This window comes from Lepidochelys kempii, chromosome 11 (assembly GCF_965140265.1).
Source record: "Lepidochelys kempii isolate rLepKem1 chromosome 11, rLepKem1.hap2, whole genome shotgun sequence".
Lineage (NCBI taxonomy): Eukaryota > Metazoa > Chordata > Testudines > Cheloniidae > Lepidochelys > Lepidochelys kempii.
Genome location: NC_133266.1, coordinates 42,315,527 through 42,553,552, shown reverse-complemented (window position 1 = coordinate 42,553,552; position 238,026 = coordinate 42,315,527). Strand labels below are relative to the sequence as shown.

Below are 238,026 nucleotides of genomic sequence, written 5' to 3'. Positions count from 1 at the left end.
ACATAATATTTAATGTTGCAAAGTCAAGCACTCAAAAGCTAGGAAATGCTATGATAAAGGTTCCCCATGTAACCTTAATTTGATCCTCTTATATGTATGCATTATAATAGAATCATAGAATATCAGGGTTAGAAGGGACCTCAGGAGGTCATCTAGTCCAACCCCCTGCTCAAAGCAGGACCAATCCCCAACTAAATCATCCTAGCCAGGGCTTTGACAAGCCTGACCTTAAAAACCTCTAAGAAAGGAGATTCTACCACCTCCCTAGTGAAAAAGTTTTTCCTAATATCCAACCTAAACCTCCCCTGCAACTTGAGACCATTACTCCTCGTTCTGTCATCTGCTACCACTGAGAACAGTCTAGATCCATCCTCTTTGGAACCCCCTTTCAGGTAGTTGAAAGCAGCTGTCAAATCCCCCCTCATTCTTCTCTTCCGCAGACTAAACAGTGCCAGTTCCCTCAGCCTCTCCTCATAAGTCATGTGCTCCAGACCCCTAATCATTTTTGTTGCCCTCCTCTGGACTCTTTCCAATTTTTCCACATCCTTGTAGTGTTGGGCCCAAAACTGGACACAGTACTCCAGATGAGGACTCAGCAATGCTGAATAGTGGGGAACAATCACATCCCTCGATCTGCTGGCAGTGCCCCTACTTATACATCTCAAAATGCTATCTTGGCCTTCTTGGCAACAAGGGCACACTGTTAACTCATATCCAGCTTCTCGTCCCTGTCACCCCTAGGTCCTTTTCTGCAGAACTGCTGCCTAGCCATTCAGTCCCTAGTATGTAGCGGTGAATGGGATTCTTCCGTCCTAAGTGCAGGACTCTGCACTTGTCCTTGTTAAACTCCATCAGATTTCTTTTGGCCCAATCCTCTAACTTGTCTAGGTTCCTCTGTATCCTATCCCTACCCTCCAGCGTATCTGCCACTCCTCCCAGTTTAGTGTCATCTGCAAACTTGCTGAGGGTGCAATCCACCCCATCCTCCAGATCATTAATGAAGATATTGAACAAAACCGGCCCCAGGACTGACCCTTGGGGCACTCCGCTTGATACCGGCTGCCAACGAGACATGGAGTCATTGATCGCTACCCGTTGAGCCTGACAATCTAGCCATCTTACTATCCACCTTATAGTCCATTCATCCAGCCCATACTTCTTTAACTTGCTGGTAAGACTCCTGTGGGAAACCTTATCAAAAGCTTTGCTAAAGTCAAGAAATAACGCCTCCACTGCTTTCCCTTCATCCACAGAGCCAGTTATCTCGTCATCGAAGGCAATTAGGTTAGTCAGGCATGATCTTGGCCAGCCTTACGTAAGGCCCTGACAGAGCCAGGGGCAAACTTGAACTCACTGGAGTCTTCATCTAGTACTATAAACACAAGAGAGCATACTTCCTGTTCTCTGTAACCCTCTGTACCATAACACACACAGCTAGTCAAAAGTCAGAATTTCCGTTTTGTGGAAAAGTACAAAATTCTGGAGGAGGGGGGAAATCATCCAAGTTCAGAATGAAAAGCAGAATATTTTGAAATGTCCAACAAAAGGGAAAATCCTCGCAAAACTTGTTCCAGAATCTAAATGTTTCATTTTGGAAATTTTGAGCCCCAAGTTCCAATGGTTCCAGCTGCACAGGAGGGAAGCTGGAAGTCCTGAATCAGGAGCTGAACCACAGCTAGAGCCAGAAGTTACAGCTCCAAAGGAACCAAGCATGTGGTTGTCAGAAGTTCATAGAACATGATATGTTTCTGCAAAACATTTCAGATTAGATGACTTGGCATTTTCCAGCAAAACCCTGCTTCCAAAATTCCTGGCCAACTCTAATAAAACATGCACAAGGGGGGTGCATTAAGCTTGTATTTCTTTAAATTATGAGTGACTTTTGAACCTTTAACATTCTGGTGAAAAGTTTCACAGAATTTTTTTTAAAGAAGCTATCAGGTGAACCCATATTGTTCTACAGCATGGGTTATCACCAGGAATCCAAGACTAGATTCTAGAGGGATAGCCTAGACCTCGACCACTTAGGTAAGATTTATGCACTGTAATAAGAGTGCCCATACAATATTCTAGGTGCCCTTAACGTTTTATATAAGAATACACGTGAATTAAAGCAATAACTAATTGTGATAGTAGGCTGTTATCATCTATGTGGACCAGTCACCGAAGGGGGACATTTTACTACAGACACTGTGTCAGTGGCTTGCACAACTAGTTTCAGGATAGCAGAGGAATGTTGGGAGTTAGGAGTTCTGGATTCTATTCCTAGCTCTGAAGGCAAGCCTAATCTAGGCAAGCACCACAGCTAAGCACATAGATTTGGTATAATTTGTTGTGCAAAGCAACTGATGTGACTTGCCATTTTAGAGCTTTGGGTTCTGTTCTCGGCTCTGACAGAAGTGGCTTTGTCCAAGCTGTTACTTTAATAGTAAAATGGATTAAGATCCTTTCCTGCCTCCTAATGTAGGGAAGGGTATGAATCCTTGCTTAACAATAATGGCTTTGAAGTTCACAGAATTAACGTTGTTTAGCTGAAAATGTGAGATTAGAACTTCATCTCCGCTTGACTCACAGCCCCCAGTACACCTTCTTGCAGGCCAAGAGTTTGGATGCCTGCCATTGCCTCCTGTCTTCAGATATCTAGCTCTGAAGCAGATTGTGAGTTCTGAGGGCATGCTTAGTGAGTTGGTATATAGTGAATTCTGTGGCTCTGGGGCATATCAGTTCAGAATGGAATACTTGGAGACTTTTTAGCAGTAAGCCTCCAACAACCTTTGCTGAGTATGTGCAGATCTGGATGGACTTCTATGAAAACAGCAAAAGACACCTCTTTGATATCAGGACTATCCCCTTTGCCAAATTTCAAGTTTATGCTCCAATGCGTGGAGGTGCCAGAGCTCTTCAAAGAAATTCCTGGAAAGAAAAATTTATCATAGGAAAAAATAGTTTTTGTCACTCTTCAGCCTCAGATTTAGCAAAACCTCTTGCTAAAACTTTTTCCAAAAAAATTCAGTCTGAGAATAAAGAAAGAGAGCATGGAAAATTCCAGTCCAAGTGATTAAAGTTAGACAAAATTTATAAGCAACTGAAAGTGGGGACTTATAATGGAAAGTGCTAAGTAACCTTTACAATGGGCATCACTGCCAGTTATGCTTGTAATATCTTATCATACTCCAAATAGTCTTCAGGTGTTGTAGGGCTGAATGTGAATTTTAGGCTATTTAAACACAAATATCTCAATTTAGCGCTTTGTAAGATTTGGATTATAGCTGAGCATCTACATGTTCAGATGCTTATCCAGACCTGTAGAGGCATCTATATGAGTCTCCATCTGTCCCCACAGCTTCCCTTAGGTAAAGCCCTGTTGGGAATCAATCTGTGGTCTTCCTCCTGTGGGTAGTGGGGAGTCTTATATTCAGAGAAAGGTGGCAGGCCTATTTTCTACTGTTCTTCCTAGTATCTTCCAGGGCTTCCTGGGGTGAGGAGCAGGGAGTGCTTCTGCCTTACTCATCAATATATCTGCATTTTGCCTTTTTTGAATTAATGACCTCCTTTCTTGTGCACTTTTGTCTATGGTACACGGGAGAGCTGAATTTACACTAAGCCTGGTGGCATTCAAAAAAGGATAATAAATATTGATGTTTTTTCTTTTATGTTTGTGCAGAAGGTAACAATGTGCAATAATAAAGATTATTCGAGAGATGTGCATTTTAATGTATTTTAGACCGTCATGTAATAAAAAAATCTTTTAATTTGTTGTAAAAGTATACTAATGTAGTTTTTAATGAAGTTGATGGTTTTAAGTACAGTACTGATCATTAGAAAGATGCAACCTCATGCACAGTTTATCTTGCAGGGAAATTGTTTGATAACACTGAATAAAATCTTACTGTGGGAGTGCAAAATTTTGAAAATAAAACAAACCTATTAATATAATCATTGCGGATACCTACATCTGTGTTTTTATTAAGAAAGAGAGAGACAGAAAATATCATATTGCCTCTATATAAATCCATGGTACACCATGGTATGTGCCGATGTGGTCGCCCCATCTGAAAAAAGATATACTGGAATTGGAAAAGGTTCGGAAAAGGGCAACAAAAATGATTAGGTGAATGGAGCGTCTTCCGTATGAGGAAAGATTAATAAGACTGGGACTTTTCAGCTTGGAAAAGAGATGACTAAGGGGGGATATGATTGAGGTCTGTAAAATCATGACTGGTGTGGAAAAAGTAAATAAGGAAGTGGTTTTTTATTCCTCATAACGCAAGAATTGGGGGTCACCAAATGAAATCAATAGGCAGTAGGTTTAAAACAAATAAAATGAAGTATTTTTTCACAGAATGCACAGTCAACCTGTGGAACTCTTTGCCAGATGAGGTGAAGGCCAAGACTATAACATGGTTCAAAAAAGAACTAGATAAGTTCATGGAGGATAGGTCCATCAATGCCCATTAGCCAGGATGAGCAGGGATGGTGTCCCTAGCTTCTGTTTGCTAGATGCTGGGAATGAGCGACGGAATGGATCACTTGATGACTACCTGTTCTGTTCATTCCCTCTGGGGAACCTGGTATTGGCCAGTGTCTGAAGACAGGATACTGGAATAGCTGCCCCTTTGGTCTGACCCGGTATGGCCGTTTTTATGTTCTTATGTCCTTACACCACATTAGGCATATAAGCTTGTAAACAGAATACATTAGCTTTTGTTGAAAATCTGCTGTAATTCTAATTCACGTTTATAGTGAAAGCATAGCTTTTATTTTCAAGCGGTTGTAAACTTAATTATCAAATAGACTAGTACAGTCAATGAGATCTGTTTTAGAATATAGCATATAGTTAATATATAAAATCATCTGTGGCTCTTGAAATATATTGTATACAGATACAGTTTGTAATTACTATTTTTTGTAATTGTGTTGCTTAATAAATCAGCTAATAAAAGCTTTTGTAAACCATTGTTGAAAATATTTAGCCCGTGCACTATGTAAACATTAGTTAATGCTCACATCTGAGTGAAATAATGTCAATCATTTAATGCATCATCAAGATATCATCTTAGAATAAAGAATATGATTAAAAAAAACAAACTATAAACCCACCCAGATGTTTTTTAATTTGGTTTTGAAAGAAATTTCCTGTGTCTGGGTTTACTGTCTCTGTGTATTTATCCACTCTTGTTTCTCTATCACATTGTACACTGTCCACTCCACTCCATCATTGGTATTAGTTCACTTCTCTGCAGGGTGGATTTGATTTAAATCAAATTGATTTAAATCACTAGTCAGGAACACTCAATTTAATCATGGTTTTCTTCATAAAAGTGCATTCTTGTTGGTTGTTATAACCTTAATACATATTCTTCACAACTCAGAGATAGATGTAGATTTCATTTTTAGAAGGTATACACTATACATTTTTAAACAGATATATTTTGAAAACTTTTTCAGATTAGTTTTACAGCTATATCAGAAAATGAATGATTGTTTGGTTATTTCATTTACCAAAGGTAATTGAAGCAGATATTTATGAAGTCATTGGGAAGTGAACTATCTCCAATTCGGCAGGTTAATCATTAATATTTGGAGGATTTTCTTGCCATGCTGTATTCGGAGAAGAAGACATTTAAATTGTTTTATTTAACTAAAACAACAAAGTTAAGTATTCTGGATTTTTTTCTTCAACAGCAAACCTAGAATATTTTAACAAAAAAGCATTTGTCCCTCACTTCTCACATTTATCTCCAGACTTCTTCTCCTTGTTCAGCTCTATTCCTCCCCCAACAGTCGTCTATTCTTTGAACTTTTTGAAACTTTGCACTTTTAGAGTGAAGTAAGGGATTGACTCTGCGTACACAAATTTGCAGAGGGACAATAGAGTTGAGGTCCGTTGTTTCTCACCTCTATTTATTTATTTATTTTATTTACTTACTTTAAAACATTTTTGCTGTTAACAAGCATGTTACCTCTGGAGACACACATCCACAGTTTGAGAACTGCAAAACTAAACATCTCTAATGGTCTCTTCTAGACTGAGCACTGAGTCCCATTGGATAGATAGAAAGATTAACCTAAATAATTTATACAGAAGCCTGTGGAACCCCATAAGATTGGGTCCCTAATCCATGAACTATTGGAACTTATTTACAAAACTTTTCTTAAACATTACATGAATATATTGTCTCATACTATAGAATTAGAATTTATAATCCCTATTCCATGATGAAATACGTTATAGCTCAACGATATCTTAATTAAAACTATATTTAGATAGATTTTTTCCTCAAACATTTTATCAAAATCTGATTTTTTTATGTATTTATTTATTTTTAAAATCATTGATTTTTCGCCACCCTGCTTCTCCTACACTGTTCTGTGCATTTTCTTCCATATGATGCTCTGTAGAAGGAATGCCCTTCCTAAACTTGTTCATAAAGCCGTTACCCTTCTTTGTATTCCTTTTCACTACTCACTTCTACAGTGATGGTTGCAAGCAATTTTCAACTAGTAGAAGGCCAATTAGATTGTTGAAACATCAAAACATTGTTTTATCCTTTTGCACCCTGTGTGTGTTTCTTACCTTAAAATGTGAGCTCATTGTGTATGTTTGGAAAGTAGCTAGCAGTATATGGGTGCTACTGCTATATAAATAGCTATTATTTAATGAAAGTTATCACAGTATCTTCCATTATGAAAAATGTGACAGAATATTTTCTTTCTATACTTTCAGCGATTGAAAGCTGCCTTGACCCAGCAGCATCCTCAGGTCACAAATGGAGATACTGCCAAGGGGCATGCTAGTGGATTGATTAGGACTCAGTCAGAGGAAGCCCGACCACAGTCATTACAACAGCCTGCTACATCAACTACAGAAACACCGGTATGACAACAAAGCCAAAATGTACTTCTAACCTTTTACTGTTATGCAAAAATCTCTGATCCTCTTTCCTTTATTTTATATATTGAAAATAAGATTGAGGTGTGGTATGAACCAATATTGGAAAAAAATGGGGGTTGTCTTACCTACTTGATAAGAAGCTAAGGCCTCCTGATTTCCTTAGCACACTGGCATTGAATTCTGGGGTAAACTGAAAATTGTGCAGCAAGTTAAGATACATCTGGAAAATATCACCAAAACAAGGGTTACCATGGTATTGTATTAGTTTAATATTAAATATCATGAACACCTCTTAAAATATTTTTTCAATCATTTCGGGTTCCTGCTTAAGGTACCATTTGCTTGGAAGAGCCGTTATTGACTGATATAAAAATGAGAGACTCAGCTGCATAATTTAGTTAGTTTACTGTGCTCTCTTGGGTGTTGTGAAAATGGTGATGTTGGGAGAACTATCCTAGATGATGACTAGGAATAGGATGAAAATGGGTGGGAACAATGAGCTAGGTTGGAGAAGGGGAATAGGTGTGCAATTGGGAGTTGGGGAGAGGTCTGGTCCTCTTGATTCTCGGAGAAGGTTTCAGAAGCTACAGTTTTTACCTCAGAGGTGTGATGTTGACTTGCTTTCATCTGGTCAGAGGAGCCTGTCTGGAAAGCTCTTTCTCTAGAAAATCCAGTCTTACTAAGTAGCACAGTTAAAAGAGAACCACACACCCCTTTTGTGGGGGGAGAAAGAGACAAACATGAAGGAAGCAATGCTATAGTGAGTGTATTTCAGATGGTAACTTTCTTTTGTAGGTATTAATGTATACGAGGAAAATGACGTTTAGTAGACGGAGGTTGTCAGCATTTGGTCACTTTGTCTATTCAGGAGTTCCTTCTTTCCCCTAGCCAGTGTCCTTAAAATCAGATGATCTGTATCTCTCTCCTGTCTGTTTTCCCAGCTGTAGAATTTCTGCCAGTGGAAAAGCTGATATGAAATACTTATTCTCAAATATCATTGCTCCTGTGTTGGCAAGCTCTAGCTTTTAGAGTTAGACTTTCAAAGAAAAGATGTATAGCATCTCTCTTCTCTGATACCTGTGGATACTACTTTGGCTCTGTAGTACCCAGCTGGAACTCTCTCACATGGTAGTGGATCTCTTGAACAGTAACATCACATGCTAGTCTTTTTAAGGATGTTCAAAATAAAGACCTGAAGATAGACTCCCTTCAGGATTTATAAAGCAATTGGTAGGGCCTTAAGAATCAAGCTAGAGTATTCCTCTAGGGTTCTCCTTTTAGAGGTGAGGTGATGTTTGGTTTTTAGAGCAGCTGAGAAACAAAAACAAAGACTTTGTCATAGTTGCATGGGATTTCAACTTTATCATGAAAATCTTCTCAGGGATTTGAAAAGAGCTTCTGTGGAGTGCTTTAGGAAGATTTCTAACCATAATGTTGTCTTAATAATGGCCATCTGCTTGTCCAGAAAATTGAGGATGAAGCTCCCTCTATCCTTACCAGTTTTTTCATCAGATCAAGATAGTAACTAAGGGTCAAAATTTAAAAGGATTCTTAACCTTCTCTCTCTTTGTGCCTATAACCAGTGACAGGCTCATTAATAGGAGGTGTAAATGCTGTCAATACAATCAAGCAGTAAGATGTGTTTTAAAATTTTTCGTCACAATTGTTTGGTGCAAAAGGAGACAGTTGAAAATAATTTGTGTGTGTGTTCGGTCAGGAAGTTGTTCTCCCCTTGTTCTGTCAGGCCTGGTGAAACTGACTGAGGGACATACTTTCATACATACTATAGAACAAGCTTTGCACTTCCTATCTGCAGAGAACTTTGAAAATTAGAAAAACAGATCCCCTGCTTGTTCTTTTGTGAAGTACCAAAAAAGGCATTACAGCTTTTAAAGTTTAGGTATCTTGGCCAAGACTTCCAAAAATGGACGTGTACATTCATATCTAGGCACCTAAAGAAGAAGTCTGATTTACAAAAGTGCTGAGCACCCATTAAAGGCAATGGGAGGTGGTGGGTGCTCAGCATTTTTGAAAATCAGGCCATTCAAACACTGAACGTCAGACGTCCCTTTTAAAAAATCTTGTCCCCTTCTGGTTTTGGGGCTAGGTTAAGCAAGTGCATGCTGCCCAGGGTAAAGAGGCTCTTCTTACTGAGTCCATCCAGAAGAGCAATGTCTACTCTTGGATTGAGACTGTGTAATGTTGCCACGTCAGTGTTGTCCTCTACTTTTTATGTTGTTAATCTTGATGTGACAATCTCTGCAGATGCTGCCCTGAGAAGGCAGATCTTTTTTTTTTTTTTTTTAAAAAAAACACTTGGTCACAATTTTTCTTCTAGGTATACATACCCTGTGTATAATCTGGTTAATGAGTACTACTGTGAAAGTTCTCAGTGTCTAATCAGTAAGAAATATTTGCAAATGGTCAATTCCTAACTGTTAATTTAACATCTCAAAGTCCCTTTATACCAGTCTACATTTCATATTATGAGCTGTGGCAGTTAGGATTGGTACTTTGATTTTTATTTTTATTTATTATTACTTTTTGCATAACAAGTATTGAGCATGCAGAGTCAGCCAGGTCCCTTTATGAGGAGAGTTAATTCAAGGTGCAATTTTATCCTCCTTATCAGCTGATAAGACTTGAAAATCCGAGGTTGTATAGCTATAATGCAATAGTCCTTTTATTGGGGACTATATTCTGCCCATGTAGAGGGTGGGCTGTATGATTTAATAGGATATTTTCATTTCTAACTACTTTGATCCTATCCATGTCTGGGCTGGCATAGAGGGACTTGGAAAAGCCAGAAATAACAGGTAAGAAATTACTCTTCTAGGGATCAGTAAATACCAATGCTTTGTCCAGATCCTTGTGATGAGCAGTTATTATATATTGGGCAATAATTACATAATAACAACCAAAGTATAGTTAAGTTTTAGGAAGATAGGTGTTTGGAAAACACCAGAAACAGAAACTATATGAAGTTATTGCCTGATAAATTTCATTTTACAAAGTCATTTTTAGTTAAAGGGTCTTTTAAAAGTTAAACCCTGTAAATATTTTGTCTTCCTGTAACTTTAAAATGGGTAAAAGAATGTTTGAAAAAAAAATCTAAAAAGTTATTTCTTTCAGGCTTGCTTTTATGCTAAGTATCAAAATGGAATGAATTTTTGCAGCAAGATTACAAATCTGGAAACCAGTGGGTTATGATTAAAATACTGACAGAACCTTAAATGTAGTGCACTAGTGAGCAAAATCACAATGAAAACCATTAGACAGTATTCATAGAATTAAGATGTATATCTAATGTTTCCTTTAGTCAAAAAATATATTTTAAATATTAGAGAAATATTGTTGATGTTTTCCTATGTAAATATGTGTACATTTATACATGTAAGTCAAACCCTTACATTTGAGTTACATGTTATGTTACACTGAACTATGATGTTCCTGTTTCCTTCAGGCTTCCCCAGCTCAGCCCACACCCCAAACCCAAAATACAGGAGGTCGTCGAAGAAGAGCAGCAAACGAAGACCCTGATGAGAAAAGAAGGAAGTTTCTAGAGCGAAACCGTGCTGCTGCTTCAAGATGTCGACAAAAAAGAAAAGTGTGGGTGCAGTCATTGGAGAAGAAAGCAGAAGACTTGAGCTCACTAAATGGTCAATTACAGGTATTTTCTTTTTTGGTTACAAGCAAGAACTAAAGAGTTATCTGAATTTTCAGTTAGCAATCCTGAGGTCATGGGGAGCAAACTTGGTATGGGATCTACAAATATGAATAGCTTTCTAAAATGCAGTTGAATTCAGAACAGACATAATTGGTGAATGCACAAATCAGAGGTATAATGAGAATGAGACTATGCAGCTTCAAAGATATGTGAAATCTGGGATCTCACCTACTTGGCCTTTGTTCCATTTTAAGTAACTTTAGGGTTGTGACACAAACCAACAAGAGCAAGTCCATATTGAAGTGAAGTCTCATTGGCAGAATGTTAGCCTTAATTTAGAAATGCCTTGTTTATATCAATTTGTGTCACTGCCTGAGTTACTTAAATTCAGATTTTTGTTTCCTTTGTATTTTTTAACTGTAGTTTTTTTTCTTTAAAGTGAATGTAGTGCTCGTGAAAGGTGCCAGATTGACAGCACTGGAAACTGAAGGCCTCTATTTGTCCACAGAACAGGTACAGCACAGGCAGTGGCAGTGCAAATTTCACCCCACTGCCCTAGCAGTGCGCCTCAACCCTATTTTTGAGGGACCACGTAGTATGAGAGGGTTGTCCAGTATCTGTTCCTAGTCAGCGTTTGGTGCCTTTGCTGAGACTGCCCAGAATGTGTCAATTAATGCCAAGTTGTGATGTTGACCCCCACCCAAATCCAGTGAACTGAAACTACCAATTCATTTCATTTAGACAATAAAGCAGGCAACTGGTGCTACTGGCATTTTGCTACCGATCTGGATCTAAGCTCTGTATCAGTCAACTTGAGCCAGCTAGGCCTCTTTAATAGGCTTTTAAACAAAAAAAAAAATACAACCACCCACTTAGAAGTGTATAAGAATTAACACAATAAACAATGTCTCCTTGTAAGGTACTAAGGTAAATAAAAAAAACATAGCTATCTTTTATTTTTATTGAAGATTATCAGAAATATAATAGGATAGAGAGTAAAGCAAAGAATCACAGTAACATTCATTTTTTGGTTCCTGAATATTAATATACAGAAAACTTTGGGTTGTCAGATCCTCGCTGGTATAAATTAGTGTGGGTTGACTGAAGCCAGTGGAGCTTCAGTGACTTATACCAACAGAGGATCTGGTTCTCAATCTCTTGACATCCACATTTTTAAATGAAACTTAGAAGCAAAATATTGTAAGATGTATTGACATAAATTACTTATGCCATACTGTCCTTCCATTTTTTTCCTGAAAACAGTTGAATGCAAAATGAGAGGAAGAATAACAAGGAGCAAGAAAGAACAAATTTTCAAACATCCATTCTTTATTCTTTGACCTGCAGAGTGGGCAGGCATGTTGAGCACAATGCTGCAACATGCTGAACACCCTTAGTTCCTCGTCTGCAGGGCTCTTCAGCATGTCCGAGGATCCTGTCCCATTATGCAAATGAGACTTAAATCTAGGTAAAGGACACAAAGCTGTCACCCAAATTCAAGAAAAGATGCATTATACCTCAATATTGGTGGAATTACATTCAAATATAATACATAGTGTCTCCGCAAACTCTCTCACTGCTCAGTAAACATTTTTCTAATAGTAGTGGAGTAACAGTTCTGACTTCAGAGTACTATAATACAATGATGCAAGGAACATGTACAGCACCAAAGTTAGATGTAGATGGGTGTGGGCTTATAAATGGTAATATTGATAGATTTTAAAAATACATAAGCTTCTTCACTGCCATCTATTGACTGCACCATGATTTTATTAACATTGACAGGAGTTGTGTAAATAAGTTGTGCATATCCCACCAATTATCAGACATACTAAATGAAACTTTTTGAAGATTACTGAAGAAATTAAAATGTATGCCACAATTACTGGCCAAAATTCGGTTGCTTCAAGCGCTTGCACATGTCCCTTCAACTGTAGGTATGTGCACCTCTATCACAGTCACTGCAGATTTTTCCCTCGGTGGGACCTGCCTGGGAGGCTCAGGCACTTTCTCGTGCTGCACAGTCATAGCGCCAGTGTAAAGGGGCCCAGATGACTCCTCAGTTCCTTCTTACTACCTGGGATGGTCTCTGAAACTGTTCTTTTTGCTATGGCAAGCTTTCTCAGTCGTCTTTATTTTTCTGATAGTTGTATATAATTAATAGTTATAAATAATTAATTGGTCTTCATTAGTATAGTTTGTTTTTCTCTTTCTGTTAGTGTTTTTTCCATGCTCGGTGCCAAGGCATGCCTCGGTCACCGGGCTTCAAGCCCTGTACCTCCTGCATCAAAGCTCTGCCCCTGAGCGACCTGCACTCCAGTTGCTTGAAGTGCTTGGGTGAGGCTCACTTCGGGGATCGCTGTCAGATTTGCAGGGACGTTAAACACCATATGAAGGAGGACTAGGAGGCCAGGTTCAAGTTCCTACTTATGGAGGCAGCGCTGAGACCTTCCTCCGAGCCTAGCCAGTTGGACTCAGCACTGAGCACCTCGGCATCAGTGAGGAGTGCTCCTCCAACCATGTGAGAGTCCCAGCACCGTTCGCCATCCTTGGTGCCAAAGAAGAGGCATAAAAAGCAGCCAGCTGAGAGGGGACGTTCCCCAACACCAAAGAAAGCCAGGCATGGGGAGCAAAGCAGAATGCAACCTAAGTCAAGCCACTCCTCTGCCTCAGCATTGCAGCAGTAAACACCATTGCGTCTGGTTCTGGATGAACCATCGGCACCCAGTGTGGTACCAGCGCTATTGTGATGCTGTCCACACTGGAGGTGTTTGCTGCCACCAGGGACCTGCTATTGCTGTCCGTACTGGTGTCACTGGCAGTACAGGCGTTGGTGGTATTGGTGCCAGTGGGAAGGAGAGAGCAGGTGCCCCCAGTTACCGTCCGGTACTGGTCCCTGCGGTACCGTCCAAGGAGAAACCAACCATGCTGGCCGCAACGCAGCCTTCCCTGCCTCAGCACCGATCTCCATCACTGGTGGGAACTGCTCCTCTGTGGTCACCAGATGGAGACTCCTTGTCTTTGGAGTTGGAGGTTGGGTCAGACACCTCTCATCCAAGGAGTTGACCCCGCCACTCCTCCAGTGATCCCTACCCTGTCCTGAATTGGGGCACAGGTGGGCCATTGAGTGCTTGGCCTAGTGGTCACTGAGGCACCTATGGCAAAGGAATGGCTCTTTTGGAGCCCATGAGGGTTTCTACCAAACCCAGGACTCCACTTGAGGCAGTCCTGTTCGGTGGCCCCCAAGAGAAGGGTTCCACCACCCCATCAGGCAACACCCCATCCAGACTCCAGTCAGCTCCATGGGATCCAGTCGGCACAGAAAGGGAAAAGAAGTACCCTCAGGTGATGATGAGGCTGTGTCAGGAGCAGGGGTGTTGCCTCCCTATCAGGCCTACCAGGAGTTGCTACAGAGGGTGGCCCAAAATATGGGCATGCAGGTGGAAGTAGTAGAAGAGTCCTCCCATAGTCTGGGCAATATTCTGGCCATGATGAGCCCGTCAAAAGGTAGTCCTGCCTCTCAATGAGGCCATCGTAGACCCTGTGAAAACCTTGTGGCAAATCCCCACTTCCCTTCCCTACACCTCAAACAGAGCCAAGAGGAAATTCTTTGTTCCTGCCCAGGATTATGCGTTTCTCTATCTTCATTCCACCCACCCCACTCCCCCAATCACAAGTGTTTTCTGCTGCCAATAAAAGGGAAAGGCAGGGTTTGCAAGGTGTGGTACCTAAAGCAAAGGACTCCAAAAAGCTGGACTTATTCAGTAAAAAGGTCTACTCTACCAGGTGTCTGCAGCTCAAGATCGCTAACCAGCAGATGCTGCTCGGCTGATATGATTTGTTGAACATGTGGGACTCCATGTTGAAGTTCAAAGACTTGGTTTTGCAAGAGGTGAGGCTGGAGTTCTCGCTCGTGGATAAGGAGAAATCTATAGCAAAGGTTTCCGTGCAAGCTGCCCTGGATGCAGCAGATTCAGCAGCCAGGTCCATGGCTTCCACAGTCACCATGCGTAGGAGTTGCGCAAATCCTCCAGGATCTCCCCTTCAAGGAAGCTTCACTCTTTTCAGGGCAGACTGGTGCGAAGCTTCATGGACTGAAGGACTCCAGGGCGACCCTTATGTCCCTGGGATTGTTTATGCCATCAACTTCAAGGAAGCACTACAAATCTCAACAGTCCTCCAGGTACTCTGACCCACCGGCCCGTCAAGACCCACAGAAGAAAAGGAGCAGGAGCTTTACGTATAGATCACCACCCCCTGCTATCTCAGCATCACTGTCTGCCACACCCAGGAGATTCCAAGCCGGCCTTTTGGTGGGATGCTCGAGGACATTATACCAGTCCCTGTGTTTCCGGATCCGGTTTACCCTGTATTTGTGGACCGCCTGTCCTGCTTCTTCTGTTCATGGTTCTGTACCACTACACAATGTTTGGGTGCTGATCACAGTGGAAATACTTGACAGTTCATTTTCACCCTCGTCCCCAGCCTTCCTCTCACAATCTTTGGCCCAGGAGATTTCCTTCGGGTGGTAGCCGTGGAAGAGGTTCAACAAAATCTAAGGGGTAAGGAGTTCTCTTCCTGTTGTTTCTTAATTCCGAAAGCCTTCTAGACCTTCACTAGCTCAACAGCTATCAAGAAATTGACATAGGGGACACCGGGGAAAGAGCTATCAAGAAATTGATAGCTATCAAGCTATCCCACAGTATTCTTGTCAGCAAGTTAAGGAAGTATGGGCTGGATGAATGCACTATAAGGTGGGTAGAAAGCTGGCTAGATTGTCGGGCTCAACGGGTAGTGATCAATGGCTCCATGTCTAGTTGGCAGCCGGTATCAAGTGGAGTGCCCCAAGGGTCGGTCCTGGGGCCGGTTTTGTTCAATATCTTCATAAATGATCTGGAGGATGGTGTGGATTGTACTCTCAGCAAATTTGCGGATGATACTAAACTGGGAGGAGTGGTAGATACGCTGGAGGGGAGGGATAGGATACAGAAGGACCTAGACAAATTGGAGGATTGGGCCAAAAGAAATCTGATGAGGTTCAATAAGGATAAGTGCAGGGTCCTGCACTTAGGATGGAAGAATCCAATGCACCGCTACAGACTAGGGACCGAATGGCTAGGCAGCAGTTCTGCGGAAAAGGACCTAGGGGTGACAGTGGACAAGAAGCTGGATATGAGTCAGCAGTGTGCCCTTGTTGCCAAGAAGGCCAATGGCATTTTGGGATGTATAAGTAGGGGCATAGCGAGCAGATCGAGGGACGTGATCGTTCCCCTCTATTCGACATTGGTGAGGCCTCATCTGGAGTACTGTGTCCAGTTTTGGGCCCCACACTACAAGAAGGATGTGGATAAATTGGAGAGAGTCCAGCGAAGGGCAACAAAAATGAGCAGGGGTCTGGAACACATGACTTATGAGGAGAGGCTGAGGGAGCTGGGATTGTTTAGCCTGCAGAAGAGAAGAATGAGGGGGGATTTGATAGCTGCTTTCAACTACCTGAAAGGGGGTTCCAAAGAGGATGGCTCTAGACTGTTCTCAATGGTAGCAGATGACAGAACGAGGAGTAATGGTCTCAAGTTGCAGTGGGGGAGGTTTAGATTGGATATTAGGAAAAACTTTTTCACTAAGAGGGTGGTGAAACACTGGAATGCGTTACCTAGGGAGGTGGTAGAATCTCCTTCCTTAGAGGTTTTTAAGGTCAGGCTTGACAAAGCCCTGGCTGGGATGATTTAACTGGGAATTGGTCCTGCTTCGAGCAGGGGGTTGGACTAGATGACCTTCAGGGGTCCCTTCCAACCCTGATATTCTATGATTCTATAATTCTATGAAATTAGTTTCGCATCTCTCCCTGGCTTCCATTATTCCCTCCCTGGATCCTGGGGACTGGTACGCTCAATTTGAGATGCCTACTTCCCTGTATCAATTTTCTAAGGCCACAGAAGGTTCCTCAGGTTCCACACGTGAACCACACGCTCTACCAATTCGCATTACTCCTGTTTGGCCTGTCAGCAGCTCTGCGGGTGTTTACAAAATGCATGGCAGTAGTGGCAGCCTTTCTGAGGAGGTGAGGGGTGCAAGTCTACCCGTACCTGGATGACTGGCTAGTCATCGGCCGGTCCAGGACCATGTAGAATCATAGAATATCAGGGTTGGAAGGGACCTCAGGAGGTCATTTAGTCCAACCCCCTGCTCAAAGCAGGACCAAACCCCAACTAAATCATCCCATCCTCCTCATTGCCCTAGGCCTGCTAATAAATGTACAGAAATCTACCCTCACTCTGTGTAGCGATGCAATGACTCACCGGTGTGGCGCCTCTTTCTGGTCGTCTTTGGAATTAGCTGTCCAGCATACAGAGCACCTCCTAATGTCCGCTGTCTTGCCTGCCACTGGCTCCGTGTCCCTCCCGGACCCCGGTGCCCTTTACCTCGGGGTTCTGCCCCAGCAGTACCTCCACGCTCTGGGTCTCCCCTCCCAGAGGAACCCCCAACCCTCTAAACCCACCTTGCCTCAGTGACCACTGCTAGTCATCATCTAGCCCCTGCTCACTGGGGCAAACTGCAGTCTGTAATGACCACTCATCATTGGCAAAGGGTTAGGACCTGTTGCCTTTTCCTGTTCCCAGGCTGTATCTCTGCAGGCACAGTACCTTTGAAGGCCTTCACCAAGGCCTCCAGCCTGGGGGTTTACCAGGCTGGAGCTCCCCCGCTCCCTTTGCTCTTCCACAGCACTGCTCTGCTTCAGGTACCTGCTCCCAGGCAACTAGCCCTCTCCACTCCAGGGCTATAGTGAGACTCCTCACAGCTCCTGGCCCACATCACTCTTATCAGGGCCAGCTGGGCCCTGACTGAGCTGGCCACACCTGTGGTCAGCTATTCGGTCAGCTTCCCCCAGTTGTTCTCACTCATCTTATTTCAGGAGCGGGGTAACTGCCCTGCTACACTCTGGTACAGAGGATAGAGTTTATTGAAGCGGTGCTCAACTCTACCGAGGCCTGAGCCTTCCGTCCAGAAGGGCGGTTTCAGGTGACTAAGTCCTCTGACAGGGCACCTCAAGGGCCAGTCAATTGCAACTGCCCAGAATTGTCTGAGGCGTTTCGCTCACATGGCCTCCGGTACGTATGTAGTGCAGCATACAAGACTGCTCAGACACCTCCAGGCGTGGCTGGCCTCGGTGTCCTCACCAAACCGTCACCATCTAGGCTCCGTTCTTACAGTACCTTCCTTGGTCCTCACCTCCTTCAACTGGTGGCTGGACCCCACTGGTGGTCTGCACCAGCATTCCATTTTCATGGCCCAAACCATTGATATCCCTGGTCTTGGACACATCAGCACTAGGCTGGGGAGCTCACCTGGGACCCCTCAGGACTCTCAGGACCTTTGTTCTCCGGAAGAGTTCTCACTGCACATCCATGTCAGAGAGCTCAGGGCAGTTTACCTGGCCTGTCAAGTGTTCTTGCCTCACATTACGGGCAAGAGCATGTTGGTTCTTACAGACAACACTGCAGCCTTGTTCTGTTTCAACAGGCAGGGAGGGGCTCGCTCTTTCCCCGGTGTCCCCTATGTCGAGAAGCAGTTCAGCTGTGGGAGTTCTGCATAGCCCACTCAATCTACCTCGAGGCTTCTCACCTTCCAAGAGCACAGAATGAGCTAGCAGATCACTTTAGCAGGTCTTTCTCCAGTCACCAGGAGTGGTCTCTTTGCCCGGATATTGCAAAGGACATTTTCCAGCAGTGGGGGACTTCCCAGGTAGACCTATTTGCAACCAGGCGCAACAGGAAGCGTCACCAGTTCTGTTCCCTTTGAGGTCACAGCCCAGGATTGCTCATGGATGCCTTCCTACTCCCAGGGATAGGTCAACTGTACTATGCTTTCCTTCCTATCCTGCTAGTGCACAAGATTCTGCTCAAGATCAAGCGGGACTAGGTACAGGTCATTCTTATAGCCCCAGCTTGGCCCTATCCACACTGATTCACGATGCTGCTAGGCCTTTCCATGGTGGCTCCAATCCTGCTCCCTCTGCATACAGACCTGATCTTTCAGGACCATGGTCAACTACTTCAACTGAAGCTCAGCTACCTCCAGTTTATGGCCTGGAAGCTCCATGGCTAAATCCCAGAGAGCTGGCTTGCTTGGAGCAGGTTTATTAGGTCATATTAGGTCATAGCAGGAAGCCCTCCACCAGGTCTACTTAACTCTCAAAGTGAAAGCAGTTCTCCATATAGGCTTCTCAATGCGGGGGTCTCACCCATGCAGTCTTTGCTGCAGGACTTTCTTGAATATGTATTACACCTGCAACATCAAGGTTTAGTGATTTCCTCAGTTAAGGTGCACCTTGCATATCTGTTTTCTACCATTGGGTGGATAACCAGTTCATTTTTCAACATGAGATGTCTGTTTCCTCAAGGGCCTAAAAGGACTATACCCCAAGTGTGAGAACACATCCCTCCCTGGGACCTAAACCTGGTCTTATCAAAACTTATGGGTCCCCCGTTTGAACCGTTGGCGACATACCCCTTGTTATACCTTTCATGGAAGGTAGCTTTTTAGTGGCCATTGCTTTGACTAAAAGGGTCTCGGAGATCTGCGCCTCTGTACACGATATCCTTTAAGGATAAGGTGCAGCTATGTCTTCACCCTAGCTTCCTCCTGAAGGTGGTTTTCCAGATTCATAGCAATCAGGCAATATTCCTGCCAGTTTTCTACCTGAAACCATATGCGAATAGGGAAGAACAGTGGCTTCGCACACGGGACATAAGACATGCCCTAGCATTCTATATAGAAAGGACCAAACCATTTCGTAAATCCACCCAACTGTTCATAGTGGTAGCTGAGAGGATGAAAAGTCTCCCCATCTCTGCTCAGAGAATTTGGTCATGGATCACATAGTGCATTCGCACATGTTATGAGCAGGCGGGTATTCCGCCACTAGCTATCCTGACTGCCCACTCCATGAGAGTGCAAGCGTCATCAGCGGCATTCCTAGCATAGTTCCCTATCCGGGACATTTAAAAGCAGCAACTTGGTCGTCTGTGCTTACGTTCTTTGCTCATTACACCATCACTCAGCAGTCTAGGGACAATGTCTGATTCAGTCGAGCTATTTTGCAGTCAGTATGTCCATGAGCTCCAATCCCACCTCCTATGTAACTGCTTGGGAGTCACCTACAGAGGAATTGATGTGTGCAAGCACTCGAAGAAGAAAAAACGGTTACTTACCTTTCTTTAACTGTTCTTTGAGATTTGTTGCACATATCCATTCCACAACCTGACGTCCTACCCCTCTGTATTGGAGTTGGCCAGAAAGAAGGAACTGAGGGGGCATAGGGTTGGCTGGGCCCTTTGTACCAGCGTGGCATAGTATATGAGCAGATGGCCCGAGCTGCCCCAACAGTTACCACTGAGGGAAAAATTACCAGTTACTGTGCTTGGGGCATGCACACACCTCCAGTAGAATGGATATGTGCAACACATCTTGAAGAACAACAGTTATGGAAAGGTAAGTGGTTTTTTTTCTTAATCAAAGTTATTTTCAAGTTTTACTAATACACAAACTTAAATCCATAACTCTCTCTATTTTTTAATTTTCCAATAACTTAAAACAAGCTAAATAACATATTGTTTGCAATTTATTAATGACTGAGCTTGAGAACCATGCCAGATATCTGCCTACAGCAAATATTTATGGTGGAATTTAAAACTTTTAATTAAATATTATATACTATATTCATTCTAGCCACTTCTTTAATACCATTTTTTAGTGCTTTATAGTTGCAAAATGTCCTGGTACACTTCTGCTTTTCATTAACTGTAAAAGGAATTCTGTTTTTGCTATACTCAGTATCTATGTTCAAAATTCCATTTTATAGACATATTATAAAATTATAGCAATTCTTTGGATATTTTAGTGAAAGTAATGTAGTTGTCTCATATCTATATTTAAATTAGCTGTCTCACCATAAATACTTGTAGCTGTTAAAAGGGACCGGGCAGCTATTGGAGAAAACAGTTGGTAAACATTTGCTAGACTCCACAAATCTAAAAAGAAGCTCAAAAATTCTCTAATTCTCCACTGCTTGTATTTCCATTAATCTGGCTTGTCGCATGTTATTGGCAATAGAAGTAAATTTTGCGACAAATGGGAAAGCAAGTCAGGTCACCAGTGAGATAAAATTTTGTGTTACTTTGGGTCTTTTGTGCTGATGCTGCAACCACTTAAACACATGGTTGACATTATTTATGTCCCATTGAGGTCAGTGGGATTATACTAATAAGAGTAAACTTACTTAGGTGGCTGTTCTATAGCTTTTATCTGTTAGCATTATTAGGCCCATATCTACACCTAGAGACTTTCTTCATTTAAAAAAAAAAAATACGAGAAGCGTTTGGCTTCCAGATTGTCAAGAGTTAACCCAGTAACAGTGAATTCAGGGGAAAGAAATTTCTTTCCGTCTGCCAATACCAAAACCGTTAACTGTGAAGAACAGAATGACTTGTAAAGAAAATTGAATGTCAAAGAAATAATTAAACTGTACTTTATGTGAAAACATTAATCAATCCTGCATTTCCATAATAGATCTTCACTTGACAGCCTGGCACAGCTGATCAGCATAGTGGGCAGTAATGACCCATGATTACTTATGTTCTATTTAATAATAAATGTAATAAGTTTGGAGCTTTGCCTTAGCATAGTTTTACAGACTGCATGCTAGGGTTTAATAGTTCATATTTTGTTTAATAGCTAAATGCCCTGCTCAGCTGAATTTTACTGTTGACATCATTAAGCTATTTCTAAAAATAGACTGATTTTATAAAGACTGAAAGTGGTATTGAGCTATTGAACAAAAACAATTGTCTTTCACCAGCGTTAATAAGTAGTTGTCCTAAATTCAAGTATCATACAGTGTTGTGTTAAATTTCACAGGGTTTTTAGAATGAAGACACGAAACAATACATATAGAAATAGGAAGATGAGACTGGATATTCTTTCTGATGTAATTTCTACATGATATATATTTTACTGCATGTTCTCTGTTAGCTTCCCATAAACACACTTCTATACAAATAAAGTCTACTTTAACCTTTCTTGGTACTGTCCAGTATCCTATCTCCTTCTTAAGTTAAACGGTTGTGTATAATTCCTATTGCTACCCTTCATTTTCTTGGTTTTGAACTATTCTATTTTATTATATATGTAGTACAAATGTCTATTACTTGCATCACCTCAATAACATTCAATATTTTCAGTTAAACCGGCAAAGTCTCTTCTTTAATACAAGCTCTTCTACATCAGTTGCTCCACACATGCAATCTTTTAAAACTTGTATTCTTTTTGCTTTTGTGGATGGCTTTCTCAGCCAATATGTTTCCTTGTTAAAAGATCTCAAACATTATATATAATTCTAAGTATTGCCTCTGTGCCTTACAGAAATATTGCAGAATACAGTATTCCTGTAACAATAAAACATACCCTGTTGTCTGTTTTACTATAACTAAGGCTATGATTTAGTCACGGGTATTTTTTAGTAAAAGTCACGGACAGCTCAAGGGCAATAACCAAAAAGTCACGGCCAGTGTGCTCCAGCAGACACTGCTCCTCCTGGCGGTGGGGGATGGCCCAGGGCCCTGCAGATGCTGCTGCTCCTGGCGGGGAGGGGGCATGGCCCGTGAGGAGCTTGCCGCACATTCTTACCCGTTTTTATATAGGGTTTCCTTTAGGATAATCCTTTCACTTTCCCTATAATGTAATCCCTTCTGAATGGCTCCCTCTTTATGGTGACTTGAACAGACACATCACAGATGTTGCCTTTTCACACACACACCCCCAAACCCTTGTGCAACAAAAATGCTTAATCCATTCCATGGACTATATACAAATACATGTAGTCTGGACCTGTTAGCTTTTGGCTCAAACCAACAACAGGCCAGAGAAGTTCTCATGCTGAATCTCATGAGGATTGGAAGTAGAAAGAGAGTATTTTTTGTCTGGGGGAATACAGATATGTTGAAACAAGCTATGAGGAATCTAATAGAGACTTAGTTTTTCTCCACAAATTTTCTTTCTGATAGTATATTTTGAAATCTCTGAATTTAGAAAATGTGTATTTCATCACTATTACTTTGCTCAAGATGTATTTCATATTTAGTTGCATCTAACCAAATATTTGTCCATGTACTTAGCTTCTTGATGTTGTCATGGTATCTGAATACATTAGTGATGTGACAGCTCACCTGCCCGGTGCCATGAATCTAAATTTTCATTTTTTATTACACCAGTTTAAGTATTCCTCCTTTGTTTTCCTTCCATTTTCCTGTTTTCTGTAAAGAATACTATATATGAAGATTTAGGAGAAGAAACCTCAAACTGTTATGTACAGAGCAAAAATATGCCAGGGAATATAGAGGTTGGGTCTAGCTTTATTACACTCTATTCTGATTTCATTACCTTCCAAAACTGGTTTCTAATAATATCCAGATGACTACCCTTACTTGAACTTGTGTGTCATTAGTCTTCATGCTGTATACAACGTAAGTACTTACATATACACTGGTACACTTAAGAATGATTAATTTCATACTTTCATCAAAATCATGTAAGACTAACTTCAAATGCGTGGTATCTGTTAGCACTAAACACTGATAAATATATAGTATATGCCATTGTTAGCTGGTGGTGTTTTTGCATCATCTCACTTGTTAATGATGATGCTAATTTGAGTTAGATACCTCCAGAGTTTTTTAAATTTTATATAAAAGAATCTGACATTTCGTCTTTCACTTTCAAGTCTGCTTAAATATAAAAGTTTTGAGTTATTTTCCATATTTTTATTAGAAAAAAATTAAAAAATTTAAAAACTACGTGGGATTAGGCTATAAAATACTTTTTCAACCATTATCTTTTAAAAACATTCTGGAGTTATGCTGATAATTACCCACCTCGTCTTCTATCTGCCATTAGTATATGGAATTGTTCAGAATTAATTTTCATAAAAATTAGACACACGTGGACAGGAAAAAGCAAAAAGACACAATCTAATGTAGGCTGAATAGTCAACACGTTTAAAATTGCTACATCTTGTTGAGAATATTCTCTGGAGTCAAAATGGCCGTCTCCTAAAAGGAGACCAAACTATTTGTTTGTTTTTGTTTTTTTTTAAACTTATCTTTATATATTAATAAACTACTATTTACATAGGATGTACCCCGAGGAGTGAAAGTAAATTTAAAATCTCGAGCTCTCTCTGCTCCTTCTGCAGCAACATTAAATTCACATACCCTATTCTCAGAACTATTCAGGTATCTTTTGTGCCAATTCAGTAGACAATCACCTATTTACTAGAGCTAGTCAAGAAAAATTTCATGAACATTTTTTGTCTGAATTTCTGACCATTGAAATTGGAGCATTCCACAGGACAATGTCAATTTTGATGAAATTCCACTGAAAACTGGGTAGGTTTCTGATGGAACTCTGTGTGCAAAGCAAGTTTCAAAAGTTGCCTGGTTTCCTACCAACTCGCTTGCTCATCAGCCTGAGCTCCTAGGCTCCTCAGCAGCCTGGCTGGCTGGCTGACAGAGAACCTGAGTCCCAGCACCGGGGTTTCCGGGGTCCAGGGCAACCTGCCATGTGGACTGCCCAGGAGGCAGGACTTATAAAGCTGGGTAGAAAACAGTAATTCCATTTCCCTAAATATTTGAAATTTTGGGGGGTTGTCACAAATAGGAACAATCTTCTAACCTCCAAGCTAATATATACCATATTTGACATAATTTTATCTTCAAGGACCTCTTTCAGACCTAATTTTCTTCTGTTCTTTCCTTTATTCCCCTCTTTTACTGAATATAGTAACACACTGATAAACTGAACAATTTTTTGCTATGTCAAGTTTCATAAGCTACTGTGAGAACATACTCCTCTTTAATATGCATATTTCTATGAAGGATTTTTGTTTGATGCAAAAATTAAGCCATCAAAACTTGCATTGAAAATACATTTTGAAAAGATATGGGAGCAGCAAATATTGACAGGTAACTTAATGTTTTGTAAAAAATTTGATGTTGCTTAAGACAGTTTGTAACTATTTTTAATGTCTAAAATGTCACGCTGTTCTTAATTTTGATTCTTGTCTAATATAATACCAGCTGTTATCAGGCTCTTCATCAGTAGAGTTCAAAGTACTTTACAAAGGAGGGCCAGTATCATTATCCCTTTTTTACAGATTGGGAAACATAGGCATGAAGAGGTGAAATGACTTGCCCAAGGTTACCCAGCAGGCTAGTAACAGTGCCAGGAACAGAATCCAGTTGTTCTGAGTCCCAGTCTAGTGCTCTACTAGGTTACACTGCATCTGAGTGTATCATTATTAATTCTTCTTTCCTACAGTGCGTTTGTTCTCATTCCCATTACTTGATTCTTGCATACTGATTGTTTCCTGTTAATGGCTATAAAAAAAAAATCAGAACATTAATAGATCACTATTCTATTATCATTCCTGTTACATTTTGTAGGGAGGCACTCTTTTATAGAGTCTAAATGTGTTTATAAAAAAATTCATTCCACACTCACTGAGCATATTTGGGGTTATAACATATGTTATAATGTGGATGGTTAAAATTAGGTTTACGTGGTTGAAAGAGAACCTACAAAATCATCCAGAAGAGACGTAAAACAGTCTGATCATGTGAATTGGACTGTGTGTAGAACCTGCAGTCTACTAACTACAAAATGTAATACAATCAATGTAATGGCATATACTATTAAAAAAAATCTTTTTACAAGTAATATCTCTAGTTTAATATTACAGTGTTCTAAAGTCAAAAATAGTTCGGTTTTTTTTTTTTTTTGCCATCTGCAGCCATGGAAATGTGTACTGTGTTTTATTTACCCCTAAATGAGCATTCAAAGATCTTGTAAAATTTAAGACTGTTAATACATACCTCTGAAATGCACATAGTCTGAGCCTGGTAAAGTGCATAACTTTCTTCTCCTTTAGAATGAAGTCACCCTGCTGAGAAATGAAGTGGCACAGCTGAAACAGCTTCTTCTGGCTCATAAAGATTGCCCTGTAACCGCCATGCAGAAGAAATCTGGCTATCAGAGTGAGTAATGTTCCATTACCTATAGCCTGAGGCTGCAACAGTGAAATACTGCCAAAGTGAACTGAGCAACCATTAAAAATGAGAAGTGCAGTTATAATATTTAACATTTAATATATAAAATTCTGCAAGCTTATTGCAAGACAGGAATGAATATATGATATTTTGCAATTATTTTTCTAAATGCTTTCAGTTTAAAAAATGTTGTAGATTATCTGAAGTTTAAAGATAGTTTTGGTTGGTTTTTCTATAAGTATATACCCAAAATTAATACTAAAGGACTCTAAGCTGCAATAGCTGCTTCTAGTATATATGATTAAAGTATTGACAGTATATGGTGAACAATCTCTGTAATGCATCATCTTAGGTAAGATGAAAGGTCCTTGTTTCTTCCATTTCATAATGAGATTTCCATTGAGGGGAGGGTAACAGCTGTCCTTATTTACTAGCACATCCAGGATCAGTCAACCCATTAAAATAATCAGATGCAGGTTCCTGGCTCTTACTGTATGCTGTCCCTGAGATTGTTTTGACTTAAAATAACTGTTGTTTGTCATACGAATTTAAGATGTTTTGAATTTTTAAAATAGGATTCTAATAGTGAAGGGCTTACTGAGAATTCTCAAGTTAAACTGAAATCAGTAAAACTGTAAAATAAAGTTTGTTATTCACTTAATTTTTCACATTTGAAGCATTTTAGAAGTTAATTGTGCTTTTCTTACTTCTAACTTCTTTTTTTGGATATGATGCACAGAGCTAGAACCAGCTGCTGTTGTAGAATAAATGGCCAATTTTGTCCATTGTACACAAATTCGTAACAAATAACTGAGCTGGGAATGCATTAGGCAACATTCATAATATATAACCCACAGCTTTCGTTTTTATGATTTAGTGATATTTCAGGATATTTGTAAATGTGAAGATTGTTTCAGCCATATGTAGCCACTTCATTTTAATTTGCCAGTGTCAGTAATTCGGGAGAATAAAGGAACATTTTGTATTGCATGCAAACAGTTCCTCAGGTGCTTGCGATAAAACTTAATGGCCACCATCTTTACTTGTAGTCATTGTAAGCAGTTTCATCAGAATGGGCAATATTTTTTAATTTAAAAGATTCAGGAGATTTAGCAACTCTCTGTTGCCATATATATTTAGAACACTGATTTTGTCAGTTTGAGCTTATAAATCTTAGTCCTTTGATCTCCAGTCATTTTGACAGGATGGAAAATAGCATCTTGGAGTAAATTGGAACCATATAGAAATATGTTCGGGATTTATATTAACAATGATTGCTGCAGGAATGAAGCCATTATGGCTCCCATCTGACAGAACAACATAATTTCATATAGAAGCTACTAGAAGATACCATTATGCATGCACGGTTTTCCTAAACAGGCTAGGTTTCTTGAATTTTGCTAGTTTGAAGATACATGTGTTTCTGTGGATTTGCATGAAAAATTATTAAACGTATGCATTTTTTAAATAGACTGGCAGATAATTCCAAATTAAGGATTTTTTTCATTAAAATTCTAAAAACTAAATGTTTAGTAATACTGTTGACCTTCATACTTGCAAAAATGCTACAGTATTTATAAATCACTGCAGATCTTGAAGTTCTTAGGCTTGTCTTCATTATAAAAGACAAAGTAAAACTAACTCACTGCTAACCAGAACAGAGAATGTAAAGTTGATAAAATATCTATTTTTGAAAAAAGGAACTACATTTTAAAATAAGTATAAAAAGATGTTCAGAAGGGAACGTGCAGGCATAGTTCACTTAGTATTTTTTTAAAGCCTTTGGCACAGTGCCACACAAAATAATGATCTACAGGATTAGTATAATGAGTAATATGGTATGGGGATGATCTAGGTACATGTAAGTAGATAAAGAATGCGCATACACACCAAACTCATCTCTCTCTGTATAAGTGTTATGTCCAAAGCACTTCACAATATCTCTGAGAGAATTAAATAATATCTTAATTTTACAGATATTGGGGCAACACACACATAAAGTGACTTGTGCAAGACTATATGATGAGTCATAGCAAGTACCAATTAAAATGGTTTTAGTTAATGTTTGTGGTTGTGGCATGAATAGAAAATAACTTCAAATCTTTAAAAAAAAATTAACAAAGTTATGTCCTATGTACATCAGCAGCATGACCATGTTAGCTGAACTTTTTAAAAAGTATTAAATAGTTTCTTATCATCTTGTGTGGTATAAAAGAGGCAGAATTAGAATACTCCTGCAGTGCAAGGTATTGTGTGCTGCTGGGACACAGTTAATTTATATCCTGCGGACATGACTTTAACAATTCGGTCCACAATTTAATGGGGTTTCACTTAAAACGCACTTAAACAGGCAGAAGCAAACAATGGCATTGCAGGATTTTTTGACATTTATTTAGGTATCTTTAAAAGATCTTTTGAACAACTTCTGCTTCACATAGAGTGAAAAACACAAGTACTAGGTCCCTCTTTCTTACTAGCATTTTCCAGTTACTTTAAGTACCTTTCACCTGCTTCTGAGGCGAGAAACCAGAAAAGGCAAAAAGAGAAGTGATTACATTTCATGAGGCTGTTTGGAGGAAACCCTGAAGCAATGTAAGAGTTGTCAGTCAAGTATAAATTCATGTCATTCCCAAGCAGATATGCTACTGGTCAGTTGTTTAGGAAATTTCTTGAACAAGCCCTTAAACAAAATTTTTAAATCGTATGTGTAATCTACAAGAGAAACCTAAACCCTACGTTTTCTATCTATAGTCCCATCTCAGACCCAGTTTCAGGAATACGCTGCTGCAAAGCCTATATAGTCTCTTAAACTTCTTCTTGGTGTGGAGGATGGGGAGAAATGAGGGAGGATGAATAATCTTGAAGGGGCAAAGGGTAGTTGGAGAATTGTAGGTGTGAGGACATTACTTCTCTTTGTTAGTAAAGATTCAGGAAGCTTCCAGAACGCTAGATGATCACATTTGAATAAAACTTAATAAAAATAGGGATTGTAATTGAGTCATGATTGAATCAAACATTTTTTGATTCCTGCTCTAGTTAATTGTAAAGAAACAATTGGGGTCCCGCCATTACAATAATTATGTAAATCCATTGCCTACAAATTGTTCAGGATAAGTCAACCCTTTCTGTGATTTAGCCACCACCCTAGAGAATTTTCTAGCTACTGTAGAATTGCCTAGATGTTGACCTACATATTCCCATAGTCCCCTTGCGCCCTCAGTATCTGCTTTTATCTCTGGAGACTTCATCTTCAGTATTGCACTCTGCACTTGACTCTGTCCGTTCTGTGCATTTGCACCAACCTTATGTAAGCTGTCACAACTGTGTGAATAACTGATTTTTTCGGTTTGCTGGCATTTCCAGAAAAAAAAAGCAGCAAATGAAAAATTCGAAGGAAAAAAAAATTGGAAAGAGTGAAGTGTTTTGTTTGACCCAAAACATTTCACTTTTGAGCTTTATCTTTTAAAAATAAAATTGAAGGAAATCTAAAACAAAGTCATTTCAAATAGAAAAATCACAATTTTCATTTAGAAAATATGAAAATGTTGGTTTATATTTTCAGATTTTTTTTTAAAGAATTTTTCAACTAAAACAATATAGCAAAATTCACACATTCACTAAATGTTTTGATTGACCCAAATCTCCAGGTTTGGTCAAAAAACTTCAACCAGCTCTAGTCAGACTACACCTTTGGCAGAAAGTGTTGGCAATTTTTTCCCATTTGGATGTCTGACGAGTGTGTAGCAATACTTTTTAGTGTACCCAGAAGGCATTCGCCCATACTTCAAAGCTTGTTGTAAATTTCTTCAAAATACCCTACTTCCAACACATTCTAGTCTACGTGGTAGCCCACTTCCAAAGTGCGTGGGCAGAGCCCTCCTATCTATGAAGAAGACAGTCAAAATGAAGCAAGCCTTACAAGAATTGTGAAGTCACCAAGACTGCAGTTTTTCCTGAGTTTTAGTTAGAACCCATCAAGACCACTGAATTTGGACAAATTTACTCTGTCAATGCCACTCTGTCATGGTGGCTTCCAGATTTAACTGTTCCTACATTTGGATCTCAAGATGCTGGCCCTGACAGCTGGGCACATAAAAGGTTAATTGTTCAATAGCTGTGTCAGAATGCAATTCTATCTTTTTTTTTATACCCTGGGAAATTTCCCACCTCCATTTCTGGCTTCAGATTTAGGAAAAAAAGTTTCCTTTGGTGTCAAGTAGTTCTCTAAGTGCACTATATTTCCACTGAGTAGAATTTTTTGCTCTTCAAAGGGAAGTTCTTAATTCCAGCCTTTGTCTGCGGGTGATATGAAGGACTCACCAGGCAGGGGACTCTGAAGTGTGAGCAGCAGAAGGAGCTGGTGTATAGGTTGAGGAGTTTCTGGGACTTTCAGTATTTTCAGTCAATGGGTGGAGCAGTAACAGCAGCACCTGACAGGGGAAGAAGAGGTTTGTCAGCTGGGAGTCCCCATTGTACATCCTTTTCTCCAGTGATGCCCCATCCACTACCTCCTTAGTCTCTCCAAGAAAGAAGGGACACTTCACAGCTCTCCTGTCAGTTTCATAAAATGTTGTTGTTTTTTAAATCTCTTCATTTTGTAAAATACAGGAAATTGCATTGAAGTTTCCATTATTTTTCAGGGACAAATCTCTAACCTCTTTGCATCTCTCTTTTTATTTGGTTTTACATCAATAGAGGTTTGTATACTGCTTGAAATGGGGTATGGAATACCAAGGATGTGACCATTACCAAATGGTGCACGCTGAATGAATAAACTCTCTCTCTCTCCCACCCTTCCTCCCTCCCTGCTCCCCACCATGGGTGGCTACAGCCCTGTTTAGGGACTTGAACAGCTTTTGAAGCCATTTGTTCTATCTCCTTTTTCTTTATCTTGCTGCATTCCCTTGCCACATGATCTTTTGAGATGTGTGAAAACAGCCACCAGTCAGTGAGCTTCCCCTCCTATCCTGATACCATTTCTGTCTCCTTTGATGTTTGAAGCATCCATTTAAAAAAAAAGAACAAAGTCCACAAAAACATGCTATCTAAATTAATAGGGATTTTGTAGCAGTCTGTTCCAAAGGGTCAGCACTGCACTCTTGAAATAGGACTCATTCCATAAAAAAACACCGTAATAGAGATTCAAACTAAATGTCTATCCCAAATTTAAAAAAAAAAAAAAGTAAGACCAAAAAAATGCCACCATGGATAAAGAGTGGAGAGTAAAAGTGGTGAGAAGCAAAAAGGCGCAGTTTAAAACCTGGAAGTCAGATCCTACTGAGGAAAATAGGAAGGCGCATAAACATTGGCAAGTCAAATGTAAAAATATAACATGTGAGGCCGAGAAAGAATTTGAAGAGAAACTAGCTAAGGACACAAAAACTAACATTACCCTATTTGTTTAAATACATCAGAAGCAGGAAGTCTGCCAGAGTAAGTGGGACTACTGGACGATTGAGGTGCTAAAGGAGCACTCAAGGAAGACAAGGCCATTGTGGAGAAGCTAAATGAATTCTCTGCATTGGTTTTCACTGCAGAGGAGATCCCCACACTCAAGCCATTCTTTTTAGGTGACAAGTAAGAGGAACTGTGCTTGACTGAGGTGTCAGTATAGCAGGTTTTAGATCACCTTGATAAATTAAACCATGTTAAGTCACCAGGACCAAATGGTATTCACCTAGAATTCTGAAAGAACTCAAATATGAAATTGCAGAACTGCTAGCTCTGGTATGTAACCTATTGCTTAAATCAGCCTCTGTACCAGATGACTGGAAGGTAGCTAATGTAACGCATATTTTTAGAAAAGGCTCCAGAGGCAATCCCGGAAATTACAGGCTTGTAAGCTGAACTTCAGTGCAGATAATTGGTTAAAACTGTAGTAGGGAACGGAATGATCAGACACATAGATGAACATGATGTGTTGGGGGGGAAGAGTCAACACAGCTTTTGTAAAGGGAAATCCTGGCTCACCAATCTCTTAGACAAGGGTAATCCAGTTGACAGAGTACTTTAACTTTCAGAAAGCCTTTGACAAGTTTCCTCACCAAAGGCTCTTAAGCAAACTAAATAGTCATGGGATAAGAGGGTAGGCCTTATCATGGGTCAGTAACTGGTTAAAAGATAGGAAAAAAGGGTTAAAAATGAACAGTCAGCTTTCATGATGGAGAAAGACTAATAGAGGGTCCCCCATGGATCTGTACTGGGACCTGTGCTGTTCAACATATTCATAAATGATCTGGAAAAAGGGGTGAACATGAGGTGGCAAATTTTGCCACCTCAATACAAAATTACTCAATTTAGTTAACTCCAAAGCTGACTGGGAAGAGTTAAAAGGATCTCACTAAACTGGGTGACTGGGTGAGAAAATGGCAGATGAAATTCAATATTAAATTCAAAGTAATGCACTTTCGAAAAAATAATCCCAACTGTACATTCAAACTGATGAGGTCTAAACAAGCTTTAATTACTCAAGAAAGCAATTTAGGAGTCATCATGGATAGTTTCCTGAACACATCTGTGCAGTGGCAGTAAAAACAAACAAAGCACCCCAAAACTAACAATGTTAGAAACCATTAGGAAAGTGATAATAAAACAGAAATATTATAATGCCACTTGAAAAATCCATGGTATTCCCACATCTTGAATTACTGTATGCAGTTCCAGTTGGTCCATCTCAAAAAAGATATATTAGAATTGGAAAAGATGCAGAGGACAACAAAAATTATTAGGGCTATGGTACAGCTTCCATGCAAGAAAAGATTAAGACTAGAGCTGTTCATCTTAGAAAAGAGACGACTAACGGGGGATATGACAGAGGTCTAAAAAATCATGAGTGATATGGCAGAAGTGAATAGGGAGTTGTTATTTAGCTGTGCACATAACGCATGAACTATAAGTCATCTGATGAAATTAATAGGTAACAGGTTTAAAACCAACAGAAGGAAGTACTTCTGCCCACAATGTACAGTCAACCTATGAAACTCATTGCCAGGGGATATTGTGAAGGCCAAAAGTATAACAAGGCTAAAAAAATTAGCTAAGTTCATTGAGGATTGGTCCATCAATGGCTATTATCCAACCCATTCTCTGAGTGTCCCTAAACCTCCAACTCCCAGAAGCTGGGACTGGATGACAGAGATGGGTCACTTGAAATTGCCCTGTTCTGTTCATTCCCTCTGAAGCATTTGGGCACTGGCTGATGTCAGAGACAGGATACTGGGCTAGATAGACCATTGGTGAGCCCCAGTATGGCCACTCTTATACTGTTATACTAGTTAACATTTCTTTGGAATACATTTGCAAGGCTGCCTACTTGCATGTTTGTCTGACTTTGCTTCTATTCAAGCAATACTGTGTAAAACGGTTACTTTCTGTCTCTGAAAGTAATCCCTTCTTAGTGTGGATATAGGACTGCTATAAAGATCTCATTATGTTGTAGAATTGACTTGCTCATCAGTGAATTTTCATTCTTGCAACTGGTATTTCTGCACTGAAAAAACCTCAGCCCACAATAATCTACCTTCAAGGTTTTTTTGTTGTCCGTGCTAGGTTCTTAGTTATTATCGTAAACTTTGGTGTATCCTTCCTTGGACAGTGTTTGTGTCTTTGTTATCCTTTTTAGTTTTGGATTCAGTTTTTCTATGCATACCCTATTCAATAAAAATCTTTATTTTGATTGCGCCATTTTAGAATGGAGCTCTTTTCCTCCTTAACTTCTAGCCAGGTGTCCGTCTCCATTTCAGTTATTAAGTGCAAAAGTAAATGCTTTGGAAGTTGCCGCAGGAGACTCAAGCAACATTCCAGGAAGCTTGGGATGGTACCAAAAAATCTTGCAGTTAAATTTATCATTCAACTTTCCATTTTTATGTGAGCAAAAACCGGTTGTGAACTGAAATTACTTTATCTGAAAGATACCACTTACCGGTAAAAAATCTGAGTTCCTCAATTTATTGTCACTTGATAATAATGCCTGTTCAACAATCTGACTAATCAGAAATAGAGATTACACAATGGAAGAAGAGATTTAATTAAAACACTAATTAATTTACCAATTATCACATATAAACATAAAATAAAAGTTTGATGTCTAAACAATGTTCTCATCTAAATATATGTGTCTGTCAGATAATCTATTAAGTGGATTTCACATCTCATATTGACTTCCTTATCTCCTAAAATGCCCCATATATATATATATGAACTTTCTCTGTTCTAAATGAAAGGATTGTGTTGTAAAATGTAACTGATGCATTTATTGAAAGAGTAATTCCTGTTAAATCGTGCCTCTGTTTTTAAAAAAAAAAACAAAAAAAAACCCTATATTTGCACAGGAAGAAAATTTTTTTGTTTTTTCAATACTTGGATTTTCTGATCAAAAAAATTAGGGACAGGAATGTTTGGGTAATTCATTTGAGTACTTCATTGATTCAGAGCAAGCCAAACAAAAGAAGTTCTTGGATGTCTTCTCATTTTTAAAGACTTTTATATCATACATTAATTAACTCTTATTGGCAGATATTTAAGTGCTAAGCAAAACAAATGGAATTTCACCCTGTTGAAAGAATGAAGATTTTGCATATTGAAAACTTTCTTGTCCAACTGAGCAATAGCAATTTACTGTATTACAGAGAGTGATTTTCATAAACATTATTAATGATCAAACTGAGAATGATTCTCTTGCTGAATTACTAGTCAAATGCAGTATCTTGTGGTTTTTAAAAAATCTGAATCCAATTAATTCACATAACTATAGAACAGCTGGTGGCATTTAGACTATAAATACTGTTTTTCTCATATGTGTGCATCATTAGACTCAGGTGTTGTAGTCATCAGTTCCTGCACTAGATGGAAAATCAACCAAAATTAACTGTGGTTTTAAATAGGTGGGAATAATCATTTGAAAATGTACCTGTGTCCATAAATATTCTAACTTTCTATCCTGGTTTTGTTTATCAAAAAATACGAACCAAGTTACCTGTTCATCTTTATATATATATATATATATATATATATATATATATATATATATATATATATATATATATATATATATATATATATATATATATATATATATATATATATATATATATATATAGCAATTATACTAAAAATAAATTTTTGAAAATGTCTTTGTATATGTGCTATTAATTGTGATTATTTACAGGACTCGTATTGTTAGCTGAACATATTTTATGCATATTTTAGAAAAAACAGCAAGTGAATTTTTTTTCTTTAGCTGCAGATAAAGATGACAGTTCTGAAGACATTTCAGTGCCAAATAGTCCACATGCAGAAGCTATTCAGCATAGTTCTGTCAGCACTTCCAATGGAGTAAATTCCACCTCCAAGGCAGAAGCCGTAGCCACGTCCGTTCTCACCCAGATGGCGGACCAGAGTCCAGAGCCAGTGCTTTCACAGATCGTTATGGCTCCACCTTCCCAGTCACAGCCTTCAGGAAGTTGATTAAAAACTTGCATTGCAACAGTTTCTTAGATATACATTTGTGACTTTAAAGGGAAATCAAGACCAGTCTCCATCTAAAAAAATATGTAGCTTAAAATTACTCATTTTTAAAATTTAAATTTAAATTTGGCTTTAAAGATGGGCAAATGAAGAGGAGACTGAACAGCAGTTTCTAGTCTCCTTGCAGAAGATGGATTTTTTTTTTAAAAAAAAAGATGATTTACTAGTTATTTTCTGTGCTCAATGTGTAAAGTGTGTGTAAAGTACAATGTGGTTTATTTCACTTTTAATTTGGTATTATTTCAGCCAACTTTGGGGTGAATTATTAAAGCTCATCCCCTAGACTGTGATAGTAATATTATGTGACATTTTATACCAAAGTTCTGCATAGTCCCTATTGACTTTGTAATGTTGGCAAGGTCATAAAGCACTAGGCAAGAGAAAAAGACAGTAATAGTACATTTGCTTTTAGTCTTTTTGCCTTTTTATTGTTTTGCACATTATGAGAGAGAACATTGGGAGAAAATGTTTGCTTTGTATCATGTGTAGCATTTTGTTTAGCTAATTAACTGTTTTGTTTGGTTGGTTTTTTTTTTGTTTTGTTTTTTTTTTTTAAATTGTTTAACAGGGCCAGTATGGTGTAGGGACATACAGTACTTTTGTGCACATACCTAAACTAGATGAGGGTCATTACTAACTAGATTTTCTTTAAAAACTGATGCCAATTTTTTCAACACTTTAATTTTAAAGCGGGAGCTTTATTTCTGCTGTCAAAACAATGGTCTACAACTACCCTTTGTTGGTAGGCTAGTAGAAAACAGTAAAAAGATATTGTACAATACAGGGTTATCAAATATGGAATAATTTTCATCGCTAGCTTGATACGTTGTGGATTTTTGAATCACAGACTAAGGAGTTTACTCATACACGAATATGGATGCCAGAAAAGCCTAAAAAACCTTTGTTAAACACTTTTTCCCTTCTTCTTTATCATGGTCTTGTATTTGCAAGCTAACTTGTACTTAATTCTTGTGAAAGCACTGTCATCTTTTAGTAGCAAAATTTTGATACCTTCCTTGTGGAAAAATCAGTATCTACCATATCTTGGAAACAATGTAATTATAATGTGGCATGTATGTGCGCGTATGTGTGTGAGGATGGTTCAGTAGTTTATGCCAGCAATCTTTGCTTGAATGTTTAAAGATGCCTTCAATGTGATGCTGGCTGATAGATTGCAGTTTAAAAATGTTATTTACAGTGTGAATTTGGATAACTAACATTCCATGATGTACGTTTGTTTCTGATGAGATGATTGTAGGTACACTTTTTCTCATTATCCAGTCGTCTGTAAGATACTGAGTTTTTTAAATGTGCCATTACCTATTTGGATTCTGTACTCATGTTCAAAATACAGTACAATATTTTACAACAGATTATGTTGGGGGGAAAAAAGTAGATGTGTGCTTTCAGGTCAGAAAACTTCGTATAATAGCAAAAGAGTAGCAAATTTTGGCAGTAAGACAGGATTCCATTATGTATATAACAAAGATTTAATGCATTTATAATGGGTTGTGTAGTTCATTTTCTCTTCCTTCTCCATGCTACACTGTTTTAAATCTCAGTGCTATCAAATTCCTTATGAGATTCATTTTTAAATCTATGAAATGTAATTGGTAATACAGAGGAAGAACATAATTTGTATAATATACAATCATACTATAATCAAAACTGGACAAAGACATATCTGAATTGTGTGTATGTCATTTCAGTGCTGTAAGTGTGAAAATAGGAATTCTAAATATTTTGTATTTTAAAAACAAGGAAGTAATTTTTGAGTTGATAAATCCATATGTTTAAATACTTTTACCAGTTTCATGGGGGAAAAAGTTAGTTACTAAAAAATTCCGCAGTGGTAAAATATACCATAAGTCTTGTGAGAAGGGAATTTATCTCAAAGGCACAAAATGTGAATTACACAGGAAAGCTATACAGTTACTATGTTTCATTGTAATTTTGGTGAACTAGATAAAACCTCATTGGTTACAATATCATTCTCTTTCCTAAACAATAAGGCATTTTTTATCTTATTTATGCAAGTGATTTTTTTTAATAAAACTGTTGTGCCTGTAAAATAAGTCTACATAGGTGTGAGAAGACATGTAAGCATTTAACGAATGGGGTTGGGAAAAGAACCATAATAAACATGTCTGTGTTCAGCAAATAGAGAAAACAGTTATTAGTTGTACAACCATGAATTCCGTTTTGATACATGTGTCACACTACTTCTGTACTTATCATTTCAAGTCTTTACATTTTAACATTTCACAAACTGTACTGTTTTCTTTTATGTGCAATTTGCATGAGTAAATCATCAGAGAATAATCTTTTAAATTATGTTCCTATTTTAATGAAATTACAACTGTTCTAAAAAGGTAGTGGTGTACTCAGACTTCTTTCTCTAGGGTTTTTTTCTCTAATGGTTGTTAGCATTTATGTGGAACTCACCACTAAAGTGTCAGTGTAACATTAGATAAACATAGAAGAACATCCCTGTCTTCTAGAGAAGGAGTCAAATTCCATTCCTCTACCCTTGGATTCAAACTACTTTGTTTAGAGGAATTATTCTTCCATCATTAGTTCCAGGAGCGGAAGATGGACATCAGAAAGGAGTCTTACAACATGACCCGTAGGTCACTGATGTGGTTCAACCTGATTTCTGTTGGCAGTGAGTTCCATAGCAGAGTTTAATGTTTTTTTTGTCTCTCAGCTAATAATCTGTAAAGTTACAAAAGTAATGTAAATCTACAGCTAACTCATATAATCCCTTAATAAATACAGTAAGTATGTAGAAAATAGAGGTGGGCAAATACTACAAAAATTATGAGCATTCAAATTTAAAAATAAAATGTTCCCCTTTTGTTTGCTTTTTCTGAACATTTGGGTTGATTAAGTTTTATTCTCATAAATGTTTGTGGAAAGCTTATTACAAGTTTACATGCTCACTCTGAAAGTGGTGCATTCTGTATGGGTCACCCCTTAAAGTATAGAGCAGGGATCTGTAAGCTTTGTCCCACGGCCCGCCAGGGTAAGTCCCCTGGTGGGCCGGGCTGGGCCGGTTTGTTTACCTGCTGCATGCGCAGGTTCAGCCAATCGCAGCTCCCACTGGCCGTGGTTCGCCTCTCCAGGCCAATGGGGGCCTTGGGAAGTGGCAGCCAGCACATCCCTTGGCCTGCGGGCTGTGTGCCAAAGGTTGATGATCCCTGGTATAGAGATATGGTTCCCAAAATCTCTCCACAGAGCGCTGATACAGAGGCAGAAAAATAAGCAGACAGGAACCTGACTGCATCCTTTGAAGCTAGATTTGCGCACGCAATTATTTTGTGTAAATGTGATGAGAAAATTCCATTTAAATTCTGCATGTAGTCATTCATTCTTACAGAAGTTTAATATAGGAAAATTGCTTCAAACAAGGGCTACATGATAAAGAGAAATGTAACATTTTACTATTCTTGCTTTTCTCCCAGAGACATTCAGATACCCTTTTGCTTCATCAAACTCCCTTCCTGATTATAGGAATTATAGTCACCACCTCAGGAAAGAGAAACAATACCATGAGTTTTATGTGAAAAATCACTACTCACCACCATTATTCAAATATTGAGTGCAGGGTCAGACCTAAGTAAATAATTGACTGTGTGTGTATGTGGTTCTGGGGCCAAACTGTGTGGGGGAGTTTGGTTTGAACTGAAACTGGATTTATTTGTTTTTTCTTGCAGGAACAAAAAACTCGAAAACATTTCATTCAACCCAAAACAAAATTTGTTCAAACCCAAAACTGTTTCATAATTAGCTAAATTCCTTTACAAAATGGATTTTGAAATGTCAAGTTTCATTTCAAAATGGTTCAAACACAGTTTTAACATTCAGTGTCAAAATGGCTGAAAGTTTAGACATTTTAAAATTTATTTTCCATTTCTTTTTCAGCTGTTGATTTTCAGTAAGTCTTGGTACCCCAAGGAAGCTCTAGAAGACAGGAAGAAAGTTAATGTGCCAATATTTAAAAAGGGTGAACAGGATGACCCAGGTAATTATAGGCCTGTCAGCCTGACATCAATCTCAGGCAAGATGATGGAGCGGCTGATACAAGACTTCACTGATAAAGAATTAAAGAAGGATAATATAATTAATGCCAATAAACATGGGTTTATGTCAAACTAACTTGATACCTTTTTTTAATGAGATTACAAGTTTGGCTGCTAAGGGAATAGTGTTGATGTAATATACTTAGACTTCTATAAGGCATTGACGAGAATAATATAAAATGAACATGGCACACATTAAATAGATTAAAAGTTGGCTAACTGATAGGTTTCGAAATGTAATTGTAAATGGAGAATTATCAAATGATTGTTTCCAGTGAGGTCCCACGGGGATCAGTTTGTGGTTCTACGCTATTTAACATTTTTATCAATAGCCTGGAAGGAAACATAGTCATCATTGATAAAATTTTCAGTTAGGAGTGGTAAATAATGAAGAGGACAGGTCATGGATACACAGAGAGATCTGGATCACTCGCTGTGTGGCTAACGATAAATTATACTTCTAGGAACAAAGAATATAGGCCATACTTACAGGACAGGAGACTATCCTGAGAAGCAGTGATTCTGAAAAAGATCTGGGGGTCGTGATCAATAATGAGCTGAACACCAGCTCCCAGTGTAATGCTGTGGCCAAAAGGGCTAATGCAGTCCTTGGAGCAGAGAGGTAATTTTATCTCAGCAGCAGTTGCACCAGTGCAAAATACAAAAATACTGTGTCCAGTTTTGTGTCCACAATTCAAGAAGGCTGTTGATCAATTGGAAAGGGTTCAGAGAAGAGCCACAAGAATGACTAAGTCATTATGCAAGGTAACCTATTTCCCCCTTTTTTTTCCTACCCCTCCCCCCCTCCCCCTGACGTTCTTGTTAAACCCTGGATTTGTGCTGGAAATGGCCCACCTTGATTATCATACACATTGTAAGGAGAGTGGTCACTTTAGATAAGCTATTACCAGCAGGAGAGTGGGGTGGGAGGAGGTATTTTTTCATGCTTTGTGTGTATAAAAAGATCTTCTGTACGTTCCACAGTATGCATCCGATGAAGTGAGCTGTAGCTCACGAAAGCTTATGCTCAAATAAATTGGTTAGTCTCTAAGGTGTCACAAGTACTCCTTTTCTTCTTGCGAATACAGACTAACACGGCTGTTACTCTGAAGAATGATTAAAGGATTAGAAAACCTGCCTTACAGTGATAGATTCAGAGTTCAATCTTTTCAGCTTAACAGAGAGAAGGTAAAGGAAGTACTTGAGTAGTCTATAACAGAGATGGGTAAACTACAGCCCACGGGCTACATCCAGCCCATAGGACCCTCCTGCCCAGCCCCTGAGCTCCTGGCCCAGGAGGCTAGCCCCCGGCCCCTCCCCTGCTGTTCCCCCTCCCCTGCAGCCTCAGCTCACTGCGCTGCCGGCACAATGCTCTCGGCAGCAGGGCTGCAGATCCGCAGCCTGACCCGGTGCTCTGTGCTGTGCAGTGGTGTGGCTGGCTCCAGCTTGGCGGCATATCTGCCGGTTCTGGTGCTGTAGCGCCGCCAGCCATCTGTGCTCCAGGCAGTGCAGTAAGGGGGCAGGGAGTGGGGGGGTTGGATAGAGGGCAGGGGAGTTTGGGGTGGTGATCAGGGGGTGGGGGTGTGGATAGGCTTTGGGGCGGTCAGAGGGTGGGAAATGGGGGTTGAATGGGGGGCAGGGGTCCCAGCAGGAAGGAGAGGGGGTTGGATGGAGCAGCAGGGAGCAGTCAGGGGCGAGAAGTGGGGGGGGGGGTCAGATATGGAGTGGGGGCTGGGCCATGCCTGGCTGTTTGGGGAGGCGGAGCCTCCCATAACTGGCCGTACAATTTCGGAAACCTGATGTGGCCTTCAGGCCAAAAAGTTTGCCCGCCCCTTGTCTATAAGTACTTACCCAGGGAGCCAATATTTAATAATGGTCTCTTAAATCTAGCAGAGAAAGATATAACACAATCCAATGGCTGGAAGTTGAAGCTAGACCAATTCAGACTGGAAGTAAGGTATACATTTTTAACTGAGAATAATTAACCATCGGAACAGTTTACCAAGGGTCATAATGAATTCATTATCACTAGCAATTTTTGAATCAAGATGGGATATTTTCTAAAAGATATACTGTAGGGATTACATTGGGGAAGTTCTTTGGGCTACGTTACACAGGAGACTAGATGATCACAATGGGCCCCTTCTAGCATTGGAATCTATGAATCTGTTAAGCTATTTGCTGAATTTGATCTGAATTTGTGAATAGTTTCCCCCCAATTTATTGGCAAATTTACTATTTGCCCCCCAAAAATTTCCAATCCGAGGCTATGTCTTCACCGAGATAACTGTCTCTGGTTAGTTGTTATTGCAATGTAGAATCCTAATGGAGATGAGTGATGGATAGCTTGTATCTTGATGTAGTGAGTTGATGTAAATGAGTGGGAGGTATAGAGTTGATTTCAACTACCTGGATCTTGTATCCACTATGATTTTACGTCTTGATGTAAAAAACACACCTCTTTTGCAGTGAAGACATAGCGTACTGTTCACAGCAAAACTGTTTCTAGTCAATCTAGTGTAATAAAAGAAAAAGTCAATAAAAATATCAGTTTTTTTTAAGAAAATGATCTGGCTACAAACTCGTCATAACCATGGAGTAAACGATTCATTCAGATCTAGTGAATACTTGTTGGCCCACTGCAGAATATCTCGGACAAATTGTACTCATAGAATCATAGAATATCAGCGTTGGAAGGGACCTCAGGAGGCCATCTAGTCCAATCCCCTGCTCAAAGCAGGACCAATCTCCAACTAAATCATTCCAGCCAGGGCTAATCAGTACTCTGATTTCTAATCCTCTTGTCATCTTGCTTCTTCATGCCCCTAGCCCCCTTGTTGTTTTCCCTCTTGTTGCTGCTCTTTGAAGTTAATAGCTTAGTAATAGGACTGTCACATCAGAGGTAAATAGGTTTTGGCTCCTTCCTTGATCCCACTTCTCGGTTCATTTGCACATGGCAGTCTTGCTGGTTAAAATATCTTAAAATCTATCACTTTTAAACTAAAAACCAAACCTTTCTACTTAGCTATTTTCATGGTATCACACGTTTACTGCCTGCAGAAAACTGATTAAAATGGCATTTTATGTATCCAGGTTAGATCCAAACTCTAGAATTAATTTGCTATAGACAGACAAAAGTACACTGACAATAGAACTTGCTACAGTGACAAGGCGAAAATACACTTTAATAAATTGGTTCCTCTAGATAACATTACATTTAAATACAGTGAGTCCTCATAGATACCAATAAAATGTGATGTTAAATTAAGCTGAACAAGATTTTAGATAACTCTTTGATATATTTTTCATACACTGGAGGAAATGGACCTATTTTGGGAAACTGGAGTTTGTCTGTGTATAGCTATATCTCTTGTAATATGCTATCTGCTTGTCTCTCACTAGTGAAATGATTAGCCGTAAAGAGATTTGTTTTGTAGTATTGTAAATGTTACTTGTCTGTATTATCTGTGAAAATTCTTACTGTGTGTTGCATTATTGCCTGTGTCAGTAATTGTGAATGCACTAATATATACTGGCAGTTAGCATTTTAACCATTGTTTCATGTAACTGCACAGAACAGGCCTGGACTGCACTACTGATGGTCACAGGAATCTTATCTACACTAGTATGATGGGAAATGTTTAAGAAAAATGTAATACAAAACAAAAAGAGTTCAGTTGTCTTCCTGACTTTTTAGGTCCTGACACCTGCTGCACTTGAGGGCAGGAATGCAGGAGGCATCTCACTTCAGAGACATTGTCCCATTTGTTGATGTTTTGTTATTAAAATGGCGACTGTGCACTTAGATCTGTACAAGACAAAGGAAAAACAGTCTGTCAGGGAAGAGATTTAGACACCATAGATAATAGCCATGCAGAAACAGTGTATTGGCCTTGCTTCCCTGCATCTTTCCCAATCTGATTTTTTTCCTTTAATTTCCACCTGTAGATGTATTTCTTTTATATATATGGATTTTTTTACTTTAACTTTGCTTTATATTTTCCCAGAGCTTTTCCTTTTATTTCTTTTTCCCCCTCTCCACATTTCTATGCAAAATGGTCCTTGTAGGTTGCCCACTACCTTTTCTTGATTTCCATTTTTGTATTTTGTTATGGGTTCCTTTCTGTATTTTTTTCCCCAAATGCTTTTCCTGAGTTTTAAAATCTTACTCTTTCCTTGTTTTCCCCCGGGTGTTTCTTTCTCCATGTGGATTGCCCCTGTAATTGTTTGTTTGTTTTCAGTGGGCTACACTGGAATTTTTTCATGTTTTTTCCTCTTTTTTTGCTTGCCCCTAGCATACGGACTGTAATGACCTGCCATTTTTCACACACACACACCTCCCAGCCCCCATATTCCAGCAATGAGCAGCCAAAGGGAGCTTTTTCTGCAGCCTGTATACCTGGAGTCTGATTTGACATGTCAGCTTTTTGCAGCCTATATACACTGCAAAATACTCCACAGCACAATGGAAACCAAAAAGTTTATGAAGGTATAATTTTTATCTCTCTCTAGAACAAACCTGTCACATAGATTACATACTGTATTTTTAGATTTAATTAAAGTATGTTCTGGAATGACTTTGCAAATACATCACGCTATTACAGAATTTTCAGTGTGGCATGAAAATTAGTATGGACGCAGAAATCAGGAGCTCTTGCAACTGAATTTAGCTTGTGTGCACCACATGGGGCCCTGCCTCCAAGTTATAAAAAAATAAAGCATGACTGTGCCTTTAAAAGAGGCTTTTTAATCTCCCAATTGTACGGCTGGTCTAGGTCTATCACTTAATAGGATTACAGTTCGTATATTAACAACTTGATAGTTTTTAATTTATTTCATTTGCTGTAAAACATCTCCCCATCATCTTTTGCCATTTTTGTAATGGCGTTCCATATTTTTATTTGCTGTACCTGCACGTAATTCTTTTCTGTTAATAACTTTTTTTTGCAGGGGTGAGGTAGGGGAAGGAGTGGTCTATACTTTCTTCAGTTACTCAGTAAAGCTACATAGTTAATTTTTATCTCAGAATGAAGATTTAATCAGAAAAATGCAGTGAAATGAGTATGTAAGAGCAGTCATTGTTATAGCCTGCCCCCAAGCAGAATGAACGCAATGGGTGTGAGAATGTATGATAGGCTTGTTGAACAAATTTGAATGACAGCATTCAAATCTTAAATTTTACGGCATAAACTGGTCTCTCAATAGTCATGGAAGGAATTCCTCCACCTGTTTCCAGAACAGCATTACTGGCTAGGAACATAATGGACATTTCTGTCTGACTCTTTCTGAATCACTAGTATTAGGTCACTACTGGAGACAAAATAGTACCCTAGATAAAAAATTGAATTGTTTCAAAAAGCAGCTTATTGTTGGCTTCCATGATATTTAAAACAAAATGGAAAATTACAGCTAAATAATATATGTAGGAAATCTAAACAGCAGAAAAAGACTTAAGGTAGATGTAGTTATTACTGATACCCTATTATCCAGTCAAATGTATCCGAAGGACAATAATAATTAATTTAAATGTCTTCAGTGTACATAGTATTTATAATCAAAAGTTATAAAATTATTTTGATCATACTTCAGGTAAGTATTATAAAATAGCCATGGATACATATTTTGTATGGATATGCTTAATGAATTTTAAATGCATGTTACGGCAAGTCAACACTACAAAATTAAGTCAACCAAAGTTACACAACATACTGCTCCCTCAGTAATTAAGTTGCTTTTCCATGTCCACACTACACCCCTTATGTCCGCGGTGTGCATCCTCACTACCAGCGCTTGAATCAATGCAGAGATCAGTGCACCGTGGGTGGCTATTCCACAGTGCAACTCAGCACCATCTAGTGCAGGGTGTTTTGGGAAGGGCTTGCAATACCTCACAGGGGCAAATGAGTCATACAGGGGTGACTGGGAGCATGGTTCAAATGTCCCATGATGCAGTTTTCTCCATCCCATCATTTTATCCGCATCTCATAATGCGTTGTCTCTTTTCAAAAGCCCCACAAACCCATGCATCCGCCATCTCTGTGAGAAGCAGAGCTGTGCAGGATCCATGCACTATTGTGATGAGCGTTGCAAGTGCAATGCACCTGATCTGCAGCATTTGCAGAACTGCCAGAGGAGCTGCGAGGAACATGATGATTCCTTGGAGGCTAGCTTGCTGTTGGACATAGAAAGAAACAATTCATGGTTGTTGGCCTTCACGGAGAAGCTGCAAATGGTGGAGCACTAGTTCTGGGCCGGAGAAACAAGCACTGACTGTTGGAATCACACTGTTATACAGGCTTGGGATGGTGAGCAGAACTTTCAGATATTCAGCCACATTCCTGGAAGCGTGTGGAGCTTGCCCCAGCCTTCCGGCACAGCAACACCAAAATGAGAGCTCCACAGCCAGTGGAGAAGTGAGTGGCGATCGTTGTGTGGAAGCTTGCAGTGCCAGATTGCTGTCGTTGATTGGGAATCAATTTAGAGCTGGGAAATCCACTGGGGGGTTGCTGTGATGCAAGTGTGCAGGGCCATTAATCATGTTCTGCTACAAAGGACTGTGACTCTGAGCAATGTGCGGGACATAGCGGATGGTTTTGCAGCAATGGGGTTACCAAACTGCAGTGGGGCGACAGATGGCAAGCATATCCCCATTTTGGCACCAGTCCACCTTGCCACAGAGTATGTCAAAAGAAAGGGCTGCTTTTCTATGGTATTGCAAGCGCTGGTGGATCACTGGGGACATTTTACCAACATAAAGATGCACGTGTCATGTAGCTTTAAGAAGACAGGCCTGTTCAGAAAGCTGCAAGCAGGGACTTTCTTCCAGACCAGAGGATCATCATTAGGGATGTTAAAATGCCAGTAGTGATGCTGAGAGACCCAGCCTACCTCTTACTCCCATAGCTCATGAAGCCATACACCAGCCACCTCGACAGCAGCAAGGAGCACTTCAACTACAGGCTGAGCCAGTGCAGAATGACAGTTGAATGTGTCTTTGGCCATTTGAAAAGCCACAGCTGCAGTCCACTCACGAGATTAGATCTCAGTGAAAAAAATATTCCCATGGTTAGAGCTGTCTGCTATGCGCTTCATAATATCCGTGAAACAAAGGAGAGAAAGTTTCTTCTGGGGTGGAGGGAGGAGGTGGAAAAGCTGTCTGCAGATTTTGAGCAGATAGATACCAAGGTTATAGGAAGAGCTCAATAGGGAGATATATGGCTCAGGGAGGCTTTGAAAGACCATTTTAATAGTGAGCCACAATAATGTGTATTGCTGTACTGTGTTCTGCCTGGCCTTTTTTTGTTTTTCTTGGGTTTTTTGGAACCCTGATGTGAACCTTGTAATGAGTTGTGTGTGTGTGTGGAGGGGGTTGTGTTAACATAAAATTGCATGTGCACCTCTTGCTATTATCTCTGAATAATGTGAGATCCAGCCAGTATATGTTGTGAACTAATAAAGATGAATTAAGTTTCCAGAACTAGAGTTCTATTCCAAACCCATGCAAACAGACCTATTTATAACTGAATGAAATGTTACAAATACAAGGAAAAGAACCTTGAAATGGAACCTTGAACAGTATTTTTCATTTCACCAACACACAGACTGATCTGTGAGAGACGTGGTTACTGTATGTGTGGCTGTGATTATCTGTACTGTTCTCCAGGGTAAAGTGACAGGGGTAGTGCGGCGGCCCTGGGCACCACACGGAGTGGGAGTGGGGGAGCGTAGGGAGGTACAGTTCTCTGTGGGCCGCAGAGGGAGGTGACCATGGGACTGTTGAACCTGAAGGTCAACAAGAGTCTCCAGCATTTGTTTGCCTCTTGAGAAGCACTAGCATGTCCTGCTGCTTGTTTCTCTCCTTGTCCTGTGCTTTGCTCCTCTCTGATCTGTCCATTCCATCCGAGATGGTGATCCTGAAAGCCCTGTGTTTGGTATCCGAAGAGCCAGAGGCTTGCAGGGTCTCTTAGAACATGTCATCCTCCGTTTTCTTCCTTCTACTCCTCATCTGGCTGAGCTACTCTGCTGGTGTGGTTGGAGAGACCCTCAAGGCCACATTTTAAGCTACAAAAGATACAATGAACAGAGGTAGTATTGTGAGTGTATTCACAGGATAAATGGAAACTTGGTATACTGAACTCATTCCCCTTGATCCACACAAGTTGCAAGCACTACATTCTCACTTCTCGTTGGGATTCCTTGAGCGAGCACAGCAGAAGTCCCAGCCAGGGTGAGTACGACAGGGTGGGGTGGGGGACGGGGTTGGCAAGTTGGGACAATAAGCAGGGGATAGCTCACAGGCATAAGTGCCTGTGGAAAGAGCCATTGAACTGAATACTGGCACCGTATCCCACAGGCAGTGGTGATTTTAGGTGATGTCTTACTTCTGAGGGTAACAGGCTGAAAGGGAACAGCTCCTACATTCATACGGCTGCAGACCGGGTCCATATGCTGCTAGCTTGTGTGCTGCAGTAGTGCTTGCTGAAGTAATTGCTCAGTGGTGTGGGAAAGTGTCCTAAGGCGGCCTTCCCCAGAAACCTTCAGAAGAGGATTGCAGACTACCTTCATGAAACTTTCCTTGAGATCTCTACGGAGGATTGATGGGACATACTGGTGCACTAAACTGTTCCACAGGGCCCTCTCTGCCAAACTGTACATGGGAATGAGAAGCAGATAGCAACTCTACCTCACTTGGTTATTTTACTACCTTGTCACTATTAAAAAGATGAAATGATTTAAAAAGAGTAAATGAACAGAGGTGTCCCTGCAATATCAAAGTAACCTGCACACCTACCAGAGGTTCCTTCCACTGCATCAGGTTCGCCCATGCTGGACTGTAGGAACTAGCTCGACTGCTTTGGAGTCAAGAACAGATCCTGGCTCACTTCGCCACTGGTTCGCCCAGTTGCCTGTCCCACATACTCCTCCTCTTCCTCATTCAATACCACCTCCTCATTGTTCACTTTGTGGGCCTGTGGCTCCAGCTCCCCTGAAGTATCCATGTGACTCTTGGCAGTAGTCATGAGGTCTCTGCCAAGGATAGCATGCAGTTCTTTGTAAAAGCAACATGTCTGCGGCTCCATACCAGAGTGCCTGTTAGCTTCTGTTGCCTTCTGGTGCACCTACCGCGGCTCCTTGACTTTCAAGTGGCACTGCTGCATGTCCCTCTTGTAGCCTGTCTCTCCCATGCCATGAGCAATCTACTTATAGATGTCCATGTTTCTACAGCTGGATTGGAGTTGTGCCTGCACAGCCTCTTCTCCCCACAGACCCAAGAGATCCATCACCTACTGTGTACTTCAGGCAGGAGCATGTCTGCATCGTGGAGCTGGCATGGTCAGCGGGGAAGTTGCTAGATGTGCTAGGTGAGCTCTCCACACTGAGCAAACAGGAAATGGAATTTCAAAAATTCACAGAGCTTTAAAAGGGGAGGGGCGCATACCTGGCTGCTGGGCCATGGAGTTCAAAACAGTGACCAGAACAGTGGTAAGGCATTGTGGAACACCTGTTGGAGGCCACTAAAGTCGATGTATGTTGCCCTAACTACATCAACCTAAATGCTACACCTCCTGCAGAGGTAGAGTTATTAAGCCAGTGTGGTGAGCAAGTTACATTGTAGGGAACAACATTTTAGTGTAGACACTTAAGGAGTTAGATGGACATAAACTGCCTTGCATTGACCTAATTCTGTAGTGTAGACTGGGCTTTAGTCATTCTACATTTTCTGCTCTGTAAAATATCAGTATAAAGCTTGTATTTACGAAGTATAAACTTTATATTCTACATGTTTATGATTTCATAAGAAAAGAGACTAATGTTTTAATTTTCTTGTAATAGCTTTTGTCTTCTGCATCCAGACAAATAAAGCCTTTCAGCAGAACTGCATTAAAGGACTAATGATTTTTGCTGAAAAAATAGATAATCCGGGTAAATTAAGAACAGATGCTATATATCCGTCATTGTGTGATAGAAACATTTGTTAATTCTGTTGATCATTTTGTTGAGCATGTCATGAATTTTAAACTGGCAGATTTACAACTTCTATGACTGTCACGTATGTGTGAGTATATAAAATATTTCCTTATAATATTTCTAACAATCCAAACATTTTAGATCTCTGGCCATTAGAGTGGAGGCAGGGATCTTGTTTTTTTATTTCTTCTCTAAAACACCTAGCACTTACTTGGATACAGCATAAACAGAAGCAAGAAGCATCCATGGGTCTGCAAAACTGTTACCATTCCCCAAGGCCAGTCCTCAGAGCTACTAGTTCTATTGCTATGGTGTCACCCTGGCTGCACCCATGTAGTTTTGTCCTAGCCTACATACTGCAGCGTAGATTCCAGTGCACTGAGAGGGGAGATATGTTTCATGCAGTGGATGCTTCCCCATTACTTCCCCCTTCTAGCTGACTGGGCAGCCATTTTATGCAGCTAATTGCTATAAATTGTGACCCCCTTCCTTGCTTATGCCCTGAGCAACAGCAAGATACACTGTTATCTTTACCTGCTGCTGTAATCTGCCTCTGAGTAAAGAGCATAAGAACAACCATACTGGGTCAGACCAGTGGTCCATCTAGCCAAGTATCCTGTCTTCCGACAGTGGCCAATGTTAGGTGCTTCAAAGAGAATGAACAGAATAGGGTAATCATCATGTCAATTGGGAACAGGGTTAAGCTAAACTGCAAAGAAAAAAAAATCTTAAACCATAATGCAAGACAAGGTTTTTCACTAGTTTTACTAACTGTAACACTTCAGGCAGTCTTCCTGCTGCTATACCATACTGCATTGGGGAAAAGTCAACATGAATTTGGAAAGGGAAGTCATGCCTCACCAATCTACTAAAATTCTTGGGAGTGGGGGTTCAAAAAGCATGTGGACAAGGGGCATCCAGTGGATATAGTGTACTTAGATTTTCAGAATGCCTTTGACAAGATCCCTCATCAAAGGCTGTTAAGCAAAGTAGGCTATCGGGGATAAGAGGGAAGGTCTGTACTGGGACCAGTCCTATTCAATATATTCATAAATGATCTGGAAAAAGGGGTAAACAGTGAGGTGGCAAAATTTGCAGATGATACAAAACTATTCAAGATAAGTCCCAGGGAGACTGTGAAGAGCTACAAAAGTATCTCACAAAACGGGGTGACTGGGCAACAAAATGGCAGACGAAATTCAATGTTGATAAATGCAAAGTAATGCACATTGGAAAACATAATCCCAACTATACATATAAAATGATGGGGTCTAAATTAGCTGTTACCATTCAAGAAAGAGATTTTGGAGCCATTGTGGATAGTTCTCTGAAAACATCCACTCAATGTGCAGAGACAATCAAAAAAGCTAACAGGATGTTGGGAATCATTAAGAAAGGGATAGATAAGAAGATCAAAAATATCATATTGCTTCTATATAAATCCCTGGTATGCCCACATCTTGAATACTGCATGCAGATGTGGTCGCCTCATCTCAAAAAAGATACATTGGAATTGGAAAAGGTTCAGAAAAGGGCAACAAAAACTATTAGGGGTATGGAATGGCTTTCATATGAGGAGAGATTAATAAGACTCTGCCTTTTCATCTTGGAAAAGAGACGACTAACGGGAGATATGATAGAGGTCTATAAAATCACGACTGGTGTGGAGAAAGTAAATAAGGAAGTGTTGTTTACTCCTTCTCGTAACACAAGAACTAGGGGTCACCACATGAAATTAATAGGCAGCAGGTTTAAAACAAAGAAAAGGAAATATTTTTTCACAGAACGCAGAGTCAACCTGGGGAAGTCCTTGCCAGAGGATGTTGTGAAGACCTAGACCATAACAGGTTTCAAAAAAGAACTAGATAAATTCATGGAGGATAGGTCCATCAATGGCTACTTGCGGGGATGGTGTCCCTAGCCTCTGTTTGCAAGAAGCTGGGAATGGGCGACAAAGGGTGGATCGCGTGATGATTACCTGTTCTGTTCATTCCCTCTGAAGCACCTGGCATTGGCCACTATCAGAAGACAGGATACTGGGCTAGATGGGCCTTTGGTCTGACCCAGTATGGCCTTTTTATGTTCTTATGCATTGCTTTATGTCCGCATGAGCGTGTCTGTTAAGGGTCACTAGCTAGTTTCTTCATCCTTCTTTTGCAGTATCTGCTCAATGGTATGCTGGTGGTTGGCTAACTGCTCATCCAAAGCCACCCATTTTCATTATTCCAGGTACATCTGGAGCACCCTGTTGGTATTAATGACGTTCAGGATCTCAGTGCTCAGCAGTGCTTCCTCCATGCTATGTGACAGCAGTTTGAAAATGGTGCTGGTCTCCTAAAACCAGACAAATTATGGGATACCAGGAAAGGAATCATGGGAGTTTGTCAGTTTGTCCTCAAGTTCTGGAATTCCAGTAGGTATCTCTCAGTGTGCTGCAAGAAAAATCCCAGAATGCATTGAGTCTATCAGTGGAACATTGCACCATGGGCCATCTGCCCAGAATGCGGTGTGGCTATTTCAGAAAAGCACACGCTGACTTAAATAGCTTAAAGAAAGTGGTGTGGATGCACTGTTTCAGTATACTTGTACCTGTATAATTATAGAAGAAAAACTTGTATTAGCAAAGCTTTCCAATGTAGGCAAGCACAGGCCCTGATGCTCCTTGCAAACATGCTAGTGCACATCCCAGCAATAGTGTGGAAGCCCCGTCTCTCCTGCCATGCAATCCTATTTACAGAGGACTGTGGTAGGAAATGTGTTAATGAGCACTTGTCTGTGGTAAGTGGTTGCTTATTACACACTTTCTTGTTACTGTTTCCTTGGATGGTGTATTGATGCTCTGATTACTTGGTGAATTTTGCTGTGGCTGATTCTTATTTAACAATTTAATTTATCCACATTACTATAAAATTGTGTGCAGACACATCCCTGGTGACTCTTCAGTGACTAAAACTACCTATGTAATTGGGGGGCAGGGAGGGCGGTAGAGCCTTGCGGGAGGAGCTGCCGGCGTGGGGCTGTCCGACGGCCCCACGTTCTGCTCCTTTTGCCACTGTGGTTCACTGCTGAATGTGCCCCCCCCCAAGGCATCTGGGAAGGGGCATGTGACCCTTCTTGACCCTCTCAGGCATCACCTTGCTTTAAGTATATGAGTGGGGCCTTTTCAAGCCAATAGGTGTAACTGAAGGTGCCACCACAAATGACCTATTGCCGTGGGCACCCCCCGCCTCCAGCTCCACTTAGGGTGACCAGACAGCAAGTGTGAAAAATCAGGACGGGATGGGGGGTAATAGGAGCCTATATAAGAAAAAGACCCAAAAATTGGGACTGTTTCTATAAAATCGGACATCTGGTCACCCTAGATCCACTTCTGTTCAAAATCTGTTTCGGCATGTGAATAATTTTCATGTCACCATTTCACAAATCAGTGTGAGTTAAAATTAAAATGGTCCAATATAAGGTATACTAAATTACAAGCAGAACATTTAACTCCTTTGCTGCTGGATAGAAATGCCTCTTCTATGCTGCTCTTTGTCCTGAATGTTAAACTGACATTAAGGTAACATCAGGAAATGCTACATGTAACAATCTCTGGAGCAGTGTATGTTTGCCAAATATTCTGGATATATTCAGGAGCCAGGAAAGGGCTTAGAATTGTCTTTTATTTAAAAATAAGAAGCTTCCCCCCAGCAGTGCATTATTAAGCACTGACAGTGTGCTCAGTACTGTATGTGGCATAAAATGAAGATGGTCTTTCCCGTGAGAGAGCTCACAATCCAAAGAGAAACGGAATGGAATGGAAAAGCTGATACATTTGCTAGTACAACTGAGCTTTCATTAATGGCCTCTAACCTGCAAAAGAAAATCAAGACTAAATTACTAACTGAATCTGCTAAGTATTTTCATTTCCTATTATTTCCTGCTTCCTATTATTACATGTAAATCCAAACCCAGGATTTCTACCATTGATTTCCATGGAACAAAATGCCATCTAGTGGTAAATGAAAAATATTTAGAACATTTCTCTGTACTAAGTTTCATGAAGCTATATATATTTCAGATAGTCTACCACATTTTACAGCAACTCATGTTTTCTTTTCTTTTACTGAGAAACTTCCCTATCAAAGACACTGATTAAAGACATAGGAAACTTATTTAAATGGTTTGTTAATAAGATAATTTACAGACATGAGTTGCAACACAATTGGAAAAATGATCACTTTCTAAAGTCTTGTCTCGACACATAACCCAGCTTGCATCAATTTAATGACATCTGTTTTTAAACCCACTTAGGTCATGTCTACACTACAAGCATTGGTAGATGCAAGTTACGTTGGCATACAACTGCCAAAGTCCATCTATTGCTCACGCACGTGCACACTTGGCTACTTGCATCTGACTGTGTGTACTCACCAGGAGTGCTTGTGTCAATGCAAAGTGCAGTGCGCCACAGGTAGGTATCCCAGTGTGTCACATACTGCTGTCCAGCACAGTGCCTTTTGGGAATTTTTTGCAGTATGTTGTGGAATAGAAAATGGCTCAACCAGGAATCTCTGAGAGCTAAGGGTCAAGGTCCCAACATGCAACTTTCTCCATCCCTTAATGCCATCCATATTCTATAATTTTCATGCCTTTTTTAAAAAATCCCACAAACCCGTTCAGCCCTTTTCAGTGTCCGCCATTTCTGATAGAAGCATGGAGCCCACAGAACTCTCCACTATTTCTATGAACATGGCAAATACCAGGGCTCATGATTTTCCAGTATTTGCAGACCTGCTGGAAGTATTGCAACAATGGGGGATATGAGGAGTTCAAGGACAATTTACAAATGGACATAGAGAAAAACAATTCAAGGTTGTTGGTGGCATTCGCAGAGTAGCTGCAGGCAGTGAAGCACCACTATTGAGGCTGAGAAATGAGCACTAATTGGTGGGATCATATCAAAATGCAGGTATAGACTGAACACCAGGAGCTGCAGAACTTTTGGATGTGAAAGGCCACATTCCGGGATCCGTGTGCCATGCTCACCCCAGCCTTCTGGCACAGGGATGCCAGAATCAGAGCTGCATTGACACTGGAGAAGTGAGTGGTGATAACAGTCCAGAGGCTTGCAACATCAGATTGCTACTGGTCAGTGGGAAATCACTTTGGAGTTAGCAAATCCATATTGGAGGCTGTTGTCAAAAAATGTGTAGGGCCATTAAACATCCCCTGCTATGCAGAACTGTGACTTGGCAATGGGGATGGATTTGAAGCAATGGGGTTCCCAAGCTGGAATAGATGGCATGTGTATCTGTATTTTGGCACCAGCCCACCTTGCAACAGAGTACATCAACAGAAAGGGCTATTCTTCTGTGGTTATACAAGCGTTGGTGGATCACCAGGGATGCTTCACTGATATCAGTTTGGGCTGGTCTGGGAAGGTGCATGATGCTTGTATCTTTAAAAACACAGGACTATTCAGAAACATGCAAGGAGGGACATTCTTTCCTGACCAGCGGATTACCACTGTGATACTGAAATGCCAATAGCGATACTGGGAGACCCTACCCCTTGCTATCCTGGCTCATGAAGCCATACTCTGGCCACTCAACAGCATCAAGGACAGATTCAACTACTGGCTCATCACATGCAGTCTAACACAAGCACATTCAACAGAGATCCTGAAGTGTTTACTCACTCAATTGGACCTCAGTGAGAAAAAATATTCCAATGGTTACAGTGGCCTGTTGTGTCCTGCATAATATCTGTGAGGCGAAGTGGGGAAAGCTGCAGCCAGGGTGCAGGGCAAAGGTGGAGTGTCTGCCTGCTCAGTTTGTACAGCCAAACACAAGGACCATTACAAGAGCTAAGTGTGGGGCTATACAGGTGAGGAAAGCTTTGAAAGAGTGACTTTAATGGTCAGCCACAGTAGTGTTCTGTGCGGGAATGTTCTCAGGGCCTGGAACTTTGGGTGCTGCTAAGAATTGTGGAGTGCTTGCCGTACATTAACAAGTACTGCATGCTTTGAGTACCGCTATGCATTCTGCAATGTGTGTGTGTGTGTGTGAACTAATAGAGATACTTTTGTTCACCAAAAATAGAAATTGATTGAGTGGGGAAAACAGTACAGAAAACCCCCTCCAGGCAATTTTAATACAGATTTTAAACATAAATTAACTGTGGAACATTGGAATTGGAAAGGCAGCAAACATGTCTGTCCATTTCGTGGGCGGGGGTGGGGGGAATGGGGGAGAAAGAATTTTAGGTTGCATGAAGCAATAAAATTTTAGTCCCTGTTACTTGGATACAAGGACAGAACCATAATATTGAATACAGACACTGTTTTCCACAGGCACTGGAGTTTTTAGCTGAAATCTCACTCCTGGGGGTAACAAAGGCACAGAAAGAACAGCTGCCACTGGCATCCCGAAGCCACCCAGGCTTGTATGCTGCTAGCCTGATTACTGTAATAATGCCAGCCGAACTCATCGCGGAGTAGTGTGGGAAAGTGTCCTACCATGGAGGAATTAATAAGGCAGCCATCCCGAGAAACCTTCAGGAGAGGATTTCAAAGTAGCTCCATGAAAGTTTTATCAAGATCTTTCAATAGTATTCAAAGGATATCTCTATGTACATAACCAAACTGCTCTGCGTGGCTTCCCCCCCAACTCACTCAATAGGGGAATGAAAAGCAGATACCAACTCTACCTCTGTTGCAGTGCTACCTGTTGGGGATGGTCTGGGGGATATATTTAAATGTAAACATTGTAAGGACAAATACACGCACACACTTACCCAAAGTCCCTTCCCCTTCAGCAGGCTCATCTGTGCTCAGTTGGCAGGACTGGCTAGACTGGGGTAGAGTCTTGAACAGCTCATGGCTCACAGCATGGAGCCGCCCCGCTGCATCTCCCCCACCTCCTCCCTGTTCGTAGCAGGAGGCTCTGGCTCCTTTGAGGTATCTGTGGTGGCCTGTAGGGTGCTGGGGTATGGCATGCAGCTTGTTGTAAAAGTGGCAGGTCCGTGGCTCAGCACCAGATCTATTGTTGGCCTGGCTTTGTGGTATGCCTGGCACAGTTCCTTTCTTTCACACGGCACTCCTGGGGTCCCTGTTGTACCCTTGTGCCTGCATCCCCATGCAATCTGTCCATAGAGGTCCATATTTCTACAGCTGTTCCATGGCTGTGCTGACACAGCATCTTCTCCCCACAGGTCCAGAGATCCAGTAACTACTCCAAGCACAAATGCATCTAGTGCATAGGGTCAGCATGGTCAGTTGGGCAGTTGCACAAACAGAGAGAGCTGCTAGGTGTCCTTGCCAAGTTGGCTTCCAGTCTTTGCGACCCCTGGGCAGTGGAGTTTAACATTGTGACCAGATCAATTGGTGTCCCAGAGAATAGTGGGACTGCTGCTGGAGGACAGTTAGGATTGACACAGATCATATAGTGTCTACAATCACATTGTGTGAACTTAGGTTAACCATGGCCATTGAGGGAGGTGGTTCTACTGTGCTGCTGTAAAAGGGCATTGGTGGCTCCTTGGTCCCTCCTGCTCTTTGCCTGTGGCACACAACAGTGTAGTCTCCTGAAGACCTAAATACTTAACCTTAGCCAAAGTTATTGGGCTCCATATAGGGGTAAGTGGGTGAAATTAAGCCACCTGGGATATAAAGGAGGTCAGTCTAGATCAGTGGTTCTCAACCTATTTACCACCGTGGACCACATATGCAGCTCTCTGTGTGTTGTGTGGGCTGCATCCACACAATATATATACTACCTGTATGGCCCTGAGGATGTCACTGTGGCCACAGCTGTGTACTGATTGGGCTGCGGGTTGAGAACCACTGGTCTAGATGACCTATTTGTACGTAATCTTTAAGGGAATTCTCATTAAAGCCACCCTTGCAGCTCACTTCTGTGGAAGCTCCACGTACATATACCACTACCACAATACTAGTGCTCTTGGAGCATCTGCTGAAAACAAGAAGTCTTCCCCACCATCATAAGTGTTAGAAGTTGGATGTTTGCCTTCATCCCTGTGATGACGGGGACCAACACCTCACTGGAGGAAGAAATGTTACTGCCACCGAACATTCTCAGCAAGTACTGCAACAGGAACATCAAGAACTCCCGTCACAAGACTACCATGGTTACAGACGCAGGCTTGGTAAAAGCTATGCCTCCTTTTCTTCACCCTTTCTCCGGTAGGAGCTATCACAGTTTATTTTGGCCTGGAAGATCAGAAAATGCAGCAATTCTGCTCTATGAAATGGCCAGTTGAGAGAAACACAAAGTGTAGGAGAGCTGCACTCTTCCCACTGTGGAAATTTTCTCTTGAATCCTGACCTCTTGCATGGGATCACAGTACATTGCTGGTATGCCAAAGCCCAGCCTGGGTTTTCTTGCCACATTTAATTTGCTCAGACTTGACTTTTCCAGGCACATCTGTAAGAAGAGACTTGTGGCCACACTAAATTATAAGGAGACTTAAGGCCTCATCTACACACAAAAGTTGTACCACTATAACTATGGTCTGGTCTATACTATAGAGTTAGGTCGATGTAAGTTGCCTTGGATCAGTCTATCTGTGCATGTTTCTACATTCAAATTTGGCTCTGGCTGATGTAAGTGCCCTGTTACAGCAGCACAGTAGAACCACCTCCCCCAATGGCCATGGTCAACCTGAAGTTGACGCAATGTGATTGTAGACACTATATGATCTGTGTCAATCCTAACTGTCCTCCAGCAGCAGTCCCACTAACAGTTCCTGAAGATGCGAGCGTCATGTACCTTTCCCGGCCATCCCACATTGATGTTGGTGAAATGTCCCTTGTGATCCACCAGTGCTTGCAGCACTATTGAAAAGTATCCCTTGCGGTTATGTACTCGCCGGCTTCGTGCTCCGGTGCCAAGATAGGGATACGGGTTCCGTCTATGGCCCCATCACAGTTAGGGAATCCCATTGCAGCAAAGCCATCCACTATGACCTGCACATTTCCCAGACTCACTACCCTTGATATCAGCAGATCTTTGATTGCGTTGGCTACTTGCATCACAGCAGCCCCCACAGTAGATTTGCCCACTCCAAATTGATTCCCGACTGACTGGTAGCTGTCTGGGGTTGCAAGCTTCCACAGGACTATAGCCACTCGCTTCTCAACTGTGAGGGCTACTCTCATCTTGATATTCTGGCGCTTTAGGGCAGGGGAAAACAAGTCACAAAGTTCCACGAAAGTGCCCTTACACATGCGAAAGTTTCGCAGTCACTAGGAATCGTCCCAGACCCGCAACACTATGCGGTCCCACCAGCCTGTGCTTGTTTCCCGAGCCCGCAATCGGTGTTCCACGGCATGAACCTGCCCCATTACCACCATGATGCCCACGTTCCCAGGGCCCGTGCTTTGAGAGAAATCTGTGTCCATGTCCTCATCACTCTCGTCACCGCGCTGACGTCGCCTACTCGCCCGGTTTCCCTTTGCCAGGTTCTGGTGCTGCATATACTGCTGGATAATGTGCTCCTAATTGCCAAAGTAAGCTGAGCGGGCTCCATGCTTGCCGTGGTATGGCATCTGCACAAAAAAAAGGAGCGGAACAATTGTCTGCTGTTGCCCTGACGGAGGGAGGGGTGACTGACAACATGGCTTACAGGGTTGGCTTACAGGGAATTAAAATCAACAAAGGGGGTGGCTTTACATCAAGGAGAAACAAGAACAACTGTCGCATGGAATGGCCCCCCCCCAAGGATTGAGCTCAAAACCCTGAGTTTAGCTGGCCAATGCTCAACCCACTGAGCTATCCCTCCCCCTGGTATTCCAGGCAGGACTGAATCTCCATTAAACTTTTCAAGGTGCCCCTGACAGACCTCACCGAAACAATTGTCGGCCGATGCTTTCATGGAGGGAGGGAGGGAGGGGGGAGCAAATGAATACAAAACAAATCTGGTTTATTTCTCATTTTGATCCATTCCATCTATCTTTTACATCTTTGGCTGGCAGCAGATGGTGCAGTAGGACTGCTAGCCATCCTTATCTCCTGGCTGCTTGGCATAAGATGGTGCAATAGGACTGCCGGCAGGACTAAAGAGAATGACCTGGTCGAGTCACTCCTATTTCAGACCCTGTGCCCATGTCTGCCCAGGCGCTCCTGACTGACCTTACCGAGGCGGCCAGGAGCACCTCGGACATGATGACGATGGTTATCAGGCCTATTGCACCGTCTGCTGCCACAAGGCAATGGGTTGCTGCTGCTGTGTAGCAATGCAGTACCGCGTCTGCCAGCACCCAGGAGACGTACGGTGACGGTTAGCTGAGCAGGCTCCGTGCTTGTTGTGGTATGGCGTCTGCACAGGTAACTCAGGAAAAAAGGAGCAAAACGATTGTCTGCCGTTGCTTTCATGGAGGGAGGGAGGAAGGGAGGTCCTGATGACATGTACCCAGAACCACCCGCGACAATGTTTTTTGCCCCATCAGGCATTGGGATTTCAACCCAGAATTCCAATGGGCGGCGGAGACTGCGGGAACTGTGGGATAGCTACCCACAGTGCAACGCTCCGGAAGTCGACGATAACCTCGGTACTGTGGAAGCACCCCGCTGAGTTAATGCACTTAATGCACTTAGAGCATTTTGTGTGGGGACACACACAATCACCTATATAAAAACGATTTCTAAAAAACTGACTTCTCTAAGTTCGACCTAATTTCGTAGTGTAGACATACCCTCAGAGATTACACATTGGAAGCTAAACTAAATTCTATACATGACAAAGGTATCTACAGAGCTGTTTTCCTGCTGTTAAGAGATCCTGTCATAGGAGCTATATCTATGGTAAGATGCCAAACCTATTCATCAGGTAACACTTCACAATGTTCTTATTTATACTATTTTCCATTAACACCGGACAGCTTTAATGTATGTTTGTTTTCTTCAAAAAATATTATATTTACAAGCTAGCTTTGTGAATGATGCAGAAGGAGAAAACCAAAGGAAAGGCAGGTGGACTGACAAAGTGCAAGTATCAGAGTAGCAGCCGTGTTAGTCTGTATCCTCAAAAAGAAAAGGAGTACTTGTGGCACCTTAGAGACTAATAAATTTATTTGCGCATAAGCGTTCATGAGCTATAGCTCACTTCATCGGATGCATTCAGTGGAAAATACAGTGGAGAGATTTTATGTACACAGAGAACATGAAACAATGAGTGTTACCATACACACTGTAATGAGCGTGATCGGGTAAGGTGAGCTATTACCAGCAGGAGAGAAAAAAAACCAAAATCTTTTGTAGTGAAAATCAAGATGGGCCATTTCCAGTTGACAAGAATGTGTGAGGAACAGTGGGGGGGGGGGGAAATAAACATGGGGAAATAGTTTTACTTTGTGTAATGACACATCCACTCCCAGTCTTTATTCAAGCCTAATGTAATGGTGTCCAGTTTGCAAATTAATTCCAATTCAGCAGTCTCTCGTTGGACTCTGTTTTTGAAGTTTTTCTGTTGAAGAATTGCGACTTTTAGGTCTGTAATTGAGTGACCCAAGAGATTGAAGTGTTCTTCGACTGGTTTTTGAATGTTATAATTCTTGACGTCTGATTTGTGTCCATTTATTCTTTTACGTAGAGACTGTCCGGTTTGGCCAATGTACATGGCAGAGGGGAATTGCTGGCACATGATGGCATATATCACATTGGGAGTGGAAACAAGAAAATGGTGCGTAAATAAAAAGAAATGAATCCATTGAGCGTAAACAAAAACAAATACAGAGAAGCAAAGCAAGCTGCCAAGTAGGCAGTGAAGAAGGCCAAAGAGAGTACCACAGACAGTGTGTATACTGAGCTTGAAAATGACCCATAGCGGGCTGGCAAAAAGATTTATAGCATTACATAAACTAAATGTAAAGGGAAGGAGTATTGTAAGGTATTGGACAAAAGGATGCTCACACCAGTGCTGACAAAATATGGAGTGTCTGAGGATTTAATATCTCTGGTGAATACAGTGATGTGAATATGTTTTGGAATAACAAGCCCCTTTGAAGTGAAAGTCAGACTGCATTGGGGTCAGCTTTAAGTCCCCTAATGTTTGTCATATTGATGGACGATGTTAGCAGGAAGATCCCAATAGCAAAAGGTGAGAAGCGGCTATATGCAGATGACATCGCAATAAAGGTATCCTCAAAAGAAGACTTAGAGGAAATAGTAAACCAGTGGTATGCCCAGATAAGGTGGCATGGGATGAAAAAGAATAGATAGCCATTGATTGACCTATCCTCAATTAACTTATTAGCCAAGATGGTCAGGGATGCAACCCCATGCTCTGGGTGTACCAAAGCCTCTGACTGCCAGATGCTGGGACTGGACGACAGGGAATGGATCATGCAATAACTGCCCTGTTCTGTTTGTTCCCTCTGAAGCATTTGGCGTTGGCCACTGTTGGAAGACAGGATACTGAGTCAGATGGACCATTGGTCTGACCCAGTATGGCCGTTCTTATTTTCTTATGTAAAATTAGTATGATTAAGACTGAGGTCCTGTGGACCAGTAGAGGTGCCACAGGGAAATTGGACATATATGTTAATGGAGTAAGACTAAACCAGGCTAACCAGTTCAAGTACCTTAGCAGTTGGGTTACAGAAGACGGTGAGCTTGAATGTGAGATACAGTCCAAACTGGGCAGTGCTGGAAGAGTGTGGCAAAACATCTCTTATGACAATTATATGCCACTCAGACTAAAAGCGCTAATGTGTAGAATGCTGGTGCAACCCTCAATGCTGTATGGTGCAGAAACATGGGTGACAGACACCTTCAGTACCCACAGGTGTTTGTGATGAGATGACTTTGCGCCCTAAGAGGAGCTGCACAAAGACAGATTTCTGGATGGAAGTCAACAAAATCCAGGAAACATGATTTCTGGATGTGGCAGACAAAATCCAGGAAACACGACTTCACTGGTTTGGACACATGAAGAATGAATGAAGGGGACCTGGTAAGACAGAATAGCAGGAGAGGGTGCTAGGAAAGAGATCACGAGCATAGTCAAGGAAGCAACTATAGATTGCACCAAAATTGGGTTGGGTTGCCTCAGATAGATGAAGATAGCAGATGCTTGGATGGCAATCTGACTGCAGCTGATGAGATAAGAGGAAGACAAAGAAGCTGTGTGAATTATTTGCTGTGAATCAGAAACAAATGAGATTTACAGTAACTGGAAGGTAAGTTGCCAACCTATTGGTTTCAATGGTGTTATTTACTTGTGCAGGCGTGGCTCCACTAATTAGGTGCCTAGACCCTGGAAAAGATGCACATGTAAGGTGGGGTGGTGGCCTTGGGCGGAAGGGGCAGTGGGGTGAGAAGAGGGGGTGAGAGGAATTTGGGACGTGCAGGGCTGCAGCGGCCAGAAAAAGAGACGACTTTCCCCAGCTCCAGGGCTGCAGCTGCTGGGGAGAGACGGCCCTGCTTCCCAGTCTCAGCTCTGTGGCTGTAGTGGCAGGGGAAAGACCCCCCCGCCCTCCTTCTCAGCCCCAGCTTGGGGGCTTCTGCAATGGGTGAGAGAGGGATAGACCCCCCCATCCTTCCTACCCCCAGCTCGGGGGCTGATGTGACTGGGGAGAGAGGGCACATCCATCTCATTAGAAAGGTAAGACTACTTATATTAAAATATGAGTTGTGTGCTTTTATTTGTAGAATAAAATAACTTAAATTATTATTAAGGGGTTTTTTTTATATAGTGCTTTTATCCAAAGCGCTTTGCAATAGTTAGCTAATGGTACAAACAACATTAGGAAAGATCATTAAGTGGTCCGGCGAGACCCTCAGTAATTTTAAAGTGGTCCATGGAAAAAAAAAGAGAACCACTGCTGTAATCCATTCCCCTTCCAAAGCAGATTGACCCCAGGCACAGAGAGTATATTAATTATTAACCTTTACTAGTTGCTCTCAGTGGCAAATAAAGTGTTAAATATTTGTCACAAACAAATATTTCAAGGTATGTTTTAGACTCAATGTTCCTTTTCTTCAAATTGTTACCAGTGGAATAAAATTCTCAAGATTATAGATATTTAGCACCCGTTATTGTTTTTTATAAGAAATACATGTTAAAAAGAGTAAATAGTTTTGTAAAACTTTAGAAAGGGGATGGGGGTCCAAATTTGAATCAATTTAAATCAAAATTCCCTCTGCCTTAAATTAGGCCCCAGATTTAGGGTTCTCTGTTGTAAAGAGCAAATTTACAGCCTCCTCTGCTCCCAAAGGGCCTGATCGCGATTGCTGCTGAGCATCTTAGGTTTCCACTGTGTCCAGTGGGAATTGTGGGTGCTCAGTACTTCTTAGGAGTTAGCTGGGAGCACACTTCACTGAGCTGTGCTTAAATCGTTGTTATTGTTGGGTGTACTAAAATGTGTTGGCATGATAAGGTGTTATGTAATTTTAAGATAATGTTATTATTAAACAAACAGCCATGTTAATTTCAGTTTCATTCAAATCACTGGGTGTGGGGGAAGGAATAATGTTTGTTTTGTTAACTTTGGGTTAGATTCTTTCTAAGCTGCACCTCCCGCAAGAGGATGGGGGTTGAGATAGATTTACATCATCTTCACACCTTTCGCCTGCTCCAGGGGCTGCTATGCTCTTTGGGTAAATTAGAGCAGCCTCTGCACAAAGCACTGACATAAGGCTGCCACTCCTGGCATGACTATGGCCACTCCCCCTTACATTCCTAGCAAGTCACGCTGCCAGGGTATGCAGGGGAGATGGGCAGCACCAGGCTGTGAATGTTAGCCCTACACTGAGCAAATTTTTCCAGGGGCTGTTGTGGTTTCTTTGTTTTCTGCACGATGCTAGCATAGGAGCCAGAATAAGGGTCTGTGCCAATAAGTCATTTGAGATATTGTTGTAGCATGTCATATTGATTTGAAAACTCAGGTCAGTCTCAGAATACTTTCTGGCAAAGACCTCACCATAATAAGTAATTGTGAAATGACTGACACACTTCCTTAGACTTAAGCGGTAATAGTAATAGCAGTAGAGATAACATCAGACTGAGTGAAAATAGTGATCAGATTAATCTCACTGATCCTAACAATTCTAGCATTGATAATACTTATAACAAAAGTGTTACTTTCTCTGAATAGGAAGCATATTTCTAGTGAAAACAAGCAGTTCATTAAATAGCAGGAAATGCTTCTGTACAGCAGAAAAGTAAAAGTTGGTTATTTAATTCAAGGAAAATGGAGTAAAAGCTGGTTGTTTAATTCCAGGAAATATAAGAAAAACAGTTTAAAGATCCAACTCCTTTAAAAAAAAAAATTTGGGGAGAAAATGTATGCATTCTTTAAGCAGAGTGGAAAAGGCAATTTTGTGTTCTCTGTTGTTTTCACAAATATTAGTTTTCTATTTCACTATCCCTTTTTTCTTCTCCAAATTTCTCATTAGCAGAGCTGGTCAGAGAAGCACTGGTGGAACCATATTCCATTGATATAAAAATGCTTTGCAAAATTGGGTCTATCTTGCCAGATTTTCATTTCAGAAAAAATATGGAAGAAAAAGTTCTGATAATGTCAAAACATCCCATTTGAATAGTTTTGGAATTAAATGTTTTGACTTTTTTGGTTTGAAAGGACTTTTCATTTCAATTTTAAAAATTTTGTATTGTGTAATATAATACAAAATAAAAAGTCAAAATTGAAGTGTTTCATTTTTGTCTAAACAAAATGTTTTGATTCACAACAAACATTTTTTTCAATTTTCCTTCAAAAATTTCAGTTTTTGTTCCTATTCTGAACAAAACCAGATTTTGAGATCTCAAAATCTTTCACAAAATGGAACTTCCGTCCTCTGCACAGCTCTACTCATTAGCATGTTGGAGTAGGGGCACTGGTTTGAAAACTGACTGCAAAGTTGTATGTGTGGGGGATATTTTAAGGAGCAGAAGTTAGCTAAATAATATGATAGTCTGAACTGTTATGTGCAAGCAAGTGAATTCACTGGGTAAAAAAGTTCAAATTTTGATGGAGGAAGTGAATGCTGGGGACCTAAGTTTGTAACTGCTTTGCTGAAAGACTGCACTACTTTTATACACCTACTGGGCCTAATCCTGCAACCTTTGGCCATGTGAACAGTCTTTATGCACAAAAGTTGGCTCCATTCTTTGCAGTAAGAAAAGGAGTACTTGTGGCACCTTAGAGACTAACCAATTTATTAGAGCATAAGCTTTCGTGAGCTACAGCTCACTTCATCAGATGCATATCGTGGAAACTGCAGCAGACTTTATATATACACAGAGAATATGAACCAATACCTCCTCCCACCCCACTGTCCTGCTGGTAATAGCTTATCTAAAGTGATCATTAGGTGGGCCATTTCCAGCACAAATCCAGGTTTTCTCACCCTCCACCCCCCCACACAAATTCACTCTCCTGCTGGTGATAGCCCATCCAAAGTGACAACTCTTTACACAATGTGCATGACAATCAACTTGGGCTATTTCCTGCACAAATCCAGGTTTTCTCACATCCCCCTCCACCCCCATACACACACAAACTCACTCTCCTGCTGGTAATAGCTCATCCAAACTGACCACTCTTCAAGTTAAAATCCAAGTTAAACCAGAACATCGGGGGGGGGGGTAGGAAAAAACAAGAGGAAACAGGCTACCTTGCATAATGACTTAGCCACTCCCAGTCTCTATTTAAGCCTAAATTAATAGTATCCAATTTGCAAATGAATTCCAATTCAGCAGTTTCTCGCTGGAGTCTGGATTTGAAGTTTTTTTGTTTTAAGATAGCGACCTTCATGTCTGTGATTGCGTGACCAGAGAGATTGAAGTGTTCTCCGACTGGTTTATGAATGTTATAATTCTTGACATCTGATTTGTGTCCATTTATTCTTTTACGTAGAGACTGTCCAGTTTGACCAATGTACATGGCAGAGGGGCATTGCTGGCACATGATGGCATATATCACATTGGTGGATGTGCAGGTGAATGAGCCTCTGATAGTGTGGCTGATGTTATTAGGCCCTGTGATGGTTACTCTGAAACCATTCTTTGCAGTGGGATTAGTTGTAGGTACAGGTTCAAGTCCCTGCTCCGCTTAATTTATAGCGATTTGGAATGAAAAAACTCTGCTCTGAATCAGGCAGAACAGCGATACACATGCCAGGATAGAGCCCTAGCCACCACACTTTGGAATCTTTCTCTCTTTCCTGTTTCACCACAGAGAGCCCTTGACCCCAAAAAGACCTTCAGCCACAGTTCTGTTTTTATAACAAACCCAAATTTTGAAAGTTGTTGCAAAAAAGAATTGTTGTTCTCTGGACACCTCTATTGGATAAACAGGAAAAAAAAATCTGTGATTTTGCAGTCCATATTCTTTATGGAAATATGCTTATGAATATGACATAACTGGAATATGCTTTATGCTAAATATTCCTGGTATGATGTCATTAGAAAGCTTTTAATCTACTAAGCGTGTTCATCCTATTTGTTTGCATGTGTTACTTCTATATCTGGAGTTAGGAGAATAAGATATAAACTTGTATCACTGATGTAAACATATGACATGGAGGCCATTAAGGGTGCTCCAGAAACAATCAGTTGTAAATGGCCTTATTTACTTGAAAGCCTTCCTGTATACTTGTGGGCCAGCCCAAGGGGAATGGAGACTAGGGGTCTTACAGTGACATGTGACCATGTCACCTGATAATGAAATCCATCTTAAATCTGGTACTTTTCCATTTAGGAGGAGGAGTGGGGACCCAGAGAAACAAAAGATTCCCGCCTTTTATAGCCAAAGTTATAAAAGGGAATGGAGCAGGACAAAGGAGGCTGCCAGTCATGAGAGAACCCCTGCTTACCACCTGAGATGTCTGCTGGAACTAACAAAGACTGTACCACGAAAATGATTGGCCCAGACTAGGAAGGAGTCTAGTCTGTGAAAGAAGCTTATTGGAACATCTCTGAGGGTGAGATATTACCTGTAATCAGTTTCTTAATGTATTAGGCTTAGAATTGCATGTTTTTGCTTTATTTTGCTTGGTGACTGTCATAAATATAAAGGGAAGGGTAAACCCCTTTGAAATCCCTCCTGGCCAGGGGAAAGCTCCTCTCACCTGTAAAGGGTTAAGAAGCTAAAGGTAACCTCGCTGGCACCTGACCAAAATGACCAATGAGGAGACAAGATACTTTCAAAAGCTGGGAGGAGGGAGAGAAACAAAGGGTCTGGGTCTGTCTGTAGTCGTCTTGGCCGGGGACAGAACAGGAATGGAGTCTTAGAACTTTTAGTAAGTAATCTAGCTAGGTATGTGTTAGATTATGATTTCTTTAAATGGCTGAGAAAAGAATTGTGCTGAATAGAATAACTATTTCTGTCTGTGTATCTTTTTTGTAACTTAAGGTTTTGCCTAGAGGGGTTCTCTATGTTTTTGAATCTAATTACCCTGTAAGATATCTACCATCCTGATTTTACAGGGGGGATTTCTTTATTTCTATTTACTTCTATTTTTTATTAAAAGTCTTCTTGTAAAACACTGAATGCTTTTTCATTGTTCTCAGATCCAAGGGTTTGGGTCTGTGGTCACCTATGCAAATTGGTGAGGCTTTTTATCCAACATTCCCAGGAAAGGGGGGGTGCAAGTGTTGGGAGGATTGTTCATTGTTCTTAAGATCCAAGGGTCTGGATCTGTAGTCACCTAAGCAAATTGGTGAGGCTTTTTACCAAACCTTGTCCAGGAAGTGGGGTGCAAGGTTTTGGGAAGTATTTTGGGGGGAAGGACGCGTCCAAACAGCTCTTCCCCAGTAACCAGTATTAGTTTGGTGGTGGTAGCGGCCAGTCCAAGGATAACGGGGGTAATATTTTGTACCTTGGGGAAGTTTTGACCTAAGCTGGTAAAGATAAGCTTAGGAGGTTTTTCATGCAGGTCCCCACATCTGTACCCTAGAGTTCAGAGTGGGGGAGGAACCGTGACAGTGACTTACTTTGTTCTATCTGTTACTACTTGAAACCACTTGAATCCTACTTTTTATACTTAATAAAATCACTTTAGTTTATCAATAAATCCAGAGTAAGTGATTAATACCTGGGGGAGCAAACAGCTGTGTATATCTCTTTATCAGTGTTATAGAGGGTGGACAATTTATGAATTTACCCTTATAAGCTTTATACAGAATAAAACGGATTTATTTGGGGTTCAGACTCCCAGAAAGGTTAAACACTGGGCACTGGGAAAGTCCCTGTTAACTGAGAAGTCCCTGGGCTGAATGAATCTCCGTTTCAGTGAACTGCAGAGAGCTGTGACCCAACCTCTGGGTCTGTGCTGGAGCTGACTGGAATGTCTAACTCAGCAAGACAGGAGTGGAGGGGCACCTGTTCTGGCAGGAGGGTTGTTCTCAGTGGTATTCCAGCTGATCGAATGACTGTCTCGAGGGGAGTCTCTGTGACCGAACCTGTCACATCATCGCATTGCCTATACACCTTCTTTGAGATTCACAACACTTAAAGTACAGTTCTAGGCTGAAAAATGGCATTGTGGGCCTCTATTTATAGTGTCAGTGATATGTGTATCAAATGAGCTCAATTCATAGATAAAAGTGAAGGTTTTTTTTTCTAACTGCCAGTCCTGGAAACTCTGAGAGTCAAGCTTGGGTTCTTTCTATCTTACATATTGTTACAAATAAAGGTCTTGCAGACTACATTAGGTTCACGGTGACACCTGTGCAATTTCATTGTCTTCAGTGGTGCCTCTGCAGCCCCCATTGCCTTCAGTGCTTTTGCAAAGGTATAATTGATTATAATTTAAATAATTGGGTTGATATTCAGGATGGATTGGAATTCTGCGCTCATTCAATTTCAGCTGAGCTGGCTCAGCGGGGCTAACAAAAATAAAAAGCAACAGAAAGTTATTTCTGTCACTAATAAGCAAATCTCTCTCAATGCACATGGGGGCGGGCAGATCTATTTAGTAAGAAGTTGCCATTTTTATGTACCTGCTTTTCAGGGTAATAGCGCACTTCAAGTTTTCTTGTGTCTATATGTAAGCAGAATATATTGTACTTCTGACATGTCAGCCATTTGGTGCCTTATATATATCCTTGATTTCACTTTTAAAAGGTGTGGCCCTGGAATTTCTAAACATATGGCAGAAGGGCCATATATTTCTAACATTTCGTATTTCCAAATTTTGATTAAAAAAATCCATGGTTTTTTCCCTTCATTTTTCACCCAGCTATAGGGCTAGTTGAAATTGTAATGATAAATTTCAATTTTTAAGTAAAAAAGTAAATTTTTTTTACTCATGCATTCCCTGTTTCTTCTACCAGCTTTATGCGGCACTGTGAGAGTTGAAGAAATATGTGCCAGTACATTGAGTCTAAATCTCACTGAAAGTCATAAATACCTCACTGTTGAAAATGGGATTTAGGCTCCTAAATCATATAGACGCTTTTGAAAATTTTGCTCATAGTTCTTTACAGTCTCAAAACATTGTACCAGCATTAATTAACTAATCCTCATACAATATCACTGTGAGGCAAGGAAGGATTAATCCCATTTTACAGATGGAGACTGAGAAGTTACCCAAGACCACAAAGCATGAATCTGTGATGTAAATGAAAATGATCCTAATTAAACACAGCTATTTAAAGTAACTGTAAGGAGGGTACACGAAGTAGTAAATAACTACATTTCTTTGGGTATAAATGACAGGTTTCAGAGTAACAGCTGTGTTTGTCTGTATTCGTAAAAAGAAAAGGAGTACTTGTGGCACCTTAGAGACTAACCAATTTATTTGAGCATAAGCTTTCGTGAGCTACAGCTCACTTCATCGGATGCATACTGTGGAACGTACAGAAGATCTTTTTATACACACAAACCATGAAAAAATGGGTGTTTACCACTACAAAACGTTTTCTCTCCCTCCACCCCACTTTCCTGCTGTCTGGTTACGCAATTACAGACATGAAAGTTGCGATATTACAACAGAAAAACTTCAAAACCAGACTCCAGCGAGAGACTGTTGAATTGGAATTCATTTGCAAATTGGATACTATTAACTTAGGCTTGAATAGAGACTGGGAGTGGCTAAGTCATTATGAAGGTAACCTATTTCCCCTTGTTTTTTCCTAACCCCCCCCCCCCCAGATGTTCTTGTTAAACCCTGGATTTGTGCTGGAGATGGCCCACCTTGATTATCATACACATTGTAAGGAGAGTGATCACTTTAGATAAGCTGTTACCAGCAGGAGAGTGGGGTGGGGGGAGAGAAAACCTTTTGTAGTGGTAAACACCCATTTTTTCATGGTTTGTGTGTATAAAAAGATCTTCTGTACTTTCCACCATATGCATCCGATGAAGTGAGCTGTAGCTCACGAAAGCTTATGCTCAAATAAATTGGTTAGTCTCTAAGGTGCCACAAGTACTTTTCTTTTTGGGTATAAATGATCTGTTTTTTCCCTAAGATTTACTCCAGTGCAAAGCTGCTCTTTCAGGACATTAATGTATATGTATATCTACAGCATATTACAGTATTATTGTGAACATATCAAGAAAGAATAAATGAAATGTAAAAGTAAGAGGTAAAATTTAATTACAGGGTAAATGTGTTGCTGCAGTCCCTTTTACATGTTCCCTGTTCCCAGACTCCAGTTCTGTAAAGTGTTATGCACAGCTGTATGGTTCTGAAGTCTGCATTAACTCCTGCTGAAATAACGGAATGTTTCAGTTGTAACTCCCTGCAGGATCAGAATCAGGGCCTAAGGCTGGAATCTGGATCAAACACTTCTGCAGTTCACAAGGGCTGCCATACTTCCGAGAACAGCAATCCAAAATGACCAGAGCAGCACATACTCTGCAGACCCCCATAGTCCTACACCCTGTATTCTCTTACCAGTCTCCCTAGCTGGACCCTAGGTCACTCATGTACACTTGATCACTTTTATGCTGATACTTTATGGGAGGCAAACTCTCTGTCATTCCACATGAAGGTTTTTTCTCCTTTATTCTTAAAATTAAAATAAAACGAAGTTAAAATGGAATATGACTATTATCTAATTATTTTCCTTCCTCACAGATTTTGTTGTGAAAATTTTGTGGTGTGAGGTACATTGCATTATATCAGGGCTGCCCTTGAAAGCTAGGAATATCCCAGGTCTTGAGACCGGGTCCAGTGTGCCTTTCAATATTACCCAAACAGGTGTTTTCTCCCAGTGTTTCTAGAAACCTGCTGCCTCTGTCCACTTGAGCCAGTAAAACTGAACCAGGCTGGCTGAGTATATATGCACCTTCAGAACCACCCTGAACTAGACCTGGGACTTGTTGCCACCCTGCCCTTCCCATACCCCTAGCCTGAGTCTCCCTCTTCACCCGCAGCTGCTCACACCCTGTGCACACCAGCCTAACACTGTAACCATCCTCTGCTGCTCCCTGCCCCTGCAGGTGCCTCAGTTGTCCCCTGTTTTCACATGGCCGGTGTAGTCGCCCTAGCCCTACCCTGCTCTGTGTGAGACACTGCAAAGCTGAGAGAGACAGGTGGGTGAGGTAACCCCTTTTATTGGACCAAGCTTTGGAGCCACAGGGAGCTGAGCGATGCACAGCCGGGGGAGGCGGGGAGATGTCTTCCCTGCCTGCAGCTGCTGCACGCTCAAAGCCAAAGGGCAGAGTTTGGGAGCCGGGGAGATTCTCCAGGTTTCTTCCCTGCCCCACAAAGCAACCAGTGCCTGCCTCCCTCCCCAGCCGCCGCTGGGTCGGTGCTGTGGGCGCCCCCTCCCTGAGCTCCGGCTAGCAGGGCCTGCTTGGAGGCTGGGGATGGAGTGGCCCACGAATTCCCTGTTGCTATGGGAACTCACGCAGTCATCCGCGGGCTGGTCTGGGAGGCAGGAGAAGGAGAAGCCGGTCATGTGGTGCGGCAAGATGGCTCCCAGAGCCTGAAGGCTGCAGTGTGAGTGAGTGAGTGAGTGGGCGGGGGGAGAGTGAGCACAGGCTGGCACTGTCTATCCGAGCCATGCAGTCAGCGCTGAGGCAGCGGCGGCTGCTGGCTGCCCCTTTCCCTGCGCTGCACCCTTGGCTTGTGGGCCAGGGAGAACTACAGCCCAGCAGCCCCCCGTGGGTTGTAACTCCCCGCTCTCTCCTGTGCGCATCGCAGCCGCAAGTGGCTGTCCCTGCTGGGCTTCTGACAACATTGTGTCTAACTTTTATTGCAGGGTTTTCTGCCTGCCGCTCTGCGCCCAGCTGATGGGAGAGCTGCTGGGCCAATGCCCATTCCGCGCGGTCTGACCAGCCTTGACGTGATCCTGCGACTTGCCGCGCCTTTACAATGGCCCTAACCTTGTTTGGTAAGTAAAACCCGTCTTTACACCTAGGGCTGCGACTGCTTCATCCTGCTTCCAGGAGAAAGCATAGGGGGTGGGGGTATGTCTGTGGCTATACAATAATTCTGGGCTGTCTGGAGTGCCTTGTACAGGGATGATGGCTAGCGAGATAAGGCTGGTCGGTCTCTCCCATTGTTTCCCAAGGCAGAGCCTATGGGCGTGTGCTCCTTCTGTTCATTTCAGGCTTGTAAAGTAATAGCTAGCTACAGTTATTGGGCACTGCAGTCTTAGGCTGCAGATATTTTCAAGCGTGAGCACTCTAGTTACACATCACTTGATTATTACTATAAAGTTGATTGTTTTGCAAAAAAAACAAAACAACAAATCCCCCCACCCCAGAGTTAGTTCTTTATAGCCCAAAAGCTATTACTACTGTGCTGTGCACAAGACTAGCGTTTACTGAGATAGTTCAATGCCATGGACATTGCACTGAAAGTATGTTTGAATGGTAATATAAATAAAAGTTATACTGCTTTAAAAAGAGCTCTAATGGCAAGAAGAATTGTACAGCAAAATGATGAATTAGCTAATGAGACAACCTCCTTCTTCTGGGAATAGCTCTGTATAGTGCTTAATTGCCCATAACAATTAGATGTGTTTCTTTAATTATATTTAATAGTACAAATTCAAGAAAGAACATAGCATCTAGAGGTTATGAGTGTTGTCTTTGAGTGTTTTTATAACATAGGACAATGTGTTGGAAAACAAAATGTAAAGACTACAATTTTAACTGTGGAACATATGGTTTCTCTTAAATAAGATTATTAAGCTTTATTGTGCATGTTACTTATTTTGCAATTAAAAAAGGTATTGGGTGGCACAAAGTCCATTTACTTAATTATGCTAAAACCAGCAATACAAAGGAAGCAAAAATTAACATGATTAATATTAACATAATATTAATTGGAACCAATTTCATTGCTCTCATAAACAACTCATGGATGCCTCTTAATTCAGAAATGCTTTCCAGTAAGTAATTTTACATAATTACCGTTTACGTGAATTGTGTTTTTAATGTTTTTTACTCCTTGTGTAAATAATTTGGTTCGATTTATTTTATGACTCTGAGGTTAGTGCAAAGTCTTATAGGTATCAGACTTGATTCTTCACTCTTTCTGCTTATAATTATTGTAGTATATTGTACCTTCTGAAGACCAGATGCAGCATGGGTACTGAACAGTTCTCTTCAGGTGAAGTCTAGCTGGTATTGCATTTAGCTACAGCGCTGTCATTTGAACTTATATTTCCTGATTCAGTCTTTTAGGGTCCCCAAGATTGTAAACCAAAACAGTTGAAAATGGAACAAACGGTAGGCCCTGATCTTGCCACTGAGTCCTTGTGATGGACCCCTGTGCCTATGCAGAGTCCCATTGACTCAGTGTGGGCGCAGGGGTCTTACGTGATGCCAGTTGCTGGTTTGGGGCTGAAATTCACTCCTTTGCCAATGCAGGATGTAAGGACCAAATAGCAATTTGATGTTTATATGCTTATATTACTGTATATATTAAATAATATCAGTATACTTTATCTAGTAGAGAAAGAGATGGCAGGTGTAGGAGGTTAACAGTACAAGACAAGTTTCACAGTTATTCATAAACATTAATAAAATCAAACAACTTTCACACTGTGTAGAAAATAGAGCTACATCATGAACCTTTTACTTACGTTGGTGAGAAGTTACACAGGTAGTTCCATCACAATCGTAATTTGACTATATAATTAATTACAAATAACCAAAACAAACACTGAAGTTAACAATAACAAAAAAGCACTTTTTAGTTATCTACAAGGTGACTTTTCTTTCTCTTCTTGTTTTATTTCATATATGTATTTTATGTACTAGATATGATGCTGCTGGTTTTTTTAAATAACAATTTCAATTACAAAATAAATAGACTTGATAGTACATAGAAAAGGTCAAGTTTCTCTATCATGAGTTTTTTGGATGCACCAATGCCATTTAGGGTATGTCTACACTACGAAATTAGGTCGAATTTATAGAAGTCGGTTTTTTAGAAATCGTTTTTAAATAGTCGATTGTGTGTGTCCCCACACAAAATGCTCTAAGTACATTAACTCGGCGGAGTGCTTCCACAGTACCGAGGATCGGAGTGTTACACTGTGGGTAGCTGTCCCACAGTTCCCGCAGTCTCCGCTGCCCATTGGAATTCTGGGTTGAGATCCCAATGCCTGATGGGGCGAAAAACATGTCTGGGTACATGTCATCAGGCCCTCCTTCCCTTTCTCCTTCTGTGAAAGCAACAGCAGACAATCGTTTTGCGCCTTTTTTTTCTGAGTTACCTGTGCAGACGCCATACCATGGCAAGCATGGAGCCCGCTCAGCTCACTGTCACCGTATGTCTCCTGGGTGCTGGCAGATGCGGTACTGCATTGTTACACAGCAGCAGCAACCTATTGCCTTGTGGCAGCAGACAGTACAATAGGACTGGTAGCCGTCATCGTCATGTCCAAGGTGCTGCTGGCCACATCAGCCAGGAGCGCCTGGGCAGTCATGGGTGCAGGGACTATATTAGGAGTGACTCGACCAGGTCACGCTCTTTAGTCGTACTGTACCATCTTCTGCTGAGCAGCCATGAGATGTGGATGGCATGCAGTCCTTCTGCACCGTCTGCTGCCAGCCAAAGATGTAAAAGATAGATGGAGTAAATCAAAACAAGAAATGGACCAGATTTGTTTTGTACTCATTTGCTTCCCCCTCCCTCCGTCGCTCCGTGAAGTACTGCCTGAAATACTCCTTGATGTAAAGCCACCCCCTATGTTGATTTTAATTCCCTGTAAGCCATGTCGTCAGTCACCCCTCCCTCCATCAGAGCAACGGCAGACAATTGTTCTGTGCCTTTTTTCTGTGCGGACGCCATACCATGGCAAGCATGGAGCCTGCTCAGCTCACTTTGGCAATTAGGAGCACATTAAACACCACACGCATTATCCAGCAGTATATGCAGCACCAGAACCTGGCAAAGCAATACCGGGCGAGTAGGCAATGTCAGCGCAGTGACATGAGTGATGAGGACATGGACACAGACTTCTCTCCTGCCAATGTGTGCATCATGGTGCTAATGAGGCAGGTTCATGCCGTGGAACGCCGATTGTGGGCCCGGGAAACAAGCACAGACTGGTGGGACCGCATAGTGTTGCAGGTCTGGGATGATTCCCAGTGGCTGTGAAACTTTCACATGTGTAAGGGCACTTTCATGGAACTTTGTGACTTGCTTTCCCCTGCCCTGAAGCGCCAGAATACCAAGATGAGAGCAGCCCTCACAGTTGAGAAGCGAGTGGCAATAGCCCTGTGGAAGCTTGCAACCCCAGACAGCTACCGGTCAGTCGGGAATCAATTTGGAATGGGCAAATCTACTGTGGGGGCTGCTGTGATGCAAATAGCCAACGCAATCAAAGATCTGCTGATATCAGGGGTAGTGAGTCTGGGAAATGTGCAGGTCCTAGTGGATAGCTTTGCTGCAATGGGATTCCCTAACTGTGATGGGGCCATAGATGGAACCCATATCCCTATCTTGGCACCGGAGCACGAAGCCGGCGAGTACATAAACCGCAAGGGGTACTTTTCAATAGTGCTACAAGCACTGGTGTATCACAAGGGACGTTTCACCAATATCTACGTGGGATGGCCGGGAAGGTACATGATGCTCGCATCTTCAGGAACTCTGGTCTGTTTCAAAAGCTGCAGGAAGGGACTTTATTCCCAGACGAGAAAATAACCATTGGGGATGTTGAAATGCCTATCGTTATCCTTGGGGACCCAGCCTACCCCTTAATGCCATGGCTCATGAAGCCGTACACAGGCAGCCTGGACAGTAGTCAGGAGCTGTTCAACTACAGGCTGAGCAAGTGCAGAATGGTGGTAGAATGTGCATTTGGATGTTTAAAGGCGCGCTGGTGCAGTTTACTGACTCGCTTAGACCTCAGCGAAACCAATATTCCCACTGTTATTACTGCTTGCTGTGTGCTCCACAATATCTGTGAGAGTAAGGGGGAGATGTTTATGGCGGGGTGGGAGGTTGAGGCAAATCGTCTGGCCTCTGGTTAGATGCAGCCAGACACCAGGGTGGTTAGAAGAGCACAGGAGGGCGCAGTGAGCATCAGAGAAGCTTTGAAAACCAGTTTCATGACTGGCCAGGCTATGGTGTGAAAGTTCTGTTTGTTTGTCCTTGATGAACCCCCCCCACAACCTCAGCTCTTGCTTCATTCTACTTCCCTGTAAGCTAACCACCCTCCCCTCCCCCCTTCGATCACCGCTTGCAGAGGTAATAAAGTCATTGTTGCTTCACATTCATGCATTCTTTATTAATTCATCACACAAATAGGGGGATAACTGTCAAGGTAGCCCGAGAGAGGTAGTGGAGGATGGAAGTACTGGGTGGGATGGTGGAGGAGGGAAGGACAAGGCCACACGGCACTTTAAAACTTATTGAATGCCAGCCTTCTGTTGCTTGGGCAATTTTCTGGGGTGGAGTGGCTGGGTGACCGGAGGCCTCCCCACCGCATTCTTGGGCGTCTGGGTGAGGAGGCTATGGAACTTGGGGAGGAGGGCGGTTGGTTACACAGGGGCTGTAGCGGCCATCTGTGTTCCTGCTGCCTTTCCTGCAGCTCATCCATAAGCTGGAGCATATGAGTTTGATCCTCCATCAGCCTCAGCATTGAATCCTGCCTCCTCTCATCACCCTGCTGCCACCTATCAGCTTCAGCCCTCTCTTCAGCAGGCACCTGTCCTCCCAGTCATTTTGTGCTTTCCTGAACTCTGACATTGTCTGCCTCCACGGATTCGTCTGTGCTCTGTCAGTGTGGGAGGACAGCATGAGGTCAGAGAACATTTCATCGCGAGTGCGTTTTTTTCGCCTTCTAATCTTCGCTAGCCTCTGGGAAGGAGAAGATCCTGTGATCCTTGAAACACATGCAGCTGGTGGAGAAAAAAAAAAGGGACAGTGGTATTTAAAAAGACACATTTTATAGAACAATGGGTACACTCTTTCACGGTAAAACTTGCTGTTAACATTACATACATAGCACATGTGCTTTCGTTACAAGGCCGCATTTTGCCTCCCCCCACCGCGTGACTAACCCCTCTCCCCTCCCCACTCCCAGTGGCTAACAGCGGGGAACATTTCTGTTTAGCCACAGGCAAACAGCCCAGCAGGGAACGGGCACCTCTGAATGTCCCCCTAAGAAAAGCACCCCGTTTCAGCCAGGTGACCATGAATGATATCACTCTCCTGAGGATAACACAGAGAGATAAAGAACGGATGTTGTTTGAATGCCAGCAATACGCTGCAATGCTTTGTTCTGCAATGATTCACGACTATGTTCTACTGGCCTGGCGTGCTAAAGCGTCCTACCACAGTGGACGGAATAAGGCTGCCCTCCCTAGAAACCTTTTGCAAAGGCTTAGGGAGTACATCCAGGAGAGCTTTATGGAGATGTCCCTGGAGGATTTCCGCTCCATCCCCAGACACGTTAACAGACTTTTCAAGTAGCTGTACTGGCCGCAAATGCCAGGGCAAATTAATCATTAAACGCGTTTGCTTTTAAACCATGTATGCTATTTAAAAAGGTACGCTCACCAGAGGTCCCTTCTCCGCCTGGCGGGTCCAGGAGGCAGCCTTGGGTGGGTTCGGGGGGTACTGGCTCCAGGTCCAGGGTGAGAAACAGTTCCTGGCTGTCAGGAAAACCGGTTTCTCCACTTGCTCCCTGTTTGCTATCTTCCTCGTTCTCCAAACCTGCTTCCGTGTTGCCTCCCTCTCCATTGAAGGAATCCAAGCACACGGTTGGGGTAGTGGTGGCTGAACCCCCTAAAATGGCAAGCGGCTCATCATAGAAACGGCACGTTTGGAGCTCTGACCCGGAGCGGCCATTTGCCTCTCTGGTTTTCTGGTAGGCTTACCTCCGCTCCTTAAGTTTCACGCAGCACTGCTTCGGATCCCTGTTATGGCCTCTTTCCTTCATGCCCTGGGAGATTTTGACAAAGGTTTTGGCATTTCGAAAACTGGAACGGAGTTCTGATAGCACGGATTCCTCTCCCCCTACAGCAATCAGATCCCGTACCTCCCGTTCGGTCCATGCTGGAGCTCTTTTGCGATTCTGGGACTCCATCATGGTCACCTCTGCTGATGAGCTCTCCACTCACCTGCAGCTTGCCACACTGGCCAAACAGGAAATGAAATTCAAAAGTTCCCGGGCCTTTTCCTGTCTACCTGACCAGTGCATCTTAGTTGAGAGTGCTGTCCAGAGCGGTCACGATGGAGCACTCTGGGATAGCTCCCGGAGGCCAGTACTGTCTAATTGCATCCACAGTACCCCAAATTTGACCCAGCAAGGCTGATTTCAGCGCTAATCCTCTTGTTGGGGGTGGAGTAAAGAAATCGATTTTAAGAGCCCTTTAAGTTGAAAAAAAGGGCTTCGTCATGTGGATGGGTGCAGGGTTAAATCGATTCAATGTTGCTAAATTCGACCTCAACTCCTAGTGTAGACCAGGGCTTAGACTAACAAGAGTGAAGAAATGTAAAGTGAGGACTTCTACTCTGTCCTCAGTTCACTCTGTTTTGTCTAGTTTTTAATAATATCTTGCACTAGTTGAAGACTCCTGCAGATTCTCAGCTGATGTAACTTGTCATATCTCCATTGACTTCACCCCTTTAAAAAGCACAAAATGGGGAATAAAAAAATCACTATAAAATTACGAATCAGCCCTGTTGATTGTACTGTGAGTAAAATGCATTCTCTCTCTCACACACACATTATATTACAGTACAAAACAAGTTGGGCTTGTTTTAAATGATGCAAAAAGGAGAAGACGACTAAGGGTTTGTTGACAGGGGAAAGTTTTACCAGTTATATTGGTATAATTATACCAATACAGAAAAGGAGTACTTGTGGCACCTTAGAGACTAACAAACTCCTTTTCTTTTTGCAAATACAGACTAACACGGCTGCTACTCTGAAACCTATAGCAATACAGTTATACTGGTATGGTTCCCTGTGTTGATGATTTTATTCCAGAATGAAAAGTGGCTTCTATTGGTTTATCTTCAAAAACAACGTAAACTAAACTGAAAAGGGGCCTCTTAAACTGGAATAAAAGGGTCCGTACACACACAGTTATACCGGTTTAAATTCACACCTTAGCTTATTCCAGTATAACTTTCCCATGCAGAGAGATATTTAACTGTGGATTTACACATTCAAATATGCAGTAGTCTCATTAATGCATTTCTTCTAATGCACTATCAGTATATCACAGATTCAGTCTGGGGCTATGAATGCCAGTGTGTAGTTCATTGTGTGCTACATTGCATGCAAAAATTAGAAATGAACAGCTATATCGGTTTGGGGGAAAATCCACCAAGGATGCTAGATCCTTTCCAATGGCATCTGGAAGGTGTGTATGATTAGGGAGGTTTAGTTATAATGTTCCCTCTCTCCACTTTCAAGATTGTATTATCTAATGATTGCATTAGATGGGGTAGAGGGAACTGGGACAGCAGACTGTGGTGGCAAGGGCATCTAGTGTTGTCAAGGCTAATGCCCCACTCTGGCACTTCAAGTGCAGAAAGTGGGGAGGCTCGCAAAGATTCTAAAAATTAATACTGGCCACTCCAGGCTTGTATTAAACTCCCAAGGTTACAGCTATTCTCTGACCTTGGATTGGTAGATGCTGCCACCACCCAAGTGCAGAACCCCTTTGAGAGCCCAAGAAGGCGCACTTGGGAATTCCTTCGTGGGGTACCCTCAAGCCGTTTCAACCCCCACTCCAGGAAAGAGCTGAGAAAGAGAAAAGAAAAAAAAAAGGAAATCAGCTAATGCCACTAGCTAATTAAACAACATGTGCACAAACCTCTGAATACACAAAAATCCAATTCTGTTCTTAAAAAAGGTAAATTTTATTTATAAAAAAAGAGAAATAAAATACATCTGGGAATGAAGGCTATTGCTAGATTTTAGAAGAGCAACTACAAGGATTAAGCACCAAGAATTGCTTTCTTGAGGTCCAGCTTAAAGGTTACAAGAAAAACAAAAGCACCAAAAAACAGGAATCCACCAGCCATAAAGAAATAAAAGGGATAAACCTAATCGCATCTTCCTAGACATTTCCTGATCTACTTCCATATCTTTGGACAAGGAGTACGTGTGGCACCTTAGAGACTAACAAATTTATTTGAGCATAAGCTTTTGTGGGCTAAAACCCACTTCATTGGATGCATGCAGTGGAAATACAGTAGGAAGATATATACACACACAGAGATCATGAAAAAATGGGTGTTGCCATACCCACTATAATGAGAGTGATCAGTTAAGGTGGGCTATTATCAGCAGGAGAAAAACCCCTTTTGTAGTGATAATCAGGATGGCCCGTTTCCAACAGTTGACAAGAAGGTGTGAGTAACGGGCGGGGAGGAGGATAAGCATGGGGAAATAGTTTTACTTTGTGTAATGACCCATCCACTCCCAGTCTTTATTCAAGCCTAATTGAATGGTGTCCTGTTTGCAAATCAATTCCAATTCAGCAGTTTCTTGTTGGAGTCTGTTTTTGAAGATTTTTGGTGAAGAATTGCCACTTTTAGGTCTGTAATCGAGTGACCAGGGAGATTGACATGTTCTCCGACTGATTTTTGAATGTTATAATTCTTGATGTCTGATTTGTGTGATATATGCCATCATGTGCCAGCAACGCCCCTCTGCCATGTACATTGACCAAACCAGACAGTCTCTATGTAAAAGAATAAATGGACACAAATCAGATGTCAAGAATTATAGCAGGAAATAACTCGGGTGGGGGGCGGCACGGGGAGCTTGGCAGGCTGCAGCAAATAGCTCTACGGGCCGCATGTTTGAGACCCCTGCTTTACAGGTAGAGCAATTACAGAACAGCTACCAAGAGGGATTTTATAGCTGCTGGCTGGCTCGGTGCCCATAAAAGGGAGCTCCCCCACCCTTCATTTATCACAGGTGTATTAAAGATTAAGAAGGATATGTAACTTCTAGGGAATATACAGATAGAAGTGATGACCAAGTGTGGTTTGTCCCCATTTTCACTTGCCAAGTGATGAGGTGCCCTGACATGTACCTTCCTCCCTCCATGCCTTTGTCACCACATTGTAATGTAATGTAATTACTATAATGTGCTTGATGGGAGCTGCACCTGAAGACCACCTGGAAAGTTCAGCTGGAGCAGAACATGGCTGCATGTTAAGTAGTGTTTTGCACCTGAAGAAAGACTGTTAGCCCTCTGCTCCATGATCTGCTTGGCTTCCTCTTTGTTTCCAATTGCAGTTTATTGTGTTGCTTTTGGCCTTTAAAACCTTAATTATTTGGATGCTGGTTACCCTAGGAAATACCTCTCTCCTTATGCCCGTACAATGGCAGTCATGATCGTCTGACATGCTCAAGTCACAGTTGACTAGTGTGAATGCTGCAAGGGCCTGTCCACTTCCCCAGGCCTTCCTGGGGAAGGTGGGAGATTTGATAGACTGTGGAGTGTATTAAGTGGAAGGGATACAGGATGACTTTTCCAGATGGGGAGAGGCCTCCAGCAGAGAGGCTGTGCTCAGGTCAAAGAGAACACGTAGGTTGTTGACTACTGGAACAGTTACTATGCTATGGCCACAATGAAAGAGGATTGAAAGTCTGTCACAACGTTTGTTGGGTGAAAAATAGAGATCTGGCTGACTTATTTGTTGAAAATAATAGATCTGATTAATTCATTCATTTTATGTGTTAATTACTTCCCAACAATTGGTTTAGGAATTTGTTAGCTGTTAGTTCTACTGTTCAACAAAAAGTTAAAGCAAACTTTCATGGCCTGATCAGTATACGTATTTGCTATTCATGATCTGCTATTTACTGCATGTGACTAGTCACCCAGTTCCCATGGTATGGTTTTGGTTGTCTAATTGGATGACCTAAGCTTCATTTAAAGGAAGCAATGATTGTACTTTGAAAGTAATACACTTTTATATTCTGTCTGTTTCAATGATTGCAAATTTCCCTTGATGTTTTATGAATTTGTTTGCTTTTCATAATGGCTCATCAACTCTCGTGTGAATAAAAGAAAAATATTCTAATTGGCCAGGAGAGCTCTTCTATCATGAAGATATTTGCAAATATGATTCATATGTGTATTCATGTTCTTACTGTTCATGAACAATGTGGTGTGGTGGATAAAATCTCCTGAGTGATTAAGAAATAAAAGGGATCAAGTGATGGATCTTTAATCTTGTGAAGTGCTCACATTCTATGGTCAAAAGCATCACAAGCTTGCCAACCGATAAATGACATTAGAGATAGAACCGTGGTTAAAGTGCCCAGGAGGGTTATTTAAGGTGAGGCTGGACAAGGACAGATTATAGAGAATTGGGAAAGATATCAGATGAAAAGGAATTAACAATGATGCCAGTATAAGGAGAAAGAATGGGGGAAACAAAATCAAATATAATATTTGTCCTTTGACTAGGGTCTCCAAAGACCATTGAAACCCAAATATTATACTACTTGCCAACCATGGCCCAACAGACTGAATTTTACAGCTGTGCCATTAAAAGTTGTGCAGTGTAACTGCTGTTTGTCGGCTCTCCTGCTGACAAAAAACTTCTACCCCCAACGAGCAGTGCTGGTCACACTGGCACTTGTCGCCGCAAAACTTGTGTCTTTCAGGGGGGTGGGGGTTTAACACCTCTGAAAGACAAAAGTTTTGTCGTTCAATTGCCAATGTAGATATAGTCTAAATAGTGTCTTCCCCATGAAAGATCACTGGAAGAAAGATGAAAAAGGGCTTCATGCAGGGGTGCCTGAAGGAGGAAAACAGAGTATGTTGCAATTCAAATTGGTCTCTTTTGTAATAATACTTGTCCAAGAATCTCAAAGCACTTTGCAAAGATGGGTAAATACCATTATCCCCATTGCACTAAGGCCCTGTCTATACTAAAAGTGTTGCACCAGTGTAAATAGATTTTAAAGCAATCTAATTAAACTGGCACAAACCTATAAGGTAGATGCACTTAAACCTATTTAACCCTGGCTTAAAATCTCTTAGGATAAATTGGTAAATTTCTGACACAAGCTAAACTGATTTAGGCAATGTTTGAATGGTTAAAGGCCATCTGCATGATGGTTTTCACTGGTTTAACTAAATTGATTTATAATCTATTGAGTTATTTCGGGGCAATGTTTCTAGGACAGACAAGGCCAATATTTAATTTTTTAAAATAGCTAATAATGAAAATGCTTCCTAAAATACAAATAAAGAGTGTTATGGAAGCAAAATTTGCAAGTATTCTTCTGTACAGCCTCAATAGCTGGGGCTTGGGACAGAAAGTGAGTCCTAATACTGAGAATCAGAGGGTTCTTTTCTCTCAGATGCTGTGCTACCCTTCTCTAATTTATAGAATCTAATGAAGCAAATAAGGACAGTAACCTTTAAAGGGTTTTGCTGCCAGTGCAATCTCTGAAAAAAATCAAAAGGGAAAAACATGCTTAGGAACTTGGAAAATAAAACAGATCTCTTAACTGATACAGCGGTATCAATTGATCATAAATTTGGAGCACTGAACGCTTTATAAATGAGGATTTAAAAAAATTCAGTCATGGCTTCTCAATTTAGTATTCTTAAAATTTTGGTTTAATGCAGTGGCTAAAGATAACTCAGGACTTCACTTTAAATATTGGAAAAGAATCTTAAAAGTGGTAGTCGGAGTTCAGGATTACCTGATGAAGATTGATGGGATTGGTTCAATAATGTGTACAGGTAGCTAATGAAAAGAGGTTTTAGAATTGAATACAGAGATGGAGATTACTGTAGGGACACTTAGTAACATTATTTGTTGAGTCTAGTTGGTGTGTGCTCAGAGCTGCAGAGGACCATTGTTAGTCCTACCAGGTAGCAGGTGAAATGCCTGAAGATGTACCAGAGGGTGGAGCAAGAAGTGATGAATCCAAATCCAGTAATGGACCTTCCCCTTCCATTACTGTTACTACCGTCAATTTTTCCCTAGTTGTCTGGCTTGTGGTTCTTGCCGACACACTCAGGGCCCAACTGATTGCCATATTCGGTGTTGGGAATAAATTTTCCCCCGGTCAGATTGGCAGAGACCCTGGGGATTTTTAGCATTCCTCTGCAGCATAAGGCATATGTCATTTGCTGATTTAAACTAGAGTTAAGTGGTGGATTGAAGTCTTTAATCATGATATGAAGACTTTAGTAACTAAACCACAGGTTATGGGTCTATTACAGGAGCGGGTGGGTTTAGTTTTTATGGCCTGCAACGTGCAGGAGGTCAGACTAGATGATCATGATGGTCCCTTCTGGCCTGGAAGCCTGGAAGTAGGCTGTGCTGCACATGCATGTGTGGCTAACTTATCTGCATGGGGTGGAATTTTCAAAAACACTTGGGGCTAGTCTACGCTGGCAAAACTAAAGCACTGCTGCAGCAGCGCTTTAGTGTGGCTTGTGTAGTCACGGCAAAGCGCTTTACAGTTTTACAGCGCTGAAACTTGCTGTGCTCAGGGTTTTTTGTTTGGTTTTTTTTCACACCCCTGAGCGAGAAAGTTGCAGTGCTGTAAGTTGCCAGTGTAGACAAGCCCTCAGTGCTGGCCTAACTGCTCTGTCCCTAAAATCAATAATAAAGCTCCCATTGAGTTCAGTGAGAGCAGAGTTAAGCCAATGCTTCTGAAAATCCCACCCATAGTGAACGTGTATATCTTGTTAGGTGCACGCTGAATGAGGCCAGGTTCCACAGGACCAGAGCAAAACAAAGCAAAACAAGAAAGGGGAGCTTGGCCAGCACTATTCACTTCTCTTATTCAATAATCTAGCGACTCAGTTGTATAATTTTTTTAATTTAATTTAATTTTAAAAAATGATACATCTTACATGACATAAAAAAATATATAAAATAGAAACCTTAGAAATTCCATTTAACCTAAAAACACAAAACATTTAAAAGCAAGAAAATGTCTTATTATGAACCTAAAAGATTCCACTGCCCGCATGATGATACGCAGATACATTCTAATCAAGCACAGAGAATACTTCTTTCATCACAACGCCAATGGCTTTTACTCTGACTTAAAATAAATACTGTCTTCAGCAGTAAGCTTAAATATAAAACCAGCACAGCCCTTTTTTGAAGAGTAGATATTGATATATACAAGCATAACTTATGACACTAATCAGCCCCCAAACAAGTCCATAGACACACAATTTTTTCCAAAAAGGCATTGTTACCGTTTTCCTTGCTCTCGGTGTCAGGCTGAGTCTTAGCTGCTCCACCTTGTGGCCACAGACTATATTGACTGCTCAGCAGAGTGGCTGAGTTAGCTGCCACAAGCCAACTGCTAGCCAGGAATGCAGTTGTGTAGTGACTGGAAGAGTAGGCAGAAGGAATTTCCACATGTAGTGAGGAGTAGTGAGAAACTGGTCTGGCATCTGCTCAAAAATAAAGGGATCCACAGCTGTGGATTTCACAGGTTTTAAGAGCTGGTTGCAGGAAGGGCTGTCCGTACCTTGTGATTTTTAGAAAAAAATGACTAACAAAGTTTTAATCCTTGTCAAGTTTCCTTCCCCACTCTGAACTCTAGGGTACAGATGTGGGGACCTGCATGAAAGACCCCCTAAGCTTATTCTTACCACTTAGGTTAAAAACTTCCTCAAGGTACAAACTTTGCCTTGCCCTTGAACCCTATGCTGCCACCACCAAGCGTGTTAAACAGAGAACAGGGAAAGAGCCCACTTGGAGATATTTTCCCCCCAAAATATCCCCCCAAGCCCTACACCCCCTTTCCTGGGGAAGGCTTGGTAAAAACCCTCACCAATTTGCATAGGTGAACACAGACCCAAACCCTTGGATCTTAAGAACAATGAAAAAGCAATCAGGATCTTAAAAGAAGAATTTTAATTAAAGTAAAAGAATCACCTCTGTAAAAATCAGGATGGTAAAAACCTTACAGGGTAGTCAGATTCAAAACATAGAGAATCCCTTTAGGCAAAACCTTAAGTTACAAAAAGACACAAAAACAGGAATATACATTCCATTCAGCACAGCTTATTTACCAGCCATTTAAACAAAAGAAAATCTAATGCATTTCTAGCTAGATTACTTACTAACTTAACAGAAGTTCTGAAGAGCATTCCTGACCTGGTCCCAGCAAAAGCATCACACAGATAGACAGACCCTTTGTTCCCCCCCCCCCCGCCCCGCCCCAGCTTTGAAAGTAACTTGTCTCCTCATTGGTCATTTTGGTCAGGTGCCAGCGAGGTTATCCTAGCTTCTTAATCCTTTACAGGTGAAAGGGTTTTGCCTCTGGCCAGGAAGGATTTTATAGTTCTGTATACAGAAAGGTGGTTACCCTTCCCTTTATATTTATGACAATCCTCTTGAGAATTTGCATGTTGCAAGGCTGTCTTTGGAAGGAAAAGAGCTGTAAACTCACTGAAAAAATAAGCTAAAGATGAGGTTAGCTTTGGTGTGTTAAAGTATTCAAAATTAAAAACCACTGGGGCTTGTGGCTGTAGCTCCCGGGGCCTCACACACACACCCTGGCTGGTGCAAGATGACTGATGAAAAGAGAGCAATATGGCAGCTTGTATTTTATGTTCAGCCAAGTTAACAGTAATTCATCTCAGTGTCATCACCAAGAGCTCAGTTGCTATATATGGCAGTATAGTGGGGTAGTGTTGCAGATTCCAGTCCTGGGTGGGGGTTGTCCACATCAGAGTGGAAAGTACAGTAGAGAATCGGAAGCTGCAGAGTCAGGGAGGTCTGCATAGTGTCTGAGAGCTCTGGAGCTGAGGTGGCAGCTTGGGCTGGTCAGAACCCTTGGTTAGGATTTTATTTCACCACAAGCAAACATTGATATGACATGAGAGCATGGCTTGATCTTTCATGTAAGCAAATCCACATACCGGAGGCTGGGGGGAAGGAATTGGAATACTGCACCCTCTGGCCTCAGCCCATAGCAAGCTCTGTGTCCCTGTAGCAGATTGCCCTAGTAGCAGCAGGCTCAGCCTTGATCCCGCAAGTGGTTCTGGGCACCAGCATGATGTCCATCACCAACAATGAGGTTCTGTAAAGATGCATGGGTCCGCTTGTGTAGAGCACTTTATGGGATCAGGACCTTAGTTTGGTGATTAACACAAATGATGAAAATGCTTCAGTGCTTGGCAGCATTGAATGTCACAGTGCAGGATGCCCTTTCACCTCTGCCCCAAATTAGCTCAAGCTGGGGGACATTGTGCAGGGAACCAATAAAATGTAAGATGACGTATAAATTAAGTCACTGAAAGATGATGTATAAATTAAGTCACTGACCCTAAAAGGGTGGCAGCTGTGTCTTTTTTCTTTCAATATTTTGTTGCTTTTGTCCTTTCCCTTTATTTTCCTGTCCATTTTCTTCTCTTCCCTTTATCAATTCTCTTTTATTGCCTTGCAAGCCAGAGAAGCCCCTGGCTTCCTTCTTCCTGACAGTCTTTTCCTTCCTTGCTCCCTCTCTCCTTCCTGCTTCGTTCCTTGTCAGAGTGACTGTGCTAGTGACCCTGCAAAAAGTTTTAAAGAACAGGGGGCCTTTATCAGGAAGTGGCTGTCCCAAGGTAACTTATTAATGGGAATTTCCAACTTCAAAAGTGAAGGCAATTAACTTCTCCTGCTAAATACTTGGATTGCCTGTATTGGATTCCCACTTCTTACTATTGGTACATCTGGCAATGGGGGTCAATTAAACATACATGGCCCATTCAGCATGTGGACATAGGAGTACCCCATCACCCAAATGGTTCACTAGTTTGAAAATATAGCAAAAGAACCCTCTGACCAGTGTTGGAGCAATGGAAAAGGGTCACCAGGATAATTCCCATGAAAAAGGGAGCTTGGAGAGATCCAGAATAGGGAGTAACAATAAGCATAGGATTTTTACTGCAGCATAATTTAAGTCTCTGATTCTCACCTGGCAGGGTATAAGCAGGTCTCCTCCATGTCAGACTATTATCTGATGAGAGTGTAGTCAAGAGTCTTTGTAAAAAGTCAATGGGCATGATTTGTTAGGCCCAAAATTTGATCTTCCAGATTTTTCTTCTATGTTTATAGAATCCATATACCTAACTCACTATTTAATGGTTTAGTTCAAAGGTCAATCCTTCTTTCCTGAAAGTGAAATCAGTTAAATGAGATTCCTTACTCAGGTTATACTTTCTCCATTACATGGACACTTGTTCGTTACTGCAGAGTTGCTTATGAGCTGCATGTCTCCTGAGTCCCACTCCAGTGCCCTAGGCACTGGTGTCTCTCTCCTTCTCTCTTCCCCTGCCGTACAGGGTTCCATAGAGAAGCCTGAAGAGCATTTTTCTAAGGGTTTGTTGACTCTTTTAGTGTCAGACTTGGTCTGTTGATATTTTAATTGTTGGATGTAAAGTACACTATGCTTCTATTGTCTTGTTCCTCCCTTCCCCCATGAGTGTGCAGCAGCAACTGCAGAGGGGGCTGACAGGAGATAATACAGTCTGGAGCTGTATTAACTTTGGACCCTGTTTGGCATAGCAATCTGGTGGGTCTGCAGGGGACACTGATGCAAAGCATGACTACTTCTTTTCCCTGACCTTTGTCCACTTCATTGTTACAGCAATGTCTCAGAAAGCTTTATTCAATCATGTAGATATGCCAGAGGAATCTTTAATTTCAACCCAGGTTTTTGATCCACCGGGTGCTGCAGTTTTGTATGTGTTTCTGAAGCACAGCCCGTGCTGTGGACTGCAGTTGTGGAGGAGCTATTTATAAGGATCAAAAACGGAGTTTAAAATGCAGAATGAATTTTTTTGTATGGAGAGATCGTATTTCTAATGAATTATTAGATTGACTAGGACTTGGAGTCAAGAGAACTGCCCTAGCCTGCTGAGTGACCTTTGCCAAGTCGTTTCCCCTCTCTGTACTTCAGTTTCCTGTAAAATGAAGCTAATAAGTCTGACCACCTTTGTAAAGTGCTTTGAGATCTACTGATGAAAAGTGCTGTGTGAGAGCAGGGTGGGGATGTTGGTCTTTTCCCTTTAGATTGTAAGCTTTTCAGGGCAAGGACTGCATCTCACTATAAGTTTGTACAGTGCCTAGCACAGTGGGTCCCAGCCTCATGTAGCATGTGCAGGTGCTACTGGAATGTAAATAATGATCATATAAAATTTTCTGTTCAGAACTCAACCACGATTCTAGTGCCATGCTTCCTTATTTTAAAAAAGGAAATAAATCTAAGTTCTCATTACTCAGACCAGTCTGTCTTTCATAGACTTTAAGGTCAGAAGGGACCATTATGATCATCTAGTCTGACCTCCTGCACAATGCAGGCCACAGAGTCTCACCCACCCACTCCTGCAATAAACCTCTCACCTATATCTGAGCTACAGAAGTCCTCAAATCATGTTTAAAGACTTCAGGGTGCAGAGAATCCTCCAACAAGTGTCCTGTGCCCTACGCTGCAGGGGAAGGCGAAAAAACCCCAGGGCCTCTGCCAATCTGCCCTGGAGGAAAATTCCTTCCCAACCCCAAATATGGCGATCAGCTGAACCTTGAGCATGTGGGCAAGACTCACCAGCCAGATACCCAGGAAAGAATTCTCTGTAGTAACTCAGATCCACCCCATCTAACATCCCATCACAGGCCATTGAGCCTATTTACCACTAATAGTCAAAGATCAATTAATTGCCAAAATCATGTTATTCCATTATACCATCTCCTCCACAAATGTATCAAGTTTAATCTTGAAGCCAGGTAGGTCTTTTGCCCCCACTGCTTCCCTTGATGGTTCACTTCACTCCTCTGATGGTTACAAACCTTCATCTAATTTCAAATCTAAACTTCCTGATGGCCAATTTATATCCATTTGTTCTTGTGTCCACACTGGTACTGTGCTTAAATAATTCCTCTCCCTCCCTGGTATTTATCCCTCTGATATATTTATAGAGAGCAATCATATCTCCCCTCAGCCTTCTTTTGGTTAGGCTAAACAAGCCAAGCTCCTTGAGTCTCCTTTCATAAGACAGGTTTTCCATTCCTCCAATCATCCTAGTAGCCCTTCTCTGTACCTGTTCCAGTTTGAAATCATCCTTCTTAAACTTGGGAGACCAGAACCGCACACAGAGACCAGGTGAGGTCTCACCAATGCCTTGTATAACAGTACTAACACCTCCTTATCTTTACTGGAAATATCTCGCCTGATGCATCCCAAGACCGCATTAGCTTTTTTCACAGCCATATCACATTGGCGGCTCATAGTCATCCTGTAATCAACCAATACTCCAAGGTCCTTCTCCTCCTCTGTTACTTCCATTTGATGCGTCCCCAGCTTATAACTAAAATTCTTGTTATTAATCCCTAAATGCATGACCTTACGCTTCTCACTATTAAATTTCATCCTATTACTATTACTTCAGTTTACAAGGTCATCCAGATCCTCCTGTATGATATCCCGGTCCATCTCTAAATTGGCAATACCTCCCAGCTTTGTATCATCCGCAAACTTTATTAGCACACTCCCACTTTTTGTGCCAAGATCATTAATAAAAAGATTAAATAAGATTGGTCCCAAAACCGATCCCTGAGGAACTCCACTGGTAACCTCCCTCCAGCCTGACAGGTCACCTTTCAGTATGACTCACTGTAGTCTCCACTTTAACCAATTCCTTATCCACCTTTCAATTTTCATATTGATCCCCATCTTTTCCAATTTAACTAATAATTCCCTATGTGGCACTGTTTCAAACGCCTTACTGAAATCTAGGTAAATTAGATCCACTGCATTTCCTTTGTCTAAAAAATCTGTTACTTTCTCAAAGGAGGAGATCAGGTTGGTTTGGCACGATCTACCTTTTGTAAAACCATGTTGTATTTTGTCCCAATTACCATTGACCTCAATGTTATTAAATGACCTCAATTTCTCCTTCAAAAATTTTTTCCAAGACCATGCATACCAAACTAACAGCCTGTAGTTACCTGGATCACTTTTTTTCCCTTTCTTAAAAATAGGAACTATGTTAGTAATTTTCCAGTCATACGGTACAATCCCTGAGTTTACAGATTCATTAAAAATTCTTGCTAATGGGCTTGCAATTTCATGTGCCAGTTCCTTTAATATTCTTGTATGAAGATTATCCAGGCCCCCTGATTTAGTCCCATTAAGCTGTTCAAATTTGGCTTCTACCTCGGATATGGTAATATCTATCTCCATATCCTCATTCCCATTTGTCATTCTACCATTATCCCTAAGATCCTCATTAGCCTCATTAAAGACTGAGGCAAAGTATTTGTTTAGATATTGGGCCATGCCTAGATTATCCTTAACCTCCACTCCATCCTCAATGTTTAGCGGTTCCAACTCTTCTTTCCTTTTTTTCTTCTTATTTATATGGCTATAGAACCTTTTACTATTGGTTTTTATTCCCTTTGCAAGGTTCAACTCTACATGACTTTTAGCCTTTCTCACTTTATCTCTATATGTTCTGACCTCAATAAGGTAGCTTTCCTTGCTGATCCCTCCCATTTTCCACTCCCTGTATGCTTTATGCTTTTTCTTAATCACCTCTTGAGATGCTTGCTCATCCAGCTTGGTCTACAACTCCTACCTATGAATTTTTCCCCCTTTCTTGGGATGCAGGCTTCTGATAGCTTCTGCAGCTTTGACTTAAAGTAATCCCAGGCCTCCTCCACCTTAAGTGCTTCAGTCCAATCCACTTCCCTAACCAATTTCCTTAATTTTTGAAAGTCAGCCCTTTTGAATTCAAAAACCCTAGTCACAGATTTATGTTTGTTTATCCTTTCGTTCAATTTGAACTGAATTAGCTCATGATCACTCGAGCCAGGTTGTCCCCTACAACCATTTCTTTTATGAGGTCCTCACTACTCACCAAAACCAAATCTAAAATGACAATAGAAGGAGAAATTACTTGAAAATGGAGAGGAAAAGAAACAAGGTGAATTCAACTTTCTTTTGAAAAAGTGGAAGTTACTTAGGAGGGAGACTTGCAGGTTGCATTCAAGCGTCAATCATGCTGAGTCTTTCCACTAGCTCTGCCTTTCTCTCTGTGCAGGGACACACCTTTTTCTCCCACTTTCCTCCTAAGTGCTGTTCCTAGTGTTCCCCAGCCAGAAGAGTGCTCTTCTCATTCACAAATGTACAGAAGGAACCACGGAAAGATGGAGAGAGTGAGAAACCCTCACTCTCCAAAGCTCTTCAGAGCTGGTACACTGGCTTCTGGACAATCATTTGTCTATTGCTTTAGTCTGACTACAAGCTTGTGTGATGCAAGAGAGGCCCCAGAGCACGGTTTTTACACTGACCAGAGTGCCTCTACCGGCTCCCTTCTCTCTATGTGTAGTTTTTGCAAGTAGAACAGCTCTTTACTAGTGCAACAGAGTAACTAGCTGCGGGGAAAGAGATTTAGAAAATTGTGAACCTGGAGTAGCCATTGTTAAGGTGATCTGTAAAACACCATCTCATTCAAATTCATCATCACTCAGGGCTTGTCTACACTGGCAATTTACAGCACTGCAACTTTCTCACTCGGGGTGTGAAAAAACACACCCCTGAGCGCAGCAAGTTGTAAAGCGCCATTGTAGACAGTGCACCAGCGCTGGGAGCTACGGCCCTCATGGAGGTTGTTTATTAGAGTGCTGGGAGAGCTGTCTGGTGAAAGGAAATAATATATTGCTTCCCCTTTTATTTAGTTAGTAGAACCAGAATTGCCACAAAACACTGTGGTGCATTAAGTATAAAATGATAATGAACTTTATATTGATAAGCCATAGGGTAACTTAAAAAAACCTACATTATTCAGTAGATTAGGGCTCTTCCAGTGGATCTCAGATTAATCTGTCATTATGGTGAATTTTGAATAGGTTATATGTAAAAAATGTGAAGCCTTCAATTTCAAAATGACAGGGAAAAAATCTCAGTGGCTGAAGATTCGGGTGTCTGATTAAAAAGAAAGTAAACTCAAATTTAGAAATAAAAGCATGTCCATCAGGGTAACTTTCCCTTCCGTCATCATGGAGAACAGTAGAGTAATCAATTACTTCTCAGGGTTATATCCTTAATCCTTAACCTGAACACATTCCAGGCCAAAAGTATGTCACTTGGCAAGGTGTCCTTCCTGGCCATTGTATGAGTGGACGTATCATTGTGTCTGTTCTGGACAGTGAAAGTATCAGTGCAAACCATTATTTTCATATAAGTCATGGCTTGTATTTTTTATGAGTATTTTAGAAACTGAAAACCCCATTTGTAGTGGGAGGCAGAAATCAGATATGCTCTTAATAATCTCCTGGCAATTTAGGCTGTATATTCACTGCTAATAAAGTGAGGGTTTTAGAGTGTGATAACTAATGCACAATAGTTATCATGCTGTAAAATCCTAGTAGAGACAAGCTCCCTTTAGTTTTTACTCCAAAGTAGCTATTGAATGTAAGGCCAGAAGAGACCATTAGATCATCTAGTCCAGGGGTGGGCAAACTTTTTGGCCCGAGGGCCACATCAGGGAATAGAAATTGTATGGCAGGCTATGAATGCTCACAAAATTGGGGTTGGGTTGAGGAGCGGGTGTGGGCTCTGGGGTGGGGCTAGGGATAAGGAGTTTGGGCTGTAGGAGGGTGCTCTGGGCTGGGACCGAGGGCTTCGGAGAGCGGGAGGGGGATCAGGGCTGGGGTAGGGGGGCAGGCTCTGGCTGGGGGCGCGGGCTCTGGGTGGGGTTGAGCTAGGGATGAGAGGTTTAAGGTGCAGGAGGGTGCTCCGGGCTGGGATCAAGGGGTTTGGAAGGTGGGAGGGGGATCAGGGCTGGGGCAGGGGGTTGGGGCGTGGGGAGAGGCTCAGGGGTGCAGGCTCCAAGCGGCGCTTGCCCCAAGCAGCTCCTGGAAGCAATGGCATATCTCTTTTCCAGCTCCTACGTGGAGGCACTGCCAGGTGGCTCTGCACGCCACCCCATCTGCAGGCACCTCCCCATCTGAAGGCACCGCCCCTACAGCTCCCATTGAAGTGCATAGGAGCTGGAGCGGGGCCATGCTGCAGCTTCCGGGAGCTGCGTGGTACGGTCCCCGACCCAGCACCCTGGAGCGGAGCGTGGCACGGCCCCAACCCAGTGCCCCGGCCGAAGCACCGGAGTGGAGCCGAGCCACATGGTCTGGCCCCCGACCCAGCGCCCTGGCCGGAGCAGGGCCGAGCCACATGGTGTGACCCCAACTCAGGGCCCCAGCCAAAGCGCCGGAGTGGGGCTGAGCCACATGGTCTGGCCCCCGACCCAGCACCCCGGCCGGAGCGGGGCCGAGCCACATGGTCTGGCCCCTGACCCAGCGCCCCGGCTGGAGCGGGGCCGAGCCACATGGTCTGGCCCCTGACCCAGCGCCCCGGCTGGAGCGGGGCCGAGCCACATGGTCTGGCCCCTGACCCAGCGCCCCGGCTGGAGCGGGGCCGAGCCACATGGTCTGGCCCCTGACCCAGCGCCCCGGCTGGAGCGGGGCCGAGCCACATGGTCTGGCCCCTGACCCAGCGCCCCGGCTGGAGCGGGGCCGAGCCACATGGTCTGGCCCCTGACCCAGCGCCCCGGCTGGAGCGGGGCCGAGCCACATGGTCTGGCCCCTGACCCAGCGCCCCGGCTGGAGCGGGGCCGAGCCACATGGTCTGGCCCCTGACCCAGCGCCCCGGCTGGAGCGGGGCCGAGCCACATGGTCTGGCCCCCGACCCAGTGCCCCGGCCGGAGCAGGCCAAGCTGCGTAGTGCAGCTTGAGGGCCGGCTTAAAACAGTTCGAGGGCTGCATCCGGCCCGCAGGCCGTAGTTTGCCCACCCATGATCTAGTCTGACCTCTTGCATATCACAGGCTATCACATTTCATCCGATCTATATTGAGCTCAAGGACTTTAATTAGACCAAAGCATTTCAGTCCTCAAGAGATTGTTGTGTTGCACAGGTGGAGAACAGGAGAAACCAAGCTGCCACCAGTGCCCAATGGGGAAAATCTTCCTCTGCAGGTGAGGACAACACTTTTGCCACACTCATGGTTAGCTGTGGTTGGCAGGATTACATTTTGGGAATGTATGAAAGTTTTTCTTTTTTAGGGTCTCTTGTGGACCTTAGCCGGAATTAATTTAGTCTAAAATGACATTTTAACATATTACTTTGTATTTATTCTTCAGTCCTACTTCAGACAATGTGTCCAGAATGTGTCTCAATTTTCAGGACCTGTTCCAATTTCCCAGTTGTTTGTATTAATTTTAAAAAAGTATCTTGTCTTCTTGTAAACCTTTTCACTCTGACTGCTTGATGGAGTTGCTGGTGAAGTTGACAGTAAGTAAGATAAGCACACATACCTTAGTGACAAACTGCCTGCTTCTTCCACCCGAGCCCAGGAGGAATGGAACAAAAGAAATAAGTGAGGTCTCTGAGCAGGGAGATAGAATCATAGAATATCAGGGTTGGAAGGGACCTCAGGAGGTCATCTAGTCCAACCCCCTGCTCAAAGCAGGACCAATCCCCAATTTTTGCCCCAGATCCCTAAATGGTCCCCTCAAGGATTGAACTCACAGCCCTGGGTTTAGCAGGCTAATGCTCAAACCACTGAGCTATCCCTCCCCCCCGTAATGATGCTTACATAGGGAACAAAATAAAGTGAAGGGTTTGTGTCTTGGACAAACATTAAAGGGGATGCAGAGGGGTGAATGTTGTTTTCTTTACTGTAACCATCCTGTATTTCATTTTAAAAAGGGAAGGGAAGAGGGTACAGTGTGGGAAGGGCAGCTTAACCATGCACATTTACTTTTGCCTTCAGCTGCCAAAACACTCCTAAGCACAACCTCTCTAATCCCTACCAAAACTGCACCCTGCGCAACGAGAGGTGTCCCGGCTTGTTGGTTTAAAAATCTGCTCACCATGTTCTTCATATTTAAATGACACTGTTTTTCCTTGTATTACTTCAAGTCTTTGAAGCCCTCAGATGCAAGAAAACTTACACACAGTGCCTACCAGCAAACAGGTTTGCTTGCTAATCTAATGCACCATGTAGACACACATCTCTGTTGAGCCTTCTGACTTCACAGAGCTGGGCTGCAAAAGACTTGTTTCAACACCACTTTGGAATTGCAGACAACAGTGCCAAACCCATGTCATTTCAGTAGTGTTTATCTCTCAATGGCATATATTTTTACAAGAACTAATTGAAAATACATTGATGGAACATTTTGCAAGAAAATGGCAATTTCAACGGCATTTTTAATGGGAAAAGGCTGAAAGGAATCATTTGATTTTCTCAGTTTGTTTCAGTAAGGTTGAAAATTTTTTGACTACAGATTTGATTTCAATTTCACTTTTACATTATGTTAAAATATTAATATATTTTGATTTTAATATGATATATAATTTAATATGACTAATCAAAATGAAACTGAATATTTGTACCTTATTGAAATGCTTTGACAATATCAAAACATTTTGATGATTTCAGATAATTTTTTTTTCAGAATTTTTGTTCATAGAGGAAATTTGGAAATTTTGGCTTTTTGTTCCAATTCGAAACATTTTTTTTTTAATTCAGAATTTCCCTCAGACAGAAATTCTGGTTTCCAACCTGCTGTGATTGTTACTTTGTGCTCCCCCTCCCTGAATCCATCTGTTGTCTCTTATATTTTACTTAGATTGTAAACTCTTTGAAGCGAGAACCATCCTTTTGCTATGTAGTTGTACGGACCCTATCACAGTGGAGCCCTAGCTCTGATCAGAGGCTCTGGGAGCACTGTAATATAAATAATGTATAATACAATCAGCTTTTGGTTGAGGGTATTAAGCCTGAATTTTATTTGTATTGAGGTAACATTCACAGGCCTCAGGTATGGGTTTGAGGCTGTTGTGCTAGACATTGTAGTAAAGATTGCCCCTGCCCCAAAGAGCTTATAGTCTAAGCATATGAAAACAGGTGGGGGAAGAAGGCAGGGCAGTGTAACAGGCACCGCTGTGTTTGATATATTAGGTATGCTTAGACTGCTGCTTATGACCTAGCCATTGCTGAATGCTCTGTAGATGCACTAGCAGTAAAGCACAAATTGGCTAGATTTTTAAATTGCTCTTCTGCTGTACAACCATTGCAAATCCTGCAGTGCTGTAAACTGGGCAAGATTAAATTCTATGTACATCAAATGTCCACAAGATGGCACTTGTCATCTTTTTACTTCTGTGTTTCAAATGTACTTTTACATTTGCAGCAGGCATTTTTAAAAATGATTTTTAGAGATTTTGGAAACATGATATTTTAAAAATAGTTGGACAGCTGTGTTTTTATGTGCAGTGTTTTCATTGCAGCTACATAGCAGCGGGGAGAGAGGACCCTAATCTCAATAAAATCCAGTTCTTACTAGACTGGAAATAAAATTCTAATTTTTGTGATACTCAGACTGTCTTTAGTAATATGATAAATATTTCAACCGTTTTTTCCACATATCAAATACTCCTGTAATCAGCTGTCATATTATGTATCTAGTGTTGGGAAGGGAAAGCATCAACGTCTACAAAATAGTTGGTCATAGCTTGATTTTCTGTTCCCTGTCTTGCTGAAATCAAGAAATGAAAATTTGGACACAAACTACTGCAATCTGATCTATTAATGTACAAGGTGAATTCATTTACTGTGATGCCGATTGTGATAAGTCAGAAAGTATTAGAGGTTTCCTCACTCCGTTATTCACTGGACAAATAATAATCGTAGCCTGACCCTAGGAGGAGCTGTATGCTGCCTCTCCAGTTTTCTTTGGTGGGAGCTGAGCACATTCAACATCACACAGGACCAGGATCCACCTTAAGCCCAGTGGAAGGCTTTCCATTGAAATCACTGGGTCTTGGATCAGGCCTATATAGAAGCTGAGATTGGAGTAAAGTTGTTATTTTTTCCTAAAGCTTGATTCAATTATGTAATGCATGGCCTTCCTTAAGCCATCTCATTTCTGTGCAGTGTATGTAAGAGCTGTTTCATTTCTATTTCAAGCAGTTCAACTGCTTGTGCAGATTAATTGTGAAATGGAACTAGCCCTGTTAGTCATCATGCATTTAGCTCACCGTTGCTTTCTGTTACTCATTTTTATCGCAGTATTCCATCTTAGAAAGCGAACAACATTTGTTCAGAAAAGTAATAACTAGGGTACACTTCTGAAGATGTAAACTACGCCACTGAAGAAAAATAACTGAGTTTTGATCCCTCTGAAAACATGTTAATGTGTAGTATATATGATTTAGTGCCATGTTACAGCTGGAAGGCCACTTTTAATCTAAGATCCTGTTTTTACTGGCTCATAACTTTCCCCAAAATTGCATTATATCCTTATGCTTTTCGCACATGTGACTTTCTGTGAGACATTTGAAGAGAATCCATTCAGCTGGTTTTACTTTATTGCTCAGATAACTGCAACATGGTTTAATTGTAAAAGTCCAAGTCTGGCATAGAAGTACAGATACAGTATTTATAAAAGATGTTGTACAAGTGCAAAGTATTACTAACTAGGGCCAAGACTGGAGGCAAGAGAGTTTGAATGTGGAGAGAGTCATAAGTGACCATATCCTCCCCCTGCAGCTATGAGCAGGCAGCCAAATGTATAAGGGATGCAAAACTACAGAATTGGAGACGGGGGAATGAATCTTTCCTTCCTCTTCTTTCTCTCCCTCCTTCTCCTCCTCCTCCTCCTCCCATCACTGCTGAGACGAGGTGTCTGCTATCGCACTTTCTGAAAAGACTCGAGCTCAGTAGATCGACATGCTTCAGCCAAGGCATTAGGGAAACGGACTGTGCAGACTGCTAGTGATTAACGAGAGCTTGTCCTCTCACCTACAACATGCATGTGTAGGTAGCAGTATGGTTGGTGGATCAGCACAGTCTTATGCTTACTGGCCATACCGTACCATTTCCCAGCTTATACCAGAAATGCCCTCCCCTCCCCCCAGGTCTGCTGTAGAGGTGTTTCAGAGTAACAGCCGTGTTAGTCTGTATTCTCAAAAAGAAAAGGAGTACCTGTGGCACCTTAGAGACTAACCAATTTATTTGAGCATAAGCTTTCGTGAGCTACAGCTCACTTCATCGGATGCATACTGTGGAAAGTGTAGAAGATCTTTTTATACACACAAACCATGAAAAAATACCTCCCCCCACCCCACTCTCCTGCTCGTAATAGCTTATCTAAAGTGATCACTCTCCTTACAATGTGTATGATAATCAAGTTGGGCCATTTCCAACACAAATCCAGGGTTTAACAAGAACGTCTGAGGAGGGGGAGGGGGTAGGAAAAAACAAGGGGAAATAGGTTACCTTGCATAATGACTTAGCCACTCCCAGTCTCTATTTAAGCCTAAATTAATAGTATCCAATTTGCAAATGAATTCCAATTCAGCAGTTTCTCGCTGGAGTCTGGATTTGAAGTTTTTTTGTTGTAAGATAGTGACCTTCATGTCTGTAATGGCGTGACCAGAGAGATTGAAGTGTTCTCCGACTGGTTTATGAATGTTATAATTCTTGACATCTGATTTGTGTCCATTTATTCTTTTATGTAGAGACTGTCCAGTTTGACCAATGTACATGGCAGATGGGCATTGCTGGCACATGATGGCATATATCACATTGGTGGATGTGCAGGTGAACGAGCCTCTGATAGTGTGGCTGATGTTATTAGGCCCTGTGATGGTGTCCTCTGAATAGATATGTGGACACAGTTGGCAAAGGGCTTTGTTGCAAGGATAGGTTCCTGGGCTAGTGGTTCTGTTGTGTGGTATGTGGTTGCTGGTGAGTATTTGCTTCAGGTTGGGGGGCTGTCTGTAGGCAAGGACTGGCCTGTCTCCCAAGATTTGTGAGAGTGTTGGGTCATCCTTCAGGATAGGTTGTAGATCCTTAATAATGCATTGGAGGGGTTTTAGTTGGGGGCTGAAGGTGACGGCTAGTGGCGTTCTGTTATTTTCTTTGTTAGGCCTGTCCTGTAGTAGGTGACTTCTGGGAACTCTTCTGGCTCTATCAATCTGTTTCTTCACTTCCGCAGGTGGGTATTGTAGTTGTAAGAATGCTTGATAGAGATCTTGTAGATATTTGTCTCTGAGGGGTCGGAGCAAATGCGGTTGTATCACAGAGCTTGGCTGTAGACAATGGATCGTGTGGTGTGGTCAGGGTGAAAGCTGGAGATAGGAATAGCGGTCAGTAGGTTTCCGGTATAGGGTGGTGTTTATGTGACCATCGTTTATTAGCACTGTAGTGTCCAGGAAGTGGATCTCTTGTGTGGACTTGGCCAGGCTGAGGTTGATGGTGGGATGGAAATTGTTGAAATCATGGTGGAATTCCTCAAGAGGTGTAGAGGTGTGTTTTTCAGGCATAGGAGTGAGATCCCTCCCTACTCTTTTACTGGAGCAGAACAATTTAGCCTTCCGTGCATGTCTAATATGTGTATTCACATACTTACCCTTTCACTTCAATATTTAGACATTAAAATGATTGCAGGACTGGTTTCATATGTATGGGGGGTGTTCAAACAAATATTTGCTTCTGTGTGGAGATTCACTTGGGAAGCATGTTGCTTTCAGGCTCTTTTTGGTTTATCTAGGGGACTTGGATACTTGAGGAGTTGTGTTGATGCTTCAGGAAGCTTTTTAAATGTGTGATCTCCCTGCCTTTATGCCTGTTTTTTTAACCCAAGGAAATTATGTTCAAAGAATTATGTTGAAGTAATGTTGAGGGTTAGTTACTAATTGAAGGAAATCCAGAAAACTTAGCTATGACTTCTGAGCAACTACAACACTGTGACATTATACATACTGGTTATACTTGTGGACACCATTAAAAACTCAGCATTCACTGCTCTACATACCTGCAGAACCCAAGATACCTTCCTACAGAAACGGAGATACTGTGGAACCACAATCACTATAGTGATAACAATTACTGCATGTACCAACAGGGACCACAATGCTTAATGTCCTTGCTTTCATGAATTAAAATACCAATGCTAATTTTGTATTAAGAATGTCTGTAATGTATTTCAAATTCTAAATAAAATGGAAATTTCTTTATTAACAAAGCCATATAGTAATTTCTGAGATAAAAGGAAATATACAAAACAATAGTCTTAAGGTTCTTACCCTGTGTTTCTCACAGAATTAATTTGCCATTTCTGCGGTATTGGAAGGCAAAGATCTGGCATTAGTGAGTCCAAGGGCCATTTCCCTCTGCATCTTCATGTGCCCCTGTGAAGAGCGATGAAGGTAGAGTGACCTAATGCCAGAGAGATCCTTGCTTCTTGGAAAAAAATTGATGTCCGATTTTCATTTTTGTTAGCCAAGCGTAAGCTAGGCTGAAATGAACTTCTTAAACTCTTGGTTCCAGAATTGGCTGGAGTACGACCAACAGACTCCATGCTGGAGAGCTGATGATCTTTCTTGGTTAGGCAGGTCTTCATGCTAGGCTTATTACCCTTTGTGCCAAGACCCTGTCTCCATCCATCACCTCATACAGACAGGATACCTTATTTTAACTTATTTAACATAATTGCTAAGAGATCACATACTATTCACACAAGCCAGAGATAAACTTTTTTCATGTCTATCTTGAAAGTAAAGGTCATAGACCTTTCTGCTTTATTAATGTTTCCTGTACAATCTTTAATTAATTTACTTTTTTTTGTCTGGGAATTTAGAGGCCCTGGCTGCTCCCCCCTGCCTGGCTGCAATTGAAAACATTTTCTGGTGGGTTGAGTTTCATCTTTGAGATTCTGTTGGCACTCATATTCTATAAACAGAGAAGAAATGAAATATCCTGTTTGACTTGGCTATCTTCTTGGTTTGAGAATGTCATCGTTAAGTAAATGCTGGCTGTTTTACAGTAGGTCAGGTAATTTCTTGAGCACATCCCATTAACATCTTGGAGATGCTAACCAACAGACCCTCAAGGCTGAAGTGGAGTGTTCTAGAGATTGTTTCTGAAAAAATGGCATACACCTAAACTGGCCATGGTGATTTGTCATACTGCTTCTAGCCCAGGGGCGGGCAAACTTTTTGGCCTGAGGGCCACATCGGGTTTCTGAAATTGTATGGAGGGCCGGTTAGGGGAGGCTGTGCTTCCCCAAACAGCCAGGCATGGCCCAGTCCCCGCCTCCTATCCGACCCCCTTGCTTCTCGCCCCCTGACGACCCCCCCCAGACACCTGCCCCATCCAACCCCCCCTGTTCCCTGACAGCCCCCCGGGGACCCCTGCCCCATCCACCCCCCCATCCCCACTCCCTGTCTCCTGACCAACTCCTCCTCTCCTTCCTGACTGCCCCCCCGGGACCACTGCCCCCATTCAACCCCCGTTCCCCGCCCTATGACCGCCTCGACCCCATCCACGCCCCTGACCACCCCCCGAACTCCCCTGACCTCTATCCAACCCCCCCCCACCCCGGCTCCCTGCCCCCTTACCGTGCTGCTTGGAGCACCGGTGGCTGGCGGCACTGCTGCACCAAGACAGGCAGCTGCGCTGCACAGCACAGAGCACTGGGTCAGGCTGGGTGTTGCAGCCCCGCTGCCCCGAGCATTGCGCCGCGCCATGATATGGCTGCAGGTAAGGGGCCAGGGGCTAGCCTCCTGGGCCAGGAGCTCAGGGGCCGGGCAGGACGTCCCACGGGCCGTAGTTTGCCCACCTCTGTTCTAGCCACTACTCTCCAATGAAGATCTGTTCTGTTCTACTTTTCAAAAGAGACTAGAGACTGGGTGCTTCAATTTTGGGGGTGCTCACCCTCTGAAAAATCATGCCCCTTTAAGGTATGTCTAGCTGATCACCCAAAAATAGAGGCACCCAAACTTACTAGTCACTTTTGAAAATTTTTGAAAATCTAAATACCCAATCATTGATGTGCTAATAGGAATGTTGCCAGAGTAAAGCCAATCTATAACCTGAAATGTTAACACTGTTGTATTTCTGAAGCCCACTTTGAAACAAGTTTGCTCTTCTAGTTTATGTGCCTTCTTCCATATGCCTTCTGAAATAATACTTAATGATGCCTCAAATTCTTTTCTCTCTCCTTGCATTTGGAAATGCCTATCATTCTCAAGGGAGTACTTAACCTCTGCATGAACATCAGCATTAACATAGAAGTACCCCATTAGCCTGTTGCGTGGTTGTCCTTGGTGGCCCACTGTCCCTGGTTCTTGACAGTAGTGTGCATACACATAATAGGCGAGGAAAATCCTTTGCCCTTTTCTGCTTGTAAACCTACTATTTTTCTGAAGGCACATCAAGTTCCATGGTAACCATTACATGGGTGAATAAATGGACATGTCAGCTTTATGTTCCTTCATTCTTTGGCAGTTAAATTTTGAAATGCTGTGTTGTAACCAGAAGCAAGGTAAAGAGGCCCAGAGCATTTAAGATATTGCCAGTGCTGATTGGCCAGTGAACTAGTCATAACACAAGAGAGAAATGTTTTAAATTTTCTAATATTTCTCCTAAATTAAGAGTCAAACCTCCCTTTTGTCTTGTATTTTTAAGAAGCTAACTTTTTAATTAACTATCCATTTAGAAATAGTTACACTGGATTCTTGTTTCCTAATCATTTTCCATTCAGCCTATTTGGGTACAACCTAGGTTGGTCCACAAGATTAGCAAGTTAAAGCCTGGTCTGTATTTGGATGGGATTTCACCAGAGAAAAGCAAGGTTCGAGGAGATGTTCTGGCAGCTCAGCCGGCGGTAGCATTATTGTAACTGTCTGTTAAGCCATTCCTCCAGTATGATGTTATAGACCACTTGCTGCTGGAGATGACATCTATTAAAAATAAAACTGAAGTCCCTACATGAACAGGGGGTTTATCCAAATTAGGATTTAGTCAGGATAATTATATTCTGCCTAGCTAAATTAAATGTAGTTTTAGTTAGATATTATGTACATTACTTACTGTCCTAAATTGTTTTATGTTTTGCCATGCATGGCTAAGCAGCTGTTGACCCAGCCCAAAGCTGGCCAAACTTCAGTGAGGTGGTGAAATGGTTCCTCCTTCTTCTAAATATATGTAAACTTTTTTTTCTTTCTATAAAAGGAATACACAGAGACAAGCAGTCTCAACAGTTTTTTTGAGGCAATGATAAAACAGCTTTGATATCTATGATTAAACTGTTAATTTTGCAAGCATTAAAATTAGACCAGCTTTATCTAAAGACATAAAAAGAACGTGCGACTGAAGGAAGAAAGAAGGAAAAGAACAAAGGAAATGCTATGCTTAAATGTCAGAATTAGCCATTTATGTGCCCAAGAACCTGAAATGTTCTTGTACTGTTTTGTGGTCTATATATGAATTTCTCATAAATAGCTGCCTCTAAGTGGAGTCCATTCTCTCAGGGCTAGCATGTTTCAGATTTCACTGTCAGCCTGTCATTTCTTGGCTACAATTTGACTTCTAATGACCTGTGGCATTTTTGTATGATGCCTTCCTCAGCTCCATCACATTATGAAATGAATTCTTCCTTATTAAGGAGGGCAAAATTGTCCTCTGGCCCAGGAGAGACTACATCGAGTTTTCTTCACATACTCCTTTCCCGGTATGGATATTCTGCCCTTGCCAATTACATGGGCAGAGCCCATCAGCCTACCATAGCCTGGCAAATCTTCCACCCATATCTCCAGGTCAAAAAGGAAAAGAGAGGACAGCTGGACCTCTGAGAGACTTGAGAATGAGTTCAGCTAGGTAACGAGGGATGGTTGAGGAGAGGTGAGAAGGTGGGATTTACATGCTGAACATGTTGGGTATGGGAGTAGGCAGGTTGCGGGGGAGCTGGGATGGGCTAAAATGGGGAGCAGAACCAGCAGTTAGCATGGGGTGAGGGTGGGCCTCTTCAGTGAGAGTGGTAACTGTTGAGCTCAGAAGCAGGCCAGAAGCTGGAGAAGAAGAGAACAGTGTGCTGTTTGTGAGGACATAGGAGAGCACTAAGGAAGAATTGGGAATTGTCTGGAGGGCCCAAAGTTTCCTTGCCCAGCAAAGGGAGATGAGTAGGCAAATGCTGGTGACTTGCCCCTGCCATTGAGAAGGCTAAGGTATGATCTGTCACACTGTTGTGACTTCATGATGTGTGGGACTGGGTGGAGCCTCTGCTGCTGCTGTTTGGGGCCCTGTGTTCCTCCAGTTCTGACTTGAGTTGTGGGTAGATATTGCACTCAGTTTTGAACTAGTGTGCGGAGCCAGGACCGCTCCTGTCTTTCATGGCACATACACTTCTGCAGCGAGACACTCATCTCATGGACAGGTCTCATTCTGCTCTTGGTCCAACATAGCAGGAATCCACTGCAGGATACAAGAACTGTGGACAGTGGCCTCTTCATGCTCTCCATGCTTTTAATACGTGGAAATATCCTGAACTATTTCCCCCTTAGTTTATAAATGTCTTTGAGTCTCAGTGGGATAAAAAAATGCTATGTCAATGTAAAATGATGTTCTCTTCATTTAACCTTATGGATACGTATGACAGGGATCTTTAGGAGCTAAGAAGTTAGTGCAGGTTTTGAAAAAACAGCTGTTTCTTACTGAGCTGTCCTAAGCTGGCAAATTATTAGATGTCAATGTGGCTTTAGGCCAGTGTTTCTCAAATGCACCATGAACTTTTCTTGTGACGACAGCCTCCTGGGCTGTGATGGGGGGGGGGGTGGGCAAAGCAGTGGCCCCTCTCCCAGAGCCGCCAGCAATGTTTGCGCCCTGCCTCCCTCTGAAGAGACAAACACTGGAGGTGCAGGAAGTTGGTGAATTCCTAACTTTCCTGGGGGTAGGGATGGCAGGCTTTGGGCTCCGTCCATGCGGTGGTAGGCTCTGGTTCCAGGCTCCGGCCCCAGGCTCACATCCCCTGCCATCATCCCTTGACCCCACTGCCTCCCTGCCCACCTCCCCATCCAGAGCTTAATTTGTCCCAGAGCTTGCCGGGACTGAGTAAGTCTGCTGTGAAAAGTGATATTAACAAACATACAGATATCACTTTTCACAGCAGAAGACTTACCAGCTAGCAAATCTTAGGAGGGGGAAAAAAAAAAGCTCAACCAAAAAAGCAAAAGAAACAACAACAAAAAGACAAGAACATACAAACCACCTTATTTGTGTTTCTAGTCTGTTTAGGTCCAGTAAAGAATAGAGACAAATGTAAATTATTTTTATTACTGAGTTGGAAAAATACCCTACACAAATAAATTACAACGATCTGGATATGTATATGTGCATATTTATTTTGTTTTTCTTAATGTTAATTAAGTATTTTAGGAAAAAGCGTCAGCGTGGTCACCAGCAAGAGTTGGCGGCTGCACTATGAAGCCACCAAAAGTTTGTTGTATGAACCCCTGCTTTAGGCTAGGATGATTTCAGAAATCACAGTGTTGTATTTCAGTAGCCTCTCCTCCACATATCCCCTTTTCTTTTTCTTCCTTCCTTTTCAGAGCAAGATTTTTGTAGACTTCAAAAATTGCCTGGATGAGGGAAATTTGTCAGTTTTTTTCTGATGCATTGCCATTTTAAAAACAAGACTTCTTGCTCCTTATGTTGCAATAACTAAATACTGTGCCTGTAAAGTTATCCTAGCTCTGGTTGAAGTGGCAAATTTACTAAAATGTGCTATGAGCATGATCCTAAAAACTGTTACTGAGTGTAACACTTTGAGTACTCAAATTGTCATCTGTAGGACTACACCCAGTTGTAAGGGTTTGCAGCGCCAGGTTAAATATTCAGATTAATTAAATATAAATTAACTAAAAAATACTGTAGAGGAAAAACATGATGCACAACTTGCAGAAAATGGTTTGATCTTATTATGAGAACTTTAGAGCAGAGTACAGGCATTGCACTGATAGGCATTATAGAAAAACCTGAGAGAGATTGACAGAGTAGAGTTTATATCATTAACTTAAAAACACTGTTGTGTTGGTGGGAACTTTTATATTTTGGGCCAGTTTTGCAGCACACTGTATCTCTGAATTGTGACTTAAAGAAACAGACCATGTCTGGCCTAAATTTTCAGTGATTAGTGATCTGGGTATCTTAATTTTTGGATGCCCAACTGGACACCTTAAAGAAAAAGCACCTGCCCTCTGAAAATCAGGCCTCTTCACAAAGTGTGCACCCAAAAATACTGTCCATATTTGGTCAGTATCGATAATTTTTTAAAAGATTTTAACAGTCCAATGCGGTGTTTAGACTTTATCTTTTTTTGTCGGCATGCAGCAGAGTAATTTTTATCATGTGCTAACAGCAACAGTACGCTGTTACAGACACAACTGGACACTATAAAACCTCTTCTTCACTATTGTCATTGTGCTGTGCTTGCTGCTACACTATTTTATATCTGAGAACATTTTTTAAAATTACAATAGAAATGACCTTTTGTTTTTCATTCCCAAATGTGGAATGTTCTCTGGGAACTCTAGCAGTGTTAAGGTAGTAAAGTATGCTGACAGATTTTTAAACAAAATACTTGTGCACAGCTGCAGAACATAAATCATTCCTTCCAGTTTCAGAATTTTATAAATTGTTGCTATGTGGAAGTTACCTCTGTTCTTGTTTGACTTGAACGAGATTTTTTTGTTGAGGCAGAAATATTGTTGCTTCTCAGTTTTGTAAACATAATGCCCTTAGTTGTAATGATTACATAGCTGTAGTACCTTCAAAAACAGTTTAAACAGCCAAGATATTTGTATTTCCATAATGGTCATCTCCCATTGTACAAATATTGGGGATGATGTTCTTTACTTGTCATTTATTTGTAAATAAAACTGATGCAAATGTTGTTTATAAAGTAGTAACAGTAAACCAAAAGCCAGCTAATAGTGTAGTAATATTCTTCTGGGAATAAGGGCCCATTATTTTTAGACATAGGTTTTGCCATTTTCCTCATGACATACAGTACAGTGCTTAGGGATCATGTTCCAGTGCTCCTACCATGCATCCCCTAACACGGCTTTAACTTAAAATAAAATAAAAATTAGAAATGGATATTCCTTAGCCCTGGTCTACACTAGGACTTTAGGTCGAATTTAGCAGCATTAAATCGATGTAAACCTGCACCCGTCCACACGATGAAGCCCTTTATTTCGACTTAAAGGGCTCTTAAAATCGATTTCCTTACTCCACCCCTGACAAGTGGATTAGCGCTTAAATCGGCCTTGCCGGCTCGAATTTGGGGTACTGTGGACACAATTCAACAGTATTGGCCTCCGGGAGCTATCCCAGAGTGCTCCATTGTGACCGCTCTGGACAGCACTCTCAACTCAGATGCACTGGCCAGGTAGACAGGAAAAGAACCGCGAACTTTTGAATCTCATTTCCTGTTTGGCCAGCGTGGCAAGCTGCAGGTGACCATGCAGAGCTCATCTGCACAGGTGACCATGATGGAGTCCCAGAATCGCAAAAGAGCTCCAGCATGGACTGAACGGGAGGTACGGGATCTGATCGCTGTTTGGGGAGAGGAATCCGTGCTATCAGAACTCCGTTCCAGTTTTCGAAATGCCAAAACCTTTGTCAAAATCTCCCAGGGCATGAAGGACAGAGGCCATAACAGGGACCCGAAGCAGTGCCGCGTGAAACTGAAGGAGCTGAGGCAAGCCTACCAGAAAACCAGAGAGGCAAATGGCCGCTCCGGGTCAGAGCCCCAAACATGCCGCTTCTATGATGAGCAGCATGCCATTTTAGGGGGTTCAGCCACCACTACCCCAGCCGTGTTGTTTGACTCCTTCAATGGAGATGGAGGCAATACGGAAGCAGGTTTTGGGGATGAAGAAGATGATGATGATGAGGTTGTAGATAGCTCACAGCAAGCAAGCGGAGAAACCGGTTTTCCCGACAGCCAGGAACTGTTTCTCACCCTGGACCTGGAGCCAGTACCTCCTGAACCCACCCAAGGCTGCCTCCTGGACCCAGCAGGCGGAGAAGGGACCTCCAGTGAGTGTACCTTTTAAAATACTATACATGGTTTAAAAGCAAGCATGTGAAAGGATTACTTTGCCCTGGCATTCGCGGTTCTCCTGGATGTACTCCCAAACCCCTTTGCAAAAGGTTTCTGGGGAGGGCAGCCTTATTGCGTCCTTCATGGTAGGACACTTTACCACTCGAGGCCAGTAACATGTACTCGGGAATCATTGTACAACAAAGCATTGCAGTGTATGTTTGCTGGCGTTCAAACAACATCCGTTCTTTATCTCTCTGTGTTATCCTCAGGAGAGTGAGATATAATTCATGGTCACCTGGTTGAAATAGAGTGCTTTCCTTCAGGGGACACTCAGAGGAGCCCATTTCTGCTGGGCTGTTTGCCTGTGGCTAAACAGAAATGTTCCCCGCTGTTAGCCACAGGGAGGGGGGAAGGTTGAGGGGGTAGCCACGTGGTGGGGGGAGGCAAAATGCGACCTTGTAACGAAAGCACATGTGCTATGTATGTAATGTTAACAGCAAGGTTTACCCTGGAAGAGTGTAGCCACTGTTTTATAAAATGTGTCTTTTTAAATACCGCTGTCCCTTTTTTTTTCTCCACCAGCTACATGTGTTTCAGTGATCACAGGATCTTCTCCTTCCCAGAGGCTAGTGAAGCTTAGAAAGAAAAAAAATGCACTCACGATGAAATGTTCGCCGAGCTCATGCTGTCCTCTCACACTGACAGAGAACAGATGAATGCGTGGAGGCAAATAATGTCAGAGTACAGGAAAGCACAAAATGACCAGGAGGAGAGGTGGCGGGCTGAAGAGAGTAAGTGGCGGGCTGAAGACAGGGCTGAAGCTCAAATGTGGCGGCAGCGTGATGAGAGGAGGCAGGATTCAATGATGGGGCTGCTGGAGGACCAAACCAGTATGCTCCAGTGTATGGTTGAGCTGCAGCAAAGGCAGCTGGAGCACAGACTGCCACTACAGCCCCTGTGTAACCAACCGCCCTCCTCCCCAAGTTCCATAGCCTCCACACCCAGACGCCCAAGAACTCGGTGGGGGGGCCTCCGGCCAACCAGCCACTCCACCACAGAGGATTGCCCAAGCAACAGAAGGCTGTCATTCAATAAATTTTAAAGTTGTAAACTTTTAAAGTGCTGTGTGGCATTTTCCTTCCCTCCTCCACCACCCCTCCTGGGCTACCTTGGTAGTCATCCCCCTATTTGTGTGATGAATGAATAAAGAATGCATGAATGTGAAGCAACAATGACTTTATTGCCTCTGCAAGCGGTGATTGAAGGGAGGAGGGGAGGGTGGTTAGCTTACAGGGAAGTAGAGTGAGCCAAGGGGTGGGGGGTTTCATCAAGGAGAAACAAACAGAACTTTCACACCGTAGCGTGGCCAGTCATGAAACTGGTTTTCAAAGCTTCTCTGAGGCGTACCGCGCACTCCTGTGCTCTTCTAACCGCCCTGGTGTCTGGCTGCGCATAACCAGCAGCCAGGCGATTTGCCTCAACCTCCCACCCCGCCATAAACGTCTCCCCCTTACTCTCACAGATATTGTGGAGCACACAGCAAGCAGTAATAACAGTGGGAATATTGGTTTCGCTGAGGTCTAAGCGAGTCAGTAAACTGCGCCAGCGCGCCTTTAAACATCCAAATGCACATTCTACCACCATTCTGCACTTGCTCAGCCTGTAGTTGAACAGCTCCTGACTACTGTCCAGGCTGCCTGTGTACAGCTTCATGAGCCATGGCATTAAGGGGTAGGCTGGGTCCCCAAGGATAACTATAGGCATTTCAACATCCCCAACTGTTATTTTCTGGTCTGGGAATAAAGTCCCTTCCTGCAGCTTTTGAAACAGACCAGAGTTCCTGAAGATGCGAGCGTCATGTACCTTTCCCGGCCATCCCACGTTGATGTCGGTGAAACGTCCCTTATGATCCACCAGAGCTTGCAGCACTATTGAAAAGTACCCCTTGCGGTTTATGTACTCGGCGGCTTGGTGCTCTGGTGCCAAAATAGGGATATGGGTTCCGTCTATAGCCCCACCACAGTTAGGGAATCCCATTGCAGCAAAGCCATCCACTATGACCTGCACATTTCCGAGGGTCACTACCCTTGATATCAGCAGATCTTTGATTGCGTTGGCTACTTGCATCACAGCAGCCCCAACAGTAGATTTGCCCACTCCAAATTGATTCCCAACTGACCGGTAGCTGTCTGGCGTTGCAAGCTTCCACAGAGCTATCGCCACTCGCTTCTCAACTGTGAGAGCTGCTCTCATCTTGGTATTCATGCGCCTCAGGGCAGGGGAAAGCAAGTCACAAAGTTCCATGAAAGTGCCCTTACGCATGCGAAAGTTTCGCAGCCACTGGGAATCGTCCCAGACCCGCAACACTATGCGGTCCCACCAGTCTGTGCTTGTTTCCCGAGCCCAGAATTGGCGTTCCACAGCATGAACCTGCCCCATTAGCACCATGATGCATGCACTGGCAGAGCCCATGCTTTCAGAGAAATCTGTGGCCATGTCCTGATCACTCACGTGACCGCGCTGACGTCGCCTCCTTGCCCGGTATCGCTTTGCCAGGTTCTGGTGCTGCATATACTGCTGGATAATGCGTGTGGTGTTTAATGTGCTCCTAATTGCCAAAGTGAGCTGAGCGGCCTCCATGCTTGCCTTGGTATGGCGTCCGCACAGAAAAAAGGCGCGGAATGATTGTCTGCCGTTGCTCTGACGGAGGGAGGGGCGACTGATGACACAGCTTACAGGGTTGGCTTCAGGGAGCTAAAATCAACAAAGGGGGTGTCTTTACATCAAGGAGTATTTCAGGCAGGACTTCACGGAGGGTTCCAATAAGAAATGGTGCACCTAAGTTATTGTTCTTATTGGAACAAGGAGGTTAGCCTGGCCTCTGATTGGTACATGGCTAGATTTACCTCGCTGCACCTTCTCTGTGAGTGACTGCAGTGTGACCTAGAGGAATGAGTCCCCTAGACGGGGGGGGGGGGAGCAAATGAATACAGAACAAATCTGGTCTATTTCTTGTTTTGATCCACTCCATCTGTCTTTTACATCTTTGGCTGGCAGCAGACGGTGCAGAAGGACTGCATGCCATCCACATCTCATGGCTGCTCGGCAGAAGATGGTACAGTACGACTGCTAGCCATCCTCATCTCTTGCCTGCCCAACAGAAGATGGTACAGTACGACTGCTAGCAATCCGTATCGCCTGCCTGCTCACCATAAGACGGTTCAATAGGGCTGACTGCAGGACTAAAGAGAATGACCTGGTCAAGTCACTCCAAATTTAGTCCCTGCGCCCATGTCTGCCCAGGCGCTCCCAGCCGACGTGGCCAGGAGCACCTCAGACATGACAATGACGGCTACCAGTCGTACTGTACCGTCTGCTGCCACAAGGCAAGGGGTTGCTGCTACTGTGTAGCAATGCCATACTGCGTCTGCCAGCACCCAGGAGACATAGGGTGACGGTTACCTGAGCGGTCTCCATGCTTGCCGTGGTATGGCGTCTGCACAGGTAACTCAGGAAAAAAGGCGCGAAACGATTGTCTGCCCTTGCTTTCACGGAGGGAGGGAGGGAACGGGGGCCTGATGATATGTACCCAGAACCACCCGCGACAATGTTTTAGCCCCATCAGGCATTGGGATCTCAACCCAGAATTCCAATGGGCAGCGGAGACTGCGGGAACTGTGGGATAGCTATCCACAGTGCAATGCTCCGGAAGTCAACTCTAGCCTCGGTACTGTGGAAGCACTCTGCCGAGTTAATGCACTTAATGCACTTAGAGTATTTTCTGTGGGGACACACACACTCGAATATATAAAACCGATTTCTAAAAAACCGACTTCTATAAATTCGACCTTATTCTGTAGTGTAGACATACCCTTAGTGTGTCTACTGATGATGATCTTTCAATGACACAGCATAAGGTGGACAGCTGAAAACCTCCGTGCTATTGTGAGACACGAGGCAGGCAACCACGAGATGGTAGCATGTCTGCATGATCTCTTGGGGATTTGGCTAATGGGATTTTGGGGATCTATTTATCTGACCCAGATGCTCACTGATTAATAACCATCTTAATTATAAATGGTCCTGATACCAAGGCACTTGAGGCACTCTATAAGCAATTAATATATGATAGTCATATATAGTAATTAAAATGTCACACAAGATAGATCATAAAAAGCCAGACAAAATGACAGCTATACAAATATGGTGGAAAGTGCAAGGTGGAGCAGTTACCATCCACAGCTGATAGCAATTAAAATAGAAAACATTCCTGAATTAGAAGTGTTTACAGATGTTTCTGAATGGGGAAGGGGTGGTTTAAGATAAATATCCACAGGAAGTAAGTGCCATACCCTAAGGGAATGCAAGCCTAAGACTTTCCCAGCCTCAAGTTCTATGGTAGAATCCCTGAAAGGTGGATGGATGATGCCAGAGTGAAGATGTCTGTCACTACAAGGCTCAAAGAAGAGGTCTCGAATGTAGTCAGATACATAGATTATACGGCCAGAATGGACCATTGTGGTGATCTAGTCTGACCTGAATAACACAGGCCATAGGACTTCCATGAATTAACTTCTGTTTGAACAAGCACACATCTTTTAAACAAACATCTTCTGATGATAGTCAGAAGTTAAGTGGGTATGTTTGAGGCATCAGACAGCATCAGTGCCAGCGGATATTTGCCTACCAAAGGTTCTGGTGTAGCAGAACACACTGCCATCTACACTCAAGTGTGGTTGTGTTTCATAGATCCTGCAACATGCAGAGTGCCACTGACTCCAATCAACTGCAATGGGAGGTGAGGTAGCTCATCATCTTGTAGGATCAGTAGCTCATGGGATCAAAACCAAAGTTAGGGGGTACCTGATAGGAGTAGAGCAGTGGTTCCCAGACTTGTTCCGCCACTTGTGTATTGAAAGCCCCTGGCGGGCTGGGCCGGTTTGTTTACCTGCCACATCTGCAGGTTTGGCCGATAGCGGCTCCCAGTGGCTGCGGTTCGCTGCTCCAGGCCAATGGGAGCTGCTGGAAGCGGCGGTCAGTACGTCCTTCAACCCGCGCTGCTTCCAGCAGCTCCCATTGGCCTGGAGCAGCGAACCGCGGCCACTGGGAGCCGTGATCGGCTGAACCTGTGGATGCAGCAGGTAAACAAACCGGCCCAGCCCACCAGGGGCTTTCGCTGCACAAGCAGCGGAACAAGTTTGGGAACCACTGGAGTAGAGGACTGGCACAAAGTGGCTGCAATGAGGGCCAGAATCTAGCCCTATTTTTTCACAGAACATTGTAACTTAAAACATCTGGTAAGCTGTCAGCAAGTCACAAGACAGACAGAACCTAGAAAACCAATTTATTTTTATGACAAACTCCAAAGTACACGACAAGAACTAAAGTTTGAGGTTTGCAAGATTTCCATTTGCAGACAAGCTCATGTGGTATCATTACAGCATCTGATAATTTTCCTATCTGGAGCTTGTACTCAGTATAAAAGGAATGCAAGTTTTTTGCAACTTCTTCAATATTACTTATATGCTGTGAAGTGTATCAGATTGCAAATCATGGATTAGCTGAGATCAATGTAATTAGAAGATTTGAAAAAGAAGAGCGATCTCAGTAGAATAAAGTTACAACATTGCTTCTTATACAGATTGATACCTTACAGTTCTCTTGCTTTCACAAATTTAGGGCCTGATTCTGCTAGCATTGACGTCTATAGGAGTTTGGCCTCTGATTTCAGTGGAAGAATGTGTAGTATCCCTTTACATAGTTTTTGCGCCCTCTTGAGACACCGTCTTCTAAAACAAACACAGAATACAGTAAACTCTACTAGAGAGCTCACAAACTATGGAAAGGGATACACGCAATTCCAAAACACTTCAGAGAAGGACTGGGTCATTAATAGTTGGAATGAAAGTTGATTGATCTGATCTTAAGTTAAATATCTTTAAGGAAATATTATTTTCTAATATAAACTTTTTTTAAAAAAGCATATTTAAAGAAAGCATTGTGCTTTTTCTTCCCAATTTTGTTCTTCTATTTATAGTAGCATTAGGGTTCTATGTAAATTGGCCATCTTGCCAAGTGGTATTCTATTGCTCTTCTTCCATCTTGTTTTGAAAAATACCTTTACAGATTTCTAAATAAAGAAGAGAAGAGTCTTTGTACTTGCATTCATTTTTTATACCTCCCTTTTTGTAGTTTTTAAAATGCCAATAGTATTAAAATATACTGCAGCTAGTTTTTTGTACAGTTATCTTGCTGAATTTATTAATGCTTCTGCTGGAATGCGTTTACCTTGTTTTTAATAGTGTATTTAGATAAGTGTCATTATTCTTTCAGATACTGATGAATACCGACCACCTGTTTGGAAATCTTACTGTAAGTATTCAAACAGATTTTTTTAAAAATGTTGATACAAAAACCTTTCATTTCTAGTGCTTTTACAACAATTGAAATATGTTTATCGAGATATAAGCTCAAGAAACATTGTGCATTAATATGAAGAATAGCAGGGAATGTTGTCATTTGGAGACACTTGCACTCCTTGATACCAAAGGCCAAGTGCAGCTGTACAGTCCCTGGGGTTGGATTTTGTAAACCTTGTTCACATGAGTGTTCCCATTAATGTCAATGAGACTACTTGCACAGGTATGGCCTGCTGGCGTAGTTCCTTAGGGCGTTAGTGACCTGGATTCTTGCATGTAAAAGCCTGATATCACATGGGAACATTTTAAGGCGCCTTAACCACATGCACCACTGGAGTTGAGACTAGAACTAGCTGAAAAAGTTTGTTCTGAATTTGCCGATTCAGCGAAATCAGGACATTTCACCAATGTTCTGATGGAATCCAGCCATGCAGACAGCTCTGGGACAAGAACTTCAGAGCTTCCTGGGTCTGCAGCTTCAGGGCAACCCATCAGGCTGCCTGCCCCAGAGCCAAGGGTCCATTCCCTCCCTTTCAAGGACAGTTTCAAAGTTTTTGGGTTTCGTTCCTAATCAAAATGAAACCAGATTTAGAAATATCTAAATCCTCCATGAAACAGAATTACCTTTCTACACACATTGTAACTGAGGCTGAAAGAGACTGAGATGAATGAACACAAGAAGTGATGCACTGGAAAAGGAAAAGTGAAACTGCTGTTAGGATGCCCCACCTGTAACTTCTGCTTCCTTGCCTGTATGCATAAGGGGGAGGCACTGGGCTTGGTGAAGCTGTGAAGGATTGGCAGAAAGAATCACCCTTTATTTAACAGCAGATTTTCAGAGTGAGTGTGTGGCTACACAACTACTTTTAAAATGCCTCTAACTCTACATTTTCTGACATATTTTTGAGGCTAGATGTCCTTCTGAGACCATGTCCAAAGACTAGAGCCAGCACGAGGCATAAGCAGACTAAGCAATTGCCTAGTGCCCCAAGCACCTCAAGGGACTCCCTATTAATTATTAGTATGTGTTGTATGTGTAGGGCCCCCCACAAACTATTCCTGCTTTGGGCCCCAAACGGGCTAGCAACAGCACTACCAAAGACACATTAAAGCAGCACTTAACATAATGAAAGTATTCACCTGTGTAAATTGGGACTTATGATCCAGCGTCCAAAAGAATGCATTTATTTCAAAATTACTGCACATCATAGAATCTGTTCTACTGAGTTTAAGGTTTTAAGTTTGTGTTAAACCTTTGACAAAAAAATTTATTATTTTTGAAGTGTAAGATGTTACTAAAGTTTATAGACACTGGATTAAAATAGTTCTTATCAACTGAAAATATATAATAGAGATGAGAGGAAGAAAAGACCTTTTGAATCATTTAGTTAATGACTTTGATAATGCAGGATTATTCTCTACAGCAGAGGTTCTCAAACTGGGGGTTGGGACCCCTCAGGGGATCGCAAGGTTATTACATGGGGGGCACGAGCTGTCAGCCTCAACCCCAAACCCTCCAGCATTTGTAATTGTGTTAAATATATAAACAAGTGTTTTAATTTATGAGGGGGATCGTACTCGGAGACTTGCTATGTGAAAGGGGTCACCAGTACAATAGTTTGAGAACCACTGCTCTACAGTATATATTCTAGGTCTAAATGCACAGAACTTCCATCTTTTCTGAAACATTCACTTTCAGTTTCCATGAGTCCTGCAGATATTGGATGTTTCTGTTACAACAGGCACTTACTTTGTAGACAGCATTGCCAACCCCAAACATTCAAAAATCATGAGTCGTGCCTCAAAACCCCCAAAACATTAGTGTTGGGTTTTTTTTACTTGCCATCTGGTTTCTGAGCATTTAAGATGAACTCAAGTAATAGTTTCAAGCTTTTCTCTGTTGCCATGAAGACTAGAAACTTAGATTTTTTTAAAAAATCCCAAAAGCTGAGATTCTTGTATAATCTCTAGTTTCCAGACGCTGAGCCTTTAACTAAAACATCTAATATTGTGAGACTCATGAGAAATTCAAGAGGGTTGACAACACTGCATAAGCCTTAAAATGTTAGCAACTTCAGAACCTTTTAAAACTTATTTTAAATTAATTGAAATGAATGAAAAATAAGCAGCAAGGATAGGGAAAAATGCTAAAGATTTTCTCCCAGCTGTCTTTGATCTTCTCTTTAGATAGTTTAATGTGAAGGAACTGAACATGAGTAACAATCTCCAACCCATTCAACTGCTGTCACATAATTGTGGTGGTTGGAACCTCAGTCTGCATGTGAACCTAGAAGCAATCTCTGTGTGTGGCTTTGAATCATAACTTATTACATTAGTGGCTTGCCATATGTCAAGCCAGTCACTTAAAATAAAGGCACTTCCACATAAAGTGACTTGAAGCAAGCTTTTGCCTTGTAGATGATGGTTAAAGAATAAAATTGGAGTACATTGTAGCTTTTATATTAAACATCATTAATCATAACAGCTGTTCACCTAGTGTTTGTCACCAAGTTTTGTATGTTTTGCTTTCAGTTGCAAATATTAATAATAAATCACAGTACTGTACCTTCTGTGAACTCAATGAACTCTGCCTTTTCGTTCATTTTATTTTACGCCCTCATCTATAATGAGGTGTCCAACCTTTACAACACCAAAGCCTCGTTGGCAGCTATCCCAGTAGCTAAAGCAACGCACATCATTTGTAAATGCAACTTATGTTTTTCATAAGTTTCCGTAATTAGAAGTAAGTGCACACAGTCATATTATTTGCTTGTGTTGCTGTCTCAATGAATGAATAGAAATGTCTTATTCGAGTTCACTAGGAATAGTAGCGGCAAGGAAACAGCAGCTGATAGCTTGGTTCTCATGCAGCAGTTATAGGAAAAGGATAGAGAGCACATTTTATAACTTGACAGACCACATAGTGTGTTCCTGACCTGCAAAGAATAAAAGGCACAGTCTTGGAAGGTCATCTTCAGAAAATCTTTCTAATGTTGATGTGAGGCAAGAAATGATTACCTTGAATTTTTTAGGGCTCTACGGAGCCTGTCACTTGTGACTATCCATCATCACATTTTCAAATCTAAAATTATCCATTCTCTTGCTCTGAATTTTTTCATATAAAATCTGAGCTAGTTCTCCACAAGTATCAGATTTGGATCAGGGAATAATTTCTTCATTTGTGGCATAAAATATTATTTTTATAGTGGAAACTGGGAGTAGTCCATCCTGAGGAAAATAAATGTTCATGCTGTACTTCCAATGAAAGTTGCTAATTTTACATTATTTTGCTGTTTTTTCATCACTTGCAAACATCACCTTTAATATCTCTGCAAAACAGTTTTTTAAAAGTGATGAAATAGTTTTTTTTAATGAAATCAAGATAAAAACGTTGCTCCTCCCTTTCCCCCCTTTGGAATAAGGATCTCTAGTGTGAATATTTATTTGTCATCTAACACTTAGCCATTTTCTCCATTGTGATTCTTATTTTCTTAGCATTTTAACGAAGTATGAGTGTCAGAAAAATAGTTATGGTCAAATGCCAAGCATAATAAAATAAAATCTCATTAGATAAACTAATTTATGTTCTTGTTACATGAAAGAAGTGACAGCACATGTTATCAGAGTCCTTTGCGGGTAATATTGTTTGAAAATTAATTTAATTTTAAGGGATTACATCTCTCAATGTCTATTTCAGAAAGAAATCTAATCAGATCAAAATTTTTGTAATGATAAAATAAGTATCAACAGCCTCATTTTTAAGGTGATTTGCCAAATCACACTACTTTAGAAGGAGGAGCTGAATGTCCCTCCTTTATAGCACAGTAGCATGTTACTATCATAAATTTACAACTTACTTTTTAAAATGCCTTGGTCTTGGTGAGGTTCAATTTTTAAAGGATAACAAAAATAGATATTTTGGTATTTGTACCCATTTTAAAATAGGTTACATTGTAGGCCTTGACTATGGGAAACTGCCCACTGAATGACCATAGGTTCACAGACATAAACGACATTTTGTTTGCTCAGAAAGGTTAGTGAACAATCATAAAGACAGAGGGCCTGATTCTACAAAGCTCTGAGTTTCTTCTTCAAGGTCCTGAAGAGCTTCAGTCCCAAGTGAAATCAATGGGAGTTGAAGGTGAGCAGCCCCTTGCAGGAGGTGGTCAGTGCCTTACAGCACTGACTGTGAATCCTCTTGCTGAAGACCAGAGTTGTAGAACCAACATGTTTTTGATGTATTGTGAAATGAAGTTTGCATTGATCATAACTTCTGTTATTTTCTGCCTAAGTCTAGCTTTTTTCCCACCTTGCCCAGTTATTACATAGTAATTAGTTAGTTAAATGAATTCTAATAGCGAGTGGTTTCTGATTCATTGTGAATCAATTATAATATCTTGGCTTATGTATCCCTCTGCACAAAATCTTGCAGTGAGTATTTTTTTTAATCAAAATTTAATGTTATAAAATGCATAATTTAACACAAACAATTCTGTGTTTAGCAGAAAACTGAAATATATTTAACTTCTGCCTTCTCTCAGTGTATCAGTTGCAACAGGAAGCTACCCATCCTAGAAGGATTACCTGCACTTTTGAGGTGGGTATTATAATGATCCAAAGCTTTACATTGTCCACAAACTCCAGATCCATCCACACACGCTACATTCTGAACAACTACTACATGGGAGACATGGAAGTATTATGTAGAGGGCAACTTGAATATATTGCTTTTGCTGAAGTTAAAGGGGCACCATCAACTGGAAATCTGGTTAATTTAAAATAAGAGTTAAAAAGATTTTCAGGTACCACATCTGCCCTCTGCAAAGACCTGGTTACTTTAGCAATTTTTATTTACAGTTACACTTTTCTATTTTTATAAAACATTTCTCTGTCCCCTCTTTTGTGTGAAAGATGCCCACAAACAGGGGAAACTGACTGTACAGGGCAAATACCAGGACTGTCCCTACATTATTAAATGCACATAATAAATACAGTGAAAGAACAGTGAATTCCTCCTCTCCTCCCAATCTTTCAGTAATAGTCACCAGAAGCATTACTGGCAATAGTAGCTAAAACAGACAGAAAGTGTGGGCCCTGGTGCTTCAGTTGTGGAATCCTATTGAAGCATAGGGAATACCCATCAGTGCAGAGGGTCAGCTCATATAGCTCAGATTGTAGGATCAGGACCTAAAGTGATACTGTCCCTTTAATGCTGTTTAACAAGACTAGCATTCTTTCGTAACTGTTTTGAAATTGTAGATTAAAATATAGGAGTGTTTTAATGGATATTGAACATCATGTCAGTAAGTTTTTATGCGTAACTCTATCCCATTGCTACATCTAGGAACTTGGGAAACATCAGTGTCAATTTTAAGAATGCTGAAATGTTGGGTTTGATTCATTAAATGATATTACAAAACACTGCTCATACTAAACCATTGCAAGTTATTGAATTGTTCAGATTTAATTGCAACAGTTTTATCATGCAACAAGAGAGAGGAAATTAATCTCTGGAATGTGTTTGTCATATTGACATAGCATTAAATATAATGGAGCATAGTACTGTCAGGGGCATTAATAGCTTATAGCTTAGATCACAAAGAGGATTGCTTTACTGACTTAAACAGGGATTTCTCTGTACTCTCTTTCAAATGCCCAACTGCAGTTCTTCCAAATAGTCTGTCAAGTTCTAGGATAAAAAATAGAGATTTAAGGGGAGTCAAATGCTTCATTTTAATGGAAACACCCTCATCTTCCATGATTAACCTGGCAGGTTTGCATTTTTGCAATAGATGTTTAGCTATAGTTGATCGCTCTTTCATGTAGCTATATCTTGATCAAGCGTGACAGACTAATTTTTTAATGGAACGTGTCTCAGCAAGAAAAATTAGTTTTAAAAAATGTTTTGTGCTGTTAATGAGTTTGCTAATAAGGAAACAACATCTAAGCTGTTATTGTTTCTGTACAGAAAGCTTACACATTAATATTGAAGTTGAGATTTTAATCACACAGAAATAATTACATTCACAGTTTTTATTTCCACTCAACCTTTCTATTTTTCCTTTCATGTATTCAACACAATAGGATTTTTTTGTGATATCACTCAAAATGACACACATTCATTTGGGTATGGTGCTTTTTTACTCCCTGCCTGTGGTGGGGTGGCTGCGCAGAACCCAGCCAATCAGGAAATGGCTCATTGGGAGAGCCAATCAAGAGAAGGCTTACTGGAGCAGCCCATATATAAAGGGCTGCTCAACAGAGCAAAGGCAGTCTCTTCTTGGAGGACAAAGGGAAAGAACTGTCTGCTGAGGAGCACCATAGATATTACAGTGCTGGGCAGAATAACGGAGCATTAGGGGAGCTCTTGGCCGACCATGGCCAGACTGAGGCCCTGAAGCAGGGCAGAGAAGGTGCTAGGGCTACAGGGGAAGTGGCCCAGGGAAAGTAGGCAGCAGGAATAGGAGGAGGGGCAGTAAGTGGCTGCCAGCTATAGGGTCCCTGGGCCAGGACCCAGAATAGCAGGCAGGCCTGGGTCCCTCCCGCTCTTTACCCATACTTGCCAATGAGGAGAGTGGCCTAAATTCAGACTGCAGTTTGCACCTGAAGTCAGGGGCTGGACTAGAAACTTTAGTTGGCTGCTGTGGCTAGCGGAAGGACTGAGGACTGCCTGTCCCCCGAAAGTGGGGAGACAGCAGGTTGGGGCACAGTCGGAGGACACCGCGGTCCGGGAGCACCGCGGGTTCAGATGGTGGAGACGGTGGAGGAAGTGGAAGGGATGACGAGCAAGACATCGCTAGTAAAAGGTGCCCTGGTGGTCCAAGAGAGCTAATTCCTAGCACAACTAGTAAGAGGTACCGCGGCGGTGGTTCTGCACCGTTACACTGCCCTAAACTGTTGTGTACTGTTGGTAGGTGTCAAGAAATAACTGCTGCTTTCCTCCCCAAAGGTTCCTGTGTTTCAGTGGTGGGTGAAATGCATCCAGTGTATATACATTTTAAGACTATAAAGCACTCTTGGCAGGCTAATAGTGTAGACTGTTACATTTATTTATTTTGATGAGCTGTATCTGACATTGCCCGGCATTGTCTGTTGGTGTAACGAAAGACCGTATTGTAATGCATATGGATACTATGATAATGGGTGCCACTCAGGTACCTAGACAGTATGGGAACCTGAACTATACATGTCCTAATTTTTGTGTAGTCAGCGTCTCAACTTTACTATTGATATGTGTAGCTTTCAGGATAAACTTCCCTTCTTAAATAAACAGAGAAATACGAAGTATGCAGGAATAGTGCAGCTGGAACTGCATGAAGAGGCCTTATAGAAAATAAAATAATGACTGCAGTTTGGTGCACAACATGTATGCTTCATGGACTTTTTTCCCCATAGTGGAGTGTTACCTATAATAATACAGAGGAGCTCTAGCCTAATAGATCTCTCAGGAGCACAGCACATGCCAATTTGGCTGCAGGCTGGTGTTTCTGTTAACGATTAATGCCCTGGGAAATGAGAGATCATGAGCAGGAGTCATGCAAAGATCTCCTTTATCATATTAGCAATACCACTAGACTGCCAAGGCAAGATATAAAAGATATTAAGTCATATACTATAGATAAACATTTTGGCATCTGTTTCAATTGCAGTAGTAGAACAAGCCTAGAACACCAGCTGGTCATTCATTCAAATTCTAATCAGATCCATACTTGCATTATTTTTAAAATCGGACAAGATCAGGCCAATTCATACTGGGGGGATCTTCAGGCATCCGGATGCTGCCACTTCAGTTACAATTTACCTTTACTTAATTTTCTCATCCCAAGATGTATGTATATCGTTGCAGTATCATTGAGTTTACACATTAGTTTTAACATTTTATAAGTTATTGTACAGGTGGCAAATTGCAATTCGTGGTTATTTTAGGAAGAAATAGGCTGGAACTGAGCAGTTCTAACCTTGAATTACTGATGCAAGTTCTAGAGGGTATGTAGGTTTACTATAGGTTTCAGAGTAGCAGCCGTGTTAGTCTGTATCTGTAAAAAGAAAAGGACTACTTTTGGCACCTTAGAGACTAACAAATTTATTAGAGCATAAGCTTTTGTGAGCTATAGCTCACTTCATCGGATGGTGAAGTGGAAAAGAGAGATTTTATGTACACAGAGAACATGAAACAATGGGAGTTACCATACAGACTGTAACAAGAGTGATCAGGAAAGGTGAGCTATTACCAGCAGGAGAGCGGGGCTGGGGGCGGGACCCTTTTGTAGTGATAATCAAGGTGGGCCATTTCCAGTAGTTTACAAGAGCAGTAGGAGGGGAAATAAACAAGGGGAGAGAGTTTTACTTTCTGTAATGACACATCCACTCCCAGTCTTTAGTCAAGCCTAAGTTAATTGTATCCAGTTTGCAAATTAATTCCAATTCAGCAGTCTCTCCTTGGAGTCTGTTTACTATATAGTATCTAGAAAAGTCTCCGGGTTTAATCCTGTACTTGTAAAGTCTGTCAGACTCAACAGAGATGAGTGTTTGTACAATCACTTGTGAACATTCATAACACAAGGTTTCAGAGTAGCAGCCGTGTTAGTCTGTATTCACAAAAAGAAAAGGAGTACTTCATTGGATGAAGTGAGCTGTAGCTCACGAAAGCTTATGCTCAAATAAATTTTTTAGTCTCTAGGGTGCCACAAGTACTCCTTTTCTTTTTGCAAATACAGACTAACATGGCTGCTACTCTGAAACGCCCATAACAATGTTTTTCATTACAAGTACTGAACATACTGTGCAGCTGAGCCACAGCTGAAGTGAAAATATATTCAGTGAGTAGAAACGTGTTTATCCTTTTTCTGTGGTCTAAGCTCCTCCTGCTAGTGCTGAGCTTTGATCTGCTCTTTCTCAGCTGGGTTTCTATTAGCAGCCATGAGTGAGGGAGCGGGGAGCAGAATCTTCTAAGTAATTGAATAGTTCTGTTGTATAAGTAATTTTATGAATATTAGGAAGAGAATCCTAGTCCAAAGAACATCAGAGATTAGGGGGAGGGAGTAATATGTAATTTGGTATGGTATTAATTATGTTATTCCTCTTGTTGAAATAAGCAGGATGATTAAAGAAAAAGGTACTTGCCAAAGAGTAATTGGAAATCACACCATAAATAATGACAGGTTTCAGAGTAACAGAGTAATAATGTTTATTCAAGGTGCAAAGGCACATGCTGCTACAAGAGATAATGTAGAGAGACATTACCAGCAAATAACCCAGTAACTTGAAAATGGTACTAAAATACTCCAACTATCCACTCTAACTCTGCTGAGGTCAATGGGTAATGTCAGGATAAAGGACTGGAGAATCAGCCCTTGGTTTTTTGGTTATGTGATGATGCAGCACAGCTGAGGCAGTTAACACTATAGCATTTTGAGTGAAAATAGCATTGTGAGTTAGTGCTGTAAATACTTAAGGATCTTTGAATTCTACATCAGATTCATACTGTGATTATAATATGAAATGTCGGTGCATTGTCCAAAGCATATTGTGGTTGCCTCTCTGGGCTGTGTGTGCATGCACGTGTGTGCCCATGAATATATATGTATAGTTAGAATCCGTCTTCAGGGTGCCCCTTGCTGTCACAGCAGGGCACCTCACAATGAATTTAAAATAATCATATGTGAAAGGATATCAAGCCAGCCAAATGATTGAGTTAATTAAAATTACTGCCCTTTTTCGCCTCATAATAAGACTCCATCCTAATCTCGTGCTAATGGCTAACAAGCCTGACTGAGCAGCATATCTAAATACCCTTGTCAAAGCAGCCTCTATGGGTAGCTAAGAAGCATTTGATCACACTGAATGGCGGTATTTAATGTAAGTTGTTAAATTTAATCTTCAAGATGAGTTCATATGAATGAGCTTCACCCTAGGTGACTTCCCAAGGCACTGAGGACATTTCAGAATGACACAGTCAAGTGTCAGAATGGTAGCCGTGTTAGTCTGTATCAGCAAAAAGAACAAGGAGTCCTTGTGGCACCTTAGAGACTAACAAATTTATTTATTTACGGTCAAGTGTGAGGCGCATGCCAGGTCTACACCATTTATCTATTCACCCACTTCAGTTTTATTAGCCACACACCATAGTTTAGGGGAAAATATAGAAACAAAACCAGAGCAGGACCATAGTGACTTGTGTGTTACAGTGCCTAGAACAATGGGGCCTAAATCCTTCCTGGGCTCTCTGGGCTCTACTACAGTACAAATAATAATAATAGTTGACAACAAATACCACATGGGTACCACTGTTATTTTCCATTCTAAGTACAGGGAAAGTGTGCTATCTCTCATACCACAGAGTAGTAACTGTGGGTAAATGCTGACTTTAAAAAAAAAAAAGTACTAATTAGAACTGTGAGAATAACTGATTTTTCAGTTCACTGGCAGTTCCAAAAAATAAAATAAATTCTGTTTGGGTCAAACGGGGGAAAAAAAAGTCCAGAATTTCCAGCACATTGAAAAAGGCGTTTCGAACCTATCATGTCATTCCCACATTCTCTTTCTGGCCCAATGACTATTCAAGTATTTTATAGAAAGTGGAACAGCTTCAATAGCAGAAACTGAGAGACCTCCATCCCAGAATCCCCTGTAGCATGGTGGTTAGGACACTCACCTCGGCAGGGGACACCTGGATTCCAGTCCCTGCTTCAGTGAATATTTAATTATTTTTACAAAGTGGGACAGCTTCAACAGAAGACATTGAGAGACCCCCATCCCCAGCATACTCCATCACCCAGGACACTCACCTAAGATGTGGGAGACCTTGGTTCAAGTCCCTGCTCCAGAGCATCCCCATCCCACCTCATTCTTATGCATCGTGCCAAAATACTCTTGCTGATGTAGCCCAAGACACTGAAATGTTTCTTTTTTATTATATGATTCATTTAAACATTTCTGAAGTTTTCTCTTTTTTTCATTTTTGACTAAAACAAATTGTCAAAATCGACACGTATTTGCAGAATGTTTCAGTCTTCCCAAAGCTGCATTTTTCGGAGGAAAAAAATGCTGGCCAAAATTTTTTGCCTAGATATAGAACTGACATAAAAAGTCTTTGCTAATACAAGAATCAACTTTTATGAACCCTGTACAAACCATTGCTATGATTATTGAAATGATAAGGCAATTTACAAACTACTCTGAAAAATTTCTGAAACTCAAGGAAATTTAGCACTGACATTTACTTGGATGCAAGAAAAAATGAAGTCGTGGGGGACACATCTTATGCCTCATGTTAAATAAAATTTTCAATTAAGTGGCCCAGAAATACTGCAAAAAGCAAAAGACATTATGCGGAGATGGGGCACAGTTGGACTGACCTTTCTAGCAAGAATAGATTTAATTAAAATGATCCTTCTCCTTCAGCTGCTTCATTTTATTATGGCAATATCCATATTTCATCTCAGAAAGTAAGTGGCTCCAATCTTGGAAGGCATGATTTTGCTCCTTTACATGAGGGTTGAGAAGAGTGAGAATAAGCATCATGAAACTCCATCGTGGAGAGCAAAAAGGAGGGTTAAACTTACCAAATCTGTATAGTTACTTTGTCAGCTAACTTTAGCTATCCACGGATCTGTATTGACCAGGATGACATACATGGTGACTCAAAGAAATAGTGTTTCAGGAACTTTGTGGTATCAAAAGAAACTTTGCAAAAGATCATGGCAAGGTCAAACAGTGCTGCCAGTTCTGATGCACTTAATGGCAATATCAACTAAATTATGAAAAATGCTACGTGCTGACTAAAGAGATATGCCTGTGGGGAAACCTTTATGATAATACTCATAGTAAACATTGCAGAAAATAAGAGGCATATAATTTCCTGACCTGCATTATATACTTGGCCTACAATAGTACAGTAATACATACAAATCAACTCTATTCCAAAGGCACAATCCAGCTGCTGCTAAAGTCAATGGAAAGACTCCCATTGATTTCAGTGGGAGTTGGGTCAGGCCCTAACTGAATACATTCAAAATAAACAACAAAAAACCAATACAATAGGATGGGGTAATGAGACAACATGGGAGGTTATAAAGAAACAGGCATGTAAATTAGGTGGGCTCAGTTTATCTCCAGTCCTGAATGGGTTCCCATTGTGCTAGATGCTGTACAAACACTCAGTGAAAGATTTCAGAGTAGCAGCCGCATTAGTCTGTATTCGCAAAAAGAAAAGGAGTACTTGTGGCACCCTAGAGACTAACCAATTTATTTGAGCACAAGCTTGTGCTCAAATAAACTGGTTAGTCTCTAGGGTGCCACAAGTACTCCTTTTCTTTTTACTCAGTGAAAGGTAGCCCCTGTCCAAAGAGCTTACAGCCTAAATGAAGAAAAGTGGATGGAACAGTTTTGAAGTGAGGGCAGCCAGGCCCAGGTTCAGAGCAGTGGTAATTTGTCCTTTTAATTTATCATCCAGCAAAGTAAAGTCCCACACCCAGTCTGAGTGCCTGTAGTTACTCTCTAGCTGAGTTTTGCTTTGACAGTTTGCACTAATCTTCTGCCACTTCACATTCTCATCTTGTTTGCACACTCAGATTTTATTGTGATTTGGATATTTTCTTGGAGTGCCATGTTGGCCATTAATCCCATGACAGGTATCTAAATTTTTTTAAGGTACTTATACAGAGTTTTTATGCACAGTATTTCTGTGTGTGTGTGTGTTTAATGCTTTCATCTTCTCTACTTTCATATTGCTCCGAAAGTATAAAATGAAGTGGTTTGCCTGGCAGGAGGAGGGAAATTAGTACCTCATCCTACAAAGTTTTATGCATGTGTTTGCCTTTAGGCATGTGAGTAGTCCAACTCAGATCAAGGGGGCTACTTGCATGATTAAAGTCAAGCATTTCTTTGCAGAATAGAGTCCTAATTTTGCTTCTCTAGTAATACAGGCTTTCTGTTGTAATCTAGTCAGAGGTATAAAGCAAGTCGCAAGACTGTGGTTACATAAGTCAACTCTTGTTTCTTCCATTATAAGCTGTATTCTACATCTAAATTAATATATATGCACCAATGATTATAAAGTGCACACTTTAAAACATTATTGATCACTTCAATAATGAACACTGATTTTCTAAACTGATCAACCATCAGAATAGCTCTTTATTTCCTGTGACTGTGGAAGTATTATTGTTGCTAGACTCTGCATCATATTTAATATTTGACATCTCAGACATTTAAAGATGCCATTTAAATGGCATCTCAACGACAAGGGTGAAATATTTATTTTAGTTTGCTTGACATTTCCCTGAAAAGATGTGGGGATGAAACTGAAGCAGAAATATACTGTGAATATTTTGTGCTTGATTATAGCTGGATCATCAGTGACTGCTCTGGTTAAGGTTGCATAACTGTTGAATTCTAAGCCCAAAGGATTTCCCAGTTCTATAGTCAGAGGAATGATGGTCTTGGGGTTAAGGCACTGCATTGGGATGCACGTTCAGATTGTCAACTGTTTGGGGCAGAGACTGTCTCGTACTATATGCTTGTACAGCAACTAGTCCAAAAGGGTCTTCATATTGGTGGGGCCTCTAGGTGCTATTGTAATACACAAATATGAAAGTTTTGGGTGCACAAGATATGCAAGACTTGTATAATAACATTTCACTTACCACTGAAATGTAGCCACCTCTCAGGTGAAATACGGCAGTGGTTTAACAGTGCACGCAACACTTGAAGAAACTTTAGAAGAGCAAGATGACTTGTAAATTGAAGATTTTTAAAAAATGTGTTTCTAGATTATCACACGCACTAATGCCAAGAAAAAATGGCATGTATCATTTTTTTAAAATTTGCAATTTGGGCATAAAGTAGTTGGACAAAGTTACTTATGTGGCTTAGAAAAGCACCAGCATGCACGTGGTTTCAAGAGACTCTCCATTTCAGCATTTAAATAGGGTGTTTCCTCAGGTTGTGTTTAGATTGTTTCAGAGTGTAGTGTTGGACCTTTCAATGTGTCTTCTTACGCTGTACCCACTGGAAAAGTAATGTAGTACTGAGTGATTCTTGTCCTTTCCCTTCAGATACACCATATGTTCTCTCCTATTTTTTAAAAAGTTGTTTTATACAAGGTGTTCATTATGTGGCGTTTCTTCTGCAAGTAAAATATTTAAAATGTTGTTTGTTTTTTCAATAGGTAGAGAACAGACCCAAATATTATGGAAGAGAGTAAGTAATGTGCTGCTGTGAATCACTGAGTCTAATGTGAGTGGGTGTCAGCTCATGTTCAGTGTTGAGTAAAGGTGCTGCAAGTGTACCCCATGGCCTTTTCATCTCCTCTCTGTGTTTAACACCACAGGAATGTGGGGCTAGCTGTGCTAATGGTTTTAATTTGCAGGTCATTTTGCCTTGCAAAGTGGTGACTCTGCAGTAGCCTACCCTCTTGGCTGTTCAGCATACTGTATGTGGAACCTTGTCAAGGTCACGCATTACATTTTGATGTGTACATCTTGAGTGATCACTGTGAAATTCTGCTCTGTCCTGTTTCTGCCAGTCTGCTTGTTGGGCATGTGCAGCAAGGAACTTTGCTCCACTTAATCACACTACTCTTGCTTCCCTGCAAACTCTAATTTGGGTATGGCATTTTGCCCACCTCACATCACCCCTGCAGTGTCAGATGGATACGGTATTCTTCAGTTCTGCATTATCTGGGAAAGTAGAGTGCTGCTGTGCTTCACAGGGGTGGTTGGCTGTTTCCACCCCAAAGATGGAGGTGCTGCAATGAGTGTGAGTGTGTGTGTGTGTAAAACTCTCTTTGGGGCCATTTGAAATGCCAAATGCTATTAAAAATTCACATTATCATTTGTATTTCCCTGTCCTCCATTTCACTGCATTAAGCAAAAATATTGTATGTTTGTGTTTATTTTGGTATCAGTGTATGTAAATTGTGCACTTTCTTATGCAGATTATTAGTCAGATTAAATGGATCACTTGAGCCCCTGGCAAACTAGCAAACTGTCCCTCTGTATTGGAAAGTGTGAGTACCCCTAGCATAGAATATTAAGCTAATGGGTGACATGGACACTCGTCTATTAAACTAATGTAAGATATCCATATTATGAAAAGAATGCACTTGTTCTGTAAAGAAAGAGTGTTCTTCCCATGCTGTCCGTTAAGTGATTTTGACGGCTAAAGCCTACCAGCCGCAAATAATCATGCTGGCCAAATGCCAAGCAGAGAGAGAAATTAACATAATGAATAGGTTCCTGCTAATTACTGTAGTTTTTATGGAAGCTTGTTTTAAAAAGCCATGGGTTTTTGTTTTTTGTTTTTCTTTTTCCTTAAAAACAAACAAAGGTGTGGTCTAAGATTGAAAAACAGTGTGTTTTGAAACAGCTTTGATTGCTAATAAAAATGAGTGTTGTTTGTTAGATTCCATGGTATGATCTCAAGAGAAGAAGCCGACCAATTATTAAGTGTTGCAGAGGGAAGTTATCTCATTCGTGAAAGCCAACGGCAACCAGGAACCTACACTTTGGCATTAAGGTTGGTAATTACCATTTTATTTTAAAAGTTATAGAATGTTTGTGACTATCTCATTGTGGTGCTAAGATGAACTATTATTTAATTCCTTTAGAGAATTTTTTGTAATAGTGACCATTTAATGACATTGTATTTTTGTGGCCGGGTTACTGTTCAGTATCTTCAAAGTACTTTAAATCTTTCAGTGTGAGATTAATGTCTTGGGTTTGAAATACTGGGATAACTGTCTATGGCCGATTGGTTTTATTTTACTATAGATTTTCCCTCCTTCTCTCTTTTCCCATTGCCCTTCAGTTGTGTCCATAGACGCCACATCTGGATATTGAAAATGGAGATGGAGAAGAATTAGATAGTTCCTTTGTGATCCCATGTGACTAAACCCAACTTTGTATTTATTTGGTATCCAGGTCCTGTGGATCTCCCTCTTAGGCTGTGGGGAATCCTTTAGCAATGGACGGGCTTCGCCCGCCTACTTCCCGGATCCCAGTAGGATCAAGATTGGTGACCTGTTGTAGGAGAGTAGCTGGTTGTCCTCCAGTGACTCATGAAACTACTCATACAGCCTGTGTGCCAGTCTAATCTGGCCTGTGAACTAGTGTCTATCCTTGAACAGTTGTGTGCCAACTGGGTGTGAATGCATGCCACCACCTCTATACAGCTATGAAAACTCAATCAGATTGTTTCCTAACTGAAATAGTTACAGAATGACTTTTACAGTTTTTTAGCTTTGTCATTTTATTGTTCTCAGAGATAGTATGTGAAATGAATTGACTCTTCAGTTCTACATAGTTTAACTGAGTATAGACCAGATCCAGGAAAACATTTAAGCATATGCTTAACTTTAAGCACACGAGTAATCCTTCAGTAAGACTACTCATATTAAAAGCAGGCATATGCTTTCCCATATCAGCACCAGCTTTTCCATATCAGTGGTCACACATCGTTTTTCTCATTATCACTGTACAGCTGAAAGGCTTCTGAAGCTAATAAGAGAAAAACAAATCTTACAAATCTGAGTTTTAATTAATTTCACTGTGCGGTACTGTAAAGTGTTTTCCCTTTACTTCTTTAGTAGCTTTGGGTCCAGTACTGTAAACTGTACTCACATTGAGGCCGATAGTAAGCACTACTCAATGGGACTGCTCAGATGAGCAAGCGCTATGCAGTGTGAGGAAAGGTTGCAGAATTAGCCCCTTCGTTATGTTGAATCCTGCATCCCATATTTCACAGAGGGGAATAGAGAGCAGCATGGATTATGGGCTTACATTTTCCTGGATACCAGCTGTATTGATGGTAGATGGTCTGCCAGTCTGACCTGGAGGAACATGCTGTCCTGACCCCAAAAATGGCAGTCAGATAGGGAGCAAGTCGGTGAGACCCACCAGCCAGACCTGAATATTTTTAGCGATGGAGCCTCTGTTTCTGCCCTTGCATTACTTCCAACCACTCTAAACAGACACAGTGTATAGGAAGTCTTGACAAAGCTAGGTTACGCATTTCCCACATGGTCTTTCCAAACCTGGCTCCCGTCACTCCATGGCACCAAATGTCACTATTACTATTGAAAAAGAGCCCTCCAAACCCACAAAGAAGGAGACAAGATTTCCCCCTAATTCTGACCTGTATATCTGATGTAGTGTGACCAGATAGCAAGTGTGAAAAATTGGGACGGTCTGAGGCGTAATAGGAGCCCATATTAAAAAAAAAGTCCCAAATATCGGGACTGTCCCTATAAAATTAGGATGTCTGGTCACCCTAATCTGATGATACACCTGACATGTCCATCTTGCAAGTACCGTACATATTAAAAGGGACTGAGAGACGCAGAGTGTCCTAAAATTTGATCCTCTGTTGTTTTTTTAATCTGTCCCACTGTATGTTGTGGGTGGTTTTTTTAGCATAACAATTCTATAACAAGAACTGCAACCATTTCATAATCTCTGCTCTTCAGTGAGACAAACCAACAAATAATGCTGTTTGCTGCCGTGCATAATCACGCATACAGCACAAGCATACAATGTACAGTTTGCTCCATCCTTCCCTGTCCTTGTCATCTTTGTTCTTGCAAACAAACTGATAATAGATCCAAGTTGATGAGACTCCTGCTCTCTAAAGAACAGGAAACTTTTGAATTGCAATCTCTGCCTAGCCATGTTCTTGTGAGCTCATAAGAATAAAATAATACACACAGTAGAAAACAGTGTGAAATGTGAGTTATCACATCACAAAAAAACTCCTGGCCCAAAAAACTGTGAGTCTTTGGTTAGTCATTTTTGCATTGTCCCCCTCCAAAAGGCAGGAATTTTAAGGGTTATTTGGGTATGTTAACTAGTGAGTCAGTTAGTGGGTATTTAAAACAAAGACACACAAAAACTGTTCTCCAGACATTCTGTCTTCTGATATCAGATTTTTAAACATTCTAGCAAGAAACAGAGAGACACTTTGCTTCCAAAATTTGTAACCTACTGCTGTTCTCTACAAAAGTCCAACTGATGAATTGCAGTTCCTCTGGAGCAAATATAGGATACCAACCTGAAAAAAATATGTTAAAATATCAGTAAATGCCCACAGGTCTCACAAAGAAACTTATCCAGCAAATGTTTATCTTTAGGACATGCTAGACATCTGGAAGAGCAATAGCAATTAATGAACGTGTTATACAACAAAAATAGACATATGGCTGAAATATTGATATCCTGGAATAATACACTGGGGTGAAAGCGTTTTCTTAGAAAAAATTACTGTATTTACATTTTAAAAAATAGACTGCAGTAAGATATTTTTCTCTGCAGTAATATGATTCTAATAGGAACATGAATTGACATTTAAATTGATTCACATGTGTGAATACAGCGGTATTATTATTTTTCATGGTCTAATGACTCCTTCCAGCCACTCCCCTGTAATAAAAATACATTCAAAACTGAACAAACTGTTGCAAGCCTTGTTTGAATGGCTGATCTAAAGAGAGAGAGATTCTGTCACTGAATTTTGTTCCTGCTCCGGCAAAACACACAGTGCCTTTGACCAGCAGGTGCTGATGTTGCTGGGCACCTTGCATGATGATTCTTGGTGTGGCTTATTTAATTTGAAAATGAGTAATTTTTTCCCAGGGTAACAGATTGTACCTATATTTTAGAGAGAGGAAAAACATGATCCGGGCAATTACTGATCTGTTAGTCTGACCTCAGTAGTATGCAAGGTTTCAGCACACATTGTGAAGGAAAGAATAATTAAATTCATAGAGGTAAAGGGGATGTAATGTGACATGGGTTTACCAAAGGTAGATCACATCAGCCTAACATGCTTTTCTTCTTTGAGAAAATAACTGATTTTTGAGATAAGGGAAGTACAGTAGGTCTAATACACTTGGACTTCAGTAAAGCATCTGATATGGTACCACATCGGAAATTATTGGCTAAATTAGGGAAGATATAGATCAGTACACATATTGTAAGGTGGATAAGGAATTGGCTCTTAGGGGCTCACAATAAGAATTTCTGCTACAAACTGGGGGATCATCAGTTGGAAGTGACAGAGGAGGAGAGAGACCTGAGTGTGTGTCTCGATCACAGGATGACTATGAGCCGCCGTGATGCAGCTGTGAAAAAAGGCAAAAGTGATCTTGGGAGGTATCAGGCAAGGCCTTTCCAGTAAAGATAAAGTATTAATTCCATTGTACAAGGCACTGGTAAGACCTCATCTGGAATACTGTGTACAATTCTGGTCACCTGTGTTCAAGAAAGATGAATTTAAATTGTAACGGGCGCAGAGAAGAGCTGCTAGGATGATGAGGAGAATGGAGTGCCTATTTTATGAGTGGAGATGGAAGAGCTTAGCTTGCTTAATCTAGCAAAAAGAAGGCTGACAAAGGATATGATTGCTGTCTGTAAATACGTTATGGGAAGTAAATACGAAGGAGCATGAATAGCTATTTAAGCTAATGGATAATGCTGGCAGAAGAAGAAATGGATGTAAACTAGCCATGAACAAATTCAGGGTGGAAATTAGAAGGTTTCTAACCATCACAGAGGTGAGGTTCTGGAACAGCCTCCCAAAAGCAGTTGTGGAGCAAACTACTTAACTGGTTTTAAGAAAAAGCTGGACAGGGTTATGTGTATGATTGTAGGACAGGATTGCTTGTGATGATAAGGGATAGTACTCACCAGTCTGGGGCCTCACTTCCAGTTTCTCTCTTATATTCCTAAAGCTCATGCCACAAGGTTTCAGCCAGCCACTGGCAGGGGTTAGGAGGGTCCCCACCCCACCCCACCCCCAATGTATTCAGTGGAGTTTTCTCAGTCTCCTTCCTTTGTGGCATCAGGGATGGCCATGGCTAGAGATGGGATATTGTGGGGGTGGGCCAGGGCTGTGAGGTGGCACTGAGCATTCTCTCTCTCTCGGGTGCTTGACTGGCTGGTTCTGGCTCACGTGCTCCAGGTCTAACTGCATGCCATGTGGGGATAGAGAAGGAATTTTCCCCCAGGACAGATTGGTAGTGACCTTTGTAGTTTTTTGCATTTCTCTGCAGCACGTGGATGCGGGTCACTTGCCAGAATTATCTGAGTATGTCTCACTTAATCATTTCCCTGCCATTATTGGAGCCTCAGGTTCTGGTGCACCTCAGTCCCTCCTTTTCTCTGCCGGTGGCACACAATAATCTAGACTCCTGTGGGCTGTAATACTTTGATCTCATTTTGGCTCTTGGATTTAGTGTGTGGGTGCTAGGTGGTGTAGGTGGCGTACGATACAGAGGAGGCCAGACTAGATGATCTAATGGTCCCTTCTGGCCTTAAATTCTCTGACTCTAGGAGAAAGGTTAGTGTCTTCAAACTTTGACATTATCTTTTTCAAGGCAGAAAATCCCACTGAAAGCAACTTTTGCGGACAGTAAAGTATACATGGTGATGGATTTTACTACAGAAAAGAGCGTAAGGCAGCTCTCCTTCTGAAATTTAGTTTTTCTGCTGGCTTGGGAAAACATTTAATATACCAGTTATAAAGATTGTTTTTAAATTATGGCCAGGCTGTATTTATGTAAGAGGTAACATCAGTTGGATATAACATGGCAGGAAAATGCTCTCAGACTTCTTTAAATGCAGTGTTCATGCAGTTAACCTTAGTTTAATTTAAAGAAATTAGGATTTGGAATTAGGCATTGAAATCTAAACATTGTACATGCAGATGCCATTTTACTGTGATTAAGCATTAGCTTGACCATCCTGGTTTTACCAAGGAAAATAGCTTGTGATGTTGCTTTCCATTGCTGAAGCAAGTGATACCATATTATCCTGTTCGTTGCTCTCACTTTAAAATGTGTGAAAGTGAACCCACACACTCTGTTATCTCATATGCCATAGCTGAATATGAGTGCTTCAGACCTTTCTGGCAGCACGTTTCCTACCCTTGGAGTTCCTAATGCTTCCAACATTTATTTTCCTCCTAGAAGGAAGGAAGCAGCAGGCATATTCTTTCCATCAGTTGCAGGCAAGAGTTTTGCTCTTTGTTTCAGTTTTTCTCTCTTTGTTAGAAGATATTCATAGTATACCAGTGTTTCCAATAAGTGTGATGTTGGACATCTAGTGTTTAACCCAATCCTTACTCTGTCACTGTTGTTACCATTACTGTTACTACTGCATTCTACTCTTATTTCAGCTTTGGAAATTTTGCTGTGCATACCTTCGTAGGTAAAGAAAAATTTGCCTGTAAACTGTCAGATTTTTTTATGGGAACCAGTTAATTTTTTCCCCATTGCTACAATGTCAGGATGAATGGTCAGCTTCATCTGCAGCCTGGAGGTGACTTTGATAGCTGTTTATCTATATTCTGACTATCATTTCCCATATCAGAAATGAGGAATGTCAGTGAGATGTGTCTTTGCACAAAATCCTGCCCCCTTTGACAGCACTCACATTGATTTCAGTGAGCTAGGATTTCACCCTCTATGTCTAACTCCATGATTCAGTTTGATCTTTTCCTACTAGTATCACAGGTGGACCTTAATACCTTTAAGGGAGAGTGGTCCAGCCCACCTGGGATTAATGAGCTAGTGTCCTGTTGGGCCTCGTGAGCAGGGATCCTAGAAATCTGTTTGCTGTGGAAAAATGTGGAAAACCACGAAATTTGCATTTTTACAGAGAATCTTTAGTTTTTACATTTTGTGAAAAAATAAAAACATATATTAACTATTAACATTTTACTGAAAGTGTCAGTGTCACATATTCAATGTGTGCAACCTTCCCCTCTTGTGGTTGATTTTTGAATGCACTTTAAATTTACATAGCTAAACATACGCAAGTAAACTGCTTCTGGCATATAGAGGTTACTCAAAGGTGTATAGTGGTTTGGGTTTTAATGGATCTCAAATTTCACTTCAGCCTCGAGACATGAGTAATTAAAGTTATGAAAAGACCGTGAAAACTTTTAAATTCATCCCTAAAGATGATGTCACTGCGTTTGGCAAGGAAAAAATTTCATGTTGATGGTAATGTGCTGTTCTATACTATATGCAGAGAGGCTTTAGAGTATGTTAGAAGGCAGACAATTGTAGAACACATGGAAAGCACTGAACATAAACTGAATGAAGAGAAATGAAAACAAGAGGCTGAATCAGCAGGGCCATCAACAACAGTGAAGAAACAGTGCATTGTGACTGGATCATTGCAGTGTGTTAAAAAAAAAAATTTTCCTGAAAATCTAGAAGACAGACAGAAGTAAGAAATACAAATTGTAATTCTGTTAATTTTATTATAATGATTGATGGCACTGGTAGGCTTCAAACTTCCTTAAAAATTGTAAATATATCTATAAAACATTGTGTTCAACTGATACCTATATGTATTATGGCTAGAGAAATTTATGTTCAGTGTTTCATTTTAAATGTGGACTGTGGTACATGGAGGTGCTAAGAAATCAGTTTTTTGGTTTTTTTTTGTTTGCTTGGTTTTTTTAATTAAATGTTCTAAAACTTTAAGGCAGCATGAAGGTTGCCCGGTCATGCCTTGTGCTCTTCTATAATGCAGGGTGTGGTTAAACTCAAACCTCTGAAAACCGGGAAATGAGTTAAGGTAATGCAGCTTTAAACTGCTGAAAAACAGGTAATACAAAGTTAAGGTGCATGCCACCCCCACAATGCAACCTTAACTCTGTCCTCTTTGGATCCAGCAATAGTCACTGCGAATGGTTCAGTAAGGCTAGTGCAAAGGTTAACAAACTACCAAGGGAAGTGGTGGATTCTCCATCTCTTGAAGGCTTCAAGTCAAGACTTATTAAGCTTAATACATCAGTATCTGGGGGAAATTCTATAGCCTGTGTTATATAGATCAGACTATATGATCTAATGGTCCCTTAGAGCCCTAAAATCTATGAATTTACAATAAGAACATATAAGGAAGGACTAAGAGAACATGCCATTATTTGTGTTGTGTTCCACAGATAAGAATTCCAGCATTTATCTGTGTCCTCTCTAGCTGTGTTAACTGTACCTGCACTGAATGGAGGAGGGATTAGCAGAAGCAGCTTGGCAAAGCTGTGACTGTGATATGAAGAGAAGTGCATGTGCACCTTGAAGGATCAAATATGCCTCATTTTTGCACTGAATTTTGTAGCTTGTAGCAGTAGAGGTACACAAGGCTGTCTTCTTGCTGTGGGGATTGTCAGCAATGTGGTGGTATGTATGACAGCAATATCCACGAGTGAGTGAAGACAGAGTCTCAGAAGGAGTGCTCAGGACAAGAGTGAAGCAAGTCCAGGGTGGTTTGTGTGGAGTAAGCTCAGTGTTTGAGTGCAGGCGAGATATAGGTAGCTCCTGTTTGCTACGCTTGACCTGAACCCATGGTTTGCCTTGGAAAAGAGACAATGTTAGACTTTATCCTACAGTGCTCATGTCCTCTATTTCCAATGTGTTCTGTAGCACAGTGGTTCTCAACCGGGGGTCCGTGGTCCCCTGGAGGTCCGCAAGCCCTTTCAGGGGGGCCGCGGAGCCCTGTGGCTGAAACCCGGTGCACCAGCGCTGAAGCCGGCGGTCCCCCCTACCCCAGCCCCCTCTGGAGCAATGCAGGCACCCCTGCCCCGAAGCTAGGAGCGTCATGGGGCTAAAGTTGACAGCCCCTGCCCTGAAGCCAGGACTGGCACAGGGCTAAAGCTGGCAGCCCCTCTCTGCCCTGAAGCCAGGAGTTACATAGGACTAAAGCCAGTGGACCTCCCGCCCCGAAGCTGGGAGCAGCGTGGGTCTGATGCCAGCACCCCCTCAAGCCCCCGAAGCCAGGAGCAATGTGGAGCTGAAGCGGCAAACCTCCCCCCTCCCCCGCCAAGTCATGAGCCTGGAGCCTCAGCGCCCACCCCCCGAAGCTAGGAGTTGCATTGGGAGCCTCCCCTTGCCCGTAGACAGCCCCTAGCTACCCCGCTGCCTGCACCCTGAGCTACCCTCTTGCCTGCAAACAGGCCCTAGCTATCTCCTGCCTGCACCCTGAGCTACTCCCCTCACTTCACACAGCCCCTAGTTACCCCCTACCTGAATCCTGAGTGGCTTACAAACTTTTTGAACTAAGTCCCCCATTTGAGTTATATTTTTTGGTTGCATCCCCCTGCTGGCAGGTTGGCCTCCTGAGTGAGTCAGGCTGGTGGAGGTTGTGTTTCTTCCCTGGACACCACTGTGCAGAGCTGGCTCGAGTCCCACCAGTTCTTCTCTCCCCCCCCCCCCAATAGAAGTAAAATTATGCCTATGCCCAAAGGTCCCCCCCTGGCTCGAGTCCCACCAGTTCTTTCTCCCCCCTCCACCCCCACCTCACTGTGCCCTGGCGTTTTTATAGCATATTGAGGGAGGCCTCAGCAAGAAAAATGTTGGGAACCCCTGTTATAGCATCTTTAAGGGTATAGTCCTAATACATGTGTTACTGTCATGTGTTGCAGGTTTGGCATTTATCTTCACCCTTCCTTTCCGGTTTTCATAGGTTTAAAATTAGCCACTCTCCGCATTCTGGAAGGGCACAAAACACCACTGGGCAGCCTTAAGGAAGTTTTGAGGTATTTAATACATAATCACTCTTGAAGAGTTGGTCTAAACATTTTAAAAATCCTGACGGAAGTTGAAAATTCAAAGTTGTTTCTGTTTCACAGGATTCAAAACACATTTTTATTTTTTTTTTAAATTTTGGGGGACATTTTTAAATCAAAATTTTAACTGAAATAAAAGTCATGGCCTCGGCCTTCTCATGGATGCTTTGTACCTCTCCCATGCTGCAAAGCTGCTAAAGCACCATTGAATCTGGCAAGTCAGAGAATTATCCTTGTGTAAGGAGAATCCCCAGGTGTTCCCTGGTGACATAGGCCCAGCATAAGTCAATTGCAAGGGGTGTTCCCATGGAGAAAGTGGGTGTGGCCAGGATATCTGGTGATTCGCAATTGTCATTACAGCCTCTAAGGCATAAATCAGAGCCACTTGAGGGGCCTGAATCACATTAGTGTCAAATTTCGTGTAATGGCCCCTGGCCCACTGCAGGGTTGGAGGAATGTAGAGATGGCTCAACACAGCATTGGCCACATCCTTTGAATGATCCTTTCCGAGATCCTGCACCAAGTGTCACTCAGGTGAACCAAAGAATATCGCCCCTTGTGTATAGAAATTCTGCCAGTTTCTTTTAGTCTGATTGGTGGACACTTGACCATCTGTGTTAATCTGAGTCTTTGCTTTCCTTCTAAATTTGTGAAACAAGATTCCCCTGCAGAGAGAGAGAGTGTAGGAACAAGAGACCACCCACAACCCTTCTCATTCTGTTTCTAACTCCTCTGCTTATTCACACCTTGTCAGACTCTCATGACATGAAATGTTCAAATTCACTTCACTTCACACTAAAGATTTTTACTCATGGAACCCAATGTAAAGAGATGGAGTATACTGTAAGCATTACAAATCTAGAGCAACCTTCCAAATCACTAGATAAGTAGACTTAAGACACAGGACTGCGTCATCGAGTCCGGTCCACATCTATTGCAGGCAACACCCTTATATAACTCCATGCATAAATTAATCAAGCCAGTTGAGTTACACCAGGAATTAGTTTAGCCCCATGTATCGGAAATAAATCCATGCCAGAGTCACAGTGTAGCAAAGGTGTTTCTTTGGGAACAGAGTGAACAATAATAGCAGGCCACATCCTTGTGTACAACCAAAATGCATAGAATGCCAATTGGGGTGGTACATAAAGGCTCTTTTTTGCACTGTCCTAGTCCCAGTGTTTCTCTCTTCTCACTATTCTTTTTGAGCTCTCAGTATAGTCTGAGGAGTACTCTAACTTAGTCTGGCCTGTAACAATGTGGGAGAAAAATATTAGACAACAATCAGTATTGGATCCTGGCATGTCCCCTTTTTCTCTTGTATGCCAGCAGCAGGGTGGGTGTTTGGTGTATGAGCCCCGTGTAGACATTCCAATCGGGCTGGAGCTCGGGCTCTGAGACCCATACCTTCCCTGAGCTTCAGAGCTTTGGTTCCAGCCCTAGATGGAACATCTGCACGACTCTTTTTAGCACCATAGTGCAAGACCAAGTCTGTTGACCTGGGCTCTGAGACTCACTGCTGCAGGTTTTTGTTGTTGTTGTTGAGCAGAAGTATCCTGTGTCAGTTCTACAGCACTGTACAGTCACGTTGGCCCTAGGGTGATCCTAGGTTTTGTGGATTGGGTTTATGGCCAAAGTGGCTGCCCTACATCTAGTGATCTCACTTTAATAGTGTCTTTCATCCAAGAACCACAGAGCCCGTCAGAGTTAATTAAACCTCACAACTCCTGTAAGATAAATAAAACAAGACAAGGTGAAATATGGGGTTTTAGGTTTTCTAATAAATATTTATTTCATGCTCCAATAAGAAAGTGGACCAACAGTTTTCCCCCAAATAACCGTTTAAACATGAAGTTTCTCGGTTAGCTAGGTTATCTATAGGCTGTACTGAAATATACTTTCCGTTTTCATGGGGAGCTGTGTTTTGTTTCGTCTTGATAATTACTTTCCTTCTTTGTTATTAGTTAGTTTGCATCTTTACTATTTTTTTTCCAGCTCGAGTACCCTTTTACATCCACACATGATGAAAATGCACTTCTGTTTAAAACCTTTACTAAGGAAAATAAATATGTCATAGTTTGTCTCAAGGGTAGAAGTGAATTCACAGGACAGAAGAAAATGATAAAGTAAATGCATTTTTGCCTGTGTTTTACAAATATTACTAGCAGGAGCAAATTGTTGCCTATATATTGGAGTCTGTATGCAAGAATAAAAGTGTTATAACATACATTGTAATAGAAATTAGATATTCCTAATGGATTAAAAGACCTGGAAATTCCTAATTAATTCCTAGAGGTTTTAGATGTGCTTTTAAATGTCAGCAAAACAGTAGGTCCATGCTTAATGCCAAGACCTAGAGCAAATTATGATAACAATAAGACATCACTCACAATGTAGGTTTTTGTGATTGAAAGCTTGTTTAATAATTAGGATGAGGATAAAAAGGAAATGGGGAAAAATGTACTTGTGGTAGGCGTTGAAGTGCGATCACACTGTATGTTCTTTTGCGCTGATATCTGCTGCAGCAGGTTTCGTTGGTTACCATGGTTTCCTTTCCTGCAAATCCTATTGTTTCAATATTGTGAATAAATGGAAATAGGTTCTGCAGTCTGATTAAAAAAAGGTAATTCTCTTAGTTGTGATTATTAATTGCAAGTTTTGTTTACAAATGGGTATATTCAAGGGTAGGTGGCATTGGGATATAATTCTTGAGAGAAGTTAAATGTCAGAAAACTTACTGATTCTTAGTTTATGTCACTGATTTTATGTATTGTGCAGTAATTCGAAGTATATTTTAAAAGACTGCACAGTAAAACCCCCTGAAATTTTGAAGTGGATGTAAAGAAATTTGCCACTAATATTAATTATAGAATTAATTTTTACTTTAGACAGTACATAATCTGACATCCTACTAATGAATATACTGTTCAGTGGTTCAGATGCATCTTTCAGATTTTGGAGAATAATTGCTTCAATTTTTGCATGTCCGAGTATGTTTTAAAAAATACATCATGACATTCCAAGTCTGGGATCCTACAAAGACCTCCTTTGACCTCAGAGAGATTACTCATGAGAGTAAAGTTAAGCATGTGAATAACTCTATGCAGGATCAGGACCCAAGGCTACATACCTGTGCAATGATCAGAGACTAAGTGTATTGGTGAGAAGGAGAAGGGGGATTGAGTCAGGGGAATGGGAGACTGGGAGTCACTTACCTCTAAAGCCAGAGCATCAAATTCTTTTGTAGAGAGGCTGAATTATATTTCTAATTATGGTCCATAGCAACAAAAATTGCCTTTGTTTAAAATTTTCTTTCTCTGGATAGAGTACCCAATTAAATAATTTCTGCTCTACCATCCGGTTCATCTGCACAAAAGGTCTGTATGTTAAACTACCAATAGATAATTTGATCTGAAAGGTTAGGTCTTCTCTTGAACATTTGAGTAGAGTATTTAGAAAGATAAACAATTAGATTTGCAAATAGAAAGCTCAAACTTTTTTTCAAGGAGATAAGAATTTGCACATTGTGTTTGGATGAAATTCACAAGGTAGAACAGGGGTGGGCAAACTTTTTGGCCTGAGGGCCACATCTGGGTATGGAAATTGTTTGGCAGGCCATGAATGCTCATCACATTGGGGGTTGGGATGCGGGAGGGGGTGAAGGCTCTGGTTGGGGGTGCGGGTTCTGGGGTGGGGCAAGAAATGAGGAGTTCGGGATGTGGGAGAGAGCTCCAGACTGGGGCAAGGGGTTGGGATGCGGAAGGGGGTGAGGGCTCCGGCTGGAGGTGCAAGCCTGGGGTAGGGCCAGGGATGAGGGGTTTGGGATGCAGGAGGGAACTGCAGGCTGGGAATGGAGCAAAGAGGTTCGGAGTTCCTGACCAATGGGAGCTGCAGGGCTGGTGCTTGGGGCAGAGGCAGCGTGTGAATCCCCATGGCTGCCCTTAAGTGTAGGAGCTGGAGGGGGGACATGTCGCTGCTTCCAGGAGCCACGGGGAGCCAGGCAAGCCCCCGACCCCACTCCCCGGCTGGAGCTCGAGGGCAGGATTAAAATGTCTGATGGGCCAGTTGTGGCCCACAGGCCATAGTTTTCCCACCCCTGAGGTAGAATATCTCTGGCCCAATCCATGGATATCTAGGAATTTCCTTAGATAGATACCCATGTGATTTCAAGCATCTATATTTTTTCTGCATGGCCTATTCTCTTCTCTACTAGGCCATGATTGATTGTTCATTTCTTGTAGGTATCACAGCAAATATGTGATTGAGGAGGGGTTTGAAGGAGGGGATGGTTTCATGTTTCTCTCTGTTTAGTGAGACAACTGCACTCAGCTGTGCCAAGCCATGCCGTGTGTTGCTGTGCTCAGCCTCCTTTTGGTGGTCTGTGGCATGGTAGGGCCCTCTGAATAAAGAGTTCTCTCTGTTCCCGGTGCATGCCTATTTGAGTGCTTTATTAACTAACCGTGGTGCTTGTATGCTCAACAGTTTTATAAACACTAACTTTGTGGGGGCCTCATCTTGTGTTTGCCACCCTCCTCTTACTCCCTTGGTTTTGTTCTGTTCCCTAAAGGCTCTTGCAGTTCTGTTACAAGTTTGTTTACATTTACGGGACATAATGCTGCCTGCTTCTTATTTACAATGTCATCTGAAAGTGAGAACAGGCTTTCGCATGGCATTTTTGTAGCTGACATTGCAGGGTATTTACGTACCAGATATGCTAAACATTCGTATGCCCCTTCATGCTTCGGCCACCATTCCAGAGGATATGCCTCCATACTGATGACGCTCATTAAAAAAATAATATGTTAATTAAATTTGTGACTGAATTTCTTGGGGGAGAATTGTATGTCTCCTGTTCTGTTTTACCTGCATTTTGCCATATATTTCTTGTTATATCAAACTCGGATGATGACCCAGCAAGTGTTCGTTTTAAGAACTCTCACTGCAGATTTGACAGAACACAAAGAAGGTACCAATGTAAGATTTTTAAAGATAGCTACAGTACTTGACCCAAGGTTTAAGAATCTGAAGTCCCTTCAAAAATCCTAGAGGTATGAGATGTGGAGCATGCTTTCAGAAGTTATAAAAGAGCAACAGTCTGATGTAGAAACTACAGAACTGAACCACCAAAAAAGAAAATCAACCTTCTGCTGGTCGCATCTGACTCAGATGATGAAAATGAATATGCATCAGTCTGCACTGCTTTGGATCATTATCAAGCAGAACCCATCATCGGCATGGACGCATGCCCTCTGGAAGGGTGGTTGAAGTATGAAGGGACATATGAATCTTTAGTGTATCTGGCACGTAAATATCTTGCAATGCCCACTACAAAAATGCCCTGCAAAAGTGTGTTCTCACTTTCAGATGACATTGTAAAGAAGAAGTGGGCAGCATTATCTCCTGCAAATGTAAACAAACTTATTTGTTTGAGTGATTGGCTGAACAAGAAGTAGGACTGAGTGGACTTGTAGGCTCTAAAGTTTTACATTATTTTATTTCTGAGTGCAGTTTTTTTTTTGTGCATAATTCTACATTTGTAGGTTCAACTTCCATGATAAAGAGATTGCACTACAGTACTTGTATTAGGTGAATTGAAAAATACTATTTCTTTTATCATTTTTACAGTGGAAATATTTATAATACAAATAATAATATAAAGTGAGCACTGTACACTTTGTATTCTGTGTTGTAATTGAAATCAATATATTTTAAAATGTAGAAAACATCCAAAATATTAAAATAAATGGTATTCTATTATTGTTTAACAGCGCAATTAATCACGATTAATTTTTTTATTGCGCGATTAATCATGATTAATTTTTTTAATCGCTTGACAGCCCTAAAATAAATGCAGACTTCTGACCGATCCTGGATTCACTGACACTAACAGTGACCAGAAACCTACTTTCCACCTTTTGCTGGCTGCATGACTGCGTCATTACCTCTCAGATGGCGATATCGCTTCTTTCTTATCTCCAGGAGATACTTCTTCAGTGCGCTCTGCTTGGAGCCTTGAATGCTACTTGGAAGCTCCAACTGATGCAAATTGCAGCTGTCTGCCATTTAGATTGCTGAGAGTATGTTACACCTACGCCTTGCTCTGTGCGCTTACTGCCAATTTGCTGCCAGATGAAATGCAATGAGATTCTTGTCTTCAAAACAGTTCTTTGCCTGGGTTCCAGTTGTCTCAGAAAATGCCCTCCTCTCTCTCTCCTCTTCCCCATACCTGTTTTCCACCCACTGCTTGTATTGGCTGGCAGGAATGCTTTGGATGACTATCCCAGGAGTGAGCTCATAGGAGCTGTTGTCTGGGGTAGGTCGTATCCTCTGGAGTTTGCTCCTACTGGAAATATTTCTGGGCTTAAACCTGGCCCATAGAAGAATGCTTTGTACAACTTATTTCTTTGTTCCAGGTTTCCATTAAATTCTGCTGTAGAGCCCCCATTTCTGGCACTGTTATGGAAGTAAATTGGGGGTTATTTCAGGTTTTGGCCTGTATGTTCAAGATTTGGGGGAAATGGTTGTTTTGTACTTGATCTATCTTATGTAAATGCATCTGGGTACTACTGAGATGGGCTCATTATAAGTGCATGCAATGATGATAATCCTCTCCTAACCTTAATGAGTAATTAACTGGCTACTTGGGGCCTCCCACAGACTGGAATGCTTTTTTTCCTTATGGTTCATGTCTTCTTGCCGTGTTCCTGTTCTCCTTCCCTCTTCTTCCCATCTGTTGTTGTTGTCAGTTCTGTTTTCTTTTGGCTAGAGCTTCAAGTTTATCCTTGGCTGTTTTGTAAATTGCAGACTTTTTCCTACTATTATAACTTCAGCACTTTCTGGAGATGTGTTCATTGCTTTGGTAGGTTTTGTTTTCTAGATAACCAACGTCCAAGACTGGGTTCAGTGTGTCTAGCGTATGTCAAAGCTTCTTGCTGAGCACATAGTTCATGTTTCACTACAGTCACTACTGTACTACAATTATCTACTGTAACTCATTCCACAGCAAGGGAGGATGGTCTTGTGGTCAAGGCACTGGACTGGAACTCAAGAGATCTTCCTTCATTTTCTGGCTCTGACAGACTTCCTGTCTTACTTTGGGCAAGTCGATTAATTTCTCTGTGCCTCAGTTCTCCATCTATAAAATGGGGGTAACAATATTTCCTTTCTTTGTCTGTCTTGTCTATTTCATGTGGTAAACTGGAATTTGGAAAAGAGACCGAAAGGAGTTAGTGGGAGTTGGTCACCTAACTTTCTTAGGCCCCTTTCAAAATCCCATCCAAATCTCTTTGGGGCAGGACCTGTATTTCACTGTGTTTATACAGTGCCTAGCACAATGTGGCCCTGATCTTGATTGAGGCCTGTAGGCACTACTGTAATTTAAATAATAAACAAACATAAAAATCCAGTAGCTCAAGTGTCAGAAGAAGCGTTACCCATATTCTATGTTGTGTTCTCTTCTTGAAGAAGGCCACTGGTCTAATTCCTTTCTGGCCCCCACCAGTAATGTTGCTCCCTCCCCCACCTCGTATCTTGAGGGCTGCAATTTAGACACACATCTTCCAGCCAGTCCTTTAGTTGCTCTCTTCTACTGTCTGCCTTAGCAAATGGGCTGCTTTATAAATATGCATTTGAGGAACCATTTTTAAAGCTTATTACTTATGCATTAAAAAAAATCATTCAGCGATAAATACCTTGGCCTTTTAAAGCTTCCCTCCCCCTCCCCCCCCCCCCCCCGGAAAAGAACGGGTTCCATATTGTTGTTTTATCTCATAGTTGTTTTTATCAAACACACTTTTAATTATTCAAGCACATAAAGCACTGTAAATAGTAAATGTATTAGTGCCAAATTTCCCCCTCACTGATACCTGTTTTATACTTAAGCTAATTCAATTGAGTTAAATGGCATTACTCCAGCTTTATGCCAGTGCTAGTGAGAGGAGAATCAGGGACATTTCTTTTAACATTCATAAACTACCAAATGGTGTTTAATACATTTGGTAACAAATATTTGTGTGTGTATATGTGCCACCTATACGGGACACACATTTAGGATGCCAGTTGGATGAAATCTTTTAAATTTATTCTGTTTCACTGAGTCCTAATAAAATGAAAATCACTGGTAGCATAGGTCATTTTAATGGGCATATTACTTTATAATGACTGTTTATCATCTGTTCTCTCCCATTTGTTAATTCAACAAGCATTTTAATGGCAGATCAGGCATCACACTAAGAGAATTAATTTTTTATAGATGGTGGAGCACCACAGAACAGTAATTCCTATTTGTGGTCTAAACTATTCCTCTGCAATTTATTTATGTAACCATGGTCAAGAGAAGTTAAGATGGAGGTACATAAAAACAGCAGTTTCTGTTTTGATTATGAGCATATCACCTGTTTTGACCTACTAAGATACGTTCCCCGGAGTACTATAATTATTATGTTTCGTTAGTAATTTAAAGCAAAATGTATTCAAAAAACTTCATAGTACAGAACTTTTTCTTTTTTAACTCCTACTAGGTTTTGTAATTCTAGGGGAACAGTGGGAAAGACTCTAGACTGTTTCAAACAGTAATATTTTAGTAAATAACAGCTGACATATGTATATAAAACATGGCACCTTTCATCCAAAGTGCTCACCAGTATATACAAACTACTATGTGTAGCTTTCACCTCATAAATCACTGAAATGTGGCCATGTCTTGTAAGGAAAGCAGCAGCTTTCAGACAGCACACAGCGATGTTAAACATTGTCAGGACAGAAAAATAAGAATTTCTTTTTCAGTTAAAACTACAGGATGACTTTGGAATTTAGAATTAGAATTTAGCCAGAACTTGAGGGCATACACCTCATCTCTCATAAGAAATATCATAGGAGTTCTAATGACTACAAATAATTAGAACCTTGGTTTTAAATTTCATCTAGACTACAGAACCAGAAGCATTTTACCACCCTTATTCAAAAGTAACTACAAGAATAGCAGCAGATGCTAGTGGTCTAATGGGGGCAGCGTACTGCAGCTCATGGGACACTGGACTGGGAGTTGATTGCTACTCCGTACTCTGAAACTGGCCTGCAATGTAACCATTGGCAAACCACTTAATTCATTTTCTTCATCTGTAAAATGGAGGCAAAGCACTTTGAGATCTCTGAATGAAAAGAGCTATGTAAGTACTACTCTGTCATTATTATTACTCTATTACTCAGCCATAGCCTAAACCCTTCTGTCATTTTATCCACTAGCCAAGCATTATAAGTCTAATTCACAAAAGTTTTTGGCTTTGTGCACCATCAATACTAAAGCAAATATCAGTAAAAGCACCTCATGGCAGGTTTTGAATCTTAAAATGGTTGGGTTTTTTTGTTTGTCTGTCTTTTACCTGCCAAGCTACTTGACTTTCTGTTCATCTATACGTACCAGTAGTTTACTCACTTTTAGATATCCCTAACCTCCCCTGGTTAATATAAATACTAATATTTTGTTAATTCCATTACTTCTTGCAATAAGAAGGCTTTACTTGCTATTAATTCCCTTTTTTAAAAATCGGTAATCAGTTTTAACAAATGTGTGTTGCTATTGTTTATTAAATATTATGGTAGTCAAGCAGTGAAACTTTATGGAGAACAAAATCAAGACAGCATGATCAGTAAATTGTATTGTGTGGTATACTGTTTACCAAAGAAATGAGTTCAGGCTGCAGGAATTTCAGAGGCCAAACTTGTGTTGGAAAAAGTAACCATAAAATGCAATGGTAGTCTGTAATTGGTCTTTAGCGAAGCTGCAGTCTTAATTTTGTCTTAACAACTGAGTTTGGTAAAAACAACTTTAACAAAATTTAAGACTCATGGAAATCTTTACATGATGATTTTTAATCCAGTGGGAGCTTTTAACCAAACATTTGACTCCAATGTTTGCAACCTAAATACAAGTGAAATAGCCTATTCAAAAAAACCTACTTAAACAATTTGTGTCATCCTGGTAGAAAAAGAAAGACTAAGTGAAACATAAATAGTGAAAAGCAAATTACACTTTTAAAATTCTTTTCCCCAGTTTTAAATGATACAAAAGAGGTATTAGGTATGGAAATTTCTTGTCTTTTATATCTTAATACTGTCCGTTCAAGCCATATGTTTTCTTACATTCACAATTTAAATATTTATGTGGGTATAGGAAACTAATTTAAGAACAAGTTGTTTTTAGTATGAGAAAACTATGCAAGCAAAGAGATGGATTATAATCATGGTATGAAAACTGCTTAAATGAAACCAATGGGAATCACACACATTAGTGAAAACAAAGGTGCAATGTGGACCATGTTTTTACAGAATGCTATAGAATGATGGTCATCTCTCTATGATGATGATTCTGATGAAGTTTCCATTTCAAACCTGATTTTGCCCCCACCCTCCTACAATTTACCAGGAAAAAAAACAGTTCATATAGGACTCAAAATTAGAAGGCTAGACCTGAGATTAAGGTAGAATCTTTATGCAAATGTTGAAAATTGGTGGACACTAGGTTCCTAAATCATGATACCCTCATTATAGAAGGGTTAAAGCATAATTCCAACTTTTTGACCCTTAACAAAAAATCAGAAGGTAAAACAAGTTTTACTAGATATCCCCAGATGAGCTGTTTTTCCCAGAACCAAAATTTAGTTGATTAATTTGAATTTTCAAAAATTATTGATATTTTATTTAATAACATTTCTAGAAAATTTCTGCTCCAGGTATGTTACTATAGGGCATCAGAGGACTGCTGGAGACCTAAGCTTTCCTTTAAGAAAAATGTAAGGCTTCAAGCCCTTTCCCCAGCGGCAATAGACCACAAAGTGTAACCTGACCACTCAGGCGCTGCCAAGTCCAGGTGAGGCATTAGCCCTTCCTTTCCGTGGGGTATGTTCAGGAGAGGGGAACTAGTGCTCCTCTACCTTCACCACCCAATTAACCATGAGGGTCACCAAACAGAGAAAGCGGTGAATAATTAGTGTGTTCTGTAACTGCTCCTGAGTCAGAGCTAACCATTCACCTGGACCCCTCTGCTCCTGACAGCTCCTACCCTAGCATTAGGTCTCTGGTGGGACTTTCCCAAGGGGGCATAGGAGTAAGCTTCCCTCTTATGACTGTATTAAAAACTGAGGAAGTTCAACCCAAATAACTTTGCTAAGATTTGCTTGAGAACTGCAATCTTAACTCTTGGCTTTCTGTGTTTTAACATTTGAGGGATTTTTAAAGTCTGCATCTCCTGAAAGGTAATGTTCTCAGCTCATTGATCTGCACCTACTACTTTAATTTCATCTTAACAAATCTCTCTGATATATAGAAAGCACACTGAGACTTTGCATATTATTGACTCTGATTCACCACTGTTACTCCTGTTCGTGTAAAGCCAATGAAATCAATGAAGTTATATGGGCATAAAACAGGAGTAACATAGTGAAGTCAGAGTTAGTAAACTTTTCATCTCCATAAGATACTAATTTTAAAGCCAGTCATATTCTTTTCAGAGTATCTATTAGCAACTAGGAACAATGTTAAGGAAAATACTACTACACATTAATAACACAATTTTTGCCTAATAAATTGGCTCTAACATTTGTATAAGGTGACAAGTGAGAAAAATCAAGGAAACTCAGTTAAAGATAAAACAAAACATAATGTACTTCCATTGTTTGTTGTTATTTTTATTACATGTATTTGTAAAGCACTCATCATATGTAGTATCAGTTAGGTACTGCCTCTGCTCTTGATTCCTGCTACAGCAGTTGAGATCAGCTGCTGACACACTAAAGTGTACAGTCTTCAGATTCAGCTGGGAGGGCTGCTAGGAGGCAGTGAAGGGTCCCTTCATTTTCAGTGAAGGGTCATCAGCTGTGGACTTTGTTGCCTATCCTGATGAGACTGAGTCCAAGTTTGCTAACCTTCAGCGCACACTACAAATCCTGTATGTTTTCCCAGATGCTCTGAATTAGGAGAGTTAGAGATGGTGAGGGGGATGGGTGACAGTGGTGGCACTAACTCTGGATGCTGGTTTGTAATTATAGGTATTTTGTAAACACACAAGTGCATGTGCTTAAAGCAGTGCATAGGTACATTTTTTAAACAGCAAATTATATTAAGTTGGGGCAGTGAAGCATATTACAGAGGTGGATGAATGGCGGTATGTTGTACAATTGGTTTCACACTGTTGCATTTGTACTTTTAAAATCCATATGCATAGAGGATAAGAATGTTCTCGAAAATCTGGATGGTTTTGCAGTCATTAAACATCCTCCCTATGTTTCACCAGTGACTGCTGCATAAAGAGCAGGTAGCTGAGAGTCTGCATTACATCTTTTTAGGGATAAGGGACCTAATTGGTCTCTTCACTCCTTTATTTCTGGCCACTATTGCCGCTACACTTTAATCTACTTTCCCAGATTGTGTTATTCTCTCTGCTCTGTCTAGCCCGTTTGGCTGCCAGTGGGCAATCGCCTTTCAAGCAACTTTGAATTAAAAAAAGTCTTTTATCTTTAGGTCAGCTACTTGCAAACAAATGTGCAATAGATACACTAAGAATGTTATGATGACATGCAAAGTCCATTTTTTATTCTCTTTCTTGGCAAAGCTTCCAGTGTTCCACTGTTAACTGAAAGAGAGTGTACATTGTATATGTCTTGTTTTCTGTTTATTAAACAAAAAACAGCTGTTGCTAAAGCCTCCCTTTAGAAGGAGAATGTCAGGAAGTTCAAACATAAAATGTGTGACCTACTTAGTTCCGTGGTCATGCAGAAATGAACAAGGTATAGTAATGTTATAGATAAGGTAAAAATACCAAAAAATATGGCCTGATGGAAAAATTGAAACCAAGATATCTGTGTAGGTAAAACAAGGTCGAAAGGATTGAAACACAATTTTTTTTTAGTGGAGAGAGTATGCAGCTGCACCCATAAGATACATGTTGTAATTCATCAGAATAGTAATATTATGGAATAATAAAGAGATTTAAAAAGGGCAGACGGAAACAAAACCTGGAATTGTTGAAGAGAGAGAAATGCCTTCTAGACAGTAATAATAATAACCATGTAAAGAATCAGATGCTCTTTTCTCCTTACTAGTACTACCTTGAAAAAATACATCTCCGCAACTGCATACTGTAAAGAAGGAATAGCAGAGAAATAGGCTGGATTGGAATGTAGGGGGAAGCTATTTAACTTTCACCTGTTGCAGAAAAAACAATTTATTTCAGGTATCTTTTCCAAATTAGTGTGTTGCTGATTGAATTTCAGAACCACACATGAGGTCCATTTATCAAGTACCTTGCTTATGAGAGCACTCCTGGGTTAGGAGCATGCACCTGAAACTGATTAGGTACCTGGAGAAATACAGCTTTTCAGAGAGAAAGCGTGTGGTTCCCTAGAACTGTGCCAAAGAGTGAACAGGGGGGAAGTCTGGTCTGTTTGTGTTGTGTATGAGAGAGAGGTCAGTTTGCGGAAGTGGATGCTGAAAAGCTGGCATCACTGCTGATGCAGAATTAAGATTATGAACCATTGTCTAGTGGTTGTGCTAGTGGTAAGATGAAGATCTCTGGGTGAAGGCGTAGAGGATATGTACTGTTAGGGACCTTAACTTTCCATTTCCTTATTTTTGAGTTGTGTGTCAGGTATGTTGTGTGCAGCACCTTTAACAGGCACAAAAACACTATGTTGTGGATCAATGTACATGGGACTTGATCCTGCTCTTTTTGTTTTTGATGGGAAGAAGATCAGTCCCCTAAAATTTGTCCTTCCATCCTTCCTCTGTATTTTACTGTTGTGTTTGTCCGAACTTTGTATTAACATCTGAAGAATATTGCCAATCTTCAAATATACTTAGTAATGACAGGCCCCGAGAAGCTTGTCTGAGCCTTTATCTTCTCCTGTTTAGATTAATCCTCTCCTGATCCTTTCATTGCTAGAAAGCCAAGAAGTTTGATAAGTGACCTTCAGCTTATATAGAATTCTGTGACCCAGGTATTCTTAAGTTCTATAGGAGCATATTTTACAGATTTGAACAGCTCTTCACTGTTCTTAACTGTTCACTTCTTTATAAAAATCAATCTTTTTGTTTATTAGCCTCTACGGCTCTTTATTCTCAGGGTCCTGAATATATCTGAAACTTACTCAGTTCTGACTTCCTTTCCTGGAAAAGCCTAAAATCATAAAGGATATGCTGTGTGTGTTATTTCCATTGACTTTAATGGGAGTGTGTGATGGTTACCCACAAGAGCTCCAATGTGCTGAGCATTCTTACGGCACTGGGAGGTGAGGATATTCAGGATTTCACCGATGGAATAAATCTCATGATCAGGTCTGGGAGTAAATACCACTGTGCTCAGCAATAATTTAACAAATAAGGTGCAGAGCCTGTCTTCAGTGCAGGAGTCTGGCTGTGTCTCTATTGTTTTGCCTTTCATAAAATCTTTCAAAACTCTTCATTGGCACAGTAAAAACAAGTTAATGAAAAAGCCAGTGCATTGCCCTAAATATATACATGTATAATGGAGAAACTGACCCCCCTACTTACCAAAATATGTGGTGAGATGCTGTAATTGCGTGTTATCTCAGTTTGAATCATTCACCTGTTGCATTTTGTCACAAGCTAGGTTGTGAGCTCTCTGGGGTAGGAATTGTTTTTTAGACTGAGTTTGTACAGTACTTAGTACACGGGAGCTCTGATTCTGGAATGGTGCCCCTAAACTCTGTTGCAAAACAAATAACGATAAACAATTGAACATTGGAATTTCCAGACAAGTCCAATGGATGCTGTAGATCAGTATCCTGCCTCTGACAGTGACTACTATCAGTGCACTAGAGAAAGAAGGAAGAAACTCAGTAATGGAATAATCTTCCCACAGAAGAAATTTCTTCCTAAGGCCTGTCAGATATTGGTTGGCATATGACTTGAAGCTTGATAATTTATATACCTAAAAGGTTTTCATTTCCATTTTAATGTAACTGTGGCTGTTCTCATTATCTGTATAAATGGCTAAGTACTTGCCCTCAGTAATGCCTTGTAGCAATGAGTTCTACAGGATAATGTTGTGTTGTGTAAAAATGTTACCCTTTATCGTTTTTTAATTTCTTGCCTTTCAGTTTTGCTCTGTGAACTCTTCTTCCTTTATTATACGGAAATGTAAACAGAAACATTTGATTCATCTTGTGTATACTCCACCCACTAATTTGTATACATGTTTCATATCCCATCTTATTAGTGAACGGGATGTGAACTCCCCTAAAAGCTCCTTGAAAAGAACCTTAACTTTTATTTTTAAAGCACAGTTCTTGAATTTGCAGTTTGTGTTGGTTTATCTTTTTTTCCAGTTTAAATTGAAAACCAGAATGCTTAATTTTAATTGAGAATCAATAATTTTACCTACGTTCTGTTATTAAAATACATACCTTTTCAAGAACATTAATTACTTCTTTTGAAGAATACCTATGTTTCAACCTAATACTAGTCACACAATTTTGTGCTTTCATCTGTTTAGGTAGGCTCCCTTCAAAAGGCATACTTTTGTAGAGCACTTCTGTTTTCTGTTTGTTTGTTTTTTAACAGCAATATGCAGCTTTCATTTCAGAAATGAAATCTTAATGACGAGGTATTTTGTTTTTATGATTGATTTGGCTGGTTAGATATCATAAAGAAGTCTAATACCCTGAACAGCAGTACCTACTGCTGTCTGGCCAAGGAGTGACACTGGAGTCAGTAATGAAAGCAGCTTCTTGCTTCCATGCTCTTTGCAAGACAAGCATTGGCAGTTACCAAGTGCACACACTGATGTCTGTTCACGCATGTGCAGATGGCTTCAGAAAGCAAATTGTTCCAGGCTTTCAGTAAGATTTTTGAAAAGGTGCTTGAAGTCAGGTGGAGTCAACACACTCATTTATGGTTATTAAAAGGTTACATCAAAATGCTATTCAAACCAGGCTGCAGAATTACTAGCATCAGATTATGGCTTAAATATCCTGTATATTACAAAGGTTTGCTTGAAGCATAGCACAGAGGGCCTTTTGTAAAAAGCTTGAGGAGTTAGTCCTTGGCATTTGGCCAGCAATAAAGAAAGCTTGCCCTTGTGCCATTCTGTCCTCCACTGCTCAGATTCTGGCAGCAGTTTGACTTCAGTGTAATTGTTGGCACTAAAGCTAAACTGTACCCTGAATGGCCTCTTCCTACAAAAAGACAGGAGTACAGAGGTCTAACACTGCATCAAATCTCTTTATTGGTGTACTATAATAGAGGACTCTGTTATGAGAACTTTTCATATCAGAGAGGCAAGCAATAGACTATAGAGGCGCCGTACTAAAGAAATCCCTTAAACAGAGTGTGAAGTATTTTTCATTTTTTCCACAGGATAATGATGTGTCCAAACAGGATAAGAGAACAAATAGCTCGTTCTAGGGCAGGCATTAGTTTGGCTGTCTATCCGCAGTTGTTGTTGTTCTACCCTTGTGTACAGTAGTTTAATTTTATATTCCTCCTCGTTCAGACCATACACAGCATAGTCACAGATTTAAATGATAGGGTATTTTTATTGTTTGCAAGGCATCACTTGCTTAATCTTTCTTTTAAAAATAAATATATATCTATGTGTATACTTTCCCATTTCATTGAGGCAGATTTGGAAATCAAACCAGGAACTTCAGACTCTACTACGATGGAAAACACTTTGTTGGGGAGAAACGTTTTGAGTCCATCCATGACCTGGTGACAGATGGATTGATTACTCTTTATATTGAAACCAAGGCAGCAGAATATATTGCCAAGATGACAATAAATCCAATTTATGAACACATAGGATATACAACCTTAAACAGAGAGCCAGCACACAAAAAACATATGCCAACCCTGAGAGATACATATGATGGCAAAGAATCTACAGGAGAAGATGAGGTAGCAGAGAAAAGGGTAAGCAACTGTTAAAACACACTTTTTTTTATTAGACTTTTATTTTATACTTTTAACTCAACTCCACTGAAGAATATTAAATATGTTTATAGGTGTTTAATCTAAATGGTTACATCAGATATTTTTGATTAATAGTAAGTTATATGTTAAGATGTTTTACTAATCTTTCCAAGTTTTCAAATGGAAATTTTTTGCATATTGCAAATGCCTCTGATTCATAAACTTTTATCAGAAGGTTCTTTGTTTTTTTAAAAGAAATTATTGCTATTACAAATGTCAATCCTCTGATATTCCAGAACGGCTAAAGATATTTAAACTTAATTACTGTGCAAAAAGACAATTGCCCTTTAATACAGAAATGTATTCCATAATCTATTCAGCATTCCCCATACAATGATAGTAAAGTTGTCCACTTTATAAATAAGTCTGTTCATTAACAAGATAAAATGTTAAAACATTTCACATGACCTAAGTTCAGCCTGTCATGAACTGACAGAACTATTTTTGGCCTCAACCAGGCTTATGAAGAAGGATATCTTTCTTCAGAGAGTTGCATTATCAACTGAGAACTAACTGCATTTGTGGGGTGGGGGAGGGCTTTAAAATAAATAAATAAATTTAGAACCAAATGCAGGATAAATTTCAGACTTTGTACTCTTGCAGATCATCTTTAATGTAATGTAGAAGACCCCAAAAACAGTTGCCATATAGCTTTGTTAACACGACAGATATGAAACTTGTTTTTAAATTCATATTAATACATTTTTAAAATAATGATAGTTTGTTAAAATAAATAACTAGAGGAAAAATTGATTGCATCTGTTTATTAAAAAGCCCATAAATGGCAATCTTTCTTAAGTGTGTGTTTAAAAATATTACTTAAAATATCTATATATTCATGCATATGTAATATGCGCTCTAGGCTCTCCTGTTTCAATGTTATTAAGCGTATTTTGCAAATTACTGTAAATCATAAAAGAAAATACTACGTTTAGGTCTGATTACATATTCATCTTCCCAATCAGAGATAAGGAACACATTTCTTGTAATCCTTACATGTATTGACATTTTGTGTCTACGCTGTTGTGATTGAACTTTTTTAATGTAGTAAATCGTAGAATCATAGAAGATTAGGGTTGGAAGAGACCTCAGGAGGTCATCTAGTCCAGCCCCCTGCTCAAAGCAGGACCAACACCAACTAAATTATTCCAGCCAGGGCTCTGTCAAGCCAGGCCTTAAAAGCTCTAAGGATGGAGATTCCACCACCTTCCTAGGTAACCCATTTCAGTGCTTCACCACACTCCTAGTGAAATAGTGTTTCCTAATATCCAACCTAGACCTCCCACACTGCAACTTGGGACCATTATTCCTTGTTGTCATCTGCTACCACTGAGAACAGTCTAGATCCATCCTCTTCGGAACCCCTCCTTCAGGTAGTTGAAGGCTGCTATCAAATTTCTATCAAATTGCTATCAAACTCTTCTCTTCTGCAGACTAAACAAGCCCAGTTCCCTCAGCCTCTCCTCATAAGTCATGTGCCCCAACCCCCTAATCATTTTCATTGCCCTCAATATATTGGAAAATATATTGATTCTAGCTGTCCATTTTAATCACCTGATTTCTTGCCTGAAACTAGCAGTGGTATAGGTCTAATTTACCTGGGTTCTGTTCCCTGGCGCCATTGACTTGCTGTCTGATGTTGAGCAAATCACTTAACCATTCTGTGCCTCCGTTTCCCTCCTTTTCTTTTCTTGACCTGCTGCTCACAAACCGGGTAGAATTAGTGGGGGAAGCAAAAGTGGATGGGAATCTGGGAGGCAGTGACCATGAGTTGGTTGAGTTCAGGATCCTGACGCAGGGAAGAAAGGTAAGCAGCAGGATACGGACCCTGGACTTCAGGAAAGCAGACTTCGACTCCCTCAGGGAACGGATGGCCAGGATCCCCTGGGGGACTAACTTGAAGGGGAAAGGAGTCCAGGAGAGCTGGCTGTATTTCAAGGAATCCCTGTTGAGGTTACAGGGACAAACCATCCCGATGAGTCGAAAGAATAGTAAATATGGCAGGCGACCAGCTTGGCTTAATGGTGAAATCCTAGCGGATCTTAAACATAAAAAAGAAGCTTACAAGAAGTGGAAGGTTGGACATATGACCAGGGAAGAGTATAAAAATATTGCTTGGGCATGTAGGAATGATATCAGGAGGACCAAATCGCACCTGGAGCTGCAGCTAGCAAGAGATGTCAAGAGTAACAAGAAGGGTTTCTTCAGGTATGTTGGCAACAAGAAGAAAGCCAAGGAAAGTGTGGGCCCCTTACTGAATGAGGGAGGCAACCTAGTGACAGAGGATGTGGAAAAAGCTAATGTACTCAATGCTTTTTTTGCCTCTGTTTTCACTAACAAGGTCAGCTCCCAGACTGCTGCGCTGGGCATCACAAAATGGGGAAGAGATGACCAGCCCTCTGTGGAGATAGAGGTGATTAGGGACTATTTAGAAAAGCTGGACGTGCACAAGTCCATGGGGCCGGACGAGTTGCATCCGAGAGTGCTGAAGGAATTGGCGGCTGTGATTGCAGAGCCATTGGCCATTATCTTTGAAAACTCGTGGCGAACGGGGGAAGTCCCGGATGACTGGAAAAAGGCTAATGTAGTGCCAATCTTTAAAAAAGGGAAGAAGGAGGATCCAGGGAACTACAGGCCAGTCAGCCTCACCTCAGTCCCTGGAAAAATCATGGAGCAGGTCCTCAAAGAATCAATCCTGAAGCACTTGCATGAGAGGAAAGTGATCAGGAACAGCCAGCATGGATTCGCCAAGGGAAGGTCATGCCTGACTAATCTAATTGCCTTTTATGATGAGATTACTGGTTCTGTGGATGAAGGGAAAGCAGTGGATGTATTGTTTCTTGATTTTAGCAAAGCTTTTGACACGGTCTCCCACAGTATTCTTGTCAGCAAGTTAAGGAAGTATGGGCTGGATGAATGCACTATAAAGCGGGTAGAAAGCTGGCTAGATTGTCGGGCTCAACGGGTAGTGATCAATGGCTCCATGTCTAGTTGGCAGCCGGTATCAAGTGGAGTGCCCCAAGGGTCGGTCCTGGGGCCGGTTTTGTTCAATATCTTCATAAATGATCTGGAGGATGGTGTGGATTGCACTCTCAGCAAATTTGCGGATGATACTAAACTGGGAGGAGTGGTAGATACGCTGGAGGGGAGGGATAGGATACAGAAGGACCTAGACAAATGGGAGGATTGGGCCAAAAGAAATCTGATGAGGTTCAATAAGGATAAGTGCAGGGTCCTGCACTTAGGATGGAAGAATCCAATGCACCGCTACAGACTAGGGACCGAATGGCTAGGCAGCAGTTCTGCGGAAAAGGACCTAGGGGTGACAGTGGACGAGAAGCTGGATATGAGTCAGCAGTGTGCCCTTGTTGCCAAGAAGGCCAATGGCATTTTGGGATGTATAAGTAGGGGCATAGCAAGCAGATCGAGGGACGTGATCGTCCCCCTCTATTCGACATTGGTGAGGCCTCATCTGGAGTACTGTGTCCAGTTTTGGGCCCCACACTACAAGAAGGATGTGGATAAATTGGAGAGAGTCCAGCGAAAGGCAACAAAAATGATTAGGGGTCTAGAACACATGACTTATGAGGAGAGGCTGAGGGAGCTGGGATTGTTTAGCCTGCAGAAGAGAAGAATGAGGGGGGATTTGATAGCTGCTTTCAACTACCTGAAAGGGGGTTCCAAACAGGATGGCTCTAGACTGTTCTCAATGGTAGCAGATGACAGAATGAGGAGTAATGGTCTCAAGTTGCAGTGGGGGAGGTTTAGATTGGATATTAGGAAAAACTTTTTCACTAAGAGGGTGGTGAAACACTGGAATGCGTTACCTAGGGAGGTGGTAGAATCTCCTTCCTTGGAGGTTTTTAAGGTCAGGCTTGACAAAGCCCTGGCTGGGATGATTTAACTGGGAATTGGTCCTGCTTCGAGCAGGGGGTTGGACTAGATGACCTTCAGGGGTCCCTTCCAACCCTGATATTCTATGATTCTATGATTCCCCATTTATAAAATTGATACTAATCCTTATCCAATTTTGTAAAGTGCTTGATGCGACCTACAGTTGAAAAGCACTGTGAAAGTAGTACGGTGTGACCATCTCTGACTGCCAAAGTTGACTCACCAATGTATACGAGAAACAATATGCATTTGAACATGTCTCCAGAATTTATCTCTAGTCCCAAATGAAGCCTATTCCATTAAAAATAGGTTTATCTTATTTACAGACTTCTTCATTTATTGGGAACAAGAAAACTGTTTCAAATCAATAGGTTGGGTCAACATTTTGAAATATTGGTTTGCCCCTATAAATGACAGCTGTAAGTAAAATACCTTTTTTTAATAGCATAGACCAGAGGTTCTCAAACTGTGGTCCACGAGCTCCATTCAGGTGGTCCACAGATAGTTCCCTCTAAGGTGCGCGTGTGGGTGATCATACACAAGAGAATGAAGGGCCACCCACCTAATTAGTGGAGCCGTGCAGGCGTGGCTCCACTAATTAGGTGTCTAGACCCTGGAAAAGATGCACATATAAGGTGAGGTTGTGGCCTTGGGAGGAAGGGGCAGTGGGGTGAGAAGAGGGGGTGAGAGGAATTTGGGACGTGCAGGGCTGCAGCGGCCAGAAAAAGAGGTGACTTTCCCCAGCTCCAGGGCTGCAGCTGCTGGGGAGAGACAGCCCTGCTTCCCAGCCTCAGCTCTGTGGCTGCTGTGGAGGGGGAGAGAGGGAGAGACCTCCCTCCTCCCTAGCCTCAGCTCAGGGGCCGCCACGGCGGGGGGAGAGAGGGCACATCCGTTGCATTAGAAAGATAAGACTACTGACATTAAAATAAGAGTTGTGTGCTTTTATTTGTAGAACAAAATAACTTTAATATTAAGGCTTTTTTATATAGCGCTTTTATCCAAAGCACTTCACAGTAGTTAGCTAACGGTACAAACAACATTTGGAAAGATCATTAAGTGGTCTGCCAAGACTCTGCAATTTTCAAGTGGTCTGCGAAAAAAAAAGTTTGAGAACCACTGGCATAGACTGTCTAAATGGCCTTATATGCTTTTTCTTCAGTACTTAAGAAGCTTTTTCCACTCCCAATGAACTCAGAGGGGACTTAAGGGGACTCAGAACCTCACAAGATCAGGCTGTTAGTACTGAATTCTATAGATCCTAACAGTGGAGGATGTAAAATATTAGTAGAAAATGTCACCTGTTAATTACAGGTAAAGTTCAGTCAGGTGCAGAAGGCTGCCAGAAGGTCCTCCACACCACTTACACCACCTAACAAGGGCTTACATCGTGTTGGAGGGTCTTGAGTGGGCTTTCTGCACTGGCATTTCTTTCATCCTACAAGGGTTTGATTTAAGGCAAAACCTTGAACAGAAGTTCTGGAAATCATCAGATCATGGGGGGAGGTGGTGGTTGTGTGGTTTTTTTGGTAAATTCAACTCTTATCACATTTATCATACTTCACGTACTCACTACTATTCAAAGAGAGTACTGTCATTTTGTGAAGAGGTAATAGAATTTTGTTGTTTAGTGTCATAACATTTTCTGCACTGCCAGAAAAGTTTGTACAGTGTAAGGATGGTAGAGGAGGTTATTACGGAAGGACACTGTTTGTTTGTTTTTTCTTAGATGGATGCTGTCAAATCAGACTTCCATCAATAAAAATGTACATGTGTTTTCTCACAAAATAGATCAAGAACTATTGAGTAGTTCTCTCAAATTGAAATTTTAGATGAAAAGCCTTAGAGAGATTAGTCATGTAATTGCCACATCCCACACCCTTTGTTTGGAAGTTATAAGCATACATTTTGGAGACAAGGCAAGTTTGGCTAACAGTCTGGATTGGCCCGAAGCCCAGTTTTTATGAGTCTGGTCTCATTATTTGTTTTGGAACCTTATTGATGTGGGCATAGAAACAATGGGTCAGTCTATATTGCCAAAAAAATAATAATAATCACAGCAGCGAGACTCAGAGCCAGGGGCAACTGACTTGGGCTTGTGCTACAAGACTAAAAATAGCAGTGTAGATGTTCCCACTTGCACTGGAGCCTGGGCTCTGAGGGTGTGTCTACATTGCAATACAACACCAATGGCTGGCCCATGTCAGCTGGCTGGAGCCCAGGTTCTGGGACCCTGCGAGGGAGAAGAGTCCCAGAGTCCAGCACCCCATTTGGGGGAAGGGTTCCAAAGCCTGGGCTCCAGCCCGACCCTGACATCTACACTGCAGTGTTATAGCCCTGCAGCCTGAGCCCCGCAAGCATGAATCGGCTGACACAGGTCATCCGTGGGTGTTTTATTGCAGGTAAATATACCCTGATACCCTTCCCCATCGCTGGACTGAGCCCTAGTCAGTTGACCTGGCTCTGACACACTCTGCCATGGAGGTGTATTTTGCAGTGTAGATGTAACTAGTGAGACGCACACTCCATAGCATGGATAAATGCAGAGGCTGCAATTTCATTTATAACTATTACCAAGCTGGAGTAACGCCCCAAGTTACCCAGCAGGGTTATTCTAGTGTGGACTTCAACTGGCACCCATGGCCCCAGGTACTACAAACTTGAGGGTGGGTGTGTAGGCCATGCCCATGCTATACCCTTAGGCCTGCTCCAGCATCCTCCCAGCCCCATCAGAGTCACACCTCAGCTAACAAGGTGAGCATTTGAACGGTTTTTGGTTCACATGGTCAATATAGACCCCACTAGTGTCTTCATGCAACACATTATGAGAATTTACCACTTTCAGCTAAGTTTTATAAAGAATATTAAAATTGTGTGATACACAATACGCATTTTTATATAAATGCTGTGTCACTTGTGTAAAATATTGTATGTGTTTCAGAAATGCTTAGCAGAAAGTGACCCCAAACACTGGATAATAGGAAATATTTCCTTGCCTTTTTAAAAAATTGCCTGCTATATAACATACATTGTTGTTATAGCCCTGTCGGTCCCAGGATATTAGCAAGACAAGGTTGGTGAGGTAATATCTTTTATTAGACCACCTTCTGTTTGGGAAAGGTACTGAGAGTGTTACAGCTAAATACAAGATTGAGCAGATAGTACCTATTCCTGACCTGAAGAAGAGCTCTGTGTAGCTCGAAAGCTTGTCTCTTTCACCAACAGAAGTTGGTCCAATAAAAGATATTGCCTCACCCACCTTGTTTCTGCTATATAAAGATATTTTATGGATAGTGATAGCGCACAATACAAAGTAGTTGTATCCGCAGTTAAGCTGCAGACCCTAGCCTTCTCCAGCAAACTAAACATTTATTGTCTGCATTAGAAACTTCCAGAGCCCCTTAAAAATACGGTACTGTACAAAAGTTAATACACTGTTTTTTTTTATGATATGCTGATATTTGTCGCTGTTTGTTTAATGGCTGTATTTATAAAAAAAAATAGGGATGTCAACCAACTAAAAAACTAATTGTGATTAAACAATAATAGAATACCATTTATTTAAATATTTTGGATGTTTTCTACATTTTAAAATATATTGATTTCAATTACAACACAGAATACAAAGTGTACAGTGCTCACTTTATATTATTATTTGTATTACAAATATTTCCACTGTAAAAATGATAAAAGAAATAGTATTTTTCAATTCACCTAATACAACTACTGTAGTGCAATCTCTTTATCATGAAAGTTGAACTTACAAATGTAGAATTATGTACAAAAAATAACTGTATTCAAAAACAAAACAATGCAAAACTTCAGAGCCTACAAGTCCACTCAGTCCTATTCCTTGCTCAGCCAATCGCTCAGACATACACATTTGTTTACATTTCCAGGAGATAATGCTGCCTGCTTCTTGTTCACAATGTCACCTGAAATTGAGATTAGGCGTTCACATGTCCCTGTTGTAGCTGGCCTCGGAAGATATTTACATGCCAGATGCACTAAAGATTCATACGTCCCTTCATGCTTCTACCACCATTCCAGAGGACATGCGTCCATGCTGATGACGGGTTCTGCTCGATAACCATCCAAAGCAGTGCGGACTGATGCATGTTCGTATTCATCATCTGAGTCAGATGCCACCAGCAGAAGGTTGATTTTCTTTTTTGATGGTTTGGGTTCTGTAGTTTTCACATTAGAGTACTACTCTTTTAAGACATCTGAAAGCATGCTCAACACCTTGTCCCTCGTCCCACTTCAGATTCTTAAATCTTGGGTCGAGTGCTATAGCTATATTTAGAAATCTCACATTGGTACTTTATTTGCATTTTGTCAAATCTGCAGCAAACGTGTTCTTTAAATGAACAGCATGCTGAGTCGTCATTCGAGACTACTATAACATGAAATATATCGCAGAATGCATGTAAAACAGAGCTGGAGACATGCAATTCTCTCCCAAGGAGTTCAGTCACAAATTTAATTAATGTATTGTTTTTTTAATGAGCGTCATCAGTATGGAATCATGTCCTCTGAAATGGTGTCCAAAGCATGAAGGGGTATACGAATGTTTAACATATCTGGCACATAAATACCTTGCAATGCCAGCTACAAAAGTCCTATGCGAACGCCTGTTCTCACTTTCTGGTGATTCTGTAAATAAGAAGTGGGCAGCTTTATCTCCCATAAATGCAAACAAACTTGTTTGTCTTAGCAATTGGCTGAACAAGAAGTAGGATTGAATGCACTTGTAGGCTCTGAAGTTTTGCATTATTTTGTTTTTGAATGCAGTTATTTTTTGAACATAATTTTACATTTGTAAGTTCAACTTTCATGATAAAGAGATTGCACTACAGTACTTGTATTAGGTGAATTGAAAAATACTATTTCTTTTGTTTATCATTTTTACAGTGGAAATATTTGTAATACAAATAATAATATAAAGTGAGCACTGTACACTTTTCCGAGTGGTAGCCATGTTAGTCTGTATCAGCAAAAATAAGGAAGAGTCCTTATGGCACCTTAAAGACCCAAATAAATTTGTTAGTCTCTAAGGTGCCACAAGGACTCCTTTTTGTTTTTAATGTACACTTTGTATTCTGTGTTGTAATTGAAATCAATATATTTGAAATGTAGAAAAACATCCAAAAATATTTAATAAATTTCAGTTGGTATTCTATTGTTTAACAGTACAATTAAAACTGTGATTAATCAACAGCCCTAATTAAAAAAATGATATTTCTCCATTGTTTACATTAATATAAATGATGATTAGAATGATTTAACCTCCATATAAAGCAACTCTATACTCATTCTGTAGTCGTTTATACAGATTGAGAAGTTTTTCTTTGTCTTCAGTGATAGAAAGGGAAGCATTAAATCCCTGTTGCTCAAATTGAAATATATAAGCCAACTGGAATGGGACAAGTCTAACAGCAGATGCAAAGAAAATTGTAGAAAGTTAAACATGACAGAAGATGCTGTTTTATTATCTGAATGGTGCTTGTAATAATATTCACTAAAGGGAATTATTCCAGTAGATGGAGGAGAAAATAATTTCTGAAGGGCTCTGTATTTTATGAATGTGCATCTTCATAAGCCTTATCCTGCAGCTTCATAGCTTCTCCCTAATTTTTCACCTCTTGGGGATAAAGACTTATGTTTTCTCCATGGCACAAGGGAGGAAAAAGCTTCTCTGTCTAAAGTAGGGATGAATCATAGAATATCAGGGTTGGAAGGGACCTTAGGAGGTCATCTAGTCCAACCCCCTGCTCAAAGTAGGACCAATCCCCAATTTTTGCCCCAGATCCCAAATGGCCCCCTCAAGGATTGAACTCACAAGCCTGGGTTTAGCAGGCCAATGCTCAAACCACTGAGCTATCCTTCCCCCCAAATCAGCTTGTACCCAAATCATATGCTACACACCTGCAGACTCTGTGGACATTCTGATCAGGGTATAATACAGGCTTTGTGATACAGGCCTGCCTGTCATCATAAGTGAGACAAATGGTGATGTGTAAAAATAATTTCTGGAGAAGAACAAACAGAGCACAAGGACACACAGGCTTGGCTGGGGTTGTAATTTTACATTCTATCATAAAAGCGCAGAGGATACAAAGCACCCCATAAACATCAAAATAAAATATTAGAGTCCTAAGCCTAGTAGTAAATTCAGTAAGTGGCAGTGTTTGGGAATCCAAGGATACATGAGATGTCTCTATGGAAATTAACTTTAATTTATAGCAGTAGAAATTTGTGTATTTGGGTGAATTTAAAAAAATTATTGTGATTGATGGGAGAGCCTTAATAGCTGGCTTTAGCAAAGGAGAAAGATTTAAAGACCATGAAAGATGCAAAGTTGACAAACTATGCAGTCTTTGGATGAGGATTGCAAAACACAAACCATCATGATGAGCAGAAGCATTGGGTGCTGTAAGGGATCTATAACTATATTGTTGTGTGACTTAAGATTAGTTTTTAATGGGAAAAGCATGAGACTCTAATTGACCACTTGTTATGTGTGTCACTGATTACTTGAAGGCCTTTGACTGCTTGTCATATACAAGTGTAAATAGAAAATCAAAACTGTTTTAGTTTACTGATTTTTTACTTTCATGACCTTTGACAGAATTAATAAAGTTAGAGCATTAACTGGTGGGTTTGAGAATTGAAAAAGGGAGTGGGCTTGACATGGCTGAATGCTCTTAACATACCATTTCAGCACAGCAGCTAAAAATACAAAGATAGTTCTTCAAATAATCTGTAGGCTGTTCAGAAAGCAAAGTTATGCTGCCATTATGGTCCTTTGAGTTAGGGAGACAAGCCTAAAGACTCCGTTGAAAGTGTGTTCCACCTGAAGTGGCCTAATGCAGAAATGGCAATAGTTCCCAATATCCCAGAGCCAGAGCTGTTTCTGCACTTCACTCCTTGAATAGTTGACAAATCATTGCAAATCCTCCTCCTTCAGAAGGTAATTGTCACAGTAGAGTTAGTGGCCTGCAAGCAGATCAATTGATTCGGTTAAATACTTCATGTAAGATGACAGCTCTATTGAATTAATAAATATATAGATACTTATTTACCTGTTTGTCAAGGTGATTGTCAATTATCTGGCACTGATTTAAATTAACATAATTTTTTTACTTCACTAAAATATTGGCATTTTAAAATATTACAAAAGTGAAGTCTATCTAAGGTTGAGCTGTGCTGCTACATATCCTCTGTCTCTCAGAATGAAGTGCCTACTTTAAATAGTTGCAGATTAATTGTATGTTAAGATCGATGCAAATTAAATTTAATAGTCATTGTTATTTACATAAGAAATGACTTACACTTCTGCAAGAAAAGTTACAATAAAAGTAATTGCACTGGCTGTGAACAAGGACCTTCTAGTCCCTCGTGCCAACATATTGCCTGAGATGGAAAGAGTTAAGTAAAGTCTTGGAGAAGCAATTCTCCAACAACAATATTTTTGTTATTTTTTTTAATATTGATAATAGTAACAGCCATTCTTACCTTTCCATGACGATAAATTGGGTCTGATTCTGCATGCAATGCTGATCAAAGAGATCTAGAACAGTGAATCTTTATGATGTTCCCAATATGCCTTAATTGAAAACAAGCTCCTCATGCTAGCTCCTGAGTCTAGTTAGTACTAAGAGCCTGGAGGTAGTGTAAATCTCTATATGCATTTCTAATAAACCCATCACCATTGTATCCAGGAGCCATAACAAAGTTAAGATCACAGTTATATATGTCCAAAGGTAGACCTAGCTTCCCTAATTTAGGCTGCCATCTCAGGTGATGATATTGAGAAATATACCTGAGTCCTTATGCCCCCCTGGTGTTGAGGAAAAGTCTGCTTAAAGAGCTTCCAGAGCGCCTTACATGGCAAAGGTCAGGCTCAGGCAGATCTTCAGTGGTAGTGTTTTATGTAATAGTCCTTTACTGAAAGAACATTCTGCCTGTGAGAATTTCACACTTTGGTCAAAATTTCTGTGGCAGAATATGGGGGGAGAGGTGGTCCCTGACAATATTTAACCCTTTATCATTGAGAGCTTTAAAGCTAAGGACCAGAAACTTGAAACTGATCTGGAATCTGAATTGGAGTCAATGAAGAGCATGATGTATCCTTGTTGGTCAGTCTTGCTTAGCAGACACAGCACGTTAGACTAGTTGTAGTTTCCAGATGGCCTTCAAGTTGATCCCAATCAGATTGTATTGCAGTCATTTGCCCTGGAGCCAATGAAAGCATAGACCACCTTGCGTAGGTCCTAGGGTGACTAGATGAAACAAACAAAATATCGGGACACATGGGGGAAGCAAAAAAGAAAAGGGGGGGGGCAACCAGACCAGAGTTGCCAAAGCAGAAAAGAACAGCCAGAGCGGCCAAAGCCACAATATCGGGACAAATGGCGTCCTGACCGTGCATTGGTCGGGACTCAGGACAAAGAACTAAAAATTGGGATTTTTATCGGGATGTCTGGTCACCCTAGTAGGTCCATAGATGGATGAAGACATTCTTGGGTACTTGTTGTTTGAGTGTCCAGAAGAAGTGATACGCCCAGTAGGGGCTGAGACAGCACACCACTTTAACAATCAAGGGCAGTGGTAAGGTCTAGCTGTTACAAGTTGTTTGAAATACTTTCTTTCTACCAGCACTGCTTCAGTCTTACCAGGTAGCGTTCATGGGAGGATAGTGGGGTGTGGCGTTAAAGCCTCTTTACGCACACCCCTATCAACAAAAAAGTACCATTAAAAATGCAACTGTCCTTCAATGGTAAATGCTTTCCTTTCAAATATTTATAAAGACATTGAGTGCTGAAGAATCCTGTGGGTTAACTTGATGAGATTGTCAACTCTTTTCTCACAAATGTTCCCTCACAAGTCCCTGGATAGATGTCTATAACAATCATTCTGTACATTTAGTATAATTTATAAATAAAACATAACTCTGTGGAAGGTAAAAAGTCAATCTATTTATTTTGTGCCTAGTGCTGCTTCTAACAGAGGCGTCCAAGACCACACAGCCTTGTCAATACCAAGAATGTCCCTCACACTGTGAAGAGACCCTTTTTTTTAGGTAGCTGCTCCTGCACAGTCCACTTCAGTGCATTTGGGCTGCCACATCCTCCTTATCTTTTATCTCCTTCCTCTCTTCCCTCTAGCATGCACTGTGGGAGGGATTACACTTAAAGGGATGGTACCCATTCATTCTGAAACAAGATCACTAATAATTACTTAAGCATACAAGCAGCCATTAAGAGTGTTTTATTATTATTTAAGGCCTGGTAAAAGTGGGTGAGTGGAATAATAAGTTAGTTTCCAGTGTGAGGACATGCGGAATATAAAGAACACTTTAAAGTAATATGCAAGAAATATTTTCTATAGATTGCTGAGAGAGGTATTTTCCATTCATATTAACTTAGAGCAATTGACACCTTACATTACTTTCATTCTGTGGTTGTAGTAAAGCAGATACATAAAAAGACCATACAAACTGTTCTTGCTTTAGGAGCCAAAACTCCCAAATTAAATGTAAAGATATTTTTCTTACAATAATCCATGCTCTGCAGAAGATCTAGCCTTGAAATTCCAATGTGTCTTGCTCAGAAAGGATCAGTTAGTCACACTCTAGCCAGTCTCCAACTATGGACTACATCTCAGTTCCCTGCTTCCTCAGTATTTCTGCTGCTTCCAATCTGAATTCTTTCTTTCCTTTTATCTTTGCTAACTCAAATTAGGTTCTCAGCTGGCCACTGTTTATTCCTGCATTTTATTTAAGAGGATGTGTACTAAAAGACTGTCACCCAGCTGATTCCAATTAACCCCTCAGGTCCTATGAAAGAGTTTGCGTGTCCAAAGAATGTTAATGTAATGGTCACACAATAATGTCACGAAGGTGAAGTTAAAGTTGCTGGCACCTATCAGGGGTTCACCTGCATTACTGCCTATTAAGAACATGAGTTAAAAATACATACATACATTACACAAGATATTAAAGATATTAAAAATCTAGGAAATGCACAAAGGTGCATTGTATTTCTAACACAAGGCACCTTTGTTTCATAATACTGTGTCCCTGTAGAGAAGCCAGTGTAGCATCTTCCCTTCCTTGTAGGTGTACTATTAATACTGTACACCACAGAGCAGTAATTTAATTATTTGTCTCATATATACATGTCTCTGACACTTAAGGAGATGATGTCCCACCACACTGACTTTTGCTCTTATCACTTAAGTGCTCTAATACTGCTGGGCAAATTAGGTTAATCTACAGAGGTGCTTTAGCTCTGTCTAATTATACTTGGATAATTGACTACCATTTGGAATCACAGGGCCCAACCTGTCAGGTGCTGAATGTTCTCCTTGGTTCACAGAATCAGGCCCTCAGCAAAGACTGGGAGAATGGTTGCCTTCGATATACCCTTTTTCTTTTTGGTTCAGGAATTTGGAATATTTCTGTATGAGTAGTGTGAATGACTGTTAAGACTGTAAAGCAGCCCCATTGCTGTAAAATTAAGATTGGAGAATTCTGCTTCTGTGGTCACTATTCAAATGAATCTGTTAGATGAAATAAGATATTATTCCTTTTTATGTTTGTCAGATAATTTAGTATGGGCACAGAGATCTAAGGTAGGTTGAGTGCCTTACTTGTAAAGTACAGCCATTTCTAGGGTTCCTAATATTGTAGGTTCGGGGTGGAGGGTTGTTTGGTTTTGTTTTTTAAACTTGAGCATTCAAACCATTGCAATCTAAACTTGACCTTGGAAATTTCCTTCATTTTTTTAAGTAGTCACAGCATAGGGATGGGAAATGAAGGAAGGTTGGTGGGGGGCTTCCGTCTTATTTCCTGATGCCAGAAGAGGATCGCCTCACTAGCGCACGTCTGCTAAGACCTTAGGAGAGGTGCACATCCCTTGTGAATCTCGGGAAGTGCACAGAAGTAGGGCTCCACCGAGGTAAGTGCATCAACCCCTAATGAGCCTTAGGAGGGTTGTCGTGTCACCACAATCCTGACAAATGGTGGGAGCTTGTTGTTTTTCTTCCCCTGTGGGTCTTGGGGTAGGTGTGGGCCATAACGAGCTCTCATAGCTATAGGTGCGTATATGGGGGAGTGGGACTTTGGGCACATTAGTGAGAGTAAACTTTTGGCGGAGGCTCCAAGGAGCTCCGAGCAAAGAGCGTTTGGAAGAAGAGCTGAGGAACAGGTATTCACTGCAGGAGAAGGCAAGGAGGGAGTCATTAGCACTTCCCTACCTTCTTGAACGGACCAAATTCTGTGGCTCACGCTAGCCTAATTCCTCTGTGATGAAGTACAGAAAATTAAGTGTCAGGTGGAGCAGGGAAAGAAGTGTTGTTTTTTTCTCCTGTCTTGTCCTCCTTTACCACTGAACTGCTCTTGAGGCCCTCCCAAAATTATTGGGTCTGTGGAAAGAGAATGAGGGATAAGGACATCCCTACCCTGTGACTTGCTCAGAGATATGAAGAGGCTTCCTGGAACAGAGGGGTACAGAGAACGATGCTTAGGATAAGCTCATGGTGCAGCAGGACAAGGCAAGGAGAAAGATTAATTACCCCATATAATAGCTGGCCTGGAAAATCAGCTCCGGTGTACAGTTTATAAGATAATATAGCTATCTGCTATGGAGAGATGAGTTTCCTGATACCCATCCTGCAGACCCAAGCATGCCCCAAAAAAGGGATCAGATTTCTCTTCCAAGCATAGTTCACCCTGACGTCTCCACCAAAGGACAAATTGCATGTAGTCTGTGAGGGGAATTTTTATCACTGCAAAAACGCAGAGAAGTGGAGGAGGGCACAGAGATGGCAGAGTCTTGAGTGAGAACTGTGCTGGTGAGTGAAGAGATCAGATCCCTCCTGTGGATCTCCTGAGATGTGAAGGAGAGAAGATCCTACAGGATGCTCAGGAGGCTCATCACTCCATAATGCAATGTTGTTTTATCTTTATAAGCTGTATACAAGAGCTCATCTTCCATTTTAATCACTGGTTACAAAGAGGGATCTTCAGGGGAAATCATTTCAGAAGGCTCTCCTTGGTTATTTGAGGAAATGGTGAGGGGATTTTAAGAGCAGTATATTGCGATTTGTGACACTATCCTTCCAATAGTCATACCTAGGATAAAGTGGGTCTCTTGGTCATTGTTTCTAAAGGTGGCGTTTAATGGTACTTTTTACTTGTGCAGTAGGCCTGCTTACATAAAATACTCTCAAATTGTGGTGCTCTGTCGCTGGTTTGCTGACTGTCAATTCCATCACTTGTCAGGCTGTTTCCTGGGCTGTATATGTTGTTTTTGTTTTGCCCTCCTTCTTCCATCTGTCTTATTCTAATTATTTTCTATTACTAATCACTTCTACAGGAAACAGGCTGGACTTTTTGAATTAGGAGAACTGTAAAGGGATAATTTTGTTATTTACAAGTTTTTCTTACCTTACTTTGATTTTATAATGTAACACTGCACAGCTGGTGATAATCACCTGGCGTTATGAGTGTATCTAATCTCATAAACTAAGCAGAGTCAGGTCAGGTCAGTACTTGTATATGAGACTCCCAAGGAAAACCTAGGGACTGCAGGAAGTGGTGATGTTCATGGCCCTTTTCACTCTGAAACAGTCATGAACCAAAGCCCAAGATTCTAATATTTTGTGTTTTAAGGATTAACATCAGACCCTTCTTTAGCTGTACAGTGAGAGATTCCTCATACATATGTTTTACCACCTTAATAGGCCATCCCTTTCTATACACAAAGCTCTCAACCATTTTCTCCTTCCTGCATAGGGTGTGCAAATGTTTTCCAATCTAAACGAATAGCATATTTTATACCAGTTATATTTAAATCATCCTGCATAGGTATCCACATCATCAGGCTTTTATGTAGAGCTCAAAATCAGTCTGTCATCCTATACCTTTCAATCCATGGTAAGCAAGCACATCTGCTGCAATTATAATTGTCCAACTATAATTGTCCAGTGGTCACCCCAACCTTGCAGACCTGTGGAGAGTAAAATACTTGGGTAGAAGTGACAGCAGAAAGAAAATAAAGCTATCACATTTGTTAGAGATCTGGACAGAAATGGTTAAATGAATTTTTTAGCTGTATTGGGGTGTAAATGAAAACTGGAGCTATTATATACCCCCTGTTTAAAGCTGTAATAGCCATCCTGTTCTGACCCCTATTTTTATTCCTTCTGAATTGTCACAACTAATCCTTTTAAAATTAAATTCTCAATGCTTAGTGTAAGCTCATAGTTGAAAATTTTCTTTTGAGTTTGAATAAAATCAGGAGAACAATGTAGTTACCTAGATAGACAGAAATGCTTGCTTTCATTACTGCACACTTGTCACACTTAGTCCTCAGCCACTGCAAGGATACCAGACTTTTCAAAAATTTCAGTTAGAATTAGAAAGTTATAAACTCTTACAAACCTATCCTCTTTTTAAAGATATTAGCGCCAATTATTTAGAGCTGTGCAGCTTTTAATGTTCCCCGATGTGCATCTCCTAATGTTTGTGAGCGCTGTAGGAACTGTCAGATTGACCGATCTGACGCTTACCTGAGTTATTTTAGCACTGACCCCTCAGCATCGGTATTCCTGGCTTTTAGTGGGGCTAGCCATGTGCATAAAGTTAACCACAAGCTAACATATTTGCAGGATCAAGGCCCAGATGATCAAATTATACTAGATATTCTTGTATACTGCATTCAGTTAATGATAGTTATATCAATTGTTAGATGGATATTGCATCAAAGCACAGAATAAGAAACTGGTATGTCTATAGGATTTGGGTGTTTATTGCCGAGTATAATGTCCCACATTAAACTTTATTTCTGGGTGTATGTTCTTAGTTTTCAGTGTGTGAATCAGGGGTAGTAGCATTTAAAGAGCCAAGCAGCTTTTCTCTTTCCTAGGCAAGAGCAGATGAATATGGAGATGAAAGGTTATATTGTCTGTTTCTATACTAAATTTAAACATGGTTGGGAAGTGTTTAATAATGGATTATATCACGTCTCAAATGTTATTGGGTGAGGAGTGTTTTGGGTGATTTTACAGTGCAGAAAAAGTTATCATGAAGCAGTTACCAAAGCCAATATGGAAGTGAGGTACATTTGCATTCAAACATTGCTGTGACTCAGAATCAGCTTAAAGTAGCAATTTGTTCAATACAAATGCATGAAAATTGAAAGTAACATCATGTATATTTGTATTTTTCATGGAGCTGAAATTTTTCAGATCCTAAATGACAGCTTTTCATTCAAATTCACTTCAAATTCCAAATGCTGTTAGCATTCAAACCTGCAGCTTGGTGCTTTGAAACTGACAAAAGACCTCTGAACTGACAACCACCTTTGCAATAAACAGAAGATTTTAAGACAGATGCTTTGCTCAGCAAGTTGGTATGCTAGCAGCTACTGAATAACTTATGTTGGGGCTATGGGTTAATTCTCTTAAGCTACTTTTAAAGCTGAGAATCAAAACAATAATAAGCTTATCTATTTTATGTAGTTTCAACCACTTAAAATGTTGATTGATATTAGCAGTATTAAAACAAGAGAAGAGTGGGGTTTTGTGGGTGGTTTTTGTTTTTACTTCTAGTCTGGAAAAATGATAATTTAAAAAGAGCCTGGATAAGATAAAAAGGGAAAATAACTTGGCTGAATAAGCAGAAGAAAACACATCTGTTGGTTCAGTATTTAATTTAATCCTAATAGATGAGTTGTAAAAATGAATTTTTTTTAAGCATGGATTTTTAACATCAATGTGTCTTGGTGTTCAGAAGAACAAAATATTCTTTCCAGAGATGTTTTACCTCAAATTCCAAATGAAATGCCAGATTTTTGTATTGCCAGTAGGAGCCTACGAGTGGTAGGTTTCCTGGGCTTCATCTGAAAGTCATGTTTCAAGAAAGACTTGTGCCAATGAATATAAAAAAAAATAAACAAAAAACACCATTCAGATAGAAACGATCCACTCTGGCTGCACACTGACTTTTTTCCTAAGCCAAACAACAATATATGTACCCTAATTTAGCACAAACCTCTGATGGAGAAATGGGTTGGTGGCAGCCCATTTTCAGAATGATACAGTTTTAAAATGAAGAAGCTATTTAAATTTGTTTCAGAATTGCTGTTTTTTCCCCTTTTGAGATGATAGTTTCTTCATCCCTGGAATTGCTGACTCTTGGAGTGGGAATTCCTAGTGGCCATAACTTCAACCAGAAACCTGGGTGAGTTTGCTGCCCTCTCACATAAACACTCACATGGCAGGAAAATTTAATAGAGTAACACGGGAGACAAAGCGGTAGTAAATGGGAAAGAAGACTAATATATATGGGGGTGGAGAGGAATTGAACCATTCAAATAGGACATAGACTGACTGGTTTTGTAAGTCTAGGATATTAGTTGCTCTACTTTTGGACTCACTAGTGCCTGCTAATCTAGTTCGAAACCAAGAAACCACCAAAGTTTCCAAAGCACCAGTTACCAAAGCCAGCAAGGTTATTTTGTGGGAGCAGCAACTAGAAGAGAACAAAAAGCAACTGAACAGTGTAATAAAACCTGACTCCCATTAGAAGTTACAGGCCTGAGAAGGATTTTTCATCTTTTCATTTATTTTCTAATTTTCTTTGTAAGGGAGAAACTTTCTTTGTTTTGTCTCTGCTTTATTTTCCATACTTTACAATTTTAACACTATGATAAATATTGTATTTCACTGTGGTCGTGTGGAAGCTCCCTGCAATTAGTAATTCTCTTCATTCCTCCCCCTCTTTTATCTTTCCATTTTCTTCTTGTATCTGAGGTAGGGGCCTATATTTAACAAGAGACACGTGTTGGGCACATGTTTATACCTCTTAGTGAGTTATAGATAACCTAAGGGCTTGATTTCTGAGACTTCTTTAGAATGTAGTTCCACTACTGGAGATTTTGAATCAAACTCTTATCTCATTTACTCCAGATTTAAATCAGAAATAACATGGTTAAAGTCAGTTGTAATTCCTGAGTTACATGCCTAATGTTCAGTATCTGAATAGTCTCTGGGCAGGTCTACACTAAGGGGTTAAGTCAACCTAAGTTACGCAACTCCAGGTACATGAATAACGTAGCTGGATTCAACAAAGCTTAGGTTGACTTATTGCGGTTTCTACACTGCGCTGGGTCAACGGGAGAAACTCTGCCATCGACTTATCTTATGCTTCTCGTTCCTGTGGAGAACCGGAATTGACGGGAGAGTGATAAGCTGTTGATTTAGTGGGTCTTCTTCACTAGACCCACTAAATCTACCCCTGATGGATCACTCGACACAGCATCAATCCACGGTAAGTGTAGACATGTGCTTTCTGAGCTCAGTTTGGGCACATGTTTATACCTCTTAGTGAGTTATAGATAACCTAAGGGCTTGATTTCTGAGACTTCTTTAGAATGTAGTTCCACTGCTGGAGATTTTGAATCAAACTCTTATCTCATTTACTCCAGATTTAAATCAGAAATAACATGGTTAAAGTCAGTTGTAATTCCTGAGTTACATGAGTGTAACCGAGAACATTAAGGCAAATAGGATTTGATGCTTGAGCAGAATCTGATCCCTTTTTTTGATTCTGTGCTTTAGCCTTGTCTGAAAGTCAATCTTGAGCTTGATCTAGCAATTCACTGAGTGCAGGCGCAGCTGCACCCATGCAGAATCCTGCACTCAGGAAATGCAGGATCAGGGCCTGGGGAGTGCTGATAAACACTTTGGACCACCATAGTTCTGAGCTCTTTTCAGTGTTGGATGATCAACAAGGGACTTCAGAATGACGATGAAATCACATTATGATCTGCAAAAATGTTACCTGAAAATGTTATAACTCAAAAAAAAATTGTAATAAAAGTATTTTAAAACTATAAACTCATCTTGATTACTGGGGTTATATCCAGGATTATTTTAGCAAGGATTAGAGGGGTTAGCACTTTTCAGTCTTAATTATGCTAAACAAGTATGATCACGAACTGAAAGTATGTTGGAGGGGAAAACTGTGACAACACATGTATCTTAGCAACATAGCTTACTCCGGAGGATATGGATGAATTCAGAATACTGGCTGTGCCAAAAGAACAGGTGTAGCATGAAATACAAAGAATGTTTAGAAATTAATGAGCTGCAGTTTTCAATTACAAAGTGTATTGAATCATTCTAGATTGAATTATTATACAGAACAAAAAAAGGCTAATATAAGGGGCAGAATGCAGACTGCCATGAGAAGACTGATGTGGATGTGAAATATTATGCATGAGGTAAGAAAATATTAACAAGAGATAAAAAGAAACGTGCATAATGCCTGCACACATTATATCCAGCTCTGAGTCTCCTATTCCATGAATACTGCAAATTAACTCAAATCAAAGAGAGCTCTGTGGACCAAACAATTATTATCCCCAAATTTAATTTCTTTAATTAAAAAAATATGTAGGGTTTTCATGTAAAAACTGCTTATGAGAACATGGCTCTGGAGTAGATCAGATAAAGAACAGTGTTGTAAATTAATAATTTTTCCATAAAAATTTGTCACCATCAGAAATTTTACTACTTGTAAATATTTGAGAATTATTGGGGTTCTTGACAAAAGGAACCATATATGACAAAAGGATCTGTGTAAACTCTTCAAGGTGCAGGAATTGTGCCTTCTTTTATATTTGGAAATTGTTTAGCATATTGTGGGTCATTCCAGAAATAAATCATAATTTTCCTCTAAGGTTTTTAGTACTAAATAAGGTGGAATTTTAGTACTAACTAAGGTGGAATTTGAATATTTGTTTTATAGCCCTGATTTTCTTTGATTATCGAATGTGGTATATTACTGATAATGGACATTTGATGAAAGATTACTGTTAATGCAGTTTCTGCTTTTCATTAGATTATGACTGTTATCCCTAAGCTAGAGCATGTTGTGCTGTGGGCTTTGTAAATGGCTTAAAAGTACATTCTGGGATAAAATTTGCCATGAGGAATCATAGTCCAAGAAATTTTTGTGAGGGATAATACCTCGCTGAAATAAATGTCAGTTGTCTCTTGATCACAGTGATGCAGATCCCCACAGACAGGAGAAGGCAGAGGGGCAGGAGAAGGAAATAAAAGAAAACGATAGATAAATGTAATGCCATTAGCTGAAAAAAAGAGAATAAGTTGACAAAATGGAAAGTGAGGGTAGAGGAGGTGCCAATGTGCTCAGTCAAGGCAGTTAATTAGGGTCACATGGCTGCCGTGACTCCTTTCAGGATGCTGTTGCCCCAGGCAAGAACTTTCCAGAATAGTATCTGTAGGTGGTAGTTATTTACCATTTGTATTATACTAGCACCTCAATACCTCAATCAGGAGCCCATTGTGCGAGGCACTGTACAGGCATGAAGTAAAAAACCAGTCCCTGACCCAGACATCTCATAGTCCTGGTTTGTGACAAGGTGAATGAAATACATGTGTGTGGGAAAGGGTGGATGAAGTAATAGTGAAACAAGCAAATTTGTGCAGTAAGCAACTGTCCTAGCTCAATGCCTGCCTAGCCATGTTCTACTATGGGTGAAGTCAACTCGGTAATGCTCATCTGTGCTGGAGACAGCTTTCTCACAGGCCATTCCAAGACTGAAATGAACCCCGTGGACCCTCCCTCAAAGCTAAGGCCGTCACAAACATCACCACTTTCTGCTCCAAGTGCAAGGTGTAGTTCTTTGACCTTGCCTTCTCTAGCTTTAAACGTGCATGCGGAAGAGGATGAGAGAACAAACACTGCTTAATACGCTACTTACTAGAAGGTGCTCAGGTACTATGGTGATCACCACGGTATAAGAATCTGGGCTCTGAAGTGCATAGAAAATATGTGCTTCTTCCCTATATCAGCCATTCCAGATTATGAAGAAGAAATATAGGACCCTTGGTTATTCGCCCAAGAAATTGAAGTGCTGCTCCATTTTGTAGGCTATGTATTTTAGTTAAGTGGTGTTTAAGGGGATGCTTATATACCTATTTCTAAAGACTGTTTAATTACTTAGTTATTCAAGTGACTGGTGTCTCAGATCACTAGATTCATGGAGCAGTGAAAAGTGTCATGCTTTGGGTGCAAGTGGCTGTAAATTCACTGTCGCTTGGTAACCTGGGTTCAAGCAAACAAATGTGTTTCAGTACAGCCAAATGTAAGATCAGACATCCATGGGCAAACAATGTAGGCCATACTTACAGGATATCACAATGTCATCTGTGAAGTGGTCGCTCTGCAAAAGATTTGGGGGCTTATACTGGATACATGGGATCCCAGTGCAACACTGTGGTCATCTGTGCAACACTGTGCAATCATTGGGTGTGTAAACAGGGGAATACTGAATAGGAGTAAGGAGGTTCTATCACCTCTGCATTTGGCATTTGTGCAACTGCTACTGGAATACTGTGTCCAGTTCTGGTGTCCCCATTCAAGAAGGATGTTGTTAAATTGGAGATGAATCAGAGAAGAGAAGAGCCATGAGAATAACTGAAGGATTGGAAAAGATGCCTTATCCCACTGATTCCCAAACTTTTTGCTGTAGCGACCCACCAACTGCATTTTGTCTTTTTTGGGGAGGGGGGTTAGACCCACTATTACATATACTGAGTGAGTGAATGAGAGTGTGTGTGTGTGTAGAGAAACTACACACACACTATTTTTATTTAATCGTAAATTAACTATTTACTATTTTTTAAATTCTGTAACGATGCAACAACAATATTGATTTTGTATTATCTTCCTAAAAACGTGACTGTATTAAGGAAAAGTAGTCTGCGTTATAGTGAATATTGCTGTCATATCCTGGAACTCATTTAAAAAAAAACAACTGGAGATGTGGCCGGAGCTGGCTTAACACATCGACAAACTGGGCACATACCTAAGACCCAAACTCATGGGAGGAGCCCAAAATCTTTGACCAGCGCTGCCGCTGCCTTGCTCTGTCGAGAGGGCACTGACCACACACCGCAGCACCCTCTGCCCTGGCACTGCAACCCTGGTGTGGCCGGGAGGCCCAGGCAGAGTAGTTATGTTTAGGGAGAGCCTGTCCCGTTCTTTTAACATCTGTAGTTCCGAAGGGTATCCACGTGAACCAAAGACCTCCATGTACTCTGCCAATCTCTGACTCGACTGCTGGCCATGTTGGCTGTGACTGAACTAATTGGTAGTTGCACAATGTCCTCTTCTAGGGCTCTGTCCTGCAAGGTGCTGAGAACCTTAACCCTGATCCAGCAAAGTACATTAGCATGTGCTTAATTTGAAGTATGTGAGTAGCCCCACTGAAGCATATCGTCCCTATCACTCTGCTACTGCCTTCTAATGTGGGAGGGAGGCCATGGGTGCTGTGTTGTGATGTGCTTCAGTCCCCATATTGCCTTAATCATAGAATCATAGAATATCAGGGTTGGAAGGGACCTCAGGAGGTCGTCTAGTCCAACCCCCTGCTCAAAGCAGGACCAATCCCCAATTAAATCATCCCAGCCAGGGCTTTGTCAAGCCTGACCTTAAAAACTTCTAAGGAAGGAGATTCTTCCACCTCCCTAGGTAATGCATTCCAGTGTTTCACCACCCTCCTAGTGAAGACGTTTTTCCTAATATCCAACCTAAACCTCCCCCACTGCAACTTGAGACCATTACTCCTTGTCCTGTCCTCCTCTACCACTGAGAATAGTCTAGAACCATCCTCTCTGGAACCACCTCTGGTAGTTGAAAGCAGCTATCAAATCCCCTCTCATTCTTCTCTTCTGCAGACTAAACAATCCCAGTTCCCTCAGCCTCTCCTCATAAGTCATGTGTTCCAGACCCCTAATCATTTTTGTTGCCCTTCGCTGGACTCTCTCCAGTTTATCCACATCCTTCTTGTAGTGTGGGGCCCAAAACTGGACACAGTACTCCAGATGAGGCCTCACCAATGTCGAATAGAGGGGGACGATCACGTCCCTCGATATGCTCGCTATGCCCCTACTTATACATCCCAAAATGCCATTGGCCTTCTTGGCAACAAGGGCACACTGCTGACTCATATCCAGCTTCTTGTCCACTGTCACCCCTAGGTCCTTTTCCGCAGAACTGCTGCCTAGCCATTCGGTCCCTAGTCTGTAGCTGTACATTGGGTTCTTCCGTCCTAAGTGCAGGACCCTGCACTTATCCTTATTGAACCTCATCAGATTTCTTTTGGCCCAATCCTCCAATTTGTCTAGGTCCCTCTGTATCCTATCCCTGCCCTCCAGCGTATCAACCACTCCTCCCAGTTTAGTATCATCCGCAAATTTGCTGAGAGTGCAATCCACACCATCCTCCAGATCATTTATGAAGATGTTGAACAAAACCAGCCCCAGGACTGACCGCTGGGCCACTCCACTTGACACCGGCTGCCATCTAGACATGAAGCCATTGATCACTACCCGTTGAGCCCGACAATCTAGCCAACTTTCTACCCACCTTATAGTGCATTCATCCAGCCCGTACTTTAACTTGCTGACAAGAATACTGTGGGAGACCATGTCAAAAGCTTTGCTAAAGTCAAGAAACAATACATCCACTGCTTTCCCTTCATCCACAGAACCAGTAATCTCATCATAGAAGGCGATTAGATTAGTCAGGCATGACCTTCCCTTGGTGAATCCATGCTGACTGTTCCTGATCACTTTCCTCTCATGTAAGTACTTCAGGATTGATTCCTTGAGGACCTGCTCCATGATTAATATTCATCCTGTGCTCAGCATCTTCCAGGATCAAGCTCCTGCTGGGGGCGCTGTAGAAGTTATTGATTGAAAATGAATGTTGCAAGAGGCAGCATTAATTCTGAGGGGTTTTCCTCTGGAAAATCCCACCATTTTGCAGAGGACAATGCCCCCTTGATGCACCCAACTTTGCTCCCCCAACAACTGGCAAAAGTGTGTCCCTCAAAAAAAATCCACTGAGCCCTAGCTACGTGGCTTTCACACAGTGTGGTTTTTGCTATCTGAAGGGAAGGGAGAGAGTATGTCTGTCATGCTCCATATTCCTCTGCCCCTCCCTCCTGCACTTATTTGCTGAGGTTGGCTGGCATTTTCCCCCATTTGATCCCCCTCTGTGCCCGAGTAAGTGATAGTGATTTTTGAGCGGTCAGAAGTGAAGAAACTAAGTGTACAGATTTCAGAGTAACAGCCGTGTTAGTCTGTATTCGCAAAAAGAAAAGGAGGACTTGTGGCACCTTAGAGACTAACCAATTTATTAGAGCATAAGCTTTCGTGAGCTACAGCTCACTTCCACGATATGCATCTGAGGAAGTGAGCTGTAGCTCACGAAAGCTTATGCTCTAATAAATTGGTTAGTCTCTAAGGTGCCACAAGTCCTCCTTTTCTTTAAGTGTACAGACTTATGTTTTAGTTTTAACTCATTGCTGCACTTCTCTCCTCATAGCAGTATGAGTTAAGAGTGAGGTGACGGTCTTAATTTAACTTCCTGACTATCCTTTTACTATGATGAGTGTTTGTGATTTATCTTGTCTTACTCACATCCAGCTTGGTAACAACTCTGCCTTTGTTCTGCTGTCACAGCTTGCTTTGTGCCTCTGGATTGGTAGTCGTTGCCTATAAGGGAAAGACTGGAGTAGACGATTTAACTAATTAAATACACCCATCGTGGGGGAGGCATCCCATTACGGGAGTAACCTGTGAGTTAAGGCTATTTTCCAGGGACACAGGGGACATCAGTGGGTGAGACCAGTTTCATGCAAGACAAAGAGGGTCAGTCACACAGTGGAGGTGCCAATCTCCTGGTGCATGGAACATGGTGTTGGAGAACACCAGGCCCTGGGCCCTCAATAGGGGAATGGGCCTGCAGTGCTGCCCCACTCAAGGGCATAGGAGTATTCTGTGTTGGGCTTCCGCAGAAGATTTATTGCCAGGATAGTGTCAAGTGTTGCACAGTGTCTTGGTTATTCAGTATGAATAAAGTTGTGGCAATTACTTTCAAAACTAAGCCATTGCAGTGTGGGATTTAGCACTGAAATGGCAGCTACGTTCATTCTAAACCTTTTCCATGAAGTTCTTTGGAAATACTTACACTTGGAAAAAAAAACGTTAAGGAAATCCCTAGAATTCCCCCTCCCTCTGTTTCTAAAGATTCAGTGGGCCAGTTTCTGACTTCATTAAATGCTGAGTAACTCCATTGAAGTTAATGGGGTCATGCAGGTCCAGAACCACTGGCTTTAGTGTAAGTACTCTGGATTTACACCATTGTGGGACCCAGGCATCTATATCAACATAACTAAAAAAAAAAAAAAAAGGAAATGTAGTTTTTAGTTTGGCAGTTGAAAAAGTATCTTGCTTTGCTCAATCATGCATTTGTACTTAAAAATAAAGTTGAATTTCTTCTAAATTGAAAATAGTAGAAGGGACCTCAAGAGGTCATCTAGTCCATTCCCCTGCACTCAAGGCAGGAGTAGTAATAACTAGACCATTTCTGAAAGATGTTTGGAGGTTTTTAAGAACAGGTTAGACAATGACAGAGATTCCATAATCTCCCTAGGCAATTTGTTCCAGTATTTAACTACCCTGACAGTTAGAAGTTTTTTCTACTGTCCAGCCCAAATCTCCTTTGCTACATTGCTTCTTGTCCTAGCTTCAGATGTAACAAGAACAGTTTTCTCCCTGCTCCTTGTAAGAAACTTTTATCCACTTGACAACTGTTATCATGTGTCCCCTCCATCTTCTCTTCTGCAGACTAAACAAACCCAATTCTAGACCTTTAATCATTTTTGTTGCTTTCCTCTGGACTTTCTCCAATTTGTCCACATCTTCCCTGAAATGTGGTACCCAGAACTAGACACAGTACTCTACTTCTACTTGAGGGCCTTATCAGCGCAGAGTAGAATGGAAAAATTACTTTTTGTGTCTTGCTTACAACACTCCTGCTAATATATCTCAGAATGATGTTCTTTTTTTTCTTTTTTTTTTGCAACAGCATTATACTGTTGACTCATATTTAGTTTGTGATCCACTATAACCCCCAAATCTCTTTCCGCAGTACTCCTTCCTAGGAAGTCATTTCCCATTTTGTATGTATGCTACTGATTGTTCCTTCCTACGTGGAGTACTTTGCATTTGTCCTTATTGAATTTTATCCTATTTACTTCAGACCATTTCTCGAGTTTGTCCAGATCATTTTGAATTTTAATCTGATCTTCCAAAGCACTTGAAATCCTTCTCAGCTTCGTATTGTCTGCAAACTTTATAAGTGTACTCTCTATGCCGTTATCTAATATATTGATGAAGATATTAAACAGAACCGGATCCAGAACCAGTCCCCGATGAACCCCACTTGATATGCCCTTCCAGCTTGACTGTGAATCACTGATAACTACTCTCTGGGAATGATTTTTCAACCAGTTATGCACCCACATTATAGTAGTTCCATCTAGGCTATATTTCCCTAGTTTGTTTATGAGAAGGTCTTGCAAAACAGTATCAAAAGCCTTACTAAAGTAAAGATATAGCACATCTACTGCTTCCCCACAACCACTAGGCTTGTCACTCTGTCAAAGAAAGTTATTTGGTTGGTTTGACATGATTTGTTCTTGACAAATCCATGCCAACTGTTATTTGTCATTTTATCTTCTAGGTGTTTGCAAATTGATTGCTTAATTATTTGTTCCATTATCTTTCTGGGTACAGATGTTAAGCTGACTGGTCTGTAATTCCCCAGTTGTCCATATTCCCTTTTTATGGGTTGGCACTATATTTGTCCTCTTCCAGGCCTTTGGAATCTCTCCCATCTTCCATGAGTTTTTTAACATAATCGCTAATGGCTTAGATAGCGCCTCAGTCAGCTCCTTGTGTTTTCTAGGATGCATTTCATCAGGCCCTGCCAACTTGAAGACATCTAACTTGTCTAAGTAATTTTTAACTCATTATTTCCCTATTTTAGCCTCAGATCCTACCTCATTTTCACTGGGATTCACTATGTTAGACTTCCAATCACTACTAAATTTTTTGGTGAAACAAAAACGTCATTTAGCACTTCTGCCATTTCCACATTTCCTGTTATATTTCCCCCCTCATTGAGTAATGGGCCTATTCTGTCCTCGCTGAGCAAGCGGCCTATTCTGTCCTTAGTCCTCGTCTTGCTTCTAATGTATTTGTAGTACTTGCTTCTAATGTATCATGTAATATAATGATACAGGAATAAAATTGTTTGCAGTATTGTGCATAGGGGAATACTTCTCAGTATCATTTACTGTTCAGTATAGTATCAGGTGTACTTGGTCCTGCCTCAGCGTAGGGGGCTGGACTTGATGACTTCTTGAGTCCCTTCCAGCCCTTCATTTCTATGATTCTATTGTTCTCCAGCACAGAAAATATTAGCTATTTTTGGCTTAGAGTTAGTAATAGAGATAAACAGTCACCGTGGACTGTTTTTGACAGTCTGCACTTTCTACTTTTTTATTTTATTTTTTATTTTATTTATAAAGGCCAGTTTTGATAACTTGCATCTAAGTAAACTTAAAACAAATCATGTTTGTAGTAACAAAATAAACCAAAGCTAATATACCAGACTGTCCCAAGACTGAAGTCAGCTATAGTGATTGGAGGGTTGTAAAACTAAGTTCGCAGAATAATAACTTTTTAATATAAATATTATGTGTGAAGATCTTTTTGATTTTAGAAGTGTGTTTATTTGTGTATGAGAACTGTGTTCAAGTAAAACTTATAGCATAATATTTCATATTTCTAAATCTTACCATCTTTTATACTATCATGAATATAAAATTCTTACAGAATTATAACATTAATATTCTCCAGCTGTAATGCATAAAATAGTAATACAAAACACAATTCATGCTTTATGCACAGTAACTGCACAACAAATTTTAATGGCTTATCTCCTATTTTTAGCTTAGTTTTGGGTTTATTAATTATTTTTTCAATTAAAGGATTACATGTGAAAGATAGAATTAAGGTTGAATTTTACAGCACAAATAGAGCTGGATGAATGGTTTTTAATGTTTTTTATTTTAAATGGCCTATTTTTAAAAAAACAAAGTTTTTTGTGGAACGTTGTTGACATTATCAAAAATTTCATGAAAAGTTGCATGTTTTTTGGATTTTATCAAAAAAAATATGGAAAACGTCAAAATGTAAATGATTATCTACATTTTTGACATGAAAAATGTTAACCATTTCAATAACATTTTTGATGGAAATTTACAAAAAAATGGAAAACAAATTTCACAATAAATCTTTTTAAAAAGTAACAATGGGTCCATCTGGATCATTTCAAAATGAAAATATCTGGCATTCCAAAATTTGTCTCAATAATAGATTTTCATTTTTTAGCCAGCTGTAAAAGCAAATTCATCTCTGAGTAGCTGTAAACTCAATCAGAGTTACAGACAGAATAAATATGTTTCAATATCTTCAGAGTGTAGATGCAGCAGTTACACAGTATAACTGTGGAAATATTTTATTTTTCTTGAAGATATCTTTCTGCAGAAATGCATTGTATTTAGAGATATTACATATTGATATGAGAGGTTGGGACAGTGTTTATTTTTGTAAAGCAACATTCTGTGTTGGAGCTGTGTTCAGATGTGATATTATAGCAGGACAAATGACAACCCCAATCTTGGTAGTTCGGGTTTCATGATGCTTTCCATTCTAATCTCCTGTTTTTAGTTGCTCATAATTTTCTAAATATGCCACTTTACAGGCTGAGATTTTCTGTGCATCATCTCTTATCTATAGGTAAACTGTCTGGAAATCCTGAGTTCAAAAAAAAAAATCACATTCAAGGATGGTGAAAAAAAATAAACTGGTCACAAATCCCAAACAGTCAAAACTTTGTGACCATTTTGGAACAAGCCTATAGCTGAAATGCCTTGGAAAATGAGATTTGGAGATAGCCTTCAGTAAGGAAAAATGCCTGGTATTGTACAAGAGAAAATTGGGGCTTGGTTTAGTAATTTGACCGATTTATTACCCTTTGAAAATTGTGTACTGAGCCATAAAATACACTCATAAAGTGTGCAGGCAAGGAAAGATTTTCTGCACATATGTGCATGTCTAACTTAGCTATTTAGTGAGAACACTAGAAGGTGGCTAAGTGCATAGCAAATCAGGTTTCTTTTAAAATCTCATTCCCTGACATATGTGTAAGGGAGGCTGTGCTGCTGATTGTAAAGAAAATGTATATAATATAGCTGCTGACTATTATTAAAATACATTCCTTAGAGTACAGAGAATTTATTATATACAAAGTCTAAATCAATAAAAGTATATTGAATCATTACAAGAGTAAAAATACCTGTGAGAATGACAAAAACTGAAAGATATAACAAATGTATATCTAAGGTTGTAAGAAATAGTATGATATTGTATTTTAAAGAGGACCCAGGTGGTCCTAATACTGAACACTCTATTATAATGAACATGCACAAGGAGCGAGAGGAAAGGTTGCCCACATGAGCTTGACTTTGGCATTTTCTGATTTTAGAGAGCTTATCTATGCATCTGGAATGGTCTATTATAATTTCCCATTGAGTAGTTTTATTTTATTATTTAATACACACTGAATGTGTTGGCTTACCATTTTAGAAAAATATCATGTATGATACCTATTTTATTATGTGGTGACTGAGTTAAGCTTTATAACGTGACTGTTGCTCGGAAAGGGACACATTAGAGTGCATTGTAAGCAACGGAACACTGTACAAAACATTTCTGTAGATGATACATAGTAAAATAAGATCTCACTGGTTCTGAGACTAGCAAAAATAAGTGTATATAGCCTAATTAAATCTTATTTAGAAAAACCAGGTCACAAGAAAAACCAGAGTAGCTAATACTGCAACAGTACAAAGGACTTCACAAATAAAAGAAAAAAGAGCACAACGATCCTTGTATGTTGGTAAGAAATGCACTGTGATAAGAGGTCATGGTTTTAGGAGCAAAGAAGGGGCCACACTGATGGAGGGAGCCAGAGGATGGGAGGTAGGGTAGAAGCAGAGGGGAGTGTGGCAGGAGCTGTGGGAGGTGAGAGAGGGGTGCAGGAGCTATGGGGTGGATGGGAGCAGAGGGAGGGCAAGAGCCAATGGGTGGAGGGGCAGAAAGGAGGAGAGGGAGGCAGGAGGCTGAGGGGTAGCAGAGAGAGTAGGAACAGAGGGGAAGACAGGGCAGGAGCTGGGGTGGGGTGGTTAGGAGAAGAGGGGACAAACAGGCTAAGGGCACAGGAGCAGTAGGATCCTTAGCCACTAAACAACACTTCCCTACAGCAAATATCTATAAAGCCCACTGGTAAAGAGTGTATCTCATCTATTCACTCTAGTGGCTGGTCCACATAGAGGATAACAGCCTACTAATAAAAACAGCGAGGAGTCCTTGTGGCACCTTAGAGACTAACAAATTTATTTGGGCATAAGCTTTTGTGGGCTAGAACCCACTTCATCAGATGCATGGAGTGTAAAATACAGGAGCAGGTATAAATACATGAAAAGATGTGAATTGCCTTACGAAGTATGAGGTTAGTCTAACCTATGTTAAACAACGTTGCAAAGTCAGACTAACCTCACACTTGGTAAGAAGAAAAGGAGTACTTGTGGCACCTTAGAGACTAACAAATTTATTTGAGCATAAGCTTTCATGAGCTACAGCTCACTTCATCGGATGCATGCCGATGAAGTGAGCTGTAGCTCACGAAAGCTTATGCTCAAATAAATTTGTTTGTCTCCAAGGTGCCACAAGTGCTCCTTTTCTTTTTGCGGATACAGACTAACACGGCTGCTACTCTGACACTTGGTAAGGCAATTCACATCTTTTCATGTATTTATACCTGCTCCTGTATTTCCTACTCCATGCATCTGATGAAGTGGGTTCTAGCCCACAAAAGATTTTGCCCAAATAAATGTGTTAGTTTCTAAGGTGCCACAAAGACTCCTCATTGTTTTTGCTGATACAGACTAACATGGCTACCACTCTGAAGCCTACTAATAGTTACTCAGTCTGTTAGCTTGTGTGGTAGAGGTCTATAGGTCTGAATCCTGCTAATGACCCAAGCTGTGGGTCAATATGGCTTCACATAATGGAAGTTTTGTTTTTTCATTTTTTTTTAAAGTAGGAAATAACATAAAAAAACCTGCAATAAAAGAACATTAAGGTTGCAAAGCCAAGTATTCAGTTAGGAACTGCCAGAAATAAGGTTTCCTGTGCAATCTTAATTTTGACCTCTTGTGCATATACATAGGAGTCTTTAATTTCATGATCACATACTATTTTCCCTAATTTTTTAATGCTTGACTTTGCAACTTTGTTTAACATAGTTTGATTGGATGCAAAAATTACATCATATACAATATAAAAAATACAGGTATAAGGTATCAGCAGTATTTGTATCTCTATGTGTGTGTGTGTATGTATGTTTAATCATCAGAAAATACCTTGCAGTAAACAATGTGAAGCTACTTTATGCAAGACTAATAACCAGTTGTAGGTAGTTTTTTCTAACAATGCATTTTAATTCTAACACTACTTTATCTTAAAGCTACTTTTCAGATTACAAACCTTTTTCATAATTACAGCAGTGAGAGGGTGACCTTTCCCTGTTGCGTGGTTTTGTTTACCTTTTTATTGGTGTTCTCTAGATTTAATTTTCTAGGATCCAGACATCATTTTCTACTAATGTGACTCTGATTTATTTTCAGTTACACTTTAGTCTTTTAGAAATAGGAAAAAGGAAATTGACAACTAAGAAAAAAGTATGTCAGACTTTGCCAAAGGATGAAAAGGAAAAATCAGAATGATTTATATTACTTGTTAAGTAAAATAATTTATTTATAGTGTTATAAGAACTAACCGTTGTATGTTGTCTGAGTGCAAATTTACCATTAAAGAATGGCTGGCTTATTTCTTCTAGTAATGGAACTGGAAAATATATTATTTTCTTGCTAGTTCAGTGCATCTTCAGAGCAGTGTCTGTGATTTTATTTTTTTTAAGGGGTGAGTGAAGTGAAAAGGAAGTTGGGGGCTAGTTGGCTGGCCTACTGGCATTAGTATTCTACAGTGTCATCTGAGACGGATCTTTGGTTCCCAGGACCAGTCTCTCCTTTGCTGAGCTGGCTGTCGCTGGGAGCCCTTTGGAACAGATTTACACCACTGTTGTGGATTTACCTTATTATTTAATAGTGAATGCTGCCAGCTATGGCAGGTTAGGGGTGGAATTGTGATGTGTCATCATAGCCAGAAATTTGTGGCTGGGATAAGCCCTAGAATTTCAGCACCCTGAAGAAGTGTGTGAGTTGTATGGCCCATGCAGCTTCCACCTCACCTGTGAGAGCATCTCCTTCCCCACCTGCTTCCACATATGTGCTGTGGTAACCTTTCCCGACCACTGCTACTTGCCTGGGACCATCCCCTCCCCACCACATCCATTCCATTATGTGTGGCTCTACAAACCAGGACAGAGATAAGAGAGCACAAGAAATGGACACTGATTCATATTAAGTATGTTAAAACTAAGGCCAGATACTGCTGCAGAGTGGAGTGGTTAAAACCCATAGATCCTGGCAGCAGTTGGACAGTTATTTTTCAATAGAGTAATGGCAGGAACAGATCCCAATAAGAAAATTTAGGCAGCAGTATTCAGAGTCTGGCTAACCAATCCCATGTCGGAGTTGAACTGAACTGCTTATGTGGCCACTGCATTACAACTGCAGCCTGTAGCCAACATGCTGGTTTATGGCTATTCAGAAGCAATGTCCTAGCAGTAGCATTGGGCAAAGCATCTGTATGGCATCTAAACCAGCCTGGATTTGAGGTTCAGGATATTTTACAAACCTGGCAGGAGATATTGGCCAAGCAGGAAAATCAGAAAATCCTGCTCAAGCAGCTTGATTCTCAAAGCTCCCATCAATTGGCTCCACACAGCTTCTGCCCATCAGCCTTCACATCCCTGTTTGTCTTAGGCATCACACATAGACTGGTGAGTACAAAAGCTGGTCCTCTCTCTCCCCTACTGCAGAGCGTGGAGTGCTTGTGGTGTTGGAGTTAGACGGAGGAGGAAGAGTAAATGGGGATGGCACCCTGGCTAGTTGGTCAAGTCTGTGCATGCAGGGCCTCAACCGTAGCAGATCCTCCAGTGCCCTTAGCATTCTTGTAATTTGGAAATGTAAATGCTAAATGGGTGTGAAATGCTTTCCTTCTGACCTGGTAGTATTTTACACCCACTTTGCACTCATTTTGTGCTGACATGCACAGCTACATAGCAATGTGCAGGGCAACAGCAAGTCTAATCCCCAGATCTTTGGGTGGAAAAGATGATTTAAAGAGGTGAGATCTTGGTGGGGTACATTGTAAGTGCTGAGATCTCCACTGGAGAGAAGAAAAAGCTGACACTTCCACTCAGTAGAATTAGTTTGTTAAACACATGTAACAAAGACAAGAATAGTGTCATTATAAATGAAAAACAATCTGCACTGACTGCTATGCTCAGCATTAATACAGTTTGGTTCCAGTTGCCAGCATCACTTTATAGTTAGCAAAAAATAGAGCTGTTTCCTTAGTCTCTCCTGGGTTATCTTTTCACAGTATTTTTAAGCATGAGAATGTATTACCATCTCCTCAGCTTTTAAATGGCAAAAAGATGCCATTTTGTAATGATGCATGACTCATTCATTGCTCATTATCTTCCTGCTGATATTTTTCCTTGAGCCAGCAAGTAAGTCTTACACGGGAGGAGGGAGAGTGAGTGAGTTAGGAATACAGTACTTAAATACTATTGCTGTTTTTTCATTGGCTATCTGCCTTCGTAATGTGACCAGTCTAATCCATCCCTGACTGCTAAAGCCCACACTGCCACCCCCTCCTTGCTAGACTGAGGTTAGCAGAGTGTCTGTTGCTAGAAACTGATTATATGCAGTATGTGAGCATCTTTCATTCAAAATGGGCATCAGTATATTGAGTAGGAATGAGAGCTTTTAGAAATGCATTATTTGACTAAATAACATGTTTTTTAAATGGATGAAGAGACACTTGGCTTTCTTACATTAATAGTAACTCCAATTTTATTGGTATCCAGACCTTTAAATTTTTCATATTAGAGCCCTTTAAAAACAGAAGCAAGAAGAATCTGCCTAGTTACGTCAGCCTTTTTATAAGAAGTGCATCATTATCACTATGAACATGTCTTTCTCCAGATCAGTTTAGGTTTCTGAAATGTTTGTTTCTGTTTTTTGAACTCAGATTGATCTCCAGAGAGCACAGATCAATACAGCTTTTTATTTTTATTTCCTGTCAATTCTAAAATGCCATCCAAAGAGTCTTGGTCAGGGCAAAAAGCTAATAGATCTGCACTTCACGACTCAAAACAAGAGAGCCGTCAACAAGATTTATTGATAGCAGCCTTGGGAATGAAACTGGGTTCTCAGAAGTCATCTGTGACAATTTGGCAACCTCTTAAACTCTTTGCTTATTCACAGTTGACATCACTTGTCAGAAGAGCAACTCTGAAAGAAAATGAACATATTCCAAAATATGAAAAGGTTCACAATTTCAAGGTAAGAATTATCCTACTTTTTTCAACTTATAACTACAGAAAATGTTTTTTTAGTTCTAGAATAGCTTCAAGAATGCAAGTAAATATATGCAATGTGGCTTTTTAAAAACTTAAACACATCAGCTAAAATATTCTTGCTAGTTAAAGCAATTAGACATTTGAAAACATAAATTAGCAGCAAAAAAATTGTGCAATGCTTAAATACATTTAATTGTTGTGATCCTACTTACTGTATCTGGGGTATCTATGTTAATTAAAACTGTTTCTATATATATAGAGAGAAAAGTTAGCAGTGAGATACAGTGAGAAAGTTATCTTTCAGTTATCAGTATTTCAGTTTAATTTTTATTTGTGAAACAAAGATGTCAAAAGACCTTTGTTAAATCTTTGATTAGAGGATTAAACAGATCGTATCTCTGTTCGTTGCTGGTATAATAGCATTGGATATAAGAAGCATGTTCTGTTGCATCTGGATTGAGCAGATGGTCTGCATTTCCCTTAGTTTCTGGCTTTTCTCCTGTGTTAATGAACTGACTCTGATGAAAGGAGTGTGGCTTACCAGGGGACTACGGAAGCTGCTGACACTAGCACCTACTCTTCAGTTTAATGTCATTTGCTTTTACTTCTGTGTAGCTTCTAATTATTGTTCCAATGTGTTTTTATAAATACATTCCTCTTTCATCCATTAAGAGATACGCATGACAATGCATGTACTCTGTGTATATGGTTGTTGTAACTATCATTTAAAGTCTTAGAAATTCAGCTTTTTGCAGCCAAATTCATCGCACAATAGGCAGTCTATATATGCAAAACTGTATAAGTGAACTGAGTGATTATATCGACTTGACACTGAGTGCCTAGAATGCAGATTTTGTTGTTGTTGTTTTTTCCCCTACAGATTTTTTAAAATGTTAGGGGAGGGGAGGGGAATCTTGACTATTTTAGTGAGAAATCTGATGACATTCGCTTATTTTCTGTTTCAATTCCCATCTGATATTTTACTTTTACTTACAGTTCAAGTAGTCAGACACTCCTCATTTGATTTTTTTTGTTTTTAATATGGCTTCTAGCTCTCATGTTCATACCATCACTAAAATTGGAAACCTTTATGATCACAATGTTTTTCTGGAGAGGACTCCGCCAATATATTGAAAAATGTATACAAAATATTATATAAACATAGAAAATTAGCATTTAATATGAAAATTTGACAAAGAATAATCCTGCTAGCTGTCAATTAAATCCACAGTATACTTCTGCAAGAACCTGAGTAGTACAGGTGATTTAAAATCTTGCCTTGCAACTGAGACCTTTGCCTTAGATTTTGAGGATAATCATAAGTGCTAATAGATACTGATATCCCATGAATACCCATATATATAAAATACTTTTTATGTTTAATTTTGTTTAATTACTGCTTTCTTTCTTAGCTACTGTATGAAATAGCATATATTTCTGTTCTGTTCTGAAAATATTCTGTTGGTCTGATTCTTGTTAGTCTACTTCTTTTCTGAAATAGATTCTTTTCTATAGCACTGTCCTTGTAAATTTTAATTTGTTATGCTAGCTGCTTAAACATACTGCTTGATCTTAAGGAGTAAATGCTGCACAAACTTTCCACCATCAATATTATTATTATCATCATCATTTTTGTACTGCTCTTCCCTTAAATGTATACCTGTTAGAAAAATACACCTATTAAAAGTATGCCATTTCTTCCACCAAGCCATTAAAATGAAGTCAGTCTAAACAGATACCTGTTGTTAAATAAATTTTTTAAAATCCGCTTATTCTTCACAAGAACAGAAGCTTGTGTGCCAGAGGGCATATGATGGTATATTTACCTGTTAAAGGGATGTTGTCCTGAATGGTAGGCTTAAAGTCTGGCTGTTACCTCCATTTACAATGGCTTTAAAAATCCCAAATTTTTTTCTTTTCTTAAACTATAAACCCTCCCAATTGTTGCTCAGTATGACAGTCAGATTGTCATCCTAAAAGTATAGATATAATCATTTTAAATCACTAACTAAATATCTCAGGTCACTAGCAGGGTGGTAGGCTGTTTTACCGGCTCAGGAAAGGAAGCAAACACCCTGCCCAAGTGATTGTTAAAGCCCTTGCCTCAGGGCACGATTTATTGTTTGAACACAAAATAAAGCAACTCAATGGACCAAGCTGGATGTAGTCCCCGCAGGCCTTTTGCTTTGCATCCACCAACCAGGCGAAGAGAGGACACACACTTTTCAGCTTCCTCTTCCTTGCCAGCCATGTGATATGCAGGGATCTCTTACCCTTTCCAGGTTGATGCTATACCTTGTCACATCACTTTTCACAAGGATAAGAGGTGTCCTAGAAGACTTTCAACCTGGGAATGTCATGTTTTTTCCCCTAGATTCCTTCTGTATCTTACACTTGAAAATGGTAGGCTTCTTTGCGTCCTGTCTGAACTGCTGCAGAGTGCAGTGTAGGTGCATTCAGTAACATGCTTTTGATTCCTTTGGGGTAAAAGGCAGGTATACGTATCTGAGGTGTTATTAATTTATTGTATTTATTAGACTGTCTCACCAAGTACTTGAGGTAAGTGTCTCACTAGCACAGTTGGGGGAGAGGAAATGGAGAATTATTTTTGTTGCATGTGCTATTACAACCATGGCCATCACTTTGGAAAGCAGTGTGGACGCTTATTGCATTCTTCTGCTGACTACTGGATGCATGCAAAATGGCAGAAGACTTGGCTGCTGCCTCTAGCAAACTTTAAAATAATTAGAAATATTGTAAAGCAGTAGCAGAAATAGTCTTTTATTGAATAATGAGGTGAAGAAATTGTAAATACCAGTGGTGATAGGACTATATCCCAAACACAACAACTGTCTCCTTCAAATCATCCAGAGTTGTCACCAATAAATCTGCTAACTCCAAATTTGTTTGATATGGAATTAGAAAAAGGGGTTAAAATATTAGAGTTCAACTCTGTGTTGACATAACTGTTTTTGGACCCGCAGTATTGTTTAAGCCAACTGAAAGTCCAGTTATCATCCCAAAGCTATCTTCTGCCCTAAGTGGGCGGCCTGATTGGCTGTGGATGATTCTGAGCTCTGCAAGTAGGACTATGCTAGCACAGTTAATGATCACCATTTTGCAAATACTATAATATTCTATAGGTTGTACAGTTATGATGTGATGTTTACACGTCTCAAATGCAAATTCACTGTGACTGAATTCTATTTAATTTCTCTCCATAAGTAAAAAAGAGGGATGACAACTTACAAATGGCAAGCCAGAGTGAGTTTTTAATATATAACCTCCAGGGTAAGAGGTAAATATTAAATATATTTATATGGATAAAATATAAGCACATCTGCTTTTCTGTGTTTTTACATAAACTTTATTATTAAAAGCAAAATAAGTAATTCCAAACATAGCAATTACAAGGAATTTGTTTAAAATGACATTTTATTTAACAGTAATTAAATAGCGAGACTTGAAAGTGAACCGATATGATAAATGTGGCTTAAACTACATCTGGCCGTATTGATTATTTGGTGCATTTTACTTTCAGTCCATTTATCCCACTTGTGTAGTCCAGCATACTGTATAATATTTCAATTGTCAAAACAAACTAGGGCCATCTGTTGAATCATCTTTATGATTCCAACCAGCCATCAACCATATCAAAGCCTCTCTATATTTAGATTTAGTTCCCATTATGGGCATGACTCAACAACTACTGAAATCTGCTTATCAGTTTTGTGCTGCAACTCAGTACCATAGAATGAGTGTCTTCCCTTTTGGGGCTAAAGACAGGTCTGTTCTGAGTGTTTGTTTTTTCTTTGTTTTTTGAAGCAGGGGAGAGAGAAATAGTTGAAGCTGCAGATGTTGTTCTGGTTATGGTAGAAAAACTTTGTCAAATAGGAAAGTTTTGCAGCATTTCCTAAAGTGGTCAGACTTTTGATTTGTCTAATCTTCTCCTGAGGTTCATTCCACAGTTGGATACCTCAACTGTGGAATGAACCTCAGGAGGAGATTAGACAAATCAAAAGTCTACTACTCAACTACTAATGCTTTGTGTCTGCCTGTTATGTGTTCTCTTCTAGTTTCTGTAAACTGTGTTGTCCCAGGAGACCACAACTGTCTTGGTAGTTTGTAGCTGGAGATGAAGTTTCTAACGTAGCTGAGACCTTATCCATTGAATAATGTTAAGATTAAGACCAAGGACGTGAACTGGCTGCAGAATCAGACTACAAACCAGTGTTGGGACAGTGGGAGTAGAAATTGGATTATGCTCCTGGACAGTATGATCTCACAGCCACATACTTATTCCAAACCAAATTTTGAAGACCAGATCAGAGAAGTGATTTATAGAGCCATGCCCAGAGTGAGGGACATGAGGCTAATCTTGGGTCCCTGAGCATGTGCAATAAAGAAATGTGAAACATTCTTTTCAGACTGAATGTATTAAGTTTGATGGAATATGCAACTTCTTTCCATGGGAATGTCTGCTTGCTTCCATAGCCCTGAGAATCACTCCACATTTCCCCTCAGTTGAACCACCTCCATTCCTAAAATGCTATAGTGATATAGAGCTTTTCCCTCTCTTTCTTCTCCCCAGCCCATATTTTGTCATGGTAATATTGGTATCACCCTGAACGTGCTGTTTCCATTGAGGTTGGGGAAGAATGATAATTTGTAATAATTGTTGAAGGACATAAACACCAAGGCAGAGGAAGGAGAGATTATTTAGGGTTATAAAAAGGGAATATAATCAGGAGGTATGGGAGGAAAGTATAAGATTTTAAGATGAACGGCAGGAAAACCTTCCTGTCAGGGAGATGTATTAAGCCTGTGGAATAATCTCCCAAGGGGATGTAGTGGAAGCCCCATCACTTTGCAGATTTAAAACAAGACTGGACAAAACACTAGCAAATATACTGTAGGGAACAATTTTACAGTGTTAGGGAGTTGGGCTAGATAATCTAGGAGGTCTTTTCCTTCTCTGGATTGTATGATTCACAGGCCTTGGGGAATTGCTAATTTTGATCTCCCTTGACTTGTTTGTGGGTATACCACCAGCATCTTGAGTCTTGCGGAATGTGAATCTTGCTAGGAGAAGAACTCTGCAGATATTTCATAAATGTCCATATTTCAAGGTGCAGAAATACTTTCCTACCTAGATTAGTCCTGTACTGCTTCACTGAAGCAAGGAGGTGTTCATGTCTGTCGAAGCAGGGTTGGAATTGTTTGTTACAGTATATACATTTTCCTGTGTTTTTTCTCTAGGATGTCGTCTTACTTATTTTGTGATGGATAAAAAGGAAATATGTTTCCAGAAGAACATTTATCTAACTTCTTTGTGCAGCATTTGCAATTGCCATGCTGTTGTTTTTGTTGCTATGCTACTTAGTGTCTGTCAGAGCATGACTGGTTAATTTAACATGTTTGTACTACTGGTTGAAAGACTACAATGGTAAATTACTGATGCACATGCAAACTTAATCTCTTTAAAACCAAAACTTTGTTCCATTGAGACACATTTTTCCATTTAATTTGTCGGCAGAGATGCTGATTAACCCTCTTTTTGTGGTTCCCTAGCATGTATCTAATATTTGTGTCATCATAACACCATCCTTGAGAACTCCACATTGAAGGGCAAAATACTGTTCTCCATTACACTGAAGGAAAAGGACTTGCACTGTGACACTGAAGGCAAAATATGGCCTTAAAAGTGTTACACAAGTGGAGATTGAAGTGAGGGCAGTTCTGTGTTAGAAAGGGTTTGATCATAAAGCTATACCAACAGACCCCCTCTAGTGAAGAGACAGCTTATACCAGCAAAAGAGAGCTTTTGCCAGTATAGGTTATATCAGTCCCCTGAACAAAATAAGCTACACTGGCAAAAGCACTTGTTTGTCAGTATAACTGCATCCATGCTCGCGCTTTCTGTTGGTATAAGAATGTAGTGAAGTATCACTGTCCTGACATTATCATCCTGGCAAAAATATCTAGTGTAGACCTGGTTTAAGACTTTTTGAGCTGAAAGATGAAGCACAGCATGTATGTTCCAGGGGAGAAAAAAAAAAAAAAAACCATGTGGCAGACCCTTCAAATGTTCATTGGATGCATTTTTTTCATAGCTTCTCATAGTAATGTATATGGTTTCATATCTGATTGTTTGGAATTGTGGGCCAGATCCTGAGTTGGTGTAATTTGGCCTAGTTCCACTGAAGTAAATAGAGCTATACTGATTTACAACAACTGTGGATCTGGATCTATGCTTCTGAAATTATTTCAGAATATCTTTAAAGGAGTCAGTACATGCAAATTAACATTCTGATAAACTGAGTGTCTCTCTAGTTTTAAAAAAACATAGTCTGTCTCTTTACACATTCTCAGAGATAAGAGAACCCTGAGAAATTTGAGGTTTCTTCTAGACATTTAGAACTTTAAAAATCATTCAAAGGTGAAAAAAGCTCTTCTTCCCATAAATCCAGAGTGAAGAAAACTTTTTAAAAGTTCCTCAAGGCTTCAAGGAAGCTTTCAGAGATTCTGTATCTCTGCTTTTAAAACTAATAATAGACTGTAAGATGCCTAAACCTTCATGGTATTAAGTTTTTGGTGCATTCTCTCCAACAAAAGTATTCAATTACTGGTACATTTGCCCTAGCTTTTCCAAAGGACATGCCAGTCCTCAGTTTCAAGCTTTCCTCCTTTGTTTAAAAAATAAAATAGCATTTTCTTCAAATCCTTGTTTTACTCAAACTACTGTACACAGACACAAATAGTTTTATACATCTCTCTTTCTAGATCTCATGCCCTTGCATGTGCATGGCCCCGGGAGCTGACTCACTCACTTATATGGTGAAGTTTAGAAAGGCTGTAATGAGGCAGTCAAGGCATTTGCCTCAAGGAGCATACATAGTGTGTCATAACTTCTTATCAGTTGCTTTTCTCCAAATTAGCTGTAGCACATAGCAAAGTGAAGTCCCTTTATCATCTGTCCTTTCCGAGGAATATTTTACATTTCTTTTACTCCATAGCTTTAAATCTAAGAACTCTATTTGGTTTTCAACTCCAGTTTCTAACTATTGTATTTTACATGGACACTGTATCAAGTGATGTGGACCCTCTGTTAAAATGGGCATGTGATTTAGATTCTAAATATCAATTTAAAGAAAAATCCGTTATTCCATTGCTCAAAGAAATGTCATCATTTTTGTTGAATTTGCAAAAAATTAGACTTCCTCTCTCTCTCTTCTTCTGCCTCATGAATTGGTCCTGCTATAGCACACTACTTCAATATAATTCCCAGTTGTTCACATTCCTGCTGACATGATCAGCACAAAGCAGGAAGTAAAAAGACTTGACAGCGCTCCTGGCTTGGTATGAGTGAGGACCTGGAGGAATGTTCGCCTGCTCAACATTCAAGACAATGAGCTCTTTCCTGATAAAGGTCCTATTTATACTCGACTCTCTGAATGATGGTGCACTCAGTGCAGAATGTCCCTTCCTCTCAAGAAGTGCTGAACAAAGTTGTTGGCACAATTCAAGACTAGCTCTAGGAAGTTGACACCATTGTTGATACAAGTACAGTCAGCGCACTTTTAAAAGAGAGTATACCATAGCCTTCACTTCTATTATATCTTCAAATGAAAGCAACTATACTGTATATTAATCACACTTCTTCCACTGATTCACTGTGTGGCCTTGGTGGTCTTTTAACTTCTCTTTGTTTTTAACAACAAAGCATTATTTTAAAGATTATATAGGAATATTGGCCAAACTGATATTTGAGTTGATTCATTTCTTGTTGGCATCTGTTTCCTTCACCCTTTGCATCTGTGTGACTTCACTGTCAGACCAGATCTGGATATAGAGTACTTTTCTTATAGAAATTATGGCTGCTTGAGTGGCACATTTATTCCAGTGCTTGGTAAAATCCACTGTGGCAGTGAGCATACTACAGGTTGAGTTAATCATTCAAGCTGACATACTTTAAAATGCTGTAGAATACATTTACATATAAAAAAACAGAAAAATATTGTATCCAATTTTAACTGCTTGGGGAATTTAAGCAGGCAGAATTTAGTTGCTGAAATTGGAATTCAGCTGGGACCTCTGAGCTAATAATGCCCTAGGGTTTGCCTAAGCAGGGCTTTAGTCTGCACCAGAGGGGTGTAAATTTTAGCCTGCACTAGCATGTAGCACCCTAACTGGTTGTGGGGTCCCATCTGGCACATACTAAAAGTTCCCTAGTGCATGTTAGTGTAGTAGGACCTAATTGCATTAATGCACACTAGGGAACTTTTAGTGCATGTCAGCAGGGTCCTTGCAGGCCAGTTAGTGCACAACACACTAGTGTGGACTAACATTTGCAGATGCAAACTAAACCCCTGTGTAGACAAGCCCTTAGTCTTGCCAAAAGTATCATAGGATGTTTAATGACTACAAATTATTAGGAACTCCGTTTTATGCCTTGCCTGAAAGACAGCATCTCCTGCGGAACAGAACTTCCTGAATACCACATTACTTTATCAGTTCAATACTGACACACAAAAAGTGTCACTTATTCAGCCCCCAACACTATTTCCTGCAACACCAGGAAATTTCCTGCAACACCAGATTTCCTTCCAACCACTGGCCAGGCCTCAGCCCACTTAGCTTATGAACCCCAGGAGGTAGCCTTGCAGTGTTGTTCTGTGTACTTATTTTTTTAATTAGTGCATGACATATTTGCTAAATGTATGGATTAGTCAGAATCTGTTATTCTGACTGACACCTAAATGAGATCTACATACAATAGACTACATTGCCATATAAAAGGTATGGGTGTCATCTGACACAGAAGAAAAAAAAGCTGATGCCCTCAGGGGCTGGCATAGTGGATACTGGCTTTAGCTTATAAATCGTGAAGACTTTTTTTGTCTCAAGGCACAGTCATTAGGACTATGGTTTGTGTGCTTCAGTGGTAAACTATACATACCTCACTTGTCACATCCAACCCACCATTCTTCTCATTGCTGGCTTTGATGAGCCTCTCCAAATTATTCTTTTTCTTTCACATCACGTTTCTGAAGCATTTTTATTGCATTCTTTCATTAACTCTCTCATTTTTTCTAAATGTTTGTTAGAATAACTGCTAGAAGAATTTGCTAGGTAAAATAAGAAAGCTAGAGTTTCTTAATTTGTTTAATTTTGAGTGTAACATAAGTCTACCTGTTTTATCCCATTAGTGATTATGAATTTTATTTATATGCTGTGTCATTCTTGTCTCTCAGATTACAGTCAAGCTATCCTAAGAGCAGCCTAATAATTTCAAAAGGCAAAAGATAATATGCAGAAAGATGGATCCCAGAAAGATATAGATAGCTAACTCTTATGGCTGGTATGTCACTGACCTATTTTACCAAGGCCTCAGATATCACTGCAAGTGAGACCTGCTTGAGGATGTCATGCTTGTGGTATATGCTGTCGTCAGAGCCCTCAGTGAAATTATTTATTGGGACTCTTTAAATGTCTGACCTTGGACATATAAGCAGTACCTAACGCTCTAATTAAACTAATTAAATACCGTACAAAAATTGATATGATTATAAATCACTGGAGTGCAGCAGTTTTTTCCTACGTATAGAAAAATGGCTTCCAGTAAAAGAATTAAGAATTCTACAAACCTCAGAAACAAGCTGTCTGTCCATGTCCTGTCAGAGTAGTTTTGTCTGTCTAATGTACCCCATTTATACTGTGGAGAACTCAGAATAAAAGTGCCTAGAGTTAAACATTTAAATACTAATGGAGGACACTCAACTCTGAAACTTGTTTTCCTCTTTGATCTGACAGAGATAGTCTGTTGTACTTTAAGCCATGATATGAGGCTCTCCTATTTTCTCAGGCTTTGGGGAGGGATCTGTGGTCAAATTTAGTGTGCTTTTCAGGCAGGTTTGTTCTTTTAAAACTCGTCAGTTAAGTTTTTCTTTCAAATTTTATACATTAGCCTTAAATTTATAAATTTAAAAATAGATCTTGATAAATTGGTTGTGCCCTCTCTTCCAAGAAGTTCCTGGATGAAAGATCATGGAAAAAGCAAGACAAAAATAAAAAATTTTTGGAGTGTGAAGCCACAAATTGGCAATTCTGCTTTCACATCTTTTAAGGCAGTAAAATCTGCATATGGCAGTTGCTTTTTATACGGGGGAAAAAAGGTATAACTTAAATTAGGACTTCTGGAATACTACTATTCGAGAATCCGAGATTAATAGATTACAGTATTCAACATTCACATTCAACTGTGTGAATAGAAAGAGCCTCATTTTTCAGAAATGTTATCCAAAAAGTGGTGGCAGGATTTGGACACAGCCTGGATGATATTACCATATCTTAGGTAGAAGCGAAACTCGAACAGCTTAATGGGACTAAATCGGGGGGCCCAGATAATCTTCATCTAAGAATATTAACAGAATTGGCACATGAAATTGCAAGCCCATTAGCAAGAATTTTTAATGAATCTGTAAATTTAGGGGTCAGACCGTATGACTGGAGAATTGCTAACATAGTTCCTATTTTTAAGAAAGGAAAAAAAAGTGATCCGGGTAACTACAGGCCTGTTAGTTTGACATCTGTAGTATGCACGGTCTTGGAAAAATTTTTGAAGGAGAAAGTAGTTAAGGACATTGAGGTCCATGGTAAATGGGACAAAATACAACATGGTTTTACAAAAGGTAGATAATGCCAAACCAACCTGATCTCCTTCTTTGAGAAAGTAACAGATTTTTTAGACAAAGGAAACACAGTGGATCTAATTTACCTAGATTTCAGTAAGGCGTTTGAAACAGTGCCACATAGGGAATTATTAGTTAAATTGGAAAAGATGGGGATCAGTATGAAAATTGAAAGGTGGATAAGGAATTGGTTAAAAGGGAGATTAAAGTAGGTCATACTGAAAGGTGAACTGTCAGACTGGAGGGAGGTTACCAGTGGAGTTCCTCAGGGATCGGTTTTGGGACCAATCTTATTTAATCTTTTTATTAATGACCTCGGCACAAAAAGTGGGAGTGAGCAAATAAAGTTTGCGGATGATACAAAGCTGGGAGGTACTGCCAATTTAGAGAAGGACTGGGAAATCATACAGGAGGATCTGGATGACCTTGTAAACTGAAGTAATAGTAATAGGATGAAATTTAATAGTGAGAAGCGTAAGGTCATGCATTTAGGGATTAATAACAAGAATTTTAGTTATAAGCTGGGGACGCATCAAATGGAAGTAACAGAGGAGGAGAAGGACCTTGGAGTATTGGTTGATTACAGGATGACTATGAGCCGCCAATGTGATATGGCCGTGAAAAAAGCTAATGCGGTCTTGGGATGCATCAGGAGAGATATTTCCAGTGGAGATAAGGAGGTTTTAGTACCGTTATACGAGGCACTGGTGAGACCTCATCTGGAATACTGTGTGCAGTTCTGGTCTCCCAAGTTTAAGAAGGATGATTGCAAACTGGAACAGGTACAGAGAAGGGCTACTAGGATGATTCGAGGAAAACCTGTCTTATGAAAGGAGACTCAAGGAGCTTGGCTTGTTTAGCCTAACCAAAAGAAGGTTGAGGGGAGATATGATTGCTCTCTATAAATATATCAGAGGGATAAATACTGGAGAGGGAGAGGAATTATTTAAGCTCAGTACCAATGTGGACACAACAAATGGATATAAACTGGCCATTGGGAAGTTTAGATTTGAAATTAGATGAAGGTTTCTAACCATCAGAGGAGTGAAGTTCTGGAATAGCCTTCCAAGGGAAGCAGTGGGGGCAAAAGATCTATCTGGCTTCAAGATTAAACTCAGTAAGTTTATGGAGGAGATGGTATGATGGGATAACATGATTTTGGCAGTTAATTGATCTTTAACTATTCATGGTAAATAGGCCCAGTGCCCTGTGATGGGATGTTAGATGGGGGGGATCTGAGTTACTACAGAGAATTCTTTCCTGGGTATCTGGCTCATGAATCTTGCCCACATGCTCAGGGTTCAGCTGATCGCCATATTTGGGTCGAGAAGGAATTTTCCACTAGGGCAGATTGGCAGAGGCCCTGGGTGTTTTTCACCTTCCTCTGTAGAATGGGGCACAGGTCACTTATTGGAGAAGTCTCTGCACCTTGAAGTCTTTAAACCATGATTTGAGGACTTCAATAGCTCAGACATAGGTGAGAGATTTATTGCAGGAGTGGGTGGGTGAGATTCTGTGGCCTGCATTGTTCAGGAGGTGTCATAAATATAAAGGGAAGGGTAAACCCCTTTGAAATCCCTCCTGGCCAGGGGAAAGCTCCTCTCACCTGTAAAGGGTTAAGAAGCTAAAGGTAACCTCGCTGGCACCTGACCAAAATGACCAATGAGGAGACAAGATACTTTCAAAAGCTGGGAGGAGGGAGAGAAACAACGGGTCTGTGTCTGTCTGTAGTCGTCTTGGCCGGGGACAGAACAGGAATGGAGTCTTAGAACTTTTAGTAAGTAATCTAGCTAGGTATGTGTTAGATTATGATTTCTTTAAATGGCTGAGAAAAGAATTGTGCTGAATAGAATAACTATTTCTGTCTGTGTATCTTTTTTGTAACTTAAGGTTTTGCCTAGAGGGGTTCTCTATGTTTTTGAATCTAATTACCCTGTAAGATATCTACCATCCTGATTTTACAGGGGGGATTTCTTTATTTCTATTTACTTCTATTTTTTATTAAGAGTCTTCTTGTAAAACACTGAATGCTTTTTCATTGTTCTCAGATCCAAGGGTTTGGGTCTGTGGTCACCTATGCAAATTGGTGAGGCTTTTTATCCAACATTTCCCAGGAAAGGGGGGGTGCAAGTGTTGGGAGGATTGTTCAGTGTTCTTAAGATCCAAGGGTCTGGGTCTGTAGTCACCTAGGCAAATTGGTGAGGCTGTTTACCAAACCTTGTCCAGGAAGTGGGGTGCAAGGTTTTGGGAAGTATTTTGGGGGGAAGGACGCGTCCAAACAGCTCTTCCCCAGTAACCAGTATTAGTTTGGTGGTGGTAGCGGCCAGTCCAAGGATAACGGGGGTAATATTTTGTAACTTGGGGAAGTTTTGACCTAAGCTGGTAAAGATAAGCTTAGGAGGTTTTTCATGCAGGTCCCCACATCTGTACCCTAGAGTTCAGAGTGGGGGAGGAACCGTGACAGGAGGTCAGACTAGATGATCATAATGGTCCCTTCTGACTTTAATATCTATGAGTCTATGAGGTAGAGTTTCAAGAGGGAGGCCATGGAGTGGAATTCAGCAAGGGTGGCAAAGTACGGTTCCCTAGCAAATTACATAGTAGAGTTAAGGAAAGAGAGAATGAATTTGTGTCAGTAGTGGAGGAAATCCAAAGGACTTCCTCCAGAGGTGTTTGACAGCACAGGGGCAGGAATAGAGGAAGCAGATGCTGAGGGTCAGCCAGGCAAGAGGTTAGTGGGATGGACTACACAGTGTCAACAATATTTTAATATGTTTTTAGTTGCATATCAAGGCTGGACAGTGATACTTCACAAGCAGCCCATTGACTTCAGTGGAACTACTCATGGTGTACGGTATTGCTAAATATGCGTACTGGTTTCACAGTCTAACCCTAATATAGTTACAAATACCCCTATGGTTTAAAAATACCAAAGAAAATACCACCAAAACCTGATTGTTATAGCATTAAAAGCCTGACTCTATATAAAAATCACAATGACATTCAGGAGTAAGTTTCCAGACTGGCTCTTAGATTTACCTAAACACCTGTCATATAGCAGTTACTTTTTCTTTATTGGTACCGATTTCTAACGGTTTATGGACACCTTAATGAAACCCAAATGTTTACCTAAATTTCCATGAACTGCTCTGAATACTCATTTTGTGTAAGATAAGTGTCATTTTGACCTATTTCTGCCCCACTGGAGTCAGTGGAGCTGTGGATTGGATGCTCAACACCTCTGAAAATCAGGCCACTTCAGATCCATTATTTATATCCACTAAATACTGTATGAATTTAGATTATTAACTTAAGGCACCCAAGTTTGAAAAAGGTTCACCTTTCTCTTTGATACACCCACTTATGATTAGGTATTGCATATATTTGCGCAAGATGACCCCCTGTCAATATCTAAGAAGAACTGAATGAGTTAAGGCTAAAATATTCTTGACTATGAATTTCATTACTTTGTGATCATCAGTTACTGATTTAATTTATGTTCACCATCTATTACAAGTAACCACTCAAAGTCCTTTACATTGGTTAACAAAATAAAGATTTTTTCTGCTAAGAATCTTGTGGTTTTCTAAGCAGGAAGCCTACCAGAATAAATCAGAGGCAGCTCATTGTGGCTGAAGGACTGGAACAAGCAGGCGAGCCTGGACTGAGACTAGCATTAGCTTCCTCCTTAGCTTTGAATTTGTTCTTGCTTAAGTGGATTCCTGTTCATTTTCTGCTTACTAAATTCATGCATGCAGGTTTTCAATATGTAACATTGTTCTGAAAAAAGGCTAATCCTTTATACTAAATCAAGGAATCTCTGACTATGTATTCAGCATTTCTATGTTTACTCCTGAGGGAATTCTGTGCTACTGCGCATGTGCATAATTAATGAGCTGTGCATATTTTTATTGTTTGTGCAGAAAAAAGCTTCTGCTGAAATGTTGCTGCAGTTCTGCCTTTTGCCCACCAGAGGACGCTGTGGTGCAAGAACAGCAGCAGCTCCCTGCAGAAAATAACTTCTGCAGTTCCACCTTTTGCCCACCAGGGGGGTGCTGTGGTGATAGAACACAGGAGCTGCTCCCAGCCAGCTAGGGAAGAGAACGAGCCTGCCTTCTTCACAGTGCCTGTCAGGCCAGGTCAGGAGACAGGGGATTTGGGAAGACAGACAGTGTGGGACTGCTGGGGGGTCAGATGGGCTCGTAAGAGCTAGTGGGGGAGGACAGATTAGGGCAGGGGCTGAATGGGAGTGGAGGCACAGGGCCACAGGGGGGAAGGAGGTTCAGGGTCACATGGTGATGGGGGATGGGGTGCAGAGCTACATAGGGAAAGGGGAGTTGCTGAGTGGGGGCATGGAGACACATAGCGATGGGGGAGGGGGTACAGAGCCACATGGAGATGGGGGAGGGGGCAGCGCCAAATGGGGATGGGGGAGTGGGTGTCTGAGTGGGGGGTGAAGGGACACGTGGACGGGGGTGCAAGGACACATGGGGGTGCAGGAACACATGGGGACAGGGGCAGATGTGCCTGCTGAATGGGAGAGGCTAGGGGTCAGCCAGGATCTGCATGGGGGAAGCTCCCTAACAATTCCTCCCAGCCTCCCAAAAAAACCTGTTCCATACTTTTTCCACCCATATACAACAACCCTCCAAGTTCACACCCAGGCTCCTTCCCAGCAATCTACTTCCCTCTCCCTCAGCTCCTCTGTTACCCCTGATTCCCCCAAGCCTTTGCACTGCTTCTGATGGGTGCGGAAAATACGGTTCTGTATTTTAGTTTAAATGAATTATTACTCAGCGTTCTATATTAATATGCCTAGTAAGAAATCTATTTGTCAAAAAAAATGTCCTGAATCTTTTTTGTTGTATGTATTGTTACAGACATACTTGCTGACAAGTATTTTGAAATAAATGACCAAAAATAATTAAAACTGGTGTGATTATATTGTGTTATTTTGACAAATAAAATTTGGAGAATTTTAAAATATTGTGCACAGAATTTTAAATTTTTTGTTGCAGAAGTTTTAATTTTTGGCACAGAATTCCCCCAGGAGTATATGTTGTACCAATACATTTGCCTAGCAGGGCTCTTTCTGATTTAGGCACAAGCCCTGCAGTATGCAAGACCATATGTAGGGGACAGGCAGCATGAATCCCAAATGAGGGGACCCCAGGTCCCTTACATACTCTTCTCTGTGTTGGAAAGCAGTTGCTGTTTAGTTCCATTTACAGCACTAATGCACAGTGCTGAAATCCCACCCTTGGTGGTGGTCAGGGGAGGAGAGGCACAGGAAACTGGCTGTCTGCTGGTTTACATATCCTGGCTTAGTGAGCCTAGCCCAGCTGCACCTCTCTAGGTCAGGTGGGGCTGAGGATTCCATCACTTGACCCTATAGATCTGTTCATGTTAAGCAAAGCCATTTCCTAAGGACTGGACTCCTTTGTTCAGGATGGCCATCGGGATAGAAAGCTCACCTTTTTCCATGCTATAAGAATCTTGGCAGTTAAATCTTTCTCTTAGATTGTGTCATCTTTTCCTTCAGTGGTAAGCCCCAAACCAGAATGAAGGGAAATGAACGCAACTATTACCTTAGTAAAAAGGGAACCGTGGCTCATTTATGCTCATTAATATTATACCTGTGAAATAATCTAGTCTCTCTTTCTGCTACTGTTTTCTAGGTTCACACGTTCAGGGGTCCACACTGGTGTGAATACTGTGCCAACTTTATGTGGGGCCTCATTGCTCAGGGAGTAAAATGTGCAGGTAACTGGTTCATTCTTTGCTTCTTAAGACAATCCTGCTGCTGTAAAGCCTTAGACATACTATCTATTTCTTAATAAATTGTGCACCTAGAGTCTGATCCTCCTGTTAAAATCACTGGAAAGATGCCCTTTCATTTCAGTGATCATTGTATCAGGTGCTTCTATTGACCGTTGAACCTTACTATCTAAATGCCTTCCAACAGTCAGAGATGGAAATAATAATCTATCTTTCCTTTCTTTCAGCATGTAGGAGAAGTAGCTTGAATGAGTTGTTGTATTTACTTTGTAATGGATGAGTCTGTGTGTGGGGTGGGTGTGTATGAGAAACTTATTGAGGATCTTAATGAAGCTTGTAGACAAACCTCACAACACCTTTGTGAGATAGATATTTAGATTCATTTTACAGATGGATAAACTGAGTCGCAGAGCAGTAAAGTGACTTGCCAGAAGTTGCCTATTGAGTTAGAAAGGGAGCTTGGTACAGAACCCAGTCGTCCAGACTCTGTCTTGTTTGTGTGTGTGCTCTAACGACTATACACAGATGCTCTCTCTAATTTGAAAAAATAAATTAATGGATTGAGAAGAAGAGAAATAAAGATGATTAAAATGGGTGTATACATAAATCTATAAAAGCACTTAGAGGCTATGTTATAAATGCCTGGACAGACAGATACTGCATGCATTTGGGGATTTAGTCTTTCTGTTCTAGCTAAAGAACTTAGGTAAAATAATTCAGCAATATTATTGGTAGCCTCTGAAAAGGGAGAGAAATCAACTTTAGGAGAAAAAGATCAAAGTAATTGGAAAAACAAGTTGCTTTATTTAAAATGTGCCTTATGATTTTCCTGTAACTAATTTTATAAAAGTAGTATAAAGAAATGTTGATGTATGAAAAGCTGCATTTGTTGCCCTGGAAACTGAATTTTCAAGCTAATTTAAGAATTTTTTCCCTGTCTAAAGATTTCTGAAATCTTGTCTTAAGCAAATAATAGGATTTTTATAGCATCAATGCAAAATGGTAGAAATTTCAACATAAACAAATAAGTTTATAGAAAAGCTATGACTGAAAAATCATGAAATATTTCACAAGAAATGTTTGATGTGTAATTTTTTTATTGTGTCATTGATGCAGATTTTTTTGTCAACAGAATCTTTATAGTTCATAAAGTTTTTTAGCAAAAAGAAAAGGAGTACTTGTGGCACCTTAGAGACTAACCAATTTATTTGAGCATGAGCTTTCGTGAGCTACAGCTCACTTCATCGGATGCATACCGTGGAAAGTGCAGCAGACTTTATATACACACAGAGAATATGAAACAATACCTCCTCCCACCCCACTGTCCTGCTGGTAATAGCTTATCTAAAGTGATCATCAAGTTGGGCCATTTCCAGCACAAATCCAGGTTTTCTCACCCTCCACCCCCCCACACAAACTCACTCTCCTGCTGGTGATAGCCCATCCAAAGTGACAACTCTCTACACAATGTGCATGATAATCAAGTTGGGCTATTTCCTGCACAAATCCAGGTTTTCTCACATCCCCCCCACCCCCATACACACACAAACTCACTATCCTGTGTGTGTGTGGTTATTGGGAGGGGGGTGAGGGGGTGAGAGAACCTGGATTTGTGCAGGAAATGGCCCAACTTGATTATCATGCACATTGTGTAGAGAGTTGTCACTTTGGATGGGCTATCACCAGCAGGAGAGTGAGTTTGTGTGGGGGGGTGGAGGGTGAGAAAACCTGGATTTGTGTTGGAAATGGCCCAACTTGATGATCACTTTAGATAAGCTATTACCAGCAGGACAGTGGGGTGGGAGGAGGTATTGTTTCATATTCTCTGTGTGTATATAAAGTCTGCTGCACTTTCCACGGTATGCATCCGATGAAGTGAGCTGTAGCTCACGAAAGCTCATGCTCAAATAAATTGGTTAGTCTCTAAGGTGCCACAAGTACTCCTTTTCTTTTTGCGAATACAGACTAACACGGCTGTTACTCTGAAAGTTTTTTAGCTTATTAGTTATAGAAATAACTGAAACAAATGAAAGAACATTCCTGTGCAGTTATATTCTGTGAAAATGGCACTTCCTTACTCCGTAGTCCTAACACATGTTTATTCAGAGTTCTAGCTACATACTCTACTCATTAAATTAATGTTTTGCCACATTTTACTCTTGTTAAATCTGCACAGCCAATGCAACTCTGTGAAAGGGAGCTTGATTTTATTCTGCTTCATGCATCAGCAAGAGAGATGTCAGCTAAATTTTCAGAGTAGACTTTTTATAGTTGATGATACATGAGCCAGAAAATACACAGCTCTCTGTTTCTGATCTCATGTTGAATTTGCAACGCTGGCAGTTAGGAAAAATAACGGGCTTTTTAGTTTACATTAAGTAGCATTGATCTGGAAGTTCAATAAAGACAATAAATAGAAAGTCTACAGTGTCACTTTTCAGAGTAGTTGCACACTTTTGTGGAATGCGCAAAAAAGATAGGTTTTATAATTAAACTGACAGTACTTTTCTTTTTACTATTTTTATTTATAACTATTCTAGACAACATTGTTTTCTTATTTTATATTTTAATGCAGATTTTTCTCCAAAAGATCCTACTGGTTTCCTTTTCTTAGCTTGTATTATGGAAGTGGGAAATAACTACAGTGCTTTCTCTTTTTCTCTTTTTGGCTCTGTACAAGGGTGACTGTAATAAGAAAGGAACAAATGTGAACTGGATGGCTTTAGAATTTCAGACATAACTGGACTTTTCTGTTTGTCTAAAGTTGTCATACCCATATCAATACCACCCAATAAATACAGCGATTTTTTTTATTTGTAATTCCATTTCATGCTATCAATAAAGTACACTACAAGATAAAGCCCACCAAGAGATTACTACACTTCGTGACTGCTCAAGGCCACTTAGCTGGTGATCATAATCTTTATGATGGCTGTCATACCTTATCTGAGGAATGACAGGTTGTGCCGGTGGTAAGATACTCACAGGCTTCACATAATTATCCTTGTTCTCTCAACCCCCTAGCCAACCGCTTGTACTCAGCCCCTGGTGGGTGGAAGAGAGAAAGTGCCACGTGTTAATAAACGACAAACCCCCTCACCAGGACAAATGAGTTCTGAATGGAGGCCAAATTCTGTCATTTTCAGCAGAATGGATGGTGGCCAGGAAATGGACCCTCAAAGACAGAGGTGTTATGTGGAGGAAATGGGAACCATTAACAGCTCCAGCAGTGATGTTGAATGTGTCTGGTGGAAGGGTAGGGAAAGATTACTTAACATTCCATGAAAAAGTTCAATTCAGTAAATGTGGTTCTCTTCTGAAAAGTGGCTATGTAAAAAATGCCACCTTCTAAACTCAGTAGATCTGCTCCACGTGTGTGTTCAAAGTTGCATCTTGCTTACTGAATGAAGAAAAATAACTTGTGCGGCTTTTTAATGCTGTTTCACTCTCCTGAACCAACAGAGCTAAGAGCGAGTGAGCTGGATTCTATTCCTTCTTGTGCATCATCAAAAGATTGTTTACTTGTTCCAGTGAGCTAGAACTGTGCAATTGAGAGGCTGCACTGGTGTAACTGAGGGCATAAATGAAAGAATGTGGCTACCGCAGGTATAAATGAGGGCTTAATTTTCCCTGTGAAATTGTTTGTTCTTCTGAACTGAACACCTTTGCTATGGAAATCGAGAGACCATAAACGATGAACCCCAGGACACCCATCACTTTTCTGAGTAGAAGTCCACATTAAAAATTAGAGGATTGAGCAGGATGCAGCCTGCTAACATTCAAACTGGGCTCCGTGTCACTCCAGGAAACTCCAGAAAGTCTGACTTGTGATCGGTGTGATAATTTTATTGAAAATGCTTTAGGAACAAAACTATGCTTATTATAATATTCTGTACTTTTTACTCAGTTTGCTTTTTTAAAGCAAACAATTACAGATCATAAGCTGAATCTATTAGCTGTACAAAAGCGATACTTATTACGGCTGTAAATGAATACTGCAGGGAACACACTCAATCATTTTGAGTCTTGCTCTTAGCAAGAGACATAGGAATAAAAATGCAGGGCATTCCTGGATTCCCTTTATAAGGATAAAAGTCACCCATTTCAGAAAGCAGGAGGCGGAAAGAAAAATGGACGTAAGGAGATTGTTGCCATTGGCATATAGATTAATTTATGGCATAAGAGCACAAGCAATACTTGGGGGGGGGAAACTAGAACCAGGATAGTACCAACAATACATATTATGCTATACCAGCTAGCTAATATGTCATAGCAACTAGAACTGTACTTATTCATTCTTTATTACAACTCAGCATCTCCAGCCAGAACAGAGCCTGGTTAACGTCTATGTTCTTTGCCCCATATACAGTATAATTATGTCTCCAAGGCAGTTTGTCCCTACCCCTTGTGTTGATTGGCAGGGAAAGAAGAATGATTATAGTCATCCTCCTGCATGAGGTCCAGGGGTAATCGCAGTGTCAGTACCTCTCTGCTGAGACTGCCAAATAGGGAAGGTGGTGGTGCTGGTGGTTTTTGTGACGTGAACAGTGGTCCAGTAGGAACTTGTCTCACATAAACCAAAAAACCTGTGAGAGAGAATTGTGAAGAGCAGGTGGCTGCCATTTTGACTGATGAGGTTTCATGATTAATCTGTTGCTCCTCTGCACTTCTTGAAACAAGATGATATTTTTATTTCCAAAGTTAAGACTCAGTTTTATGTCCAGTTAAGCCTCCATTCCTCCACCAACTCAGAACTGTGCCTTAAAGACACAGCCAAGTCCCTCTTCTTTCTCCCTCTACTTTCTCCTGGGTGCACAAGCAACTTCTGTCTGTCTTGGTTTTGTTTTTTCCTCTCTACCTCCCCCCTCTCCCACAAGCCTATAATACATGAAATCAAGGGTAGATTCATCTAGCATCATATTGCTTTTGCTCCTGCACTATACACTTAACACTTAAGAGCACAGGCTATCAGCATTAAAGGACAGCATGAGGAAGGAACATGAGCAAAGAAAGACTCATGCAGATACCATTCGTGGTCTGAAGCCATCACAGGTGGGAGGTGGTTTTCTGGCAGAATAGACAGTCTGCTCATTACCAGAGAACCATGGAGTAGGGAAAGCAGTTTGGGAGCATATCATGTATGCTTGAGACCTGTTTTTGTCCTGGTGCCACTTAGAAGAGCAGCCCAGGTCAGTAGTTACACTAAGATCAATACAATATGTCAACAAATGGTGTTTGCTTTGGGTATCATAGCATTTACGAGTAATGCTAATTATCAGTGCCCATAAAACTAAAGAATGGTAAATGATTATGCGCGCTACAGAGAGAGTAAACTTTAATTTTTGAAGTAAAGAAAAGAGAATTTAACTGCCGTAAAAGGAAAGCTACTATTTGATGAATGATGTATTGGGGCAAATTCCTTTACATCTGTTCACCCTCATTAAAGCAATACTAATAGTTAGCTCTTACGTAGCACTCCTCATCTGCAGATCTCAAAGTGCTTTACAAAGGTGGGTAGTGGTATTATCCCCTTATGTCAAATGGGGAAACTGAGGAACAAGTCTTAAGTGACTTGCCCAAGGTAACACAGTGATTTAATGCCAGGCCCAAGAATAGAACCCAGGCCTCCTGCCCCTTTCCCACACCACTTTGCAGTTATCATAAATGTCTGGAGAATCTCTTAGAACTCTTAGAGGAAAATGTAAATCTACCTTTCAGTACCTTAAACCATCCCCTCAGAAAGACAGAATACATAAATGTCTTTCAGCTTAATTTATAAATATACAGTAACTGCTCACTTAACGTCCTCCCGCTTAATGTTGTTTCAAAGTTACATCACTGCTCCATTAGGAAACATGCTCATTTAAAGTTGTACAATGCTCCCTTATAACGTCGTTTGGCTGCCTGCTTTGTCCACTGCACGTAGGATTCTGTGGAAGAGCAGCGACTTTACAAGGGAGCATTGCACAAGTTCCTCTTCTCCGCCTCCTCCCCCTCCCTCCCAGCGCTTCCCTCATCACCAAACATCTGTTTGGCAGCAGGGAAATGCTGGGAGGGTGGGGGAGGAGCAGGAAAGTGCCGCATCTCTGCTCCTCCCCCACCCTCCCAGCACTGTTGTTGGAACTAATTAGTGTTCCCTTTGCATGTTATACATGACATTATACAAATAATGTACCTTTTTTGATAGAATTCTATTGTGCCATGCAATTTATTACCAGTTCAAATTGGAAATATCCATATCTTTTAAGAAGGAAGTCAGGTGGCCATTAGGTGCAGGGAGAAGTGGCATCATATGACGTCCACTGCAATGTTATTAATTGTAGATTATGGATTTATCATGTCAGAATCGGACCCTAAATAGGCACCCCTTTGCCAAAGTACAGTTCTCAGGAGGTGATATGATACCATCCACAGGTACTCACCGGCTGTAAACACCAAAGTCAAGATCATGCCGTTTCAGCATAGATCTTCATTAGGGACATGTACTCCCCAGCATAGCTGATAACAGGAAGGGACAGAGCCGTGGTTCTACCTAATTCCCCCTCTCCCTGCTACATCTGGGGTGCCAAGTGCCTCTGGGGAAGTAATTCTGGAGGAGTCTCTGAGCTCTGGAACTGAAATTCTGCTCAGAATTTATGGCATGCCAGTGTCAGAACAAGGGGAGGCCTTAGTTCCTCCTCTCCTACTGTACACCTGTGCCAGAGCTACTCACAATCCAGCCCCAAGGAGGGAGAACAAAAACAGGCTGCAGGGATTAAAAATGTAAGTGAGATGATGTGGTGAAATTAAGAGAAATATCATTTTAACCTAAATAGCACACAAAATTTCTAAGAGAAGGAGTGGAATTGATCCCTAACTTTCTGTGCAGTCCGTGGGTAGAATTTTAACAAGTGGAAGTGCTGGGAGGGAGGGAGAGGAGCAGGGAAGCGCCGCTTCTCCGCTCCTCCCCTTCCCTCCCAGAAAGTCCCAGGAAGTGGGAGGAGCGGGGATGCAGCGTGCTCCGGGGAGGAGGTGGAGTGGGGGTGGGAAGAGGCGGGCCTGGAGCATCCCCCAGCAAAGTCAGCGCCTGTTCTTCTGGGGGGAAGCTGCTGCTGCTACTGCACAAGGTGCTTCCTAGTATCCTTGCTTGTCTCATTGTCTTCAGCAGGCTGTGCCGATGTGAGGTAAGCCAGGGGCATGTCCCAACCACAGTACTGTACAGTATATAATGCCTTTTGTCTGCCCAAAAAAAATTTCCTTGGAACCTAACCCCCCGCATTTACATTAAAACGTATGGGAAAATTGGATTCGTTTAACATCGTTGCACTTAAAGTTGCATTTTTCAGGAACATAACTACAAGATTAAGTGAGGAGTTACTGTAATTTATAAAGTATATTACATGTGATATAATTTCAATAGAGCATGCTCAGCAGCCACATTTACCAGTAAGCAAAAGGAAATCTAAAACGGACTAAATCAAATCAACAGCACAGCAAAAAGTGACAGCTATGCGTATTTTATTCTCAGCCAATATTTGTAATGGGCGCTCATAGGGCAGTATTAATATGCATATATTTTTGGGCTCTGCTCATGCATTAATATGATCACATTATTTCTTCTTTCAGCTCAATGGACTAAAGTCAATATTAGTTGCTTCAGAAAAATTGTGCAATCTTTTTCTGGGCTTCCTAGGAAAGCATTGGCTATGTCAGGCTCATTTCTCATACATGTAATGCCACAGCCTATCCAAACTCTTAGAGTAAGATCAATATGCTATTAAAAATAGTATAGCTTACCTGAAACTTTTTCAAAAACAACATCTATAAAGTCTGTTTTATTCCGAAATTTGTAAACTTGTCTACCTGCTCATGAATTTCTAAATGTACTTTTTGGTGAAGGATGGCTGCAGCTTGATGATAACATACAAAAGAAACCTATACTCAACTACAAATCCAGCCAATGAAATGATCCACTTATACAATGACCTTACTGAAGTCAATGAGAGTTTTGCTATTGACCTCTGCGGGGCCTAGATTTCACCCATAGTCTCTTAAATCTTTCCTTTATTCTGGACTTTACTGGGCGATATGTTACTTTATGTAATTTGTGTGGTTTTAACAAATAAGGGTCACATTTTTCTTTTAGGGCCTGACCCAACTCCCATGGAAGTCAATGAAAAGACACTGATGTACCGCCACAGGAGTTGGATCAGACCCTTTATTTGGTGTAAATCAGCATTTAATCCACTGAAGTAAACTGAAAAGGAGTACTTGTGGCACCTTAGAGACTAACCAATTTATTTGAGCATGAGCTTTCGTGAGCTACAGCTCACTTCATCGGATGCATACCGTGGAAACTGCAGCAGACTTTATATATACACAGAGAATATGAAACAATACCTCCTCCCACCCCACTGTCCTGCTGGTAATAGCTGATCTAAAGTGATCATCAGGTGGGCCATTTCCAGCACAAATCCAGGTTTTCTCACCCTCCACCCCCCACCCCCACAAATTCACTCTCCTGCTGGTGATAGCCCATCCAAAGTGACAACTCTTTACACAATGTGCATGATAATCAAGTTGGGCTATTTCCTGCACAAATCCAGGTTTTTTCACATCCCCCCACCCCCATACACACACAAACTCACTCTCCTGCTGGTAATAGCTCATCCAAACTGACCACTCTCCAAGTTTAAATCCAAGTTAAACCAGAACATCTGGGGGGGGGTAGGAAAAAACAAGAGGAAACAGGCTACCTTGCATAATGACTTAGCCACTCCCAGTCTCTATTTAAGCCTAAATTAATAGTATCCAATTTGCAAATGAATTCCAATTCAGCAGTTTCTCGCTGGAGCCTGGATTTGAAGTTTTTTTGTTTTAAGATAGCGACCTTCATGTCTGTGATTGCGTGACCAGAGAGATTGAAGTGTTCTCCGACTGGTTTATGAATGTTATAATTCTTGACATCTGATTTGTGTCCATTTATTCTTTTACGTAGAGACTGTCCAGTTTGACCAATGTACATGGCAGAGGGGCATTGCTGGCACATGATGGCATATATCACATTGGTGGATGTGCAGGTGAACGAGCCTCTGATAGTGTCGGTGATCTTCCTGATAACACCATCCTGGCCACTATGGATGTAGAAGCCCTCTACACCAACATTCCACACAAAGATGGACTACAAGCCGTCAAGAACACTATCCCCGATAATGTCACGGCTAACCTGGTGGCTGAACTTTGTGACTTTGTCCTTACCCATAACTATTTCATATTTGGGGACAATGTATACCTTCAGATCAGCGGCACTGCTATGGGTACCTGCATGGCCCCACAGTATGCCAACATTTTTATGGCTGATTTAGAACAACGCTTCCTCAGCTCTCGTCCCCTAAAGCCCCTACTCTACTTGCGCTATATTGATGACATCTTCATCATCTGGACCCATGGAAAAGAAGCCCTTGAGGAATTCCACCATGATTTCAACAATTTCCATCCCACCACCAACCTCAGCCTGGTCCAGTCCACACAAGAGATCCACTTCCTGGACACTACAGTGCTAATAAACAATGGTCACATAAACACCACCCTATACCGGAAACCTACTGACCGCTATTCCTACCTGCATGCCTCCAGCTTTCACCCTGACCACACCACACGATCCATCGTCTACAGCCAAGCTCTGCGATACAACCGCATTTGCTCCAACCCCTCAGACAGAGACAAACACCTACAAGATCTCTGTCAAGCTTTCTTACAACTACAATACCCACCTGCAGAAGTAAAGAAACAGATTGATAGAGCCAGAAGAGTTCCCAGAAGTTACCTACTACAGGACAGGCCTAACAAAGAAAATAACAGAACGCCACTAGCCGTCACCTTCAGCCCCCAACTAAAACCCCTCCAACTCATTATTAAGGATCTACAACCTATCCTAAAGGATGACCCAACACTCTCAAAAATCTTGGGAGACAGGCCAGTCCTTGCCTACAGACAGCCCCGCAACCTGAAGCAAATACTCACCAACAACCACACACCACACAACAGAACCACTAACCCAGGAACTTATCCTTGCAACAAAGCCCGTTGCCAATTGTGCCCACATATCTATTCAGGGGACACCATCACAGGGCCTAATAACATCAGCCACACTCTCAGAGGCTCGTTCACCTGCATATCCACCAATGTGATATATGCCATCATGTGCCAGCAATGCCCCTCTGCCATGTACATTGGTCAAACTGGACAGTCTCTACGTAAAAGAATAAATGGACACAAATCAGATGTCAAGAATTATAACATTCATAAACCAGTCGGAGAACACTTCAATCTCTCTGGTCACGCAATCACCGACATGAAGGTCGCTATCTTAAAACAAAAAAACTTCAAATCCAGACTCCAGCGAGAAACTGCTGAATTGGAATTCATTTGCAAATTGGATACTATTAATTTAGGCTTAAATAGAGACTGGGAGTGGCTAAGTCATTATGCAAGGTAGCCTGTTTCCTCTTGTTTTTTCCTACCCCACACCCCCCCAGATGTTCTGGTTTAACTTGGATTTAAACTTGGAGAGTGGTCAGTTTGGATGAGCTATTACCAGCAGGAGAGTGAGTTTGTGTGTGTATGGGGGTGGGGGGATGTGAAAAAACCTTGATTTGTGCAGGAAATAGCCCAACTTGATTATCATGCACATTGTGTAAAGAGTTGTCACTTTGGATGGGCTATCACCAGCAGGAGAGTGAATTTGTGTGGGGGGGTGGAGGGTGAGAAAACCTGGATTTGTGCTGGAAATGGCCCACCTGATGATCACTTTAGATCAGCTATTACCAGCAGGACAGTGGGGTGGGAGGAGGTATTGTTTCATATTCTCTGTGTATATATAAAGTCTGCTGCAGTTTCCACGGCATGCATCCGATGAAGTGAGCTGTAGCTCACGAAAGCTCATGCTCAAATAAATTGGTTAGTCTCTAAGGTGCCACAAGTACTCCTTTTCTTTTTGCGAATACAGACTAACACGGCTGTTACTCTGAAGTAAACTGAGTTACTCAGGATTTACTTCATTGTAACTGAGAGTAGAAATTGGACGTAAGCATGAAATAAAACAAACTCTTGGGTCTGAAGCCTGCTAATCTTATTCATGCAAGTAGCCCAATTGAAATCAGCGGAACTACTTGTATGAGTATGGCAAATGGATTTTAGAGCCTGATCCGTAGAGGTGCTGAGCATTTGAAGCCAGTGGAAGTAGTGAGTGCTTGATACCACTCAGGATTCAGTTCTGGCCCTCCAAAAATGTCAGGATTCTAAGATATTGCAAAGCAGATGTGCTACGCTCTGGGATTTGAAAAAGAAACAAACAAAAAAACCCGACAATTTATCTTACAATACCCTGTGTTCCAGCTTCCCAAATTTAGGCTGAATATCACTACTGTAGAAAGTTTGAACAATGGATTGCTCTGGGATTTTGTAGTACTCTGTTGGAAAGCAGCCTGTCATGTTACTCATGCACTTTTTACCTTGCTTGAATAAGCAAACAGATAATCATTCTTATATTGGTGTGTAACCAGCACCAAGTTAAACTCTCATCAAATCCTGAAAATGAAAGCCTACTGACTAAAACAATACCATTCTGCTTCCACAGAGTATTGTGAACTCAGAGAAACGACCGTCCCCATGACAAAAGCATAACAAAATGGCTATGTTTCAACTTTATTTAAAAAGCAACAACATTATTCTTGTTTTAAACTATGCATTTAAATCTTACAAAAATATTAATTTTGAGTTGTCACAGGACTTCAGTCTCAGATAAGGACCAAAAACATAGCTTTTTTTTTTTAAAGCCTGCAAAGCATAATAATAATGGTAATAGAAATGTGCTCTGCCTTTTATAAACCTCTCTTAAAGCATGATATATTCCTCAGGAGTGTTTATAACCCTTGCAGCAGTGTTCTGATGTATGAGAACCAATGAAGTGTACAAAGCATAAAGATGGAAAAGCAATGTTGATTTTTAAACATTTCTGGTGTTAATGAGACCTGATCCAAAGCCCCTTCAAATCAATGGGAATCTTTTCATTGACTTAATTGGGCTTTGAAGCAGACCCCAAAAGGATTAGCAGTAACTCAGGTAATTACATTTGTTTTTTTAGAAATATGATTTTCAGCTTGAAATGTCCCTGCAAGCGAAACATTTTAATAAAATAGCACTTTGTTGAATGCAAATATCCTTAAGATGACCATGGAAAATGTAAAGATTGTTTTAATTCAAGCATAGGACATTTGTAAATACATGTTTTTCATTCTTATATACTTAAAAATGAATTATCCTTGTTCTCACAATAGTGTAGCTCTAAGATATCTACTCTCCCATCAGTGTGGGTAGATGTGTGCTCACAAGACCAACCCAATTCCATAAATAGCCTTTCAACTTGCTTACACCTCAGTTGAAACAGACCTTTAAGAGTTTAAACATTGTTTCTGAAAATGTTTTGCTCCCTGTTTAATATTTAAATCTTTAAAGATAAAGTACTTGCAGTATGCTGTAATGAATGGCTCTTGCAGCAATTTTAGTACATATGATAATTATGCATACAAAAGCTGTATTAAAAACATTATAAAGATTGCAAAGTCAATCACTCAAAAGGCATGACATGCCAGAATTAAGGTTGCAAGTACACTCTTAATTCAGCCCCCTTGTGTGTTTTCATTATCATAGTCTTTAATTACATAATCACATACTGTTTTTTTTCCCCAAGACCTTTGCCTCATTCTGGGCACAGAATGGATGGTGCTCACTTAATAAATGGCTATTTTGTATTTTGTTTTCTCGTAGTTGCTCAATGTGTGGCCCCAGGCCTTACTTGCTACACATTATTCATGTCTGCTCTGAAAACTGAATTTTTAATTTCTTCATGGGCTTTCCACTGTGATTTTCACTATAGTATCTGAATGCTTCACAAACATTTAATTAATTTATTTTTAAATACCCCTGTGAAATGAGGCGGTGGTATTATCCCCATTGTACAGACAGGGAGCCGAGGCACAAAGAGATTAAGGTCAAAAGTGTTCACTAATTTTGGGTATCCAATTTGAAACATCTAGGATCTGATATTTTTCAGAGTATTTAGCATTATATAGCACTTCATATGTTCAAAGCAAAATTCCCATTGATTTCAGTTGTATCTGAGAGAGCGCAGCACTTCTGGAAATCAGAGCCCAGAGTCTCAAGTTGGGCAACCATCAGATAAGGAGCATGCAACTAGTGACCACCTGTGAAAAGTCTGGTTGAAGTCACTTGCCTAGCACCATACAGGAATTCTGTGGCAGAGGCAGGGATAGAATCCAGTTCTTCACGGGAGCATTCAACTGCCTTAACCAGGAGACTGTCCTTTCTCTTTCTGCAATCCCCTCCCTCATTCACTACCCACCTTCCATCTTCTGCAACAAATGAAGCCGAGGTCCTACAGACAACAGCCTTCATTAGACAACCCTGATGATTCATCCTCAGAGCAGGTCCATCATATGCACTGAATGAGATAGCACTCGTTTGGAAAAAACAGTATGTGATCATGTAATTAAAGACTGTTGTCATAATGCAAATGCACAAGGGTACATCCAGACTTTACCCCTTGGGCCCCATCCCCTCCAACTTGTCCTTCCCCAGTCTTTTCCTCATCCCTGTCTCCTTTTCCCAGTCCCATTCTTGTCACCTAGCCACTCCCTGTCTCTACTCCTTAGGCTTCTCATCTCAGTGCCAATACCCTTGCCCAGACAATCTAGTACCCTCTCACACAGCTCCTCATCCGATCAGTCTCTTGTCCTCCTCTGCCCAAATTCCTTGTCCCTCCGTTTTACAGGGGGAGAAATTGAGACACAGGATGATTAAGGACCAAATCCTAAAAGCAAGCAAGGGGCCAGGCTCTGCTCTGGAGTTCTTCACAGCCTGAATGAGGAAGGGTTAGGCTCCTAACCTCCTGCCATAGAGTGGTGCTGTGCCACAAACACTATGAAGTCTCAGAAGCACAACAATCTCTGTAGAGGGTCTGTTCCCCCTCCAGGAAAGAGGGTGGCTGGTGGATCTGAGTAATCTACTGCCCTCACCCCCAGTAATTTTTCCAACCCCCACCATGTGTTAGGGTGGAGGGAAGCCAACAGAACTGAACTCTGCAGCGTGCAGTGGGCCACCCTCCTTGCACAAGTCTTCTGATCCTGCCCCACTGGTGCCAGTTCTGCTAGATCAGGGTCTGCTGTGTAGGAGGAGGCTGTACTCTACGTTATTCGCCTAAGGTCACCCAGGAAGTTTGTGGCATTAGTAGGTGCAGAACCCAGAATTCCTGGCTCCTCATCCTGTCCCTTAATTACAAGATCACTTTCTTTTCTTCATGGAAGGGAACTATTCTTACACTTAAAGAGTGAAATAGAATTGTAAGCAGTCATTTTGTCTGGAACAGGGTTCATAAATTTTGACTGATTGAATGTGACATGTTGAACTTTTATTGTTACCAAGAGATTGAGCACTTTACAATAAATTCTAAGTGACAAAACTCTTTAGCCTTACAACCCTATTAAGAAAACAAAGTGCTTTTTGTAATAGCATATGATCGACTGAGTTGGAATTAAACTAAGATACAAACATTGGCTTTTGCTGTTGTATAAAAGAGAGCCACATCATATGTGGACTATTTACTGTAAATTAAAATATCAACAAAATCAGTGATAATCAGATACAAAGGTGACTCCTCTATAGACACTAGATATTGGGAGGGGCAGAGGGAAGGGAAGGGATACTGTAAATCTTCACCATGGCCCCAATCCTCCAAACTCTTACATGCGTTTAACTTTAATTCTATGAGTAGTCCCCTTGAGATCAATGAATAATTGAAATCAATGGGACTACTCATGGTAGAAAAGTTAAGCACACTGGAAATCTTTGCTGGATTAAGGCCTAAGAGAGTGTACACTCTAGGCTCTGTGCTGTTTTGCTGTGGCAATTCAGCATGTCACTTTGTAGGATTGGGCTCTGGGTGACATTTGTATTGCCAGTTACCAATGAAAGTTCAAGATACTCAGCATCTTGCAAGACAGGGGTCCCTACTGCAAGACAGCAGAGACCTGATGAAACTCCCAGTGAAGTCAGAAGGAACTAGGTTGGGCTTCAGACAAGGCAAAATGCTGCTCATACATCATTGCACAAGACTTATGGATTCAAATCATGGATATGAACATTCTATTAACTTAAAAGGAACTGCATTGCTTAGTCTGTCTTCACTATGCTTTCTTGTTGTATTATTGCTGGTTTCCCCGCTTTTTTCCTACATATGGAGCATTAGTGTTCATAGTTATGCTTGGCCCATTTTTGTACAGAATGAATGTTTTTTCTGCATATCTGATTTCAATTAAATTGTACTCTAAAATGAACCAAACCTTCATTTGTAAAATGTTTACAATAAAACTGTGGAACTGTTCTTTAAATAAATTGGGATTGGTCCTGCTCTGGGCAGGGGGTTGGACTAGATGACTTCCAGAGGTCCCTTCCAACTCTGATATTCTATGATTCTATGACATTCTTCCCAAATTCATTTGAATTTAAATAGAATTATTTGGATTGCCAGTTTTCTGGGCTTTCTCTTTCAAAAACCCAGTCTATGAAACAGCATTGGAAGTAATACCTCCTCCCCTACCCTGCTCAGGGTTAAGAGTAAATGTCACAATCTATCCCTAAGGGTGTGTCTACCCTGCAGGATTCTTTTGGCAGTGTGTAGTGCACATACACGCATAGCTCTCAGAGTACAAGTATAAACAGCAGCATAGACAGTGAAACATGGATTAAGCCAGTCAAAACACACCTGAAGGATGTGGGTATAAACCCAGAGTACGTACCTAGACGTCCTCTACTGGGCCAAGCCATGCCTTCCCAGCACCACTGCTATTTTTAGCTGTGTAGTGTCCCGTTACCTCTCATTACTGGTCCCCTTCTCCTTTGCAGGGAAAGACTCCAACAGTGGACGGAGTGGGGGTGGGGTGGAAGGGTGGGAAAAGGCTGACAGATCTCAACAGCTGGAGCCTTTCTCCTATGCAGGGGAAGACTCCAGCAACTCCCCTCTGCTGGAGCCATTCCCTGCTATAAGGAAAGGCTCCAGCAGCAGTGAAAGTCTCTGCCAGCTCCCGCACTGCTGAAGCCCTTCCTCTGGAAGGGAGTAAGCAGCAGGGAAAGGCTCAGCCTTGTTTCAGCTTCTCCCCACTGCCAGGGCCTTTCACTGCCACGTGTAGCTACACACCACAGATGCAGTGTGCTTTTGGCTGCAGCATGTAGCTATACATACACTACATGCCACCGAAAGTGGTTTGTAGTGTAGACTTAGCCTAAAATAAATATAAAGATACGGGGAAGGTATTAGATCATGAGATAGTCACATATAAAATATAGGAAGAGAAAAACATTACAGAGTAATAGATCTCTTCCCCTATGGAAAAGTCCTACAGAATGTAATGGGGATTAAACCAATAGGGTTCTGTTGAAATTACTGTACAAACCTATGCGATTTGATAGAGAATTAAGGACTTGGACCATTTGATTTTCAATCGGTTGATTTCTGTTAAATCCTGTAGTAGAGGAAACGTCTGTTTTTGCATCTTAGAATGGAATGTATTCAGCTAGTAAGTGTTCTTTAAAATCTGCACCAGTCCTTTTCAGCTTACTCACAGGAGCAGTCCTTACAGGAATGAGGTCTGCAGGATCAGACCCCTGTAGAAGTAATACATACTTTATTATATTAACATTACAGCACATTTTCACCCAACATTGAGTTAATTGTTTTTTCATTTTTTCTCCCAGATTGTGGTTTAAATGTTCACAAGCAGTGTTCCAAAATGGTCCCAAATGACTGCAAGCCAGATCTGAAGCATGTCAAAAAAGTGTACAGCTGTGACCTTACGACGCTAGTAAAAGCACACATCACTAAAAGGCCAATGGTAGTAGACATGTGTATTAGAGAAATTGAATCTAGAGGTAAGACATCATTAATGGACTTTGGTTGCTTTAATGATAATCCCTTTAGATTGATCTGGGTCATTTGGGTTTTCGCTGAATTTATGTTTGCTCAAAACAGTTTCAAACAGGGTATTTTATGACTGCCAATTATTCTACACAGTTCATATCATACTTGGTGTTATTTGTTGGTTCACAAATATCTGATTTTTTTAAAAGCTCTACTGAAATTACTTAGTCTTATAAGGACTCCTCTAATTAATGCACAAGAAATGGACAGATGTAATGCATGTTTTATAATGCACAGCATACAGTACTGTTTTGACATAGCTTCATGCTTGCTAAATTCCAGTCTTGGATGATCTCCTATCTCATTGATGTACATGTGCATCTTCCGCCTCCTATACTTCCCATGGTATTTTAATCAGAAAGATTAACACAGTAAAAACTAGAGTAGCCAATATTTACATATTTCATCTTCATAGTTCTCCCAGCCCACATTTAATATTCTTTACTAGAATATATGGTTTGCTTCTAAAATATTTACTGTACATCTAATATGCTAATCTCAATTAGCTGATTAAAAAGAATTAGCTTGTAATTGGGCTAATCTGTTTTTTCACCTCTTGGAATCATTATCATAAACATGACTACATAAAATGATTGGGAGCTGAGCCTAAGAATGCAGTTGATGCAAGGGTCAGGGTTAAAAGGATGGGGGTGAAATTGTATTCCAAATGAAAAACCTGGTAAAGCTTTTGAAACCTAACTAACCTTGTTGCCTCATTACCTTAAATGAAGAACCTGGGCAGGGACAAGCCAGTTTTAAGGGAGATGCAAAGTTAATACTAATTTTAATCAAGTGAAAATGTTCTCTCCTAACAGGTCTTAATTCTGAAGGACTATACAGAGTTTCAGGCTTTAGTGACCTAATTGAAGATGTCAAAATGGCATTTGACAGAGGTATCTGCTTTTGTATCTACTGCAACTTTTATGCCAGCACATTTGAAGGGTTCTGTTCAGCCCTAGGGGTGCCTCAGCACAGGCTCCATCTGCCTGTTGGGCTCTGCAGATGCGGAGGCTGGTCATTATGCTGAGTGGAAGGGTACCCCACCTGGACAAACACACAAATCGCATTTTGGCCTGGGTTGCCAAAAGCTGCCCTTTTCCCTTCGGCAGAGTTTGTCTCTCCACAGCCTGACTATGACAGTTTGGCTCTTGGCAATGATGTCATTGGGATAGGAAAGTAGTGAACATTCTCAGTTATTGTCCTGATTTACGAGTGAACCCCCAGGCTCCTCTCTCGGTGGGATCATGAGTCAGCTGGAGAAGAACCTTAAAGGAGCAGTGCAACTCGAAGCCCTCTCCCTGAATGATAACTCCAAAATAATAAGGAACTCATGGGCTAAACATCCTTCCTCTTCCACCAAAGGCAATGAGAGAAATAAGGAGTTCCCACCCTCAATACCCCACAGTAGCAATCAGGGGTGGGGAGATGTGTTCCCTCCCCATATGTTTTTTTACTGAGCCAAAAATTCCATCCCTCTTTGCCTCTCAAGGCTACTGGGGCTACACAAAGAGAGTTCAAATAACACCTGCCTTCTGTGTGGTCCTAGCTGGGCTTGAGGTGCTGGACAAATTCAGGCCCTGGCCTAGTGCCCATTGAACTCAAGAATAAATAGCACCACTGCTCTGAGAGGGTGAGCACATGCCTGTCCTAGCGACTAAGTACTAAAAACATTTTCCTTTTTGCAAACATTCCTCATTTCCCATTCAGCGCTGACAAATGTGTTTTTGGCAAAGTGATATGTTCAAATATAGTTGATCTGCAACACATTTTTACAACACAGACAGTCACCATTAAAACAGTCACATGGGTTTCTGCATAACATTTTTTTGTTAATCTTAGATGAAAAAAGGACTTGTCTCTGTACAAAAGGCTTTAGGCTTTATCCTGAAACAGTGAAATTCACAGTCAAAGAACAGGTTTTATTGGTTAGTTTACATACTCCAGAATCTGTGGCTGTGCTGATCTTAATAATTGCTAAACAGCCTAGATTTTTCCACTGAATATTAGTCTAGATCTATTTATATTTGTAAAACATTAATGTCAGCTGCTTTCTATACACAGATGGGGAAAAAGCAGATATTTCTGTGAATATGTATGAAGATATCAATATTATCACTGGTGCACTTAAATTGTACTTCAGGGATTTGCCAATTCCACTTATCACATACGATGCCTACCCAAAATTTATAGATTCTGCAAGTAAGTATAAAATAACATTTTTCCTGTTTTTCTTTGTCCCTTTTTCTCTCTCTGTTTTGTTTTTTAACGTGTTATTAATTAAGTACTGCTTAAGCTCTTCACATGAGTGCTATAAATTGAGATGAAAGCAGAACTCAGTATGTGCCATAGATTATAAGAATGTTGTACTAAGTGATCTTTGTTTCAGTTTCTCCTCCATTTTTCTCAAATGTTTCCTTTTCACTACGCATACTGGAAAGATATGTTCTCATAGTACATATGAAGAACCACAGTTACTGTGCAGGATGAGTAACCCCTTTTCCTGTCACCAAGTGTTGAATGATCCTATTTATCTGACAATGTCATAATTCAAAGTACCCTTCATTTTATTTTACTGTGAATGATGTAATTTATGAGAGTGATTGGTAATGAGATAAAGGACCCCTAGGGATGAAATCTCAGACCCATTGAAGTCAATGGCAAAACTCGAGTAGACTTGAGTAGGCCCAGAATTTCACCTCTAGGTCACTTGTGCAAAACTAGTCCAAGTCAGTAGTAATTACTATCTTGACAACTTTTTCAGTACCTATGAGGAATGTCTTGGTGGACTCAGTCCAGTTCCTAGTGGACAGGAATTCACGTCACAACTCATCACAGCTCTTCTCCTCTAACACTGTTCTTGACAGTGCATTGGGGAGGCCATGGAAACTGTCACAACAGAGTCATTCCAGAAGAGACCTCCCAGAAAAAGGATTAAAATTGATTAAAGCTAAACCAAAGCTCATTGACATAATCGGGAGATAAACAGGCAGATTTAGTCATGAGGATTCCTTTCCGACCTGTCACTCCCCAAACCTACTGTGTGTCTACTTCTCTGCTTGAAGTCTGGCATTGTCTGCACTGATATTTAAATGTTTCTGTTTCAGAAACCATGGATCCTGATGAACAGTTGGAAACACTTCATGAAGCATTGAAACTACTGCCACCTGCACACTGTGAAACCTTAAGGTATCTCATGGCACATTTAAAGAGGTATGTTGTTTATTTTAAAAGACATTAGATGAATTCCTCTGAAACAAAGGCCAATCCGCAGTCTCTACATAAGTCTGTGTAAGCCCCACAAGATGTATTTGGGGCCTTGTACGGGTTTCTATAAAGCAAATTCTGAGTTGTTTTTATAAATTTAACACAGCACTACAGTCTCTCCAGTGTCATTTGTTATAGCAGAATGAACAAACAAACTTAAATATGTCTTAAAAGAATAGAGTATTAGAATACACTAAAACAGACACACAAACATTATGCTTTCTCCCACTTTTCTGCACTCTCCATAGGCCTTAAGGACTAGACCAATAAAAAAACCACAATTTTGATGCAAATAATAATAATAATAATAATAATATACCTAACTAATGTTTATTCTACTTTTAGGTACTGCAAATATCTACAAGGCAAAAAACTATTCCCCTTCTGTAGTCAAAGTATATACAAAACCACAGAGTAAAAAATGGAATTGGCATATTAGCTACTCTGCCCATTTTGTTTGTGACATGTACCTATTGTCAGCATGTACCTATTGTCATGAGTAATCATTTCTTGCCTTATAAATAGCTTCATTTTAAGCCTTTTTAGTGAAAACACAGTTCCACTGTAGGATTTGTTGAGTCTGCTGAGTATGTCTAGCAAAATGCAACCCCAGGGCTGCTGCATGTTCTGGACCAGATATGTCAGTGTCCACTTATTTCAGTGGAACTTCAAATGAATGTATTAGTTCAGACTTAGGAATGGAAGCCCAGCAGCAAAGTAGTTAAGCAAATTTTAGTACTTGTAATGCAGCTAGCTCATTGGCTTTTTGCAAAATTCAGCTAATTAGCCGTTGCTCCTTTATTTGGAGTCATAAACTAGGAAGCAGAGTTTTGGAAATACCAGAATAATATGTCAAAAAAAAGAGGACATCAAATTCTGACAACTATTGTATATGCCTGAAGGGATTTTATTCATCACAGGAGATTAGATAGTGCAGAATTTACATGTTTTTATAACCCACAAACTTCCTACAAATGGATATTTAGTCATTTACAAGAATCCTTATGGAGATTTGTTTCATGGTAAAGCAGTAGTGTATATTAAGTCCTTTGTTTAGTCTGTGAACAAACTCATTTATAAATCTGAATTTGTTTTATTGAGAAAGGCAATTAACTGCCATAAACCAAAGCAGAAGTTTAGTGTCTCTAGACAGCATTTTGTTTACTATTATTATGCCAGTAAACAGAATTTGCGGAGACATTTATTCAGTGTCTCTGTACTTCTTAACTATATACTGTCTGCGAATACTCTATATATTCTGCTCTGTGTGCATATGTGGTAAATTACATGCTGCGGTCCACCCAAAGATAATATATTAGCAGATGGTGCGCTTTGGAACAGGCACTGGTGGAACCTACGTTCCAGATAACCAGCAATAGGAAGGTGCTACAAGTGGTGGCAAAGCTGCACTAGCAGTTTATAACCCCACTCTGTTAGGACCCAAGAGCTGCCTGATGCAGCTAAGGAGGGGTGGAGTAAGCCTGCCAAAGCCCTGACTTAGCACCTTTGTTAGATGGCCTCTACAAATGAGGCTCCACTGCGGCCCTGATGGATTTTAAAGCAGCCCCAGGGTGAGTCCCTGTTCAGGTGCTCCTGCTCTTGTCTGTGCCAGGGATGTAATTTGCATGGCTTGTGCCTGTGGGAGATTCCGTATAGTCCAGTTGACCACTTTATGTCATGGTTAGTTTGCAGTGTATACATCAAATGAATTCAGATAATAAAATGCATGAGAGAGAAACAGTTTGAGCCTGGTGAGTCCAATCAGGTTTCCCCTATCCTGTAAGTGGGAACACTACACTTGTGGTGAGTTTTAAATTGGTAATCTTATTACAATCCTGTAAAGAGGATCTTTAAACTAAGTTTTCCCTCCCTGCCTAAATGGCCCTCAACACATTTATAAATGGCAAAAGTAGCATTACTGTGCACCCATGTTCTGATTTGTAGCAACATACCACACACACATACCCTAAACCCAGATTATGCCTGCTAGAAGCACCAATAGTCTGTGCAGGAAGGAAGAATGGTGGATCAGAAAACATACAACTAACTACACCACACAGTGCATATACTCACCTAATCCCTAGATACTCCCCAGAACACCTCTGTGTGGTTCCTGTTGCACAGGGCCTGTGAAGAAGTCTCTCCACAGGTTTTTGGGAAAGGCAAAGAATGCACTTTTTGCTCCTCCCTTCTGCCCAGGGGTTTTCAGACACATGTCTATGTGCACCGTGTCAGCAACCAATATTTGGTATGAGATGCCTTGTGTTTAATATTGTCCTCCTTTACAGGGTAACCCTTCATGAAAAGGAGAATCTCATGAATGCAGAGAATCTTGGCATTGTTTTTGGACCAACCCTTATGCGAGCACCAGAACTAGATGCAATGGCTGCACTGAATGATATCCGTTACCAGAGACTTGTGGTGGAGATGCTCATAAAAAATGAAGACATTTTATTTTGAATGTTTTGTTTTGTTCTTTCTAAAAAAGGAAACAACAATATTCTGTGGAGGAAGGAATATTTTAATGTAATTTAACTGGCTCTTGTTGCTGAATTCCATATTTGCTAGAGCTTTTGATGTATACAGGATAAAAATGAAGGAACTCTGTGTCGCTTCTGTAGTGCCATTCAGCTGATGTTGAAAAAAGGTTAACACATTTTCCAGTACTAGTAATCCTGGGTGTTTATCATGTTTAAAACAAAAATCTAAAGCTCTGTTGCATGATTGGCTCCCTGTTCTCCCTGCTTTGGTGAAGAACTTTCTGCAAAAGAAACAAGAGAACTGGTGCAGCATCTTTTATAAGCATCTTCATTCTGGATAGTTTGTGATTGTAATTTAGCATGTTTCTCAGTGTAAACCTATTGTGAATTTGCTTTTATGTTCTACGTAATTGGTTTCTGATACTAAAAAAGAATGATTTCTGTGAAATGGGACTTCTGCCTATATGCTGATATTTCCTATCATTCTTTTCCCACTTTCTTGGGTGATTTCTTCCTGGTTTCTCTCAGTTCTTTTATCATGTAGTAATTTGTTTTTAACAGAAACAAAATGTGTACTTTGTCACTTTAAGTAATTCTTCATGCCTTTTATCATGGTTGCAGTAAAATCTGCAAGACTGTACAATGTTTCCCTTATTGTTATTTCAATTGTAATTTTGTATTTTTATCGGGCATGCATATATTAATTTATTAAATTTTGCTATTAGAAATCTCACATTGTGCTGTGTTTTTTAATTAATTAAAATATTTTCAATGCCTTTGTTTTCATATTTATATTCACAAAATAAAATCTCAACTCATTTCTGGTTGAGCTATTTGAATTATGTGTGGCATTTTGGCACTCAGAATATATTGAATGACCTTTGACTGAAAAGAGACAATTTATAGTTCTGTTATTTTTTTGGCAGGACATTCCCAATCTAAATAGCTTGGAGTCTGACACTTGTTAAGGTTCCCATCAAATTCTCATGATTATTTTATTAGCAACATTCTTTAATCAGCATCCAGAACATTTTTCAAGAGCTCATCAGCACCTCTTAAACAACAAAAACAAAAACTAATGAAGTACTGCAAAGCCTCCAGTACTATTAATAACTAACTTTCTATGAATTTTTTCAAAAAATTTAGTTATTTGCCTGTATACAGGCCGGCATTGCAATTTACAGTTACACAAATAAAGGTGGCCAGAATAGGTGAATCCACTACTTATTTACAGATATACCAAACTATATTTGCTTCAGGCTTAAATTGTTCAACATTGACCCCGACACTTCTGTCCTTCCTTCACACACACACACACCCCCCGCTCTCCCCATCTCCTCCATATGAAGGGGAAGTGACCAAAAATTATCTCGGACAGAGCAATGCATACAAATTGCTTCTTATCAACCTTTCAGCAGTCCCAGTGATATAGTCACTTCGTGTATTCGCATTTTATTCTCTAGAAATGCTCCTGAGTGTGACAAAGCAATATTATTCCATCCATCGGTGTAGAGTCTGACTGCATATCTCTAAGCAAGTTAACACCAAAAGTCATACCATTAAGTTTTAGTAAACTAGCAAGCACTATTTTCTCAGCTTTCACAATTTCTATAAGACTGGTACTCCAATGAATTTTGTTTGGCATTGTTGGAATTTTCTGTACTGTTGTACTCACAGCCCTTAAAACAAATAAACAAACCAAATTTTTTCATGTTAAGGTTTCTGACTCACTCTTGTCACCAAGAATGGCAGACCAGATTTGTCCACGTGCAATATGACTATACCAGGTCTTTACCTCCTAAAATATATTGGACCTGATTCTCCATTGCCTTGCACATGTGTAATCATTTACACAAGTGCAAAGTGACTGCACACTGCATGTAAAATGTTACCATTCTGATTCGCATTTATGGAGCAAGCGAAGCAAGGTCTGATGCTCAACTCAGTGGCATTTCTCAGGCTGTAAAAAGATAACTTGGGAACACTGCAATCAATCAATTTCAAAATTGCAGGGAATGTTCTAGGCATCAGCGGGCACAATACTATTTATTTTGGTACAAATCAGAACAGCAGAAAAGCCTGATTCACAGGAAAAGCAGGAGGCCCAAACTGCCTGGTGCTGCAGACAGAGCAATCTCTCTGTTGCCCCATGCTGCTGCCTCCATGTATCGGGGCAGCAGCTTAATCTGCTGCCTAGAGACATTCCCTGTAGCCTGGAATCCAACAAAAAAAGAAGAAATAAAAAGGAGAGCTCTTTACCTGGAATGTTTATAGCGGGAAGAGGGGGACGTGGGGAAAGGGGAATGAGTGACTCAGTGGGGTAAGGGGGGGTAGAAGGTTGGGAACTAAAGGGTTGGGCAGTGGTGGTGGAAGAAGCAGGGACCAGGGGGCGTGGAGGAGGAAGAAGGAACTCACACAGGACTGGGGGGGTCTAAGTGATCATGATGGGGGAAGTAGGGAATCAATGGGGAACGTGTGGGGGAAAGTGGACTGTGGGGGGTAGGGTGTGATGAGGGAAGCAGGGACCGAGGGAGTGTGGTTGCGGGGGACTCCATTTTGCCAACTCATGGGATTTTTTTCTCTTGTGACAGACGTTTGTCAGTCAGGGCTGGAGCCAGTCTGGCAACGACACAAGAAGCTCCAGTTAGCTAGCAGATGTGAGCCTTCGGATTGACTGCCCACCCTCCTTGCCCGCCTTCTAGGACAAAGCAACCAATCACGGCTGCTGCAGGAAGCTCCCATCCCCTCAACAACCTGAAGCCATTCTCACAACAGGTGCAGGGGGACAGAAAGAGGCCAGCAGCCCAGGGCAGCTCCGTTCTCCCGTCCCCACCCCCATGAGCAATAGAGGGGCCAGGTCTTCTCCTCCCCCCTCCCTCACTGCACCCGCAGCCAGGGAAGGGACAGAAGGGGTTAAAAACCCCTGGAGCTGCCTCCCTAGGCTGGTGTGGGGAGAGGAGGCCCCACTGCAGCCCTCCAGGCCTGGGTGTGTGTTAAGAACCCAGCAGAAGCAGAGGTGAGGCTGGGGGACTGAACGGATGGCAGCAGGTGGGCTGGGCAGATGCAGCAGGTTGATGAGGGGACGGGAGGTAGGGGTACAGGATTAATTGCTGAGCAGAGAACAGGCAGATGTGGAGATGAGAACTCCTGCGGTGGGGGCCAAAATCACCTTACCCAATGAATTTGGGATTGCCCCCACACACATATGGGATGTCGAAAGACAGACCAAACGACACAGTATAGTCTTTTTTAGGCCCATCATGATTTTGGGGGGTTTGGTCATGATTTGTGTTGTCTTGAAGTTGGCAATACTGGAAACTAGATGGACAGAGGTGGGGGGCAGGGATCCAGAGTGGGGAAATGGAAATGGGGAGGAAGAAAGTGGGCCCCATGGAGTGATGGAGCTGGAGGGGGGTGGAAAGGAGGGCACACAGAGACCCTGCCATGAAGGCGAAGGTGGGAAGTGGGGGGCACCCTGAGGCCCTGGCCCTGAAGGAAAGATCATGGTGAAGGCTGGTTTGGGGGAAAATTGAAATGGTGGTGCACACACTGCCCATGGTTGCAGGGAGACCCTGAAATAGAGGGGGATGGGAGGGTTCCATATAGGGAGCCTGTTGGTAGCAGCTGGAGAATGCCAGGGGCCCCTGGGGCATGCAACTCACTTGGCCTACTGAGCTACACAGCAGATTTTACACTGACTTGCACAGCTGTAAGTGAATACAAGCAGTACAGGCAAACCTGTCACAGCTGAAAGGTCTCTGCTTGCTCCTCATCTTGGATTGGGTGGAGGGCTGTGGTTGAGTTACTTGTTCCTGCAGCTGACTGCTCTGGGAAAGGGTGGGGCTGGGCTGCTGGACCATAGCTGGGTGCTTAAGGTGGCTGCTCATGGCCCTTGCTCCCAGGAAACTTGGGACTATAGCTGTTACTCCAGGGGCCAGGGCATGGCATGAGGACTAGAGCACCACATAGTAGGACCCCAGCCTTGGCTCCAAGCTTTGGGGTAAACTAGGAGACTAAGCTCTAGGCTTTCTGCCGTCTTTGTCTCCTGAGTCTCTTGAACAAGTATGTGCAGTTCACCAAGAGTGGGGCCTTCTCTTGTCCCAGGGTCTGCAGTAATTACCCGTTCCCTGATTTTAGTTCCTGGATGGGGTTGAGCAACAATCCCTGGATCACAAAGAACCATGTAGCAATGCGCTGGCCCGCTGCTGCTCCGGTATTCCTTTCTTAGGAAGGACTTGAGCACTGCTAATGCTCCCGGCCCGCCAAGCCTCTGCGCCGTGGTGGTAAAGTGTGACCACTTCCCGCCCCTGCCTACATCAATGGTTCAGTCTCTTCTGTGCTGTGGCAGCCGGGCCGTGGCAAAGGAATGAGCGAGCAGCCACCTCTTCCCAGAGGCTTCAGGAAGTGGGGACTGGCCTAGTGTGGTGGCTCACTTCCTGCTCAGCGGAGTGTGCTGCTGGGTTAGAGCTGGTTGGGCCCAGCACCAGCAGGATGTGGCATTCTGGAAGCACCGGGCTCCAACTCCTCTCCCAGGCAATCAAGTACACAGCTTGCGTTGCTGGCCAGACAGGACCTTATCCACTGGCGCCCCCAGACCGGCAGAGTAGTGGGAGGGGGAGAACCAGCAGGCTGCATCCCAGCAGAGGCTGGTTGGCTCCTGTTTGGGGCATGCCAGGTGCAGAACAGGCTGCTGCACTCAGAGCTATTGCTGTGCCAGCTGCCCAAGACAGGCAGTGTGGATCCTGGGATGCCCAAGGCCAGGACCTGGGTCTTCTGCTGCCTGCTGGGCACCTGCTGGTGCAAAGAGCTTCCTGAGCATATGTGTCCTGGTGGT

The 238,026-nt window shown here is 41.1% G+C and overlaps 2 protein-coding genes across 8 annotated transcripts in view; both read left to right on the top strand.

Annotated features, from left to right (window-relative positions):
- The window catches only part of ATF2 (activating transcription factor 2), a 97,128-nt gene extending 59,066 nt beyond the window's left edge, over positions 1 to 38,062 (top strand). For 2 of the 4 annotated variants that reach the window (XM_073305922.1, XM_073305923.1), the window contains 4 exons: positions 6,728 to 6,877; positions 10,359 to 10,565; positions 25,546 to 25,651; positions 34,902 to 38,062. In XM_073305922.1, coding sequence (XP_073162023.1) covers positions 6,728 to 6,877; positions 10,359 to 10,565; positions 25,546 to 25,651; positions 34,902 to 35,128 — 690 coding nt within the window. In that variant the 3' untranslated portion in view covers positions 35,129 to 38,062. Of the gene's footprint in view, positions 1 to 6,727; positions 6,878 to 10,358; positions 10,566 to 11,001; positions 11,076 to 11,825; positions 12,031 to 21,479; positions 21,641 to 25,545; positions 25,660 to 34,901 lie in introns of those variants that run through there. The other 2 variants (XR_012154299.1, XM_073305924.1) reach the window with 2 other exon arrangements.
- Positions 38,063 to 72,028: 33,966 nt separating this feature from the next.
- On the top strand, positions 72,029 to 233,876 carry CHN1 (chimerin 1). Of its 4 annotated transcripts, none has more exons than XM_073305918.1 (14): positions 72,029 to 72,134; positions 72,397 to 72,528; positions 115,840 to 115,878; positions 120,467 to 120,522; positions 130,096 to 130,127; positions 131,331 to 131,444; positions 157,133 to 157,421; positions 193,853 to 193,930; positions 210,317 to 210,401; positions 227,226 to 227,399; positions 228,264 to 228,341; positions 229,510 to 229,647; positions 230,553 to 230,658; positions 233,001 to 233,876. In XM_073305918.1, exons 2-14 carry the CDS (start codon positions 72,510 to 72,512, stop codon positions 233,170 to 233,172), a joined length of 1,380 nt encoding a protein of 459 aa, XP_073162019.1. In that variant the 5' UTR covers positions 72,029 to 72,134; positions 72,397 to 72,509; the 3' UTR covers positions 233,173 to 233,876. The 4 variants fall into 4 exon arrangements, with proteins under 4 accessions (XP_073162019.1, XP_073162020.1, XP_073162021.1 ...); XM_073305919.1 differs by having other exon boundaries at positions 72,121 to 72,138; XM_073305920.1 differs by lacking the exon at positions 72,029 to 72,134 and adding an exon at positions 72,282 to 72,298.
- Positions 233,877 to 238,026: the final 4,150 nt, after the last annotated feature.

What these genes read in the sequence shown, in the direction of transcription:
- CHN1 (XM_073305918.1), top strand. An exon ending in CCCAAATATTATGGAAGAGA is followed by an intron (nt 130,128 to 131,330) that starts GTAAGTAATGTG and finishes GTTGTTTGTTAG; the next exon opens with ATTCCATGGTATGATCTCAA. An exon ending in AAAATTTATAGATTCTGCAA is followed by an intron (nt 229,648 to 230,552) that starts GTAAGTATAAAA and finishes TTTCTGTTTCAG; the next exon opens with AAACCATGGATCCTGATGAA.